This window comes from Dicentrarchus labrax, unplaced genomic scaffold (assembly GCF_905237075.1).
Source record: "Dicentrarchus labrax unplaced genomic scaffold, dlabrax2021, whole genome shotgun sequence".
NCBI lineage: Eukaryota > Metazoa > Chordata > Actinopteri > Moronidae > Dicentrarchus > Dicentrarchus labrax.
Window position 1 is genome coordinate 10,502,527 of NW_026136718.1, and position 288,358 is coordinate 10,790,884.

The window sequence follows — 288,358 nt, forward strand, 5'->3', positions numbered from 1 at the left end:
TTCAGCTCCAGATGGATCACATCATCATACTGGTGCCACTCTCCTTGAAAGTCAAACAGTACAAAATTAATAGTAATTACACGTTTCTTTTTTGATGCTTTATCCTTGAATTTGTTCAACTATTTACAACAGACACACATTTGAACTCTCATTCTATCTGTCCTCTTCCAAGAAAGGTGAAATTCATGAGTTTAGGATACAGATTAACAACTGGACAGAAGGCTTTAAAATGGTACGCCAAACCATATGTAAAAATCAGAGCAAGGACCCCATCTCCTGCTCATGTCAAAGCGGGTATTAGTGTTTACGACTTTAACGGGACGATGAACAGACTATTTGACAGAAAAAGAGTGAGAGTGAATTGTGGGAACAATGAGTTTTCTTCAGTATAACAGTAACGTTAACATCTCTGTCCACACTTACAGCTGACAGTTCAGCTCTCTGTCTGTCTGTGTCCTCAAGACACTTCCGTTATTTTATTCCTAACTAAATTAAGGGTGTAATAGAACTATGTATTACATTTGATAAACAACAAGAGGGCAGCCGGGCTTATAAACTACTGCCTGGAAAAGATAACCTGCATTTATATGTGGTTGCACAAAATGAAACTTGTGCTTTCAGCAGCAGTAACGTCTCTGGCCCCCAGTCCAGACAATATACTGGCGTGATGGCACTCCTCATAGCCACACATCATTTTAAAATAAGACAATAATTATCTCAGTCTGTCCCTCAGTCAAGGTTTAGTTACTCTGTAATGTTAGATGCAGTGGACTGACATTGACTATTGAGCCTAAACTACCAAAATTCAAATAATCAGTAAACGATTTTACATACAATACATATTAGCAGATACTGTGCAGCTAATTTGATACAGAGAATGAGACAATATACTATACAATAGCTTATCTGACATCTATATCTCGATTATACCATTACTGTTTGGAGGTAAACATCTGTTGTCCCCTTGGTGCCCTAAAATAAACGTTTTCTCTTGTGGGCAAACTATGTAATTAATATAAAGTTTGTACATTACTATCTACAGTATGGGCTACTGTCATTTCTTGTTATCAGTCAAAATGTATGCCAGTAAAATGTATCCGCAATAAACTAATACCGGCTCATATCTGCCTGGTTGATTTATTAGTTTGGCCCTAGTCTGTAAACATTAATAGACGTTTCCGTTCAGCCAAAGTGTAGCAAAGTGACTCTGAATTACCTTCACATGTTAAAAAGTCCTCTTTGATTTTCAGGCACCTGTTGACATTTTGATCTCCATGTTTCTGGTAGATGGCCTCATACGAGCCCTTTTCCCCATGCTTGAAAATGAAGTATTTGTAGGGTATGATCTCATGAATGATGTTCTTGGAAATTTTAACTTGTCCTTGAACAAGATATCTTTTGTCCCCTAGTGGCCTGTGAGACACAGTTCACAGTATTATTAGTGATGAGACAGGCTGATGTGACAAATGAGTCCTTTCAAAGCAAACAATCAACTAAATAATAGCTACTCTCCTTCTATGAGATAAATAAAACTAAAAGTAAAGTCCATAATCACAGTCTGATTTAATTTCCTTGGTTTTTAGTGGAAAGTTGACAAAACAGTTATTTGTTATAATTGTGAAGAAGATGTTTTTCAAAAGAAGTCATACCTCGAGAAGGACATTTCCAGGACACATTTATCCCATGTTCCACACAATTTTTCTGACATTAAGAAAATCAGATCATTTTCTGGATCAATATCTTTGGAAGTGACAGCATGGAAGTACACTGTCATATATTCACTGTTTGGTAAACTGGAAAAGAAAGTATATAAATGTTAACCGCATATTTTATTTATAGAATTAATAATACTACATCAAAATATTTTTATTATGATAGCAATATCTATGGAAGCCTTGTGAGGCAAGTGAAGAAAAATAATTCTGGTGATCCATTTTCTAAGTCTGTCTTTAAGTCATAAACACAGGAGAGAAAGCAATTTAGATAAAACTTGGACCACCAGATTTTTTTTATTTCACTTGCCTCTCAGTTACTGCATCAGAAATAATAAAATCAATAACTAAAAGCCAGAGTAAACTAGTTATTAAATTTGATTTAGATTAAGATTAGAAAAAAATATTCTAAAATGTGTTACAAACGAAAAACTTACGTTTGTGGTGCTTGATGTTCAGTGGATGCTTCCCAGATATTATCTGCCACATCACTCTGACTGAGAGGGTGGTTGGACACTGGTGACCTGGAGACATCTACAACCCTGTTGTGTGGCTGCTGTTCCTGTTTCTCTGTCAGGCTTGTGCTTGTTTTCTCATTTAATTTGGTGTCAACAGCCTGTGATAAAAATAAAAGGTTGAAGATTAAATAAAGCCCATATGATTAGATTATTACCATATCTTTATGGGCTGTGTATTGGCATATTGGCTACAGGGTACGGGGTCATGAAACAGAGGATCTAATCTAATGTATTACAATATTGTAAGCATAAAATCTGTGTAAAGAAAAGTTTACAACACTGCTTTCTAGTATTTGCAGATTTAAACACAAAAATGTACATTGTTTTTGAGAAACAATATCACAAAACAAAATATTGTGATACAATATTTTTCTTTATTTTCTGACACGCCTAATATCTATTATATAATTTTTACAGCTAATCATCCTGTAGTCCTACATTATAAGCCATATGTTATAAGCTAATGATTCGAGTCAGTTTAAGGGTTAAAACTCAACGTATTTGACAGAAACTACCTCAGTGCTTTTGGCTGTTTCCTTTGTTACTGGACATGGATCAGCAGAAAACACAGTTTTTGTAGTATTTGGGTTATCTGAGCTACAGTCTCTCTCATCTCTGGCTGCTTGGCCTTCTTTCCTCTCAGTTTGCTTAGTGAATGTATGCAGTTCAATGTTGGTGTGATTTTCATTATCCTTTGGCCTCCCAGACAGATTTTGTTTCTCACGATGGATTCTTTTATCTTTAGCTTGTTCACTGGCAGACTGCTTTGCTACTGAATCACATTCTTGAGGGGTTTGCTCGGACGATTCAGGTGCAGTGGAGCTGGTTTCTTTAGTTGATGTTGGTGATGACGCAGAAGTAGACAGCTCAGAAGGAACGTCACTTGGCTTGTCAGCAGGAATCTGCACAGGACTGTTCTCTGTACTAATATCTGATGGAGCATATTGTTGTTCCTCTGTCAGTTTATCACTGGCAGGTGTAGGGGAGGGCTGTGTTGTGGAAACAGACATGTCGGATCCAGGGGACACCTCACTGCATGGTTGAGAGTCACTTTCAGAAGCTGTAGCTTCATCCTGACAAGTCTCGGTGACTTGTGGCTTTGTGCTAATGACTGACTCGCCAACTGAGACTGTCTGACTTGGGGATGAGGTTGTGGCTCCATTTTCCAGTGTGGCTGGGCTGGCATGGTTTTGTGATGGGTCCTGTGGGTCAGCGTCATCTCTGGCTGGCTCTGAATCATCACAAACCGGCTGCCCCTGAAAAGAGTCAAAATAGTAAGCTTGGTAGATATCAGCTTCAGATTAATAAACCTTTGTCAGAGGTTAAGTTAAGAAAGAAATTAACATCATTAGTTGAGTGGGTAATCTGTAGAGCTAAAGAACCACAGTTTTTCAGAACACAAATTAATAAAATAGAAAACCACTCCATGGTGAGGAAGACAATATGTTGAACATATTTAAAAATACAAAGTGAATGCCATAATTGTTCAGTCGTTCATAACTATGTGAAATTGAAAAGCCAGCACACTGTCTCAACAAGATAGAATACATTTGCAGGTTGAACTTGGAAGATCTGTTCGGCAATATGTGTCACTATGTCAACTTAATGTGAGAGTGATGGGTTTATAGTGTGCCTATTATTTTACCTCTTGTTATTTTTTATTTTTTTTTAAGTATTTTTTGGGGCTTTTATTGCTTTTATGATAGTGACAGCCGAAGACAGACAGGAAATGGGGGCAAAGAGAGGGGATGACAAGCAGCAAGGACTCAGCCTCGGTACATGGGTTGCCAGCTCTACCCACTGAGCTAACCGGGCGCCCACGTCGTTCAGTAGCCTTGATAGCCTATTTTAATCCAGTTATACCACACTAAGCGGTAAACACAAGCATTTCCACTACAGCTTCACTGCAGAGGATCACCATAGTGACCAGTGCCAATCTGTGCAATCACCTGCATCAAAACAAAGTAGTATATTGTACCTGACTCATTTGCTCAACATGTGTGGCTGGTGATAGAGAAAACACTGTTATTGAGAGTGTTCTGTGTTAAACTCCCTGTATAGTTTAGTTTCACTACTATGTTCTGGTTTGCACTGTTGGCCTTATCATTTTTTTAGACATAACTTCTACAGCCGTATTGAAGTTGTGTGAAGTTACTGCTGATGCAAACTGAAAACACCTGCGGCTGCTGTTTTGCAGCAGCCGCCTTCCACCAGTGACCCAATTCAATTATTATTAAGTAGCACTCAGTATTGCGGTATATGTGACCTCTGTGGACTGTCTGAACTGTAGTGGTGATTTAGTTAAAGAAAAAATGCTCAACGCAACAATATATGGCACATTCACTCTGGCCTGTTTGGTCAGTTTAAACATGGCATGGAAAGGTGGGTAAAGTGAGTCAGAGTGAAGTACTAAAATAACACACCGGAAACTGGTTGAGCTTGTTCACAGCCCTAGATAATGTTTGTATAAACTAGCAGACAGAACAGTGTTTTGGTTTCAGATAGAGGAAGTGAAGGTTTCCTGTGGCTGTGAAAGAATATTGCTTAGACTTTCTGTTTTGCTTTGTTTATGTTATTGGCTGAATTTATAGAAAATGATACAATAACTGTTTCTTAGACTTTTCACCTTTATATGGGCAGTGTTTTCTTGTTCTTCTTTAACATCTTTTGGATCCTGGTCTTGATCCTCCTTTTGGTTCTTCTCCTCCGAAACTGAATGTTGATGAGCTGATGTGGCCGCATCTGGATAACAATTAACATTATGTGACATATTAACTAGATACAGTATATCTAACCATAGTAAAAGTCAGTTTTAGTCTTTTATGCAGGGCACAAAATTAACACTAGACACATTCTGGTAAAAGTGGCTGGTAGATCTATTTCACTCACCAGCCAAACAACCCGATGGTAATCTATTGTGTGACTGGTAAAACCATTTGGTTAGTAAATTACAAGAGCAGTTGTATTAGTTACTGAAAATGATCAAACTTTCTGCCCTTCACTGTTTGTGTGGCGCCTCGTAACGCTCTGTTCTAATGGCATTCCTTAATGACATTTCACTTTCATACATGTATTTACTATAGTAACGACCCAAAAATACCAACACACATAATAATAGATGCTGAATTAACAGAGTAATGAGTCAGTGTTTAATTCAGCATATATTTAATCCACCAGCCAGCACTAGAAATAGTGAGAAATTATAATTATTAAAACGGTCCGCCTTTGGTTCCCTCTTTTTCCACATAGAGAGTTGAGACGACCAAATCCGAATTGACAGGAAAACTACTATAGCTTCTTCTTCTGTAATGATGCATAACTCTAGAAGATATAGAAGATAAGGAATTAAAATGTCATATTTCTTGAAGGGAGTTAGGTGCAATATAGTCCCTGAAAGTAAAGAACACAATGAAAGACAAATATTTTTATATTCAATTGTGCAATAAACTTAGATTTATAGTGAAACAGCAGCTTTATAGGTCATGATTAAAATACATTACATTCTTGTCCCATTATGCCATTTTGACAATTTAATTAAAAGTAAATATATAATAATTCTTATGAGCACTGTTATGCTTATCTGAAAGAGATAAAATACAGTGTGCAGTTGTTGACAGGACATAAGCACTAGCTTTACACTGAAAAAAGTGTAACATGCAGTTGTTCATTCAAACTAATACTAAACTAGACTAACTGTCATTTAAAACAGGATAAAATTATTGATTTGATTGTGAAACTCATTCTTTTTGCATTTAGAGACATCAAGTTTGATTTATACTGAACGAAATATACGTCCAAAGGACCCAAAACAAAGTTTTTGATTTCTCTAATTTTTTCTTTTTTTTTTCTTCATGACCTGCAGGTAATATTTTTAGTTTGAGTCGACTGTGAATTGCGCATGCGCATTGCACACTGTACAGTCAGAGCACATGTTAAGTCCCGTAGCTCTCTCTCGGCATGCTGGCCAGACGCACCATTTGACATCGTGGATATCGTTTACCCCCTGAGTGGATTTCGTCCAAAAATAAACATAAGTAGCAAAGCAGTTGCTGATAATTAAAGTTTAGTGTTTTGTGTTGTCAAAATTGCAAAGAATAGCCCCATTTAAGTACTTAAATGGGGCTATAGCTGGCATGATTGTAGCTGGCAGTAGCTGGCTAGCTAGTTGGCTAACGTTATGACCATGAATAATAATAAGTTTATTTGTGTCGCGCTTTTACAAGTATCGGTAACGCAAGCTAGCCAAAAGCCATCACTAGTCCAACTGGGCAACATTCAGGGCTACACAGATATTGCACCTGGAGATTTGTTCATTGCAGTTTGTAAACAAAACATTCAGACTGGGCCCGTCCTCTCGGGCTCAACTGTGTAGCCTCCTGTAGACAGCAACAGTTGTCAGGACCGGAAAGGAAATACAGTCCGAGTGAAGCGCTGGAGACGTGGGCCGATAACAACGGGAGCATCTCGGTTCTGTATTATGTGGTCTTCAGAGAGCAGTAATTGTTTACTTTATTTTATTTTGTATGCTTTCAGAACCACAAGGCCACTCTCTTCAGTTCCCTGGCTGTAGCCTATATCTTCATCCAACCTGAACAGGTAACATATTGCATCTACACTACACATCACCTTTTTAACCATTTCACAGATCACCCTGAATATTAGACCCTCACTCATCTATACATTTTCATAGCAGCAAATGGACTACTGTATTTTTTTAGCTCTGTTGATTGAGCCAACACAGATCAGTGTATCACCTGTAAGGGAATTCACTATTTCTTCCTTTGTTTTCTCAGTTATCGGATGTGGAAATGCAAAGACTACAGCCTGTCATTTTCAGAACGATCTGAGCTACTAAAACAAAAAAAGGCCGATTGCCTAATGTTAATATGTTGCATATGGTTCATATGTTAAAGATTAATAAATACATTTAACGTAATCTGTTGGCCAAGTGTCTTTTTTATAGAGTTTATAAGGTGGGAAACACAAATTATTTTTTGAGTTAAGTCAAATAAAATGTGAAAAATATAGTTTGGATATATGTAAATGAATTAACTGGTGTCAATGCAAACATTAATTCATGTTAATTCAGTTGAAAGTGAATACATTAGGTTGGTTCAATTTCAATTTATTAGTTTGGTTAAATAACTAAAATGTTAAGAAAATAATTTGGATCAAGGCAAAGAATTAAGGTTGAGTCAAGTACATTATTATTGTTTACATCAACATAAAATAATCAGGTCATAAGAAGTTACTCAATTTAGATTCTGTGAAGTCAAATGTTTTAGATGTGATATCTGGACATCATTTTTTTTGTTTGAGCAAGGTTATACTTTTTTCAGTGTACTAGGGATAAAGTCTTGTTTTTTTGGTTTATGGTGTGAGGACCCCTCACACTCTGGTTGTTTGGTGTGTTTCTCCTTTTTTTGTGCAGGAGACAGAGTGGCAGGGGTGTGGCTGGCTAGCATTGCTAGGCTTTATAGTAGCCTATATTTTATATTTAGTTGAACCTGTTAGTTATGGCTCTTTCCTTCCAGTAAGCAGGTTCTCGCTTTTTTGTTTTTTGGGTTTAGTTAGATCTGTTGTTTACATTACCTTTTTCCGTACACCATACTTAGATATCCACACACTCACTATGCTACTGACAACACATTTCCACATTGTTATACTTGGTGTATAGTTTAATATTGGTTAAATACATTTATTTTGTTTTAAAAACTAAAAATTATCTGTGTGGTCTCCTTTGTTTTGTCTGAACTTATAGCCGGTTCTTTACAATGTTAGTACATGAAAAAGCTTTGACTGACTCAAGTCAGTGAAGATTAACAGTATCAGAAGTCTAACACTGATACGGTGTGATGGTTTCTAATAAATCAATAGATGGATGTGTGGGTGTCCACAAAAAAATCTGCAATTAACAGCAATCCCAATTTGTACAATTACAAACAATCTAAAATCAAATCAACATTAACAACAACTGGTAGTAAACTTACCTTGGACAAATAACTGGAAAGCACATTGTGGACAGAATCTATATGACTTTTCCACCTGGCTTCCACAGCCAGGACAAAACATGATTCACCTGTTTGGAAAATAACAGACACAGTGGTTTAATACCCTAGTCAGTATAATTTAATGGTTTATTCTTAACCTGGTCAGTAAAATAGATAAACTTGCTAAACAATAACCTACCTTGTTTGCTCTACATCCATGGTCGACGTTAGCTTGCTACTCAGGGTTGTGTATTGACTCGTTTTCATTTATAGCAAGAGGTGTGGCCTTTTGCATTTCCTGCCACGATTATTCAACAATTTCTCAGAATCAAAAGTGAAAGCTTGACATTGTTTGTTTTGTCTGACTAGGAAAGGTTTATTTTTTTTTTTATCTCATATGTTATAAAGAAATCAGCAATTTATTATATTTGAGAAGGTTTTACTGTGGAATGATAGTAATATTCTTTTGAGTGACTGATTACATTGGATTTAGATGGAATTCAATTTAAAAATATATCATCTTTTTACGGATTTTATCATTATTTAAATTATCATTTAGAAATCATACAGTACTTTACTGCTACTACTAGAAAATTATTAGTACTAGTAGTTTTCAAACAATGTTCAGTGACATGTTCTACAGCCTTGAGATACATACTCACTGGTGGCCATTGGGTGGCAATATTGATTCATCTAAAATACTTTATCTCCCCTAACCTTATTCCCTGTCAGAAAAACTACAGTGATGACATTTTATGACCATAAATTGGACATAAATAACAGAAAACTTCCATTAACTACAATATTAACCCGATCTGGGACATATATGACTGTGAGCTTTACTCCTATTGGATAACCATTGGATAATATTCTCTCCCCTTTCTCCCTCCAGTCACATCCTCCAGGCTGTCAGAAAGCTGAATCCCCCTCCAGAAAGTGCTGAATGTTTTATGTTATGTGTCTACATATTGCAATATTTAGCTTCATAAAGCCATAAACCACAGGTCAACAGATATCAGATTGGATATAACCGCAATGCACCTTGGGAATCGTATTTCTGACTCGATTTCGGGAAATGCAGGATCAGAACCCAGGTAAGTAAATTATGCTAAACTCTACTGGTATGTCGAGAAACAGATTGATATATGAAGTATTTTTATTTCACATTTTCATGTGAAAGCCACTTGCTTGGTCAGATAATGAAAGTATATTAACAATGTGGTTTAACCGAAGCCTTACCCAACGATAGATTCAGGCCTGTTAAACGCAGGTTTGATTGCAACATTCAGTTACATCTCCTGCAAAATGAAGTCTCCCCAAGGAATAATATTAAGATGTAGATGTGGATGTACAAATGAAACAATTTCCAAATGTAATAATCACCGCTTTAATAAAAACAAACATATGAACATTATACTGCTTGCAGGTGAACCTGGTAAAACACATTATTATTTGACTTGTCTGACATTCTAAAAGTTTTATTAAAAATAAGATTTAAAATGTTTAAAAAAGGATTTTAGATTTTATGAAACTAGAAAACTTCAGTGAAGAGTTCACACATATATCCAGGCTGTTAAACATCCTTGTGGTCACACACTATGACCATGATTGTCTAGACTCTTAAACCTTAAACATGTTGAGACTGAACAAAAAAACCAAACATAAATCAGATAAATCAAAGACATCAAACAATATCCAATCTCTTCCACACAATCTTCTCAGTTATGTGTCTGATAATTCTAACATGATTTCTTTTAAAGATTTCTTTTAAGATTAAAAAATAATGTGTAATAAAAGTAAAAAGTTAAATGACCACCCTGCAGATTCGTTACCTTGACTATAACATTTTGGTGGTCAAACAATAAAATAAACTTTATCCAAAAGATGTAAAAAATAATCCTGAAACTGATAATAAAAACATTTATGTTTATCAAAGGCATACAATATTTTCTTCTTATAACCTAAAACATGTCGAGACTGAACAAAAAACCAAACATAAATCAGATAAATCAAAGACATCAAACAATATCCAATCTCTTCCACACAAACCTTCTCAGCTATGTGTCTGATAATTCTACCATAATTTCTTTTAATGATTTCTTATAAAGATTTATTTTAAGATAAAATATTTTTGTAATAAAAAAGTAAAACATAAATGTATAATAAAAATAAAAAGTTAATCCCACCACACGATTCATTATCTTAACTATAAAACTTCACACTTCCTGCTTATGGAGTCTTAAAAATAAGACTTAGAAGGTTTAAAAAGGATTTTAGATTTTCTGAAACTAGAAAACTTCAGTGAAGAGTTCACACACACACACACATATCCAGGCGGTTAAACATCCTTGTGGTCACACACTATGACCATGATTGTCTCTAGACTCTAAAACCTAAAACATGTCGAGACTGAAGAAAGAAAACAAAACATAAATCAGATAAATCAAAGACATCAAACAATATCCAATCTCTTCCACACAAACCTTTTCAGCTATGTGTCTGATAATTCTACCATGGTTTCTTTTAAAGATTTCTTTTAAGATAAAAGTAATAAAAGTAAAACGTTAATTGCACCACCCTGCAGATTCATTATCTTGACTATAAAATGGTGGTCAAACAATGAAATAAACTTTATCCAAAAGATGTTAAAAATAATCCTGAAACAAATAATATAAAACACGTCTATGTTTGTGAAAGGCATACAATATTGTCCTCTTCAAATGAGGTTTAAACAGTACTTTTTGTTTTAATTATTTCAACTATATTGATAAACTGTAGTAAATGATCAGCTGGCTCATGTTAAAACTAAATAAACTGTATATATTCAAAGCTTTCTTCATTCAGGTTTAATCATTCTTGGTATGCTTCATTGGTTTTAAAGAGCCTTGAGTTGTATCCTTCATACAAAATTCAATAACAGAAAAATATAAAAAATAGGAAAATGTTGGGCCCCCTGGTAGCTCACTGTGTAGAGCGTATACCAAATATGGGCCCTTTGCTCTATGTCATCCTCTCATCTTCACTGTCACGATCCAAAAAAAGCAAAAAGGTACAAAAGGTTAAATCAAATTCTCTAAACTCTTCCAATTCATCCCTCCATCATCCATTCCTGTTTGGCTGTGATGGCGTATTTCCAGGTCTCCACAATCTTGGAGAGCTGCAGACCTTCAGGAAACTTGTCTTCCACGTAAAGAGGCACCTCCACTTCTTTACGGTCCATGTAGGCAGCCACAGTCTCTTTCACACTGAGAAGAGGGAAAAAATATGAATCTTAACACATTACTTTCTCAGTTCCATTCAAAGAAAGTCCGGAGGTCCACGTTTACATATTTATTTATTTTTACATCAATATTTATGAATTTATGAAAAATATAACTCTCTAAATAGCGACGGACAGACAGATGGACAGACAACCTGAAAACATAAGTTGCTGTTGACTTGTTTCTAAAATTCAGTGAAGTGAATGAAATATTAAAACCAAAGACTCGATCATTTGTATTTGTGCATCATTCTATGAAGTGAGATATTTTAGATTTACTTTATATAAAGTAGAATTAGACGAATACATTTGGGATCTACACTGAAATAATGAACATTGTTCAGCTAGACAGCAGGAGTTTGTACTGTACTTAGGGGGTTAATTCACATTTCAGAGGATGCATTGGGGCTATGGGAGTAACAATTGCGGGAAAAATTGTGAAGATGTTTAAGAGGTTTACCCCCAGGATGGGTTGAAGTCCTCAGTGGCCCGCAGGCGGCCCAGATTCAACAGGAGGAACTCGTGCATCTCAAGCAGCCATTGGTCCACGTTTCCCCTGGACATGAACCCCTTCAGCTCAATCTTGTCTTCCTCTCTCAGCGGCATCTGATACTCAGCTGGATACTCCGAAAAGGGCTCCTTTTTATGGAAACATGGAATTATGGAAGTATTGGAGGTAATGGAGGTATTGTACATGTGTTAAATTATAATATAAGTGTATATTCAGAGTAACATTTTGTGATTGAAGAATACACTGAAGTGACAAACAAATAAAACTGAATGACTGAAAACATTGCTCCATATTTTTGATGGGACATAATATGACACGGTGCTCAGGTGTTTAAGTGATTTTCCATCCAGCCTAAAAATGCTGCAAAAGAAACTCTTACCCTCTTGAGATGCAGCATTTTTTCAGATTTGAGGGAGGAGAGGAGTTGCCAAAGAGAAACACAGTGTCTGAGTCTGCATCTGCTCAGAGCCTGAAGAAACAACACAGCAGAGTAAAGACTCTGTTCCATACAGTCTGAAAGAATACAAGGATTTTCTAAACCAGGTTCTGGTCATCTGGTTCAATTACATTAGAGAGAAGACAGATATCTTTATGGCGGATATCTCCAAAATAACCTAGATGGATAAACAGCACAACAGCTACGAGTAAAAATATGTATGATCTATCTATTTGATTTTGGGGTGGAAATGTGTAATGTTCATACTTTATGGGTACCTGACGATTGTTTTAAGACAGACTTGCTAGTTCACGAGTCATCCAAATTACTAAGGTTGCTGTGTTTTCAGCTTTGGATTACAAAACTACCTGTTTTCCGATGTCATTTATTATTTCCTTAAGTTAGTGTTGATAATGAACTCACTGTTAGATGACTAAGAGTCACATTTACAAGCTCAGAGTGTCTGACCTACAATAACTGTCCTTCAGTATCCAGCCTTGTTTAGGAAACCTGAACAGTCACTCCAGACAAAGAGGCCGCATATGCGTCGACATTCACCTGCGAAATGTGATGATCGATGTGGTCAACCATCTTCAGGTTGTCTTGGAGGTAACTGACCAGCGACATCACGGGATCACCACCAGTCACTGAGAGGAAACCGAGGAGCAGCTCCACAATCTTCAGAGCCTCACAAACGTCACTGTAAGAGTCCAGCTCTCTGGACAAGGCGTTACGGATCAGAGAGGACAAAGCATCCTGGGGGAACAACAGTATGTAAGTATGAATGAAGCCATAAGCCATCTGTATTTATATGTAAATTATTGTCAAATATTACAGTTAATTTACTGAATGTTCAATTATCTATGTATGAATATCTATTGCCTTTCAGATGAGAGACCTACCATTTAACAAAACGCTGTAAATATAACAAAGTCATTCTTAGAATTTAGGTGAGACTCAATGATTTTTACTATTTTATTTTCAACAAAGCAGCACTTTGTAAGAATATAATAATCTGTATTTGTTTAATATTTAGGTTAGGTTAGATTTAAGCATTAGGTAAAAAAATCTGTCAAAAAATCCCACCCAGAGCTAAACACTGTCTTTGGACTCTGCTGGGATAGGGTATTTGAGGAACCCTGGACGCTGGCTACGTGTGATCATAATCTTTTTTAGGTGTATTTTCTGGTGTTTTATAGAAAATAATATTTAGTTACAGCCCATGTAACTTTCCTTACATTCCTGTAATATATATTTGTATTTTTAACTATCTACATATGAGATGAAACACATTTAAGGAATGTAATTCTGTTTCCATTACAAAAATAATGTACAAGGTTCGTTCATTTACCTGACGCACTTTCCCTTTCACTGCTTTGAAAATGGTTTCATAGTCTCTCTCTTGTGTTTTGACCAGGGTTGGAATTCCCTAAAATAAAGCACAGTGAGTTTAGAGTAGCAGGCGTTCACAAAATATAACACAGCACATGCAATAATGACAAAAATAAGATGTAATGACTTTCTTGGTGAAAATGTCTTAATGTGTTCAATACCATCTAGGTTTGCTTAGTGAGTACAAACAAAAAGAAAAGCAATCATACAGTGATGTTTGAGGTGGCTGTTATGTTTTTATTGTATGTTTCTTCACAGCAATGAATTCAGACACTGGTGTTACAATTGACCTATTTAACAATATTATCAAAAGTAAATGCTGCTGTCATTTGTGGTTACCAAACCAGGCTGTGTGGACTCACTGTGCGGGTGATGAGGGGTTTTCCCTGCAGGAAGCGTGTGAGGATCTGCTGCTGGATCCTGGGCAGGTCATATTGTGATATTGTCTCATGGCCACGCTCCAAGCTGTACTGGCAGTTGGATAAAACTAGAGGAAGCAGGTCTTTCTCCACCTCATAGTGGATCACATGCTGCTCCGTTAGCTCTGCCACACTCACTTTGTAACTGCTGCAGACATCACAATGCAAATATGAGCTTTTTATTACGCTCCTTTTATTATACCATTTGTTTTATTCTTTTCCGAAAGACTTGAAATTATGAACTTATCCTTTACAGTACAGTGACAAAGCAGCATTGTTAATATTGCATTTTGCACCATTAGAAAATTCTCTTATGCTCTTAGCTGGAGAACAAACTTGTTTTTTGTAGCTCTGTGTATGTTTTGTACCTGCTGTCCTCTCCGGTGTGGCTATCCACAGCATTCACCAGCTCATTGTGTAACGCAACCAGGTAGCTGACCAGCCCTGTGGCACACAGGCCTGGACCTTGCCGCCGAGGCAGGAGGTACTGCAAGTCACTGTTCAGGTCCAAATCCTCGCTGCAAAATTCATCTGGGATCTTTAGCTCATCTGTTGGTTGGAGAGGGCATAAACGATTCCTTATTTTCAATACAACAATAAGTATGTACTCTCTGCTTAAGTGTTTCCTGGACGTGTGAAACAATGTCAAAATTGCATTGCTGTGGTTACAAATGCATTCAATGTAAATTAAAACCAACTGTATATCACAATATTAACACAACAGAGTTGATCCAATGAGCTCTTGTAGCACAGAGAGAAAAACAGAAATAGAGTGGACAAGTAAAAATGCACTCATTATGACTGCCATGCTTCCATCAGTAAAGAAAAAAAGGGATAATTTAGGTATTTTGAAGTGGGGTTGTTTGAGGTACTTATCCATAGTTGGTAGATGGCGGTCAGCTGTAGGTGTATATATTGCATACACTTAAACTAATATTGATTTTTTTGAGGTGGGTATGTCTTTCTACAGCCCCAGTGCATTGCTTTGCTTCACTCCTGTCTGCTTCTTCAAACTGGGGTGGTGCTAACCTCTTTACTGCACGAAGGGTAAGTATCTCATACAACCACACTTCAAAATACACAAAATATCCCCTTAAAAGAGGAAGATAAGTGCTTTACTTACGGCTAGCTACAGACTCTTTCAGTAGATTCCATGTTTTCAGGAAGATGTCAATGTGTTTGTCATACCATGTCTTCATTTCTGAAACAAGAAAAAGAAAGTTTTTTTGTTCTGTTCTGTCCCATAAGCCATGCCTCCCAATCTATTTAGAGTCAGTCCATTAGATTTTTGTAAATTCAACAATTTTTGAACAAACAAGGCTTAGGTCTATTCATTGCTCAGAGACATCACAGCTGTACCTCTTTGCCCTTCAATGAACTCTCTGATGGAGCCCACAATCTGGTCAGATGCGTTCTGGAACTTTCTCACCAAGCGTCTCTGCAGGTTTAAGATGTTTGGAAGGAACTTAATCTGCCGAAATTCTCTCTCCTGAAAAAGAAAAACACAAATTAAACATCTGAAAATCATGCCTCATGAGATAAAAAAGTCATTTTTAATTCAGCTGAAACTTTAAAGAGGTTTTTATATTCTAATTAGCATATAACATAAATTAACATAAATGTGTTCATTATTACTTCCCAAAATTGTTTTGAAAATGAAAGTATTACGAGTAAGACGGGTTAAAATGATATTTAATATTTATCCTGACAGTGGTGGAAGGTGATAAAATTAGAGTGTGTCCCTCCTCAGGAGCAAGAATGTTCTCATCAAATGCCATGGCAAGTTATTACTTATAGATTGGAAGATATATTGTAGGCATGGTTGACATTTGGTCTAAAGGTTACATAAAGGTTAAGGTTGCAAAAAAGAAAATCTCATCATCTGAATGTGCATAGTTACTAAATTGACTGAACAATTTTAACTATGAATTGCTGTTAACTCTAGATCAAAGGCCATGAGGTCAAAACGTATAACTGCTATAAATAGCTTTGTAAAGAATTATCTACAAAGAATGCCATAGCAATCTGTCCGGTAGTTATCTAGATTACTTGCTCCTCACCTTCTGCAGGAACCTCCAGAGAAGAGGCAGCTCCTCCTTTTGGTCATGCTGCTCCACAATGTGTGTGAGGGTGAGCACTGACAGCCTCTCTCTGCAGCTCCAAACTGCTGAGCTGTGGACCTGAGAGCCCAGAGCCAGAGACGTCAGGAAGGAGCAATCATCACCGAAGGTAGTCCTCATTATGAAGTTGGAAGAAACACGGGAATCAGTCCTGATGCTGCCCTTTGCATCTTGCAGGAGTTGATCAAGATCCTAGACACAAAATATTAGTAATTGTGGAAGGAAAGTTTACTGCAGCAGAAAAAATGCCAGCATATCATAGATAAAAAGTTAAATTAAATATGAAGAGAAGCTCTTTATTAAAATCCAACATAACAAATTAAATAATTATATTATTATAAAACTAGCTTATGATAAAAGTATTCTAGCCATATACATTTTATGTATGACTCAAAATACCCATTTTCTAATTTAATGAAAGCTTTGTCATGAGGGGAAGAAATTATGAGAAAAGGTTAAAGGTTTTACCCTCAGCCGAGGCGTCATAATATCTGCAGCCACAGTAGTCTCCCAGGTGTTTCTGGATACTTTGGTTGTTAGAGAAGGATCAATACCAGCTAGACAAAGACAAACAGAAGGTATTTTGTAAATTAATTTTTAGGTGACAGTATTTTTGTCAATCCTGGAAATACAGAACAAGCAAGAATGAAAAAGAAGCTCCATGATTTGTCATATGACTGACACAATGTGCAAATAGCACTACAGCTAGATAACAGTTTATAGAGCTTGTTGAAACAGATAGGAACATTAACAATTGTCCATCCTAAATGATCAACATCAAGCAGACTGTTTACCTCAAACTATAATGAATGCTATCTGTTTTTATTTATCATTTCAAGTTCTGATTAGTCACCAGTATTTGTCTCTTCACAGTGTCTCAATTAGTGTGGGTACGAATCATCTTTTTGAGATTTAGACATTAGATGACAATTATTTAACAGTGACGGACTCGCAGTGGGCTTACAGTGACTGGCCTGCACTAGCTCATGCAGGGATTTGATCACCAAGTGGACAGTTGTAACAGTGTCGTCAGCTCCTCGTCCCAGTGCCTGTGACAGCTGATCCAGATCCTTCATTATGTGTAGAGAAAGAAACAAACCAACATCTTCCACTGGTGGCTGGATGATGCGCCGGACAAACTAAAGGTACAAAGAGTGTGGGACAATGTTACAGTTGGGTTCAAAAGAACAGGAAAGAATAATTACTTCTTTATGTCTATTAAAAATATGCTAAAGATTTCCGACTACACACAAACTGCTGATGTAGATACTTGATATTTTATTTTGAGGTTAACTAACTTCATCTGCTCACCTGGGACTTCTCTGATGCTCCCAGTAACATGGCCAAATGTGTAACCAGCCTAACTAGAGTGAAGGGAGTCAGAGACATGTTTTTGGTGTCCAGGGCATCTAGATTGTTTCTCCGCTCAGGGTCTCCCAGGATGTGCCCAGGCCTTGTGTGATCCCTAAAATAATATATTACAGAATTACTCTGTCATGTGGTGGTACAACTACATTCAAAATGGCTCTAAAAAACACAAATTATGGTGTAATATGTTTTTATTTGATTAGAACAGTTTTCTTAATATCTAAGTCTGGCATACTCTTATGTGATGTTGGAAATGTTGAACATTGATAGTTCCCATAAATCACCACAATATGGGCAGCTGGCAATATACTAGATATTTTTCTACTTAAACACCATAACTATAAAAGTACTGCACTTATTGCATTTAGCCAATACTAAAACAATCATACAACTTTGCTTATTTTCCACCCACAAAATAATTACAATAGTTTTGACTGATCCATCCTTATATTATGTCCCACTCACAAAAATCCCATTTAAACGGGAAGAAGTTAGGGAGGAAACATACATACTTATAAAGACAATTTTCTGCATGACTGTAGCTTCACCATTAATGACACTCACTGCTGCAGTTGAATTGGTGTGAATCCAGGTAAGGCTGAATGATTGTCCCCTCCAACCTCCTGGCCACACTCCAGACATCGGCCTCGTTGCATAGGCAGGCCGCACTGCAGTGGAACATAGCAGATCAGCAAATTTCTTATCGACTGTATGTTTTTATGTCTGTAATTGCTTTGCATATAAATTAACTAGAACTGCATGGAAATATCTTACCTCATCAACAAAGCATGGATGATTATTTGGACACACTGTGAAAAACAAAGTAGGAATTAACAAAAGGTTTAAATATATACAATATAAAATCTACTAAAGGGATGGGATGAAGCAATTAATACTGATTACTGAGAAACTCAAGATGCAAATTATCCAATGAATGAAGCTGCAAGAAGCAATAATTTAAAACTGCAGTTTATATATGAAAGAACAGTACTTACTATACCAAGTGAGCCGCCCATAGTCTTGTTGTATGACTGCCTGGGCAACAGCTAGCATATCATCAGGCATTGTGGGTATGAATGCCCCCTGTTAGGTTAAATAAAATGAAAATGTAAAAGTTGGCATGAAAGTAATAATCAGCAATTATTGAAGATATGAGTAATTTAAAGACCTTTTCCTTTCAACTGCTAGATTTGGATTTTATAATCCAGTTTAGCAAGTGAGCAGTAATGGATTTACAGAATTATCCATATTTTGTCCGCCTTATAGCACAAAATACGTTTTATGTATCTGTAAGTTGCTGGTCAATATGAAAATGTAATTAGTTTGAAAAAAATAATTTTTTGGTCCTGAGCACTGTTTTGGGGGAAAAAAATCCCCATTCATTGAAGTCCCAATATTACTATACAATATAAGAATTACTGTTATGATTTGGCACTATACAAATAAAACTGAATTGAAAAGGCGCCTTCTATCATTTAAAACAGAGCAGCTCACACTAGGAGAGTTGAAATGGTCTACAGAAGCAGATATTATACATGTTTACCTGCATATTTTCAGGAAACAGACCAAGTTGCTTGAGTGGCATCACCAGGTTGTGAGTCCGAGTGAGCAGCACGGCTGCCAGATGGATGGTCAGCTCAATGACAGTGTTGGCTACAAGCGTGTTACCAGGAGACATGGCCAGAGCTCCCAACCTGTTGTGAACCAAGGCTGAAGCAAAATCCCTTACTTCACTTTGATGCAGATACCTTGAGCCCTGGATGAGATCTCCAAATGATTGGCATCGCTACAGGGAAGATATAAAATGGTATACAGTGAAAAAGATGTTCACACTAAAGTAATGGTAAACAGTCATTTATGATCTTATCTTGTAATGTAATGATTAATAGGCCATAGAGACTTTATGTAACTTATGTTAAATTATGTATATTTCCAAATGTGTGGCTCTGCTAGGTATGTTTTGTAAGTTGTTCAGAGATTTGTTAAATTACATTTATGTGATATCTCGACACTCTTTTTAAATCCTAATAATAGTATAGTCATAATAATTTAGATCAGTGCTTTTGTCATGAGTACTCCTCATTTGTGAAAACTGTTCTTGTGCTTATGACTTCATCAGGGATTATCATGGGTTATGACCTTTTTATGATTTTTGATTTAAAGAAAATCAGTGTATTTAATTGCATCTAATTTCAGACTGACATGGGATGGGGGGTTGTTGAACATGCAGAAAGCCAAATAGTTTTAAATGCTTTAAGCAGACGCAGACCCTTTCATAGTGGATTCATTTATCTTGTGTGTTGTTTTTGTTGCTGTGACATTTACAATTTGTTAATAAAATCCAAAATGAGATCAGTCATTGTTCATGTCTTGGCTTGCTCCTCATACCTCAGGGGTCGGATGAAGACTTGCATTTGCAGATTTGTACAGAGTTGTAACCTCTCTGAAAAGTGCCAGGAGGACGAACATTGTTCGATTCCTTGGTGGCACGGTGCATTTCTAAATCAATGGAAAACAAACAAAAAGTAAGTAGTGAGCAGATTTTATTCTACTGTTGAATGGGAAAACTGATTTCCACACAACAATAATGGACACAACTAAACCAAGACCTGCTGGTCTATTTTCATACAATAAAATAATTAATTGAACCCATGAATGTCTGGCATGGTAAACAAAGTAAAGTATATTTCATAATACACTACAACAGTATTTGTGAAATGATTACCTGTGATGATGTTGTAGAAAAAGGGCTCAAAGATCACAAAATCACTAGATTGGAACATTACTTGCAGCAGTTAAGAGTTTAGAGAGATAACTATAATTTTAATACCTCGCAGGCTTCTTCTATTTGGTCAACATCACCATCCACAACTGCCTTTGCAACTGCATCCCTGACCGCCTTGTATTCCTCTCCATACACAAGAAACTGGTCCATCTGGCCTCCATCTTCATTCTGTTCACACCACGAATGGAGTTAAAGGAGCAAAAACATTTCGTAATATATCCAAATACATGGATATCAAATGGATTTGAGATGCCGGTTCCCTGAGTCAGGAATATTTTAATAACGGGTAGAGCTAGGCGATATGGCCTAAAAATAAAATCTTTCACACCACACCCAATTTATAATGTGAATCAATTTTCTTTCTTAAAAACAAACAACAAAAGACACCATATCTTTGGAAATGTTGAATACCACTTCATCTGTCATGTCCTATCACTGTCTATCTCATATGGGACAGAGTGGGAAAATGATTTCACACCTTCCGTTTAGATGAGACTTGAGTGGATTGAGGATTGTTTTACAGAGCCTGTAGCAGCTGTATATCTCAGCATTATAACATTTGTAGTTTAAATCTTTATTTTTACATTGCAGTCATTTTTTGCACTGCCAGCACTAAAGGCCGGGATAAATCTGACTCCATGGTTTGTTTCTATGTTTTAGTAAATGAAGACCTGCACACTATCAAATGATGAGTGCTTCTGACGATTATAATACATCATGTAATAATGGTGACATTGCTTTATGATTCCTACATTTTTGGTACTGAATTTGATAATGAATGGCAGTGTACCTGCTGAAGGATCTCTATCGGGAACAGCCATGTAAACTCTTGTTGTTTCACCAGCGTCTGGACAAACTCAACACCCTGCCATTCGCTGAGCTTACGGATCAGGTAAACACGGTACCAATCATTCCCACTGTCCTCACAGAGCTTAATCACCGTGTTCAGGAAATCTTCTGCTCCATCTGGGACATTAGAGTCTGCAAAGCAGTGTAGTCAAATACACTCTTAATTGTTTTTCATTGATAATTAACACAAACTGTCAGCTGTAGTAATATAGAATACAATATTATCTCTCACCAGACAGACTGTCACTGATGAGCTTGGCAGCCACAGTTAGGGATAGACGCAATTTTGCGATGTGCTGCAGATGTTGAACAGATACTGTTGCTGGAACAGAAGTGACTTCAGCCAAAAAGAAGCGTATAAATTTTATCTCATTATTGAAGGATGCCTTAAACTCTTCAGCCTTGTCGCCTTCCTGAGGCATTTTCTCCCACATGGAGTCCTGTAGAGAAAAGATGTTAAGGGAGCATCAGTAAACTGTCACTTCAACTGACCTGCATCAGTAATCAGCAGAGACTGAAACAACAGTTTGTGGTACAGCTGCCATCCACAGTCTTCCAGAACTGGCCATCACACAAAAATATTTGGCCCACTAGTAAAGCAGAAGCAAAACCTTGTTTCAATCGTTTAAACAAATTTGACCTCACTTATTTTATTACCAGACAAATGGTTGACCTTACTGGCACTCAATCGCCCTGTAAAAAGTTCAAAGACTGAATAATAGTAAGTGGGATGTGGAATGTCCTGCTACAGAAATAATTTGGTTTCAGGAGCTCACACTTACAGACTCACAGCAACAAAGTTTTTATTGCTGCTTCATAAACTAAAAGGTTAGGAATTATTTTATTTGTGGTGAAATCTTCTTTCCATTTCTACAGTTAAATACATTAACAGTAGTAATTAATAGTACTAGTACTGTTATATTGTTGTTTTGAATATGCTTTACCTCCAAGCAGTTGATGTACAGGGCATAAAGCTGTGCTTTGTCCTCCTCATCCACAAATCTGCTGTCTTCCACTGATGACAAATGCTGCTGCAAATATTCCTTGACTTCATCAAAGCTGAAATACAAATAAGTTCATCATACCCATCATATGTACAAGAGCTTTGCAAGATGAAGCAGAGGAGCTTAAATGTATCCAGACATTTTCTCACAACCAAATCAGCAATGTTGCCAAAGACTTCTACACTGCTACTGAAATCATTTAAATTTAGATGTTTAACAGTCCCACATTAAGGTTACCTACCTGAACTTCAGCAGCAGCTTGAGGATCACAGATCGCACGACTGGATTTTTATCTGGTGACTCGTCAAAAGGCGACAGATCTTTGGTGTAAATCTGTTCATTTTCTGGTTAGACAAATAATTTGTAGTACATATTAGTAACAAAAAAGACTAATAATTAAAAAAATTTATTAAAAGAAGCAGATTGTACAGTATTTTAAGTATGTTTCATATAAACAGAAAAAGTGGCCAAACATTTGAAATGAGAAAAAGGGACAGACATAAAAAACATAAATAATTACTGTTTAAAAACCATCTAACATATATATACAAATTGTATGAAAGGTGCCCAATTATAGGAATATCTGTACATAATGGTCAAAGTTGTCATTTGCAGTATCAGGCAAATCCATATTCATTAGAAATGAAGGTAAAGAAAACAAAGAAGAAACAATGATATGGTACCTGTCTCAACCATCAGGTAGGACAACAGGTGTTTGATGACATCTTTGGCTGGTGGTGTGTTGTCCTTGAAGCACACCGTGGAGAGCAGATCAATGAAGAAGCCATTGCAACGCTGCCTGAATTCTGCATTTTTCTTGATAGAAGTCCTGCAGAGTCACAAAAATCAAATGCAAATAATATAAAAAATCTTAAGCAATGACTTTTTATCAGTGTTTTTTAGAATAATGATCTTTGCCAAATAATTTCCCCCAAATTACACTCTGTCAGAAGACTAAAACTACACACACACCCTAACCCTGACCTAGCATAGATTAGGTTGCTACTCCTCTTTCAAAAAAGAGTGTCTGATAAAGTATTAAAGTGCCCTTTCATGTTCAGATGGATGGGTGCTGGTGATAGGTGTACACACAATAGAAAATCACTGATTAAGTGCTGAGTGCACACGCATATATTTTTATATACGGCATGCATTCATTAAACAGATGGCCAAGAATCAAGTTTATGATAGCAAACAAAGTGTCACTTTTTTCTAGACCTTTAGATTTTTCTTAAATGGTATATTACATAAAAAAAAACCTCACCTGATATCTTCAGACACCTGTGGCTGAAAGTTATTTGGTAACTCCTGCCTGCAAATGGGACAGGAAGTCTGTCCTGCATCGAGGTTTGCCCTGATGCATGTGGAGCAGTAGATGTGATGACATGGCAACCCTACAGGGTCCTGTGGCTCCCTCATGCACACCGTACACTGGAGTCCGAACCTGAAAATGAAACCAATGCCAATCAGATTCCCTGAAGTGTAGCTAAATTCCATTCTTCACCATTTCATTAAAAAGAACAGAACTGTCAAAGGCCTTACCTGAAAGTCTGATCACTTGCCCTCTGCTTACAGTCCTTGAGGACTTTAATCACAGCTTGAAAAGCCTTCATTGATTTTACATCTGAGTTTCCCACCAGAACCTTAAGAGAAATAGGTCATAAATAAAACAATAGCCATGCTGAACTTATATATATATATATATGACACAGTCAGGTGGCAAAATGTGCCAGGAGTGTGTAGATCACGATACACCAAAATCTCAAGGTAGATGAGTTAAAAAAAAAAAAGTCCATCACTGGATGTAGGGCACATTGCTTGTCTGTTTGTAGAATATATTGTAGATTAAAAATTTACTCACCTTGCTTAAGGTTTTAATGTGATTCAGTACAAGTGTTCTGAGCTGATTGTCCTCATGGGGGAAACCCAGCAGCATGTGCTCCACAAACAATGACAGAATGTAGATGCGCTTCCAGCCATTACTATAGAATATATATAAATATCACAGTTAGTTTATTGTAGAAATATACGCAGATTCAACATACTCTAAGGTAGTATTTTACATCCGTGCATGATTTCCCCAGGAAGTTAGTTAGCAGAGAAAGTAAGCACACGTTTAAACAATCACTTCACTCATTAAGCCTGTGAAATGTCCACCATTGCTTGTTTTCCATGAAGCTTAATAAGAAATACAAATGCAATCATTTGTCTTTATATCAGGCCACTATATGGGCCATATGTGGGACATCCTGCTCGGCTGCTTGAGTCAGACAGCTAAGAAGTAGCACAAAACAACAGCTTCAGACTTAAATGATTGAAGCATTATTTTCATCTCATCTGAGGATCTAGGAAGAAAACTTGACTTGGTTCCTCCTGTAGTTGTTATTGGTTATTGTCTTATTTTTAAGAAAACCATTCACAATAAGGGACAATTTAAAGTTCCCAGGTCCCTGGTTGTAACCAATCTTTGACAGGAAACCTGAGCATCCAGACACAACCTATTCAGCCATACGTAATTATGTATTTACTCCATTCCTGTGCATCAGCATCTTACCTGACATCGTGGATTATTTCTTTGCATCGTCCTCCATATTGTCTGGTGTTATGTTGAGAACAAATCAACTCCAAAGAGGCTTGAAGCCTCTTGACCTGCTTCAGCCAGCGATGGCAGAGAGCATCGGTATCTAAATTAGGAGACCCCAGACTTTCAATGCATGCTGTGGCTGCGTGGACATCCAAAACCTACAGGACAGGACATAATTAGAGGGTTGTCAATATTGTTTTGTTTTTTACAGAAAGTGTTTACAGAAGCTGACCTCTCTGATTTGTGCTTAATTGATTAATCTGATCATTTATTTACTTATTGATTGTCTTATTTTACTTACACCAAATAAGACAATCACTGAATTTAAAACATCATAACACCTTGCATGATTGACTTTGTTCAGTTCAAATTGCTGATATTTAAAAATGTGTTTACCATATCTGGACAATTTCTAACATGCTGGTTTCTTCGCAAAGGAGAAACAACCTCAGGCTGAAGAGATATCATTCGTGAGAGGTTCTGAAGACGACTTTGGTAGAAATAGTAGGCGATGTGGATGTGAGAAACAGAAAGCTCAGTTTCATCTCGTTTTTGTCTGCGTATTTCCTCAACGCAGCTTCCCAGGGCCAGATACAAGAGCTGAGGAGAAAATGCACAGACAGATTTATAATTCAGTATTTGTTTTTAACCATAGCAATGAGGAACCAGATTATGGTACATTTGACTGGAGCATTTAAAACATATGAACTTACAAATAACCGAAGTGCAAGCATCACAAATAAAACATTTTCTGCAATGCAAACAAATGGTGGACCAGTGCTTAAATTCAATCAAAATCATAATGCACTTTGGTGCACTTTTTAAAAAAAACTTAATTTGACCCCTTAGAGAGCAGTGTATAATGCTTCACTTACAGTTAGCACTTCTTGTTCATTGCTGTTCATTTAATATTTTGTGGATTATAATACTTGTCACATTGGTCATTCTGTGTATATTTAAATATAGATGTACTGTGTAGGTTAGGATTAGGTAAGTATCGGAAAAATGCAAATCCCTGTTATGTATGTATGAATGTAACGCAGTATAAAAGAACTGAAATAGTTCCATCTCTGTCAACCTTATAATGCTATTTGTCAGAAGGATGTTTATTCAAATATATGCCAAATCTTTTGGCAGTGGGATATTAAAAGGGATTGTTGTCTTTGACTGCACTGGAATAGATTGTTGTAATATCAGAGCAATTCATGTACAGTACAATGTTTTGAGGAAGCAATAGTAGTATAGCAGCTAATGTACACAGTCATTAAGCACTTGATTTATGCCTACCTGTAATTCTTCATCTGATGCCATTTTCATGGTCATGGAAACAAAATCCTGCAGGTACCTTTCGTAGAATTCTTTCTTCATTTTTTTATTTACATTTTTAGCCATGTAACTGCCAAGAGGAGTGTTCAAGAACAACTCTTGGAAATGTACAGGTGAACAAACTGCAAAGAAATGTTGAGAAAGCCACTAATGTGTTAGGGTTCTACAAAAAGTCAGTTATAAAGGACAAAATCAAGGACAGAAGACATTTGGATACATTATTTAGTTACAGTATGATAATTACTTTCATGTCTGGATGTTTGCATCATGAGCCCATCCAGGAAGTCTTTGATCCACCAGCTGAAGGGCAGGAGGCAGTGCATTGTGTGGCCAAATGTGATGTGACTTTGAACCATGAAGACAGTGGAGCTGTAAGAGAGGCAGGATGCAAGTATTAGGAATGTGATTTTGTAAGACAGAGGAATCACAGGGCTCCAGGGTGCAAACATCGTACATGCTACTAAACATTTTCATTGGTTGCAAAATGACAGGTTAGTCAGATATTAACTTTTTATTTCTCCAATTCACTGCTTCGTCATTCACTCTCCAGGGCTGTGTTCGGTTTCAAATAAAGCCTAGGTTTTTAGCTATAATTTAAGAAAGATTTGGGCAATCACAGATTTCACACATGTTGACTTGGACAACGCAATGAGTGAACCAAGAACAAGTAAAGTACAAGCTTTCATTTTTCTATCTCTTCACCTCCCAGCCTGGGGGTGGTGCTGTTTAACCTGTTCCATTGTTTTCTCAGTGTGTTGACTTGTAGGTGGAAGCTGATTGGACAGGTGGTCTATGGGACCTACTTTAAAATGGCTTTGAGCTTTATAAATACCATGATCATACTCACTTGCTTCCCACCTTCACATAAGGGACATGGAGCATCTCTTTGCTTGAAAATATCTCAAGCCATAGGCTCCTGGTGTCATCGGACTCATTCAGCAGAAGGTCCAAATTGCAATCTCGGTCAATGACTGAGACCAAGTTGGCTAGAAGTGGAGTAACAACTGCTTGGATTTTCCTCCACAGTGTGTGTCTGTAAGAAATATTCACATGACTTGCATATGCATATTGGCAATGGAAGCTTGTGTAGCTGAAGTTTGCAGTGGTGCATTTTACATCAAAGCAAAATTGATTTAAATAAGTGATGAATAAATTACAAGATTGTAAGCAAATATAGCAAAGAAAAGGGTCATGTAAACAGCTATGGTAAGAGATGTCGAGGAGAGACCTACAGGAATGTCCCCCCCTCTTGAAGAGCATTGACATTAGATGCCTCCCTCAGAACCCAGCTTTTTGGATTGGGGATGCTGTCCTCATAATCCTCTAAAAGCGAATGGAGACGCTTCCTCACCATTTTTACAAACACACCTTAAAAAACAAAATGAATTTACTTTTTTCAGTAATATGTATTTTCACTGCACAGAGTAGATGTGTGTAATGATAGCCTGGTATCAAACGATGACCCTGAATGACTGATTTTCTAACCTTCTGTCTGACTTCCATCCAGAAGTGTGAGCAGGTTCTCAACTCTATGAGTGCTGAGTTCTCCACTGTCTGCTGCATCTCTGAGCATGCTCACTGCACTCTGCACACAGCTCCTCATCAGATCTGTTGTATCAAACAAATCTCCCAAAACCTGCAAAAATATAATAAAGATAAATTAACAACAGTAATCCAGCATCTGAAAAATAAAACAATTCCCTAAAAGTGAATCCCCCAGCACAGTTCAGAGGCTGTGAGTAACCGACTAGCGACTGACAAACTTCAGATTCTCCAGATAATCTCAGACAGTTATAGTTATTCAATTAATGAATAAATGGTATGCTTCCTCTATAATCTAAATCAGATGACCTATTATAATGGGATTAACTCTAAAAAAGTGTACTAACAAGCTAAAAAGGCAGTTCTCAGATCTTAGACATACCTTCTAATCATTTGTCACATTGGCATAACTACTTAACCATGAATCAGAGATTAGTACATTGTATTTTGCTTATGTGGCCTGACTGGTAATCAGGATCCTCTTGTTCTTCCAGGTTTATGAATATCGGTGGTAAATTAAACTTACAGTAGAGTCATCATTTTGTGGCACACTGGTGTGGTCTTCTGTCTCCATGGCTTGAAAAGTAAGAGAATTATAGGTTTACTTAAAAAACAAAGCATTCTTTAGAGAGAAAAAAAGATTTTTGATGAATTACCCTCAGGTGGATCTTCAAAAAGATCACTTATGCGTAGATTTTTCAAGGAATGAACATCAAACACAAACTCTTTTGATCTTCTGAGATCGTCAATGTGAACAGACCTCCAAGGACCTGGAAAAAAAGTCAGATTAATGAAGACACAAAATGTACGTTTGAACTGTTTGCTCTTTCAGTTTTGTTTTTTGTTGTTACTTGAAAAGGTTCTATATAAATTAATATTATTTCTTACTGTAATATGGTAATAAAGCATATTGTCCCTGACATGAAATAGATTTGTCATGTTCTGTGTGTGTGACTAACCGCCTTGAAACCCAACATAGGAGGTCCCCCCCTCGATTCGAGGAAGTTTCGTGACAAAGTACACAAATGCCTTTGGTTTTGTGTGTTTGTTGTCAGTAGTGTCCCACTTGTTTATTTCGTTGACGCATGAATACCTATATAAATCCAAGAGTGCAAGTAAGGAAAGAGGGAAAAATCAGAGTTTTTGCAGTAATGTTAGAGAAACATATAAAAGAAAGTAATTATGTAATAATCTTCCCACTCACTTGGCTGAGGAAAGAATATTCCTGCTGTGGGAGTCTTCAACATAGTCAGTTTGGATAATGAGCACTTTGTCTGCAGGTGTTGAGCCAAGAAATTCCCTAATATTCAGGACATAGGCGTGATTTACATTTGAACAGATGGAGTGATCAGAGTGACAGTCATATGCAGTAACATATATCTACTCAGTATAATGAAAAATATTATCAGTTTTATAATTGTCCTCAGGAAAAAACAACAACTAAGTAAGCATAAAGGTGTGAGAAAATGCCACTGTTTAGTTAGACTGACATTTGCACCATGCTCTTGTATATACTGTTTTTACACACCTGATTTTCTTGAGGAAAGAATACTCTGTGTCAAACTGCTGCAGTGATAGCAGCCTGACATCAAGTTTGGTTACATTCTGCAATTGATGAGTGTCTGCTGCAGTCAGTAGCCTGGAAAATGTTGTGACCTTCAAAAAAGCAAATGAACTGAAAATTACAAAATATTATCCAATTTACTTCTCATTTGTTATTATTACAGCAAAATGCCTCCCACATGTTACATGTTACAAGGTTATAGTATCAATCTGTGATTTGTAATGAATACTACAGCTTAGGTTAGCTTTGCCTATGACTGCAGTGGGTTATTTTCTGTACAGTAATTATTTATTCAATAACACTCTTTTGTATTTTAGTTTATATTTTCTTTCTCATGTATTAATTGAGGCACATTGTTTTTTGGGATTTCCCCTGTGATATTTGATAACACAGTAAAAAATACTTACCTCAGTGAAGAAGAAGTGGGACTGTTCCTTCTGTGTGTGATAGACAATGTAGTCTCCCAATGAGCTGTGCATCTCCTCTTTTACATATTCTTTCATTAAATGTTCCCTTTCTTCATCAGGAAGTCTGGATTTGTCCAAACGAACAACTGAGTCTGGAGTGGCACAATTGAGCAGAATGTCCTTGGCTTCATCCAGAATGGTTTGAGCATCTGTTTCAGCACTTTGATTCTCTGTTACTTGCAAGACCACGGAGGAGCATGTGTCAGAGTGGTAGCCAATGAAGACATCACTTGGAACATATTGCTTTGTCATGGAGTGTTGACTGCTTAAGGAAACAAAATTATCTACCCATTGCTGTAGTTGTCTGGCAATGTCCTTCCGCTCATTTCTAAGGACTGTGTTGATGTCAAGGTAGTGTTTTTCCAACCTGTTAATCAGCGGGATTGGAAACTGCTCATAGACCACCTCTTTCTCTTCAATTACTATAAGCCTGAAGTTTTTGTGAACTCTGCATTTCACACGATGTGTTCCTAATCCAAGATCAACATACTTTTGACCTCCTAGGGTCACATAGTATTGGTTGAGAGCATCATACAGACTTTCGTACAGATTCTGAAGGTTCAGCAGTACAACTGTCTGTCCAGTTTCCATGCAAACCTTGACCCGATTGATATTCCTACAAATCTGAGTGTATTCCTGATCCTTTGGGAAACTGGACCCAAAGATGATCTCTGGATGGATTTTGTGAGAGAAAAATATCTGTTGGAGAATCTGAAGAGCAGCATAGTTTTTTGTCAGGATCAAGAGGTAACGACTTTGGTCCACTTGGCAATCTGGAGAGATGCTTTGATTGACCAAATCATTGGTGGTGATGCTGGCATTTGCAAAGTCATCTCTGAGTTCTTTGCAGAATATGCCCATCACATCTACATCATCTTTTCCACTGAAGTTTCTCAGGACTGCACCAGTGATTTCATCTGCAGTAGGTCTCTCATTAGTGATTTTGGTAATTGAGAATACCATCTTTATCAGACTGTAGAAATCCCGCAGTCCAAAAAAACCCCTGCCTTCTTTGCATACGGTCATATATGCTTTTGCAAAAGGCTCAAAGAGGTGTCTGATCTTTTCAAGAACCTTTTCTTCGGACGAGCATATCCCTTTAGCACTTTTGATGAGCTCTTTCTCATTTGGATCTCCACGGGACACAAAAATTCCTCGATTCATCTTGGCAGGGTCTAGTGCCCAGTTGGAAATTCCAATGAACCCAACCCTTTTATGGGGTTGTGGCTCATCATCAACACAGCCCTCTTCCAGTAATGGGTGCAGTGTTTTCAGTGGCATTTTAGGGGAATCTTCAGCCAATCCAATTTCATCCAGAACAACTACTGAGATGTATTCATCTAAGTTTTTGCTTTCCTGAAAGCGGGCACACTGTTTGAATGTGTTGATGATTCCTTCAGGAGTGGAATGAGGGCTGCACTGAAAAGACACCAGATGTATCTGCTTCAGCTTCTTGTAGAGTTCGGAATGTGAGGCAGGGCCCTGCATTGCATCTGCAACTAGGGTTTTGGACAGTGATTTGGAGCTCCCTGGCTTCCCAACAATAAACAAAGGAATTCTTAGCTCAACACAAATCACCATCATAAAGAAATTTTCTTTCAGTGCCTCGTTTCTGGCTATTGTCTTACCCATGGGTACACCATTAAGTAGGAGGTCATGCATGAGTTGGATTTCCTGCAGTAATCTTTTCATGTTGTATTCATGAGGAAGCAACTGGCTGACAGTTCTCTGATATGACCCTTTGTCTTCCAAGCAGGACTGATAGCACACTCCAGTGGCCATCAAGAGTGACCAGATTACTTTGTCACTAGCAGGTTGAAACTTGTTTGCGTTTTTCTTCCTCTGATTTTGCTCCTGAAGGAACGTTTTCAGTTCCCTAGCAAACATGGGATGATTTTTGTGGAACCACACAAACACCTGCATGCAACGTTCAACATCCCTCAAACTGACAAAGCTGCATTCATCTTTCCTCTTCCTCATGAACTTTTGTGATTCTGATAAAACCTTTGTTATATTTGGAATATAATGCGCCTCAATCAAGTTGGCCTTCGCCTGTCTTTGCACTATTTGTTCAATGTACATTTTCTCTGTTGAGTCATTGAGCTGCCCAAAGTCCCAAACGAGAGGAATCATGCTGGGAGGTAACACATGAACACGATACACAAGCTGGCGAAGAGGGATTGAGCCAAGTCTGTCGTCAGTCTCCTCAGCCCTGACCCGGTAGCCCAATCCAGATGCTTCAAGCCTTTCAATCATCTTGTCTGTATGCTTCCTGTAAGGGTTGCACGCAGCAACAATCTGTAGTCCTGTTTGAGAGCCGAGTTGTTGTCCCTGCACAGAGTTGTCACAAACAATTTCCTTGATGCTGCTGATGGCTTCTGTGGTGTTTGCCTCATCAAAGAAAAGAACTGAATCAAATTCATGATTCTCTTTATTGGTCCTTGCAAGAGTTTCTGCTTCCTTCACTTTTTCATGTATCATTTCTGATGTAGTCCCTCCATGAACCTTGATCAGTTTCATGTTTTCTGCGGGTGCTCCGCACCTTCTCAATTCACACATGAACTTAATGAGCCTTGTCTTACCGCATCCTGTCTCACCCATTATGATGACCGGGATGCCACACCTAAACCTCATATGGATTGCCATCATTTTGAGAATATTATCAGTGGTCAGTTCATATGTTTCATCAGGATCTGTTGGCCACTTAATGCCAAGCACACTGCACAGATGCTCAATCTTGTCAGCTCGAGGAAGCTGATCAAAGTCCCTATTAAAAGGGACTCTCTGAAGTCTTAAGCCAGTGTACAGCTCCTGGGTCATGATGTTTCTCTTGATCACTTCCCTTGTCAAGGGATTTATGGCATCAACCCCATTCTGCTCATTGAGCTTCAGGTGAAACCCAATGAAAGTCATCGATATGTGGTCATCATTAAAAAAGATGTATGGATGTGGTTCAGATTCCCACCTTTTTCTAATGAGGAATGGAGCTAAGTCTCTTTCATTAAGCCCACTGATGTCAAATTGTTGCCTCCCTGGGCTCTGGTCAGTGATGCATAGTGATGGGGTTGCAAAGTCTTTGGACATCAAGATCATGAACTCAACCACAAAGTTTTTGAACCCACGAAGAGTGTCTCCAACAAACTCAAATTTGCAGAAGTCTGATTCCTCACAGTCTTTTAACTGAAGATTAAGAAACCAGACAAAGTTACGTAGCTCTGCCCATGATGGATCTATAATGCCACAGTAGATTAAGAGTATCTGAAGACACTTTGCATGAGTCCCTTCATTGCCCTGGTATGTGAAGTTGTCAAGATTGTCATTGTTGTAAAAACGTGTGAGGTACTGGTATGGTCTTTGATAAGCTTCACTCATGAAACATTCATCATCCATGAGGGGGTCGTCACTCTCCATATCAGCATTTTCCTCTCTCCTCATTTCCAAAGCCATAACCTCCTTTGGTGGACGACAATACACCTTAGGGAAAACGTCTGAGAATGCAAAGTTTTCCTTTCGTCCCTAAACATATACAAATATACATATATTCAAGTTTAGAATCAACTTTAGTTATTTGGAAAAATCTGTGTTTTCACATTTCACTGGACCAGAATGCAACAATAATATCAATAATTACATTAAAACAAAAGAATTGGGTTGTTTAATTTCATAAGATGAGCAATGCACAATTAGTAAATCTCAACTTACAGATCTGGAGGCATATCTGGGCTGATGATTTGTGGATTCCAGTAACTCAATAATGTATAAGTGTTTGTGGCTGCAGCGCCACATCCGTCCATCTGAATCCATCAGGTACCGCAAAAAGAATAGCTTGAATAGGAATTCATTCAAGCCTTTTTGCACCTGGGTAATATAATTTGCATTATTAAAAGAAATCTCATTGTTATTGGGTAAAGAACATTTTGACCATCTTAAGGATGAGAACCACATTATTCAAAAAAATCCAAGAACTTTCATTATAAACATTGCTTACCGAGGATGTGACATCAAAGTGAAACACCTTGAGATCTTTTTGCTTTGGTGTTTCGTACAAAGACTGGAGAACCTTTTGGTCATCCACCTCATGTTCATTTAATCGGATGCACTTCTTAAATGCAGTTCCTTGTTCAACACTTCCTTCCAGCTTTTCATACAATCTTTGGACATACAATGACTTGCCTAAAATGGAGAAATAGACATATAATTTTGCTGATTGAAATGATGGCCTCAATAAGAAGTTGAATATGCTACAGATGTTCTCTAGAAAGCAAGAATTTAGTTTCCAAAAGACACAAAAAAATCTATCAATTTAATTCTGCGCCTTGCGATTAATAATGAACTGATTTAAGTAGGGATGTCCCAGTCAAGTTTTTTTCAGACATATAATATTCACGAATCACAATCCGATACTTGTGCTTTCTTTAGATAATACAGTGCACATAGTTCACTTCAAGTGCATTAAAGTTGCTAAAATCAATCCAACGGTAGCCACGTGAGACCGAACACATTTGATAATGCTGACCTAGGTCCCCACAAAGAACTTGCACCGGGGCTTTTATTTATGGTTTTAAACTCCTCTGGTTAACCCTAACAGTTTCCTCCAATTAGTAATCTTCTGTGTATTCACAAACTAATACATTAACTGCTCCATCCGCACATGATATACCCTACCCTGGTCTTCAGTCATTGTTTTGACTATATTCATAATTTAAAAATCATGTATTTATAGTCTCTCATTACTGTAGTCATGCATTTAATTAAGAATTATTTGTTAGTAGTTAAATAAATCTTTCATTTATAAAGAACCCAATTATGTGGTTTGTGTATATGAAATATACTGTCATGAGTCAAGAACTCAATTATCTGGCTATCAGTTTTCCCTTTTAGAAGTGTGGTTCCCCGAGGTGAATTTATTGTGAGTTAAACTCAATTCATTATTGTGATTTCTCCTGATAGCTGTTGGTGTAAACCTGCTACTTCCTCTGACCAAAATTAAGGTCCTTTGCTTTAATCATTTTAATACGTTTTATGTTCCTTCCCTTACATAGCACTGGCACAGAGAGTACATTTTTGACTAAAAAACAACATTTACTCTCTAGGTAGGACTCACCCACTCCTGCCCGTCGGGATGCAACAATGCCAACAGAATGGCCACCTTTGAACACAGCATTCTTGTGATCTGAGGTGAGAGTGTAATGCCTGGACAAGTAGGTCTGCATGCTTTCCAATGGCTCTTGTGGCACAAAGTCTCTTTTGAACTGACTGAATGCAGTAGGAATGTAAGTGTGTTCTCTGTCAGAGCTGCAATAGATCACTAGCCTGTAATGATGTTTAAACTTGGAACACAGTTTCTGAAAACACTTCTCCATCGCACAGCTAACATCATATGTTAGTTGGTCTGCCCAGAGCATTGTGTACATCTTCTGGCCAATGTCCCCTGGTGTGAGACATCTCCTCAGGAAAAGCTCTACTTGCTCATAACATGTTGCAGGCGTACACAAAAGAACCTCATCATAACTTGGTAGTTGCTCGTGGTCAGTGGTCATGTACAAGCAGATACTTGAAGCCAGGACCTCATCGTGTGGGCAGATTATGAGATTAGGTTGGTTTGGGGAGAGGCCTTTTGGAAGACTTCTTCTGAGTGAATTGTCTTCTGTCTCTGAAAGTATTGGTTCTTCCCAATTATTTTCATTTTGGTTTTCTGTGACAGTCATCATTTTTAACAAACCCCCTAAACTCCTAATGTCCAAAAGGTCATGAAAAAATATTCCCTCATTCTTCATGTATCCATTCCACAACTCTTCCAGTTCTTTCAAACCAACAGTCTGATCTACCTTGTCTTCTGGATCATTGGCTGTTAAGTGACTCACATTAGCTGAAGACATATTGCTGTCACCCTGGTGGAGAAAGTAACTTTGAAAGTAAACATCTTCATTAGTCCTTTTGCCAGGTTCAAATTGATTGTGAAACCTTCTCCATGTGCTCCAGACATCTGTTTTTGTGCAGTTTGGTTTGATAAAAGAGAACATCATCAAAGCATTGTCCTCTATTTCTGCATTAACATCTGTTGGAGTAAGAACACTGCACAAGTAGAATATTTGTTCTGCTGTAAAGTAGTTTAAGTAGTAGTGATCAGATCTCTGTTGGTCCATGAAGTTCCTCCAGTCATCGAGAAACAACTCCATCTTCTGGGACAGTGCTGTCAGTTGTTCAACTAGACTTCCACATACTTGGATGTGATGCAGGGTCTTGCAAAAGTTGATTTCCATAATGATGCATGGGTCACTCTGAGTTTTGCAATAAATCTTAGCTTCCCAACACCTGAAGAGTGGGTTCCCTGCAGAATAAAGGTCTACAAATACTCTGGCAAGTCTTTGGACATTGTCAAACACCTGTATATGGAGACGATAAAGTGAAATGAATTGCAATGTAACAAAAAAACACACATTCATTCTTTTAAACATCCCATTGATCTTAAATCTCCTAAATCTATTATCACAAAATCAAAATATACAATTAATATACACCTCAGCAAAGCATTCGACTTCAGTCTGATTTTGTTCCCCTCTTCCAGACATGAGCATAAGCTTATTTTGCAACTCTTTCAGGTCCTCATAGGTGCATGTCATGTTTCTCTCATGTCCATCCTGAAGTTGCAGCATTAGGGAAGTCTCCAAAGCAAGCTATAGATAAATGAAAGGGAAACGTCAACATGAAATGGACGAAATGGATTTTATCCTGTTCTTTCAAATTTATGTATTCATTTCATGTAGTCCATTTAGTGTACCTTTTTCTGGTTTGGGGCCTTGATGATGTATATCCCTTTCTCGTTGATTGATGTTGCCAGGGACAGCGATGAAAATTCTACAGATCCATGGCTTACTTTTACAGTCTTTAACCATTCCAAATGCCGTGCTGTATCCCGCTGAAATCAGACATAAAAACAAATATAATTCTGTCTGTGAGGATGAATCTGCTTTTTATTGTTAAATGAACAATAGCCATGTATCTATTTTATGGATTTGGATAAAATTGACTTCTTTTCCAAAAATATGGTTTCAGCAATATGACAACTTTGTCTTTTTTGTTTGGTTGTGGTTAGGTTATTGTAGCAATTTAGTGAAAGTATGGTGGTAACATAAAAGGTGGAATCTCACCAGCTTTGTTGGTATATTTCTGTCATTATCAAGCGCTTTCCACAATTTTGACAATGACTCCTTGAAGGCCTCAAAATCAGAGTCCGGCTTCAATCCATACAACATGGATGAGTAACCAAGGACAGCATCATGGAAACAGGCCACTCGATCCACATCAAGGTCATTTTCTCCAGCAGAGATGGATGCGAGGTCAACAAAAACTTTCAGCTCATTGATATCTGCAATAAAAAATGTCCTTAAGCTGGTACAAATATTGTGTTCAACTCTTGTTAGCAAAAAATGGTATCTACTGTACAGTACCTTCAAGTTCTTTTTTAACCCACTGGACGAACTCTAGGCTGTGACTGAGTTTCTGAAGACATTCCCTGCGATCATTTGTAATGTCCATCAGAATCTGTTTGGCCTTTATGAAGGTATCATCTATGCAATTCAGTTTGTTTTTCTTAAAGTCTGCTTGATTCTGAAAAAAACACATTTACAGTATGAATTTGTTGAGTGTATGATTCATGATTCCTATTTAGCTCTATAAAAGCCTCTTTGTTATAAAGGTTTATTATTACAGTTAGTTAATTTTCTTCAAACTCTTATGTAAATGATACAAAGGTGGATCAATGTACAGTCAATTTAACATTTCAATCTGTATAATTTTCAAAATATTTCAGTATTTCATCTTATTATAAGACAATAAATGTGTACAGTTGATACTTACTGACAGCAATATACTCTATACAAAATATGTACAACTACATATTCTTACATCAAAGCATCCCTCACAAATTCTCCATAATGAATTAAGCCATGTAAATATGTCTGCTGTTAATGTCTTACAGGTATGGACCAGCATGTCTTTGAAAGACCTTTTTGAAGGTCAGGTTTACTTTTCCTTACTTTTCATTACTGGGAAACTTACCATTTGCAGCAGTTTCTCCAGTATGCGGAAGTCTCCTTCTGGACATATTGTGTTCCTGACATCCATGATGATTTTGGCAGATTCCATTGCGAGATGAAGTTCATGGTACTGTTGAATCTGCTGAATCCTTCCTCTGATCCATCTCCTGTTATCAGACGGATCTATTGTGCACATGATGTCTAACTCTTTCTGCAAGTCTTTGTGATTTCCTTTATAGTCTTCAAAGATGCTGTCTATTTCCTCCAGTAACAGTTCCCCACTCTTCAGACCATCATAAAGCCCTTTATACTTGCTGTAGCAGCTCTGGAATATTTTGCTGTAGACCAGATCGAGAGTGTAGATTTCCTCTGTGTTCCTTAGATGTTCAGTGTCATCTGTATCAGGTTGGTCTCTTGACAACTCTTCCACTTGGTTCATCCAGCACATTTTGAAGATTGCACTGTCTTTAACGGCATGCAGTTCTGAAGCCATTTGATGGGTGATATCACAAAGGTTGAAATAAGTGACCTGCGCCACTGCCTGAGAGGTCTGTCCATCAAGCGTGTGAACCTTCATGAATTCATTCAGATTCATCATCTCAATGTTCTGATGAAGTTTTTCATCCAATCCCTTGAAGTCAACTGTGGATTAAAAAGATATTATGAAGAATATCAAGCCACAGCCTTTTCATCCTATTGCCATCCGGAAAGAGGCACAGAAGCATCCACTACCATATATATATACGGTAATGGACGCTCACACCAGCTGCGATGCCTGTCAACATGAAGATCTAACCAACGAGTACTTAGTACTCATTACTACATTATGACGTGTGTACTCATGTAATAATGCAGTCATTACTACATTATTACTTATTAGCACTTAGCACTCATAAGTCAGACCACACTCATCTTCGATCTCTGCCTTGATTTTCTAACATTTACAGTTTGCTGCTTGCTGGACAGAACCAGAAACAGAGCCATCTCTCTCTAGCCTAGTGACATTTTGCATAATTTTTTGTGTTTTTTGTTGCAAGGGCTGATTATATTTTTCTGAATCAGTAGCTAGTGAATGTTCAGTGTATGCAAACAAATAAAATTATGTAAGAAATAACAATATAGCTCATATTAATAAAGTATAACATAACATAACATATTTATCCTAATACCATGTTTCTAAAAAGATTTGAACTTTATACTTCGCTTTCAGTGCCGCAGCGTTACCTACCTCTGACATGTTGTGGAAGCTCCTGGCAGATTTGGAGAAGATCCTTGACCATCTCCTTCTCTCTATAGACAGCTTCTACTTCATCATTTCTTAGTCTCAGTAATCTTCTCATGGTTCTGTCATCTTTGCAACGACCATCATCACAGAGGCCGTCTAGAAGAACATAAACATAGATGAACACAGTAGAATAATAACTGTGAAGCTCAACAAATTATCATGAATGTTGTAGGAAAGAGTTAATGTTTATATCAAGTGTTTAGGAAGTAGTTTTAATGCCAATCAAAACGGCTCATTCTAAGTTAACGATTATTATTTCCAGGTGATAATATGAATATGCATATGAATATTATATTCAATTTTTGGCAATAGATCCTCCTAAATGTTACACACTGGACCTTTAAATGAAGCCATCTAAAAGGTCCAGACGAATTATCAAAGTAACAAATAAATTGATTCTGTCCACAGAAACAGTGGATAGTTTTTAATCTGAAACAGGTACAGTGTTGTTCAGTTAGAATTTTTTTTTATTTGTTTTATATCTGTGACATATTCCACAGATATAGACATTGAAACTGTAGTGAAAGGTGTATATATAACGTCAATATGACTATAAACAGATAATTCTCACTGTTTTTGATTGGAGATTGGATAATGTAACATCCTGTTCCATGGTGAAATGTTAATTTTCTGCACCACACTCACAAATCAGAGACCTGCACGAGACCTGACCCGACCCACTATGATGTCCCAGCATACAAACTTTAGAGCGGTTTGGCAGTCTGAGAGTTGTGTTATTGTTAAAGTTTCTGTTAACTGGCACTGCATCTGAAAAAACAACACATTTTTGCTCTCACCCACTGCCCGCCTGCATTTAATTTATTTCTACCTGCGAATTTATATAAATATATTTTTAACTTGTTATGCAACCTTTTTGCAAGTTACAATAGCACAACTATTAATTGTGATAGTGTTTAGATTATACTTCCCAAGGTTGAATTTGCTCCGATCAATACTGTGGGAGGAGTTTGTTAAAGTACAGCGAGTGCAATTCGTCAAAAATGGCCACTAAATATAAAATGGGCAACTTCCTGTTGGGTTTGGGGTATGCATCCAAAAGACCTTTTGGTACGTCTGCACAAGATACATATAGGATATATATATATAAGATATACCTACTCACCTATCTTCAGCAAGTCAACAAATTCTCGTTTTCTCTGGAGTATTTGGTTTAAAGTTTTATTTTGGATCTCTCCACTGAGGAACTTCTCTGTCACAGATTTGAATGCTGAACTCGCCAAAGTCAGCCTGATTTGTGCTTCATCTGACAATTTGTCGATCAGTCTTCCTCTTGCACCTGGAAAACAAGTGTGAAAACATAAACTACAAAACATTTTACTATGGAACAAAAAGGAGCAGCAACAGTGAGCTGTTAGATGAAGAGCTACAGGTGACAGGTTTCCAGAAATAATTTTTTAAAGAAAATTTTAACCATCGCTCTTCAATAAGCTGCCTCCTTGGTGGAGGTCTGAGAGCATTTTCTGTAAGTATCATTATGGATTAATTACCATGTAAGAGAGGGAAAAAAAAGACATCTTGATTACACAGTCACAATCACATTTTAAGTTTTTTTTCTTTATTTTCTTTTTTTATTGTCCAGCCCCCCACAGTGTCTGAAAAACATCTGGCTCTTGGATAAATGTAGTTGAACTCAACATTAATAAAGAGCAGATTCCCAGTCATTCTTGTAACATGTGTTACATTTAAGTATTTACCTGTCAATTGGAAGACAGTTTTGGCCATGGGCCAATTCACAAGGTACTCAAAAATCAAGTCCTGGCCTTCAACATAATCTCCATTTGCATCTGTGGGCCATGTCTTCAGTATAACAACAGACATCAGGTTCCCAAATTTTGTGATGTCATGTTTCTCCAATAGATTTGAAACAGCTCTGCCAGATTTGTCCTAAAGAAAAAACAATCATATGAAAAATAAAAACATGCACAGAATTTCACCTCCAGACATGTTTTAAAGGATGTAAAAATACTTTTATGATTAATATTTTGCTTAACATGGTTTTCCCACATAAAATGAAAATGAGCTGGAAACATTTACTCTCTCTCCCTCATTGAGAAAATTGAGGAATTTAAAGGTGTCAGTGATGGTGTGGTGATGGTTTACCTGTTTATTTGTATGGGAATTTTAAGAATTCGGCTTGCATTGGAAGTCAGTAATAAGTTCCTAGGTTTTGGCTCAATTAAGCAGTAGGTCATTGTTAATATCTGCAACGATGTTGCAGTGTGTTCACTAAGTTATTACATTTTAGGTGATTGTGACTGTGTAATACTACTGTATGAGCTAGCTAGCATAATCAATTAAGTTGCATTTAATCATCACGGACCAGTTATATTAGTGAAAACTGAATAAATATGAATTCTAAAGTTAAAGTTTGCCACTACTGATGGAGCAGCTGATAACAGAGTTCTTAGGACAGTTTGCATTCAAATGCTTACATATTATAGGGCGACTCAAGGGTCCACTTTATATTAAAAAACAGAAAACTCTTACCATGGTCATAGCATTTACAATTATATTAAAAGGTATTATAAAAATTTTTAAGACATGTGTTAACTGGTTATTCACCACTTTTCAAGATATTACCTGACAAATAACTGCAATCGCCTCCAATGCACATTTCTCCATTGCGCTGCATAGCAGTGGACTTGTCTTGCTCATTTCTTCCATTTTGCTAGAGTATATTCCGATCTGATCCACTGGCTGTTCCTAGCACACAAGCACACATCCTTAGTTTTGTTTCTTGAGTGCACATGTAAAGCCTGTTAACACAAACTCAAATCCAGTCTTACTCGTTTTAGTTTTCCTTCAAAATCCTCCATGAAGGCGATTCTCCAGGATGAAGTGTGTTCCTCATGACTGAAGGACAGTGAGAGTAACTTCTCCCACACCTAAAAAGAGAGTCAAATGAATTGAAATGGGTCAGCTACATTAGAATTTAATAACTGCATACAACATCAAATGGCCATCGTACGTGTGGAAGAAAAAGAAAAACATCATTCTAAAATCATATCAGAAAACAACATACACATTACTGCCATTAATTTCTGCTTACCTTAATTTCATGGGGTACAGAGAACTCGGTACGATTCCAGTCATTAAGCAGTTTGTTTCTGAAGGTTTTTCTCCGCCATTCCCTCACTGTTTGTAATACATCCCCGATTGACTCTTCGTGAATTCTCTCTCTTGACTGGAACAGCAGTTATAAGTTACTATGGATATCTGTATTTTTTTTAAAACTTTTAGCTACAACAAACTAGCATTTAGTAATGTTTAGTAAAAGAAAAACAACAATTTATATTTTTTCTCTATACAAGACAGACCAAAAGAAAAAAAATACAGTTGTTGATGTAAACTGTATTTCAAGCCTTGACTATGACTTGGTGTGGAGGCATAAAAGTGTGTCTAACAGACTGACAGATGAGTCTCACCTGGGACTTAGTGTGATCGTAGGCCTTGGCAATCAGACAGACGAGATCAAGGAAGGAAATAGGAACACCACAGCAGTCTGGATCTGTTATTTGACGGCAGATAGAACCAAGAAGCCTCGCTGCAGTTATCAGGCAAACCTCTCCATATTTGTCATCAAATCTGTGGGAAAGAATCTTTTGATTATTGTTGTGTATGCATAAAGATTGCTAACAATAAAGATATCAAAATTCAAAGACATTATAGCATACATATTGTATTACAGTAACAGGTACAGTTATTTATTTTACCTTTTATGCCATTGTCTTTCTTTCATTATAAGTTGAGATGCCAACTCTTTCAAAGCCTGTCATCAGAACAACATAACACACATAATTTGAAGACATACAGTTAGTGATGAGGAAATTCATTTAAGTAGCATTTATATAAACCTGCAATAACAGTTTTTTTTTCTAATCTTAAGTTCTGTACACAACACTGACACATCTCTCACCTTCCAAACTGATACTGCAAACCTGTTAGCAAGCATTTGTTTATTTACACATCCAACAGTTATGGAGCAACATTATCACTCAATTGGAGCCTTATATCTGGCCACCTGATGAATATAAGACCAATGCTCTTTTTCAAATCTTTTTTTGGTCCGTAGCAACTGCAATATCTGTCTCTTTAGCTACATGCTCTGCTATGTTTACCAGCTAGTTGCTAACTGTGTCTGTCTGTAGTCTGGTGCTGAGCAGTGGGTTTTTAAAGTTTTTGCACTGAAACTGACTGCCCGTTTGAGTAGTAATAGTGAAACAAAACAGTTGAAAAAATTATGGACAAGACAGCTAACAATGAGCTTAAACTAATTGTAAAGCTCGGTGAAGTCGACGGGAGCTACAGATTCAGGTAATCATTCTCTATATGGTCATCACTATGAGCAACCTCTTTCACACTGTCATGTTGTTCTCACTTTATTGTTTGAAACATTGTTTCAATAAAAATAGAATATAATAGCCACTTTAAGGATACATACCTTGTAGTTGGTTATTCCAGATTTAATACTGAACTGTATGTAATGAAGAATGTCTAGAAGCTCCTCTTGCACACTGAATATGGACGTGAAGCTCACTAGATCTTCTACACGCAGGAGAGACATCCAAGAGTGCACAAGAAGACGATCGATCTCTGCCAGGTAAGCATGTTCTCTCATGATCAAGATCACACTCCTAATTTAAAATCAGAATTGTTTATGGTGACAAATGATGGTGAGGTAAAAATAACTATAACAAAAACAAAAGACCCAGAGCAGAGACTTCCTGAAGTTGGTTGGACATGGTTGTCTGGCAACCTCATGGTGACAATGTTTTTCCTAAAATGTTAATGATTTAATTTAAAATACTAGGATAAAATAGTGACCACTGTTTTGGATTTTCTGGATATTTGAGCAAAATACTGTAACAGTTGGTTCTTATTGTTATTTCGAGCCACTGATATGCAAAACTGTTTTTGAGGCGTTTTCAGAAAGTTGTAATTATAAGTCTTTACAGGAGAAAAATGCTTCCATACCCTGTATTACCGTCCCTGTAAACATGTGCTCCGTTGCTCCCCTTCAAGCCTGTCCAGGAGTCAAACTGTGGATTCAAGACAGGTGGAACTGGCTGGAATGGCTTACTTTCTCCTCTCAGTAGGTGAACCAGAGGGATGACCAAGACCCACTTCTCAATATGACGTTGTCTAGCATTGTTGCACATCATCTCAACAGCATCTGCAACGCTATACCAGTGGGGAAGTCAGTGTTTAGTTTCATTATATTTACAGTGGCAAAAATATATCATTGAAATTATATCATATTATAGATCCTTAGTTTCTACTCTGTACTATGTTGTTGGAAGATGTAGTTGATTGTGTTCATATCTCAATCTGATTGTTATCTTATTTTAAACTCAAACCACACATTACTTACCTGTTTTTATCTGATAAAGGGCTTGCAAATGTTTTCCAGAAAGAGAGGAAATGGTGTTGTGGTTTCTTAGGCAGGCAAAGAAGATCACATAAACTAGAAAGTTGATCTCTCATGTCATCTTTCAGATATTTGTTGTAAATGAGCAAACTGACAAGTCCTGCATGCAGAGGTGGTAAGAGAGTTTCCTTCTGCTTTGTGGGCTTGATGTTGTCCTCCAGAGCACATCTGAGCAGCTTTTCCACCTAGAAAAAGTAAAGGAAAAAGGTAACAATCAACTTCTAATACTAATATCATTTCAATTTGTTTGTTTTTAGGGGACCATGACAAGGTTATAGAATAAAATATTTGATATTTACCTGTTCACTACCGTAGGGTAATCCCCACGACCTTTCCCTGCCATCATGGAGTACAGGATAGCTGTATGTATAGAAGAACTGTTGTAGCAGGAAAAAGAAGTTGTCCACATTTGGTTCATTCCCAAGATGTAAGAAGGTCAAAGATGATATCCAGCATCACTCTGCCAGCTAGGTCTCTCCCTTTCATTACAACTTCTTTGGTTGAAAACTCTCCGTACCAGATATTCTTCTTCACCTCCAGATAAATCACATCATCATACTGGTGCCACTCTCCTTGAAAGTCCAAGAGTACAAAATAAACAGGGATAATTTATGTTATATATTAATTTTAATAACATCCAAACATACACAGGTATATACAGCAGCCTTTATAACCATAATAACACTCACTGCTAATACTTCACTTTCATTCCAGTGCTCCTTAATACTGAAGCGCCCTTCTTCATGCCAGCCTTGTCTTTATGTGATGAATATACACCGATCAGCCATAACATTATGACCACATGGGCACCCTGGTGGTCATCATGTTAAGCAGCCACATACGCAACAAACTGTGATGAACTGTGTGTTCTGACACCTTTCTATCAAAACCAGTATTAACTTTTTTCAGCAATTTGAGATACAGTAGCTCATCTGTCTGATTAGACCCCACAGGCCAGCCTTCGCTCCCCACGTTCATCAGTGAGCCTTGGACGTCCATGACTCTGTCTTTGGTTCACCTCTTTTCCTTCCTTGGACCACTTTAGATAGGTACTGACCACTTCAGACCGGGAACACCCCACAAGAGCTGCAGTTTGGAGAAACTCAGTTGTCTAGCCATCACAGTTTGGCCCTTGTCAAAGTCACTCAAATCTTCACACTGCCCATTTTTCCTGCTTCTAACACATCAACTTTGAGGACCAAATGTTCACTTGCTGCCTGATATATCCCACCCACTGGCAGCTGCCATGATAACAAGATAATCAGTGTTATTCACTTCACCTGTCAGTGTCAATAATGTTATGGCTGATTGGTGTATATAAATATTAACCAAATCCTGTCCTACAATAATAATAATAATAATAATAATAATAATAATAATTATAATTATAATTATAATTATAATTATAATAATTTCCTTGACAGTGTCAACAAACAAATTCTATATATTCTAAAATACTATAAATCAAATAATCCAGTAAAATATTTTACATACAATACATATGTTAAAACAGCCCATCTGACAACCTACATCTCACTTTCAAACATTGCCCAAACATCTTACTGTTTGGAGAAGGTGTCCTAGATCTTAGCATCTGTTGTCCCCCTTGGTTCCCTAAAATAAACTTGCTGTCTTCTCTTGTGGACAAAGTATGTAATTGAGTTTCTAGATTACCTCAAATTTATCTTTTGAGGAATTTCTATACTGCCATTTCTTGTTAATTCAAAATGTATGCCAATACCAATGTATCAACAATAAACTAATACTGGCTCATATCTGCATGGCTGATTTATTAGTTAGGCTTTAGTCTGTAAACACGAATACAAGTTTCTGTTGAGAGAAGTGAATCTGAATTACCTTCATGTGTTAAAAATTCCTCTTTGATTTTCAGGCACCTGTTGACATATTGATTTCCATCTTTCTGGTAGATGGTCTCATACATGCCCTGATAGCCATTTTCACTTTGCTTGAAAATGACGTATTTGTAGGGTATGCTCTCATCAATGATGTTCTTGGGAATCTGAACTTGTCCTTCAACAAGATATCTTTTGTCCCCTAGTGGCCTGTGAAACACAGTTCACAGTTATTATTAGTGATGAGACAGGCTAAGATGTGACAAATGATTCATTTCAAAGCAAACAATCAACTAAATAATTGTTACTCTTCTGCTAGGGGTGAAGAAAGTCCATAATCACAGTCTGATTTCATTATTTCATTGGGTTTTTTTTGAAGAGTTGAAAAAACTAATATTTTGGTATAATTGTGAAGAACACGTTTTTCAAAAGAAGTCATACCTAGAGAACAACATTTCCAGGACATTTTGATCCCATGTTCCAAGCAACTTTTCAGACCTTAAGAAAATCCTATCCTTCCCTGGATCCAAGTCTTTGGCAGTGACAGCATGGAAGTACACTGTCATACATTCACTGATGAAAAAAATAAAGTACATACATGTTACCCCATATTTTATTTATACAATTAATAATAGTATATCAAAATATTTTTAGAATGATAGCAATACTTAGAAGTCTGATCTGAAATGTTTTCTCTCTTTTGGTTATGATTTAGGAACAGGTGACCTTCCGGGTCAACAGCAGATTAAAATTAAAATACATTTCTCGCCACTTACGTTTTTGGTGCTTGATGTTCAGTAGATGCTTTCAAAATATTTGCTGCCACAAGACCCATTTTTTCATCACTCTGACTGAGAGGGTAGGTGAGCACTGGTGACCTGGAGACATCTACATCCCCTTTGCCTGGCTGCCGTTCCTGTCTCTCTGTTAGGTTTGTGTTTGTTTTTTCATCAGATCTTGTGTCAACAGCCTGTGAGAAAAAATACAATTTAAAGAGTAAACAAAGCCCTGATCGGATTTTCAGGATATTACCATATCTATTGTATAATGAATACAGCTAAAACATCCTGAAGTCCTATGGGAATCTGAAGCTGAAGAATCAACTGTGTACTCTAGTTTTATCATACCTTTTGTATTGTCACATTTTACTTGTAAAACTCAAATGGACACAGAAATATTACCCACTTAGGCGGTTGGTAAAAAATACACAGTCAATGGCCTGTATCCATTATTGTAGCCAAAATATGGTTTTCATGTTAGACTGATGAAAATCATTGCAAAATTGTTGTCAATATACAATTATTATACATAATTACCATCACTATTATCATTTAGTACTTGTTATAAGCTAATGATTTAGGGTTTGAATCATAGCAAGGGTTAAAACTCAATGTATTTAACTGATAACTACCTCACTGCTTTTAGCTGTTTGCATTGTTACTGGACATGGATCAGCAGAATCATCAGATTTCTTGGGTTTGGGTTTTTTATTTGGGTCATCTGAGCTACAGCCTCTCTCATCTCTGGCTGCTTGGCCTTGTTTTCTGTCTGTTTGTTTAGGGAATGCATGCTGTTCAGCCTTGGTGTGATGTTCAATCTCCTTTGGCCTCCCAGAGAGATTTTGTGTCTCAGGATGGATTCTTTTATCTTTATCTTGTTCACTGGCAGACTGTTTTGCTACTGAATCACATTCTTGAGGGGTTTGCTCAGACGATTCAGGTGCAGTGGAGCTGGTTTCTTTAGTTAATGTTGGTGATGACGCAGAAGTAGACAGCTCAGAAGGAACGTCACTTGGCTTGTCAGCAGGAATCTGCACAGGGACTGTTCTCTGTACTAATATCTGATGGAGCTGGTTGTTCCTCTGTCAGTTTATCACTGGCAGGTGTAGGGGAGGGCTGTGTTGTGGAAACAGACATGTCTGATCCAGGGGACACCTCACTGCATGATTGAGAGTAACTTTCACAAGCTGTTGTAGATAGCCTCTCTTCCTGCTTGCAAGGGTCTGTGACTTGTGACTTTGTGGTAGTGACTGACTCGCCAACTGAGACTGTCTGACTGGGGGATGAGGTTGTGGCTCCATTTTCCAGTGTGGCTGGGCTGGCAGCGTTATGTGATGGGTCCTGTGGTTCAGCGTCATCTCTGGCTGGCTCTGGGTCATCACAAACCGGCTGCTGGCAGAAATTACCTCATTAGGTGAGTGGTTAATGTGTACAGCCAAGGAACAGTTCTTCAGAACACAATTTAATAAAATGAAAAAGATCCATGTTAAGGAAGACAATATGATAAAAATATTTTAATTACAATGGTAACGCCATCTTTTTTCAGTCATTCATAGCTATGTTAAACTAGAAAGTCTTAACAAGATAGATCCAACTATTAAACTGTGTCATGATGATAACTGATACATTTCAGTGACAGTGACCTCTTGTTATTTCAGCTACCATGGAGGAATTCATTTTACAGAAAAAACTTTCTTTGGCCTTCATACTGAAGGAAACTCAAACAGCTATTGATATTTTTCAAGAACAGGCCTGACATAAGCTGTGAAACACTGACAGAATATAATCAGTAGATAGAGCTTCTAGGTCTGAGAAATGAGGCCAATGCTTTAGTACCTTAAACCAGTATTCTTTCTAATGGCCAGCAGGAGGCAGCTCAGTCATTTACACAAAACAAGCCTTGTTGTATTCAATGTAAGGATAAAATGACCGTCCTTCTCACTTGATTTATTAGCTCAGTAAACAGTTTCCCTATGAGTTTATGGTCTCTTTTGCTAGTTTCAACAAACAGCATGATGTGAACATATGTAAACTATGGTTCCATTTAGAGTAAAATAGACAATAAAGCAGGGTATGCTTGTGATTGACAAGTCATTCTCAGTGAGTTTGTCCAGCACAACTCCAGAAACTGAGATCAAACAGTCAAACAAGGCAGTACTGATCAAATAAGAATCAAGATTTGGTTATTGCATTGCCTGTTTTTCTCGCCTAACATCCTTTTAGAAACATTAGTGTACTATTTATCTGTAACATAAGAAAGTGTTTGACTAAGTAAGCTGCCACACAACAGGGAGATAGACTTAATGCAAAACTAAGGCTTCCAAACAGTACTCTTGTGTTTAAATGACTGGTGACTAGAAAGCTTTGTTATTATAAGTTGTCTGTGTTCTGCTCTCTGTGCTCCAGTTTAGTTTCATTCCTATGGTTTTGTATTTTTACTAATAACCGAACAGACCTGCTGCTGCTGTTTCAAATTAAAAGCCTTCCACTATTGAACCAGTTGAGGGCTTTTATTATGATGGAGTTATTGGAAATGCAGTGTATTTGTCAGTCAAATCACAGAACTGAACTGTAGTTATGCAATTGTTAAATAACAAATAGTCAACACCACTATATGAACACATTAAGTGGTATTTCGTCACAAGCAAATACTTCCAGCACTGCTGAGGGCATCAGCCACACACACCGGCTTGCCCTGCAAATTTTTTTATGAGCTTGTTTACCGCCCTAGATAATGTTGGTGTAAACTAGAGGGCAGAAAATGTTTTAGTTTCAGCAAGAGTAAATAAAGGTTTTCTTGTGGGTATGAACAATGCTTTTCTTTTTCAACATTACAATACACTTTTAATGAGCATGAAAACGCTGTCAATACAATAACTGTTTCTTAGTCTTTTCACCTTTATCTGGGCAGTGTTTTCTTGTTCTTCTTTAATGCATTTTGGAGCTGGGTCTCCCTCCTCCTTTTGGTTCTTCTCCTTAGCAGCGACTGATGGTTGACCTGCTGCTGATGTGGCCACATCTGGGAAACAATTAATGTTATGTGACATTAATTAGATAACAGCATTGTTTTATGGTCGCACCATAAGATAAAAGATTAAAGATTTTTTTAAAAACATCACATATATGAAGTGATTTAATACTGATTCAATGTTGGTTTTTAATAAATCAGTAGATGAACTTGTGGATGTCCACAAAAATGATGCACTTAACAATGATCCCCCATGAATTTATATTTTACCCAATAACCATTAGAAATTAACAGAAAATTGTAAACTTACCTTGGGTTTCATTTTGAGTCAAGGCAGGTAACTTGCAGCCACAGTTAGGACAGAATTTATATGAACTTTCCACTTGATATCCACATTCAGGGCAAAACATGATGCATCTGTTTAGACAAATAACATTAGGAATTGAGTAACCTTTAGATATATTTGTTGAGCATTATAAGCAGAATTTTTGCTCCTTTTACAAATTACTTTAGCCATTTAATTATTTCCTTGAATAAAGGTCAGTAAGAATGTATAAGAAGAATAATAAGTATATGTATAAGAAGAATGTTCTGTTAGGAGTTTGTCTCACTTCCTTGTTCCTCTCTGTCTGTTTTTTATCTTTCAACAAGAACACAGCGCAGAGTGATCTGCTTGAAATTCAATAGGCAGCATTTAGTCAAGCCTAATCCTTAAATTAATTAATAACAAATAATTATTACAGTAAATTCTATTGTTATACAAAAATAGAATTAAAAAACAATCCTCTTAGTATCACTAACGTTGAATTTACAATTGCAGACACATTACATAAACATTCTAGTCAGCATAACCTAATGTTTTATTCATAAGATGAACTTTTACAGAAATCCTACCTTGTTTGCTCTGCTTCTTTACATGGTTCACACTGAAAATCTGAGCAAGTAACTGACGTTATATAGCTTACAGTGGGTTATCCATTTACTTTCATTTTCATTTACAGTAAAAAGGCGTGGCTGCTTTGACTTTTTCTACTTCACTTCACTTGACAAATACATTTCCCCAAAGAATTTCCCAGAATGCAAAGTCATGCATTTTTCCTAACTGAAACAACTGCTATAACTCTTCAATAGGCAGCGATATGGTCGGGACATATATAATGTGTACTGACAGGGAAGCCCTATTAACTGCATACCTTCTTACTGACAGTTATAACTTTACAACACAACAATTAAAAACCCATAACACCATGGCACACAACAATATACTGTATGACAGTTTGTTTTTTACTTGTGCAATATAACATCTTATAGAATTCTCATTGTTGAGAGTACATATGAGCCGAGACGGTGTTTAATTATGACTTGATGAACAATTTTTTTTGTCAAAATATAAGACAGTGATATGTGGTTAATTTGAATTGACTTTTTAATCAGTTTGTTAAAAAGGGGCTATTTTAAATATATTTCAGTGCTTAGATTTTTTCATTCAATCTGTCTTATCTTTTCAGACCCTGCCATTCCCAGCCTCTCCAGCAGCTGTCACTAGAGAGCTTTCCTGCCTCAGCCATCACTTAAACATCCTCCTTCCCCAGCTGTTCCTCATTCTCTAGCGCAGTCCAGTATAAGCCTTGAGTCAATACCTTTCCATGCCAGTTTATCTATATCGCTTACCAGTCATAGTGTACCAACCATTAGTCTGTCCTGTCTGCTCCTCTCCTTCCTAATGACCACTGCCCAACCCATAGTCCTGTTGTTACTGTGTTTGGACTGATCTATTGTTGCAGAGTAAAAAACGTCCTCCATTAATGAATCCTCCATTATCTGCATCTAGGCTCCAATGCAATGTTTTTATGGTCCCTGTATTGTTTGTGTCTCAAGCTCTACTACGAGGACGCACAAGGACACACACACACGTGGATGATGCAATATACATTGTTGCTGACTGCAGACTTTAGGAAGGCACTTTGCATTTTGTCTTGTAAAACTCTACTTTACTCTTAAGACTATTAACTTCAATATTTATGCATGTAACTACATTGATTGGCATTGCACTACAGTGCTTCAGTGCAGCACTGTTGCTGAGCAGAACCACTGTAGGTATTGATGGAGTACTGCAGCTGTGGTCCTGAATTACTGCTTTTGCTACAAGAGGAACAGCAGACAAGGAGGAAGTGTTGTACCAGTCTGAGATGTATTTGCATTACCAGATTGCATGATGATATTTACCACTAAATGCCAACAAGATGAGACAACAATTCTGGATTTGAAGGCTTATTTATGATTTAGGACGGGTTGTAAAAGGTGACTGGGAGAGACAGAACAGGACAACTGGAAGAAAAACTGCAACCAAGGAGAAGACTAGAGGGCAGAATAACCTTTGAAATTAATTAAATTCAGGACTAGCGCTCAGCCAAAGCAGTTGAATTGCCAAAAGGTCTATTTTAATGGCACTGACATGAAACAGCAGGATGTGTTGAGTTCATGTGGGGAATATTTTCCTCCCAAAATGCATGCATGCATAATATCCAAGATGGCATTTGTGAGGGAGGAAAATAACTCTATTTTCCACCGCCTCTGAAGTCAGTGCTCAAGTAGCGTGCTAAATCATATCATCTCAATGCTAGGCTGAATTCTTGACCGTGCTAACAGGCTTGGACTGTGTGTGTGTGTGTGTGTGTGTGTGTGTGTGTGTGTGTGTGTGTGTGTGTGTGTGTGTGTGTGTGTGTGTGTGTGTTTGTGTGTGTTGGGGGGTGTGGGTGCTAATCTCAGTGCTACTGAGTCCTCCCCCGCTTATTTACCACCCACACACCTCTTCCATACACAGACACACACACCACTGCAGTCGCCAGCCAATCACTACCTCTCTTCCTTTCAACTGCATTCACCTGCGTCACTCGGGCATGTGTTGCCATGGTGATCACTGATGCTCCCCCCACACTTTGTCTCTCTGCCTCTTCCAGTATGAGGATGAAGCCGACTTGTGGCCGATGATGCAGGCAGGCTGCAGACGTCACTACTTCCCTCGGGAAGAAGGCCTATTTTTACCAGTGGGCACAAAGTATACCAAGCTGCCCAGCATATTTATGGAACCGCATCTAATCCCAGCCTGCCAGGAAAACATCTCCCCCCACGCTCTGCATCTCTCTCTCTCTCTTTCTTCATTCATCTCACAGAAATGCTGTTCCTTCCCAGGCATATTTTCATCTCGTGAATTGAGACGACAGCAACTTGTGAAGGTTTTGAAAAATCTTTCAGTTTTAGTGTCTGTATTATTTTATCTGTGATACTTTACTTATCAACAAATACTGATGCCACACACATACTCACCCTCCACAGGGAGGTCAGAGGTCACAGTTACAATCACCCAAGGAGCACCTGAACCAGAGCTGGCAGTGATTTGCTGTTGCCTGTTGAGCCAGGGACAGATAACATCGCCCACAGGTTTCTAACTGGACAGGAAATAGTGTCAGCTGTTGGAGGCAGAACTGCAATAGTGAGGTAAAGAAAAAAAAGAAAGCTGGGTGCACTATTAAACATGTATAAAGCTACCACACACTACTACAAATCAAGAATGTGCTGGATGCAATGGAGACAGGTGTGCTGATGATTGGCCTTCTTTCCAAGGTGGACTGATATTGAGGGGCGAATTCATAAAGAATGAATTAACTTGAAACTCACTTGAAACCCTTCTCAAGGTCCATTTATGCAAAACATACTGGTGATTATAATCTTTTTCAGCTTAGTGAGGTTTGCCCTTGTTCTGAATCTCTTGAATGTTCATCTGTGGTACCAGTAATATTTGTACTCAAGGTGTACTAAAGTATCATGGTTACGCAGCATTTGAGTCAAAAATGACCAATTATATCTAAAAATGTTTGACTTGAAAGGGAATATATTGTAATTCTAATTATTCTGATTATATATTAACTCAGCCTGCTCTTTTATTTGTTTCTATCTGTGGAATATCTCTCGTTTTTCTATGACTCACTCTTTATTTTGTTTTTTGTCTTATTTGTGCATCTTTTTGGCCTGATATGGCAACTGAAGCAGGTGTGTACAAATACTCAGGGCTTAAAATGGATCAGCTCCATCTCCTTCAATATCATCATATCATATTGCACTTGCAGTCAAAGTCATCATAAAAAACTTAAAATACCAAAACCCTGGCACCCTGGTGGCTCACCTGGTGGAGCTGGTGTCTCATATGTCGGGTCTGGGTCCATGCTGCAGCAGCCATCGGTTCGACTCCGTCCTGTCACCCTCTACCTCCTTATACCTAACTTATCAAATAAAGGCATAACAAAGTACTCATCATGCAGAATGGCCCATTTCAGACGTACATAGTACATGATCCTTTTTAGTGTTGCTGCTAGTAAAAATGGGTCAGTGTGTGAATTTTCCCCCGTGGGACCAATGAAGTATTAATACGTAATAAAAGTTTGTTTGTGTATTTTGTATTATTACTGTGAATCTGCAGAGTAACTACTGACTAAAGTTATAAGATTAATGTAAAGGTAGTTGTTTTACTGTTAGCTAAGTAAAAATAACAATACTCTGAACAATAAAGTAGCACTAAATGTAAATAAATGGAAGTACTTCAAACTTGTAGCGTTATTTAAGTACAGTACTTGAGAAGTAAAATGTACTCAGTGGTTAACTGGTTATTTTCCACTAACTAGCCTTTTAGATATCCAACGTTATAGCCAAGTGAGCAAGTTAGCTATAGTAAACAGGCTGATAGGTAGCCAGCAAGTTAGTAACACTTAGAACTGCTGAGCAAAAACAGTAAATACCCGTCAGATAAAATGTCTTTTGGATTCATGGTGGTAAACTTGTGTTAACCAGTTTTATGGTTATTCCTCCATACGGCTGCCCTGAGTGTTGCCTCCTGGTGTGTGTGTGTGTGTGTGTGTGGTTATGAATATAAAAACAAATCTCTTCCCCATTTGAACAGGACACAGACTAAAACATCACAATATAAACTCATTGGGAAATCTTTTATAAAAGTAAAAGAAGCAGAATGTATAAAAAAATATGTTTGTTTTATGTGAAAGGATGTGAAATATTGCACTGAAAAGAAGCTTTTGTCCATTACTTGGCTTAGTTTAACTCTAAATTATGTAAAATGTGGTAACTTTACATGTTTTTGAAAAACAACCTTTTTCAATAAAGTTTTAAGTTACTTGTATTTTGAGTTATTCTTGCTTAATTAAAACAACCTAACTGCACTTCGATTGATATTACCTGGAATGCACAATAAAAATAACATGATTAATTAATTATTATTATTAATTAATAAACTAAACTAATAATAAACTCAAATACGTTGTTACAAGTAGTCCAACATTTTAATTTTTAGTACCAAAAGTAAAAGTGCTCATTAGGCAGAATTTCAGAATAATGTTTGTTATATTACTATGATTATAATTATTGATACATTAATGTGTAAATCACTTTATTGTTGCAGCTGATAAAGGTGGAGCTAATATATACTGCTGGGTAGCTTTTAAATTTCCCCAGGGAGCAATATAGTTTTATCTTATGCATTTAAGTGCAATAGTAGACAAAACAATATTAGGAGTCCAGTAGAAGCGAATGAAGGTCTGTGCTTATTGGACAGTCCTCCTTTTTCCCTTTTTACAAATAAGAAAACAAGGTTTAAATTAAACATTTATAAGGACACAGATATAATAAGACATAATCATACAGTATACCCTAAAAACTAAAAACCCGTTGCTTGAATTTAGTTTAGTTCTGTCTGTGTTCAGGAGATTTTCTGAATATGCAGTACTTGTTCAGGGGATGTTTGAGCTATATTTATATAAACCCAGAACAATAGTGGTATACGATCAATCCTAGGGGCACATTATTACACTGCGGGATACTGGAAGTGATGTTTTGAGTGTGTACACACTACACTGATGAGTACACTGTAATATTTACAAACATCCCCACATTACATGTGATAGAGTAAACCAAGCATCTGCATACAAATACCAGCGTATGAGCAATTTAGTCCTCTGACCTTTTGGATGGTGGGAGGAACCCAGAGGAAACCCATACAGACATGGGAAGAAGAAAAACACAGAAAGGACCAATACGCATATTTAAACAACCACTGAGCCACTGTATCGCCCATCAGCAGCAGCAGCGCAGTTTCTGTCCAGATGTGAAAGATCAACCCGCTGTCTTCCCACATTAACTGCAGAGGTTTCAGTCTTTTAAAACGCGCCTCATATATATGTAGAAAATGCTGCACCGGTGGCTATAAAATCATATTCTCCTCAAATTAAAAGGTTCTTTGTGGTAACGTTTAGTTTAAAATCAAACACTCAAGGCCTCAAGGTGAAATAAAAATTGCATGAGACTGTAAGAACATTTTTCCACAAAATGAAATTTGCATTTTTCTGTTTCACAGTCGGGTTGGAAAAAGGATGGAAACCACCATTTGAGATAAAGGAGGCACGCTGATTAACACTTCTGTCACTACCATCACTCCTGTTTTACTCTGGGAAAGTAATATAAATATAAATATCATTGTTTCTGTGGGTTTATTAGATTGTTGCAGCGGGAAATATGATATTAATAAACACATAAATATTATGAAGTTATGATGAATTTATATTATACAAAATACCAAGAGGTAAACGAGACAGTGTGAATGTATAAATATGTGTAAATATGTAAATATGAGTTAAGAATAGGGTGTGATATTCCTCTATACCAGAAACACATGCATATATTTTAGCAACATACTATGGAAAAACGTATTAATCAAACACCGGATGCTTTTGTCTATTTTTCTACAACAGCTAATGTCGAACCATGAAAAGGTGTAGGCATGGTAAGGTTTTGTGGTTAAGTGTGTGAAATTGTCGGTGTGTCTTTGTGTGCAAACACACACACGCACACCTACACACACACACACACACACACACACACACACACACACACACTCTTACGTCCTCCATGAATGTGGAACTTCTCCTACGTACGCTTTGAAACTACGTCATCAGACCCAGTGGAGCAGGTTTGTGGCATTCACACAAAAAAGCTACGTGTGCCTACTTGTCATTATTTACTTAATTGACTGAACCCAATGTGCTAAATTAAAACAGAAAAAAAAAAAAAAAAATAAATTTATTAATCTTAAAGCATCCCTAAAATTAAATGAATCCTAAAGCAATATGTCGAACCAAAATCCCATTTTTGTCCCTTTAAAGGGGTGAGTCATAGCAAAAAAGTCCATACAGTGACACAACGCACTGCTCCCACCATGTTTACCAACCACAGAACCCTTTATGTTTAACATTTTAGGTATTTCATGATCTGAACTTTATTTTTTATTTTTATTTAAAATTTGTATATATAATATATTCATTTATATTTTTTAAATAAATAAATAAATCCAGAATGATTGTGTGAAAGATAAATGCTGCAAAAATAAATGAGATCTAAGATAAGGTTGTGTTTTATTTTTGAGCACACATAAAGTCACAAACCTGCCGTTCAGCCACCTTAATTGTTGGATCAAGACAAGACATTTATCTATAGTTAAATAAATATTCAATTACATCTATAGTATACGGCTTGTCAAATCAGTTGCCAGAGAAACAACATATCACTTCAGTTAGCTTTAGAAATAGACATGAAGGTGAAACTAAGTCAACCATTAAAGTTTCTGTCTCCCAACAGACAATGGATGCTTGTTTCTGTTTAATAACTTTAAAGGGCCTCAGGTACAAAACCACACATCAACCACATGTTGCTCAATTCAGAACAAAACATTCCTGATCTCCTCTGTGCCGTGGCACGGAGTAAATTTCACCGTTCCAACTGATGCCAAGAATTCCTGAGAGCTCATTCCCACTGCACACTGACATGCAGCATTAACCCAGTCACTCATAAAAAAAAAAATTATTGCCGGAGGGCCTGAGTTTACTCGTCAGCTCATCGTGTTGACTCATGTTGGAAGAATTTAGAACATTTATCTGTCACATGACACACATTATTACAGTAGGACACACTAAAAAGGCTACGTACGGAGTGTTTTTGTATCCGGAAAACTTAACGTTATCACGTCAGGAGAGAATGCAGCGCAAACATATAACAAACATATTTCTTCATCTTTAAGCCCATTGAATATTGTTGTTTCTTTGGTTTTTGTCAAGCTTTCTTATTCTGTTTTTTGTTGAATAGCAAACAGTAACTTGTAAGTTGTGATCTTCATGAACAACAGTCGCTGTGTTACGTAGGTTACTATGGATCCTAATACTGATTGATCCACCACAATGTTTTCATAGTCAAATGTCCTTATTACTTAAACTTGCTTCCTATGCTCTCCATGCATTTTCCCCAAATTAGAGCAGCTATACTCTCTGTTTTCAAACCATTTGAGGTAATAGTTAGCTAAATCAGTTTATGCATCTAATTGTTCTCCAATTTTCTTCATCCTCCTGTAACCAACAAATATCGATGATGACTAAAGCTACATTCACACTTCAAGTTGCCCCAATTCCAATTTAATGCTCACATCTGCTTTGTTTGTTTTTTTGTTTAACTGTCTTTTATTTTCTGAACGTGACTCTAATCAGATTCCAGTGTGGTCACAGCCCTGAAGCGACCTTCGAGATAGATGTCGATCTAGAGTGACGTAAAAAAGTCACATGAATGCTGATATGATTGTTCATACTGCAGTGGTATTACAAACAAAAACACACACACATATGTGAGGGCGGACTTAACACATGAGATGGTGATATTTCTCTAATAGATTTGCGGTTCAGTCAGAGAGATTGACAGGAAATTACACAAAGTTATAATATTACTTTGGGGCTTCGGAGCCCAGAAGATACCCTAACCTCCCCCCAATAGCTCCGCCAATGATGCTTCATATGGTTCAACACCAAAGTCAGGCTGAACCCTCCCAGGCCTTCATTTTACACATTGATTAGACAAACTGTGGGACAATTCACTGACAATTACAATTATTTTGAAATGTATGCACACGGAGCAAATTTGTCTTGTTTAAGTCTTTGCAGCAGTTAGCTCACGTTTTGCTTTGGGTGTGTTATAAATTAAAAAGGAAGGAGAATGAAAGAATGTGTTGTGTATTTTTGTGTGTGTGTGTTACATCCTTTTACTGCTACTGCACCCCCCCCCCTCTCTCTGTCTCTACACTGATAGACAAAAATATCTCTCCTCTGTTGGTTTACCCCCCCTCTCTCTCTTCACCACCTCCATTTCCGCCACCATGCTAAGAGATCTGACATCACAGGGTCCATCATGTGATCCACCCACAGGAAGCGTTGCAGTGATGGATGGGGCCTACCTGTGACGCACATACCCCCTCTGTGTAACCCTTTAAGAGCCAGAGCACTGATTGTTAATGGAGAAAACAAAAGGGCAATTATTCCCTGATTTTGCCCCCAAATACTTTTGGATATTGATTTCATTATTAAATCTTTAAGCTTAATAAATTGATTGGCTGACTGCTGTTTGTATCTGTATTTGGACACAAAACATCACATGAATAAGGGAGGAAATCAAACACAGACATGTCACATTAGTTTGTTACATTATTTATTTCAATAGAAGAATTCATCCGCAAGGTTCAATGGCTGATTATGTTAATACCCGAGGAAACATCACAACAGTATTTCCAGAGTACGTTTACAGTGTGCTGAAGTTGTAATGTGGCAAAAATGTGATAAAATTATAGTCAGAAAACTTAAATTGAGTCTGTTGACTTTGGTAGGAGAGGAAATCCTGATAAAAATGTACCAGAAATGGACAAACAGAGCTTTTAATTATGAGAAGTGCTCATCCACAGAGAATAAATACACTTAAAAGAGACAGTGGCAATATTTTACTTCTACTAGTTAATCAAGACATTAATTGTTAAATAGGGCAATTAAAATACTCTAATTAGAATATCTGGATATCTGTTTTTTTTGTTTTTTTTTAAAAAGGGAAGTGAAATTGGAAATATCTGTCATAGAAACTATACTTGACATTATCATTTGCCTTTTTCTGTGGAAGGGTGTGATGAGTGTGAGACGAGGTCCAACCCCCCAAAAAAAAACAACTTTAAAAAACTGTTAAATGACCAGAGGAAGTGTTGAAATCAGATTAGTTTCAGATTCAACTTCTCCTAATTCCGTTGTGCAGGAACACAACAAGTGTGAGAACATAAAACAGCAGTCATCAACTTTTCTCCAGAATTATGCAAGCTGAAATGTCCGTTTCCTGCTGTTTAGCAATAATCATTCTGTTCTAATATTGAAAGAAAATTCATATATTTATGTAATATTTGTGATTATTTACATGTAAACGAGACACAATACTCACCATGGCATCAAACATCAATGTACCAGCTCAGTGTTTGTAGTTTCTCCCTCCTCTCCATGGCAATAGAGCTGGTACCAAAGATCATTTATTGAGACAATGAATCACTCGGTAGAGAGTGAAAGTTCCTTCTTGACCTATGAAACACTAATTTATCAAATATTACTTTTTCAACAACTTCTCACATATCATCGATCCATCATATTCGGAAAGGTATGTTTCCTTTGTGTTTGTAACTGTATGTAAAGAATATGTTATATTTTATTATCCCTGTGCGTGCCATTTATAGTTTGTTTTGGGAAAAACCCACAAAAAAAAACCTTCTCTCAGCCGGTGGGTGAAAAGGAAAATTAAGTTTTCCTTTCTGTGGAAAAATCTACATTTGCAATAAAAGAAAACCCCAAGGACTTTGACAAGATGTTGGATGGTCATTGATGGACTTCCTGAAAAATAACGCTTCAGTTATTTTATTGGTACATTGTGTTTATACTCATTTTGTCTTTGATTGTGTGTCAACTAATTACAGTTTTTATGACCCAACATTTACATACAGAATGTCCTTTATGTACTAAATAAAGAAGCAAAAACAAGATAAGGCAAAATAAATAAATAAAATAAAAAACATCTCCAGTGTTAAAAAATATTCATTTACGTTAAACATGAATGGGCATAATGTACAAATACTTTTCAAGAAAGATTACATGTAACGTAATCAGGATACAAAAAAGGGTAACAGTAATCCATTACAGTTAAAAACAGACGTAATCAGATTACAGTTACAATTAGTACAAATGGGGATTATTTAGCAGGATTAAAATGCATCAGTGTTTCTTGATGCTAAAAATCTCTCAGTTTTCAATTTTCTTTTCATTTCCATTTTAGGTTTTATTGCTCTGTTGTTTTAGAATAGAGAACAAAATTACATCAACACATTTTATTGACATTTCATTTCTTTTTATTTACATATTTGGCGTTGAAATAATCCCAAAGTAGTCAAATGATGTTACTTTATTACAGTCATACTTGGATTAGGTTGATCACTATATCTTTTAACAGGTAATTAATAATCCCAACAACTGATTATGAACAATATGCCTTCTGTTTCTAGGACACAGAAAGCTGCGCAGGGTGAGACCTCTCCCTCGTCTCCTCCTCTCTGGCGGGTTTTCTTTTTATTTTTTATATCAAAATAAAAAATCTGGAAAACGTTAATTTCTGCCCAATGCGCGCGCACACTGGTGTGACATAATGGAACGTGCGAGACTAGAAAAGCTGGCGGCGGTGCGCGCGGGCAGCCAGTACAGTCAGAGCCGAGCTCGCGAGCGGAAGACCAACGGTTGCAGCGGTTACAGAGTTGTACCGTTCATATAAAAACACCAGATATTTAAAACACTACAGTCCGTTTCTGGGAGGTTATGGGCCGGGCTCCGTACTGAGGGAGCGACAAACAAGATCGATTGGTCGTTGTTGAACACGGAAATAATGATGAAGAAGGATATTAACTTGAGCCTGGCGGACGAGGCGGACCTCAAACCGCATCTCCGCGACGCCGAGAGCATCCTCAGCTCCCCGGACCTGGGGCTCCTCAAGCTGGCCTCCCCTGAGCTGGAGAGGCTAATCATCCAGTCCAACGGGATGGTCACCACGACGCCCACCAGCTCCCAGTTCCTCTACCCGAAGACGGTAACGGACGAGCAGGAGTTCGCCGAGGGCTTCGTGAAGGCGCTGGAGGATCTGCACAAGCAGAATCAGCTGAGCGGAGCCGCGCAGACGAACAGCAGCCTGGAGCTGGGCGCTAACATCGCTCCGGTCACCGTGCAGCCGGATCTACCGGTGTACACAAACTTGAACAGTTACGGCAGCGGGCCGCTGGAAACCACCGTCAACTACTCCACAGACACTGTCCCTTTCCCGCCTCCTCCGTCGCATCATTTGGGGGCAGCCCCGCCGCAGCCGGAACTCTCTCGGGTCCAGCCGCTAAAGGAGGAGCCACAGACGGTCCCCGACGTGCAGAGCTTCGGGGAGAGCCCGCCGCTGTCCCCCATCGAGATTGACTCACAGGAGCGCATGAAAGCCGAGAGGAAGAGGCTCAGGAACCGGATCGCAGCCTCCAAGTGTCGGATGCGCAAACTGGAGCGCATCTCCAGGCTGGAGGACAAGGTCAAAACGCTGAAAAGCCACAACACAGATCTGGCCTCGACGGCGAGCCTGCTGAGGGAGCAGGTGGCCCAGCTGAAACAGAAAGTCCTCACCCATGTCAACAGCGGCTGCCAGCTGCTGCCACACGAAGTTCAAGTGCACTAGTGGAAGGACAGACATACAAGATGGGCTTACTGACCAGCATATAAGCTTCATGGACTTTAATAATGGGTTTGTTTTTTTTTGGTCTGCATGTAGCGTAGCCCCAGGGGTGTGTGCCAGGCCACATAGGCCAAATTGTACGTTAATAATCGGCTGTTTAAGTGGCTTTGAGTATCGGCAAAAATATAAATATACCTGGTAGAACACGCTTTTGGATATTGGTTGATGAGAGTCCATCAGATAATGTGAATTGCATTTTTATTTTTTAAAATAAGAAGCAATTTCCACGATCCACATTGCTGTCATCCTCCGCCCGATGGAGAGGATGCAGTATTAATCAGTGGATTTTTTAATAAATATTCGCCTTTTCGTTTATTGGATTAATGCCGAACCGAAGAGCGTATGCCTTTAATATGTTCAATGTATGAAATCCTGTTCTACCTTGTATATACATTAACTGGTACGCAAAGCAACGTTAAACTGCTTTTTTCTTAAATGCAATTTGGCCATGTGCTTTCCTGACGAGAGAACGAGGCACCTATCGGGGCTATATGCTCACATTTAATGACAGAAGGCACATATCTAGATTTGTTTTTTCCCCTGTAAAAATGTTTACAGACTGTCAGTATGCAGTCTCAAACCTGGACCAAACGGATTTATTAATATTTCTACAGTAATATGCACATTTATGACACAGCTTAATATATAGAGAATAGGCTGTACAAATGCACACACCCACATTTCATATAAAAAAAAGAGTCAATCACAACATATATGGACAATTTTACCATGTATTTCTGTAGGGAATAATCTGCATGTTGTTGACATACTCGAATGTTGCCCACAGATGGGTGTCAAAGGGTGCAATTAATCAGTGTTTATTATCCTTGACATTTACAAACACACATGTATTTCTCTATTTTATACATTACTGTGTCCCTATTTCAGTGTGTTCATGTTTTAATGTGAAGAGTGGTAACCTTTGTGTTGCACTGACTGTTGCTGTCACCTCTAGCCTACAGATATTTGGCTGTATGCCGCTGTGTTCTGAATTAAATGCTGCTGGCAATAAACACTGTTTCCTTCAATTTTCGGCTGGAAAACTCTCATTTGCTTGCATGTTAGCAAAAATACAAGTCTTTTAAATCATTGTGTGCAACATTAAACCAGCTGTTGGTGAATGGGTGGTAAAGACCTACAGGTGCTGCTCCATAAAGGAATTGTCATATTCAAGACTTAGTGAAACTACTCATTTTAAGACCATTTTAAGTTTCATCAATGCTTTTTTTATTAAGATATTAACTAATATTGGCCTAATGACAGTAAGAAAGTATATGGTGGGCTATGGGAGTGCCAACACACAATTGACTACAACTAAAAATCAATCAAATATCTTTATAATGATATGAAGATGAAGACTTAATTAGTGAAATTATGTAATAACAGGATTTTAAAGGTGTGTGTCCAGAAATCAGCATCATACCTGGTATCTTTCTCCCTCTGGTGGTTAATTGGGGAATTGCAGGCGGTGTTGACGCTCTAAAGGTTGAAGGGACATTTTGGGACAGTTTCTGACATCCAGAAGTAATTTTGAAGAGCTCAACAACAAAATAACAATAATTTATATATAATTCGCATTGAGCAGACATCAGCTTACTGTGTGAGGATTGATTGATTAGGATTTATTTGAGTTATTATTGACTCCGCAGCAGGGAGGAATTGTAGGTTCCTTACAATGTAATGTTATCATTGGACAAATCCACTGCACATCTATGAAGGGATCCTTAAGATCAGGGTTAGAATAAAATATTAGCTGCCATTCTGTCTGTGCCTTTTGATAGTAGCCAATCAGTGTCGCCCACATATGATGAGCAGGAAGCTCCTGTTTAAGGAAATTAGAACGGCAAAACCTGCAGACTCATTTTCATATGCTGTTTTGCATTTATATAACAGATCAGGTATGTTGTTGTTTTTCCCCTATATTCCTATATTCAGGTGATTACACACTGATAAAAACACACCTATAATATAATATTATATTCCATTTCCTCCAATAGATCCTCCTAAATGTTACACACCGGACCTTTAAAGAAGAGGAAGCTGTTGCTTGTTGCACAGCATATTTTTTTGTCCTCCAGCAAGAAGTGAAACAGTGACATCTTGAGGCTGTTGAGCCAAGAAGCAGCTTCTCTTAACTTTACTGTCTGGATTAAATAATGCACAATGCAGCAGATGTTTTTCTTTATGGTTTTTGAGTTATTAGTGAGACGCAGCAGGTAACAGAACAAACTCTTCAAAAACAAGAATCAGCTGATTGTTAGTAACTTTTTATTGTTTTACCACAAAGTACAGATAAAAACATCCACAGCATTTTCTCTCATCTTAAATGGCCCAAACTGAGGAGGACTTGAAGAGGCAGTGATACGAGACCAAATAAAGTACATGTTTCTGCGTGCTAGTAGAAGATGTAAAGTCTGCAACCTCTACCAAGCTGGATGGCATTTCTTTTACTGTGTACATACTGTCGTGTGTATTGCTTTGTAACAGAGTGACACATTCGTTCACAAGCAAGCCTAGAAATGAATAAAGATACAGTACAACGTGGCTCTTTTGGGGGGTTTTAGTTTTTTTTTTACTGATGCTGTTGACTTTTTTCCTCTTTATTTTTTCTCCTTGTTGTTTTTTTTTTTTTTTTGTTGTTGCAAGCCTGAGTCGATACAACACAATCCACACATATGACTCAAAGGTACAGTATTTACAGATCTGGTTTATATAGAGAGGAAGACATATTAGAAAGGAGAACAGTTTAAAAGTTTGGATTTTTACCGGAAAAAGAAAACAGTCACAACCAGTAAGAAGTAAAATATATATACGCAGGATCAGAAAAACGTCTCCCAGGTTTGTCGTGATCATCGCTCCCTTTCTGATAGGAACTCAAGCGTTAATAGTCAGTGGCTCGTCTGTGATTTCAGGTTCGTATGCTACACTTGACAGCTGACTGATGTAACAGTTACTCAAAATAAATGCTTTTTGACTCATATTTGCTTTAAATATTGCGTCAAAGTCACATGACTCTATGAAGTTAATGATTTTGACCACCACAATGATTTTTTATAGTGTTTTGCCCGCCCCAATCCATAGCTGCCATCCTCCTTATCTGTTTTTACTAGAAACACCAACAATCCTGTAAAAACAATGACATAAAATGATGATCTGAATGACCAGAATTCACTTCCACCATGAAGCACTCGTTTTATTACAGTTTTAAACTGGTCAAACTGCTCCTTCTGGCATCCTACAGCAAAAACAGGGAGCTGCTTCTACAGCAATCTTTGGTGAAGTGAAAAGAAGGAATACCCGGCAAACCAGTTTAAACTGTGGAAACTGTATTAAAACTAACACTTTCTGAGGGGAGATGATGTTCGCCCAGAGGGAGTAAAGCTATGTAGACATAAAAACAGCTGTCAGCAGAAAGTGCAGTGTGGTTACACAGCGCAGAACCGCAGAGCAGATCATTTAATTCCTGTATTGACTCAAAAGTAGCGTTAGATACTCAGCAGCTACATGAACATTTCAGCCTCCAGCTGTTTGATGGTTGTTACTTCACCTGAAGACTGAGCATTGGAGATAACATTACACACAAACAGACTCTGTGATACTTATTCTGAAGACGTCTTACTAAGGGCGTTTGTCACTAAGCAAGAAAAATGTTCAATCACTGAGTGTTGGCATGTAGCTTGACCTAACAGTCCTGCAGGTTCAGGGATATAAAAGAGATAAGCACATAAATGACTAATGATATTGCAATCTAGTCTTTCCAGTACCATCAAATGTGCATTTAAACTCAAACATGTGAACACATTACAGGTCTGAGCCTGGATACAGTCTCCTTCAGTGCAAACTAACATCCAAACAGCAACAAAGCCTCACCACCAGCAAGACAAGTTCCTGTATAGTTGCTGTACTGTCAATAAATGTTTCATTAATCAGTAAGAAACTGTCAGTAGTTTCAGTGATGTTAAAACTTAAACCTGTGTCCTAGTGGCCAAGCGATCTCTGTAACAGCAACGTACCTGTTTCCGCTTGCCGTCTACTGTATGTCATCCAATTCTCTCCAGATGTTTCTTCCTTTCACTCCCTCAAACTATCAGATAAAGGCAAAATACCATAAAAATGATCCAACAAAACAACAGGATTTTCATCCTCTCAACTTATTCCATCATGTTTTAGAGAATTATCAGTTGTTTGAGGATATTTGATAAATTAGCTGTGATTATACGAACAGCTATCAGGGAGATGAAAACTCTGTCAGTCTATATATCAGCTTTTATAATGACATAATTTCAACCTCAGTGCTTCACAAACACCAGCAGGACTTTCTCTCCGCCCGATGTAAAATACTGTAATATCAATATGTAGCATTGTTAGCGAGCATAAATTGTGTTGCACAAATATCTTTACATTTTTACATTGTCTGTTAGTGACAGCAGTGGCAGTAACACCTTGAGGTCGTTGGGACAAGAAGCATCAAATAATTTACCACCCTACTTACAATGTTATTGCTAAACTTAGATTAGTCTGAGCTTTCTGAAGACTCAAATTGTTTGATCATTTTAAAAAACTTCTGATGTCAACTTCACTACGGCCATTGTCTGGCTTAAAACAACATTTATGACGCAGCACAAAGTTTCTCAAGCAAGCGTCTTCCTCTAATATTGGAGCCATTTTAAGATGTTTCCCTTTATTAGCAGCAGTGCTGCAAATCACACTGAGGGGATTTGGAGGGTGATAAACACATTGGTAAATATCCAACTTGTAATTCAGACTCAAAGGGTAATTATTTCACTGCATTTTTCTTAGCAAGAAGTTTGAATTTCTGACTTTGCAACATCTCAGGAAAGCAGCATAAGACCAAACCGACGGGGGAAATGAAACGACTCACAGCAGGAGCTGCCACACATCATCCAAACAAACCCTACAACATAGACCTCTTATATTTGATACTATCCTCATAGAACTTCATTCCTTTTAAAATTCATTTCCAGAAATGCATACCTGTAGATATTATATATATTGCACAACATTTATATGTACATTTGAAATAAATATAATTAAATAAAATGTGTCTCTTAATGTTTTTGCTATTTTTTTTTACCTAGCTCTTGTTCATATTTTCCTCACTCAGTGTTGTATGTATGAAAAGAATAAATGGGGCACCAGAATACAAAAAAAGAAATGTAAAAACATAAAAAAGGCCAAATGAAAAGGCTCAGATGGATAATGAAAACAAAACACTTGATAAATCCATGTTTAGATACCAGGTGAGACAACAAATGAAACACAGATCCATGTATGTTTGATCCTGTGTGTATCCAGAATCGTATAAGAGATGTAACACATCAGTATGGAGCAGATATCAGCTCCTTCATTAACTCCACTGTGGCCTTCTTGGTCACCGTATCCGAGGCTGACATCTTTTCAAGACATTTGACTGACATGAAACAAAGTACTGTAAACATCGGAAGGATTTAAATGGCACTCTGAGGACGGACGCCGTCAAATCCTTCTTGTAAAAACACACTGAGGAACAAGGAGACAACGGAAGATGGGTCGGGAAAACTTCAAGAACCTGGGCTGCAAAGAGTCTGAAACACTCTGGTTTAATTGAACTGGCTTTGGCATCAGACCAACACCCGCACACCTTTTAGCTCCTTTTTGAGAAAGAACCAGAAGCAAACACACCCCAAGCACTGTTCCATAAACACCTCAGAGCATTTCAGACACTTTTCAACCTGGTTCTTGGCTCCCCTCAGCCAATATCCTTACTAAGTTACAGAAAGAAGCAGGGAAGTGAGTGAGAAGGGTGATGGAGTATGGACCAGAGGCCCTGGGGTCCAGTTGAAGGAGGACAAAGAGAGAGAGGGAGGAAAAGGGTTTTGGGGGAGTAGTCAGCTTTAACATGCACAGTCCTGGTGAGGAGGAGCGGGCTGCTCTGTCAGCTGGGGCCCCTGTTTGGCCCCTGTGACGGCGGGATCTCCGGCGTCCAAGCTCTCAGACATCTTTTCACAGATGATATCGACCAGGCGCTCAAAGGTCTGCTTCACATTGATGTTGTCCTTGGCGCTGGCCTCGAAGAACTCAAAACCTGGAGTGACAATAAGGTTTGGGAGAGGGTCAGAGAGGTTTAATGAGGACGTGATCATCTGTGCAACTGTATAGTTTAGTGGTGAAGATATAGTGAACATGGTGAAATTAAATTTTGGTAGCAGCTTGGCTCCATTGACAGACAGATTCATGGATCCAAAACGGTTAATCTCAATGACTTTAGTGATCCTCTGACTTCCTGCCTGTTCATTGGTTCAATTCAGGTCAGTTTACCCAACAGTGAGTCATAGATATGAAGTGTGTGTTGGTGTGTGTAAACCAAGAGCTCACCGAGGTGTTCAGACAGCTGCCGGCCCCTATCGCCGCCCACCACTCGCTCGTCATCCATGTCGCACTTGTTTCCTACCAGCAGCACCTGGGCGTTGTCCCACGAGTACGTCTTAATCTGAGTCGACCTGGGAAACCAACACACCCAACAGTCAGAGAGGAAAACTCAAACACTGTGATCACACCGCAGCTCAGTGTGTCCTGAAGTCTGATTCATTCCTCACATCAGTCTCTCCAGGACTCTTTTAGGATTATTGAGGCCTAAAATTAACAGCTTTTCAAAAAATCTGCGATGCATGTTGTGATATTTTTTTTTAATTATAGGAGAAAGTGAAAATTGGCAAAATATTGTTTTGTATAATTCTTTAAGAATCGAAGGCAAGTAGTTAGTAGTAGTAGTTTGGTGACGTTTGGCTCAACGTTTTATGCAGGGGGACTGCTATGATCGTTGAAACTCACAGGAAACTACAATGATTAGACAAAATTGCAATGTCTTCCTGAAGGGACTGATGAGTGTGTATACGTGTGACCTTTATGTAAAATCAAGCAACCTCAGAACTGGAGATACTAAATATGAAGTGTTATAACAAGAGTGATAATGAGATTCTCAGGTATATTGCACATTGAACCACATTTATAACTCCCACATCTTTTCCTCCTGCCTGCTATTGACCAGGAGTCCTGCTCAGCTTTAACAGCAGATCTCATAAGCAGATGTGGGAAGTAAGTTGACTTGACACTGTAGAAGTGTAGTTAAAAATGGAACCAAGATAAACTTAAAAAATGTTTTCTTTGAGGACAATTGGAGCAACTTTACAAAAGAGAAATTAAACTGAGCCAAAGTCCCTGGTAGGAGACAAAATGGACAAAAGCTGATCCCTGCAGCATCCGGTTCTCCTGCAGACGGAGGAAGCTGTGGACCGTTACAACAATGCATACAGAAACTTGAACCGGATCATCTGCTCTCTTCATCAATCTACAGTATATCTCTACATCTATTTCCAGACTGGTACTGAGACACCACCTGATCCATCATCCACACAGCGCTGCCTCCTTCTCACAGGTGTAAGTTTACACTGTAGTCATGTGACTGCCCCCCCCCGCGCGCCGAGCCAATCACGTACCAGTCCTGGACGGCGTTGAAGGACTCCTCGTTGGTGATGTCATACATGAGGATGAAGCCCATGGCTCCTCGGTAGTAGGCCGTGGTGATGGTGCGGTAACGCTCCTGACCTGCCGTGTCCTTGATGGAAATAAAAAAACAACGCAGCAGTTAGAGGGATGTTTTTTAATAACACTTTAGTCACAAAGACTTCTCACAGATTAAGTTGAGGATAAAGTTTTAGGTCTTCAGACAGTCTGATTGGTCCTCTTTTCCGAATTTCTCACGTCAGACATCTGGCACAAGCCCTTTTCCGACACTGAAATGCAAACACTAACAATGATATAACTTATTTGATTATTTAAAACCTAAAAACATGTTCATGATAACTAAAATGTGCATAAATCATATCATAAATCATTATTCTTTTTGAATAATTCAGCAAACAGAAGGTAGGTTTAGCCCACAAATCTGATTACAGATGCTCTAACCCCACAAATAACCAAGAGACAGATAGTGTTTCAATTCTATATGTCTCATCCATGTGTGTTAACACTTAGACACAGCACTTTCTATAAGGCAGTATAGATTATCTCAGTGTAAATGATAAGTCTGTCTATGCTTTGAACAAACACAATGCTGTTGGAGAGCTGCTGAACACTGCAGAGGGAAAACTTTGTTCTGAAGCTTTGGTGCATCAGCAAATTTATTTAAGCCAACATTTTATGTATCTTCAGTAAAATGTTGTGTGTGAGGAATGAGCTTATTTCCTCTGAAAAGACTTTATGAATTTTAACAGGCACTTTGGGAGGTAACACACCACTGACTCAGTGTTTCAACTTAATGAATTTGGCTGGTCTGATGATAAAGTAGAATCTGCAGGGTGCAGAAATCCAAGCCTAATTTAAGAGACTTTTTTGTACTTTGTAACACTACCAGGTATTTTATTTAAAGACACAATCCTTGCTTAGTTTACAGCACACTTCTCCTTGGTAGCTGGAGTTCAGTGCACAAATCTTCTATCCTGCTTTAAAGATTTGCAATCCTGATGCAACTGTAAGTGCACAAACAAAGACAAAAGATGGTAGAAGGGATACAATATTTACAGATTGTAGCAATAACCTGTTTTTAGATGTGTGTACTAGATGTGTGTACAGTGCAAAAGATTCAGTTTCTTATTTTAGAAATTATTCAAATGTTTAAGAGTTGGAGATCCACCCCAAAAAACAACTTCTGTGAATACTTAAGCTTAAAGATGGGACACAGTGTCAGACTTTACATTCAGTATAGGCTCCAGTAAAACCAGCTTAGTAAAATGCCTCTCATGTTTTTTTTAAATCTACCAGCAGGTGACACTTCATCAACTCGCTGTGAGGTCTGCCTCTTCGTCCCTCGCTCTTTCTCCTTGGACGCAAACCCAGGTGAGGTTGAATTTCAGTGCTAAACTCTAATGAATGCTCAGAGAATTCAAGTCTGGTGTTTCTGATACCCAACACTCTGCATCTCTCTCTTTCAGCCGAGCTGCTTCTGGTCCAACAGCATCACTCAGCTGTCAGTGTGCAGATCAGAAGAGCAAAAGACAAAAACTGACATCTGCAAAGTCGGGTGGAAGTAATCAGTTATAATTACTGCCCCTATGGTAAGTATGTAGTGTACCACAACATTTATGAGCATTCACATAATGTTTACAATTGCATTATAGTGTGTGATCAAATGTTTATATAATGCTTATGAATGCTAGATGGGCAAATGTGTTGGTGTGTTTATTATTTCAGACACATCACACTATATATACAACAAATATATATTTTATATTAAATGTTCTAGGGAATTATATTTACGCTGAAGCATCCAAACGACACACACATAACATGAACTGTAATGCACAGTCTGACAGAGAGTCCGTAAATGTGTACACACACAAATATACACAAATGCAACCTCACACAGACACACTTCTTTGTCTTTTCATTCAATCACACATATTCTCAGGTCACAGTAATACTGTGATGTATATCTGTAGCTCCATATTATTAGTGATAATGTGCTGCGACTGCAGTTTACGTCATCCACTCAGTGTGCTGCAGGCCGCTCGAGGTGAGAGCATCAGCTCTATACCTAAAATGTCAGTGTAGGTAGCACTGAGAGGTGTTACATAATGAACACATTGGAGTTCTTGTTTCACCTTGAGCCCTGAAAACAGTGTAAGCTGTTAATGTTTTAGATGAGTGAACAGCTTGTGTGCTAAATTAAAATATTGTGATATAATGTAGTTAACCGCTATAACTAAGGTGAGAGCCTCAACATAAATTTGGCACAGATACTTTAGAAAAGCAAGAATGAATCATCATTGAGAATATGAAAGGTTTCTTTTTCATTCTTTAATTTTCATCAAAGGAAAAATACATTTTAAATATTTGGGCTGTAGGAGACACTTAATCTCACGTTATATATCTGAGATTACTGAAGTTTGTATGTCTATTTTAAATAGGTGAACTATGCGAAGCTTTTATCTAAATTTGCTATTCTTTCTTTAAGTGCTACCGGAACATATATTTCTGTTGTTTACGACAGGTGATGGAGCTTTAAGGCAGTTTTATCTTCAAATAAACCCTCGTTCAATGTTTTCCTTGCTTCGTGGACTTAACACTGCTTAAAGTGAGATAATATTTATATACATGTATAATTCTATATAAATGGGATTAACTGTAGCCTACACTGTTAAATAAATATACATACTGTATGTACACTTTTAAGCTCATTACTCAAAACCATCTCCATTTTTACTCTACAGGAGTCTCAGCTGAGAGAATCGCTGATTGGTGGGGGGATGGGTTTTTTGCAAGTGTATGTATGTGTGTGTGCGTGTGTGTACGTGTGTGTGCGTGTGTGTGAGTGTGTGTGCGTGTGTGTGGGGTCGGGAGGGAGGGGATATCTACTCGGGTAGATGTGTAGTAATGGGGGAGGGGAGAGCAGCACCCAGTCATCCATTTCTCATGCTCTGATTGGCCGATCGTGTCTTCCTTACCAGAGGCAAGACCTGGCAAAGGCTGACAACAGAGAGAGCACTACACACACATATACACACACACACTCAGACTCACAATGCTGTTCGCCATCGCAACTCTGTCTGCTGCAGAACGTGCAGTAACAGTGGAAATTATGCTATGATCTACAACGCCTTACTGAAACACCAGTTTTCTGCAGGGAGTCTGTTCTCACAGCTCATGATTGTGTTCACTGTTGAGCCCTCAGGAGGTGAGACATGTCTGATACAAAAAAAATCAGAAAAAACCCACACCTGTGCTGTGTTTTCATCTTGTGACGCTTCTATTGTAATCTATTGATTTCTACTTATGCAAGGGGCAGCTGGATGAGCAGGCTGCAGAGAGGATGACACTGTGTGCAAATATATGCATGTTCACTGAGATCTGAGGAAGGTCTGCATAATAAAACTGCACCACAGGGCAGCGTTTCACAGAGTGGCAGATAAGTCTGTTAGACATGTTATAAAATATCTTATGAAATGTTATTTCCTGTATTATTAGATATAATCTAAGGGTGTAAATTTTAAAGGGTCTGTTGGCAGAAATGTAATATAATACGCTTAACTACGCCGATCAGCAATAACATTATAACCACTGACTGGTGAAGAGAATAACACTGATTATCTCATTATCATGGAACCTGTCAGTGGGTGGGATATATTCGGCAGCAAGTGAACATTTTGTCCTCAAAGTTGATGTGTAAGAAGTAGGAAAAATGGGCAAGTGTAAGGATTTAAGAGACTTTGACAAGGACTAGACGACTGGGTCAGAGCATCTCCAAAACTGCAGCTCTTGTGGGGTGTTCCTGGTCTGCGGTGGTCAGTAGTTTGTGGTAAGTGGTCCAAGGAAGGAAAGCAGTGAACCGGGGACAGGATCATGGGTGGCCAAGGCCCATTGATGCACGTGGGGGGCGAAGGCTGGCTCGTGTGGTCCAATCAAACAGACGAGCTACTGTAGCTCAAAGTTCATGCTGGATCTGATAGAAAGGTGTCAGATCACACAGTGCATCACAGTCTGTGTATGGGGCTTTTATCTACAGATGCTGCGGGTTGCTTTCAGCATTGAATGTACAAACCAAGCTTGCAGCCTCCAAAGTTTCTCCATCATTCTTGGAAAGGGAGAGTGAAGCGACAGAGTTTCATATCCGCAAATACACTGCTAGATGCCACTAAATCCAACACACTGAAACATGACTAATAGGTTTCAGGTTACGTTTCAGAGGTTCAAAGTGAGTATCACAATGATGTGTCTCGTCATCTTTCTCTTAAGCATCAAGCCTTCACCCTCTGATTGTGCTTTTACATTCAGATGTGGACCAGGTGCTCTCAAATCAAACCACCAGATGCAAAAGTGCAGTACAGCTGCTCTGAGCTGACTGACTGTTACCACTGAGAGATACAAGATACAAAAAATGTTTTGCAAATGCACAGTTGTTCACAGGAAAATTGAGCCTGAGGTCTTAATTTTGCACCTCCACACACGTGAATACGCAAAGCATGCAGAGGAAAGAGATAATCAAATGCACTTGGTAGAAGCACAAGGAAAAAGTTGGACACACGTAGCCCAAAGGTGATATGTGAAACTGCAGCAACATGGGACACCGGGGGGAATTGGGGAAAAGAGACGAAAGCTGTGTGTGTTTTTAGATCTTAGCTTGATTTACTTCCGTCCTGGAAACTCAACACTTCTCCAGATGTCTTACCCAGATCTGTAGTTTGATCCTCTTGTCATTCCTGTAGATGGTCTTCACCTTGAAGTCAATGCCCACCGTACTGACGAACGCCGGTGTGAAGGAGTCGTCGGCGTAGCGGAACAAGAAGGAGGTTTTGCCCACACTGCTGTTGCCAATGATGAGGATCTTGAACATATAGTCAAAGTTTTGGTCCGAAGACTCCTTCTGCCCGTAGGTCGCTGTTGCTGAGGCCATCTGTGGACAGAGACAGACGAGAAAAATAAAACTTTAAAGCAACATTATGTCATAGTTTTGGTGCTACACCCACTTACAATAGGTTGAATGAAGCATCTCTCATCCCCACTCCTATATGCCTGTTTTTGCATTATGTAACTTGGTTGATCCGGGATAAGAGCTCCTGTGAGAAGTAAGTAACACTTAATTCACACACCAACTATCACTAATTTTGGTGAAACTGGATCATATTTTATGGAGAATGTGGACTGCAGGTGGCCTCTTTGGTCATTTGCTCCTATAGTCACGTACAAGGCAAAGACGTTAAGAGAAGTCAGCTGATCTGATATAGCTTAAAGGAAAACTGTGGGTAAGAAAAAGAAAATGCAGACTGGTCCTGCAACAATTAGTTGATTAGTCTTTGTTAGTCAAATCGTTTCATAATTTATTAATCATTTAAAATTATTTTTTAAACAAAAATTGAAATTATTTATATTAAACTGAATATATTGAGTTCTGGAGCGCTGGTTGAATAAAACCAGCAATCTGAATACATCTCCTTGGGCAGTGGGATACAGAAGTTTTTCCACATCATTTAAAAAACATTAATTACCATTAAAATAATTGTAAAGATGACAGGATTCTTGCTGATTTAGAGACAGATGTGGATTGAATTCCTCTGTGATAGGGAATGGACCCACAAACTGGGGTGTCAGCTTGCAGGATTAACTCTGAGAAGCAGGTCAGGGACGGGATGAGGTACTGCTGGAACCTTGCAGACATACGTTTGTAACCGAGTGCCACAAGCCTTTATCAAGGCACAGCTGATGATCAAAATGTAGGTGCGGACATGACTTGAGGGTTTCCTGGTTGGCAAAGCCGACTCTGTTTGAATTAATGACACTAGTCATAAGCAAAAAAACACACTTTAATAAAATTAAAAAACAATTAAACCCAAGACACCCATATAAAAACCAGCAGAGATGCTTTATCATGTAGAAAAGGTCACACATTTAATGAGTGTTTGAACAAAAGATGAGATTCTGTCAGCATCTGTTAGACTCAGCATAACGAATGATGGTGATTAACTAGTCAGGCTTAAACACTGCACATTTGCTTCATGGTAATTAATCAAAGCAGCACATTGCAATGTCAGGGGAAAACAGAAAACCCATCTTCCCCCTTTTCTCAATTTGGCAAAATGTTGGAGGCAAATGGCTCAATCAGTCACAATCAGCTGGGGATGTGTGAGGAATAATTCACTGCACAGGCAGCTGCGGGTCAAACACCAAGATGAAGTTAGTTTGGAGTTTCATATTCATCAGCTGGATGTAGTAGTAGCTCTGTACTGATACCGTCGATCACTGTAATCAGAAGGTTATTTTAACCAGCAAACGTTGACGGCTCCTTCGTGGCAGGAGTCCCAGCTGGAGTTACAGTCAAGGAAAGATGTAGTTTGACACCAACAATGACACCGCTAAGAAGTAAGTATATGATAGAGGTAACTTTAGACTTAGCAGCCCACACACACTATCTACAACGGCAGGTAATTATGTCAACTAGAGAGCTATAGGGTAACCAAAACATATATCTGCTATTCAGTGCAGTTCCCTACGACATCTTGAACAGATTGATGCCAAAGACAAGATTGTAGCTGTCGGAGCTTCATGGTGCTTGGCCACATTTACTCTGTCTATGTTCAAATTCCTGAATCTCTACAACAATTGTGATCAAAATCATCATGACCGATAAAATATGGAGACAAATATGAGAATAACACTGTGCCTGACAAATAGCAAATTTCCCTTTAACTGTCTGAACGTGACGCCTTTCTTGAACAAGACTGCGTTCTTGGACAGAAACCTTAACTTTGCAAACCCTGAAGTTCGTCAAGGCTGAAACATACTTCTCCAGGCTGCATGTTGGCAAACATCAGGTGTTGTTTGGAGACTTTTAGTATTTATAACTTTCGTTTCAAACTTCCCCCTGACAGGAATTGTATCATTTAATCATCCAATTAGCTCGCTAGATGTGCAGATCTGCATTAAGTGGGTGTGGATATCAGACCCACCCACAGTCCGAAGTTGGAAAGGTATGATGACGGCTTCTGAAGCAGCTCTGAAGAACTGGAAGCTTAATGCCAGCTTCAGAAGAAACACCATCACCTACACGCTTGCGACAGTTGCTGGAACCGTGCTAGCTCCTTACAGTGCTACAAGAATTCAGGGCAACAAGGGGCTAAAAGGATTCAGGAAACCTTGACTCTTGAGGAGAGCACAATGATTTGAGCCCACAGGCTTCAGAGTCCCTGCACCCTGCTCTATATTTAGACTGTTATCTCAACTCGGCTGCAGTGGAACACGAGAACTCTCAGGGAATAAAGCACAAACAAAACAAGTGCACCCTCCTCAGAGCTCCGGCCTATCGGTTTACATGAAGAAACACAGAGATGCTTGATAAATAATAAAAAAGCACAGACCCTTCCTCAACACGTTGACCTTTTTTTTAAGGCAAAGGGGGGCTTAAAGCTATCACCTAGTTCAAACAAGAAGCTGAAGTAAAGACGAATAGTTAGACCAGAAATCACACAAATGTATAATTCCTCGTCTAATTTGTGTAAATAGGATTTTGTTTCTCAGGCTCTTAGTTTGAGAACATCTGAACACGCAGCAGCATGGCTGTCGATTTCTATTTGGTTGATGACAAGTTAGTCTCCGCCTGTGACGTCAATAATTCCTCACAAATCTGCAGCCTGGAGCTTCTGCATGTACTTCAAAAGACTGCATGATTTACAATAAACATTAGGAGTTATTATTATTTATTAAGAGTCAGCGTTTTAACTTCATGGTCACTGTCATAAAACGATGCTGCAGAACTTGATTGGCATCCAGTTGAGTCTTTTAGACGACTGAAAATGTGACTGAAAAGTCTCAGAGCTCTGCAGTGAACTGCAGTGTGACTCACGCAGGGTGAGAGAGCGTAATCCACACCAGCTACGGGAAAAGAGAACAAACACAGGGGTCGAAGGAGACGTACGGTATGTTGACAAAGATCCTAACTGAATTAGATGACCCACAATTATCGAACAGCAGGCCGAACTCGGTAAAATGTTAAGAAAAGATGGCTCAATTGTCCATCAGCATTCAAAGGACGACACACTTATGGAACTAATTCACATGATTATCTAAAGTAAGTTCATTTGGTTCTCTGGAAAACACATATTTTAAAGACTTACCGTGTGTCTCAAAAATATATTTTTCCAGAAGGAGAAAGTTGACCAAGTTCTGACCGGCTTGCTTAACTGTTACATAGGAAGGTTTAACTACGCAGATATTAGGAGTTGAGTGCAACAAGATAAACAGTTGGTGGCGCTAATTCTCCAGCCAGGTGCAACTAAACCAATGCAGAAGAAGAAGAAGAAGCAAACAGGATGAAGTAATAAAAAGAGTTCTAGTCAAACCTCAAGAAAAAGGATGTAAATGTGGCATTTATGTTTGTTCCAAGAACCAGTGTATAGATTATAACTAACTGAATACCACTCACATCTGTTTCCATTGCACTTTGTTGCATTTTGGTGTTCTTTATCAAATTTGGCTACTCGGGCAAGCAACTTTTTTTATTTCTGGCATTTCTAGGTTTTAAAATGCGCAAATTAAAATAAAACATAAAAACTCACTTGTGAAACACTTTTTCAAAGAGATATATAATTCTGTATGATGATTTCAAGTGGTAATAATTTAAATCACAAAAATAACACAATAAACTCAAAACTACAAAACGCTAACATTAGCCTAAAATTTTGCCTTCTTTGGCCTTAAATGTAAAGAACGACTGAAACAACAGTGATATCACACTTGATCACAGTTTGGTGTTCGATTTCGTCTTCGGCCAGCCTTATTAAAAATGTATCTGCTCGTGTTACTGTTGCACCAAAGTGTCTCCACTCAGCAGATACTTCAGCCCATGTGCTTCTTATCGACGGCTGCCTTTGAGCTGAGTCAGCGGTGTTGCAGTGACAGCACATTAGGAAGTAAGTTTTAAACAGACATTCAAGCCAAGTTCTTACAGTCAGTTTAGAGTCTAAACTTCTTGATTATCTTTGCTTCTTCATATTAATTATCCTTTAATACAAGCTCACATCTATACACTTCACCTCTTTCCCTGCACTTTCAACCACACTTTCTCTCTTTCCCTCACATGTCTCTATAAAACATATTTCTATCTGAAATTATTCCCCATTTCAGTATATTTTCTTCATCTGTCAAGGTGCTGCAGCTTGATCTGACCACCTGTCTCTTTCCTAAAATCTACAACGTGGATTTACTGAGCTTGTCCTGGAGCAAAGTGCTGGTTTGATACCTAAAAATGGAACGTGAGCATGTGACAGTTTTTAATAGCAGCGATTAGAGGAGGTTGAATATTAGCAGCCACTTCTGGAAGTCTGGATCTTGTCAAACATTTTCAGAGGAGGCCGTTGAGTGTCTGCTGTACGTGACGGTGTGGTGAGATTACCGCAGCCTTTCCTCTGCATCTCAGAGATTAGCTGCGGAGAAGAGAGTTGGCTTAACCTTCACTAAACACTAATTTGATACAGAAGCTTACAGACTGAGGCCTCTGTGCTTAATCTCAAAGTAATTAACAAATTCTCATCATGCAAATGTCTTCCAGCCTGCAGGACACCGCTGCTGCTTTCATTTGGCCTCGACATTAAACAGCCTTTGAACAAAGCCACAAGTCAGGTGTGCCGAACGGTGAGAGCATCCATAAGACATGGGTTGGTTACAACTTATGATTTAAAGAGACTGGAAGCTGTACAGTGGAGTATACATTACATTCACTTGTGGTAATGTAACACAGTACTGTTCCTAAATCAGTAATCACATTACAGTTACTAATCAAACAATTATGTCGTTATTTGTGTTACATAAATTGTTCAATCCAAAAAATCTAATGTTTAATAATCGGTTAGGTGACTTCTTTGGTTTCATTGAGGAGGACACGACTTCCTTTAACTCCGACACTGAATATTCAATGAATATTTGAAGTTTTGGGGAAGAGATAGAGTCCACTATAAAGACGTGGTTTGGTGAGCGAGCGACTCGAGTGACTTTGTTTGAGTGTGTTTAGCTCGTCACATGCAGTTCGTCTTACGTGATCTCAGCACGGACTGTAATTAAAAATGGACGTAGCCTCCTTTGACGTCAGCCATAGGTTTCCGAATATGGGGAGGCGTGGGTGGAGCTGAGGCGAGCTGAATGAAGCCTAATAACACCCACCTGTCACTCAAAGTGGCCATGTCCTTAATTATCCATAAGAAGCTGAAACCTGATCAAACCTAAAAGAAAAACGTATCAACTTATCGATTAGTTAACTAATTGTTTCAGGTCATTTGTTTGTGTGAGTAACAATTTGACCCACATATGTTAGTAATCTGTATTCCTACATTTACATATATTGCTCTTTTCTTGCAGTTTTATTTGTTGTTTTCTCTGTTTTACTTATTATACTAATGTTTATATTTCTTATTATAGCTTTTTGTCCTTTTTGCTGCTGAATGTGCTGACTCATGACCCTGCTTCCCCACAGGGATCAATAAACTCTCATCATCATAACCATCATCGTTATTATCAGTTTTACATTCGACAGACATCTTTAAATACATCTCTAAAATCTAATTTTAACCAACAAAGTGATTCTAAATCTGTCGTGACAACATTTGTGAGTCTAAATAAACGGATTCAGTCTCTGAGACAAAACAACAACAATGCTGTGGTGTACTAATATTGATTAATATTGTCTGTAATATGTATTTCCCTCGTGTCTACGTGATTATGATGGTTCAAAGCTGCAAAAAGAAATTAAAAAATCCTTACAGATTTCACATCAACACTATTTCAGCCACTTTAAATCAAATCAAGGTTGTCGTGGTTTAAATGCCAGAACCAGCATGCTGAGACAAGACTAAATGTCAGGGGGGACACGATTTGAAAGTTCAAACCAGGTGGGACAAAGACTGCAAAATGGACACTAGCTGCTGAGGAAAACTGAGCTGCTCTCATCATGGAGGGACGTGTTTTTAAACCTTGAATATTTGGGCCTTTTTCGGGAGACTGAGCTGATAAATCAACATTTCTGATCTGTGTTACTACTATTATGCACTGGATTCTTATAAATGCTTGTGAGATCAGGTTGAATCTCTTAGAAAAATTCAATAATGCAGAAGAGAAAATAGCAACGTTTTTATATAACATAAAGCACTGAAGATTGCCTTTTAAAAAATATTTTACATAATGGTAGAAACTATGCAGAAAAACAATCCATCTTAATCAGCACATTGTCAGTAATTGTGTTGTTTTTTTAATCCTACTTCAATCATGACTAAGAGTTGTTAGTTTCTGTGCTGGACGATGACATCATCAAGCTCGCCACTAAACCTGTCACCTAAAGGAGATTGACGTCCTACAGGAGCTGGATTGATCCAGAGCTAAGTGCTGCTGCAGCCAGCTAGTCAGGCTCATTTAATCAGTATTGGGTGGCTTCCTGCAGACCGACGGCTAATCCTCAGCTGATCCCAGAGCATCTAAACACCTTCCTGCTTAAAGACAGTTACGGAGAAACCTGCTGAGACGACCGACAGAGGCGTCTTCAGCTCCACGACACGGCGGAAACTTTCAGAGAGCATGAAACATACTGGAGTTTCAGTTAAGTTCTGCACTAAAGTACAATGTTAAAGTGCTCTTGTATTTTACTTTACCATTTTCTGCTCCTTTATTCTTGTACTCTACAACATCTCAGAGGGAAATATTATTATATTATATTATAATTATATTTTTTAATCAACAAAATGTATCTGACAACTTGACAAGTTGTTAGTTACTTTCCATATTCAGATACAGAATATAATAAACTAATAAATGTATTCATTATCACAAGATCAGATAAGACTATTGAAACTTTTCTTCTTTATAAAGTAATGAAATTAGCTCCACTTGTACCAGTTGCAACATTAACGTGAGGTACACATTAATGCATCAATAAATATAATCCAATAATATAATACACAAATGGACCATGAGAACTTTTGGTACTTTAAGTATAATACTTTAAATTAAAGGACCAGTGTGTAGGATTTAGCGACATCTAGTGGCGAAATCGCATATTTATATAGTAACTGAACACTGCTGGTGTCGTAGAAACAAGGCGGTTCAACATGGCAGACTCCATGGAAGGATCTGTAAATACAAACGTCTCATTCTAAGGTAACAAAAATACGACGATTCCTATATTCAGGTGATTATACACTAATGGAAACATACCTAAAAATATTATATTCCTTTTTTCCTATTAGATCCCTCTAAATGTTACACACTGAACCTCTCAGTAACATTTGGATGCAGGACTTTTTGTATCTCCACTCTGTGATATTTCTACTCAAAGAGTGTTTCGTCCACCAGTGGCTGCTAGTAGAAGTTGAACGCCATACATGTCTGATCATAAAGCAGTAAAAATTCTCACACTGTGTGACCTCTACAAGCCTGAACTCTCACATGAGACGGACAAGACCTCTTCACCTTCCATAGTATGTCCTTGCACTGCCAGTCGTAAAGCATCCCTCTTCTTCTATTGTTCGTACTCTCTGAATACAGAGCTAAAGTGCCATGAAGAGGCATCGTCAATATTCCCTAATCAAGGGGTCAACATTAGTGAGCGTTGCTATTTTGCAGATCAAAGGTCAGGCAGATTGAATTTTGCACAGATTAAATGAGGTGAGATCTGCAACGGTAAGCAGATGCGTCTCGTTACCCTTTTTATTAGGATAAATAGGCAGTGGTGGATAGTAATTAAGCACATTTACTCAAGTACTGTATTTAATGACAATAGTGAGGTACTTGTGCTTTAATCTCCATTTTATGCTACTTTCTTCACAAACATGATCACTTTATAAAAGACGATGCCTCCTCTACCTCGACCAACTACAATACCAATCAAATATAACCTTAGCCTACATATTAACTCATTAACAAAATAATCCAGTAATATAACACACAATCCAGCATAATGAGTACTTTTTACTTTGGTACATTTTGTTGCCTATATTTCTGTTACTTGAGTAAATGATTGATTGATGATTCTCTCTCTAATTCTCCGTTAGAAAGAAAAACTCCACACTATGACAGACTGAGAGGGTAGAAGAAGATTTTCACAGATCTAAAATGTTCTACTGAACATGAAAATTACGTTTTCACACCCAAAATCACAACTAGGACCAGAACTAGGAAGCTAAATCTGAATTAGAGAAACCAGCAGGACTCTGAAGAATCAAATATTTAGATTAAATTAAAGCTCTTTAAGACAATATAGACGAGGACCGTTGCAGTAAAACTCTTCCCATTCTAAACCACTCGAGCCAAGAGGCTTGTAAAACTCAAAATCAATTTAATTTTGGAGGGTTATATTGCTGTTGTTTAAGTGAAGTCAGCAGCCATTTGACCTCTGACCCCTCTGGCAAGCAGCTGGCATGTGCATCTTCCCCTTACTGTCCCCTGTCCTGTTTCTCTCTTCGTACGCTCCACAAATGTAAAGTATTCAGTGTTTTTGATGCCAAAATGTTAAAAATATTCAGTGTTACAGACCTGATTTCTCATGGGTGGAAAAGTGGGACATTAAAACTGGACCACTGAAACACAAACTGTTCAAATTCATTTACAAAAAAAACCTTCATCCACATCCGACAGTTCACCTGGCGTGTCATTTATCACTATATTACCAAACAGCCTCGTCAACAAACAATGTACTGAAACAGAGAAGATGTCTCCTCACTAATGCAGCAGTGCTTGTATGCAGCTGCTGTCCCGCTTCCAGGTTGCCTGAGACGGCATATTTTTTCCTCCAATCACGTGCCTCCTTTTTCTAGGAAGCGTGGGGATGCAGATGAGCGGAGGGGAAGCTAAAAATAGCATTTTCTTTTTTCTTTTTTATTCTTCACAGCAAACAGAAAGCAGAGAGGGGAGCAGCCAGGATGTGGGAGATGTTTTTGTGGGTTGCTTGAGTCTGCAGGTGAATCCAGGACATTCTGGATTAAAAACAGCTTCATGTCTGTTTATAAACTGGTTTATATTTATTTAATCAATATCTTCCTTTTATTTGACACAATTCTTCCCTGTTTTAAAATACCTACCACATATATTTGAGCATTTTTATGATCAAAAAACCTACAAGAATTTCCCCTTTCAGAGATCTTTTTGTTTTGAGTATGAAATGTCTTAATAAGAGCCGTAGTCAGACAAGAAAAGTCCCAGAAACTCACAACACTGACAGACCAATATCTGAAATGTAATAAAAACATAACGACCCAAGCGTATGAATCTGAGCTTTGCTGCTAGCAGCGTTTGTCACAGGCAACGTGGATGTGTGTTTTACCAGGAGACACAGTCGATGCGTCAGTGTTGCCTTCAGTAACTTCACTGTCAGCAGAGGAAGTGCAGACTGTCGGCTCACATTCAGACTCATTCGAACACGTGAAAACTTTGCAGGTTAAAATCAAAAAACTGTAGCACAAGAATCAGTCCCAGAAGACTTTATAGTGTTTGTGTATTGTACCAATAAATTGATTAATTCTGATAAAGAAACTGCTGACCGACTCAGTTAAATCAACTATTACATCATTATACAACTTTGAAACACACTCACTTTCATTTATAGACTCAATTGTAAATAACTGGATAAGAAAATGTTTCTATCCATTCATAAAGCCGACATTTTAAAGGACCAGTCTCTACGATTTTAGTGGCATCTAGTGGTGATGTTGCAGATTGCAACCACCTGAATACAACTCAGCCTTCCAAGCGTGTCGAAGAAACTACTAACTAACTGACCCTTATCTACAGCCAGTGTTTGGTTTGCCCTTTCTGGGCTACTGTATAAACATGGCAGTTCATCATAGCGACCTCCGTAGAAGAGGAGCTGCTCCCTCTGTAGATTAAAAACAGCTCATTCTGAGGTAATAAAACTTATATTCTGGAGATACACGAATAAAAACATACCTATTAATATTATATTCCATTTCTACCAATAGATCATCTTAAATATTACACACTGGACCTTTAAGAAACTGGAGCATTGATATGTTCAGCTACAATACAAGTCTATAGTATATACAATTATATATAGTTTATTGGGTTTTTTTCTTTAAAATTCAGTTTTTTCTGTTTTCTGGGATGGGCTGTTGCAATATGGGAAGCGCACACACACACACACGCACACACACACACACACGCATACACGCCAATGCATTATCCGAGACCTGATTGGTTAAGGACTGAATGTTTTATCATACCACAGGAACACAACAGTCTGGCATACTGCTCAATGTTTAATTAATTACATTCTAATAATATGATAAGCATCCAAACATCCGGACTGATAGTGAGTCAGTGATACTACAGTGGTGACCTTAAAGCTTGTTTCATGGTAATAATCAATCAAATATAACACAATTACTGATGTTTGTACGTATGCGTGTCAAAAAATAACATATATGTTTCCTGTCGTCTGGTTTTCTCTATGAGTGGATTTGAAGTGTTTTGAATTTCAATCCATTGTTCCCTCCTCAGACACATTCAGACACATTTTTCCTGATTTAAACCATCGGACGGACGGTGTGAAACGCCTTTTCCTGCAGGACAGGCCCTGAGTCAATCCGGAGATCCACTGAACCAGCCTTCACATCCATCCACACAGACCAACACGAATGAATGTGCATTTTATGCATGCGATGACGGTTTCATGGTTTTCACAATGAGAACAGCTGTTCTAAAGCAGGCATCTTATGTCAAAGGCTCTTTAATTTGAAATCCCTTTCTTGTTATTTAAACACAAACGCTCACACACGTTAAATATTAAATACAGTATATTCAAACATAAGATGTGTGTCTGTGTTATAGATTAATAAAGACAGAAATCCCACCTTTATAGATTTCTATCCGGCTGCTATCCACCGCGTCCAGCAACCCGCAGAAACACCACCGCTGTCAAGTTGGAAAGGTTGTGCAATGCAACATCCGGCAAGGAATTCCAAAATAAAGGTCATTCGAAATGAGCGGTGCTTTTTTTCAATGACAAAATAAATTCGAAAATTACAGCTAATGAAAATTAGATGAATTAAAAGAAAAGGAAAATCACAATGCATGCTTCAAAAGTGTAATTCCAGTTGGCATAGGCAAACTACGAGTTAATGGGAATTTATTGTCAACATACATTAAATAAAGTTAATTGTTAATATTTTTCTTTATATCTTGTATTTTATTTTGTTATTTAATGTGTCTTTTCTTTTCTTTCTTTTCTTTCTTATCTGTTATCTTCTATCTGGAGCTGCAGTAACACGTGGATTTCCCCAGTGTGGGATCAATAAAGTCTATATTATCTTATTAATCTTAATTTATTGTGAAATAAAACTAGTTCCGGTCTTTCTGAAACTCCGTCATCTTTACGCAGTCAGAGTGAATGACAGGTGGGCGGGGCTTCGGGCGCCCTGTGGATGATTGACAGCTCGTCTGACGAATCCGGAGCCGCGGCCGTAACAACTGTCCTGAAACACTCCTCCTCCTCAAATACTCAACCTGTCATCTATTATTGATCAGCGCTGCCGGAGAGACTGAATTATTGATCAGGAGGTCAGCAGTAACCACTGCGGCCATTTCCACCGATTACCAGACACTGATGATGATTTTTTTTGTAATAAATATCAGTGAAAAAACATGTTAATGTTTAATAAGGACACTTATTCTTATAGGCTACACAGGGTTAAAATGGGTTAAATGAACAACACATTGAGTAACATCATACTGGATCTATCACATAATTGATCACTGAAGATAATTCTGCAAAACCATGTGACTAATATCCACATATTATATTAAATGTACACAGTTTGATCAGAATATTCAATAATATTAAAGGATAATTATAGTAATCTGTCTGATTATGATTCATCATTGTTTGCTAAATCATATAACATAACATATAGCTTCACTACAGGGAGAAACAAACAAACCTGTGGAGGTAAACATGCATTTATCAATCAGTAATGTTTTGCAGAAACAAGAAAAAAAAATTGCATTTGGACAAAATGTGTTGTAGAAATTTAAACAATGTGTTTCTGATCATAAAACATTATTTAATAAGTGTAGTGTAAAACATCTGTCTTTAAATATTAGTCTCAGGTTTCAAGTAAATGATCAATAAAGAGTCTGAACGCTGGACTGTTTCTTGTAATGTAGTAATTGATTTAACTATTGGTATTCTTCAGGTTGTCCAAGTGGGGACCTTTTTACATCTTATTCCAGATTACCGAGGGAGGCATTGTCTCTCTTAAACAACAGAAACAACTTAATAAAGTTCCCTCAGAGTATAATAATATTTAAACAACTTAATAATAAAGTTCCCTCAGAGTATAATAATATTTAAACAACTTAATAATAAAGTTCCCTCAGAGTATAATAATATTTAATACCGCACTAATAATCCATTCATCTTGTGTTTCACGCCACCCTGCGCTCGGCTGTGGTCGCTGTTCCTCCGCACCAGCAGGGGGCGCTCACACATTGAACCTATCCTCTGTTAGAAGCAGCTGTTGTGTGGCGGCGTGGCGGCGCTTCAGTCCCGTGTGTCCCCTCCAGGTGTGGTTGTGTTCAGGGTTCAGGTAAGTTAAGAGAGAGTGTGTGTTTGTGTGTTTGTGGTCACAGTTAGAGAGCTAACGTTAAAGACAAACAACAGTGGTGACCGGAAACAGACTCGACAGCGGCTCAGTGTCGAGTCTCACCGCTTTAATGCGGTTAAACAAGAGATTATTGTACATTTATAATGTGTTAATATCTACTTAATATCTTAATGTGAGCTTTGTGTTGTACCGGATGTAACTCGGTACAGAAAGTGTTTGTCTCCGGTGACACTGTGAGCTCAGCAGAGCCGTTAATGTCGGTTTAAATGAGCCAACGGCTAACGGCTAACGGCTAACTGACGGCGTGACCTTTGAACCTTTCCAACTGTTTCATCACTTTCAATTTCAACAACCTCAAAATAACCTCAAAATATATATTAATATATAACATCAGATCAATTAGGAGCCCAGAGTGGGAGATATTAACTCACTGTGGAAATGATGAGAGGTTTTCTGGGTTTAAACTCTTTTAGAAGTTTACAACCAAATAACAAAATGAATGAAGATTTTATGGTTGTTTTTATTTATTAGACATGATTTTATTAAAGTTTTGTAGTAACACCAGCTTTAAATAGTCGCACAGGTTTTATATTCTCTTATTTTTTTAGTGAAGGTGTGTTGTGACAGTGTGATGTTTGTGTGCTTTTATTTTGTAGGAGCAGCCCTCTCATTGAATTAACTGATAAAGACTCAGCTGTCTTGTAGACTATTACATATAGGTTGTGTGTTTTACACTTATGGGAGATCGCCCTCAAGCCTTTATGCTGAAATACGCTGGTGAAATAACTAAAATCTTTGTTTTTCCTTTAGAAAAACATCTTTTCCACACAGAGAGAGACAGAGAGGTGTTTTTCTCCTGCAGATGACAACTCTCTCTCTGCAGTCCAAACATCATGCTTACCCAGGCGGGTAAAGAGTTTCTGGTCCGGATACGGTTCTCCTGGCGGCCGTTTTTCCAGGGCCGGTACCTGATCCTCACCAACACGTTGAGTGGAGGAGTCATGCTGGGATTGGGAGACTTCCTGCAGCAGAGCCGGGAGATCCGCAAGGAGCAAGACAGAGTCCGAGACTGGAGGAGGACAGGTGAGAGAGAGAGAGAGAGAAAAAGGGGAGCCAGGGCGATGTAATTATTGCAATGTGAGAATAAAACTGTCAACCCTGGACGTGCCGGTGCCTTGTTTCTCGCCTCAGTCAGTGTGCAATAAACAGGATCTACTTTATGTCAGTGTCCTGATTCAGCCTGTGAGGGTTTGTTTTTGTAACAATGACCAACTGCACACACAGAAAAGTATAGACCAGAGTGTGTTAGATTAAGAAGGTTTACAAGAAAAATATGAATGTTTATTATTATAAATATCTTTCTCAGTGCACATTACTCTGTTAACAGATTGAATTTCCATTATTCAATACAAAATAGCAATTTCTAAACTCTCTTTCATCCTAATAAAATACAGAAAACTCAAATCTCTTAATAAACAATATGGTATTTTGGATAATGTGTGTTACATTTTGAATGAACCTCATCGCCATTCATTCATTCATTCATTTATTTCCCCTCATTTCTTTCTCTCTAAAGGTTGTATGTTTGCGGTGGGCTGCTCAATGGGTCCACTGCTGCACTACTGGTACGGCTGGCTGGACAGAGTGTACGTCGGTAGAACTATGAACACGGTGGGAAAGAAGGTTCTGGTGGACCAGCTGATCGCCTCACCGACAATCGGGTTGTGGTACTTTTTAGGTAAGAAGGATTTTATGGCAGCCTGTCTCTGTTAGTGCACACATACACACATTTGTGAGGGTGTTAGCACATAAGCCGTTCCTCTATGACCCACTCACGTAAAACAGAGTCAAAGGTCACACTTGAAGGCGTTGATGAGGTAAGACAAAAGCCGATGTGTGTCAGTATCGGAGGTGGGCGGAGTTTAAAGGTCGCTGTTGTATTTGACTGACGCTTTTGTTTATAAGTCACGCTTTATAAGAGTTCAACACTCCTCCGGCCTCTGACCTTATCTGAAGTTAGTATTGATGAAGTTTGGCACTGACGCACATCTGACAACTCTGTTTATTGCAGGTATGGGTCTCATGGAGGGACACACTTTATCTGAAGGATGGGAGGAGTTTAAAGACAAGTTCTGGGAATTTTATAAGGTAAGTACGCTTTGTCAGAGTCTGACGTGCAGAACTGGAGCAGAAGAGCCGTCAGTGAAACCGAACATGTCTCTGATTTCTGTCCTTTGGTGTTCATATAAAACACAAGGATAAAAACACTGAATGTGAGCATCAGTTCAGACTTATTTATGAGTCCTTGCTGCAGCAGCCACAAGTTTGTCTCCGACTTAGTCTCAGGTTTCAAGTAAATGATCAATAAAGAGTCTGAACGCTGGACTGTTTCTTGTAATGTAGTAATTGATTTAACTATTGGTATTCTTCAGGTTGTCCATTGTATGTCCTGTTACTTTACGAGCCAGCAAGTGGGGACCTTTTTAGATCTTATTCCAGATTACCGAGGGGGGCATTGTCTCTCTTAAACAACAGAAACAACTTAATTAATTACCCCCCCCCTCCATCACCCCCTTTCCGATCATTTCCCAGCTTTCACTATCAAAGACAAGGAAAATAAATCACCAGGTTACAGTAACAACTCTCTAAAACATACAGGACCGCTGTCAACAGCGACCTCTAATGAAACTGTATGTCACTGCAGTTAATATATTGATCATACAACAGCACTCACTGGCGGTTCTCTTCTCAGTCAGATTTGGAGAAACAGAAATCTTGGTTGCTCATCAGCTGAAAATGACTGAGCAAATACAACCCTCCCAGTAAGAGCCAGTGGTTACCATAGTGTGCCATGTGTTGATCTCCCAGCCTGCTCAGCGGCCGAGCAGACTTCCTTCCTCTTTTCATAGTTACAGTAACAGTGTTTGCTGGGTAATCTTTACCAGGTTTGTCTATGCTAATCTGTGTTGTTCTTGCCTGCAGGCGGACTGGTGTGTTTGGCCGGCCGCTCAGATGATCAACTTCTACTTTCTCTCACCCAAATTCCGCGTTGTCTACATCAACTTTATCACCTTAGGGTGGGACACCTACTTGTCCTACCTCAAACACAGAGTGAGTCAGACACACAAGAGATTAGACATTCATAAATTTTTATAAAGACAATGTTTGTTTTGTTGTTTTTACTTATGTAAATATTTAACAGCTTTTAGATTCTATTTGCTCTAATGTTGTGGGCCTTTGTTTTAGATACTTCATACAGAATAAAATTAATGTAAACAGAAAATTAAGAGCATTTTTGGGGATTGATTTAGGTGTATCTATCATAGTGCGTCTCTTATGTTAAATTATAAAAGAAGTAGATTCTTCAGTAACACACACAGAATACCTTATATCAAAACTCTGAATGCTCTTCATTGAGTTTTCTACTAGTAGTTAAAAGCAAAGTGGTATGAATTACATTGATGTGAGTATTGGTTTATGTTGTGTTTGCAGGATGACAGCCACCCCGCTGCAGTGGTGTCAGACAGCAGTGCTGTGGATGTACAGCAGGAGGCGCTCCCACCACCCAAACCTCTGGAGGAGAAAGCTTAAGAGACGGAGCTCGAACTCAACTGTGAAGTCGTTCATCGCAAAAGAAAATTTTGCTCTTTTCCCGCCTTTGCAAAATGTTGCGAGACTGTCACGACAGTTTGTGTTATTCGGATGGTCGTTTTCCTCTGACAAACCACTCCTCTCTCAAAGTTTAAACCGACCACATCTCTCTGTGTGCGCGCGCTCAGAGGAGCTGTGGATGTTTAATTTGAAGTGCTGGAACACTTTTTCCCTTCTTGTCTGTAGATTTTTAATGTGTCTGTGTCAAGTGTGTTTGTCTATTTATGTCAGAAAGATGTGTACTCCTGCAGGAGGATTCAGGGATGAGAAGCTGTTTCACTGCCTGTCGGGCCAATACCTCCGATGATAGTTGGTTTTCTTTTTATCACAACCAAGGCTGGAGCATAACTCCTGCCATTCACACAACATTCAACAAGCTGCTTGACAGACGAATCATTTCCAGAACATCTGAAGTATCATCGGTGTTATCTTGTTGCACCTTTTCTGTGTTGTTTTGCTTCTGTTTTGACATGAAAGAATCAATATTGATGTGAACCAGTTTCATTAGACAGCTGCTAGTTTTTAAATGTTTATTATATTAACCCGGATAAACTTTGCCTTAATATGTAGACCAGCGCTGTTCTCTGTTCATGTCAAATCTCATCTTCAGTTTATTCCTATAAGGTTCCTATAAAAAATAACAGCATGATTGTGATTTTTATTAAATATAAGATATTTTATATTTTTATCATATCAAACTGAGTCCTTGACTGTACTTGATTCCTGATAGACTGAAGATGTAAAATTTATTTATTTTCAAACCATGCATTAGTTTTACACTAGTAACTGTACATTTGACTTGGTGTTCTGTACTTTATTATTATTATTTTGGCAGGGCAGGTTAGTGATGATAGAAACACTTGCTTTATGCAGTTTCTATCAGAAATCAGTTGAGCTTTATATATTTTTTAATTTAGTACTAATGTATGTAATTAAAAATATGTACATTCAGAGAATTCTGAGTCCTGATGAACTGTATTTATTGTATTATTTTTATTGTTGCAGTTTAATTTTAAAAAGACATGGCAATAAGAAAATGAAATTACATAAAATTTGCAAAATAAACAATATGATTCAATTTGTTGACTCTATTTTTAAGTATGTGATGGTTTTCTTGGACGTTGTATCCTCTAACATTTGATTGATGAAAAACACAGTTTTCAAGTTCAGTATAAATACATTAATTGTGTCCTCTGTGAAAATAGATATCCTGCAGAAACTTGAAGGGAGCTGAGGGATCAGAATTTGTGTATTAATTAGGTCAACTTCCAGCTTTGATAGTTGTTGCAGTTTGGGAACAATCAGCTATCGAAGAACTTCCAACCCAAAATATCTTTATATCTTTCTTGGCTCTGATTGGTTGTTTTTCTTAAGGCCCAGTGGATATTTGCAAATACTATTATAGCGTTAAAACGAGCCAGAGGAACCAGATTTTCTCACTGTCTCGTACTTTTGTCAGAACAGTGAAAACTTAAGAAATAATGACAAAAAGTTATTTATAAAAGTTACTTATTGTAGCTTTAAGGTAGCTAGGTTAAAGGGAAACATAACACCAACTCAGAGTTGACACTCATAGGTTTTCTACATTAGTTATTAAGAGTTCATGAGCTTTAAAAAAAGTAACAATAATTGCTGTGTTGTCTGCAAATTTACCAGAAACACAAAAAGCTTTATTCATCCAGTCAAAGGTGAGACAAGAAATAAAAATAGCTCCATTAACTGGAAGATGCACATGCAACATGCTATTCACTAAAACGATGGTTTCCAACCATTTTCCCTTTCCTTTTCTATCATTGAGTAAACTGGCGACCCCCGACTAAGTGACATATTTTATTGAGTTTATATAAAACAAGTAATTTGGATGGATTTTGAGCAGATTATTTCCTGTGAATATTGATCAGAGATGAGTTTCCCTGATGCTTTTTGGAACTTTTTATACAAGTTTTCTCATTGGTCTATTTGCTCTTTGGTTGTTTGAACTGAGTTCACAGAGTAAAGGCTTTGTGAATAAATACCACATTTCATTTTGTTTTCTTCACAGAAACAAATGCTGAGATATAGACCAACTGTATACATTTTTAAAGTTTTCTTACACCCCTTAAATTCAAGAAGGCCGCACGACCCCCCGTGGAGCTTTGGCTTGGTTGGGAACCAATGCACTAAAAGACAATATCACAGAACACAGAACCTCCATTATAAGATGAGAAATGTAACACCCAGTAATCATTATTAAGGCATTTTATTTCATCTGTAATGATCAGGTCAATCTAAAATCCAGGGGGGAATATTAACTTAAGGAAATGAAAAAAGGCCTTCTGGATTTTTAAAGGTACTCAGGCTTTTTATTCTATTCCTATTTGTGACTGGAGATGTGTTTTGTTGTTTGTTTTATTTTGTTGTGTTGGAGGTGGGGCCTTCCATGTCTCCAGCTCTCACTGGATAACCGATCAAGAGTCGGCCTTTCTTGTGTACTACATGTTGGCTAAAGGCTTAAAGCTTTGTTTGTTAAACATTTTGTAGCTCACCCTGGAGGCCCTAAATAAATAAGATAGTTTTTTCATATTCAGTCTTTTGTCACAGAGAGACAGAGAGCTTTCTTTCTCCTGCAGATGACAGCTCTCTCTGTGGTCCAGACATCATGCTTCAGAAGGTGGGTAAACGGTTTCTGGTCCGGGCTCGGTTTACCTGGCGTTCGTTATTCGATGACCAGTTCCTGCTGGTCACCAACACGCTGACTGGAGGATCCTTGCTGGCGATGGGAGACGTTGTGCAGCAGAGCTGGGAGATCCACAAGGAGCAAAGCAAAGTCCTGGACTGGAAGAGGATAGGTGAGAGAGACAAGTGCAGCCTGGAGGATGATGACTGACCTCAGGCTCAATGAAATTAAATATAGAGGAATCATCATAAATTGCTTTGAATAACAGAATCTACCAAATGAGTGTAATGCAATGTACTGGTTCCTGTTTGGAGACAGAGGTGAACATATGCTGTCCCTTCTTTTGGGCAACAGGGAATCCATAGCTGTGCACTTATAAATCAAACTTTTGTATCTTTTATAATCTTATAATCTTATAATACCTTAGATAATCTGGACAACTCAAGGGTCCAAAATGAAAGCGGACTAAAATCTTTATTTGAATGTGGTTCAGCAACAGCTGTGTCAGGGCGATATAGCTGAAAAATCTATCGCAAAATCTATTTAATTTAAGTCGCAGACAGGTGAGACAACTACATAATTATTAATTTTGACCGAAGTACTCTTTACTCCATCCACTTATGAAACTATGTGATGCCTTCACCATCCTAGGAAATACAACATTCAGCTCACAGAACACCACTGCATGATGCACAACTGAGACTTTAAACTAAATAGGTTTATTCTGTATACCTGTGTATACCCTGCAATACACCACTGGTTGAATTTAACCACTTTATGCATGAAGGCACACAGGTAACAAAGTTTGATGTTAATGTTTTGTTATGCAAAATTGTTGCTGAGTACCTCTCCATCCTCTCCACTACCTATGGAAGGTTTCTTTCATTCAATAATCGTTTCTTGGGCTTTAACAGTTGTATGACGTGACTGAGGGCAGGTTGCATAATCCAAAGGGTGGAAGCAGCTGTGGTGATTCACTCATAGCACCCTTGCATCCTTGAAATTAAGGATGCACCATCCTGTTTGGCTGTTTTCCATAGTTGACAGGTTTTACTTTCACTTTTCAAAAGAAAAGTAAACATGCACAGTTTATAGCCTACCACATAAATCAAAAAGGATTCTTTAATTTAATAAATAAAATATATTTGTATTTTGTAAATTTTTGTCATTAAAGAAATCCTTTTTAGTCATAATTCGTATTAAATCTCATTTCGTTAAAAAAATTGGAGAAAATCATATGGTGGAACTCAAAGTATTTTGAATTGGATTGAATTGTGAGTTGAGTGTTTCATTACATCCCTACAATGTTCCTACTTGTATTGATGAAGTGTTTATTTCCAATACATATTACTATTGTTTTATTGCCCAGGCCTCATTTCCCGAACTCAGAATTTGTTACGGCTTGTTGTGAATAAATTCAGACAAGATTCAGTCAACATTCAGCATACGGTCAGACCCTTGTATTTTTCCCAAGAAGCTGTGCAATAAAAAGGATCTGCTGTGTGTCAGATAAGAGAGACTTTGCCATCCATCTGTATACAGTGCAGTATATACAATACATAGAGAACAAAATTGTGTTTCTCCTGATACGACATTTAGTGGGAGTGAAGCAAATATTAAGATTACACATAAAACAAGACACAAAACAGGTACAGACGTGTAGCAACAGTCAGAACAACTGTACAAGAAGGTGTTATAAAAAAATAGAGAGTATAAATATAAATGAACAGGAAGTGTAAATAGAAATGAGAGTATAGGAGCAGCAGTGTGTCCCTGAGGATATTTATGTATACAGGATATGTACTGTGGGTGCAAAAAGTCAGACAAGCTGTTTGTGCAGTGTTCAGTGTAAATGTCATGAATGATGGACTCATCTGTCTTCACTGTCCTCTGTAGACTTGCGGTGTAAATTGTTGCTGTTCTAATACCAGACAGTGATGCAGCTGGTCAAGACACCCTCAAGTAGGGAGGAACCTGGCTCTCCTCATTTGATAGAGTCTGTGGAGACACTGTTGTGCCTTCTTGGTCAGGGAGGTGCAGTTGTGTGACCAGCTGAGGTCAGCAGAAATGTGAGAAACTTCTGACTATCTTGACGCAAGAGCCATCAATGTGTGTTGAATTCAGTCGGTTGTCAACTGATTGTCATCAGAGACAGGTTGTTTTTATGCCAGCTGCTCCTCCTAGCCTCCGTACGCAGATGAGCCCCACCAGTGTTGTGTTGTGTTGTTGATAATATGACTGGAGTGATATTTGTCGTAGTTGTAGTAGTTGTGGGTCATTAGAGTGATCATCAGTGGGCTTAGCACACATCCCTGGGGTGTGCCAGTTTTGAGTGTGTTTGCTGCTGAGGTTTCTGATGACTACTGTCTGGTCCAGGATTATACTTGGCTACCTTGAGACCTCAAAAACAGGGAGGACTCAAAACCAAAGTGGGGGGTGTGGGTGTCCTCCCTTAGAAAAGAGTTGAGTTGAGCTTCAGAGACTTTGTTTCCTGCATTCTGGTGACTTTTAAAGAATGAAAATAAAAACATAATAAGTACTTTTAAAAGTTCAGTGTGTAATATTTAAGAGAATCTATTAGAAATGGAATATAGTATTCATAGGTATCTGTTCATTAGTGTTTAATCACCTGAGTATAAGAATCGTTATGTTTTTGTTACCCTAATATGAGACGTTTTTATCTACAGAAGGAGCGCTTCTTCTTCTACAGAGGCCACCATGTTAACCCACTATGTTTATATAGTAGCCCAAAACTGACAAACCACACTTTTTCATGTTTTTTGCAACTTTCGTGGCCACCCTAGTGCCTCCTTTGCACTTGGGATGGGATGGTTTTAATCTGCAGGATGCCACTAAATCCTCCACACAGGTCCTTTAATTCTCAGGAAAGAACAATTAATAAAACATTTAAGTAATTTTACCTGAAAATCTCCAGTGGTTTAACTTCTCACCTTAGTGCAGTGATGGGCAGGTGTACTCCAGGACAACACTGTTGGGTGTGGTTACAGGTGCAACAGAGCACACACTCAGTTATACCCATCAGTAATTCTGGGTGTTTTCAGAGGTGAAACGTTTAACCAGAGAGGGCAGTAAAACACAGATTTTCAACCTGATGTTTTAAGTCTCACAAGCACAATCTTTTTTCAATCTTTTAAAGTATAATGTTTTACCAAAGAAAGATTTAACAGAGTTATAAAAATATAAACGTTTATAAATACAAGATGTGCACCATGTGTCTCATTGCCATTCATTCTTTTCCCCTTATTTCCCCCTAAAGGCTACACGTTTGTTATGGGCTGCTCCACTGGCCCACTGCTGCACCACTGGTACGGCCGGCTGGATAGCGCGTACGCTGGAAGAGCTATGAACACGGTGGTCAAGAAGGTTCTGGCGGACCAGCTGATCATCTCACCGATAATCGGGATATGGTATTTTATAGGTGGGAAAGATTTTATTTCATTTAAGCAGCCTGTTTCCTTCTTCCCTCAGTGCATACATACACTCATTTGTCAGGGTGTTAGCACATAAGCAGTTTCTCTATGACACACTCAAAACAAAGGTCATACTTGAAGGCGTTGGTGAGGTAAGAAAAAAGGCTGGCGTGCGTCAATATCAGAGGTGAGTCAGACGGAGTTCAAAGGTCGTCTGTAAAGAGTTTGCATTTTACTTGACAGGTTGTTGTTTTTTGTAAGTCATGCTTTATAAAAGTTCAACACTCCTCCGGCCTCTGAACTTATCTGAAGTTAGTATTGATGAAGTTTGGCACTGACGCACATCTGACAACTGTTTATTGCAGGTATGGGTCTCATGGAGGGAGACACTTTAGCCGAAGGATGGAAGGACTTCAAAGGGAAGTTCTGGGAATATTATAAGGCAAGTAACCCTGTCAGGGTCTGACCTGCAGCAGAACAGCAGTTCAGTGCACATGTGCTCACATTGTTATTCACTCATTACTCCCCATTGTTTTTAACCAGAGAGGATTTCTGTGCTTTCGTGTTCATATAAAACACAAGGATAAAAAGCTGAATGTGAGCATCAGTTCAGACTTCATTTTCTTTGGTTCAGCTTTCCAAACCTTAAGGACTAAATTTGCTACGTTCTACCCATAATGCTTTGTGTTTTAGGGTCACATCAGTGCAGTTATTTGCTGCGCCGGGAGTTCAAAGAAGAACAATACAAAACCTACCAACAGACAGTGAATCCCTTTTCATACATGAATCCATTACTCTGGAAAATCCCCAAATAATAATCTAACCATTCAAGGGATAAAAACAATGAATCCTTTTACAACTCACTTCTGTCACCGTCATTTATAATCAGATCTTTAGAAGAATTTTTTCCTTTTGAAATAAAGCAGACATATCAAAGTTATTGTGCCAAACACTGTCAGCACAAGAAAGAATGAAAGAACATGGATAAATCCTATTTGTCTTAACACACTACATTTGGCTCCAAACCTGCCACTAAAACACAAAATAAGAAAGAGACTAGGCAGATCCGTGGCTAGTATCTGTGTACTTGTTGCCAGCCTCAGAAACTAGTGACCAGTCAAGCCTTTAGCCGATGCAGTGTGTTAGATGCATGAGTTACCACCTTGGTTGAATAAATAGTCTCTGGCTTATCATTGGCAAGATCAGTAGCTGACTTCAGGAAGGATAAAGCCTCTGATGCCTTCTGATTTGTCTACACCTAGTCACTTACCCTGCACCATACTAGAGATGAACTGCAGAAACTTAACATCTAGCACCATCATCAAGTCAAGTTTTTATTTTTGTCATTGGGGTTTATGAATAAATACCTGTAAAAGTGATGCCATCGTCCAGCTCCCTGCTGTTTTTCTTTGTGTTACTGCTGACCCTTTGTAGCTGATGTCTAACAATCATCTGTGATCACATCCTAACTATATTATTAATGACTTCTGAGACTGTGTTTTCTTTCAATGTATAAGAAAATTATGTAATTTAAGAAGCTCACTGGCGGTTCTCCTTTCAATCAGATTTGTAAAAACAAATCTTGGTCGACTGACTGATGCAAATACAACCCTCCCAGTTAGAGCAAATCAGGTTACCAGGGTTGTGCCATGTGTTGATCTCGCAGCCTGTTCGCACACTTTACTCCTTTCAAATTTTTTAACAGTGTTTGCTGGGTAATCTTTGCAGGTTTGTTTATGTTAATCTATGTTGTTCTTGCCTGCAGGCGGACTGTTGTGTTTGGCCCCCCGTTCAGATGTTCAACTTCTACTATGTCTCGCCCAAATACCGTGTCATGTACATCAACGTTATCAGTTTAGGATGGGATGTCTTCCTGTCCTACCTCAAACACAGAGTAAGTCAGCCACACAGGAGATTAAAGAGACATTTTGCTTCTAGGATAGTTTTACTTATTGTATGACAATTTAACATGTTTGATATATACACATATATATATAGTATATTGTGTCTGTCAGAGTTTTCTACTTGCTCAGTAGTTAAAGAAGTGAAGTGATATTGATGTGTGTATTGTTTTCTGTTGGGTTGATAGGATGACAGCCACCCCACTGTGATGGGGTGCAGTGCTGTTCACTGCAGTCCTATGGATATACAGCAGGAAGCACTCCCACCGCCCAAACCTCTGGAGGAGAAAGCTTAGAGACAGAGTTCATACTCAGCTTTGAAGATGAACATTTAGTTCGGTAAAAAACGGCAAAATTTGACTTTTTTGTGTCGAATAAGCTGTCACCTTTCATGGAGGCTGCCATGTTTCTACAGTAGCCCAGAAGGGGAAAACCAATCACTGGCTCTAGATAGGGCTGTTCATCTTTTTGAGCGTTTCGCAGCCTCCATAGTTTCTGATTCTCCAGTGCTGCTCTCTGTTTTCATGCCAAATCTCAATTTGTCCCTTTGAGGTATCTATAAAAATAATTGCATAATTGTGATTATTATGAAAAAGAAGATCTTTTTACATTTTTATCATATGACACTGAATTCTCAACTGTACGTCTAAAAGCTGATTTACTGGTAGATTGAAGATATGACATTTATTTATTGATTTATTGATTTATTAGTAGTTGTAGTTTTACACTAGTGACTGTAAATTTGACTTGATGTACTGTACTGTACTACATCTACAGCAGTGAATTTATGATTGAATTCTTTTGGTTTTGGCAGGTCAGGTGATAAATCAGTTTATGTGTGGTTGAAATAACAGCATAACATGAAAGCAGAAATCTGTATATATATATATTACGATACTTCAGAGGTGTTTACAAAAAATTAAATGGCATTTGCCAAATAATATAATTACATTTAACAGAAATTGTGTATGTGATGACTGATGAACAACACACATTAATCTTAAATGTTTCCCCAGAATACTAAAGTGTGGAAAAACAGAGAATAAATGAATCATTGTGTACTCTACAGCTGTATGAAAATAGCATTTATTATGTACATTTCATAATCTTTAAATACAGGGGTTGTTATACCTTAATCCTTCCAGGAAGTAGACTCAATTAAAGCTGTAATTGTAGCTGCTAAAATGCAGCATTGGGTATCAGCGAGTGTCCTATTTGCTATTTTTTCCCCCAGGATAGTGAAGCCACCCTACTCTGACCAGAACAAGGCCATATAACAATGATAACAACCATACAGGCTTAGTAGTTTACGCTTGTGAAAAAGTATTTGTATTTTTTTAATTGAATCAATACTTGGTATTAGCTGATACACAGGGCCCAGGTTTTGGAATCGATACCAGGAAGGAAAATGGTCAATGATCTCTAATTTTAGGTGTAAAATTCATAATGCTGCTAAGACATGCAAAGCATGAAGATATAAAACACACATAGACAGAAGTGAAAGAATTAAATGAAACAAGCAATAAAATACAAAACAAAAGTGCAAGATATTTCTACACGTAATGTCACTTTAATGTGTTGAAGCCGGAATAACAGCAGCAGGGATGGAGCTACAAGCAAATACAGAGCCGTGTTTAAACACTGACTAATCAGCCTGAAGGATTTGATACGCACCAACCCACAGTTTTAGAGCACTCCTCCTGAGGCACTCGACACATCCTGCTGTCAAGGATGTAGTCTGTATGTGCGTGTGTGTGTGTGTGTTTGCGTGCTGTCGAAATGATCGCCAGCCTTTTCCTCTCAACATGCCTGCAGTAAAGCACCTCACTGTACTGGTGTCCCTGTTTGCAGTTTGGGCAGGTAAGTCAACATTTCACATTTTTACATTAAACCTGTTGCCAGACTTGTGAGATAATTTGCCTGAATGTTATGTTGAAGTCTTGTGAAGATGCAAAGTTATGCAAATATGGAAACTTCCTGCAGGGAGAGGGAGGTTCAGCAACCTTATCGAAGGTAGTTTGTGGCAGGTTTTTTCTCAGCACTCAGGAAAATGTTGTATTTAGTCAAATTTTAACACCTACAGCAGCATTATAGGTCAAAATCTGAGGACTAAACGCTGGACAACATGCAGCCTTGTAGTAACACAGACCCTTTTAATTCAAGCAATATATTCATGTCTGTTGCTGTAAAATACAAGTCAAGTGTGTATTTCTGCATTATGTATGTTAAAGTGAAGAGTGAGCTGCTATTGGTAAAAAAAGAGGAAGGTAAAATAAACGGGAAGGTCATGTCTGGGTGGAACCTGGAGCAAATATTTAATCAGTCAAAGTAATTCTGAGCTAAACCTACTGTTGCGTCTGATGCTTGTGCAAACACTTGTACACACATACATACACAATGCCAGCTGACTGCCAGCTGTTTGTCTGCATCACCAGAAAACACAAATCATTTCCTGACAGACTTTTAATTCTGCTCTAAAGAGCCAGACGCATCATCTGAACCTCAAACTGATCTCTGCCTTAATGACACAAAAAACAGCTTCATTAAAACAACATCACCTCAAGGTCCATTTAGAAGCTGTTGTGGAGCTTTTGATCGTATCACACTGATGATCTGAGGATCTACTGACAGAAATTGAATATAATATTCATAGGTTACCTTAGAATCAGCTGTTTTTATGTACAGATGCCGTGGATCGCCTTCCATGGAGTCGGCCATGTTGAACCGCCATGTTACTACAGTAGTCTAAAATGGACAAACCAAACACTGGCTCTACCACTGTAGTTTATGCTGCACATTTCACAGCCTGTTCCCATTCCCAGGTCAAATACAGATGCGAGCAGTGTTTAGTTAGTTGCAATCTGCAACTTCACCACTAGATGCCATTCAGTCTTACACACTGGTCCTTTAAGGGAAGTATGTATACCTGAGTACTTGAGTAAATGTACTTAGTGATGTTCCACCACAATTGTTCCACAAAAGTGTAAGTAATGCTATTATATGAGAGGCCACAGAACCAAACATCTGATTTTCCCACAAATACATACATGGCCATCTTTGGAAAACCAAGAAACAACACTGTTCAAACCAAATATCAATTCTGCCCATTGCACGATGAAAAAAGATTTTCCTCAAGTAGCGACTCTAATCCAAAAGAAGAAAAATGGTGGCTGCAAAATGAACAAAATTAAAACTATCTATCAGCTATATTGACATACACTGATAAATGCATTAATATTTTGCATTTTACAACCGAGCAAGGACATATGTTGGCAACCTAGTTAAAAAAAAAACAGCTGCCACTTTAGACACCAGTGACCGATCTTTTTTAATGTTCAATGGACAGAGACTTTGTGAGGATACATTCAGAGCAGTGGAGGCGGCGATTATTTACCTTGGCGGGGCTACAAACACTGAGGGCTTCTGCTTACACGCTAACAATTTTATTGTTTAGTTTCGTGCATTAAGCTTTAACTCTAACTATAGAAGCTGCATTTACTCAACAATTGAGTCATAAAAGCAAACATACTCCATGGAAAGGCTCAGTTTTTCTACTGCTTAACTGCTTCTATTCTCATCAAGCAGAAATGCTGACCACACATTTGTCTCCATTAATAAATACTTACTGTGTCTGTGATAGTTACAGCAATATAAACATGTAAAACACCATAAATATGATAATAAAACTCCATTTTACTGCAGAATAAATACTTTAATTTTTGATACTTTACGTACATTTTGTTGATAATACTTACATACTTTGTTTTGTAAAGTTGGAGGTCAAAGTAGCGCAAACAATGTCAACCTCCCTTGTGTGTTTAACCATTTACTCATTGTTTTATTGGTTTAGCGTTTTATTTTTACACTCACTTAGGTGCATTAGATGGGAGAAGGATCAGGAAAAAAAAGTGTGTATTGCGTGGCTGCACACATTAAGAAAGACAATACAAAATAGACTAATCTTTGCAGTTACTGTCATTTATCTTCATTAAAAGTAATATTCAAATGCTTATCCAATCCAATCCAATCCACTTTATTTATATAGCACGAATTTAACAAACACAAGGTTTCCAAAGTGCTGCACAAAAAGATATACAGAATAAATAAATAACACAATCGAAGATACACAATAAGAGATAAAAGCAATAAAATAAAATAAAATAAAATAAAATAAAATAAGTAAAATAAATAACAGAAATAAATAAAAAGCACTGCCCACACAAGATAAAAATATGCATGTGTACACATAGAATCAACGCTCTACATGGTATCAAAAGCCGAAGAGAAGAGGTGGGTTTTAAGAAGAGTTTTAAAATGAGACAGAGAGGTGGCCTGTCTAATGTGCAGCGGCAATCCATTCCAAAGTTTTGGAGCTGCAACGGCAAACGCTCGTTCCCCTCTGAGCTTAAGCCTAGCTTTAGGCACTGTCAGGAGCAGCTGGTCAGCTGACCTGAGAGATCGGCTGGGAGTGTAGGGGTGCAGCAGCTCAGAGAGGTAAGAAGGGGCAAGGCCATTCAAAGCTTTAAAAGCAAATAAAAGAATTTTAAAATGAATCCTAAAATGGACGGGCAACCAGTGGAGTGAAGCTAAAATAGGTGAAATGTGCTCATGCTTGCGTGTGCCAGTTAAAAGACGTGCAGCAGCATTTTGTACCAGTTGAAGACGAGAAATGGAGGACCCACTAACCCCCATATAAAGTGCATTACAGTAATCCAGCCGAGTGGTCACAAAGGCGTGGATTACTGTCTCAAAGTGCTGTCTCTGAAGGACTGATTTGATTTTTGCCAGCTGCCTTAACTGGAAAAAGCTAGACTTTACCACAGCTTTAATTTGGCTGTCAAATTTAAGGTCTGTGTCAACTTTTACCCCAAGATTTTTTGCAAGTGGTTTGCGATATTGCGCTAAAGAACCCAGATCAACTGGGGGGGGGTCACAGAAGTGCCACCAAAGACCATTACTTCTGTCTTTTTTTCATTAAAATTCAGAAAATTCAAAGACATCCAAGTTTTAAGGTCGTGTAAGCACTTTAGCAGTGGGTCAACAGAGTAGGATTCTGATTTTTTGAGGGGGATATAGATCTGGCTGTCATCCGCATAACAGTGAAAAAAAATGCCATGTTTCCTGAGAATGGAACCAAGTGGGAGTAGATAAAGAGAAAATAAAAGAGGGCCAAGCACAGAGCCCTGTGGGACCCCACATGAGAGAGGAGCAGTGGAGGACACAGAGTCATCAAGGCTGACACAGAAAGTCCGATGTGACAGGTAGGACCTGAACCATTCCAGTGCTGAGCCACTGATGCCCACCCACTGCTCCAAACGAGCGATCAGGATTTCATGATCCACTGTATCAAATGCTGCAGTCAAATCTAAAAGTACAAGGACAACACAGTGTCCAGAGTCAGTAGCTAAAAAGATATCAAAGAGTATAGGATGAATAGCTTTGTGAGGGAAAAACTGGGGCAAGTGTAGTACTGTGTATGTGCATGCTGTGTAGTAAATCTACAGTAGAGGTGGGTCTATAGTCTAGGACACATAATTCTCTCTCTCTCCTCTGTGTTTTACCTTGGAAAAGCCAACAAACATTCTCCACTAGCATTGTCTTGATCAGGTGTGAATGCTGGGCGTCATTGGTTTTTCATCTTCTTTGCAGACGCCACCACTACCGTTTCAGAAATACAGGTACAACAGACAACCACAATTGCTGCACTGCCCACCAGTTTAGCTGTGACAACGAAAAATGATGTGACTCCAAACCATGTGCAACCCATCAGCAACACCCAAGAGATGCAATCGACAACAAACCAGATTACCACTGCAGTCCCTTCGCCCTCAACTTCCCTACCATCACCCAACAGGACGGAGGAAACACATCCCAGCCCTCCTACAGCGACTAATCAGACGTCCAATGAGACAGTTTCCCATGGGCCGACTTTCCCACCAGCATCAGAATCACCAAATGCTACAGAAACCACCACCACCACCACCACCATAAACACAATCAGTCCAGGTCAGACTGCAGTCAGAGCTGAGGGTTGGAGGGTTTCTTTATTCTGAATCAGAGGACAATAATAAAGAAAGAATCTAAACCATGCACTAAAATTGTGCAATGTCACATATGAATGGTCCATGTGTGGTTGTAGTTGTGCAGTGAAATAGGTCAGTTAAGGTGCTGTGTTTTATATAGCAGTAAAAGTAGAAACAGAAACAAGCTGTCATTTCTGTTTCTACCTCCGGTAAAGGTTGAAGACAGCGGTTAAAAAAGGAAATACAAACAATAGTTAGACCCAATTATAAACTGTCATATTACTGAGGCTACACTGTCACTCATTAAACGACAAAACAACATATTATGCAATACGATCAAAAGCCTTGTTAACAAATGAATTGATTCGGTCCATAGAAGCCCTAAAGAACTTTTAATCTGAAACAGATAGTAGAAGAAAATTATATTTTTGTCCTCGACATCCTCCTGCAAATATAGACACTGTAGTGAAGGCGAGACCACTCTACTCTGTAGCAAAGGGTTGCTGCAGCCATGCGTGAGACGAGCTCAGAAAGTACAACATGGTAATCAATCTAGTAGGCATAGGCTACACATAAAGTCCACAACAGGGCAAGTAGAAAGAGTGAAATACACAAAAGTTAGCCCAACAGCAAATTAACTTGATTTATTAGCAACACATCAGCCTCAGACAGCTAGTAGAGCAGCAAGTTCTGTAAGCAGTAAAATGACTTCAGCTAAACTCTACTTAATCATTCACTAAACAGCTGTAACTTAAGAGTACCTACAGATAATTTCCCCAGCGAGGTTACAAGGGAAAAATATAAAAATGCGTACAGATCTGACAAAATGGCCGACGTTAACAGTGACAGTTAAACTGCCACGGAACTTTGAGAGCAGTGGTTGCCGTAGCAATAGAACGTTTAACTGAAACCAACTTGGTTGACTGTAAGACATCTTGGCCTGTGAGTGCCTTCTTCTCTCGTTTAGTGTTGTGATTCTTTCCTTTACAACCACTCTCTCTGTGGACAGAAGCAGCAATGTAGTTTGTCCAGTTTGTTGAGTGGTTTGGAAGTGACCTTTTTGTTTGTCTCACCCTCAGGTATTTCACACGACTGGGGGAAAGGTGACTTGGCGGCAAATCCCGGCCTCGTGGCCATCCTTTGCATCTTCTGTATCGTCTTGGCCCTCGTGCTGGTGGTTGTCACCGTGAAATGTATCCGATCACCGAGGTCCAACTTCGAGAGGCTTGACGATGTGCCAATGGTGAGTTAGAACAGTGGTTCCCAACCTTTTTCTTCAAGGGACCCCTTTTTCTATGATTTAGTAAACTGACGACCCCCAAACCCTAGGTTGGGAACCACTGAGTTAGAAAACAGGAATCTGACATTTGCACTGATTTTAAACTGATTTTTAAAATGTTAAACAGATTTTCCACTTTGTGACTATTTAAGTGACATTTTTTAAAAGAGAACTACTGAAAACCTACTGAGAGCATCGTCACGATGCCATTACCATTTGAAAATATATTTAAAATATCTCCTTATTATTTAAATCTCTTCTTCTGTCCTCTCGAAGTGAATTTCAGATTTCAAGTTACAAAGCAGAAGACCAGGAAACAGGAGGTGATGTTCACCATGCTAGCTTAGTTGGTTCAGACTGAAATATCACAATAAGTATTGGATGGTGATTTGATATTGTGCCATTATCAGGTTAAAACTTTAATTTCTCCAGTGGGTTTATGACCTAATACCTGCTAAACTAAGCCTCAGCTGTACTTGGTGTTTAGTGCTAAGTAGCATTAACTGTAAGATGGTGAAATGTGATAAACATTACACCTACAGATCAGCCTCGTGAGTGTAGGTTTCCTGTGATTTTCACCAGCAGGGGGCAACACTTACTAGTGATTATGTAGAATATGTTTAAAACCTGAACAAGGACTGTTGAGACTCTGGTAACAGTGCAGGGAATTGAACTCTGGCAGTGTGTAAGGGCTTTCGACTGCCATGTGTCATTTTCTTCCTCTTTCCCTCAGCACACAGTGGTTTGCTGCTCCGTCTTTAACACAAACAGGAAGCCTGACTGAATTCTTATTATGTGAAAGAGTCTCAGAAATAGGACAGTGGTGAGCACATAATGACTAAGCGCTTTCTTCGGAAATGAAAAGCTTATCATGAGTTGTCATCGGCGTGTCAGCAGATATTCAGATATTCTCACCTTCCTGCACTCTTCAGATGTCATTTCAGGTGAAGATGTAAGCAAGCTTCCACCATGAGAACAGGAGATTTGTCTCCAGACACGAAAACAAAACGCTCTACAGAATATATCTGTCCCCAGCTATCTATAAATCTTTATTGCCACGTGTGTGTAACAGCAGTAAAGAGAGGACGGTGTGTTGGATTAGGACAGAGTGTACTGCATGTGAACAAGTGCAAGAAGCACATATAGTATCTGAATAGCAACATATGGGTCCAAACACAAAAAAACTGCTGATTTTGCATGATGAGGAGATAACTTGTAGGTTTAATAGGTGACAGGAGTTTAAACTGTATTTTAAAAGTGTTATTTACTGAAAACCTTTTCTGCATGTTGAGCTTATAAGCAGAACACTCCCTCTTAACATTCATTAAATTAACATTTTAATGGACAGACAGTGGACAACAAACAGCTTCATAACAAAACTGAAAATACATTTACCAAAATGCAGGTAGGAACAGTAATTTGTGTTGGGACAGAATTTAATTCAGAAAATAAAAGTTTGTAATGAGTATTATTATTAGCTTTTGTTTTGACACTCTTACATGGTCATTTCCTGTTTCGGATTCGCAAGGTCTTTCTGTTTCTGCATGTTTTCAGGGTTCAAAGGGACATTTGGACATTGTGATATGTTGAAAGGATATTACAATAACACGAGTGTCCTTTGTTAAAATATCTCTGTATTATTCAAATATCTTCTTCCGTCTTTTTGAACTGAACTTTAAGTGCGTGCAATGAAACTGGAGAGAAGTTGCAATGCAGAAAACCAGCAACCAGGAAACGATGTTGACCTTGTGTTAATAAATACACATCATTAATGTAAAGCAGCACACAGCTATGCAGACTCCTTGAGCCTTATTGCTTAAAGTTTCCCTCAGCCAAAGATATGTTTTTCTTCTTGTTCCTACAGTTGGTAATTGAGCTTCACTGTGACGTCTGTGCAGAGTTTGACACTAGAAGGATGTTTTCATGTTAGTTTGCTGGAAGTGGAAAGTTTATCCAAGCTAGTTATTAAGGGGCGGGGCCTACAAGCATGATTCGTGACTTCACAAATAGCTTGGAAGTCAATCCTGGTCTAATTTGCCAATTTGAAACCTGAAGCCACCAGTGCACAAACACTGACAATGGACTTTAAGTAGGAGACATCTTGTATTATATATAATTATATTATATTATATAGACTATATATGTCTGACTATAAATACATGTCTACAGTTGGTAAAGCAGGTCATCGAACCACACTAGTGACAAGTAATTGTGAGTATGTTTAGTCCCTTTTAACCCCTTTGCTGTCTGCTTTCACCTCTGCAGGGCAAAATGAGCGAGGAGTCTCCGTTCGCCCATTACTCAAAATAACAGACAAGACCTCATCAGACTGGTCCAGGACGAGTATGGACTGCTGTGCGACTCTGATGTCGTCCATACCAGAAGTGACAAGAAAAAGTTTTACGTTATTCTCTCAGGATCTTATTTCTTTACGTAGCACTTTTCTCAAATATACTGGAGTATTTATGCCTCAGCTTTGACCGTTGACCTGCTTATGTGGCTGGTTTTAATTCTGCTGATTTATTCACTGTTGCACTAACTCTTCCTTCTTATTCTGAGAAGAGAATCAGCCTAAAATGCACAAATGTAAATGTTATGTTTCCCGAATTGGTGATGTATGTCCTCGTAAGCACTTAAAATTCACAAATGCACTCCTAATTTAACAAGTGACGTTACAAGAATACATTGTTTCCACTATGATTTAGGGATTTGTGTCTTCAGCAGTGCACAGGAAGATGCATTCCAGTGTTATCTGCATGTCCAAACACCTTTTGGGGTGGAACATAATATTTTTAATGTTATTTATTGCCATATATGATGTATAAATAATGTCTTCCCTGTACGGCCTGAGACCTGCAATGCAGATTATCATTGGAGGCTACAAACAGTTTTCAGATGCAGAAATAAACACACTGGTTGAGTTCAATTTCAGCAGGAACAATATAAAAACACAATTTAATGACTGATGGCCAAGAAATAATAAGACTGCCAACTAACCAAGGGCAGAGATTTTAAAAAAAGTGTGTAAAAAATTTTAGTAAGTAAGTGAAGTAATTTGGCTGATCTGGCAGATTCAAACAGTTTCGCTTTGTTGGCTCCTGTGTTGAACTGAAATTCTGGCCAATTACATTATTTTAATTTAATAAAACAATAAACCGTTGTATTTCACCACATTTTGATCAAAGCCCAAAGACCAAAAAGATTTTAGTCTTTATTTCTCAACATTGACACAATCCTCAGCCAACTCTGTGCGGCAAAGCTGCTCTCATTCATTTTAATTCTCTTAACCTCTCTAGTGAGGACTGAGACACAAACAGCCGTCTTCAAATCAAAAATAAAATATTCACATGTACTTTTTAAACTATTTCAACAAAGTAATTTTGTGCAAACACGTTTACACTCGGGGGGGCTGCAGTAAATCCATGTTTTTGACAGTGTGGATGTGTGCATTATACAATGACTGAGAGACTGATGTAAAGTGCAAAATTGTGATGTTTTCAATAGAATAAAATTAATATTCTTAAAAGCTTTTAATTTTGTTTTATTTTGCTTTTCCATATCGCTGGTTGCTGGACTCAGATTGACCCGTCTCCCTCTGCTGTGTTGTCACCTACACTGTATGACTCAGAACAGGTTGCCTGCCGGGTTTGATGGTGAGGTTTAGCCAAAGAAAACATCAGTGTCAGTAATATGACCGTGTGGTCTTTCTTGGTATTTGTGGATATAACATCACTACTGAGATACTCTTCCAGTTAAAGCACAAGTGGAAGTCATCTGAGTAACATCTGTGAGTGTGGGGAAGTGGAGGAACCCTCAACCTCGGAGTAACTCTGCCCATCTGTCTGAGTGAGACACAAAAGCAGAAGTTTGATGTTGGCATACAGACAAAGTTTTCACATTAGACCTGCAGGAAAACATTAGTTTTTAACTCACTTTTAAATGTAATAGAAGGAGAGATCATCTGTGAAATAAAGTAGAAATGGAAACTTGATTTTCATATAAGACTTGAAGACGATTACTTTTTTAAAATAGTTTTCTCACTTTTTTTAACCAGCTTTTAATGTGTATGAAATTACTACTTGTCCTGTTTGTGCTTTTTTTGGTTATATAAGATAAATAAAATATATAAATAAAAAGCAAAGCTCCTGGCAGAAAAGTGAACAGTAACCTGCTTTAATCCCTTGTATTATGAACAAATTAGGAAGCCAGATAACGAGTTTAGCTCTCTCCTTTATGAACCTATTTTATGACACTATATGTAAAAGTTGTAAAATAAGATACTAAATATTCAGTAAAACGAAGATTAAACAAATAACTAATAAAGAGTAAAATGTTACTTACACATTAATGCATCATATATGATTCCTCACAGTGGTCTTCATCATCACCATCACTGTTTTGACATCACATTTATGATGTCTTATTTATTCTCCTGTACAGCACTTTGGTCAACTTTGGTTGTTTTTAAAGTGCTTAACAAAATAAAGTTGGATTGGATTGGATCAGCAATCATAATCCATATTATATACAATATCATTATTATTATTATATAATTATGAAGGGTGTCATACTGCAGAATGAGGACTTTGAATGCATTAATAACCTCATACTTCTGTACTTAAAGCAGCAACAAGGAACTTTCACTTTTGGTGATTCTGGCGGGCCCCTGTGGACACAACCAGTAGTGTTTCCACCGTCTCCTTTCATTGATTTCAAGGGGAATCAGGTGGCAGACATTAAGAAAAACCACATAGAAATAGCCAATGTTGTCACCTTCAGATGGTCTGGTTAGTTTACGTAGAGGCATTGGTATTAAATTTAGATAGTTTCAGACACATAGATAGATAGATAGATAGATAGATAGATAGATAGATAGATAGATAGATAGATTAGTGAGTGATATTGAACAATATGCAAGGAAATAAACAGTTATAAGTTGTGTGACAAGCCTGTAGTAAATAATGTTGGCTAAATAAATGATAGATAAGCAAATAAACAAACACAAATAGGTGTGTGTGTGTGTGTGTGTGTGTGTGTGTGGTGTGTGTGTGTGTGTGTGTGTGTGTGTGTAATAGGGCAGAAAGCTGCTTCAGCGGAGCTCGTGGTAAAGTTGTTTACGTCCCAGGGCTACACTTCCTGTCACGTGACGAGGCCGTCCGACGTCACAGGGACGGCCGTGGGCATGCATGCTGCAGAGTTTGAAGTCTAACTTAAGTTACCAACGTGCAGCAATAAAAATGGACAACGGCGATAAGTGCAGCAGCATTACCTGAGCGACGCCTCCGACAGGTTGAGCGGCTTTATTATTTTTTTTTCCTTCTTCTGCAAAGAAAAAGAGAAACCCACGAGAGAAGACGGACCGGTCGCTGGTGAGTGAGAATGAGCTCTCTTTTTTTTTCAATGAGTTTCCATACTTTCAAAACTGTGATACCACTTCTGCAGACGCGCTCGGAGATCAGCTGATGTCTTGAAAAGGGGAAAAGGTAAATGTGAGAACTGAAATCACAAAAATCAATCAGTCTTGTACTTTCCTTATAGAATACATACAGGGAAATACAGCTTTAGACTGATATAATCAATATATATAACCCCTATTGTAATCTCATTGGATTTAATGGTGTGTTTCTGTTGCTCTGCGGCATGTTTTCTTTTAATATTCCCATTATATTCCTGTAAAAACATGAAACATTTCTATGGGAGTTTGTCTCACTGTGCTACTCCCACATGGACTTCACCTTACTATAATATTTGTACAGTATCCTCTATGGTGTTTATGATATGATCGGTGCGGCACACGCTCAGCAGTATCACTAGTTTCCACTCACTGTTGTGTTGTATTGTGTTGTAATGTAATCAGCGCTGCCACTGTGGAACTGTGGGAATAATTCATCTTCGTGAGCAAACCAACATGGAATGTATTTCCCCAAAATATTTATGCGTTCCCTCCTCCTGTCTTTATCTCCTTCCTTCCTCCATATCTGCTTCCTTCATTCTGCCTCTATAACCCCCACTCACTCACACACACACACACACACACACACACACACACACACATACACACAGTTTCACATAGTTGTCTTTCTTTCATTATATCTCCCTCTTCCCTTATCCAGAGGAAGAGCAAAAGCTTATAGAATTTGTCTCTTTTTCCCCCCATTCCTCCTCTGGTGTGGTTCTTTTAAGTATATATAATCATTATTTTAACCTAAGCAGTGCACATTTTCTTTAAACTGCTATATATGTCTAGTATGGTCCAGTTCTCTTGTTTAAGTGCCTTCACGCTTACAGTACATAGAGCTCCTGGCAGCCTCGTCAGGGTTAAAATCGTTCTGTCAGACCTGTTTTCTCTGATGTGGGAAACTTTGGGAATCCTTCTGAGTCATCAGTTCAACAAGGAATGCAGAAAACGAGGCACGGCTGTCCCAGCTTTGTCCGTTAGATGGCGCGCTGCTCCCGCACTGAGCTGCCACAGCCTCCTCCTCCTCCTGCTCTTATCATCCATCACCATCTGAAGCTGTTTGATCTCAAACATTTGCGAAGCCCGCACCTAAATCTGCTTTTCTCTGTCTGTGTGACTCCCTGCTAATTTGACAGAAGAACAGCATTTGTCTTGTCACTTCCTTAAAAATCACTAGTGAGAGGAGGAGGAAGCGGTTTAGAAAGAAAACGACAAAACTACTGGCTTTTATTGACAGGAAGCTAAAGTTAAGGCCTGTTTTTATGTTTGTCTCAGCAGCTGGATTTTCTTTCTTTTTCTGTGCTATTGTTAAATGTTGTTTGAGGCTTTTCGCTGTCCAGTTGCAGGAATTTTGTCATTTGTTATAGCTTTTGTGCTGCACAGTCACTGGTGTGAAACTCAAGAACAGAGGGAAGAGCAGAGATGAAGACAGGAGTCTGCAGCAAGGAGCCAAACAGAATAGAAAACATAGAAATAGAGCAGAAACCTGATCAGTTCTGACTTGGTGATTACCATCTAAAGGCACTGTGTCCTCTATTTGAGCTGGAAACCAACATGTGGTTTTAGCTGAGCTGCTTCCTGTGTAACAAAGGAGTAAAATCTGAAGATATTTATGCACAGTAGAGCTCAGACATCATGTGAAATGAAATGCTACATTTCTTACATTATTTACAAAATGAAGATTGAGTTTGTGCAAAAGAAATTAAATGTTTACAGGAGAAGAAAAACAGATGAAATCTTTAAAGAACCAGTGTGTTAAAGGATTTAGTGGCATCTAGTGGTGACGTTTAAGATTGCAACTAACTGAACACCACTCACCAATAGATCCTCCTAAATGTTACACACTGGACCTTTTTGTAAAGCAGTAGTCTGACATATTATTTACACTTATTTGATGAGATGGTTCGACACTCTCATGTCTATACGCTAAATATGGAGCCAGGAGACAGTTGACATAGCTTAGCACAAAGACTGGAAACGGGGGGAAACAGCTAGCCTGGCTCTATCCAAGTGTAACAAAATCCACCCGCCTGCACCTCTGACGCTCACTAATTAACACACGTAAAAACAATAAGTTGTGGTTTTGTTCCGCTGGTTCTCATTTAAAGGTCCAGTGTGTATGTAGGAACTAATGGCAGAAATGGAATATAATATTCACAGGTATGTTTTCATTCAGGTATAATCACCTAAAAACCTAATGTCTAGGAGTAAAAAAAGTACAGCATTTTCCTCTGAAACATAGTGAAGTAGAAGAATAAAATTGCTCCAAATATTAAAGATAAAAATGTGACCTTAAGTGCAGTAATTGAGTAAATATACGTAGTTATATTCCACTACTGGTGCGGTTTGGGTATGAATCACATTCTCCCTCACAGGACGTGTTGTTTTGTTTCTCTTTAGCCTTATCAGCTTAAATTTTAACAAGCCTATCTGCTGTGCGTCATCACGACAACGACGGCATCACAAGACACCTTGGGTGTTCACTTTATGATGGTTGACTGTGGAGCTCAAGACAAGGACACCGCGGCTGAGATAGTTAATAATTACAGACTCTGCTGTGCCAGGAAAGGTTCAACTCACCTCAAACACAGTGAGATTCTTTTGTTTTTGCAGCAGGAGATGTTATATTTATCTTTCAACTGAGCACTGATTGCATGTTTTATCAAAAGACATAAATGGTCGACCTTCCCAATGCACCTGCCTTTAATGGAGCACTGATTAGGAGACTCATTATTATCTGAGAGATTACTAATTAGTCCCTTAAATAGACCTTTCTCACAGCTGATATTATAAGCTGTCATTGCAGGTGATTTGGTGGAACAAGAAACTCTTAATCTTTGGAACTAAATGTCAGCTCACGACAGAGAAAAGGCAGACAGCCATTACTCTGAGAAGGGAAATATTCCCTTTAAAGAAACTGACCAAAATGTCAAAGTACTGTTGTTGCGGCTGCTACTGTCAAAAAAGGCATCTTGAAACTGGGAAGAGTTGTGATCAAAAAAGGTCTGGCAGACTGTAGTGGAGCGTATCGGAGGGGGGGCAGAGGGTTTCCAGGCCCACTAGAAAGTCTTTTTTTTCCTTAGAGGCAAAATAAATAAAGAATACAGTGAGTTTCAAAAGACATAGACGTGAAGAAGGATTTATATACTACAGTTAGAAAGAACTCAGAGCTCATACTTCTGTCAAGGCTGAACATCCCTTTTAAATCTGATGTTAAAGTATTCACAGCAGACATTTTAACTTTGTCATGGAGATGCAAATTGGGAGGGACCATTTGCCTCTGGGTCCAGAAGTAAAAGTCCTGTTCATTTTCCATTTCTAAAGCTCCTGTCCCAAAGGGGAAGAACTACGCCTGAGAATATCTGGTCCTTTGATGAAAACTTGACGATACAAAGCCAAAAACTTTGAGGGAGAAGATAACTTCAAGGTGAATTGTGGCAAGAAGCATTCAATCTCAGAGCTTAAAATTATGTTTTGTGCAGAAGCTAAAACACTTTTTGTATTCTAGGTCAGTTTTTTGAATCATTCAGCAGCATGTTTTGTCAGTCCCTCCAGAATTTTGCAGGCTAGTTTTGGGATTGTTGCTGCCTAAAATTCCTGATTTCACTGCAGCTTTTAAAAAAACTTTGATGCATGTTGTGATGTTTTTAGGCGTTTTTCTGCAGTGAAATTGTGAGAGAAACTCAAAATTGCATAAACATAAACCGATATGATCATAACATTGTCTAGGAGAGTACACAAAATGATGAAAAACACTCACACACAAGTCTGTAATAGGTAAAGCTAATAATAATGTGTCCCAGCAAACCATGACATAACCTAATACCAGGACCCTGAAACAGGAGAAGCTAAATGGAATTACATTTTCTGGTAAATAGGTTTATATTGTGCATTAAAATACAAGTGGGGATGAACAATAATGAGATACAGTCTTTCAGTTAACTGCAGTAGCTCAAACATCAATAGCAAATATTTCTAAAAAATGGTGGTAATAGGAAATACTGTCACAAAATACCTGCATCTGCAGCTGGAACATATTCCTTTCTGTCTTGGTTCTTCTGCCAGCGGCCTGAATCTGTTAACAAGAATTTAAAAATTGTGACACCAGCAGAAAAGCCAACATTAGTGAACCTTGGCAGAGGTAATAATGTGCTGGTAGCGCCAATGAAGCCCAGAGGCAGACTGTGTGTTTTCCCCTTGTTAAAAATACATGAAATCACAGATATATGAAGTAATTATCTTGCTCTCTTTTGTGCAAACACAAAAATCTGATACTGCTTTAGACATGAAGGAGTTTCCTGTTGAGAGTTATGATTAATAGGCTGTTGTGGCCTTGACGCAGTTTGTTTTCTGTACTTTCCCGTCACTTTCATTTGTAAGATTGCGCACGTAAACACCACATCCTTTTTTACTTTTAATGGGTAATCCCATTTCAAATATGAAAAGCCTCGATATGCAGGCTGGAATCTGCCTCCAGCATGTGAACAGCAGGTCCTGTTTACTGTTGGGTTTGGTGAGCAGCACAGGCTGCTATTCCATGGAGACATGCATGTTTGGTTAACGCAGCAGCAGGGAAGTGATGAGCAGCAAAGAGATGTATGCAGCATGGAAGACTAAGGGCACCGGAAAGTAGGCAGGGACTGAAAGTGGCAGGAGATTGAAGGGAAAAGACTCATCTGAAGATATTAAAACTCTGTAGGTCTCCAATATTTCAAAGCAGAGATGTCGACTGCATTAGTTTTAGCTATGTAGGTGTTCCTAATTAACCAACAACTTGAAAGAAAAATGTAGCTTTATGGATCCTTTCTTTCATCTTGTGTTTTACTTCTACTTCACCCTCTCAGACTCGACTCACTCTCGAAAAAACTGTTTGTATACACAAGTATGTGTGAGCTGTTTATGTGTGGGGATTGGCATATGAACAACAGCAACCTTACAATACCAGAGGAGGATGCAGAAAAGAGAAACAAAGAAATGGTTGGGCAACTATTTTGATCAAATTCTAGCTGTTTCAGATTCTTAAATGTGATGGTTTTCTTTGTTATAAATTATAGTAAACTCAATGTCTGTAGGTTTTGGAATGTGGGAAAGTGTAATGCTCAGCAAATTAATCAGTTTATTAATTAATTTTACATTACAAAAGAGAAAGACATTGGACTTTTATTTTGCTTCCCCGCCCCAATGCCACAGCGCCAGCCCATCCCAAAGGTGACCCCAACACATCCACCGGTCACTAGAGGGAGGCCTACTAAATTAGTATGTTATTAATTCATTACTAAATGAAAAAAATCATTAGTTGTAGCCTTGATGTTGAGGAATGAGGATGGAAAGCAAAGGTCTGCCCTGTGTTAAAGGGTTAAACTATGGAAAAGCATTCATATTGATTGGTCGTCACATTAAAATCAATCGTAACCTTTAATCGAAACACGAAGACACTGGAAGGCAGCACAGAGAGCAGAAGTGTAAATGTGAAGATGTCTGGTAACTTGATACAGTTGACAGTTTGGGATGCTAAGCATGAATAAAACATTTGTTGTGATGGTTTCCATGTTGTTTTATTGGGCCTGTGTTTGTAGAAAAATAAAATTGAATGGTAAATTTAATGGACTATTACGGCCTGAAGGGAAAGTTTAATAATCCATGACTTTCATCGACTAACAGCAGGAAGTAGAACTGATAAAACTGAGTCTTTGCTCACAAATCTCTGGTTCAGTTCCTCATATCGTGTCCCCTTAAGCTACTGTAGGTTGTAACTGACAGACATAAAGTCAAATTTGGACGGCAGAGTAGAATAATCTTATGAGAGCTGTGACACAGCACAAATATCCAGTGAAGTTTTAATATATCAACACAACAAATACGAATAGGAGGGGGAAGAGGAGGTGGTGATTTGTTTGCTGTGTGATTTAGAAAAGCTCTGGTGGAAGAGCATTAAAGGAGCACTCCACCAGTTTTACCCACTTCTGTGAGTCTATGAAGTCACAGAAATGTCATTAGGGTTGTTTCTTCCTTGAGCAAGACACTGAATTCACAAAGCCCTTTGATGAGCAACCAGCTGGCATTATTGTGAAAGTGTGTGTTTGAACATGAGTATGATCTTAGCGAGGTCCCCCCTTCCCCAGAAGTTGACCTAACATCGATGAGCCAAAATTTCACACATTCTCTACTCAAGTAGAAGTACCGATTCAACTTCTTTACTCAAGAAAAAGTGTACAGGTACAGGATCTGAAATGTACTCAAAAGGTATAAAAGTAAAAACTACTTGGTTTCTCTGAATATTTATAGCGGCTGTTTCTGTGCAGTCTTGATGTTGTCAAAAAATAATGTATGAATCAATAATTCCCCCCAAAACTAAAGTAACAAGCCTGTATTTACAATGTAAGGAGTAGAAAGTACAGATATTTATGTAAAAATGTAGGGAGTAAAAGTAAAAAAGAATAAATACTCAAGTAAAGTACAGATACCTGAATAAGCTTCTGGAAGCACCAGTAAGTAGGATTTTGTGGCATCTAGTGGGGAAGTTGCTCACCCTTCCCCTCCTGTCTGTATTTGATGATCTGAGAATGAACACGGGTGTGTAGAAGAAACCACAGTGGCAGCAAAACGTTAAAAGGCCCTCTCTAGAGCCAGTGTTTGGTTTGTCCATTCTGGGCTACCGTAGAAACATGGCGGTTCAACATGGTGGACTCCATCTAAAGTAAGGAAAACACAACGGTTATATTAGTGTATACATACAATTTCTTTCCAAGCTTTTCACAAGCTTAAAAATACTGAAATAAATCTAAAATATTCACTAAAGTGGAATATAAAGTTCCTCATTGTCCTTAATGGTACCAGCGGGCCTGAATACAACGTGAACCACTTTGTACTGATCCCAGGTTAAAAGCACAGTATAAGTGCAGTCCATTTACCATTTTATGACTTGTTGCCCCTGATATGAAACACTTAAGAATGTCTATGTCAGAGACGGCACATTTTGTCCCTGCTGTCGAGTTTGTGTAATAATTTCTGTTTATTAAATTTTTCATCTTATGAGCTCGTGTGGGCTGAGCACTCTGTGTGCGTGACTTGAAAATAAACAAATCAGTTCATCAAAGTAATAAAAATGCTTTGTCATGAACTTTTCTGGCTGGGTAGAGAGGCTTTTTAGCTTTCGTGGCATACTCATGGATCCATCCACCATCACTGAGCACATGGTAATGACAGGTGGTGTTGATGAGTCACATGAATAATTTATAGATGAGAGTCCTCATTAATGTTTAGCTTTTATAGGCCACTTTCTTACATATATTAGAGACCTTTATTCTCACTTCTTGTATTATTGGGTTGTTTTTTTAAAAATGTGATTATGAGAGCAAAGTCAAAGCAAAAGTTTGAAGTGATTCTGGTTTTAAGGAAACATTACTTTTGAATGCCAGAAATTTCAAGATTCATTTAACAAAAAGTTTCTGTTCATCTTGTCACATGAGACGGTCTCTTTCTTTTATTTCTCCTCAAAGCAGAACATGTATTAGTGTAATTCATAATGATTCACTGTAGAGTTATAGGTGATGATTTCTTTTTAACCTATGTATTTTAACCTATGTGAAGTGTCTTTGAGTTCCTCAAATAATGCTCTATAAATAAAATACATTATTATTATTATTATTATTATTATTATTATTGCTTTTTTTTAAAACCACCCCTCGTTCTTGTTTTTTCTTTCTTTCAGCTGCTGTCTCTCTGCTGCTGCAACAACTAACCAGCATCAATGTCTCGGCTTGAGGTAAATAAGATTCACAGCTTCCCCTCTTACACCCTTCCAACCCGTCTTATCAAGCCTGTCGTTTACTTTAGAGATAAGTCCTACGTAAGATCCAAACCTCAGTCTGACTCTGGCAGCTGTGCGTCACATTGTGTCTCTGTGTCTGATGGTGACTGGGTTTGAACTGGGATAACCTCACGGCCATAAACCTTTTATCTTAACTTCAGGGCTTTGTTTTACAGTTAATAAAGACACAGAGGACATCATGCACACACACACACACACACACACACACACACACACACAACACACACACACACACACACATTCACAAGGAGTGACTGATAAAGTGAAGTCAGTTGAAAAGTAGAAACCTTTTAAAATGGCTCTTAATTAGTTTCCCACACAGGAGAATCAGCTTGCTTTGAAGATGGTTTTGTTAAATGCTGTAAATGTGATGCAAATGCATTTTCAAGGGCATTCATCGTGATTATGAATTTAATCTTTATCATCGGTAACTCTACAAGGTCCAAAAGTTACTTTGGTGCATTAAACTCCTGGCAAGTTACCAACAGTCCCCATACACCCATGAGCAGGTAATGATCATGTAACTGCATTACTAAATGGAGGCTGTTAGGAGTTAGGAGTAATTCAATGTGTACTAGGAATGTTCTTTCACAACCTTTAGTTGTAGTTAAGTAGTTAACTGTTTATTATATAACCTAAGGCAGTGGTTTCCAAACTTGTTTTGCCCAAGGCATACCTGTATCCTTATCTGTGCAAAATATAATGCGGGTTATTTATCTTATCACTCTGTAAACACCTTTTTTTTTTTTTTTACGAATGTCAATTACGATTTAAAAGAGAGCGACATAGAAAGAGAGAGAGAGGAGGGGTAGCTCTGGCCTGAGAGGGCAGCATCCCTGGACGAGCAAGATGTAATCGCTCTTTACAGACCAAGATAAGAAATAGAGATGAACTGAGAATGAAAACAAACCAACAGAGACATCGTGTAGACCTACTAGCTACTCAAAGGCAGAGTTTCTAGAGTGCACGTGAGGAAAAAACTGAAGGCGTCAGTCAGGATCTTTGAAAACTGGGGTTCTCTTTGACGGAAGGTTTTTTTAAACGGTAGGCCTACGTATTGGGCAATGAGTGTGTACAAATGACTGATATATTAACTTTTTGTGTAGTTGTATGTTACAATAATTACCTATGGTTGTCACACAATCCCATGACACACCTTCCTTGGCTAACGGCTGACCTAACGAACACCAGCAACACCACAATGGCAAATACATACAGAAGCTGCTTCAATCAGACTCCTGCCAGTAACCATTAAATAAACTAAAGCTGCATCTGATATTAAATTTTTAAAAACACGACTTCATCCCCATCCACACAGAAGTGTTTACAGAAAGATAATAAATACTTTTAATGCAAAAGAATTTGCTATGACCACGCACAACAATGACAAAGAAAGTAACGTTGCTTTACTCTTGATTACTGAGTTGTCCAGTCAGATGAACAGTGCCGCAGTGTTTCTCTGTCTCAACCTTTTATTTATTATCAGAGATAAGTTTAGGAAACTGAGCTGTCAGATGTGCCATAAACCCCCACAGCTTTACGCCTGGTTGCTCTATAAGTAAACTTTCTGAGTGCACTTCCAACTTTAATGAAAACATTCTGTTTCTGTCAGCGTGCAGAGTTAATCATGACACACACACACACACACCTACAGAGAGAGATGTAGAGGGTTGATTGAAGACTGACTCTATTTATGGAGCGACGATAATCATACTCATTGCACCCCCGGGTGTCATTATGCATACAGGTGAATGTTTTCAGCTTTGCATCAGAGGAACAGGCTTCTTCTGGCTGTGAAACACTCACACATATCAATATCACACATCACTGGCACAGTGGGAAGGTTTATCCAGCTCGGCTCCTCTGACCATTATGATGAATTAATATTCATTTTTCCCAATTAGGAAAACAGCGGCACCTTTGATTGCTCTCATGAGTTCATGAAGGATTACCGTGTCCTAATGAAATGCTCTCATCTCTGATCACATTGTCACACTGACTGAGCTTGTCTGTCTGTGTGCGTGTGTGTGTGTGTGTGTGTGTCTGTGCCATACTGTCAATGGTCTGTACATGTGTGTGAAAGGATATAATACTGTACTCTGTTACCCCATTTCCAGGCAGTTTGAGGGCTAGTGTCTCACTGGTGCCTAACCCGAACTGGTTCTTTGCATTTCTGCAGCCAATGCAACACCAACACTTTGCTGGTCTAGAAAAAAGAACCGCTTACAACTGGGACTGGGCTAAAAACCTTTGAGAACAGTTGAACTGGGCTCACTGGGCTGCTTTTCTCTGCTGCCAGTGCCTTCAGGCTCAGTAGGCCGAATCACTATTTGAGCAAAATTAAACTTTGTTGCAGTGTCGCAGGGGAGTTTCAGGTTGTTTGAGTAGTAAGTAGCAATAAACGGTTAAAGTCTCTCGAAAAGCGCACCCAATAGGCCATTATGTATTTATCTCCACTCCTAACAGTAGACAATTCAGAGACTCCCATTGCGCTCAGATTATAACTAAAACCCTGTGTTTCTGGATGTCAAACAGTAACTTAACGTTCCACATCTTACTTTAGTTTGCTTAACGAAGAGCTGTTAAAGTTAAATATCCGGCAAATTAAAAGTCTTTAGGAGTTTTATAGCCTAATTATTGAATACATCCGGTTCCATATTAAGGGGTATATCGTAAAATGCTGTCATCAGGATCACAAGCACTTTGCAGCTGCCTGGCGTCTGCAGCTAACAACTACCCCTCTTTCACCGCCGCAACATCACTGTGGTAACGCGGCAGCCATCCCGTTAAATGAAACGGATGTTACATTCGAGGCTACTAACACTGAGGAAATAGTAGCTGTGTTTGCTTGGGTAAATAGTTTGAACACCAGCTAGCGTAACCATGGTAACAATAGCTGATGTTGGTGTAGCATACAGTGATGACGTGGTTCTTTAACTCGAAAAGCAAACCGGTTCTTAGAAGGATTCTTAAGTTTAATCAACTGTGAACCAGCACTGGCACCAGCCCAGAACTAGCTCTAATATATGTGTGTATATATATATATATATATATATATATAATAATGAGTGCAATGTCTTTATGTGTAAGCATATGTAAACCTGTGTTTTATGCAGGCGATTGGAGTGTATATATGAGATGTGAACACGCTGTGTGGGGCAGATGGGAGCACAGTGGATTGTGGGATACCTGTGGTGTTAAACTGTGGATACATGTTGGACTGTGTCAGAGCAGCGAGAAGTCTGAGCAGTCACTGTTAGCTCTCAGCACACCCTGAGTATCAGGTGCCTCCTCCTCTTATGGCATAAATTGTTTTATTTTGACCAGGACGTCTGATTCTAGCGGACAAAAACAAACTCTGGGGAGCCAACAGGCTTCAGATATTAGCCCTGTTGGTAATACACAGCATACAAATCATCAACATACTAAATATTAGGCACTTCACTCTACTGGCACCCATCAGGTTGTTTATTCTGAGGACAAAAGGCTGAATTATGACAGCCATTTGCTGTGTTAGTCTGCAAGAAAATTGCGAGGATTGCTGGAAGGCGTCAAGGATCTTGTTTAGTGACAGAAGAGCGTTGATTAACTGCAGTTGAGGGCAATTACCACATTTACTTTCACTTAGGCCCTCAGCTCATCTAGCACAGGCCACTGACAAATGTCCTCCACCTCACTCAATTACCGCATTTACACAACAGGCTAATCAACTGATTTGCAAAAAATGAGGCCGAGGGAGAGAGCGAGAGAGAAAAAGATTTATCAGATCATAAATCGCAGTTGAAAAAATTAAACAAACTGACGTAATGGAAATAAAATTTGACTTACTAGAGCATCTACAACTGAACTGAAACTGCACTGGCTGTAACAGATTGTGGGCATTCTGTCAGATTATTTTGCCAACCGCATAGAGCATAGTACAGCAAAAAAAAAAACTGTCCCAGTGTAGACATAAAATTCCCCTTAGAGGCTCTTGGTGAGCTAGATTCAAATGTATAATCTGCTGGGATATGTGTGCATAGTGTAGGAACTGTGATGTAATGGTAAGGGTGTGTCCATATGGAGATACAACAGTGCAGAGGTGATAATCTTGATCTTAATACCTTAAAGTTTACCTGAACGCACTCTGAAAATCTTGTTTTTGATGCAGCAGTGATGTGGAAGTGTACTCCAGAATGTGCCAGTACATCATGACATCAGTCTCAGGTGTGGTTGCAGAACGAAAGAACACACTCACTGACCACACCCAGCACTGTGTGGGTCACATCGAGGTTCACACGTTGGAGGTTTGACGTTCGTACAGGGTGCAATGAGAACCTGGGCCCTGCAACTCTTACTGTGTGTAACCAGTTTGCTTGTGGCTGTATCTTCTTTTAATATTCTTTGCTTGCAATTTAACTTTACCACCTACTTGAAATAGACCTGCCAACTGTAAACCACTGAAAAATGTCCAAATCTAAATGTAGACCAAAATATGTTGAGTGAAGAATTAGATTGCTAGTAGGTTGCTGTGCTTGTTGGTAGAGTTAAAGCTTTTGGCATCTGTTTGACAGTAAAATCTTTCCAGTGGTTTGATGTTTGAAGGCTTTTCTCTAAAGCAGCAGCTGGAAATGTTGAGTAAACTATAACAACAATTCTTTGTCTCACTGGTTGAACTTCTTGTTAAACTTGTTGGATGTTGTATTGATGTTATTGCAGCAGCTACAGCAATACAAACATTGAAATTCCAGCACGCACCAAGAATTTCAGGACTGATTTATTAGTTCAGTTGAACAATTACAAGACTAGGAGTCCACAGCCATGCTAGCAGCACTGTGAGGCTGTACTTCTGCACAATGATGCTTATCTTTAAAATCTGGGAGCGAATAATGTATTTTACATTGTGACAGGTTCAGTTTTCTATAGCAAACCTGAGATAGTTACAGTGTGATGAAATGGAATGATTATCCTGGTCAAAACTATTTAGATTCAAGATATTATCCTGATCAAAATATGCTTTAAAAAAAATCTTAAAATGGCACTAAAAGATATATTGGAATCAGTTTACCTTATGTGTTGTTAAGAAACTATAAAATATATTTTTTATCACATCACAGATAGGACACCTCATCCATAGTAATCCAGTTTCCAGTTAGAGAAGAAAATGCATCAAAAATGTGTCCTCGATGTATTAAGAACCACTGATGTGTTTTAAAATTGGAATCCTGCTAATAATCCCAATTTTTACTAAATGTAACTGTAATCTGTTTGCGTCTTTTATAACTAATTGATTGCAGTTACCTTTTTTGTATCTTGATTACGTAGTTACTTGTTATCCATTATGCCCAAAAGCCTGGGAGAAAATGCTTTATTGACCTAAAACATCAGTGGTAAACAAAAGCAAAGGGCTATTTTACAGTTATGCATACACCAGAGCTCAATAATAGTAAAGGGAGAAATCAATGTAAGGTACAGACAGCATTTTTACTCTTTTTACTTCATCAAATGCTGCAACAGGATAGTGTATAGTTTGAGTAATGACTTTGTCGTTGTATTGATTATTGTTCCTCTGCATATTCATCGGTATTGAACTGAGCTGTGAGGAGCCATTATTACTCTGTGACCTGAGCACCAGTGCAGTCGAGGTTTGGGGTTTGATTCCCGCTGCGTCAAACCGTCTGAGTCACAAGCATCGATGGGGAGAACTCATTGGGTTTTAGAGGCAGAGCCCCCGCTGTCCCATCTGATCACACACCAGCTGTACTACCTCCATCTCATACTCACTCACCAGGTGATAACACAGCCAGCTGCTTCCTCTCCGGCTGGAGGAAAATGTGTCACTCAGCTAAAAAAACAGCAACATGTTGAAGCAAACTAGTTCAGTGCTGCTGTAAATAAAGTGATATCAGGCTGTTGTCAGGTGAAAATGTCATACCTGCAAAATGTCAACAGAGAAAATATCAGATAATTGTGAGTTCTGGTACTAGAGAGATTCATACTTTTTGGCTCAGCCTTCCTGTGCTGCGGTAACCATTTTAGTATAAGAGAGCAAATTAGTTAGGTCATTGAGGTTGGGATGTTTATGTGTCGACACAAAACCAGCATGCACCTAAGTAACAGGGTTGACTACTCCAGAAAGCTGATTGCAGCACCAGGTCCAACAACATTTAAACTGCCAATATGTTTCGTCAGAACTGCTTGTTTGGATGGTCAAATGGCTTGGGAAACAACAAACCAACATTTACACCTACACAGAAAGTAAAAAGGGTTTGAAATTATCCTCTATCCAAATTCAACTCTATGAATGTCTTCCAGGAAGAACTGGTTGACGATATGAGCTGACATTACATCTGCACCCTCTACATGATGGACAGTTTTTTTTTACCCTACCCTCGAGTGTGGCCGTTCGTATCAGGCATAAATACTTTTGATCTCCAATGAGGTCGGAGAAGACATTGTACAAACTACATCTTTTTGAGCAGAAAGCTAGGCACACACTGTATGATCTGATTTCTGACCCAATTTTTGAGCTTCAGGACTCATTTTTAGTTGGATCGAATTTTAGCTTCGTCGGGTGTCGTTTACCGGGGCTGGGAGGACTAGTCAATCAATACCAAATCCTCAATCTCAAGTTTGTGGAGCTTTATATCCAGTATACAGCTTAAAAATCCTTTGTGTTGACTGGGAGAATGGTGAAAAAGGTGGAGACAACTAGATCTTTCAAAATCTTTAGATCCACAGGAAAAAGTCTAATCGATATCCAATAGCAGACAAAGATGACGAGAAGACGAGGGTGTGTATAGGTGCCTGAGATGGATGGCAGGCCTGTCGGTCACCAGGCAGGGAAATGAGACTTCCTGTAACAGCTTCTAGGATGGCAGATTAATACCCATCACCTCGGTCTGAACCTCTAAAGGACGACTCTGTGAACTCTGCTGAAGCGCAAATTACATAGAAACTCTGAGCTGCCGGAGGCTGGACCAAAATGAGTGTGGGTTTTTTGGTTTATGTGTTTTCTTGGCTATCTCAGTCTTATTAGACTCTTAGACTAGATCTTGATTTGGTATTTTTCACACACACACAAACACACACACACACAAGCAGACAAAGCTGCTGTTTCCCCGCCCGACATCTTTCACTCCATTACAGGGCCTCCATGGATATTAAACGGATTAGCAGGGAGAACATCCAAAAAGAAAATGTAATGGGCAGGAAAGAAGACAAACAAACTACTTACTTAGTGTCAGATGTGAAAAGTGTTTGTGCTTCGCCGGCAATACCCGCAGGGCAGATCGGGCAGATGCCACATGTCCCTGGACTAATATGTGTAAATTCATTATTGATTCACTAAGTTATTTGTTGAACTGTTTCTAATTGAGCCAGTGGAATAATTTCATTTTGTGTGTTATGGCAGGACTTTTATGATTCTCATTTGGACTATTAAATTATATATATACATAATATATTCGTGCATGAACAGTGATGTTTTGTAAACATATGGTAATTGTAACTGATTAGAGGATACTTCATATTTTCTGTGGGACATTAAAGTCTCAACTCTAATGTTTTATTAATGGGGTTTTGAGTCACTTGTGTTATTGTTCACTTAATTGAAATGATACACCACGTGCTTGGTGAGTACACTGTGCATCCATACTGTATGAAACACATCTATGGTGGTATAAAACGTTTCAACATTTCAACCTTTATTAACATTGGATTTATTGTAGGACAGCTGAATTGGACTGCGTTAGTTTTAGTGAGGTAGAGCTAATAAACTGTCACTGAATATTCTGTATCAGCTTTTTCCCAGTGTTTCATTAAAGCTATGTCATGTCTACATTTATTCATTTTCTCTCTCTCTCTCTCTCTCTCTCGGGCGCAGGGTCGTCGGGAGTCTCTGCCCGTGGTCAACCAGGCGGTGCGGCGGCGTTTCTCCGGGCCGCTGCTGCTGCCTCCTCTGTGGAGGAGACACTCGTGCCAGGATCGCCCGTTAGACACGCGGCGGGCGTCTGCAGTGCACGCTCTGCCACTGGACCGCCTGGAAGTGCTGTACAGCCGAGCACTGGCCAGTCATGATGAGCACCGGTCAGTGACACATGCACATTTTCTTTCTTCCTTTCTTGCATCGCTGTGTTTCTGTTGAGTGTCGAGTATGGAGATAAAGCTTTCTCCTCCTGAATTGAGCAACCCATTACAGCAAAGCAGCGGCGGCTGTTTGAGAAGCAGAGGCGAATTAAAATAAAAAGGGCACCAGCTATGCGGTGGGGGCACACAGCGTGCAGACTGCACTTAATAAGAATAAAACCCAGGGGGAAGTATTAATTATTGAACCATTTATCTCACAAAGACATACACGTGATGTGAGTCAGGGTTAGCACCCTAGAGGGCACTTTATCATGTTTTATCTACCATAAGGGCATCCAAGAGGGCACCACTGCAGTAAAAAGTCTCTGTTGAAGTTGCTTTTTATAGTTCATGCAACATATTCTTGAATTCTCTGAAAAAGGTTGGGCGTTATTTTTTTGTTGTAATGCATCCTGGGAGTTCTGGTGTGTGTTTTGATTTTGGAGCATCTGTTGGTCTGTGTCACCAAGCCTAATGATGTGTATCCTGCACAACGCTGCTGAATTTACCAGAGTATTTATCCGTGGGCCGGAAAATAAGTGAAAACTTTAGTGAGAAGCCATTAAAATCCAGTAATTCAATTTTTTTTTTTCTGACTACAGAAGCCCATCTTTGTTTTTTGGGGGATTCTTTGTTTGTGTCTCTGTTTCTTTCTTCTCTCTAAGGGTCAGTGGGCGAAGTTCCCTCGGCTCATTAGCTCTGAGTCTCTTTTTTGTGTGTCAGTGTTTGGTTGAGTCCAGGTGGATACACAGGTAGCAGCGTGGTTACGCACACACACACACACACACACACACACACACACAAACAGAATGTGTTTTGTGATTTCAGGTCTTTCCTTTATAAAATGTCTGGTAATTGCAGTAACAGGAAGAAGCCTGTCACTGAAAGGTCACAGGTGTGTGTATATTTAGCATAGACAGTATCTCTTCTTTCTGAGTTTATTCATGTTTAAACATCTAGAAACATTGGTGTGTGTGTGTGTGTGTGTGTGTGTGTGTGTGTGTGTGTGTGTGTGCTGTGCAGACATTAATGATAGAGGTGTGAGCTCTATAACATAATGATATATTTTAATGATATAGCCCATAGTTTTCCTGCAGGCTGAGGTCTGGTGAACTCGCCTTCTCTTTCATGCTAATAAGGCTGAATTTATTTGAATGTATTCATATGGCCAAGGCATTAATGAAAGAACTGTGGGCTACTCGTTAAATAAACCTTACAGTAGCAGATTAAAACAAGCAGTACTGGACATTAATGCCTAATGATGACCAAATGTGACCATAATCTTAATCAAAAATGAATGAATACCAAACATAACTACATTTTTGTCCTATATTTAGACGCCAGTTTGCCAATTTAAAAAAAGCTGCCAACATAAAATCTGATTTACACTGTTTATGTGCATAAATTATAAATAAATAAATAAAAGTCTGCCTTTCAATACATGCCAGAAACGACACAGTTACAGGGAGAAGGTTTACACGTCATCTGCAAAAGCTCACACAAACATAAGATAGACATCTCAAGGAAAAATAGCTTCAACTTAAATGTGAATGTGAGATAATTAAGTGGCTGCTGTCATTGCTTTCAGCTAAATATTTGGGAACAAAAGTATTCCTTCTGAAAGTTACATAGCTGATATGAAAATGGAGAATGGATGGTTGTAGCGCACTACTAGTAAGTACATCCAGTAGATCTCAAGAGCTTGCACTCGACACTGAGCTTCCTTGGTTCCTCCACCAGGTGCGAAGTCAGTCGGATGATTGATTGTCGAGGAATTCGAAGGGAAGACAGAGTCTGTTCATTTTAGTCCGATATTCACTCTGGACTCCCTGAAATGTACAAAAAGAGTGTGTGTAATGCCTTCAACTTCTCTCTTCTCTCTGGTCCAAAGCCCACATTTCCAATCATTAAGCTTTAACCAGCGGTTCCCAAACCTTTTCCTTAAGGGACCCCTTTTCTATCATTAGGTAAATTGATGACCCCTGACTATATTCAACAAATACAGACCAACTGCACAATTAACCCAAATAGTGAACACAATAACTGCAGGACATTTGTGTAAAATGAGAGATTTGGATGAATTTTGAGGGGATTATTTTGAGATTATTTCCTGTGACTATCAAAGATTAGTTATTTTCTGATATTTTAAGAACCTTTCATACAATCCTCTGTCTGTATAATGTTGTTGATATAGCCTGATAATGTTGTCCTGATATAGCTTGTAATCACAGTTTTTATCTTAAATGACAATCTAATCTAGAAATGAACATAATGCCGAGATATAGCCATACTGTGTATATTTTTTACATATTTTTTAAAGTTGTATCTCTCAATGTACAAACACAGAAAACTAAAATAAACACAACAAGTTCAACAAAACAAACCTAAACTAATATGTACAGTTATACATGTATGTGAAAAAACAACATTAATATCGTAGACAAATGATATAGCCCATAGTAATTCCCCTGATTACTGACTTGAAATATCATATTGTCAAATTTATTGTCCATTTATTTTATGTCTAATGTCTAAAAAAGACTGTAGGCAAACATATACTACTATACTGACTGGTAGCTGGCAGACATACATACATACATAGAGACAGAGAGAGAAACAGATGGAAAGAGCAGGAAGAAAACTGACATGGAGAAGCACAGTGAAAGGTGAGAATGAAGAGCTGAGGTGAGACACAGAGGGAGAGAGAGAGAGAGAGAGACACAGAGAGAGAGAGAGAGAGAGAGAGAGAGAGAGAGAGAGAGAGAGACACAGAGAGAGAGAGAGAGAGAGAGAGAGAGAGAGAGAGACACAGAGAGAGAGAGAGCTAGAGAGACACAGAGAGAGAGAGAGAGAGAGAGACACAGAGTAGAGAGACACACACAGAGAGAGAGAACACGAGAGAGAGAGAGAGCTAGAGAGACAGAGACAGAGAGAGAGAGACAGAGAGAGAGAGAGAGAGAGAGAGAGAGAGAGAGAGGGAGAGAGAGACAGAGAGAGAGAGAGAGACAGAGAGAGAGAGAGAGAGAGAGAGAGAGAGAGAGAGAGAGAGAGAGAGAGACAGAGAGAGAGAGAGAGCTAGAGAGACACAGAGAGAGAGAGAGAGAGAGAGAGAGGGAGAGAGAGAGAGAGACAGAGAGAGAGAGAGAGAGAGAGAGAGAGAGAGAGAGAGAGAGAGAGAGACAGAGAGAGAGAGAGAGAGAGGGAGGGAGGGAGGGTATTAACAGAGAGGAGGAGAGTCGTTTCAGCACTCCGGGCTCGTGGACAGCAGCGCACCACAATGCCACGCGCACCGCTCTCTGACCATTAAAGGTTTATTTGTCTTCAAACAGTAAACAACAACAACAACAACAACAAAAACTCCTTGGGTTTTTTTGTGAAAGCATTAATTTAAGTATAAGATGGAGTGTACCACGCTGAGCAGGGAGGGAGCGGGACTCGCCAAGCCGCCCAAACATCTGTGGCGACAACCGAGGACTCACATACGGATCAAACAGCGCTTCAACTCGGACACCGAGCGCTACCTGTGCCGCAACCGAACCCTGGAGAAGCTGCGACCCGGGCTGAGAAAACCCCGCATGTCCTGGCCCTCCCCGGTGAAACGGTAACTTATTTCCCATCTCGAGTGTCTGAAACTCACCGCAGGTTAAAATCGGCTTCATTGTTCACTCGAGTTTAACTTTAGAGATTCAGATAGTCAAGCCTGGAGCAATGATTGATGACTGACGGGTTGTTATTAGGTTATAAATGTAGGTCGCCATGGCTGCTCCCACTAATGTGTTCACTATAATGAATGGAGGTGGATTAATTCATTTTATCAGGGTAGTGACATAAAACCAAAAACTGTGTCAAATTCTGAAAAGACTGGCAAGATATTTTTCATACATCTGCCTGATTGCAACACATAATTAGGAGATTTGTAGTGTTGTGCACCAACTCCCACATAAAACTGTGCAAATAACCACCAAACACCTCCAATATCACTGCTTCCGCATATTAGGACTGCACAATATTATGGAAATCGCAATATGGCCAAGTGTAATATGCAAATCGCAGAAGGAATAAGCAAACTGCAAGAGCTGCACATCTTTTTATAAAGGTAGAATGTGTGATAAAACAATAAAATGAAGCATTATAATGGTGCCATGGTCTATGAATCTTGTTCTCCAGATTTAAAAAAACATCTTTTGTTTAGTGCAGACCCTCCAAAATTTCACCTAATTATGACTTTTTTGTGTGTGAAAATTCCCCACACTAACTGTGGATCATATCACAATAATAATCTCAATATGATGTTTTTACTATGTCATACAGCCCTACTCTATAAACCTTATTAGGTGACACTAATTTCCAGCTAGCAGACTGGAGCAATGATTGATGACTGTCAGATAGACGTTATTATTTTCATACAAGATGTAGCCTGAGTCATCAATCTGTGCTGGCTGTTAATAACATGGCAAAAAAAGGAGAAGTCTCTGCTTCCTCCGTGTTGCTTGCTACCAAAACCTGTAACCTTGCTGACATCAATAGCTAGATGATGAATATCAGGGAGGTTAGTGAACTGTTAAGATATTTGTTAATTATGGGCTGTAACAGCTGAGTCACACAGTTATCAGGGTATCTGACCGCTCCCCTAAATGTCATTATGTTTAGATACTGAATCACTGAATCACTAAAACGTCAGTCAAGTCTGTTAAAAATCCTTTAATCTCTGTAAAAGCAAGAAATTAGTGGAGTGAAGTTTAGTTTTTTCCTCTATTTTGAATGGAAGACAATAGGAAGAAATGAAACGATCTCAGCTGGTGAAGGATCTGTTTTCCTGTGTATAGTTGTGAATCTAGTGTTTCACAGTCGAGTACATTTCTCAGCCAGTGTCTCATCATGTCAACCCCTCTTGTTCCCAATATTCCCCATAAATGATGAAGTAGCTTTCAAGAGAGAGCATGTTGACATCGGTTATACTGTATCTGCCTGTGCTGCTGCAGTTATACTGAATGCCATATTGTTTATTGATAGTGATAGCATACGAGAGACAGGAAAACTAATATGCCCACTAGGAAATTATAGATGCATTGTTCATCCTTTCATACGTGTGTCCCTATTCAGTGTCAGTGAAAACCTATTATACACTACAATATGTGCCCGTTACTAAACTATGTAACTGACGAATGCTTGTCAGTAGAGTTTCCACTGATGGACCTGCACAAGTGTCTGCAGTGGTGTCGAAGAGCGGATTCATTTTCAGTGACTTCTTGGAGCCTGTCAACACAGTCAGTTTGCCCACGCTCCAATTAGCCCTCAGCAGATATTAAAAAACACTGACATGGTGGCTGTTGAGGACATTTTGCACCCAAAAACTTGTATTCTTGTTGAATGTTTGAATTACTGTAGATGTGTTTTTGAGAGATGAGGTTCACATGACTTAATTTTCATGCAGTTTCCGTTTGAGGAGAACACAGACGCTGCTGTTATTGGGGTGTTTGATATTGCTTTCTTGGATAATTTTAAGTTATGAAGTTGCCTGTTATTGCTCAGAAACATGCAATTATAGAAATTGCATCCAGCTGTGAAGTTGCAACTAACTGAACAGCGCTGGCATCTGTATTTGACAACCTGGGAATGAGAACAGGCTGTGAAGTGTGTGGGCTACTGTAGAAACATGGCAATTCAACATGGCATTATGTTTATGTGTCCTTTACCATGCTAGCTGCAAACACTGACCCTCCATGTTTGGACGGTGTCTGTGTGTTTCCCACGAGAAGGTGAAAAGCTTGGATATAAGGGAATCAAACATCCCTGTGATTGGCTGCAGCAGAGTTGAACAGGCCTGTAAAGCCACTGTCTGTTCAGCTCTTCCCCCCCAGACACTCCTCGCTGTCAACAAGCAAAGCAATGCCGCGGCTTGTTGCACCTCAGAGGTTTTCACCTACAAGCTGAAGTGCTGTTTCTGTCTCCTGACAGCGCACTGAGAACATTATCACTAAAAAACTGTTTTCTTTTACGCTCAAGATTGTAAGAGGAAGAGTTTTGAGCAAGAGTGGAGCATAATACAATATGGTGCACATTAGTATTAAGACCCTGGGATGAACATGTGTCTTTCACATTTGACTATTTTGGACATTTCTGCTTCAGTTCCTTTAATTTACATCCGTTAAAAAAGAGAAACACCATCGTCTGGCTTGTTCCCAATATCCTCACTGTCTATTTTCATACGTTCTGTCAGACTTATCAGAGCTTCCTGCGTGGATCTGTTTATTGCCATTTAGATGGTTTCTGCAATTGGATGCAATGTGTGTTTACGGTCCTCCTCTGCAACTGGTTTGGCAGATCTTCAGTGCATATTGGTGGGCTTTACACATTTTAGAGAGATGTTTTATTTTGTGCATTTATTTCTGTAGAGAGAGGCAGGCGGTTACATGCAACGGGTTGGACACTGCGTTCATGTGGTACGAGCCTTAAGGGTTCAAATTTAACTTTAAGGCTGATAAACTGAAAAAAATTACACTATTATTTTAATTTCTACAAAACCAAACAATTAATTAATCGATTCATGTAGAAAATATTCAGCAGATTAATCCAGAATGAAATTAATCATTAGTTTCATACAAAATAGTTCAAAATGAGCTCCATGTCAGCCAACTACAACAGTAAAATCCTGCTTTTACATGAAAGCAGGAGTAACAATAATCTAATGATATAATAGAATAATAGTCGTACTATCTATTTTCCTGATATTACTTAACAATGTCTTTCTGAAAAAAGTTTTATTTGTAACAGAGCATTTTTACAGCTTGATATTAGTACTTTTACTGAAGTACTTCCACCACCACTGCCCCTCTCTTTAGGTAACACCTGGGTGAGGTAGGATAGGTAATTTATTTCAGAAGCATATTTGTTGAAATTCTGTTTTCATCTTGACAGCAATCAATAAATGGCTGTCGCAGGTCTGTAATAAAACAAGCTAATAATTTAATTTGGCCTAAATGAATTGATTGACTGGCCTGTATGCCGGTCTACCTACCTATTTATTTCTCTGACTGAATGTGTCACTGATTCTAAAATTTTATTTGGTTGAATGTCCGCACACAGGTCATGCATGGAGTTTTTTTTTTTTTTTTGCTTTAAATCTATAGATGGTGTCAGGACGTCAGGTTGTTTCACACCGATGTTACATGTGGATCATTTCCTAAAATGAATATAAAAAGTCAAGATAAGATCTGATCTGCCCTTTAAAATGGGGAATTATGGTCTGAAAAAACAAATAGACAAGACTAAGATATTCCTTAGGGTCACAGTCACCCAGAAGTGACATAAACATGATAAAGTGAAGTGAATCTGGCATTACGATGATGCAGGATTGTGTGTGTGTGTGTGTGTGTGTGTGTGTGTGTGTGTGTGTGTGTGTGTGTGTGTGTGTGTGTGTGTGTGTGTGTGTGTGTGTGTGTGTGTGTGTCACTGCATGTGTTAAAAATTATAAATAGGAATGCAAATGGATGGTCTCAGGGTCTGAAATTAACACCCACCAAGAGCCAAATGTGGGTACATTTTCTGTTTGGCGGAAACACACACACACGCTACCATATGTGTTTTTTTTAAGCGCTGCAAAACTGACTGTCTCGTACACTCCTAGTCTCGCTGTACTGTTTACTGTATTATCTTAATAAAATGTACTAAAACCTGATATGTGACACAAAAAGGCTGGTTAGTCAAATAGATAGTTTCCAACACTGGATGGTTCACTGTTGAATGAGCATTAAAAACTTTAGCTGTCATGTTACCTCTGCCCTGTTAAGTCTTTCTTTTCACTATATCACAGTGAGATATTTCTACACTATCTCGAGTCCTCCCAGTGTGAATGCCGTCCGCGCTCGCTACCCGACACTGAGTGATGAAATGCAAACAGGTTGAGCTGTAGGTAGGAGTAAGAGAAATGAGTCAGCCAGCTTTATAGCCACCAAAAACAACACCACTGGCGTTGCTTTTATTCTTCACAGAATACATCTTTGCTTCTTTTTTTTTGTCTGAAAATAACTCAGTTTGTGTATCATTCCAGATGACTCAGATCAGTTTTAAATATAAAACACCCTCAACGCAGGTGGGATGAAGATTTATATAAAACATAATTTGGTTCTGCTTTATATAATTGCGTCTTCATTGTGATACCTTTATCGTCGATGTAGACGGAAGTAAAGATGTGACTATGACTTGCTACAAAGGACATTTTATCCTTTACTATGTTACTTCTGTGTAATGTTAAAGAAGAATTTCTAGCTTGAAGAGAGGAATGTTATTGAAGCAAGTATTTAACATTGCAGTGCTGTTGTCTGCTGTTGTTTCCTTTTGACACTATGTTTTGAAATAGCTGGAATATCTCCTCTCAAGGCTTAAACTCCCTGTCTTTGTCAGCAGATTGTTTTACTTCTGCTCAGGTATACACATTAAAACTCTTCACTGTCAACATTCATGTCAAAGTTCATACACGACTTTCTTTCCTTAGAAAGCACAATGTATTGCTAATTTCGACTTTAATTTATCAGCGTCCATTTCTGCATTTTAATATGTGTAACCTGACCTGGGGCATGCTGACAGGCTTATAAATGTCACAGTCACACTAGAAAATAGTCTTTGAGGCGTGAGTATGAGCTGAAACTTGCCCTCCAGGCTGAATTATAATGAATTATCAATTAGAGATTCACTGTCTTGCTCAAGGACACTACAAAAACACGTTACTGTTGCATGTCGGCTCTTGTCGGAAATGATCTGGTGGCCCCTTTCAACCACAGGATCTCTTGGTGTTAGGTCTGCGGCGTGTTCATGCACTCCAAGTGGCTGCACACCCTCAGCACTGAGAAAGAAAACTGTGATCTGGACCAATGGTCAACTTGAAACAGGAACAGCCTGCTTCGAAAGCACTTCTTAACGCGGGGTGATGGTGAAAAATTACACCCGTTGCTATGGAGCCCATCTGTTTTCCAGGGATAATGACATAAAGGGTCCCCCCACTAGGTTATCAGAGGAGGGGAGAGCAGCCATCGAGAAAGAAAACCTGAATGTTATCTGTCCAATCTCATATTAACAAAAGACACAAAAGCATGTACAGGTTGTCAGTTCACTCAGGGAAGATTAGTCGAAGCTAGTTTAGTAGCGTTTAATGTATAATATCCCTGCATAGGCTGACCTGCAGATGTCATTTGTTGTGTGGATGTTGCTTTTATCAAGTTGCATTACTTAATAGAAACCATTAAATGTCACTGTGACCACTGCAGGGGAAAGGATTGATTCTACCTGTTTACTGTAGTTTCCGTGTGTATAATCCTCAGCCAACCGGCGTGGCGTTGTGCATCATTTTTCTTTTAGTATTTAAGGACAAAAATAATAAATAAAACATACCAGGGGAATATTTTATGGTTTGTGGTCTGGTAGTTTTGATAATGTTTTTTCCACGTGAATTACAATTTAAGTGGTTCTTTATTAGATGATTTGCGCCTCAAAATAAAAAATATTCTAACACAAGAAAACTAGTTTTGGTAGCTCTTTTTGGCCCAGGATTTTAGTATTTTGTTTTCATTTATACAGAGCTTCAGGAGATTGATAATCTCCTTCTCTTCTGTTTATTATCTAAAATCCGTAGAGTGGGATTTATAGACCTAAAAATGTAACAGTATCATTGGAGCTATGAGTATGTGGCTTTGCCCTCCTTAGTTTCATATCTACTTTGCCAGATTAGGTGTACATTTTCCTTGAGTTCCTGAGAAATGAGTACAGCCAGTGTTACTGTCACTTCATCCCACCCTGATCGCCAATTTCATAGTCAGTGCCTTTGCTGAGAGTCCAAGCAACAGGGTACTCCCCTCGAGGCGTCTGAAAAAGAGTTAGTGATTGTAAAAGGTGAAGATGATTGTGGTTTATTGAAAAGTTGACAGAAGAAACACGAAGCAGCCTGCACCCCTCCTCCACACGTGTCAACCAAAGACAATCACAATGGTCCGGGGAGACGCTGTTCCGTCTCTGAGTTTGTTTTTCATCAAGGCTGTTAGCCAGTAACAATTAGTCAGGACGCTGGAGACTGCCGTCAGAGAGATAACAGGCTGCTGACAAGCTAAAAAAAAAACTTTTTGGAAAGGGCTCATACTGTAGTAGGGAGCAGCTTTGATATTTTTTTATGTGGTATAAGGTCAGAATATATTGGTTTATGAAGGCTGTCACCATAAACGCCAATATTCAGCATCTCAAAACTGGTACTGATCTTCTCTTCAAACTTTTGTAAAGAAAACTGTTTCTTAAAATGTCTTCAGAGTTTGTTCCATTCACGTTCATACGTTATTTTAATGTGAACCGTCGATTACGGCTAGTTTGGAAGGTCAGACATTTTTGTTTTGGATCTGACAAATGATGAACGTGCACTCATTTCCTTTCCTGTATTTTATCACACATTAACCCTATGTCTTGCACTGAGCCTTCTATGATTTTATTTTATGTGCAACAACTTTCAGACATAATAAAACTAGACACATAACTCTGATGTAAAAGCACGTCCATCTATAAACTGTGTGTTGCCTGCTTGCTCTCTGTGCATTTGCCTATGGCTGGTAGTAAGACTCATGCACAATTGACAGTGTTTACTAAATCCCAGGCAGACCAGTCGCCTGTGGCAGAAACAGGTCAGGCATTTCTTGGAAACTGCTGTTGCTGCCTGCTTGATAAACTTGTTTGTTGATTTTACTCAGGATGTGATGTTTAATGGTGCTTTGATGCCCTGTTATTGTTTTATAGAATATATTTGTCACTGCCTTTCTCCCTGATAAAGAACAATAAATAACACTCCAGACTTCAGCCTCTGGTGTAGCTTTGATATAAATCATCAAACACATCTGAAAATGAAAACATGTATATTAAATTACATTAAATCTATACAATATGTGTGCAGAAACATGATTCGTATTATTCATCCACAGATGCTGCAGGCTGATTTTCACTCCACAATATTTTAACTTTTGAAGCAAAGAGAGTCAACTATATTTGGAAAAGATGCATAGTAAAGGAACCAGTTTAGCATGTTCTGTTATATTATAATGCATGCCAAAGGATAACACAACCAATCGTCCAGTGAAACCCTGATTTTTCAACCCTCAAATACTTACACCTCTCCCTTCTAAGACGATCCGATACGTATCTAGATACATGAGCTACGATTCAGGGACGATGCATTTTAATATGGAACAGTTCGATGCAATCTAAACCAGTTCTTAACATTGCTTGAAATTAAAATAAGACAATTCTATAAAAGTGACACTGCTTACTTTCAAATACATTTATAAAATACCACCTGTATTTCCACCATGGGAAAAAAATTGGAAGACAAATGTGTAATTACAGAATTACATGTCATTGTGTTTATTGCTTTTCAAATAGACATTCTGTTATTACCTTAGACCCCTTAGATGAAAGCTTATTCTTGTTTGTGCTAGCTGTATTGCATCTACAGACTCTTCGTCACCTGCATAGGTCTCACCAAGTTTGTTAAGATTTGTCGTTCTACCGCTGTACTTAATTGCTGTCTGACAGAACTTACAAATTGCTAATCTTTTGTCCAACTTTCCTTCTTAAAGAATCCAAATGTCTTCCAATCTTTAGATTTTAGATTTGATGACGCACTGTAAATTGTGTCTGCATTGTTGGACGTGTTTGTTTTTGTACCGACCTACCAAGCCACGCTAGCATAACTCTTCTTGTTCTTGTTTTGCCGGACCCTTAAGTTGACCTTTTACCTTTCACAAGAGTGGAGAGGCTGTTAGCAGCAGAGCTTCAGTCAATTTCAGTCAGTTCATAACTTTAGAATCAGACCAACAACCGGTTTATGGTACATTAAGATGGATCCGGGGGTCCAAGTCAGATGTAGTTGTATCTATAACATTGAAAACAATTTCCGACTTGTCTCAATATCTTTACACCCCAACAAAATACCAGTGACTTAATCATGGAGATTTATTCGTGCCCAAAAAATGATCTCAAGTCTACTTAACATAATGTCAGGATCAGACCACTTGAGATCAGCTCGATAATGTCCTGACCTTACAGACGTGGCTCATCAGGCGTAAAATCTGCTCATTTTATTCCATAAGTGTGTCATAGTGGAAGACAACTAAGGCATCTCTACAAAAAGACAGAAATTTTGTTTCATCAGGTGACATGATAAATGATACATGATGCTCCATACATAAATCTAATATCTAATAATATATCTGTGTTAGGGATCAAACTACTTACAGGCCCACAGTGGAATGCTTCACATTCAGCCTGTAACAATTAATGATGAGTGCCAAATAAACAGAAAATTAACCTATTAATGAGAACAGACACTATTGACATGAAGAATTTCTTTTATTTAGCATTCACTGCTTCCAAATCAAAAGGGTAGGTCTACAGATTATATGGGATTAGGGAGTATAATTTGTCTAATTATTGTAGTTGATAAATCAGCAAGTCCTTTACTTCACTTAAAGAATAAATGGAAATGACTTTCTGTTGGTGTGATACACAGGATGATTTGAGGGGAAGCCTCCAATCTAAACCAAGATCATTGTTATTATTTGGAAAAACCTACAGGGAGTTTTTATCTGCAGCAGTGTGGGTTGTGGGGTGACGTGCCGTGTATTCCTGAGTAGCAAGCAATCACAACAGCAACAGGGTTTCTGATCCATCTGGCAGAAACACAGCATTAGCTTGGTGAGCACTACAGGAGATGAGTAAAGCACTCCTCGTTCATGTGTAAACAATGCCCACTGATTCGATCAAGTTGCAACAGATGAGGTGCTCTCAATAATCCTTTATGAATTACAAAACAATACTCAGTGAATAGAGTAGAGATTTGTACCTGTGCCCTTGCAGCAACCTCACTCTCGTCAGAGGCTGAAGTGTGAGTCCTGTTTGATTTGTTTTACTGCTCCCTGTGGGTGGTAGAATAGAAGGAAAATCACACCCTCGTTGATACACAATTTCAGGATGAAATATATTTTATTGTCATGCAGTTATCGCCTTAAAATTTCAGATCAGGTCTCTGTTAGTTTTGCAGCTGTGGCTACACATAGAATATCCCTGACAATCCCATATACAGTGTACAACAAGTATCAATAAAGGCAACAGTATTGTATACTTTGAAGATAATGCGTAGATCATCTTCTCTTACAGCAGACAGTAATTATTTGGAAAGTAAATATTAGTACAGTTAAAACAGGATCTTCTAAGCTATGCAGACTAGAGGCCTTCAGTGGTGAAAAAGTTTGAACTGGATTTAAAATTGACCTGTAGAAAACTTGCATGAACCCAAAATTAGACCCAAGGATGATCCCAATCTGTCGAACACCAACACTGGTGAGGGTATAATGTATATTACCTGATCACAGTATTAGATTAATAGTATTCGACATATAGACACACAGAGCTGCTGCAACACAACAAGATCTTACCTGACTCAAAAAAATCAGGACTTACAAAGAGAGATCAATAAAAAAGCCACTAAAGAAATAACGACAAGAATAAATCAAGTAAAAACAAGAAAAGCGGGCGCCCGGTTAGCTTAGTCGGTAGAGCTGGCAACCCATATACAGAGTTGCTGCAGCGGCCCAGGTTCGAATCTGACCTGCGGCCCTTTGCTACGTGTCATCCCCTCTCTCTCTACCCACCTTCCTTGTCTCTCTACAGCTGTCTCTGTCAAATAAAGGCATAAAGGACAAAAAAATAACTTTAAAAAAAAAAGAAAAGCTCAGTGCCATGTTACTACAACTTATTAATCTGAATGATTTTTATACCATTTTGATCAACATCTTGGGACTATAAACCTTCGTCCAGAAAGAAGAAGCTGAAATTCACTGTGCAAAGGGCAGATGTCGTCATACAATTACAAGAAAATAAGAATATTTACGTTTTCATAACCTTAGAATGAGCTGTTTTTTCATCTACAGAGGGAGCGGGTCCCCTTCCACAGATACTGTAAGTTACATGAACTATTTATTTAAATACAGCTATTTTGGAGAAACTTGCTGATTGCTTGTTGGCAAGAGCTTAGTCACCTTCATCCCTCCGACATGCACCCCCCACCTACCCCTCCTTGCCACCGCACACAGAAACAATAAATCTCTAATATCTATAATTGCTTTAGTTTGACCGGTAATATGAGAAGCAAAGACAACAGATCCATTCCAGAAGCAAACAGGAGGCGGTAGGCATAATGACTCTGATTCATCACGTGGATGCAGATCTGTTGGTGTGTTGAGTCAAGGGGCATCTCTGTGCCGATTACTCAGACACAACCACAGAATGGGAATCATCTTCCTATTAAAGCAGGAAGGCCTGGCCATCTTGCAGGGAACCATCGCAAACAGTTGTCTCCCTGTCGCTGTCATAAACACGATACTGTGACAGTTGATCATCGTATCGTTGCCAAATTAACTGGGATACATCAGTGTAATTGTCAGAAACAAAAGAGATCATTGTGGAGAAAATAAAAGAAATAAATAAACATGCCACTTTATACCAATGACTAGAAATGTTACTCAAAGACTATAATTATTTCGTTATAAGATGTTTAATATGACATAACTAAGGGCTATGCCTATTACACTGCAGCCAAAATCTGTGTTATATTCACAAACTCATTTCACAGTTGGTCTTTGGTGTTTGCTTTGCACCAACAGCAATCAAATTGACACCCTTTCCCTCCAGAGACTGTTATAATTGGATTAAAATAATAATTTGTGTTTTCATTTATTCCTAACAGAATTAAAGCTGCATTAAAGTAAGATTTGTATTTTACATGCACCCACCTAAACGGCCTAAATTACAAGATGGTGCTGTAAAGAGAAGGCAGGGCAATGTCCCTCAGTTGAGATGCGGTAGATCAGATCTAATTAAATTCTGGTCTGACATATGGAGACTATTGGGAAATTTTCTATACACACAGAAAGAGACTTTGAAACTTCAGAACAAAAAGCAGATCCAGATTGTATTAACTGGGGACTGCGTTAACTTGGTATGGAGTACAAACAACATACCTGGCAGGAAAGATGTACTACAAAAAATACAGCAACCATTACTGCAACCGTCTAATCAGAGAAAGCTGGAGTCAACCAAAGATGACCCTACAAGGAAGGAATTTAGTCCACATTTACCCAAATGGTTTTCAGGATTTACAGTTAGAGTATAGCCTTATGCCGACCACCAGATCCTGATATCGCCGATTGAAGTGATGACCCCCTTACTGTGCGTTATGTCTGCCGGCTGAGCCCCCGTTAACAGCGTGAATTTTAACTCCGTAATTATAAACCAGTTTGCTCTCTTTTGTGTTTTCAAGACCCGATGTTAATGTTTGAAGTTCTGAATTACATTGCGGCTTCTTGGTAGTCACGCACACCATGAGCTGATTATTATAAGTTAGTTTTTGTCATCAAGTAATTTTATTAGGGCTCTTCCTTTGATGGATTCTGAGCAATAATGAAAAATATGAATATTCATCCAGCTCTGTCACGCACAAGTTTATTTTCTGTGGAAGGCTTCTCAGTTCTAGTTGGTGATGATTAGACATCTTTTGTTGCCGTCTTCAGCTTATCTGTCTCTCTGTCAGCTGCAAGCACCATTCAAACAAAGAGTTTTGCAGACAGTGATTTCAGGTTTCGATGATTGTGCTCTTTCCCTAAACTCAGAAGCAGCACATGAGTCACTGGCTTTGAAACAATCTCTCATAGCTCAAGTACTTAATGGGGCATATGGCTCCACTTTCTAACCTCTCAGGTAATGTCTGTGTGTGTGTGTGTCATGAGATTTCTCAGTCTGAGGTCTCTTGAGGGATGTCTCTCGCTTTTCTTTTCTCTTATTTACACTTTTAGGTTTTCAGGTGTCACTCCACACGAACATACACACTTGTGTGTGAAATCCCCACTGAAATGCTCCTCATGACAGATCAACACTCTCAGACATTAGGTGCACCTGGTGAATAGGACTGGGCAATAAAATGGATCGTGATAAAAATGATAACACTGGACATTATTTACTCAACATGGATGGATCTAACAGGTTGTCACACAGGAGAAGCAAATGCATGAAAATGAAATAGGCAGTCATTATTTCAGTTTTTGTCTCACACATCTAAGTACAAGCTCTCCCCCTACAGCAAAGCATTGAAAGTGAATTAATTCTAACGTTTAACTAATGATGGTTTCTTCATGCTTGAGTCATTTTAAGGATTTGAAATTGGCAGCATTGTCAAATTAAGATAGTAAAACATCAATATTGGTCAATATGAAAAGATGCACACCACCTCAAGCTTAAAACACGTTTAACACTGAGCCACAAAGAAGGAAGGACAACCTTCAGGCACAGATCTTGATTCCTGAAGGGCCCTTTTCAGTGAACTCCCGACTCTTGTTCAAATCACAAAGCCTGAAAAACACTGGACTCATTCCATTTGGCAATGCCGCCATGCAGCATGTTAGGTAGTGGCAAAGGCGTGGACAACTGCTTAACTGGAGTGCCAACAGTTGGTATGTCGAATCCATGGCTGAACATCTATCCCATGATGAGCAACCAGTGGCAGGTGGTGTAGCAGAAGCTGTGTTTATGCTCCTTGTTAAGAATGTGTTGTATCAAGGAGTGCTTGGAAATTAAGTTAAATATCAGGTAGGGCATCAGCTGCAGAATAGTTCAGTTAATAGTTAATTGCATTGGTGGCCTTGTTGTCAGCTCCTGGAAATGTCACCAGTAGCTGTAAACTATGTCCTTGTTCTGTTTACATTAATTAAGATTAAGATTTTTAATCTCACGTTCCAGTGCCTCCACTTAAATGTAAAATGAATTTAAAAATGCCCTCCAGACTTGAAAAACTGTATTAAAACATCAGTTTAAAAACCCTCTTGCAGCTCGTGCAGTATAATCCAAGTCTCATCTATCGAGTCGCATCCGCATTGCTTCCAAAAAACCCTCGCTAATTAAATTATTTTTGGAGGAAAAAGTCAAACTAGTACTACACACAAACTGATAGCAACAATTGTGTGCAGTGTAGGGTAGTGCAGTGTAGTGTAGTCCTGCCTCCCCTCCCCATATGTTTCCACCTGGGGGAGATCCCAGAAGAAACAGTCTTTTATCTTGTTTCCAATTTCTATTATTGTTGTTTACATGTTGTTTTCCTTGGTTCAGGCCTGAAGGTTCCATTTTATATGTTGAATTTAATTTAAATGTCTGTACTGCATAAACAGATCACTGGTGGATTACACATCTCAGAAAGTGATGTATGATTATCTCTACTCGTCACAGGGTGGGAATGCAGAGCTCTGTCTGTTTCAGTTGTTAGAAATTAGCCCGTTCAAGTCAATCAATATTCACCAGGAATGCAATTTGAGTTTCAGCATTCAAGACAAACAAAGATCTACATTATGGCGCAAGATACTCTGTTTAATACCTGCAGAATATTTGTTTTTCTTCAGTAAAGGGAAGCTCATAGATGTGTTTTGTACATAATTCAATTAATTTGGAGTGTCTGCTGTCTTTTTATTGTGTGTAGATGTGTTTAATGAACAAATTTGATTTCATCACCAACATATTTTGACAGTTAAAATGACTGGGGTTAGTTAACTAGTTCAGTTTGGTTACATTTTCATTAAATTAAAGTTTTGTTAATTTATTATTTAAGATTAAAACTTTGTATCAGTTGGGAACTTGCAAATGCAATTTTCTAGTGACTGTGTAATGGTTTAAATATGAAATACAAACAGTACTAATAAATTATCTTAATAAATCTTGATTCCCACTAACAAATAAGATCAATGTAGTAAACTTTTCCTTTTAATGTTGCAGATGTCAAGTGCAGAAAAATAGCTTGAGCCTCTAAATGTCATGGTATTTCTTCACTTTCAAAGGAGAGAAATTGCCGATGGAATAAAAATTGTTCTCCCAAAAGGCTGAGAGCCCCCTAATGTTTTGACCTTTTGGTGACAGTCAGCCTCATAGTCTCACCCAGGGTCTTCGTCTACAATTGAAAACAAAGTGTGACCTTCTGGCTGAAACATTATCAATGAACCTCCCTCCTTTGGGACTGTCAAAAGGTTTGCTCATCCATGAGTTCCCTGTTTTTTTGGAGTAGCTCTTTCCTTCCCTCCTCTGTCTCCTGAACAGATGCTCAACCTTTACCGCAGTTTATTTGCTGTGAAAAATACAGAGAGCTTACTGTTCACTAACGAGAGCGATGGCGCTAAAAATATAATAAATGGCTAAATTAGATGGATGGGAAAACATCACATATGACAAACACGATACCAGCACAGCACACTCAAAGAACGCTTCAGTAATTTATTCAGCAATGTTTGGATTTGCCTTCTCCATCCTGGCAGCTCGACTTTGAGATACACATCTTATTGTCTTATTAACTTTTATCACATACAGTGTTTCCCATGTTCTCCTGGATCTAGGTCGGCCCTACCTTCTGTTGTTTGTCTTCATGACTTCTTCCATAGAAGGGTGAGAGAAGATAAACTGTAATTGTATGCATTATACACAATGACGCAAATCCCTTGAAAACTTTCCCAGATGAACTTTGATAAGTTTGACCACCTGTCAGTGCTGCTGATGAGCAGCAGAAGTGTAAATGAAGCAGTGTAAGGGAATGGTAACAGAGGCAGATTGGTGTAAATGAACACTCCTCAGCTTTAGTAACACGTTCTGGTGCTACTTTCCCTCACCATCCGGTGTCGAAACGTTCTACCTCCCAGCAGCAAAGAACATATGCAGTTTCTAAATAAAGCCAGTGCCCCTAAAGTGGTCTCGATTCTGATAGAACTACAGCAAATTCATCAGTTCCTGTCTTTAGTATTAAATTTGGCAGAAAAAAATGTCGATTTATTTCAACAAAGCGCAATATATCACGGCCTGGTTCTGAGGTGTAACCTGGACATTATTTTCTTTTTAGTCATTTAATCAGTCTACAATAAATGTATGTTTCTGGGTGTTACTTTTGTGACTGAAGGCAGCCTTTTAGACACATTTAAAAAGAGATTCACACTATCTACACTTTATTTAAGTGTTTTTTATTTTTGTTGTTTGTAAAGCACTTTGTAACTGTGTAAAAAAAAGTGCTATATAAATAAAGCTTTACTTACTTACTTACTATAAAGCATGCACACAATTAAGGCCTACAAAATAAATCTGCTGATAACAAACTGTTAAACTTTAAATATATATATATACTTTGACATAACTGAGTAGTGAGTAAACAACATAACATCTCAGAAATGGCCACAAGAATATTAAAATCTACCTGCTGTGCCACTGAATCTGTCCCTGTGGCAAGCTTTGGGGATGAGGTAATTAAAGCAGTGTGAACATTATTGATGAAGAGGTTTTCAGTGCAGACGGTCCTTTTTCTTTCGGAGCCCTGCCTGTCTTTTCTCACCAGGTGACGTGTGTTTTTTTTCATGGAGCCACTTGTCGCTCGTCAGCCGAGTGCTGCTGCAAAGCTGCCTGAGGGCTTTGGGCTTTAGGAGATACTGTTAGTGGGAAATCAATCTTCTGTCAGGGATTCACAGATGGGTATCTTCACTGCCACGAAAAAACACAGAGGAGCAGCAATGTGAATGTGTGGTTTAAAACGAGATAAGTTAGGGCAGAGATAGATAAGAGGAAAGAAAGGCAACCAATGCATTCACTTACGAAGGCAACAGAACATTTACAAGTTGTATATCTTTGCAGAAAAAAAAACTTTATCACACTCTTAGCGCTGCCTTTGTGGAGCAGAACTGCTGAGAGGCTGTCAGACCATTAGGAGCGGTGTGTTAACATGGGTGTAATTTCTTATTGCAATAACATTCAGAATTTGACTTGGGTATTGTAACTTTTATGATGCCTCTCTAACAAGGCAAGCTGACAAAGATCACACTCATATTGACAGGAACAGAAGTATATTGTAACATTTCATGGTAGGACAGGAGGACAAAAGGATGCTGTGCATTCAGTGGTTGGTTTGTTAGTGTGGAATGGCCTGAATGTGCCAGAAGAAAACTATTTCACTGATTAAAATTTCCATCTTCACTCCGAGACACTGCAATTTTCATTTGAAATATGGTGTGTCATTACAATCTCTATTCTGGCTTCCTGCTCCTGACCGTAATTTACAAAAGACATGCTAACTAGAAGCTCACCTCTTCTCTTCTTTTTGTAATCAAATCACATCCTCCGTGCACTTTGTTTTTCTTTAAAGTCTATTGACTTTTGCCTTTTGATGTTAGCTGTGCTGCCACTTAGTGTTTGCTGATAAAACCAAAGCAGTAACAATTTCTTATAAAAAAGAACTCAATGTTTGCAGAGCAAACTAAGTGTCATATGGACGTCTTCGCCTGTTTGTTGCCATTGTTCTGATCTTACTTTTCAGCCGCAGATTGAACAATATAGAATAAAAACACTTCCTTTTTACTGCAAACCTTTTAAAACCGATGGGGTTCCTCAAGGAATCCTTTTGGAGCTTCTTATGATTTAAATGTGACAAAACTCCTAAAACCTTATAGACGCCCTGTCAGTATCTATAGATAATGATTGGGGGGTTTTAATCGTAATAAAACCACAACATAAACATCCACCGTCTCAAGGTGTGGCTCCGTCTTTAATTTCAAGGTTTTTTCAAAATAAAAGAAATGTCATATTCTACCTTCATTTATTTTTTTGTGCTGTACCAAAACCATGACCCCAAAACCAGGGAGCAAACACCTGGACAATTATCTTCAGATCTGAAGTGGTTAACTACACACAAGCTCCGTGGTGGCAGCCCAGGCACATGCAAGGTCACCAAGCGGAGGTAGAGCCTTAGCAGATGTCCTGTTTGAATAACAACATACTGTTTGCCATTGAGGAGCTCCCAGTTGCCTAGGAGATTCAGCAGACCCTGACAGACAGCTCGATCTGATGCTGTGTGGTGAAAGATGTGATGGTTTAGTCTTTTTCATAGCTGACTGTCTGGACCGGGCATTCACCATCAGAGCCGCAACGCCTTACGCTAAAGGTTAAGGTCAGACACATCTGGTAGAAGAGCAAGACACAATGACACAGTGTCCTGCTTCTAATAGTCCCTAGTTAATTAAAGTATATCATAGAGTGGTAGTGTATTGTACCATATTTAATATGGACAGCCTTTTATTATAATTTGTCATGATTTAATGAACTAATGGCATTTGTTGAACCTTTTGCCAGTATGTAAGATGATAAGTACCTGACCTGAACAAGGTAAGCATTTCATACAGGACATATGGACGACTGTGACATGTGATAGATGAGTGGATAGATGATAAGTGTTATAAAGGCTTATAAAGCTTAAAGCACTTTGGAACAGTTGTTTTTGTGCTATATAAATAAAGTTAATTATAATTGTTATTATTATTATTATCATTATAGCTCAGATGAGTTGCACATGGCTGATAGAAGTGACCGAGAATATGTACCTGGTAATCTTTGTGATATTCAAGGGGGAAATGTTGCTATAGTTGTTTTCCTCTATAGTGTTTTAAACGTTGTTGTTGTGTTGCAGTGTCTACGGCAAAAAGCTGCAGCAAGGAATCAGTTGTGATAATGTTTACCATCACACATGCCACACATTATAAGTTATAGTATAAATGGCAAAGTATACTATAAATCATGCATAATGTCTTCCTCACACTGAAACAGCATAATACAGATCTTTTACTGCAATTCCCAATGAGATGAGACTACAGGTAGTGGGCTGCTCAGGCAGGTTTAATTCGTTTTTGGAGTTTGTTGTGTGCTGCACAAAATCCTTAATTGTTCAGTATAAAAACAGGAAAAATCACAATTGACTCTCTAAATGCTTGTTTTGTCCAACTAACAGTCCAAAACCTAAATATGTTACATTTATAATGTTATAAAACATAGAAAAGCAGCAAATCATCAGACTGTATTTAAATACATTTCACCAGTGAATGATTTTGCTTAATAAATTACTTTAATGATTAATCAAGTTGCATAATTGTCGTTGAATCGTTTTCTGTTGATTGCTAACTGAGTATTGGACTAATTGTTTCAGGAGGTTTAACCCTTCATGTACAATGAAATATATGCCAGCACTCAAATGTAGCAATGTCCCGTTGTCCCTGGGAGACAATAGAGACATTTATCAATACAAATTAAATTATTACATTTATATATACATCACACAAACGGTTACATACTAGTGACAAATTATGCGACTTTTCAGGCCTTCAGGGAAAAGCTGAGAAATATATTCAAATATATGATATTGTAATTAATGCCTGTGCATGCTGCTCAGAGTAATCAGTCAGTAGGTGTGGTGGCGTGTGGAGCACGTTTGTGGAGCACATTTCTCTCTGGATATCTGGATCATTGTGTTCCTACAGCTTATATGTAAATAGTTACTTTGAGTCAGTAAATATTTAAATAGTTGGTTTAATCTTCTCCCTCCCTTTGTTGATTTTTCTTTTTTTACTTTTTTTTTACTTCAAATATCCGATGTTCCTTTTGTGAGTTTGTGATTATTTGGCTAAATAACGTAAATAATGTAACTTTTTTTATCATAGTAACATAGTATAGTATAATGTCAACTTTTATTTATATATTTCTATTTTATCTCACAGTTCCTCAGAGCACACTCAACCTTCATTATTAAAGGAGGCGACAAACATTCAGTGTGTTTTTCTTGTTGGTATTTTAATATCTTTAGCATCATAATTGCCTGTCAACACGCATCTTACTGGAAAATATGATGAATGAGTCATTTTGAATAAACAAGCAACCTTAAACAACAGCTGTCCTAAACTGATGAATGACTAATTCTTAATTTTAATATATTAAGCACAATCTCTAGAAACATAATTCATCTAAAAAATAATAGTGCTCAGATTGAAGGAGGGATATGTTCTGTAAATATGTTTATGTTTAAATAGTTAATTTATTGTTTAATGTTGAGATTCTGCTGCGGTTTAGAGACACAGGCTGGCTAGATAGTGTGTGTGTGTGTGTGTGTGAGTGTGTGTGTGTGTGTGTGTGTGTGTGTGTGTGTGTGTGTGTGTGTGTGTGTGTGTGTGTGTGTGTGTGTGTGTGTGTGTGTGTGTGTGTGTGTGTGTGTGTGTGTGTGATCTGTGGTCATTTGATCAGCAGGAATTTGTTAAAATCCTGGGGAGAGTCTCTACAACATGGGGTGCTGGCTTAGATCCCGGCTCCCTGCCTTTTCCAGAGGAAGTTGTCCAGAATGAGCCTCTTCATGTTCCTGGCTCTTCCTCCCCAGGAACTGGCTGGGACTCGATGACTCCATCTGGACAAGCTTACCGCACCGCTCTGTGAATCTCTCTTCACTCTGTTCACCTTATCTTATCTGTGGTTCCCCTTTTACCTTCACATTTCATTTAGTTATTTAACAGACATACTGAGTAACTAATTAGCAGTTTATTGTCAGAATAATCTTAAAGATGGATTAAATCTCAAGCATGAACAGAAGAAGTGCAATAATTACACACAGTAGGTGGAACAAATGGTAACTTTTCCACTTTATCATTATGTTATATTATTAATAATAATATAAACATATATATATATAAAATAATAATTAAAGTATAAGTCTGGTAAAATTCTGTAATGTCATGAAAAGACCAAAACCAACATTGGATTGAAATTTCCAGTCATAGTATTTTCTTTTTTCTTACTGATTTCATCCCATTACAGTAGATATCTTGAAGCTTGTGACTGTGAAGTGTTGTTTGTGGGAAGGTTAATGTTGAGACGTCATATTGGGTGCACATTGTTTACAGTCACACTTTCCGGGGGATTCTTAACTTAAATTTAGCCATAGCCTCTAATAATGTCTGTGTACGCCTTTTACAGACATACTCACTGATGAATGTTCACATGTTCAGACTTTTTAAATGCCACCAGTTCTGCCCTGGAGGAAACATTAATAAGGAATACTGTAGATACATCTTCACAGTGAAAGGCTGAAAAATGTCTTTGTGTTAGCAACTGCAGGATGCTGAAATCTAGTTATTCTTCTGCACAAGTTACAAGATGCAATTATTTTTTCTCCTTGATGGAGTGAAAGTGTTAGTTGTTCAGCCCTCCTTCCCTTTCAATTTGTCAAGTTCCCACTCCAACACTTGTCAGTCACCTTGATGAACTATCATCAGTCATAAGACTGCCTACACACACACACACAGTACTGTATTTAGTCTGAGCTGCACACACACAGTAGAACATACTTTTAAAAATAAAAGGAAGTCAGCTTGAAGTCGGCTGTAATCAGATTGGATGCAGTTCGAAAGGCAGCAAACAGGGTTTCTGTAGAGAGGTGTAAACGTGGCGCTACCATGAGGCTCAACAACGTTGCTGTTTCCTTGGGAATATCATGCTGGTGATTTGCTTAACGCAGCCTTAAGTCACACTGCATAATTTGATGCCTGTAGCACGTAGACCTTACAGACAGAAGAAGCAGGCCACAACCAAATGCCTCATTTAAGTTGGTTTACATTCTAAAACCTAAGAATCTCTGAAGAGCTACAAGAAATATATGCAAAATGATGCATGTTGTAGGTCTAATTTTTAGTCTTTTTTGTTATGTCTGTATTAGATAAAGTTTGCTCCTCAAAATACTTTTGTTTGTCATTGTTTCTGTGTTGAACTGTTGCCTCATTCTAGACCCATTTACATCCAAATAACCACCACATCTCTCTTGTCACTCACTGTGAAAGAGCGTGTCTCTGTCATCTCCTTCACTGCTGCACCACAAAGCACCTGAAGAGTAATTCATTATAGAGGCTTAACTGCTGAAAATACACACACTTTAGAAGGAAATCTCATTTTTATTAAACACACAGCCTTGAGAGGGAAACATTTATTAGGAAGTTGCTGCTGGCTTAGGAAGAGAGAAGTGGGTTAAAATTAAATTGTGTTGATGTAGTTAGGTTGTTTCCATCCCTTTTTATTAAAAGTCCTTGGTGGAGTCTGTGAGAGGCTGTATAATGCAGTTACACCTACAGATACTGGAGCTTAATGAATGAAGCAGAGTGTATACTGTTGACTCCAAAGGCTTTTCAGGTATCTATAATGCAAGGTTGTCTGTGTGTTTTATGAATTTATGTGTGTGTGTGTCAGCTCAGCCAGACCTGTTTGTGTGTGTTTGGTGTTGGCAGTGGGAGGAGGAAGGGTATGTGACTCAGTCGAATAAATAGTTCCACATATCCCGGCATTAGTCACCTTAAGAAAAGACATGGGATTAAGCTCCTCGTCCTTTCTCCCCATTGACTCATAATGGCAGCAGTTTGATTGACTGAGCCCACGCTGTCTACAGTTTTTTTATTTATTTATTTTTTTAATGTTTTGAGTTATTTTCTCCCACTCAGTCAACCCCTCATTCAGACACAGACGTAATGGTAGACTGTGTGTTAGCAGATGGTGTGGACTTCCAGGGTTAGAGATTTAAAACATCACTGGTAACACAGTAATGATGCTGTGAGGTGTCCTTTATAAAGGGTTCACCAAATGCCAGAAAACCTTGAATAAGTTGATTTTCTGCCCTACGGGATGATTTGACATTTTCCGATTGTATGTTTTGTGGGTATTTCCTTATTATTGCGCTTGTTTGCATCAGTGTGTGTGTGTGTGTGTGTGTGTGTGTGTGTGTGTGTTTGTGCGTGGGCACCATCTGCTGGTCACATTTGGCAGCAATTCATCCGACAGCTGTGTTTTTGTTGGTGAGCTCATGGCAGTGACCCCTCCTGACCCCCTCCCTGTGTTAAATCAGTACTTTGGCAGTCGGCCCCTCAGGCTCAAGAGCCCTTCTATCTCCCAACTTTAATACTTCATTAAAATGGATGCAGAGTGACAAAGGGCCATAATGACAAAGTGATTAATAAATGTTGTACTCGTTTTCTGATTTGCCATAAAGATGTCAGTCCTCTTTAGATACTTTAAAAGGCAATAATTAGGTAGGACTTAAGTATTAATCGCATTACTCAGCCAAGCTATTATTAACAGTGATTTCACCTATAGATATTTAACAAGAGCTTCAACATTTGCTGCTATAAACACTCTGTGTGTGCAGCTCTCATGTTGCTATGATTGAACAGACAAAGGAAAAGAGCACTACCCACAGAAACTCAGACTTCATCAACATTAAACCTTGGCATAAAGACATTGTAGTCACACTGTTTGACTGACAGATGATCTGTGATAATTGCAGCACGGAGATGGTACAGCAATGAAAATCTTAATAACAAAGAAGGTTGAAAAGAGGGAGACAATCTTGCATAAAGTCGTTTTAAACAGTTTGAATAATTGACAGAGCAGTTAAAAAGACTTAAAATTCAGCATATGATTCACAGTTTCATTATTTTTTTATCTATTTTCTGGTGTGGGAGCTGAAAAAGTGAGAAAGAAATGTGTTGATTTAACCAGCTCTTACAAAAGCATGTGTTCTCAGATCCCAATTTCAGTGATAATATGTGTAAATAGTGTAAGGGTCATATTTGCTTTTGTTTGCTGCCATCTTAAGCCTGTCGGTGATAAGCGTCAGGACAAATACTCCTGTCACCCATATGCAGCTGAGGCTTGACACACAGCCAACCACTGGCAACCTTTATGATCTCTGAATCCCTGAAATTGAAAAATTGATGTTTCATAGGAATATGTGGGGAATGTACTGTAAGATACATGTGAGGTGCAGTGACTAAACTGGACTGTAATGTAGTATATGTAGGAGCGACATGTATTTACAGCATGCTACTTATCAAAGGAAATGTTTAGGTAAAAGCAGATTTAGGGCTGCAGTTTGTGTGTTTTGGCTGAATTCACAAGGTTTTGTTTTGGGTAGAGGAGGTTTGGGTCACTGGCTGTCTGTGGGTCAAACATAAAACTCTGCTTGATCTTCTGTTTTTCCATCACCCCTCAGCCCCCGTTGGGAAAGCGCTATTCACTTGAGATACGACTAAAAGTTTAAGTGACATTTCCAGGGTTCCTGTTATCTTTTATCTAAAGCGGGCTCTGTTTTTAGACAGAGTGGGGCCCCGCTGACCAGCATAATGAAAAACTATCTGGGCTGCAGCCTCTCAACACAACACAGCTCTGGCATGTGTCTACACAGGCAGGGCTGTAATCCCTGGTTAATGTTTGTGCACCGATGGGCTGAGGAAGGAAACAGATGTAAACTGGTGTGCTTAGCCGTTGCCGGTTTACCCCTGCGTGAAGGGAGTGCAGCACGCAGCTAGTTCACCCGAGGTACGAGCTAACAACGCTATAATTCACGCCTGGCCATATTTAGGCAGGGCTCAGTGCTATGTAAACAGAGCTTACTCCTGAGGGGAGGGCTCACTTCTGCACTCATGTCAGTGTCCATCAACAGTGCTTGCGGATAGCTCTGCTGAGAAAGGGTAATGAAGTTTCTTAAGCTGTGAAGTAACTGGATCTGAAGAATTTAGAGACTCCCTACAAGTGTCTCCTGAGTATAAAGCGCATCATCACGAGACAGGCTTTGAAGAATGCTGCTGCTTTGAGATGGACGACCTGGACTACCTATCAGGACTGAGAGGGCTGCATAAGAGATCAGGTTTTGTTAAACCCTTACACGGCAGCATGAGTGAGGCCCGCTGGGATAGCTCTGTGGAGGCTGGTTCCTTCCCACTCAGCAGCCCTCAGCCCATCCAGCTGAAACCGCAGTCAACGTCTGGCTCGCCCTGTGGATCCCCAAGGATGTCTCCTTGTGACTCTCCTCGAAACTCCCCCCGCCACTCTCCTCTGCTCTTCCGCAAGCTCCTCGTGAACCGTAGCATCGCCCTGCAGAGGCGCTTCACCTTGGCACACACACCCAGGTAGTGTTGATAAGTAGAAGCCTGTCGTGGTCTGGATGTCCCCGACTTTATCTAGAGAAGTTGTAGTTGTGCATGGATCAGATAAATAGATTTTAAAGGTTCAGGAGATTCAGAGTTTTTTCTTTTGACAATGTGACCCTGCTGAACTTGAATAAACTTAAGTACATGTATTTGTTTCAGGGGCTGATAGGTAATGGGGCTGCTTTTTCACGTCATCAAAATGTGTGTCATGGGTTTGCTGCGGCAAAAAAAGCCCCATTGTCTGATGAGAAGGTAACTGTGGGAAATCATGATTTTGTTGACGTCGGGACCGGTGTCATCTCAATGGACCCCGTTGTTCTCGCAATGAAAGAGAGCGTCTTGTTTTGTGCCTAAGGTGTTCAGCGCTGTATTCAGCAGCCCTGGCACAGGACAAATAGCGAGGACAAAGGATCCTATAGCAGCAGATGGACTGCTCGTCTCTGACCTGAGGTTTCTGTTTAGAAGGAGACAAAGCTGAGTTCAGAAGGATGAGGGACACCTCACCGCAGTAAACACAAGAAAGGCGCTTAATGCTGCACCTTTCGTTTATTCACGCATCCCTCATGACTGCAAACGGGCAGCATGTGTCTCTTTTACGTCAGAACAGATCGAGCCGATTAAAGTTTGTTGTGACAAGGCCGAAATTAGCGTTTCATGTTTCAAATTACATAATGTTCAAAAAATATTGCTCTATTTATTGTTGATTGGAGATTGTTAGTCATTTCGGGACATAATGTCAAGTATATATATATCACTACATGTCATTTTTAAGTCATTTTCAGATTTTAAAAATAGAAACTAATCATGTCAGTGCAAGAAAAAAGCAGTACTGGCGGGTAGTGACGTAGGAAATAGATTTTCCATGTACACAGCCGTGACCTGTAGGTCATTTAAAGGAAACTTACGGCATAGAAGGAAAATCACCCTGCGGTCCTAAGCCCTCATATCTCAGTCTTGTCTGTAAACACGGGGGAACTATTTTTAGGGTCATGGTAGTTTAAGTGTAGACTGTTAAATTCAGTTATTTGGAGAAAATTACTTAGTGAGCTTTAACAACATTTTGTTTTTGTTTTTATAAAATCACTCACAGTGTTGCATTATGATCCGATAATTGCTGCTGTTCCAGGCAGCGGTTTCATCTTAAGAAGACTTTAATACTGATAAATAAGAGCATTTCCCACAGCTATCTCAACAATGTTGTCCTAATTTATTTGATATTATTAACATGCTGTCACCATGTGGCTGAGGAGATCTCTTTCATGTGGCTGCAAGCTGTTTGCATCAGCAGTGTTGGTGTTTTTGCTGTGGTTTTAATTTTAACCCTCCTGTTTCGCATATATGCACACAATATTACAGCTAAAGGGAAGGTTAGAAAGAACCGTAATGAACTTTATCAGAACACAGAGGATAGCTTAATACGATGTAGTGTGGCATTTGCATTATTGGTCAAATACATAAAGGCTACCAGAGCAGCTTCCTCTCATTACTCTTCATTCATCCAGTTAATGTTCAAGCCTGTTCAGCTAACACATTACCTATTAAAATCTGATGAGGAAAGCTCCCACTGCTAGTCTAATTGACAGACAGTTTTCAGAGGAAAGTCATTCAAGTTAATCGAATTTCACCAGGTGTGCCACAGAGTACAATCAAGCAATTATTTTACAAATAATTGGAAATCTTCCTCGAGGGCAACAAATAAGAGCAAAGCTTTAAGTAACAAAGCCGTGGTTAGTTCCTCGGAAGGTAATCTTAATGCGCTATGTGTGACTGTCTGCCTGTTTACTATGTCATCCATCACTACCTTTCAGTAATGTCATCTGCTGCCCTCTGTGTAATGTTTAAACTTCTCAGTCTTGTCAGCCTCTCTCGCCTCGGGGCAGTGTCCATTCCCTCACGTAACTCTCAGTCCAGATTGAAGGGCACATGTGTGGCTTCACTCACTGATGACTTGAGCCAGGCATCAGCCTGCAGTGTTTGTCACATTACCTGCCTGTTGTTGTCATACTTATTGGTCAGCAGTTATTCTGCAGATGGAGCCGTCTGTATTGACCTGCGACAACGATTTCGATGTTTTTTCTGCAATGTGTGGTTTGAAATGAAGCCAATTACTTCACCTGCTTCAATACATTTTCTACTAGCCACCGAAACCAAACATCTTTAGACTCTTTAAAGTTGTTATGTTTATGTATTTATCTCATTTTTCCAGGGAGGTTTTGATTATATGGTCAGTGTCTTAAACCCAGTGTCCGGTAATTAACTTAATTGCCTTATTGTGCCACATATAAATTAATTTAGTACATTACATTGAGATAATAAGGTATTATGTTAAATGCAAACAGAGCTAATTTTAAAGGTCCAGTGTTGTAACATTTAGAAGGATCTATTGGCAGAAATAAAATATAATATTCATAGATATGTTTTCATTTGTGTATAATCACCTGAAAATAAGAATTGTTATATTTTTGTTACCTTAGAATGAGACGTTTTTATCCACCTATACTGCAGGTCGCCCTCCATGGAGACTGCCATGTTGAGCTGCCATGTTTCTACAGTAACTCAGAATGGACAAACTAAACACTGGCAATAGATAGGGATGTTGGTAGGGGTGGTTGAAGCAAGGGAGTTTCAGTCTGCAACTACACTGATAGATGCCACTAAATCCTACACTCTATATATTTTATATAAATTGATCAGTGGTTAATAAGTTTGAGCCTGAATGCAACTCAAGAAGATCTTGATCTCAAAATTCTACTGAAGTATTTACTATTTAAAGGATCAAATATAAAAGTAAATATGAAAGTTTTGATAACATATTGGATGCTTAATCACTTTAATCAACTCAAACCTCCTCATCAGACTCAAGTGATAGTTTAGTGGAGCAGCTGGTGTCCCTTACGCACGTAAAAACACCAAGCATCTGTGTGCGTGTGTCGTTTTTATTACATGACTGTTTTAATTTCTTTTATTTACCTGACTGTTTGGCCTTTCATCATTGCTCACCGGAAAATCTACCCACATTTGGTACTTGTTTGGTGGGTGTTCATTTCAGATCCTGCTTAAACTGCTAGACCACCAGCAAAGGTGCACCTTTAATGCACTTAATACACAGAAAATAAGTAAAAATAAGTTATGTATTATAAAAGTAGAATAAAGCAAATTAAAAACTCTTGAGTCAGCTTCTCATTTGAAATGTGTAAATGAATAGAACTTTAAGGAAAAACTATCCATGAGTAGCATAAAGGTTTAATCCCCCACGTGGCTTTGGAAGACCGAGGGTAGTGAACAGTCATCAGGCTCTTGAGTCTTTATTTTTCAATTCAATTTGAATTTATTGTTGTTGTTATTATGATGTACTTCACATTAATGCATCAACCACATGACAAACAAGTTATACCACAATTAGAAGATAACCATGTATGTCTACAACATCCTCTTTTAGTTTGCAGTGTTCACATACTGCTTAGGGAAGTGGTTGTGGTGGCTTTGACTGTTGCCACGCAACGAGTGTCCCTCTATCTGAAGCTGAAATGTTTGAAACTTTAAGTGTTAGCGGCTAGAAACACAGGCACTGTCCTCACTGCTACTAATGGCCGGTCCTCCGGTAGCAATGTAACAAATAAAGAAAGACATTGACGTCGTCGTCCTTGGCAATACAAAAAAAAACAGCATATATATATATATCAGATATATATTGTAGTAGCACTTTTTTGATGAGTCACTTTCAAGGTTGATTTAATCCAAAGCTGTGTGCCCGTACGACAGGAAAGACAAATCTATATTATCGCCTGTATCACTACTGGTGTGTCATTTATACCAATAATTCTGCCTCTCCATTGTTTAATCACTCAGAAAACACACTACAGAGGGTCGATTGTGCTAAAAGCAAAAAGAAAGAGCTAAAATTAAAAGATAAATTCCCTCTGTAGGACGGCACATGGAGACATTGTCATTTACAAAAACACCTACACATATTTCAAAGACTTAATTTCAGCAGCTCTGTGTTGGTGAAATCTTACTGCTGTCTCCTGTGGGTTAAAACATTGGTGGGAATCTGTTGTTAGGGTGTGCTATGTGTGTCTGGCAGGGGTGTCATCTCACCTTTCAGTAAATAGTCTATTGTCACCGTCCCATGTTTTAGTGTCTAACGTACTGTCATGTGTGAAAAGTTAATGAGTGTAGAGAAGTTGTGAAATGTATCTTCACACCCGTCTTCTTCTACCTTTCTCCTTATGGCAGACTCGTTGAGTAGTGGTTTCTGATTTCTGTTTTTTATTCTAGTGTTTGAAAAGGAACACGTAGAACCCTGTGGATCCCCCCCAATATGTCCCCTTGTGAGCAGGATCTTTATAGTCTTAGTCTTATGATTTTATAGTGTATTAGGATTGGTTATTGTCCAGTGTGTAACATTTAGAAGAATATAATACTCATATGTATGTTTTCATCGGTGTATAATCACCTAAAAATAAGAACTGTTGCGTTTCTGTTACTTTAGAATGAGACGTCCTCTAGGGAGTCTGCCATGTTGAACCACCGTGTTTCTACAGTAGCCCAGAATGGACAAACACTGGCTCTAGATAGGGCCAATCACGTTTTTCACAAGTTTCCCAGCCACCGTTGTTTCTCCCACACACTTCCTCACTGAGCTGTATTTGTTGTAACTTTACCGCTGGATGCCACAAAATCCTGCAAACTGGTTCTTTACATATTCAGTTTTTCTCCCCAATTTCATTTTTAGAATTTAGACTTGAGCTAAGATGATTGTTTGAATAAACTGTATTTTGATAATGACTGGTTGTCTTTTTTGTTTTTGGTGGTGTTTTTTTAATAAGGAAGAATATTTGCTGGAGAATTTGTTACTTTTCTTCATCATATATCAGTATAAACTGTACATCTTTAGGTTTTGGGCTGCAGGATTAATCAAAATATTATTGAAAGTTCAATGTCCAAATTGCAGGAAGCTGCAGTTTTTTTATAAAATGTGTGACAAAACAGATACACTGGTCTACAAATCTTTTTCTCCAGAAGTCCCCAACATCATGATTTTAATAGTTTTTTTAGTGAAAGTTAAATATGTGATGCAAAGATTATCATTCTTGTACTAATCGTTAATCATATCACGATCACAGTATCAACTATCATCAATAATCGCAATATGATGTTTTTACTATATCATGCAGCCTGATCTCATCTGGGGCTCTGGGAAGTTGTAATGGGCATATTTTCATTGAAATAATATAAATAATTGTTAGTTGCAGCCCGATTTACACCATTATGAGACACTAAAGTCTCAAAAAACCTAAAATATCAGTCTCCCATGTATACTTGTTGAGAATGTGAGATTCTGTTTGTTTGGTACTTTTATGTAACAGGTTTTGTCGTGCATCCTTACATGCCCTTAATCTCCCCCCATACCCCCTTGGCCACCCTGCCCAGCACCAACTCTAACAATATCCCCCTGTAATTATGTAGCTGCAAGGCAGCCGAAGGAGGGTGTCGGGTCAGGCGGCCCCGTTGATCTCACGTGTCAATGAAGGCTGAGCCAAGCTTGCTCTGCCAGACACAAAAACACCCGCCAGCCACACAGTGGAGTCAGATCTCTCTTTGACAAGTTGGGACACACCAAAATGTTCCTCTTTAGCCGTCTGAACGGAGTATTCCTCTCTCAAAGCTCAGAAAGGGTCGATACTCACTGCTTTGGCTTTGCCTTGAATGCCTGAAAATGTTGCTTACAAGAGGATCCATATATAGCTCCATGCCAAAACCTTTAAGTTAAGCTCTTGCATATTCGTCTTGGCACTGGATGTCCTGTACAAAACAGACTCATTGACAGCTCCAGAGGATTTGGTGGGCTGTCCTCAGCCCCCACAGAAACCTCAGGGGATACCGCAAGCTCTCAGACTGCTGGAGGAAGAGGTCGACCCGCGCTGACGCTACCCTGCAGTGTCATTGCTCTCAGCAGCAACTCAACCCTTCCTCTTTCCTGCAAACAGTGAGTGACTGAAAGAGAAGAAGAGTAACAAAGCTACTTCAAGCATTTTTACACTTCTCTCCAGATCTTCGGTTTTCCCCTGGACAATTTGGAGCTATGACCTAAAGATCTAAAGACCATTTCAGGAATGTAGTCAATATCACGTCTGGGATTAGTTTGGGCATTTACAACAACAACAAACCAGTGAGAGAGGAGAGACAACTGTGGAAAATCCTTCAATGCAGCTTAGTCCTCAGTTACAACAGCTCCCTTTCTGCTTCTTCCTTCTGGAGAGACTAATTGAATATCACACTCCAGTCAGCCTTGTTGAGGCTTGCCTGGGACTTCAGTGGAAGAACTCTACAACATTCCTCAACTTTTTTTGCTGCATCCTGAGGCACTGAGGATTAATCAGATCTGTCCTCCATCTGACTCTATCAGTTTTGTTTTTGTCTCTCACCTGAACGCTTTCTGTGTTTGGCTGTATCGCAGAACAAAACCTCATGGAGTCAATACAGACCCACCCGGTGGTTCATGGGAGAAAAGAGTTGTAAAGTTCAAGAATCTCCACGAAAGGATCGATTCAGATGTTCAGGTTATTTTCTTAGCAGCCCAGAGTGTCTGGTATGAGTCAGGAGCTCGAGGGACAATGAACAAAGACCTCCGATTGGCAAGGAAAGGGGCGCCGACTGGTTTCGGACACGGTCGGAGACACTCGTGCTTGGGGTATGTTCCTAAACTATCCATCCTGCGTCTATTCGGCGCTCATATTCATTAGAGGGAGGGTTCATACAAGCTGCAAAGTACGGCTGCACGCATTGGCTCACAGACCTGGAGTGATCACTGTCCAGTATACAGCAATAGACAAGGTTACTTTTAAACAGATCACAATTATTGACGTACCAGTGATTTTACTGTTAGTCCTGATAATACATGTGCACTGAGAACAGCTGCTACTGATTTTGCAGAAGTTAATTTCATGGTCTGATTTGAATAGTGACAGAGAGAAAATGCATTTGTTCATAAAAAAAACACAAGCTTATACTCTACTTAGTTAACACGATATGCAAGAGCGACGTGAGAACATAAGGAAGATGGATAATTGGATATCCAACAAAAATAGATAAAACCTTGGCTGCAACATTTGCACTATAATACCCTAAAATGTGATAGATAAATAAAAGAAAAGCTAGAATGTAGTTTGGTTCCTGAAAATGATTCAGAAATAGTTCACTAGTTCAATAGTTTGGAGTTCACAAAGAAATCCAGTGAAGCACTTAAACCAACTTCAGTGGCAGAAAATGGACCAGAATACAGTAGAGCAACAGAACAAGTTGCAGTAAAGATTGTGAAACTCTTGAGTCTACTCAAACCAAGAAACCCTCAAGGGTTTCAATGTTGTTTCTGTTATCGCAGTCTGCAGCATTCTATTAAAGGATTACTGATGCCACTGTCACATCATATGATAACGATGAAAAAGATTCACACGTTTATGAAATATATATTTACAACATAAGACAATAATTCTAGATGGTTGTATGTTTGCAGAGTTGGTCTAGTGAGGTTTACACATACAATGTGCTTCTATATCCATTAAATGTGGGTTTAATGTGTTCAGATCACAATGATGAGACCATATTACAGTAGAGGATCTGCTGTATCTTATAGCTCATGCTAATGTAAGTCTGTGGCCTGTAGAAAGGGTTGTACAGAGTATTGAGGTCAGCAGTGTGACATGATGAGCTGCACTGTTTTTCTATTTGCTGGCATTTTACCCAACAGCTTTTGAGAGGAAGCTAAGTTTTGTTTGTGGCAAGTTTCATTCAACACACTTCCTGTTTTTGCTAAAAGTCTCTCGGAGACATTTTTCAGCACGATGACCCTGAGACAAATGTTGCAGACTGAACACACAGCACTGAAGTGAGTGTCGGACCATCTGGAGATGTTTGTGTTCCAGCAGCTTAAAAGCAGATGCAGACATGCAGCACAGTTTACTTTTTGTGTACTTTTTTGCATGTGCTTCAGTTTGTGAAAAATGTATTCTTCTCTGACACTGTGTGTGTGTGTGTGTGTGTGTGTGTGTGTGTGTGTGTGTGTGTGTGTATTTGTGTTGTCAGTGGGCCTGATGCATTGTTGTCTGTCTATGAGCAGAGGGAGGGTGTTGGTGGATAGATAGCCCCACTTGTTGTTGCTAATCTACGTCGAGGGGCGGACTCACGTTACAACGATGACAAACACACACTGCCCTCTGTGTGCCCATGTATGTGTGTCATGTGTTTTTATGTGCGTTCCAGTGTGTGTGTGTGTGTGTGTGTGTGTGTGTGTGTGTGTGTGTGTGTGTGTGTGTGTGTGGGTGTTCATGCCTGTTCCTGTCCTCTGTCCCGTTGAGCATTAAGCGGGGCTGACTGGTGGGCACCGCCCAGCTCTCCACTCTGCTGGTGGGTCAGGGGTTGACTCAGCCTCCCATACCACATCAAGACTAAAAACACGTGGCACACCTTCACCACCATCACCTAGCGCGAGAACCATACAGTTACAGAAGAGGGAAACTAAGAATAATAACTTGTCTTTCTTCTCTGACATGACAGCCCTTGGTGCAGCAGTAGACTTTACTGTATATATTGCTCGTAGCACCTGCAGCTGTAGATGTTGTGAATTGTTGTGAAGACGTTTGACCTTTGAAAAACACAAAAATAAAGTTATAAGAAAAGTATTGTACAGAAGATTATTCTGCCTGCCAAAAGCAAAACACAGGTATGAATTTAAAAAGCTGAATGTAAAGCACATCTTTCTACCAAGAACACTTTTGGTGGGAGAGTGGATTTATGTTGAACTTGTTTTGTTATTTTTACTGGCTCTATTGTGATTCTTCATCACTCTTTTGATTATTTCAGCACACCTTAAGCTCAAAAGGTATCAATGCATTTTTTAACCTACAATATCTTGTTCCCAAAAGTACTACCTATTTCCTATACCCAGTTCACTCAGTATTGTAGAGAAGGTTGTTCGTATAAACACATTTTGCTGTTCCCATTCAAACTCAAACATGCCAACTAAGAGGATGACGAAAAAGGATGCAGTTTCAATATCGAACATTTATCAGTGCTGTAGGTGTCAGGAATATCATGTAACAATTATCTGATGACAAAGAAATGTCTTTGCTCTTGATGTCAAAGAGGGTAATTTTGCTCACAGCTGCAAGTTATGCAAACAAGTTTTGTTTGTTTGGGTTTTTTTTTAAAGATGCGTGTGGTGTATAAGATTTTATCTTATCTGTCAACTTTGCATATCTGTAAAACATTTGGAGATTACTCAAGTGAAAGGGAAACTAGGGGGAATTTTGAAATAATATTACGTCACAAGTTGGCAAGCTGTCAGAGTGACTTCCCCGAGTAAATGACTCTCGTTAACACACGGCAGAAATGTGTTAAATAGTTTGATCATCTACCGACTAAAGCTGTGTGAAAATTAAAGGACAAGTGTAGGATTTAGTGGCGTCTAGCGGTGAGGTTGCAGATTGCAAGGAGAACCTCCATTGGCCTTCAAGACCCCCTCTAGAGCTAGTGTTTAGTTTGTCTGTTCTGGGCTACTGTAGAAATAAGGTGGGCTCTGTGGAACAGGACCCACTCACCTCAAGGTGATTATACACTCACGAAAATATATAATTATTACTATAATGTTCCCTTTCTGCAAATAGATCCCCCTTAAATCCTACACACTGGTCCTTTAAGACTATTAGATCACTCTAGGCCTGTCTGGTCCCAGCCTATCATCCAGTGCATTCCCAATAAGAGACTTGTTTCTGACCCAGTACAGCCACAGTTGAGTGTATTTGGTTGGGGGGGGGGTAACACAACAGACCCCCAAAATAAACCCCTCAAGCCTGGAATAGTTCCCCAGCCCCGCCAGCTTGGCTGCACATAACACGTGAGTGTGACATGTGTTTCTTGTTTCTTGTTTCTCTTGTACACACATTTTTACACACTCTTTTACACATACACACACACACACACCCTGCCACAGCCACCCGTCCCAAAATCCATATTGATTGTTCCACCAGAGAGTTGCTGTTGTTGTAGTACTTCGAGGTCATGTTGCCAAATTAGGTGTTGTGTTTTACCAGCAGTGGAAAACCAGTTGAGTGTCAGTTTTGGGTTCATTGTATAAACGTTTCAGCCTTCACACTATTTCCCCCTTCTGCTTATTTCAGTACAATCTTATCACTGTTGGAAGTTTAATAATCACACAGTAATAGTAGTTGTAATGATATTGCCATTGTTTCTGTGGTTGAGCTGGCAGTGTGTCTGTACAGTATGTTTGTGTTTGTTTTGCTCCCGTGTGAAAATACTACAGTTTCTGGGCACAGAGCGACCTCTGCTGGATAGTCACTCCGCACTCAGAACTCTAATTCACTCCAATATTGGCTAAATATCAATGTTCTCTGATGGCGTAGATAAAATAGGCTTGACTTCGTCTGAACTCAGTGAATGTAAATTTGCTGAATCATGCTCTACTTATCTTGGACAAATAAAGATTAAAGCCAAAAAGGCCAAAATTAACAGACACTACCCTCTGAAATAACACATTGTGGTCAACTGCAGCTGCAGGTTGTGTGTTTTCTGGGAGGCACATGAGAAGCAGCGTGACTTCAGTCCTGTTGGAGGATGTTAATATGAACTAAGCAGCAACCATCATGACTGACTGTTGAAGCCACTTACAGACACATGCTGGAGGACTTCACTGAGGCTACAATAACACTGGGCTTTAATCCATCACAAAAGCTGCATTTGAATGAATTAAACATTTCACAAATTCTGATGAGTCTGAAGTCACATTGCCACAAATCAGACATGTATGAGTATGAGGACTGCATGTGAAAGCAGCACGACTCATAATTGGAAAAGTCAGATTCAGTGTGATTGTTTCTGTTCTCACTGTTGTACACTCTGTGGCATGAATGCAGGTTTTTCATCTTGATCAAACACCACAGCAGCTCTCCGATGAGCTCGTCCTGTCTGGGTAAAGGGATGTTAAACACTGAAATGAGCCACAGTCACAAGCAGCTGGAAGTCACTGCTCTACGCACACATGTGCCACAAGGTGGTGCAAGTCTGTCTCTGCTCCGCTGTCACAAAATCATTGTAGTTAATAAAACACATACATGTGCAGACAAAGTGCTGCTCAGAGTCTTCAGGATACATTACTGTTTTTAAATGAAGACTTTAATTGCTGTAAAACATAACTAAAATTATATATTCACTGTTTTTAACCCACGCTGTACTAAAATGTTGCTTACTGTTATTGTATTATTATATATTCACCCAATTTTGAGCTGGGATTGACTCCATCCCCCCTGCAACCTAAAAGGATATTAGCTGATGGATGGACAGTTTAACAGACAGATAGTTTTGATGAACTATTTTATTAGTTCATCAAAACTAATGACTCATTTTTAATAACTGGAAACTCCCAGTATAGTTAAACACATCTTTACTGCACTGAAAGTGTACATGTTCATTAGTCGGGGAAAATAAGGTAAGAATGCTGGTTTTTGAGAAGAAGGTATAAACTTTTCTGAACTGAACTAGAAAGCTACGTTTTAAAATAAGATCTGGATTAAAAAGTATGTCTATTAAATTAAATAATGACACTTTGTCGCTGCGAGCTTCAGCAGACTGACTCATATCTGATATTTTAATAGGTTAATAACTAATAATAATTAATTCTGTATATCATTATAAACTTGGTACAGACACAGACACACACAAACACTTTCTCACACACTCATGCATACAGATACATGACACTCCCCCCTCACAGCTTATTCTCATTACTAGTGGTAATGTTGTCATAGGAGCCAGCAGCCAGCTGGAGCGTAGAAGTCATTTGGCTGTTGGATCTGGTTACACAGCGGCCTCACAAACACCTCATTCTCAGCAAACCTCCACCCCTGCATCTGAGGTCCAACATGTTTCACAAGCACGTTGCACAAGGAGGGCGGAGAGCTTTGGTGGGAGCGGTTTTAGTTTACTTTAACTTAGACAAAAAACAAAACATTAAAATCTCAATGTGATATTGGAAATAACTGCATGAAAAGCTTAATGCTTGTTCCAAATAACAATGGTTCAAATACAAATGTTGCTATTATTCCTTTGCAGGATTTTAAGTTTAAATCAGCACTTGTTTGTACACAAATTGGATCCACAAAATTTTACAAGAAGCACTTCTGAATGACTTTAAATCACTTAAATGGAAGGGTTTGCGTGTGTTGTCGAGGCAGTAACTCCTGTAGGTCAAAGTGGTCCCACGCATGGAGCGAATAGAAGTGAATCAAAAATTCAGTTCAGTTAGTTTAGTTACTTTATGCTGATGGAGTTCCTGGTTGTGGAGGAACTGGTGTCGGCTCATGCAGTCTGAATGTGTTTTGTGGATTTGGAGAAGCTTTGTCATCGTGTCCCTCGGGGAGTCTTGTTCGGGTTGCTGTAGGAATATAGAGTGCTGGTACTGTATAACTAAATAGAGAGTTGTAGGTTTTCTCATAGAAACTCAAATGATTTCTCAGTCAGGGTCTGATTCCACCAAAGCCGCTCTTTGTCAGTGTTTGTGATTTTATTGGTCAAAATATGCGTGGACAGTGTCCAGTTGGATGACCCCGAGGATTGCATCTCCACTATTTGCGGACAATGTAGTTCTCTTGGCTTCATTGAACTGTGACCAACGGCATTCACAGCTGACTGTAAAGTGGTTCAGATGAGGGTCAGCACCTCCAAGTATTGCTGGCTCGTTTCTCATCTCTGCACAGCTGGCCAAATCGGTGTGAAATGAGCGTTAATGTCGGATCGTCTGGCAGAAACGCTCCGACAAAGCCCCCCTCTTCTGACATTTGACCATCACGCAAGCAGTTCTGATAGTATACTGGTCCGTTAATTCCATTTGAGTTAGACAGGGACCTTGTTTTGTCTTGCCTAATGCAGGGGAATCTTGCCTGATGGCCTTGCATTGGTTTCATATTTCTGAACAACTGAGCCATCAGTGTAGTCCCAGGTCTGGAACTCAACCAAATTACCAAATTAAATAATATGAGCCCACAGCTGGGGCCATCTGATATCGCCCTGCCTGTATATAAAATCAGCCAGTGGCAGATTACAGTAGCAATAGTCAGCATTTAAAATCCAATTGAATTTTCAACTGTCTGTCCGTACAAGGCATGTAGTGTAGTGTAAGTCTGGTCAGTTTAATCAAACCCTTGAGTTGGAATTAAATTAATTTTACTGTGAGTTCGTAGACAAGAACTGTTTATAAAATGTACATAAAAATAAATAGCTGAAGGTTTACCAATGTGATAGCGTTGCCACTTTCAGTAGGTCAAATCAGTTAATTTTTTATATCTGATGATTTAAAGCCCCCCCTGCACTACACCTCCTTTCCCATGTGCCTGTCAACACGTCCGACTCAACTGTCTGCCCTGTGTCTCAAAAGACAAATATTTGCTTGTGATGTCGACAGCAGCGAGTCAGTCAGTTGATGTGAAATCATCAGGCCAAGTAAGTCCGTCACTCCCGGTGGTGGCCTCATCTGCAAGAGCACACTCAGAGCTGTCCCACTTTAGTTGAAAATGTACTGTATATGGTACATATGTGTATGTATATAACTCCTGAAAACATCAATAGGAACATATAGAATAATATAAAACGATAGAAATACATGAAAGAGTCTGCATTGGCAATCTGTGTGCAATTAATTCTGCAGTCACTAATGTTACAGTTAATGTTTGAACCCAGATGCACAATACATTTATGCTACTGCGAGTTTCACAGGATTGACGTGAAACTGAAGGAGAATGAAAGTGTTATTTTTTCAAGGATTTGGTTGTGATTGAAAAAACTTTAACATTGTAGAGTTTTTTGTTCTGGTGAGAATTTATTTTGTTGAGTGTGTGTCTGTGTGTGTGTGTGTGTGTGTGTGTGTGTGTGTGTGTGTGTGTGTGTGTGTGTGTGTGTGTGTGTGTGTGTGTGTGTGTGTTCTGAGCCTGTAAATGGTTAAAATATCCACAGGAGATACGCTGCCTCAGAGAGTTTCCCTGTTTAGAGTGCTGGTCTTTCAAACACACACTGCACACATACAGTACATACACCACACATTTACCACATACAGTGCATATACAGAGCATTACCAAACACACACACACACACACACACACACACACAAGCACATATATTTACACATACACATGGCACAAACTCACTGCACACACATGCAAACACACACGTGATACAACTACTATAACCACAGACAGCCCCCCCCCTCCCTCCCTCACACACACACACACACACACACACACACACACACACACACACACGCATACTGCACATACACATACACACCCACATACTTCATGTCTTTTTTAAAGCCTCCATGTGCTGGAGGAGACAGACAGAGAGAGCCATAGAGAGACAGGGAGGGAGAGAGGGAGCAAGGTAGGGAGGGAGGAGTGTATCTCCAGAGAAGAGAGAGAGCTCAGCTCTGAACTCCTCAATGTGGATTTGAAACCAACAGCTTTAGCTCGCCACATTCGGCTCTCCAAACCGCATGAAACAGGAGTGTTGCTGAGGAAATGACTTTGAAAGCCACACTGCTTTGATCCCCCTTCCTTTCTTCACCCTCTGCTTGTTTCGGACTGGAAGCATGATGCTGAAACACACCAAGGAGGGCTTTGCTCCGTCTGTCTGCACGTCAATGGAAACCTGGTGTGGTGTGAAGGCAGCGGAGAGAGTGCACAAGAGCCGAGGACTAGAGGAGCGCCTGGAGGAGGAGGAAGAGGAAGATTAGTGGAGAACAAAGCAGAAGGGACACAAAAAACTACCACAAAGATGAGTTTACCAACTAACTGTGTGTATCTGGCCCCCTCGGTCCAGGATCGCTACTTCAAAGTGAGGAATGGGAATATCTGTGGGTCACCATGCGCTGTCAACCGGCCCATCGACATCGTGCAGAAACGCAGGCGGTAATTTAATTTAATCCAGATGTTGTAGTTGCACAACTCTAAACACACTGCTGTCTAAAGTTTCACAATTATTCTGCACTTAAATAACTTAAATCATTATAACTTTACTAACATTAATGATACGAAACTATGATAGGCACTTAGTGAGGTTTTTATACATACATATATATATCATGCTTACTTATTTTATTTAAAAGCACATTTCATTTATTTTTATTCATTCATTGTTTTATATTCTTTCTTATTATATTTTAAGTTTCTGATATTGAATATACCGCCTCCACAACTTCTGCAGCACTCAACACTTTTAGTTTATTATTACTATATTGTTAACTAGTGAATAGTAGGTCATTTTTTGTTTGTGACTGTATTTTTACTACTAGAGTTTGTATTTTGTATTGTGTCAGGGATACTTAGTTCTCATACTGATCTTAGCTGCATTAATGTAATCATTCATTTGTCTGAAGTATAATTGCACTATAATATTCATGTATTGATCCTCATTCCATGTGTGGCTAGTTGTCTGGTCTCTAAAACATTACTGTAATATTCCTAATACGATTTATAGTGTTTCAGTGTTGCTCAGTATGTAATTTATAGTGACCTCGCTTTTGTATCTCCCAGTGATATTCCTATCATTCATACTTGACTCACAGTACAATGAGTCTGTGCTAGTCAGAGTTTAAAGTGACCTCAGTGTGCCTAATGGTATTTGATGATATTTTCATTTAATCATCATGAAGTCATCCTTTGTCCGTAGAGGGTTTATGGAGATCTTATGGTAGTAATATTTTATCAGATAATCACAAGCAGGCAGACGTCATTCACACAACTAAAGTAATTTTGCTGAGTGAGTTTCATCCTGATTGATTTACAGTCGTGAGATCTGAAAGAAGATTAAGCTTCTGTTGTTTTATTGGCAAATACACACACAACCACGTGTGAGAAGGGTCAATATCTGCAACCTCACAGGTAACAGACTGAACAAAATCTCTACTTTTACTGTTTGTCTCAGAACTAAAGAAAATGATCTCTGCCTGTACAGTGGAGTTGAGCTCAGACTAAACAAACAACCTGTAAAGTGCTGCTTTAAGGATGTAATGGTGAGTCAGATGGACTGATGTCGTTCTACACGAAGATCTGAATCTGATCTGTGTGTGTGTGTGTGTGTGTGTGTGTGTGTGTGTGTGTGTGTGTGTGAGTGTGTGTTGAAGTCTTGACATTGTTATATATCATCATTGACTGCTTCATTTGTAGAAAAACACATTAGTTCACATTTATTCTGTTATACACACACCTCAAACACTTTGTCTGAGGTACATACACATACAAAGAAACTTCAACTTGCTTTACCCTTTTTCAGCTAAGACTGTTAAATATTAAGTTAATTCAGATGATTCTCAATCTTCTTGTATTATCTAAAGATGATTTGCAATCAGTTTTATGTTGCAGTAACAGTCTCTACAGTTCTTGATCTGATTGTGTTAACACTCAGTGCCAAATGCAGTGGTGAGGGAGAAAAAGGGAGAATGTTTTAGCAAATTATATAAAAAATACAATAAAAGTTGTAATTTTATAGCTTCAGTAAGACAGTATAAAAACAGCCCATACTTTTGTGACTGTTTTTATAGTTTAACCATCCTCATGCATTACTGCACACACACGCGCACACACACATTTACACCAGATGAGTTTACCTGAAAGTGTCTGCAGTCGTCAGAGTCACAGAAGGAAATGTGACTAATTCGCAGTCGGCCTTTCAGAAAGTCATGACGACATCAGCCTTGTCGGGCGGGGAGGGGGATCAAAGTGACTTTAAAATGTCAACCCACCAATAAAAAACCTTCAAAGGGAAATTGCTAATGAACGCAGAGTCGGACATATTTATAGGCCTGATGGATCGACCACATGTGTGTAATAACACAGTCAAAAAGCAGCGGAGAAAACTAGAGTGCGCACTGTAATCGTCCAAATCCCTTTAACCCTGCACCCTGTGTAGTTTCCATTAATTCCTAAACGGAAACATACTGTTTTCATCGTCATCGCTTTACCTCGTAAAGTTAGAGCTTTTACAGTTAGTTTTGGCAAACGGATTCGTGTCTGTCAGTACAGACATTTAGCTTCTGCTTTTTAAGGGTTATGATGAGGAAAGAGTTTACTGTGTGAAATGGCAGCGTCCTCCCTTGATACAGTTATCTCTTATAAGCTCAGTTATCTCATACTACTCACTCATAGTGCCATTTTCTGTCCTGTCCTTTCAGTTTCTGTCTTGTCCTTTCATTTTCTGTCCCGTCCTGTCTTTGTACATCCCCCCTGACCCCATTAAGTCCTTTTCCTGTCATATATTGTCCCATCCTGACCTCCTGTCATTAGTTGTGGTCAATAAGACGATATTCAAATTCTATCATAACATTTATACAGTTTAATATCTCTCTGGGTGAATTGGGTCATTTTGGGCAGCGTTGCTTGTACTGGGAGCAGCATTGTAGTGCTAAAAAAAAAGTAAAAGTAAATTAGTTGATTAGTTTAAGTGATTAGTAGGATGAATTAGCAGCTATTTTCACAATTGATTGGTTGTTTTGGTTGTTTAATTCTTTAATAATTCCAAACGTTTGCTAGTTAGAGCTTCTGCAATATGAAGATTAGCTGTTTTTATATAATTGTAATTTAATACTATACTATAATTTGACATCCAAAGAAAAGAAGAAAAGAATCAATAATAAAAATGTAATCTTGATTAATCAGGTAATTTTCTGTATTAAACAAAAAGCATACATCCACTTCTGTCTCATCCTATCCTGCCCATTATTTTCATCATTTTACCTGTAACTTCACTGATGATGACGATGATGATGATGATGATGAAGACTTATGTCAGACACTGACTCACTCATCATGTCTTATCTCCCAACAGAGATCACAAATGTCAACTAGACTCTGACTCACACAGTCAGAAGGGGAGCTAACAGCTCATCAGTCTTGTAATAATAATAACAATGACAATGATGCTGCTTATATTAAAAGTTACTCATCACTGTGAGATCAAAGCAACACAGCAGCTCCATGAGAAGCCATAATGAATGATAAAGTAGTGAGTTAAAAGGTTAATCTTTTCATCACGAACATAAATTTATATTAATATTAAATGTTTTTATTTTAGTTATTTTAGTTCAGGTAGGTTCGTCCTCAGCTCGGCCCTGTGTTAGAATAAAGGTTTTGATTCCATTAATAGCTTCAGTGTAGATTAATATAATGCGATAAATTAGATCTCTGATGTGATAGTTCTTGAAGGTGATAGCAGACACAATTTTGTTGAGGGTCAGAGGCGTTTTGCTCTTAACATGTTGGTGACAGTCATGATGAAATGTCTCGTGTGTGTGCAGCCTTGTGCTCGTCGCTGCTCGTGAACTGACACTTAACACGTCACAGTCCATAGTGCTTTCACTGAAACTTCCACGAGTCTGGTGATGGCAGATATTTTGTGCTGTTTGTGAATCTGTTCACATTTGATCATTTTGTATTCGGTGCCTCAGATTTATCTTGTTTCTTTCCTGTTGGTGTATCAAAAAGTATTGAAGTACTGAAAAATACCGATTCCAAAATTCAGACAATTCAATTTATTGTGTTTTTGTGGAAAAGCATCAGAAACTGTATTTGATACACGTGTTATTCTCATCTTGAAGCTATTATCTTTAGGAAAATCAAGGCCCAGGGAACAGCTTTGTTAACTGCTTCTGTGTTGGAGGTCTGATGTTTGGCCACAGTGAAACAGGTTCCTGCAGCTCTGCACTATCCAGTCTCTCTCTCTTTGTGTAAAACTGATCCACTGACAAATATCTATATATATAAAAAAATCTCCAGCTGTAAATTTAAAACAAAGCTATTTTCTGCAGCTACTTCATAATAAAAGCTAATAATAATATTTTTTCTTCGCTGAAAGAAAGTCATGAGTAGCAGTAGAAAGCAGTATTCTGGTACTGCAAACATCGAAGTGTTCATATAAATGTTTTAAGCTGTAGCTGACAACTGCCCACAGTCGCTGTAGCAGCTCTTAGTCTGTGTGATGCATTCTGCTAATTTATTTAGACTAATGCAGGAAACTCTCGTCGGAGCAATAACATCCTCACGAACTCATACAGATGAAATTATTAACTGTTTGAAAATGTCTCTACAACTATTGCTGCTATGAAATTCAGAATCAATTTAAATGATGAGCAAATAAGTAGAAACTACATAATAAGAAAATACTTTTTTGTGGTTCTGGTCCGACAGAAACCTCCACCATTGATTGAATCGGGATGGCAATGATTGGTTAATATCTGATATTCAATTTAAGTCAAGTATCAGTTTAGCTCATGTAGCATTCATGCAGGTGTCATCTGACTTTACATGCTGTCTGCATACAGCCCGTCCCTCCCAACAGTTCAGGAATGAGATCTGACCTTTGACGGTGTCCCGGCAGGTTGGCCAGCCCTCCGGGGCCTCAGCCCGTGTCAACACACTACGACGTGACGCACAGCTCACTCTACATGAGGTCAGAGGCCACCGCAAGCTGCCAGCATGTTGCGACATAATGTAAACGAAGAGTCACGTTAGTTCTGGCGGGGCACTGAAGTCGTGCTTACTGTGAGTATGAGTCAGCTATGAGTAGACAGCTGACAGTATCAGTGGTCTCATTATACCCCTGCAGCTGGTTAGGCTTTACTCACCTGTACCGACGGTGTTGAAGGATTTCTCCCTCCGCAGACTTCAGCTCCATCTGTTTCAGTTTATTTCCATATTTGTCTCAGGCGTCTCTTGCCTCGTGTGTCCCATATGTCAGTGATGTGAATGTGTTGGGTTTGGTTAAGGTGGTTGTTGCTCTGCACACTGAATGCTGCACAAATTCACTGATTCACTCATCTCAAGAGCACTACATATTCTGCCAACAAAGTGTTTATGCAATAAAATGGGGTATATCATTTAATTTAAGGGTTTCCCCTCAGACTTCTAATAGGGTATGCTGGAAGCTGAGAGGGGATTTCTGGCACAACTTCAGGTGCAGTCTGAAACAGCTGGAAGACGTCAGAACTCCAGGAATATTTGTAGTAGAAAGAACTTTATTTGGAGACTGTGGCAGGAAAAATTGAGATTGAATTATCCAAATCTTTATGATTATAAACTGAACTGAGCCATTTAGAAGATCGTGTCATTTAAAGCAGATCATAGAAGGTGAATTTGTCCATTCAGAGTCTGAAGTGAACTTTTCCACTCACCTCAAAGGCTGTGAAGATATTTACCTGCCACAGTCATTATTATGATTGCGTCTGCTTTTACCTAAGCTTTCAACCACATCTCACAGTCCTCCTCAGAGGATGGAATTTGCTGAGTTGTCATCTAAAGTATGAAACTAAGTACGTCACTTCGGTCATGTGTTGTCGGTAGATTGTTTGCTGTCTCTGTTCAAAGATGTTCAACGCTCTTCCGAGTCGATGCCGTGACTGGTTTGGGTCTGATGTTCACAGACAGCTGTTGTTGTCCAGGGTCCTCCCCGTTTCACAGATGTTCTGAAGTGTTCCCCACAGCTGTTGCATGTGATGTTATAATGATGTCATACATCCTTCCAGTTTTATTATTTATTATATATATTACATTACAGGACATTTCACAGCAATCAGGACTTTTGTGACAAAGAATTTTTGACCCCGGTTGAGGACTGACAGGAAAATATTGACGTGACAGTGGCTGTTCGCTGGACTGGATCCCAAATCGTTGCCAATTCACGGCTGACGCCTCAACCCGCTGAACCGCAGAACGCCTCTGCTCCAGGTCTCTGGAGTCATTTCTCTCCGTTCCTACAACAAACATGCCTCAACAAAAATCCCACTGCGTCCACAACCTCAGCCAGCTGTTTTCTGGCTTGTATCTATTCGGCGTGTTTCATTGCATCTTTTGTGTTCTGGTCTCTTATTTGGTGGAAAAACAGAACTGCAGCGAGCAGAGAGCTCAGAGCATTGGGCTGGGAATAATTGCAGGCCTGAGAGCTGGTCGATCGGCATCGCAGTGACAGCCATGAAACCACAACTGACGTCAGCAGACAAGTGTGACTGTGTTTGTGTGACTGTGTGTGTGTACTTGTGTATAGTATCACTGCTAGAATAGTGGACCGAGTGTTATCCTGACATATCTGTGACTCCAGGAATGATGATCAACTCAGGGATGGATGGACACTTCACAAAGAGGCTCTGTTCCATTATTTTGTTGCAGGATTAGACAATAGTTTTGTTGATGGACTGACGAAATAAGGCGTCCACATGCAGCCTGCTCCTGCGCAGATTGTCACAGGTGAACTTGATCACCTACCTAGACTTGAGGGCTCTGCCTACACAGCGGGATGCCAGGTATGGAAAGGCTCTGGGTTGGAGGGGCTTTCAACAAATTTATTTTGTTAAAGAGAAGACTTCAAGATGTGAATGTGTGTGAGATCTTCAAAGATTTCAGTTTATTCAGGGTTTAATATCAAAAAAGAAACATAAAATATGGACACAGAAAATATCTGGTTCCTGCTGTATGAATTGATTGATGAGATTGGAAAAACTTTTGCAAGTATCATTGCAATTAATACCCAATATCATCCTTGTTGTCTGTTTAAATTATATATATTCTGTCAGTTTATTTATGTTCAATACAGAAATGCACTGATCCAACTTTTGCTGATACTGAGTATTGATCCGATTCCAGTGCTCTTTTTTCTCCCAGATGTATAAATATATTAGTATGTGTCGCTGTGTTGAACTCAACTAAACTGAGTTGCAGTCCACTTAACTGAATGACTTTTAACTGACAGCAGAAAATGTTTTAGAATTAATTTTATAGTGCAACTGTATTTATTATGGATCAGTAATGTCCTGTCTTAATAAGGTGATAAATTCCAGTGTATCATATCGGTGCATAGCTATAAAAATTTACATACTAAATAGACTTTACAGTTTGTTGTACTTTTTACTCAATGCCTTTCATTTTATTCAATAACAATCTCAATCCTTTTACTATTAATAATGATTAGAAGAAATTCTGAGCTTTAAATTACATAAGCGCCTAAAAACGATAAAGACAAAAAAAGGCAAAGAAAGACTTGGGAGAAAACACTCTCCCCCTTGTTCTCTCCATCTAGTCGTGTCCCGCTGATCAGCGATGTGATTGGCTGCTCCCGGGTTGCCCTCGGCTAATTAGAGAAGGAAGTCGCACACTCCTGCCTTACCGCCGGACTCAATCACTGTATACCGAAAGGCGCCAATTAGTGCCATATGAGCATGATTAGAGGAGCACTCAGCATGGCCTGTTGCTGGGCAAAGACTGTGTGTGTGTGTGTGTGTGTTGGTGTGTGTGTGTGTGTGTGTGTGTGTCCGTGCCCTGAACCAGCCTGTCCAGTTGCGCACCAGTGTGATGTAAGGTTGTTCGATTTTCAGGTCGATTCTGGAGCCAAATCTAGATCTCTACTGCTGGGGCTATAATCACTGCCTGTGTGTGTGTGTGTGTGTGTGTGTGTGTGTGTGTGTGTGTGTGTGTGTGTGTGTGTGTGTGTTTTTGTGGTTCTGGGTGGTTCTGGCCCAGTGTGTTACCCTCCTAACCAGTTTCTAATGATGTTAATGCTGATCAGCCACCGTATGGATTTCTCCCCGGCTGGACGGACAGACCTAATCACTGCACATAGACTCCAAGATCAATACTGTCCGGCGGAGTGAATCAACCTTTGTGGCACCATGCACTCCAAAAATTTAACCACTTCAGGACGGTACCTCTTACATTCAAGGCCCACTGTTGTTTTTGTATGTTTGTTGCATGGGCAGACTGTCCTTTAACTGCAGCACCACAGTTCAACACTCAAGACAGCGAACAACTGCAAAGTATCTTTGACCCAACAATGAACTGCTGCTGCTCTAGCCAATCTCCAAACTCCCAATAAGGGATAAAAAGATCATTTTATATCAATGATTTGTGGATGAAATAACTTCCATTTTAAGCTTTTTAGACTGAATTTTGCACGAGCTTGCATCAGTATAACACTGATCATTTGACTGATAAAATAACTTAATATAACACATTGTTCTGCTGCTGGTGTGATAGAGGCTGTTAGTTCCCACCACCATGTCTCATTCATGGACTGTACTTATGTCAAAGTATCTTAGTTCATTTGATAAGATGAGATATTAAAATACAAGGTATAAGAAGCCTTGATATATTGTTCTTCCAACAATCTTCAGTCTGTAATAATAATTATGTAGAGGTTTCACACAGTGTCTGATAAGGATCAAAGCCTGTAACTTTTAGCCCCACCATTTATTTTCTCACTTTCTTTCTTCCCTTTCTCTCTTGTGATAGCAATCAAAACAGAGGTCTGCTGTTTTCAAAGGCAAGAGTCGTTCTTTTTGCTTGTAGGTCAAAGGTCACGCAGAAAAATAATAAACACAGCAGCTGGCTTGACTCGGCACAACCTTCCCCTCCCCTTGGCTATATTTAGAGAGACATGAGCTGCTCTGAGATCAGATGTTGATGTTGGACACAGAGTGTTTGCTCTGTTTGGACAGCGATCCACAGTGGTTGGTCAGGTGGATGGAAAGAGCAACTAGCTCTTCATTTCAGTCCAGTATGAATTGAATACAGTGGAAATCCTTTTTCTAAAAAGAAGAGTAGTTTTTTAGTCTACAGTAGATCAGCAGGCTGTAGAGCACCAAGATGCAGCTAGTTGCCTTTTCCAAAGGTGCCTTGTCCAAGAGCACTTTTCTGTCAAAGGAAACGTTGTATTGATGTTAGTAACTGTCAAAAAACACGATTTATGTTAGTCATGACATTTTCAGGAATGTCGGACCTCGTGTACGAGATTTGGTGTCAAAAGCAGACCTGTTCTTTGGGGAATAATTAAACTAAAACTAATGTGGTTTTAGCTATGCAAAGTTGAAGAAAAGTGAAAGATAATGCTCCTTTTAATGAGGAGGACAGTGTTGCTGATTAACTCTAAAACAGACCGTGTGGATGGTGCGAACACCAGACTGAAGTTACGGTTTAGAATTAAGCCTTTTGTTTCCTGCTTTGATATGCACAGATCTGGGTCTGCATAAATATCTCTCCTGGTGGTTATATTCTCCTGCCCGACTTCTTCTCCTAGTGTCATGAGTATATACGTAAACACACACACACACACACACACACACACACACACACACACACACACACACACACACACACACACACACACACACACACACACACACACACACACACACACACACAGTACAAACCACACAGATTGACAGTGAAAGGAAAGAACTGCTTAGGGGGGGCTGGATGAGGGGGAAGCGGGTTGTTTTTCTGCTGCTTTCAGATCAAATGTACAATAGGCTTGAGGTGTAAAGCAAACAAACCCTCTTTGCTCCCTGAACTCTCTCACTCCCACACACACACACACACACACACACTCAGACACATATTTCCCTTTTAAAATATTCCTCTCTAACTGCTTTATACTTGTGCTGTTTTTCTCATTTTAAATCATGTGAATCATTAGTACATTTTAGCTATTTTCTCTCTCTGTCTCACACACACACACACACACACACACACACACACACACACGCGCGCACACACACACATTCATAAAGTGTTCCCTGGTCTGTTTTCCTCCTCTCCTCCTCACCTCTCGCCTCCTTCCTGGTGAGATGTTTTAGGCCTCTCGACCAATTCCCACGCTAGGAGGGAAGAAAACAGAAAGGAGCATTTGTGTATATATGTGTGTGGGTTGACCTTTGACCCCAGGCCTGTGTCATCACCCATCAAATAACATCTGGCCGTGACGGTTGTTTTCTGTATCACATACATAACAGAAAGTTCTTTAAACCTCTCGTTCCCATGAGTCCATCACAAACACGCAGGCACGGTCATCGACTGGAACTGGTCATACTTATTTCCCATCCTAAGATCAGCGCAGTCACAGAACCCGAAGGAAAGGCTTTATAAGGATTATGTAAGGTCGCCTTGGAGGATAAATGTGGCTGCCTCAACTAAACAAGGATGGCTCTGGGCAGGGCCTAACATCAAAGTGACTCAGATATACGACAACAACGCAGTTCTTTGTTCAATGTACAGTTTAGATTAATACAGAGTCTGTAAAAGTTCAGTTTAATATTAAAGTGAAGAAAGTGGGGCTGCAACTAGTTGATCAGCAATAAAATGTCAGGAAAATAAGGAAATATGGCCATTACAATTTTCTGAAACCCAAGGAGACTTTTGAATGTGCGCATTTTATCCGACCAAAAATATTCACTTAACTTACTATAAAAAAAAATAAAAATAGGGAATGTTTGGCACATTTTCTTGAAAAATATCTTAAAGGAGTTATTCATTATGAAAATACTTCTTTTTTAGTTTCAGTTCTAAACTGTACTCCCAATTCACTCTCATCACCCAGTTTCCAGAAAGACAAATGCAACATGTATCCTGAGTTATGATCCAATGGAAACTTTGTTGATTGCCGCTTTTAAAACTGCAGTCTTTTTTTATTTGGTTTCAAGAAAAATGATTCCTCTTCTTGGATATGGGGATGAGGTTCAAACTAAACATCCTGGGAAACAAAAGCAGAGGTTAGGATGTGGGTGTTCAGGGATGTGTGTGTGTGTGTGTGTGTGTGTGTGTGTGTGTGTGTGTGTGTGTGTGTGTGAGTGTGTGAGTGTGAGAATAGTTTGGTAAAACAGAGTTAAAGAGAGAAAAGGGAGCTGTCATTTACGTCAGAGAAATGGAGAACAATGCTGGAGGCAGGAGACAGACCAAGGTCAACTTGTTATGTATGCTGCAACTGAACAAGACGCCAGCCTGCTTGCCTGTCTGTCTGTTTAAAAGAAGAATATCTATCTGGCCCTGTTGCAGAACTTGTGGTATAGTTGTAGTAGCAACTGAAAGAATAATTTAGTAGTAGAAGATTTAGTGTGGCAGTAAGTTGTGGAAGTCGTTGTAAAAGACTCTCTGCACCTTTGTAGTCTTTTGATGGTCTAAATGTTACAGACAGAAGGATTTATACACCATGACGCAGTGAAACACTGAACTATATACATATATAATACACAATAATCAAGTATTCTACAAAAACTCGAGCTTCCATCTGGAAATATTGACCTAAATACTTGTGTTTGGGCTCTATGTACAGTATAGTTTATATAGTCTACCTGTTTTCTTAATATCCTTTTACATTTGTTTTACAACTTGCAGCAGCAGGAACTTAATATGCCCTCAAGGAGCCGTATCATCCATTGTCTGTCCAATACTATTTTACTGGTGACGGGAGGAAATAAAAACACCCAGTACAACTGTATTATGTCAGCTACACATGTCTGGAAATTAGATGCATTATCTTTTGTACCGTACATATTTGATTATTTTATTTTGTTTAGAAAAAACAATTGTTGTATTAGAATAGGACACATACATTAGGGACAAATGTTGTAGTAGTTTATTTTCCTCAATAGTGGGCGCTGTCTCCCTATAAGAAGCCTGTTTGCTTCGGTTAATTCTGAATGGGAATGAATGCCATTGACCAGAAGCTCCGGTGAACAGCTGCTGCTGAAAGCTCAATGCTGATTATGAGTCTGTAAAATGTTCTAAGACCAAAATCACAATTCGTTTACCTGCTTTTCTCACTGCTATTACGTCATATTTTGTGTTTAGTAACCTGCAGTCATCATCAATGCTGCGGCCTTAAAGAGCAGGACAAATAAAATACATTGAGTTGATGTTCGATTAGATGTCATGTCATCATCCAGTGTTATCCACCTCTCACTTGATGGAGACTGAACAAAGCTACGACTTTAATTCTCCATTTCCAGCCGGTAATGATACCCTGTGACTGGAGGTGGGAGGTCACCTTGTCATAAAACGGCTGCTACCGCCAAAATTCATTTAAAAAGTCTGGGTTTCAGTGGACAGATTTAGAGTCACATGATGGTCTAAAGAGTCTATTGATGAGAAAAATATCTGAAGGAAATTTTACTGGTGAGGCTGTAAAAACTACAGACATAAAAATGACCTGAGACAGTTTAAATTCACAACTGACAACAATTACTGCTACTCCAGCAATTTGCTTAAAGGACGTACGTCAGTCCCAGGTGACCGCATTCAATCTTGGCAGTGGCCGTGTACACTGTCAGAGTGTCCTTGAGCAACATGCTTCAACCCCTACCTGCTCACTCAGATATGTGGCTGAATAAAAGATTTGAATAACTAAATGAGAGCTGAGAGAAAATAGTGTATTTGAACTTAATCTAGAAGCACTTAAGCATCAACCAATCAACATTTTAGAAAAAACAAAAAATCCTTCATATATGTATTCATGAGGAGGGGAGAAATCATCTGCACCCTGTCTTGGGGGAGGGGGGTTATCTACGTCAGCTCCGTTACAAGTCTCCCCGTTTCCCTCTTTCCTGGCAGGCAGATCTATTTATAGCCTCTGACGTCACCGGTCTCCTCTGATGGAGCCTCGTCACAGCCGACTACACTGAGCCGGGGGGAGGGTGGGGTGTAAAGTGGGTTTGGGTGAGGTGTAGTGGCGGGGTGGGGGTGTTATCATTGAGGTAAGCCCTGCTGCATCCCTGCCCTGCCATGCCACGTCACACCAATCAGGTGTGAGATGCTGGACCACATCATTGTGCTGGATACAGCCTTCCCCATCTCCTCCTCCTCCTCCTCCTCCTCCTCTTCATCATATCTGTGTGTGTGTGTCTCTCTCTCTCTCTCTCTCTCTCTCTCTCTCTCTCTCTCTCTCTCTCTCTCTCTCTGCTTCTGTGAATTGGACTTTTCATTCAGCATCGATTGCATAATAGCCATCTTTCATTTATCAGGCACTGCTATTGCTGGAGCGCTGGAGGCATGCTGAGCTAAAAATAGACACAGAAGCAACCTGCCATTGCTCTGGTTGCGCTCTGTTTGCTATTGTTATGACCAGAGAGGGAGGGGGGGGGATATAACAGGTCACAATTAATCTAATTTATAAAAACAATTTGAGATTACGACTCAAGTATCCACATTTTTAAAATCTCCTTTTAATCATGGAGCATTCATTTCTTAAAGTCTAATAAAGTAAATTACTGTAGATGTGGTAGGATTTAGGTCAGAGAAGAAGTGAATAGTAATAAACCAAAAGGTCACTGGTTTCAATCTTCGGTCTCGGGTTTCCCCACTTTGGACCCGAGTGGTTGGGGCAATTGAGGAGTGGTTGGATCAGCCCTCGCTAAGCACGCTATGTTTTTCTGCCTTCTTGGCGACAAATCTGTTGCACCAGCTGGTTTTTACAAAGGCACAGTTTGGGTTAGTGCTTGCAGGCTTCCTTAATGTAGCCAGGATTATATTAAGGAAGTGGAAAAATACAATGACACCCTGTTATAAGGAGTGGATCGAACTCATGGCACACATAGCCTCATATGAGTGAACCACGGTGAGATCAGCATAGAAGAATAATATCTGTGTTGATAAGCTTTGACCCTCCACTGTGTCATCCCACAGTCAAGTCTTTCTCTGTCCCCCTTTATTCATCTTTCTGTATTTTAGCTCTTTGCTCTTTTATGGTTGCAGATTGTATCACACACACACACACACAAAAAAGAAAGTTTTGTTCAAAGGAAATTTTGGGTAAAAGGGAATTTGTTGAGTGAATGTTTCCAATACTGAACCCTGTAATTCAGACCCTGCAGACTGACCTCATCTTGATTGGAAGGATTTCAAACGGATTAAGTCGGGGCCAAGTCGAGCTGTGATACTGTTTGGTTACAGGAGCTGGACCGAATCCAGCTGGCAGAAAAAGGAGCACGTTCAAAAAATGCAATACATTTCATTGTGATCATACCACTTAAATCCAATTTTTAAAAATGATACATTTAGTACATAAAGTATTTGGTTCAGTAATAGGGGTGCCTTTCAGTGTGGTGGCAGTGAATAGGTGGAGTGGTGGTGGGGGTGGGGGGGTTGTATGGGTAAGTAGCTCTACTGACGTAGTCACTGTTGACGTCATACGGAGATAGCGGAGGGAAAGATGTGTGTGAGTATGTGTTTGATTGCGAAAAAAAGGGAGTAATCACAAGGTCACCTGTTTAAAAAGATGTTCCCCGTCAGAGTAGAAAATCTGAATGCAACCTTTTCAACAGCTCCGACGTAGACGCTGCTTTTTGTGCTGGTTATAATGATTTTTACCCCATTCTTCTGTTCCTTTCTATTTTAAATGCCTTTTTTGTAATTGTTTGGGATGCTTTGTGAGAAACATGCTTCTGAAACTGAAAAACACACACAGCCTTCTTTATACTGTACTTCCAACTCCACTCACTCTCATACGTATCTTATCTTTAGTCTTGTCTTGTCTTTATCTTTAGCTTTCTCTTTTCTGTCTCTGTGTTGTTTACAGATGCACAACAGATTATTTAGGTGATGTGCATCAGTTTTTTGGGTGTCACAGGGTTTGGACACGATGCTGATTCTTCATAATATAGAAACTATTATCAGTAATAAAAAGTGTTTTTACTCTGCTTTTATCTAGGGTTTTTTACTTGTTTATATACTTGATTGCTTGACATCAGTGTTTATGTTTTCTTCTCTATCTCTCTCTCTCTCTTTCAGTTTTGATGTGGAGAATGGCCTGTCGGTGGGTCGCAGTCCACTGGACTCTCAGACTAGCCCGAGTTCTGGTCTGGTACTTCAGGCCAACTTCCCCCACAGTCAGCGCCGCGAGTCTTTCCTCTACCGCTCCGACTCAGACTTCGACCTTTCGCCCAAAACCATGTCCCGCAACTCATCCACTGCCAGCGATCTGTGAGTATTTTAAAGATGCTCTATCTTTTTAACACCAATGAATCTACCAACCTTTAGCCTCAACCTGCTTTGTACATTGTGGGGTTGCTCAGCAGGATTTGGTGGGAAATTTAAAGGTTCTTCTAGAAGAAACAGCTACAGACCTTCTGATAAGAGCAGATGATGGAAGTTCATTTGACAGTGATGTTTGAAGATGTGTGTGTGTGTGTGTTTTTATTTGGGTCCAGACTAGCTGCTGCATACCAACATATCTCTTAATATCCATGTTTTCAAAGTCACTCATTAGTAGTGTGCATCCACTGCAATATGATATATATTAATTAATACACAAGTATTAATATAAGCATTAAATTATTATTACCATTAATGTGATATATGTGGTACATTTTTATAATATATTTGAAAAATTATAAAGCTCTAAATTGTGCCTCTTTCATCTGGGAAGGAAACATTGATAAATATATATAATATACTGTATACTTTATATAGCATTAGATGACATGGATTGTATCACTACTATTGTTACGAGTTACTAGGGAATCGCTGGAATTTACTGTTAATATTTATTTATGTAAATCCATTCAAGGTCCTATTTACACTCTGAAAAGCACATTTCTGACATCTGGCTTCTGGTATCAGAGCTCCTGTTTGTCAGTGTAAATCACAGAGCAATCAAGTTAAACTGGGATGTACAACTAAAGCCAGAACTAAAGTTTTAGCTCTGAACTAGATTTTCATCCAGTTTCTTGCCTGTTTATACAGCTAAAGATTTCTCTGCGCAGTTAGAAGTCTGTTTTGAAGCCAGAGTGTAAATGAGGCCTCGACCATCAATAGCTGTCGCTCCTTTGTTTTGAAGGGAGGAGGGATTGAAGCATTGGGAAGTCAATTGGCTACCTCGGTGAGACAAAGTCTGAAGACTGCTGTGATTCTTCTGCTTATCTCCTTATGCTGTGCCATGTTGTCATGAATCAAACCTACTACCTATTCCACCCAATACAGCCCCCCCCCACTCACACATCACCTTTCCCTTTCCATGAACTGAAGAACATATCTTTCATGGGATGCTCAACTCCAAAATTATCAACCATGCAAAGTTTTGAAACAGTCCCAACAAGCATTTGACAGATGGTGATCTGGTATCACCCAAGTTTTAAGTGAACCCAAAGGGAGTACAAACATTTGCCAGTTTTATAATAAGGCACACCAGTAAAATCTAATTAGAATGGATTTTTTAATGTTTAGGCCTTGATTTCACAAAACAGCAAAAGACAAGACAGTCTTGGGTTCTCAGTGCTGGCACAGGATGTCACATCTACAGTTATTCAACGTCAAAATGTTTGCTGGACAGGGATGTGCAGGCCGTCTCTGGCACTGTACTTTTCAGTGGCAGCATGGATTTACCCTGAAGGTTATCAGGTAGGCTTGGGCAGTACACCAGGGTATTTAGAAATCTGAGTGCTCCTCTTTTTATTATGCTGAGGGTTAATCAATTAAATACTAGAAACATATAACTTTATATTCAGATATCTCCTTCAAACTACAAAAGCAGTTTATTTGCCAAATGGTTGTATTAAACTGCAACCACCGCCCACACATTATCTGCCACCGACAAGCAGCTCAGCTTTTAAGTTGTTGTTTTTTGGTTTTTTTTACACAAATAATGTCAAATATACTGGCTCATGCCCTGGTGAAATGTCAGGAAGGTATGAAGACATCGATACTGCCCAAGCCTATTATGATGTGCATGTTGCGACCCTAAAGTTCTGCTTCTCCAAAAGTTTGCTTTCCCAAGATCCAACGCATGAACACTGCTCCTCTCCTGCACATAGTTCTAGTTATACAGATACATATCTTGGAGGCCTATCGTCTGTAAGAGCAGAATTAAATCTGCGTTAAGTGATTTTAAACCCTTGTGATAGAAACACAGGCCTGATATTGGTTTATTAAGTTGTCATAGTTAACTTATTAGTAAATATTTGCCCACAAGAGCAATGTTAGCGCCCATTGGAGGCTAGTTTCTTACCACCTAATGAAGGTAATATCAATATTCACTTGTCTGTCAGATCCACCAGCTCTTGAGACAAATATCTGGGTCTGTAGCTGCTAAATGTTTCAGTACAATTTTACCAATCACCACAATAATTTGTCTTTTTTTTGCCATTTAATGTTGGACAGGTAGCAGACAGCCAGTGGTGTTATTTGGTGAGGTTAATGAGAAACATGCGGCCAAAGAAACCAAATCAATGAGCTAAAATGTGTCATTTTATTAAAAGTTTATACAAAAAAAAACATTAACAAAAGTTAATACAACAACACACTTAATGCAGGTTTATTGTGATTGGTAGAGTTAAACCTCTGTGGCTGGATGCAATATTATAAAATATTTTCTATGCCAGTAAGCAGTGTACGCCTTTTTTCTTACCTCTTGTATTTTGGAGTCTTATTTTAAGTAAAATAGGAAGTTTTTCTGTGGCTCTGCCTGCTGAGGTTTAACTCTAAACTGCCTCTGAGAAATATTTGTTTAACTAAAACAATATCCTCTGTTGTCCTTATATCCAGTGTGATATCTGAGACCAACTGTGGGTCATAGCCAACTGCAGCACTCCTATACACTCCTCATATTAAGACAATGACAACAAACCAACATATTTGTTGTCATTATTTGTATGTTTGTGTATTGAGGTTTTTGGAATTGCATGATATTTCCCTCCTGTCCCACGGCGTCTCACGTGGCTTTTTCACTAGATTGTCTGTTTGTGTTTGTCTGTGGTTTTTGCAGGCATGGAGAAGACATGATAGTGACTCCATTTGCACAGGTTAGTAGCATTGTGTATTACTGGTTCTTTAAGACCAGAAGTTACCAAAATTACTCTCATTACATTTGACTAAATACAAAATCAACCAACCCAGTGGCCCTTTGGTGACAGGTGGAAACAGCTGGGGTCAAAACTGGGGTTTGACATTGGGGCTAGTTCTTCCAACATAGTTTAATATTTGTGTTTGTGTGAATACTCATGATTATATGTGAATTAAATGGATTTATGAAAGTGGTGTGAGCTTCTCTTATCCTGGAGTAGAGCTCTGTAGAACTAGCTGCTGCCATATGCAGGACTGAGATTTACCTACTTCTGATGAACAGCATTCAGTTGATCTATTCTTTGGTCTAACCGTTAATCTAGGATACAATCAAACCTCTCAAAACCATGCAAATATGTAACTATTAGAAAGCCTGGCATGAGGCACCAAACAAGGTCTATTGTACTATAGGTTTGCAAGACTCACTCAACACGCGGATATTGATTATTACATGGTAATATTCATCGATTTTCACTAGGATTTACCGTATACAGACTTTATTTCTCCTATAAATCATGCTCTGAGCTTAAAAGTTATGAAATCAGTCACAAAAGTTTTAAGGCCAGAAATGGTGGATAACCAGATTTGTCTCATGTAATGTTACCCACTGTTCTTTGCACTACTGTATTTGGTCTGTAGCAGTGGGTTTTAGGTGTATTGCCTTCTAACACTGAGCTCATTTCCAGGGACACATTACAGTTGAATGTACAGTGTTTCCATTCAAACTGATACTTACTCTTATTGTAAGTGTGGGTCTGCCCAGACAATTCACATGGCCCTTACTCACCGTTTGAGAAATAAGTGATAGTTAATTTTTCACAGAAAACACCCACACACTTTCTCTTTGTACTGAACAGCTTGTTCTGAGTCTTTGTGTGTGTGTGTGTGTGTGTGTGTGTGTGTGTGTGTGTGTGTGTGTGTGTGTGTGTGTGTGTGTGTGTGTGTGTGTGTGTTTGTGCAACAATTCCTATTAACACAATCTGTGTACATGTTATATTTCCAAACCAATATCTAAAATGTAGGGCCCACCTGCAGTTGAATATTAAATTCATTTTTACCATATTATCAAAAACACTGCACAAACTAATGTTACTGAACATATTTTTAATTCTACAAGAAAGATTCGGCAAAGACTTAAAGACTGTAGTGAGACATTCAGATATCAATTCCTAAAAAGTGACCATCCATAAAAGCTTTGACCCACTCACTTATCAGCAGAAGACACACTTTAGGTTTATTTGTGTGTCACATATGTAACTGTGAAACAATTTGGTGGGGGGCTTAAAAACCAGAACAAGATTGCACGTCAACTCTTCAGGTCGGTCCCAAGTTTAAGGTGTTAGATCACATACTACTGTATATTCTTATAACACCAGGAACAGTGCACTCACTGTTATCATGTGGTTCTTCAGCATTCGGTGCTCAATAGCACCTTAGAAAAACTCAGAAAAACTCACCTTGCTGAGTAGTTAATGGCTGATTTACTGCCGTCACACTAGAGATTAAAAAAGTTGAATTAACTGGGGGAATGGTTCTTTATTTTTTAAGGCAAAACTTTGTCTGTAATTCCCATCGAAGTAACTCAAATAACTCAACTGAGTAAAAGGGACTACTGAAGCAGAAATAATTGGGGGAGGGGGACTTTCCTGATATAAAGGGGGAGATGTCTCAGGTGTCTCCCTCCAGACCATTTCATACAACTCCAATACTCACTCTTTTTTCCCCCCTTTTTTAGGTTCTTGCCAGTCTACGAACAGTGAGAAATAACTTTGCTGCTCTGACACATCTGCAAGATCGTGTGGGAAACAAGTAAGAACAAGAAAACAGACTGGATCACTTGTTTCTTGTTTTCTTCTTATTCTACTAACACCTCATCTGTTCCTTGTTCCAGGCGGCCGACAAGCAGTAACCAGCCATCCATGTGTAAACCATGTCTTACAGGTCAGTGTTAATATCCCTGGATTGGTGGGACACTTACATGTTATTGTCTTTTTATGAAAATACTGTAAAAAGAATGGTGTTTAAGAGTTATTAAAAATAGCCATTACTAAACGTGAAAGATGTGTGATCTTAATGAGTTTATGCTGTTGATTTGGTGCATAAATATACAAACATGGTGTTAAACACTTCCCATGGCTCCGTTTTGAACCAGGACAGGTGGAACATGACAATTTAATCAACATTTCTCAGTTATATCCTGCTGGAGCAATACCACCTGTAACATATGCTTTGTGTGACCTCTGACCTTTCAGAGGAGCCCTACCAGAAGCTGGCGGTGGAGACGCTGGAAGAGCTGGACTGGTGTCTGGATCAGCTGGAGACGCTGCAGACGAGACACTCAGTGAGCGAGATGGCATCCAATAAGGTAAGAAGACATTTGACTTCAGACTCTTTAAGAAGAGTCTGTGATGTTGTTTCATTGTTTCATTGTCTCAAACACCCCATTACAGATCTCAAACTTTCCTTATCAGAAAATAAAGTTTCTTTGAGGGAGGGGCTAGAGTTGAAAGTGTATCACGGTTGGTTGGTTGAAACCTGGTCGTCTGACAAACAACATTTAGCTTCAAAATGTTTCATTCAACTTAAGATGGATCAAATCCCATTTTTATTTGTATAGCTGGATAAATGTCAATGCAGCTGGACACACAAGCACAATAAGCTTTAATGTTTCAACAGCAGAGGACAAAGTCAGTGTGTCATATGTTTTTGGGAGTAATTTATAATAAAAATGTACTTATTTCCTTATTTTTCAAGAGTTGAGTTTAGGAATGTTTGTGTTTGTCAATGACAATGATCTTATTTGTACTTTGCTTCAGGAACTTATTTTGTAGCTCCAGTCCAAATTGCAGTTTGACCTGTTTATACTTTATTGAAAACATTAAATCTGAGTCACATATGAGGGGAGAAACTCAGGTGTTCTGATATATGCAGCTGCAGTGTGAGCGTGTCAGGTTCATGAATGGCGTCTCTCTCCGCTGAAAGAGTTAATCAGCATCTCCTCACTTCCCTCCTTCCTGCTTCTCTCCACCGTCTGGTGGCTACATTCAGACTGCCTCCATCTCCCACCCCCAGCCAATCAGATCCCTCTCCTCCACCCAGCCCCTGAAGCCAGACCAATCTGATTGGACAGAGAAGGGGGAACTGCGTGCAGGGCGGGGGAGGGGGGTTCCTCACAGCCTCTTGCTCTCCCTCTCTCCCTCTTTATGTTTCTCATTGACAGTGTGTGACAGTAGCTGGATGGCGACTGCAGTCACACCCTTTCTCCCCCCCGATGGTAGACAACATCCCCAGCCTCCCCTACCTCACCCTACCCCACCCCACCCCACCCCTCCAACCCCCCTCCCCCTCACCTCCAGGACAGCACATGGGACTATGGGAACTTTTATTTTCAAATGGACTATATTCAAACCATCCCTGCTGAGCGTGGGGCTGAACTGAGTGAGCAGATTGCAAACTTGTCTGCTCGTCGTTTTGGATTTTGGCGACCTCTAACATCAACATGCGTGGGTTGACATGCCTGCGTCGGCTCTCTGTGTTTGTCTGTGCTGGAGACTCAGACAGGTGAGCGCTGCTGGCTTGCCTTGTTTACACTGGGATCTATTGATCATCAGTGCAGGCTTCGCAGGGGGCTAAATGCCGAGTGAGCCTGCCAGATCTGGATCTACAAATGGGCTGAATGTTGACATTGTGTGTGTCTGTGCATGTATGTGTGTGAGAAACATGAAATAGAGGGGTAAAGGGCTAAAAACAAGTTAGAGGGAGCAGCTTTTATGATTTTGTGATGTAAAACTAATTTTTAAGAGCTTAACAGCAGGATTTTATGACATGCCATTTGTAAACATATATCATGTGTGCATATGTGTGTGTATGTTAGAAATGGTATGCAGAAAATCTGAGGAAAAGCCTGATAGAGGGAGCAGTTGTGTTGGGAAGCTACAGGAGAAGTAAACCAGATGATGAACAGACACATTTTGATTGAAGCCACAGGTTTATGTGTCATGTCAGGATGTATGTTTTTGTGTGTGTCACATAGTAACCGTGTACCCACTGCAGCATCAGTCTCTCACACACATATACTCCCTCCTTCCTCAGCCACCACATGCCAGAGCTGTTATGTAATCAGTGTGGAAGCTACTGCTGCGATAAAACCTGAGGGAACACTGAACAGTTTTGTTTTTGAAAAACTTTTTGGCATGAATATGTATATACAGTCCCACAGGTGTCTGCAAACAGACAGCATAGTGAGATATATTACAACTTGTCTTCTTTTAAAAACATAACAAGTGCATATATAACAACATTAATGCATTTCAAACATGGACTGAAGGCTCTAAAGACACAAGCTGTAATGCTGGAGTTCCCCTACATGCTGTAACTTTCAAACCACAACAAAGATAATGGAGCGTCTTGTGTTTTTATGAAATTGTGACAGCTTGTTTCTGTGGAAATTTAATCAACCAACTCCCTAACATGAATGTAAATACATCACTTACTGATAACAATTGTTATGCAGAGCATTTTTTACAATGCACAGCAAAATACATTCTTTACCGTGGTTTCAACCTACAGACTGGGGACAAATTAAAGGAAAAAACCTGAATGAACGAGTGGAGAAACATGACACACGCAGATGCTTTCATACAGGACAGGAGGGGTCATTGAATAGCTTGATGAAAATGAAAATCATTTGAACACGGGAGAATGGAGAAGGTTACAGAGACTAGGAGGTTTGTGTTGGTTTTTCCTTTAAATAGACCTTTTTCACAGCAGACATTTTGACATTAAATAGTAGGGTAAACACTGGTGTTACTAATGAATGATAACCCTGACCTTACTTAGTATCATTGATAACACTTGTGTTTAGCCTACCATTTCATGTCAAAATAGCTGCTGTAAAAAAGATCTGTTGTCACTCATCTGTATGTCTGTACTTCCATCCACTTCATTGATCGTATAAATCCGTTTTTAACTATCTGATATTGCATCTAACTCTTCACCTTTCTTCCATATTCTCAGAGTAATCGTTTATGTATATCACTTTTTGTGCTTTTCATTGGAATGAAAACATCTTCTAACAACAAAAGTAATAAAAGCAACACAGAAAATACTCAGTAAAAGCAAAGTAGACTAAGACTAATTGTGAATCATAAAATGCAGCGTACGTATATTGTCTGTAGAAGTGAGTTTTAATAGCGGATTTCCTGATCTGACGACAGATGGTGAAAAGAGTGAAATGGAAAAATCCCTTGCAACATAATTCCCCTCTTCAAGGATGGGAAAGGAGACAGGAAGAACGCAGGGATTTTAAGAAACGTTGTGTTAGTTTGTTGAAACAAACATCATGGTCTTATGTTTAGTTACTGTATACTTACATTTACTGCTGTTATGATGTTTAAACATACTACATATACACCTTCTCTGGCTATGTACTTTAACATGTTTATCTGCAGTTGATCTGGACTGACCACATTTTTTTGTTTATGGTGTTTTGTTGTCTCTACACAGTTTAAGAGGATGCTGAACCGCGAGCTGACGCAGCTATCAGAGACGAGCCGCTCAGGGAATCAGGTGTCAGAGTTCATTGCCAACACCTTCCTAGGTGAGTGTTAAAACCTGACGTAAATGAATGAAAGGACCCTCACTTTGTGGAAGGGAGAGCTGTTGCACGCTGAAAGCCTCAGTGTTAAAATAAACGTTTTTTATGGAAACATACACTCAGTTGCCAGTTTATTAGATCCACTTAGCTAAAACTGATGCAGGCTAATACGACAGTCCTGCAAAGAAGTCCTTATTTATCAAAGTTATAGTGTTCCGTTTTTGTTGGAACTGTTTTTTAGAGGTGTGGATTCAACTTTATGGTTATTTAAGAGGCTTCAGTTTCTGGTGCTGTTGAAGGATATTGCCTTATACCGTGAGGTGTTTCTAATGTTTAGTCTACTCCCATTAATATAAATGAGTTGGTGCTATCTATCTGTCTTAAACATGTCAGTGAGGTCTGTTTCTCTGGTGCTGCATAACTCATTTGCATAATTGCATCACCTGGCTTTATTGACTGTTACATGAGCATTACACCATATGTTGCTGTTGCAGCACATGTGAATTATAGGTGTCATCCAGCACGGTTTATATGAGATGGGGGAAGAAAAGGAGGTTGTTAAAGAGTGAGGAATAGTTTACTTGTGTTTTATTGGAGCAAAGTAGAGAGCAGTGGAGCAGTTTTTTGTTTTTTTTAGTAGAGACGTGTTTAAAAAGGGCAGGAAAGAGGAGAGCAGGAAAGGAAAAATGGGCTTTTAAAAGTAAACCAGGGAGAGATTTTTCATGTAAACGAAAATGTGGAGAGACAGATTTAAAAAAGGATGAGATGGAATAAGAAATTAAAAGGAAGTAAAGAAAAAATTGTGGATACTGAAGAAAGGAGAAGAAAAAGGGAGGGAAGAGGTTGTTTTTGAAGGAGAGGAAGTGAAACTGGAGGATTTATGAAGAAACAAGGAGTGGAGAATTCAGTATTTGAAAGGCAAGGAAAGAGAGAAGGAGGGAGGAATATTTAAGAGAAAGAAGATTGTACTCTTTTTTAAAAAAACTGAAAATACGAAGAGAGCGTGACTGTAAAGGAGAGGAAGGAAAAGAGGAGGATTGTTTGTTAATAGGGATGGATACGGTGAAGGTGAGGATTTTTCCCTTCCCTAAAAGAGAAGGAGGCGCGGCGACAGACAGCATTCCCGGACACATTGTGTGGCGTTGTCGTAGCAACAGGGTGCAATATTATTAGACGGCGTGTTGCATCAATAGGAGGCTCAGTCTTCAGCAGCCCTGCCGGCGGGATGGAGGTCCAGCCGAACGAGGATGGAGCTGTCAGTCGGATGCCGTTTTGATATGAGTGCCTCAGCGCTAAGCCCGGCTGCGTTTGGAAATGAACACCATGGTTTTGGGTGTGAGGAAGAGGAGGCACTGTGAGAGAGGTGAGAGAGGCCAGACAGCGCCTCGTGTGACGCTGCCACTCAGGTCGCTCTGCATCCTTATGGTGGTGTGTGCTTGTATCTGAGCTCAGATCTGGATATTGTTCAAGCATTCACTCCTGCCGTGCTAATAAAAAACATGGATGTAAAATACTGAGGATGATAAGTGGACGTGAAGTAAAACAGGCTGTCTGTTATGTCAAAATGGGATCATTATTTCCTTGGTTTGTACAAATACGGATGAGTCATTTTCAACACTATCGTGTCTGCTGGGACAGCACCTCTGTGTTAACAAATCATATGGAGATTATGTTGATACTGTCGGTGGAAACCTTGTTTTGATGATTTCCGTGTTTTTGCTTGAAGGATTACAAGCTCCACTGTGGGTTAAAAAAAATCTCCAACCTGTAGACGTGATGAAGCCTTTTTCAAACTCATATTTGGAAAAACACGAGAAGCTTCGTCATCAAGCTCAAGACAATGCTGAGCTTCTGAGAAGCTGACAGGTTTTACCCATCATCCTTAGCTTTCCACTACTGGTATCCTGCACCCACTTCCATATAGTCAGTTCATACACATTAATATACACCTTGTTGTGCTCTGACAATATAGCTATATACTGCAGGTGTACTTAATTATACCTGTATACATTCTTGTTTGTCAACCCAGCCTCCAACCATGGCCTATATATAGTATAAACTGTGTACATTAACAACATAAAGCTTAAATGTATTATTATCTATTTATAATTATAGTTTTACGTGGCAATTTGATTTATATACTACTTCAAACACTAGAGCTACAGGAGCAATGCAGTCTAATTGTTCACAAGGTCATGAACACTGACTGACTGTTATTCTGAAAAGAAGCTCACCCAACTTAGACACACTGTTGTGTTGATATAGTGAAAGTGACTCATTTATCTACATTTGCACTTGTTTAATATTTAAGTGAATTCATGTTTGGTAGGCAACGATCTGTGTGTGACACCATCTTTACTGTACTGAACATATCTCCTTTTACCTCAGCTGAAAGGATGTATGACTGGTTTCAGATCAGCTGTGATCAGCTGGTGTGAAATGAGTCCAGTTCCTCATTTACAGCTGATTTTATTCGTACTGACCTCCTGAATGTGTCAGGTATTTGGAGAAGACGGGTATCATGTGGTTGCACACTCCATGTGACATATGTGCTGTAATGCACACAGTACAGTAATAAAATGTTCTAGTACTAGTTAGAGGCGTTGTAAAGTATTAACTGTACCATGTAAGTAGCAGTTGTAGTGACAGCCGAGGTACAGTCGTAGTTCTAATAGTTGAGTAGTGGTAGGAGTAAGTAGAGCTGCACAGTTAATCAAAAAGGTAAAATGTGTGACAAAACAGCATTATAATGGAGTACTGTAGTGCTGCAGAGGTGAATCTTAAATAAATCTTGTTCTCCAGATAGAGTTTGTTACAGACCTCCAAAAATGTTACATTTCACGCAGGATTGTAATAGATTTCCACACTAATTGTAAGTCATATCACGATATCTGTCAAAATAATTCTACTACTACTAATAAAGTAGTAGTAGAATTTGTATTAGCTGGTTCAGTCACTAGTGACACTAGCACAATAACTGGATTATTGGATTATAAATTGTCTCAGAAATAATTGCGATATTATTGTCATTTTAAGACCATTTTATGCCACTGATATAATGATAAGAATACTAATTCAAGTACACCCTTTCAATTTGTAAAAGAAATGCTGTCTCAGCATAGTTTTTATCTGTTCATTCGGCTTAGAGACTACGCCTTATGATGGTTGGGAAAACCCAGCTGTTAGCACTAGCATAATGTGAGCTAAACACATACGTAAACACAACGGGCAATATCGAGGTCAACAATACGATCAAGTCAGTAATTATTGTGATATGGTTACAAGCAGTTACTATGATTTATAAATTGTTGACAATATAATAGTAGTAGTTGTAGCAGCAGTACAACAATGTAAGTAATTATGATAAGTTGTGGTACTGGTAGTAGTAATAGTTGAATAGTTGATGGTAGAAGAATTATAGTAGAAGCAGCAATAGTAACAGCAGTAAATGTACTGGTAATAGTACCATAGACACATTAGAAAGAAACAATAATTTACTACAACAGTACACGAATCAGACATAATGCATTTTGCTACTGAAATGAAATAGTTTAATCTACTTTGCACAATAAACCCTCCCACTGGTGCAGAAGACGTCCACTCATGGGCCGAGACAGGTCCCCTCAAAGATAGTTAAAGGACTTCACTGACAAGATAGGAAACTTAAATGTTTGTCAGCCGGAGCTGGAGGAAGCATCGTTTCAGTCAGTTAACTATAAATGTGACTAAAAGACATAATTGTGACAGTGCAGCAGACGTTGGAGTAATCCAGTAAAATATCACAGATTGCATTTATGTATGTATCTGTCTGTTTGTACTCGTTACAGAGAAACAACATGACGTGGAGATCCTGTCTCCGCCTCCTAAGGAGAAGGAGAAGAAGAAGAGGCCGATGTCACAGATCAGTGGTGTGAAAAAGGTCACACAGAGCCCCAGTTTAGCCCCCGCCTGCATCCCTCGCTTTGGAGTCAACACACCACAAGAGAGCCTGCTGGCCAAGGTGGGACCACACGCACACACAGTCGCACACAGACCGAAATGCGGGCACACAAACACACAGTGTCTTATAGATTCCTGTTTTACTTCTCCAGGAGATCGAGGACATTAATCGCTGGGGTCTGGATATATTCAAGATAGCAGAATTTTCCGGAAACCGCCCTCTGACAGTGATCATGTACACCGTCTTCCAGGTACTTCACAAAAAAAGTTTAAAAGTTATGAATTCCTATTTTCACATGAGGATCAATAAAGTTAATTTAAAATGTTTTAGTTGTATCCTTTCAACATCTGTAAACAATTAAGACAATTTTTTTTAATATAGGGAAAAATGTAATTGTGATTCTCTTCCTCCTCACCCTGCCAGGAACGAGACCTTCTGAAAACCTTTAAGATCCCAAATGACACCTTCGTCACCTTCATGATGACCTTGGAGGACCACTACCATGCAGACGTAGCTTATCACAACAACATTCATGCAGCTGATGTGGTGCAGTCCACCCACTTCCTCCTGTCCACCCCTGCCTTAGAGGTGAGCTGATGAGGCTGTTGTAGCTTCTGGTTACTTTGAACACTATAAGGTTCATAGATGTTGGGCTGCAGATAGTAATCCTTGTTCTGAATGAATCCCAGGCGGTGTTCACAGACCTGGAGATCATGGCTGCTCTGTTCGCTAGTGCCATCCATGATGTCGACCACCCAGGAGTTACCAACCAGTTCCTAATAAACACCAGTAGGTTGATGTCTCTCTCTGTACACAAGTACCATAAAAGGCTTCATCAGCAGCCTGTTGCACCAGCTGTGTGTAAGTTATACTGAGCCAAGTTAAAATGTAAATTATTAAGGTGGGATTTATGCGTTCCTGAATAAAAGCAGTAGCACCACAGAGATAAGTTCCAGCTTAACTCTTAAGTTACAACTAAACAGTTACACATGCCCTTAATGGGGGTATAAATCATAAAATGTCACAGAATTATACTCAGTAATGGTAAAACAGCAGGTTTTCTGCCACACAGCCTTCATATTTTATTAATTACAGCAATTTTGCAACACAGCTTGTTGAATGGCTACTTGCCTTAGTTATGACTTTACGTCAAAACTAGTAAAGTTATGCCCCAGGTGATCGTGGTGCCATGTGTGCATTTTGTCAGTATGGCACACAATCTTATTTAGACTGGACTACCATCAGCGTCCATTCAGAACGCTAAATTAGTCCTGTTATAGAATTTTAACTATTTAAACCTCCATGCGTGCAGGTTCAGAGCTGGCACTGATGTACAACGATGCCTCTGTGCTGGAGAATCATCACCTCGCTGTGGGCTTCAAACTGCTCCAAGAAGACAACTGTGACATCTTCCAAAACCTCAGCAAGAAACAGAAAGACTCCCTCCGCAAGATGGTGATCGACATGGTGAGACTGCTGCACTTTGTACACGACTTATCGATATCCTCTCCACACAGAGAAGTTTTTCATTACGTTTAGTTTTAAGTTTGTTTGCTTTATGTATCTGGACACAATGTACTTTGAAAGGCTGCTTATCATGCAGTTGATACGTGAGAATGTATCTTAATCTTAATGTAGCTCCTCTAGCTAGTGTGTAGTGTGATTTAAGATACTAAATAACCTCAGACCAATTAAAGACTGCAATGGTTGATACATTTACAGAAGTACAAGGATAAAAAAACACAAACTGCCTCTCACCTCACATGATTTCAGATAGATTCTCCAAGAAATACAGTATATCATATCATATACAGACTTCCTTTATCCTTTGAAATTGTACAGAACCAGTAGGTCACAGTTGTCTTTAGAAATATAGACAATAAAGCAGCTTGTACTCTACAGCTCACTTGGGAAGTATGACCTGAAAGAGTGACTGAAGATGTGTCGAATCTCTTGTTTGTGCCGTTGCTGTCGTCATTAGGTGCTTGCCACAGATATGTCCAAACACATGAACTTCTTGGCGGACATGAAGACAATGGTGGAGACTAAGAAGGTGACCAGTTTGGGAGTCCTGCTGCTAGACAACTACTCCGACCGCATCCAGGTGAGAACGCCCCCTGCTGATACTGAATGTCAGAATATACACACTAAATGAAAGTACGTGGGGGTTTTAAAAATACAGAAAGGGACTGCTTGTACTGTAGAGTAATTATACATGTGTAACACCTGTTAACTAGTGTACAGTCATAACTACATACAGCCCATTATGTACAGAATAATGAGACTTCATATCTGTTAACTTATTCAGTTCAGCTCATTTTATGTTGCAGCTTCAGTGAATGGAGGTTTAATATGTTCATCTGTCATCTTAGTCTTTAACTAACCTTTTCATTCGTGCACGTGGGAGTTAGTGTGAAAGTGCTGCTCCCTGCTGGACACATTGCGTCATTGCACCTGTACAAAGCTGAATAATCCACACTGTGTATTGTTTAGATATTGACAGAATCAGGATGGGGTTAAAATACCTTTTCTGGATAATTTTTGGTAAAGTTTTAAAAACCTAAAAAAGATCTGAAAAAGAAAAACCAGCATCAGGTTCGTCTGACTGAGCGTGTCTCCTCCAGGTTCTACAGAACATGGTCCACTGTGCCGACCTGAGCAACCCAACCAAACCGCTGGAGATTTACCGGCAGTGGACGGACCGCATCATGGTGGAGTTATTCACCCAGGGAGACCGAGAGCGAGACAAGGGCATGGAGATCAGTCCCATGTGTGACAAACACAACGCCTCCATAGAGAAGACCCAGGTAATGCATACAAATGTTTTAAAGCTATCCTTTGTATCACATAGCATTGACATCATATCCTGGGTAATGTGTCACTACAGACTGGATTTATGTTCCAGGTTACTTCATCTGTTTTTTAATTTTTTTAATTTAGTTTTACATATCCTGTCTTTTGTGACTTTATTATTCATATTATTTCTATGACTAGGTGGGGTTTATTGACTATATTGTCCACCCTCTGTGGGAGACGTGGGCGGACTTGGTGCACCCTGACGCCCAGGAGATCCTGGACACGCTGGAGGACAACAGGGAGTGGTACCAGAGCATGATCCCCCGTAGCCCGTCGCCCTCAAGCCCCGAGGAGCACCATGCCGAGGTTGGGCCAGGAGGAGAAGCTGTGGGAGCCGGAGGGGCCGTCCCTTCAGGAGGAGGAGGAGGAGGAGGGGACAAGTTCCAATTTGAACTTACTCTGGAGGAAGAAGAGGAGGATGAGGAGGAGGTGGAGTCTGACCTGGAGAGCCCCCTAGAGGAGGAGTCCCAGTCGGGAGGGGAGCGGCGCCAGGATTCGTCCTCCCCCTCCTTGTCCCCAGACCCCCGCAGCAGCAGGTACCGTCCCCCCTCGCCTCACCCGTCTCGGACCCTGAATCTGGCTGCCATGTCGGTGCGGAGCCCCCACAGGACGCTGTCCTCCCCAGGACGGGAGGGCGCCGACAGGGACAGAGAACTAAGCCAGGATGGCGACGGGGTGGCCTGCCTGCGTATGGGCACGTAACAACCAGCACAACCTGCCCCGCCTGAGAGACACGAGTGCTGGATGTAGTGAGACGGAGGCAGGGCAGGCCTTCACCAATAAAGTCTGTAACATCACTACAGTCCCTTTACACTGGAGACACCCTCTCTGGAGAACAGAGGGACGTTCCCCCTCTGTTTTATTTTATATTTTGACAAGAAGAATCGTTTTAGCCTCTCTTTGGGTGCCTGATTGGCCTTTGTGTCCCGTCCTGCTTTGTTGTAGCTTCAGTTCGGAGTGTCCCAGTCAAAGACTGCTGCATTTTAACTGGGAAGAAGAGTGGAGCCGAGGCGTGATGCTCTTAACAAGAACAAAAGGCAAAGGAAATGTCTTCCTCCAAAAAAAAAAAATGTTTGTGACATTCAGACATGAGCAGCGAACAAGGATCGCTGTGGTTTGACAGGGTCTTGGAAATTATTTTGCACCATAGTTTTAATTTAGGATATGAAATTACAGAGTCTGTTTGGAATAAGTGAGTATGAATTCTGTGCTTAAGAATGGTGTGAGAGATGAATCATTTTACCAAATACAGGATGTATACGAGCAGCGAGAAAATCGATGGACGTAAACCTCAGGGTATGAAGAGAAACATAAATCTAATGTAGCACGGAAGTAGTGGGTACCCCTGACCTGACCCCCGAACCTCAAACTGTTTTCCTGTTTGATTTACCTCCAAACCAGAGACAACTGAGACTTTGTTTAACCTGCGTGTCTCTACATTTAATTAAAACCCTTTAATAGAAAATTTGGCAACTGAAGCAATCAAATAATATATATTGAAACCAGCTTGTAGCAACGCAGAGATTGAACACTGAAGACTGTACCCCAGTCTCACCTGTTGAAAATACAAAAGACACCACCTGTATAATTAGTTTATTTTTTTACCTGAGATGATTTGAAATGGTGTCATCGTTTTAAGTTTAGATTTTTGAACAGTTCAGTTGTCGTACATTTGCTGGTCTTTGTCTGTGTTTATGTGCTTGAAAAGCATTTTTATTTTATTTTTTATCAGGGTGCCTCCGGTCCGCAGTAGCACTTTACCCACTCTGCCCTTCAGCTCGTCTATTCAGTCACACAAAGGGCTTCACCCACTGTAGGCCTACTGATCACACAAACACAGTAAAGGACATCTGTCTCGAGGTACCAGAAGGCCGGGCAGGAAACTAACTAACTGGTTGGTTGATTCAGAATTTCAGATCCTAACAGGATTTTTTAGATCCAGTTTGCAGAATTTGCACCTTTCTTGAGGCACAAGCTCATATTTTTTGTTAAGTAGTGAAAAAAACAATAGTTTGTGGCACAATAAGATGTGGAAAAGAGCTTTGTGCACACCCTTATTACCACATACAAGTGCAACCAACTCTGTCAACTTAAAGACAAATCCACCTTTCCTCTTTAAGACAAATGTATAACTTAAAGGTTCCCTGAATGTTTCCCACATTCAATGAGTTTATACTCATAAGCTGACAGTAGCACTGAAGCTTTAAGCGGCACTGTCATTCATTGTGAGTCTGATTGTTCCTTTTCTACTTCTACCGGACCTGTTTTAATTTGTATTTTAAATATACTTTTATTATATCCTGTTTTTCCCCATGAAACAGCGAGGATCTTATAATTCCAAATAAATCACCACGCTGTTACTTTCCTGCTGACAGGGTGTGATGTGGAGATCAGAAGGAGCACATTTTCAGAAGTTGCTGACAGCAATGAATCGCCTGTAGTTCATACTAAACAGATTGTGTTCCATCAGGTTATCTTGGTTGTCTTATTTGGTAGATAGTGCTCGACTGGGATAACTGTGTGCCATAAGTGTTGAAAACACACAAACACCTGCCAGCCTACGATGCTGTACATTTTTACACTAGAGATTTTAACCTGATGATTGTATCGAAGTCATTGACTTTATAGTGTTAGTTTTTACGAATGATACATGTTAACAGTATTTAAAGCAGACAATTTACTAGATTTTGTGCAACTTAAGAACAGTCTGATCAGCCCTTTCCTAATCAGATAGCTGAGACTTGAGAATGTGTGTAGTTTCAGGAGTTCAGGACTCTTTCTGTACCAAGTCCATGTTCAGTCTAGAGCAGTGTTTGTCGCCACCACTGAGGTAGAAAAGACCAGGAAGCAAAACAAGCACTACACAAGATATGATGCACTTCCTGGTCAGCCAGTAGTAGAAGACACTAGTCTAACAGTATTTCATTAACTCAGCTAGTAAGCTTTATTGATCAGCCTTACATGTGATAGGAGTGGTTGGAGCCTATTGTTAAAGGACCATTGTGCTGTTTTTAACATGCCGAGCCTCAGAGTATCGTTTGATCTACAGTTCTGGAAAACTGGAAAAGTACGAATTTTCAGGCTTCACATTCACATAGAGAACTTTTAGTCTTTTTTCATGACGGCAGCAATATTCTGGTTCTGTCCTTATACTCGTTCTTGGTCTATTTGTGGTCATTTTGACAGAAGAAATATTATTTGCTGTGAAAACAATCAAGTGATCATCTGAGAAATTAAGCTAAATGTAAAACAGTGCGTCAAGTTTTTTTTGTATTGCAGACAATATTTAGCTTCCAGTGTCGAAATCCATCAAAATCCCACTATGAAAATGCCATGTACACCTCAGCCGCTCCAGATATTTTGTGTCATTGGGATAAAATGTGTTGTTGACTTTACCTCTAGTGCCATTAACAGGCCAACATTTATACAGGACGTGCACACAAGCACAGTCAGACTCTGGTGGGCAATATTTTCTGACACAGCTTTTTCTTTTGCATCAGCCCAATGTTAAACCTTGAGCTCAGCAAACAGCAGAACAGTCAATTTTTTTTGTTCTTCATCAAACACTTTTATATTGCATTGTGTAACAAAGACTGTAGCCTGGTGGGGATTTAAACCTTTATTCTCTTTCTGAAAACGAAACGCTGTGATGCTATAATCGTCCATTAAGCTTCCTCTTATTTCCTAGCTTTGAGTACAAGTACGTGCGCTGTATTGACTTCTAGTCCCATAATCATTGGAGCTGAGAAACTGACCCAATAATTACATTAACAGTGGTTAAAAAGCACATCTCCCCAAGTTAGTTAAAATTTTAACTAGAATTGGGATAAAAAGGAGCTCAGACAGCCAGATATTAAACTTTTTTAATATCAAATGTATGGATACACTGAAGCCCACAAGCAGTGAACCACCATGAACAGAGTCAAGTAAAAATGTAATCACTTTAAAGATCAGTTTTGAAGCAAGAAAACGCAACTCTTTCCTTGTTTAACATGGCATTTTCATCATGTGTGATTTAAGACATTTAACAGTTGATTTCAGATGCACCAAAGGTCTTCAATGTACAGTTTGTAGCTCAGTGATCTGAGGCGTAATGTCGGCGTGTTAAACACAGAACTGCGGCTCTTTACAGGAAGACATCAGTGCCATACAGTGTTAAATGTGTTGACGAGCAGCAGAGTCCCTGCTCTCGTTCAGTTATTGTGTTGCGCTGATACTGCCACCATTAATGTTCATGCCGTCTCGTTTTCTCAGCCTCTGTGTCGTGCAAACTTCTATAAAAAGATATTTATTCTTCAAAAATGTGTCTGTCGAGACAAAGTACTGTAACATAGGACATTTGATTTTATGTTCTGGAGCCTAAACATCAAGTAAACTTTACACGTATGTATACATTTGCCACTCCAATTTTTTTGTCAAAGGAAATAACTATATTTTTGTTTCTCATTTTAAACCAAAAGAGTCTCGGGAGTTCAGGGTGTTTTAAGTGGAAAATGCCAATAAATTATATGGAAATTTATCAGACCGGCTGTGTTTGTTATTTATTTCTTCATTAAATTGTAAAAATGGAATAATGTCAAGAGCTTCATGTTTCAGACAGATTTATTCCATTTCGTCCCATCAAAGAAGCATGCAAGTATGTATGATTTCATATGAACACAGTTATCAGTTACAAAAACATATTAGTATAGTTTTTATGGTGTTATTTGGTACATTACGGTATGTATGTTATGGTTAGTGAGTTTCTGCAGATAGCACAGACACTTTATAGTTGCTCAGCAGAAGCCTCTGTTCAGTCTGACCAGAGCTCCAGTGCAGGCTGGAGGCTTCACTCCCTGAAGACACAACACACACAGTTACACTCGCATCAAATATACAGAGACACAGAATCACTTCATTCACTGATGATACCGCTGACTGAGACACACGTTAATAATGAAACATCAGGTTGAGCTGTAACAGACAAATATCCTGGTGAGAAGTTCTTCACAGTAACACCTCAAATTTCCCGAAGCAGAGTTACAGTAACAATAAAGTCTTCACCTTATAGAGTTGGCAAACCAAATGGAAAAGGGACGACATCGCCTTATCTTCGTTCTCTTCTGTGTATTCCTGAAACAACAGTTTTTTTTATAGTATAGAGATAGAGATAGAGAGAGAGACAGAGACAGAGACATATATGATGATTTTTAATCAGTTACATGTCAGTTGTACAGAGATTAATTAGCAGCTCTTCACAGGCAGAAATCCCAAACTACATTTCTTTGGTCAAAATATAAAACTAAATGTTCTTTATGTTTTGTAGAAGGTCAAACAATTATCTAAGTTCCTTCGGCTTTCCTGCTTTTAATCTGCACCCCCTCCAAGGTTATTAAATTTAACTAAAACTAAACTAAAAACTAAAACTAGGTGTGAAAAAAACATTTTAGTTAACAGATATAAATAATAAAAATGAGACTTTAATAAAAAAAAGTTAACTAATTGAAATAATATTGTCTACTTACAAAATTAACAAAAAAAAATATACAGGAAAAGCTTAGCTAGTCTTTGTCACATGGAAAATACCTATCGACAAAGGCCCAAATATCCCATATTAAAAAAAAAACTCAAACTAACACTGAAACTAATAACTAAAACTAAACATTTTTAAATAATAAAAACTGAAACGAGGAAACCCACTCTGGAAACTAAAGTTAAAACTAATGAACAAAAATCAACATAACTCTGGCACCTTCATCTCCGCTCACTGAATATAAAACAGAAGAATAACTGAGTCCAGAGAAATAACTGTATAGTTTACACTACAGTGTGCAAACACTTTCAATTGACACCTCCTAAGTCCCGCCCCTTTTTGCTCTGTGCTCCAATAACAGCTGAGCAAGACTCAGTCAGCTTTCTCTTTTCCTGTACTTTAATGTGTGTGTGTCACTCGTCTGTGTTTAAAAGACAACCACATTTTGAAGAGGGTTTAGAATAGAAAGTGACATTACCTAACCAGCCACATAAACTGCTAGCTATGTAGTTATTATCTCTATCTCATTAGTCCAGAGCGCCATCGGTGTTTTACCCCGTTGAAGGTGACCCAGGGGACGTGTGTGTGTTCTGGGTTCAGAGCTCTGGTCATGACAGCGTTGGCGTGCATCAGCTGGTTTCCCAGACCTCCCTTCAGACAGGAGTCAACACTGGACCAGGAGACAGAGGGAGCGTAGAGCTGGAGACACTGAGACAACAGGTAACAAAACACAGTCAGTAAATCACAGCAAGAGTCTTTAACACTGCAGCACTCATCCCTGTCCACTTTCTTTTGATGCACTCGTACAGCTCAGGTGTTTGTCTTGATACCTTAATATTTTTTTTATAATGTTTTGACTCCAGTCCTGATTGAACAACACTAATTGTTTTTTACAGAAAATAAACTTTAAAAACAGAATTGAAAACTTATTTTCTCCCCCAAATCAGCTTCTTACTATGAGTTTAGTATCATGAAAAACCACAGTCCAGATTCATTTTAAGTGTTAAACAGTCAATAAATAATACCTAAAATATGTTTGTGTGTTTTTAAACTGTGGTTGTTGCTTGTTCAGTCATTAATATTTAATGCTGTAGACTAGAGAAATCATAAGATAACTTGGGTTTAACTTGAAACCTGATTTCTGAGGTGGTGGGTTCACGCTAAAGCAAAAATCTATAAATGTGACTCAGATTTCCAGGTCATGAGAATCTGAGCAAGTAATTGGAGTCATTACCACAAAGTACATGCTGATGTCTGCATTTCCTCAAATCCCTAAAAAGATTTAACTGGAAATCCTGGATTATGAGTGAAGCAGAGAAACATGGAAACTTTTTTTCGTGATGCTTTCACTGAATTTAGCTTTTGTAGGATTTGTCCAGCCATGTACATATCGTGACCACCCATAGAGTAGGCTTGTTTTACAAAACTGTGGACATACATTTCTGCTATGTTTACTAAAAAAAAAAAAAAAAGCTTCACGAACGATCATTCAGTACAACAAAATTCATAAATCACTGAAAAACACACTATTTTGCCTTCTTTTCCAGGTCTTTAAAACAAAGCTAGCAAACTTAACCATCATATAAACAAATATATAAACATCAAACATTCATGAACTCTCACAAAATCATTATAATTTAAACAGTACAAAAGAAAATGGGACTCACACAGGAAGAGGAGGTCATAACTACACAGATAAGAGAAGAAGCTGAAGATACTCACAGGCTGCGCAGCATTGAGGACATTAGCAGACGACTCCATGCAGTTGATGATCTGAAACGCTGAATGTCCCGTTAAATGGATGATGCAGGCCTGAGGAACAGATCAATAAATCTAAAGTTCATCGTGTTTTCGTATTAATTAAAAGATGTGACAGTACAGGTGATGAAACATGCAAACCTCAATCATGTTTCCTCTGCACTCAGGCTCTCCGTGCTGACAGGTGAAGGGAGAGTTCGCTGATGGAAGCTCCTACAAGAGAATGATGTAATGATATTTATATATTTTGTTTATTTTTGTCACAACCAAAGATATGATGTACAATTTACAACATACATAACACATATATACACACACACACACACACTAACATACATTAGATGTCAATGTCTATAGAAAAACAAATCCCCTCTACATGAATGCAAATTATAATCTGCATGAAAATGAAATCTGGCATAATGAAAATCATTAATTCATAAAGATGTTTAAACTTGAGAAGAGAAACATGAATTTCTCTTCTTTTTTTTTTAAAACATGTGTACTGTATATATTTATTTATGACAGGAAAGAGGTTCACTCACCTTTTTTTCCAATCAGTTTTATCCACTAAAAAGTTAAAGATTTGTGAAAAATGTTTTTAAAAAGGCTATATATTACCCTGGCCATTCAAATGAATGAAATTATGAATTATCATGATTGAGTCATTAATGTTGTGCATTTAGCATTTATTATGACGTCATTATATAGACAGATTTTCTCTCAGCGTCCCTGAACACATCATCATACAGTGGGACATACACAAAAAGAAAGATCATATTTAATTATAATAAAATATAATAATCATAACTCGCGATTCGTTTTTGATATTGCACAAAATCTATAGACATTATTGTCAGTTATCCACAACTTAAGCATCTTTCTTGTACAATCTTATTGAACAGATAAGTAAAAGAAAACATCCAGTAAATAGACCTAAAACATTTTAACCAAGGAAGAATGTCATTAAAAAATAAAAGAGACTTCAAAAGGACAAAAAATTATACACAGTTAATTTTACAATCCACCAGCCATTTATAGTTTCTACAAACACCCAAATTATCCTGAGATCTCCATAATAAAGGGATTGCAGACAATTCGCTGTATATAGCCATTTCTTTTATGTATACATATATCCCCATATTTAACAGTCATAGGTAAGTCTCCCGTAACATCCAATATATACATTTACAAATATGATTATCTAAGAGTTGAGGCCAGCATACAGGTTGTTGTTTGTTTGTACAAGATCGTCACAAAGATTTCCTCCAATAACACGAACTCTCCACTCCTGTGAGGCTCAGTGTACCTTAGCGTTCCCGTAGGGGACCAGAGTGACGGTCATGATGTCCTGCAGCATCGTCCAGGTGGGGAAGAGCTGCTGGGTGATGAAGACTCTGCAGGCCGGACACAGACTCTCATAGTAGAGAACGACCGATACTGGAGGAACAGACTGGTTCGGCCTGGTAGCGTTCACCTCCATACACTGCTTCTGAACCTACACGAGACAAATAACAGTAACTTTAAATCAGAATATGTTCAAATATAAGTTCATAAAAGAGAAGACTACAATATATGAGGCCTGGATAATATGTAGCAGTAAAAGTTTCTTCTTGAGCTTCTTCACACACTTTTCTCATGAGACCAACTCTTTATTCAGTCAAATTTTGAACCTAAATAATCAATGAAAGCATGATTGTAGCTCAATATTCAAACTGTAGACAGTTTACTTTCCAGCATTCAGTCATTTTTAAACAAATTAAGTGTTTGTGTTATTTGACCCAGAGCTGCTCCACCGGTCACATGAAGAACCAGTGGTGTTCAATTTCTGAAGCATGACTCTCATTTAAGCCCAGACCAGGCAGACTTTGAACTCCACTGAACTCCAGTTTATCCCTTTTTGGGACAACGATGATCAATGATAATACTACTATTAATATCATTGTGCTCATTATTTATATTGCATGATTATCCGTTTCGTTTTGGTTAATTATTGTTTGGTATTTAAGATATTGACATAAGAGGACTCATTAAGAATAAAGGTCAGAAAAGCTGTAATCACTCCAAAAATAAAAAGGTGGGGCCACAATAGAGAAAATAGAAAGGAAATGGTACAACATTTAATAAAAAATTATTTTTAGTTCACTTTTTCCTCTTTTACCAGATAATAAGAGTACAAAACACTTCATATTTCAACATACTTTAACAATGAGTGAAGGCACCCACTGAGAGATAATGCAGAAATCATTTATTAAAGATAAAATCCCTCACTATTTGTTTTGCTTCCACATTATTATCCAATAACAAAAATACTGTTATTATTGTCTTGTGGAGCCATTCGGGTTTGTTAGCGTTCACTGTTGATTTTTAGGTAAGATTATTTAAGCATCTTCTGCTACATGATAACATGACTCCACAGACCCTGTAAATAGATTGTGGTGAGTTTATTGTACTCACCTTGCACTCTATTGCTATCTCCAGGGACCGACACCACTGGGACGGAGGGTAGCGGCAGGACGGTTTGGGATGAGACATCCCGGAACTTCTCAGGTCAACACACAAGAGTAAAAACACACCAAACAGTCCTGACAGCTTCATGTTTAATATGAGTCCACAAGGAGTCAGAGAGGACAGACGACTGAAGCTGCTCCGCCTCACAGCCGCCTATAACTAACCCCACCATCAGCTGATTAACGCCAGGTGTGATTGACTGCTGCCGCCTTCAGGGATCATCGGACACTCCCGCTTCTGGCCCCGTGAACAGGAGATAAACAGACATAAATAATATCAAGCTGTTCAAAATTGGATTAATTAGACCGGTTTAACCGTGGGGGATAGTAGTAGTAGAAGTACACAAGCAAAAACACGATTTATTAATGTTATGGGAACTGGTTATGGTGATAAAGCCTCCATAGTTGGTATTATGGGTAGCATATTATATTATGGTGAATGGCCTCCCTCTAGTGGGCCCACATTAGCAGTGTTTACAAGCATGTACACTCATTTTCTAATTAAAAGTAAATATATCCAACCAGGACAAAAAAAAAAAAAGTTTTGCCGTTTTTATTTTTAACCATAAACTGAACATGAACTTAAACTGAAGTTGAACTTGAAACGCAAAGCCTTGTGGGAACTGTAGTTATTGAATGTTAATGGGAAATTGTAACTGCAAACAGATAATTAGCTTAAAGCCACACAGGTCAAGGTAAAAGCAGGTATACATTTTACTTTTTTTTAAAAAATAGATGGGCAGTAAATCCCGGGAACATGTTTTCAGCTTTGAACTGACTAGAGGACCGTTTGACCGTTTGAGAGGAAAAAACCGTTAAGATGTGAGGACGAGACGATGCGCCATCTTGGATTGTTCAGGTGGCTTTAACGGATTTTCCTGCCTTCCGGTTCAACAAGTTGGGTTTTTGTTACTTTACAAACGTCTGAAATCGACGTGAAATATCTTGAACTGTTTTCTCAGAAGTTCCCCTGTCTCTTATTTTTTATTTTTAATCTTTTCCCGGCACACATTTTTCAAGCTTATGTCGCCAAAATGTTAATTTATTTTTAGGGACGACCTCTGAAGCCCCATAACATTTTATCGGTGGCCGTCAAATGAGCCCTGACCAACGGCTCCTGCCACCGGATGAAACGAGTGTCTAAAGGCCGAACTGACTGCCCTGACAGGGGAACATCATGACCCTGACCTGGCTTGGTTGTAGACTTCGACTTGCATGGATGGAAGAGGTCTGGAAGAAAGTCGTGTTAAGGTAAGACTGATTCTCTGAACAGATAGTCACTGCTGTTTACATGGTTATAGTTTCTGGTGTTGACAATAAGGGTATAAGAAAATATTTAAACCGTATCACAATATTTTGTTTTGTGATATTGTGTCATTTCTCAAAAACACTGTATTGATATTTTGTGTTTAAAATCCAGGTTGAAATGTAAAATGTAATTTTAACCCTTAAGATCACGTTCTAGGTTATATTGCGTTTAACAATGCCAAAAAAATTGTATTTCTTTGTCTTTTTATATCAAAATCCAATCATTTTGTCTCCATTGGGTGTAGCTGGTGTTAGGGCTCAGCAGCCTCCCAGTGAACACAACCTCTGAGACAAATGGAGGTCAGTTTGATGACAGTGGTACCCAGGTGAATTATATTGTTTCTAGATGGACTTGATGCTAAAAGAAGTGTCGCCAACAGTAATGTTAGAGGCTGTAGCCAGCTCAGCCCGTGGGGGCGGAAGCCAAATTATTTAGTGTTACCAAACACTATACATGTATCCTTGAAACCAGATAAATATGCAGAGCTCATGTCTCATGATGCTTCATTTAATCTGCCAATGCCAGGCTACTATAAATCTGTGGCATAGAGATATTTAAAACTATTCTTTTGTGCAGGAAAATGTTTAAATCTTTGGTGTATACACAGTAAATCTATAATATTTGCGATGTATACTGGTTTATTCTTTTGTTAGCCAGGCTAGGTTGTGTTTGATCAAATGCCATCTCTAAGGAAATGTGTTTAAATACTCAGTCATACTCAAAACAATTGATCAAATTATCATCTCAAATTTATTTGGGGATTTGAAAGTGCGTACATGAACAATGATGCTCTGAAGTGGGCAAAGTCAGATTTTACACAACGAAAATGTTTGAAACCATCAATTTTCCTCAGATATGACTCCTAAAGCAAAAACAAGCTATTTAAAAAAAGCTGAATGTTATTGCATAATCAATACAGTAAAAGAACATTTAAAATATCAGTATTTTTTCACAGCAATAGGCTACTAACAAAGGGCAACTAAATGCTTTAGATTAAAGCAGAGGAACAAGTCATATAGCCACAACAGAAAAATCAAAGTTACAGGAACATCATTTTAACAAGTACGACACTTAATGCGATGCAGAGACAAGTAGAGGTATTTGATCATATGCACATTTCAAAGTGAAACTAAACCTGTCTTATCAGGTCATCAGATTTCAAACATTTACAAAACATTTATCAATCTTCCCATCCGACTCAGACTGAGATGGGAAACAAACCCTGTTTGACAAATGTTACTGCTAGATCCCATCGTGTTTATGGCATGGAAGAAAGTTCAATGGAAATAGACAAACCAATGAATGGCAGCCAAGCACTCTGAATGCAAATATCAGCTACTAACCAACCTCCCTACTCTCTACTTTAATCATAACCACACCAAACCCTCCATTAACATAACCAATCCTATACTTACTAAACTGTATCTATCTCTAACATAATACCTAAATACTTACCACACCAACCCCCCTCCTATTCTGTACCTACATAACCAGTTCCTTCACATGACATGTATCCAACTTGCACCTAAACTTAACCATTTCTGTACAACAACCAATAACCTACAAAACAGTTTTTAATGAATTTTTCCTACAATATCCTTGCCAGGCAATTACAGTATGATTTAAAATTTGGCAAGTAAAACTGCCTAATTTAGTTTGGGGATGGATTGTCATCATGGTTAAATGTACAAAAAAGAAAGCAAATACAATTTTTTTTGGTCTGAGACAAGTTGCAAAACCCTGGTCTCCAGTATCAAAATCAAACATTTTACATGCCCATCCACAATCCCAGCTTTCACACCTTCTCCTTCTCTACCTAAATTGCACACTACTTCCAGCATTGTTACTGAACATCAATTGAAGTAAACCATCTACAGAAACGTCCAATATGAACCTAATTCTTAGGTAGGAGGAACCCCTTCTGGGAATTAAACCTAAAACCATCACAATTTTATTTCACCACAGAACTTCTTAGAACACCATCTTATTTTTTAACACATACCATTGCTGTCATTCAGTCACTCCTACATCTCACAATATTAAGCCCTTCAATCAATCTCACCAACCCAAATAAAGTGACTTAATTAACAAGTTAGAAAGTCACAAAGTCCTTCCTAAAGGCATCCAACTGGGTCTTTATTTGTTTGAAATAGCTGTCATTACTACACCATACACCAGTAAGGCTGACTCAGTCTTCCATGCCATAAATCCACTGTATCTAGCATAACATGTCAGGAAGAAGGAAAAATCTTGTTAATTTTAAAGCTCCTTGTGGGAGCTTTTATGCAACACGTGCAGCTTCACTGGCTAATTCAAATGAAGAAGACAGGGGTCTAAAAATCAAAATCTCTAAATATCAATCAGTTATTTTTTCTCTTGTAGTCATAAACATCGCATTTATGTTGTTAAAAGGTCAGCAAGCTTGTTCAATAGCTACTGAACACGATTGCCTCTGAAAGTCCATCACGACACAAATTTTATGGTATAAGACACCAATTATTCTCCTACAAAACAGGCATCATTTTTTTTATGTGTTTTCGGTATCTCTCTTTTTCATTTCTGTTTGCACAATGATAAAACAGTTAAGTTACAAACAGAGACAGTAACAACAGGAAAAGGACCAAATTGTGCACATACAGTTACAAATGTATCTGACTTAAATAACTAAATTCTACTAAGTGCTCAGCTCATTAACGAGACAGAAAAAAAAATACTTTTTAAAAATTGATGTTAGTGCTTTATCAGTGCTACGACATATCAATCTCTTTAGCAACTTGCCCACATTTAGCACCACCACACGTCCACCTGCTTCAGTAACAGGGTGGGTGTACATGACAGTCATTGTATCTCCACCTCACATGAGATACTTGTGCAAATGCTATGCTTTAAATCTAAACCCCACAGAGCAGTGGTGTAGTCTATGATTGTGCACATATAAGCTGTATACCTTTTTCTGTATTCCTGCTACAAAATAAAATGTAATGCACAATATTAAATAAATTTATATTTCAAGTTATGGACTTAATTTAACACTCAATTAATCCGTGTGCAAAAAGTAAAAGAAAAAAAAACCCTGACATCTTAAATTACAAGGGACAGATGCCTGTGTTTTGGATTCACATGCCAGACATGCACCATAAATGCCTTACATAAAAATAATTGTTTAGGAGAATCCATCCATGTTTACTGTACAACAAGTTACTATAACAAGAAAAAATTGCATTTTAATTGACATCCTGTAAGACAGGCTAATAAAGATGAAAGCTCAATAGTCAGCAGGTGTGACTCATGCGTCCCTTTTAACAGTATTTGCTTTTAGACTACACCACTGTTACAGAGTCCTAGTTTTTACACATACACACAGTGTTGTACTGCTTGTCCATAAGCACTGGGTATTACAACACAGCTGACCAAAGCTTGATTCTTTGCTTTAAAGAGTAACTACATACAGTTTAAAAGTCCAGCTTGCGACACCATCTAGTGGCTCTGGCATGCTGTCTCCACAACCTGTGCAATGCAGCAGACATTTTACTACTGTGCAACACATCTCAACAACAGACTGCAGACTAAGCTTTTCCATTTGCTTTGATAAAGACATTACAGTATCACTCGTACTGTACAACTGACTGGTGATCTCAGTGTGGTGCATTGAAGGACAACTACAGCAATGAGTGCTTAGCACCAATGATGGAGAGAAAGCAAAACAGAAAAAAAAATCTTTCTGAGAATTTCACAGAATACGGCTAACCGCTAAGGGTAACAAAACATCTTTTATAGCTGGTGGTGAACTTATAGTACCAGAACCGGTATCAAAACAGTACCCAGCCGTATTACCCATATTATTAGTAGTAATACATTTAATATAACGGTAATCCGTTGCACAACAGTGGCATGCACAGTTAAACATTTACACCTTTTCACTGCCACAAAGTAGGAATTTTTCCAATTCCTATGGCAACAAACTGATAACTTCAAGTGTACATACGCAATGAGCATCAAGCACGTGTTTGACTAACAACCGCTAAGAGAGAATGGGGATTTAAGGTGACCCATTTAACAGGAAAATACACAAACAGAAAAATTAACATTGTAATCAAACCAATGACAAATGTAAAATCAAATATTCATATATGCTTGAAATTAATGGGCAACCCAAACTCACTATGCTATGTTTAATAAGCACTGTATTTCCATCTATAAAAATAGTTGAATGATTCAATGTAACCAACAAGTGCCTCTTCATTCCCACCCACAAAAGCACTATCAAAGGAGTCCCTGTTACCTATGCAGGGCTAGGATAGGCCTGAAATGTAAACTATTTTTATTTCAAAATGAGATATTTATCATTATAGATGTAAATGTCCATCACCATTTTGAATATACCTCACACTTAAGGAGAGCTGTGTGTACAACATTGATCAAACAAGTGAATTCCAATATCATAATTGTATCACATTTTATGGTAATATACTCTAATACTACTAATATAATTATTTGGTCCACTATAGCTGGAATCATACCTTGTTAGCTAGTAGCTATTTAACCAGCAACACTAGCTATACAACTGCTTGGTCAATCATAAGTCTTAATGTGTTGAAGTAATTTTTTACAGTTCATTTTAAATAATATGTATCATTTTGATGTTCATTTTTCGCCTCTCTGTCTTTAGTTTTTACAGTTTCCAGCTGTACACTTCAGATCATGGCTAAAATGTAGCAATTATCAAAGTTCTTTGTTTTCCTAATTTTGTATTAAAAAGTTGACATAAATTTTAAACACTGGGTAAATGTTTAGGCCTATGTCATGTGTGCAGCTTCTCATACCAAGTGTGATGTAAGTTCAATGTGGCAACTGCCAGAAGAATAAGGTCTATTTGATGCTCAGTTTTACAAAATGTATTATAATAATTGAAATGTGATGCTTAAAAGCAGTCAGTTATAGGAAAATGACTACATTTAATAATAATACTCTCTTTGACTGAACTCTAGGGTATTTGTACTGTTGTAGCCTTGTATCCAGCTAGATACAACCTCAGTGTTCAGTTCATCACACCTAACATCATACTCATAAATGGGACAAGACACCTGTCCTGAGAGTAACACAAAGAAAATTATGATGGCTGGAACAAGAAAACTTAAGGGCACTTTTCAACCAGAACCCAAAATCTAAGACTTGTATTATCACTCCACATCAGGCTCCAGAGACTTATCAGAGCTCTTGTATCACTAACTCTAAAAATGAACTCTGTCTGACTCATCGAAGTTTGATCTGAACCAGATTGATATCTCGCATATATCTAAGTAACTGTGCTTTCTTTTTCAAAATGTGTACACAACACAGAAATGCTTTCATTTGCCTGTGCCTCGTGTCTGCTGCTTCACAGTAAATACACGCTCATATATTATTTCTAACACTTAAAACGTGAGTTTAAAGCAACACATTAGAGTACACAAACTTAACTGTGATTGTCCTATTTTTCTACACACAAAAATCTACATTTCCCCTCAGAATAATTTGAAAGACGCTACAAGGACAATGCTGTGAAGCATAAATACACCCCAGAGGTAGAATCAATGAATTTATAATGTATCTCATTTATAATGTCCTGAAGATATTGCACGAATGTGCAGAATGAAGACAGGACATGGACATGAGTTTAATTACCCTTGAGTGCTTATGCTCCTGAAAATCCCAATGTGAAAACTGAAAGATTCACAGATATCAGTATGAACTTTTATACTCTTAATAGGGCTTCCCCCAGAAAAGTCCATGATCTGAGTCATCAGCCGAGAAGACCCCGAGTCGACTCGCATTTTGTCAGTCAAATCTCTGCACTTTTGTTTTCTTTTTTTAGCTGCGTCACTGTACACAGAGCAACAGCATAGCAGGCTGTAAACCGAGTCTCAAAATGCCAGCAAACCACAATAACTGTGATAATTAATGGAGGGCAGCGTGACGGCGAACAGCGGAGCAGCAGCTGCTCCGATGCACTCTGCTCCAGTGATGACTGTCAATGAAGTTGGCTAAACCCCTTTTAAACCAAACGTTGATACAACCTCCTCTACCATTGTCCACTGTGAGTGACTCTCTGGCTAACAGCTGCAGCCCGGCAGCAGAGATGCTCCGTACTGTGCTTAAATTCTATAACTGAACTATGAGCAAGACACACACTTTTACTTTCCTTGACTTTGTGGAAATCTGATCTTTTCACATTACAGATGACAAAGAAAAGCATTAAACGTGAGGTAGGCTAAAACATGAGACTCATGTAACCATGCTTCCATTGCAGGAAATGCTGAGATAGGAGTGTAGTGTGGTGCTGAACTGAAAGTAACAAATAATTGAATTGAACAACCAAGTCCGATTCAACTGACAAAACTGGTGAGTCATCTCTGTGTCTGTGTGTGTTCTGGTTGTCTTGTTTTGGATAAAGTGCTCATGTGCCTCCTCAGTTTCTACACTACCCATAGTGCACATGTGATGGGTAGTCCCATCCTGAGCTTAGTTTCCCAGAAGCACGTAACACTGCAGCTGCACTGATATGGATTTAAGATGTATACTGGGGGGGGTGCATCACATTCACTTTTTTCAAAGCTTAAGAAATCAATTTGGCTTGGAGTACTATGTACAGTTTGATGCCAGACACAGCACGATACAGAGCATTAATTTGGATTGTTGGACAAAAATATTTTTGAAATGTTTGAGGCAAGATTGACCATGAATTCAATACTATATGACATTTAATATTTGCTTCTCAAAGGACCAGTGTGTAGGATTTAGTGTCATCTAGTGGTGAAGTTGTAGATTGGGACCAATTGAATACTCCTTATCTTCCAAATGTATTGAAGAAACTATGGTGGCTTTATTCAAGAAAAATACAAAAGGCCCTATCTTGAGTAAGTGTTTGGTTTGTCCGTTCTGGGTTACTGTGGAATCATGGCCAGGGCACAAAATTGGCACCATTTACCACCCTAGTGCTGGTAAAATATCCCAATGGCTGATAGATTTGCTTTGACCCATCTTTAGTCATTTGGCTGGTGGACAAAGTTAATTTTTCACCCTGAACGCCTTATTCTAAGGTAACACAAAGGTTCTTATTTTAAGGTGATTGTACACTAATGAAAACATACCTACAAATATTTTATTCCATTTTTGCCAATGCACACTCCTACAGTAAATGTTACACACTGGACCTTTTTAAAAATTTAGGATTTCTTGTGCTTGCCTTCAGGAAAATAAATAAATAAATAAATTGCTGACAACATTTTGTGTCTGGATTAATGGAAAACTTCCATTAATTTCTCTCCCCCTCTTCAGAGAAATGTATCATTCTTTTTATACTCCAAATTATATATAATTTTTATATATAGTAATCAGTTAAAGCAATCAGTATTCTGAGAGCTAGATACTGGTATCCTGTGTTACCCTGATAAATTCATTCTTCACTGTTTTTGCAACTGTGATACAGGTTTGGAAAAATTACTGATAACGGTTCTAGTGTTGTCATGATGAGGCAATATTTCAGTACTCCCTCAGTACTGCTGCAAAAGATTTAATTCAATGTTGAATGCTGTAAATACTAAGTACTTAATCCCAATTGTATTTTGCAAGCTGTATGTGCAGATGGTGAGTAAATGGGATTTTTACCATTTTTAAAAATAAAGTAGAAAATTAGGTTAGAACAGAAGTTAAGCCTGGCTGTTGCCAGGAGCTACATATGCTACTATTGTAACAGAAAAAGTTGACAATGAACTAACCCTTAAAACTACTGTGGAAAAGCTGTTGTGTTCCAAGTAACTTAGCAAAGCAATTTCGGTGTGTTTTGTTTGCTTTAGCATCTTACCAGTGTAGGATTTTTACACATCCAAATCTGAGCATTGTTTCGGTTAGAGCCTGGTAACAGTGTCCATATTGGTGCATCCTCAGTGCTAATACAGTGAAGCTTTGGGAAAGTGCCATCAGGGTGGCATGCTGGTGTGTCTCAGCTGGGCTGCTGGCTGAGAGCGGGCCAGGCCAGGGTTACATTCAGCTGCTGGTTGTGTTGGATCAGGGATGTGTGTCGATAGTGCAGGACCAGCTCTCTCAGCGACGAGTACAGGTTGTAGGGTTCAGCAAAGCCGTACCCTGTGGACGTCCTGTAGATCACACAGTGCTTCACATCCCCATCCACGCTGCATGAGAAGAAATCTGATTAACATGATTAAAATTAACATGATCAACAATATGATAATGAGAACAACAATGGCCCAACGCAGGCAAGGTTAGGAGTTAAATTTGCACTGCACCCATTTTTGGGAAAAATGTACGATCATTTAGGATTAGACGGGCTGGGCATTTAATCTTGAATTTTAAATACTTAAAAGATATAAATCTGATGGTACTCACACAACAGAGCAGGCAAAGGAGCCTCTCTGAGTCTGGCTATCTCTGATTAAGAAGGTCCCATCCCTTCTCCCCCTTAGCAACTCCTCTGCCTCCTTCCGTCGCATACCGCCAACATACCAGCTCCTCTCCTCCTGGTGGGTATCGTCTGCCAGGGTGTACGGGCTAAGGGATAAGGACAACAACAAACAACAGTTCTCACAAACGTTTTGCATATAAAGTCAAAAATGATTATTAATATCAACCGACAATTTAATGGAATTTAATTATCCTGATAATTTATAATAATATAATTTCCCATTATCGGCCAATAATTTATCTGTCCTGATAATTATCGTGCATCCCTAGTAAATATATTTTTAAAGCATACAATACACACTAAGTAATCCATGCCTTCACAACTATAATCAATAATATCTCTCTCAGGTCATAAACTGTCCTTCAAACAAATGTGAGCAACTGAACCTGGGTTCTTACGGACAGAAAATGTTTTAATAAATCTGCCACAGTGAGCTGAATGCACCATTGCCAAGGTTAGCTAGTTAGTTTTAAGACAATTAAAAGACATTTAAAATAGTAGATGCATGATTAAGGTTCTAGTGAGAGGCAGATTATTTGAAGTAACTAAAAACAAATGGCAAATTATTATTTTTTGAATCTTTAGATTCTGAACATTACTGTTTTAATTAAAAAAACAATAAACTTAGTTGACCTGGATAAAAAAGGATACTCACTCTTCTTCTTCATTCCTGATTCCCAGCCAGTCATTAATCTGACTCTGTCTAGTGCCTTGCTGGGTGAGCCAGCTGAAACATAGACAAGACACAGTAAAAAGGCTGCAGTATGTGAAAAACATGCTGTAATGTATAGCTATCAGTTCTCTTTCATTATATTAGACTACAAAAGGCTATACTATGATGCAGAAGACAACAACAAGACACAGAAGAGCTTCACAAAAAACAATTAATATCAGAGTGTCAATTGTAGTGTGTTAAATATGCAGCAGTCGCATTATACATTGCTGCAATGGACGTGAAATGATGGAACCTCCCGAAAACAGTTCAGTTTTCTACTTTTAAGAGTTGTTAAGACGCAGTAAAGTCATACCTTGAGTCGTTCTGTATTAACTGCACCCATTCACTCATAATACAAAAAAATAATGGTAATCTGTTGAGTAGTGGGGCAAGTTTAAACATTCACTTGCCGTTTGGCTGGTGGTTAATTTCGCACCATGTTCACAACATATCAAAACCTGAATAGGCCACTTCTGCTTATTTACTGAAGACAGAAAAGATGAGAGTTGGCTAGAAGACCCAGTTTTCCCATCGGGGTCATAATAAAGCCTCGTACTGAGCATACTGGAGATCCACAGCTGTGGCAACATGGATGACAACAGCTGATTGCCTGTTTACAACTCAGCTGTGTCGATGGTATGTGACCGACAGTTTGAGCTAAATATTTGATCAATGATATCTCAGATGGATTTCATCTCATGTTAGCTTATCAGCTAATTATCCAGAGTCATGTTAACACACATACTTTGCACTGGGGTTGGGGACGGCATATGGGGTCACCTGATATGCAGATAGATTTGACACAATTATAAGGCTCATACCCCTGCTTGATACAGTACATCCAGAAGAGTGTGGTCACTATAACTTGTGGTTAGTTGCTGCCACCTCTTCCTCAGCAGTACATGCTGTGAAAAACCTTTTTCCTCCTTCCAGAATATAAGTTGCTGAATGTTTAAACTTACAGCAGGTATTGATCTCTGATCTTCCTGAGCTGCACAAGGTCGGGCTTCAAGCTGTTCATCTTCTGGTCAACCTCCATGTGAGCCAGAGCCTTCCTCCTCAGCTCCTCTTCCAACTTCTTCTTGCTGCTGTGGATCTCCTCCACCCTCGACTGTAGCTCATCTGAATTGCTTTGAATCCTGGAATGAGGGAGGAGGTTGAGGAGGAAGAGAAGGAACAAAGTCAGTAAACAATTCAGAGTCTGATAGTTTGCTGTGCGCACGGTGAAGGATCATGGCCAGCAGTGAGTGTTTTTAGGGTTTGTATTTGGATGCGTACTTGTCAGTCTCTGTACTGCTGTCTAATGTGAGGAACATGTCGATGTATTCCTTGCTGTAGCGTTCTTGAGTTTCACACTCCTCTTCAAAGATCCGAATGATTTCACTGAAAGCCTCTATGGCTGTACGCTTACTCTGCAGTTCCTGGAGACGAGAGGAAACAAATCTTTTATTGTCAAGGCCTTACAATCAAGGCACTGTTGTGGTAAAACATTCAGAGGTAACAGATAGTACTTTTGAACCAACAAAACCACAGCTTTATTTAGTAAAATGAAGTCTGAATTATTAGGATGCTCTTGTACCTGGGAGGTTTCGTTAAACTTCTCATACAGATGGTCATACTCTTTGCTCTTCTCTTTGTATTGATCCTGAAATATCCTCAGCTGTTCTCCAACTGCATCAATGTCAACTTCCATCACATCCTGCTGCTATATAGACAAGAATGTGAAAGGTATTTAGGACCAGGTCCATTTTTTAATCTCCTATGATGCATTCAATCGAATCTAAACTAACATTAAAAAGGCTTGTGACACTGACATTTATCATGTCCACTGTTTCCACTGTTACTCCAATTTCACACAAAAGCATCCTTGAAATGAACTACCCCTGTTCTGATACAGCCTAAACCACATTAAGACAACATGAAGTAAAACTGTAACAATAACAAATAAATTAAAATTATTTATTTATTATATTTACTAGTGATACCTAAAAAAAATCCAAACAGTGCAAAATAATTGTAATAATATAACACGGCACACATTCACATCTTCAGGCTTCATAAACCCACCTGCTGGTATCTGGATATGGGGTAGAGTAGCCGTGTGTCCAGTTTAGAGTTGTACTGGGCCAGAGACTTGTTCTGGTAATACTGAATCAGGTCCACCATAGAGGGAAAGGACAGTGGCTCAGTAAAGCCGTACTTCCCCCCTTGATGGAAGATCTTTATCAGTCTGTTGGAGCCATCTTTTCTGCAAAAATCAAGCAAGTGGAAGTAAGAAATCATTTTTTCCCTCCAGAAAATGAGAAAGAATGGAGCTTAGCAAATATTCTGGTTTCTTTCCAGTTCAACACTTTGGCCAGTGGATATTTCAAGTGCCTGGTGTGTGATCCAAAAATTTCACGGGCCCAGCAGAACTCTAGCACAAGTGTTGCTGGTGTGAGATATATTTAATCTAATGTAGACAGGAGCAGCCGGTCAGCATCAGACTTGTGGGATCAGTTTGGGATGAATTTAAGATATGTATGAGAGGCTTCATAGGCTTAACCCACAGATGTAAATGCTTTGACTTCAACACCCAACCGTAGTCCTGAACAGATTTCTACCTGGATGCCAACAGTGTAATCTCACAATTAAAATTAACAGGTTTTCTACATTGACAGCAGAGTGAAACCAGCAAGCTGGCAGGTTTCTATTGCTCTCAGAAAGGCAGTGTTTTAACTTTCACAGCCCAATACACAGTGTATGGACATATCCCCACTAAGCCGAAAAAGAGCTTTGGGAGACAGTTTGCCTAAGGATATAAAGCAGATGCAGCAAGTTCAAGGAAGACAGTGTAGACAGCAATGACTGAAGATGCACCGTGTCTATTCTTCCTACAAGTGTGAGACAGATGACTGGAAAAACACGACTGAAACGCATCATGTCTAGACCGGGTGTTATGTTGCTGACCATTGGAGGCTGCGCCAAACTCTTATCAACAAAGCTTTATATCTGAAACCTAGTCTGTCCTGATTTAACTAAAATTAGACAGAACCCAGGAAATGTATAAAGTTACATTTTAAAAACAGTAAAACTATATTAAGACTTTGAAACCAGAAAGCCAAAGTTAGACTTTGAAACAAGGGAATATTAACTGACCTCTGACTACATGTATTCTATTTGGGGCAAACATATCCTTCCCACAAGATACTGAGTACTGATAATCATTATAACATTAGCAGCTTAAAGGCTAAAACACTTTATTAGACCTGCTGAGCTAATGCTACCCTTACCCAGTTTAACATGATAACATGTAATCATTGGCTTTTCATGTGATGAGCACATTAAAACAGTAATTTAAAAATGTGTTTTTTGTCAGCTTTTTCACACATAAGACTTTAAAAGTAGTTACCTTAGTGTGAGAGTGTATTCCCCCTTATTCTTACTGGAAGCATCTCGGACCAGGAATGTGCCATCAGGAGTGTTTCTCATCATCTCATTAACCTCCTCTCTGGACAACCACAAAGGACATTAAGGTTTCAAACTGTTCACGTAGGAGTTTTTAGAAAACAACTCAAAGACAAAATAAGAAGCCTCAGACTTTTTATGTATTGTAAGTACTGCCATTTCTGCCAATTTAAAGGAATTAGCATTAAAGAGAATTTGATTAATGTTTTATATCATATTAACAGGTGATACGTCAAATTATCAACACAGCATATTATTCAGTACCTCGAGATATTTCCCCAGTACCACTCTGCATGAGACAGATGGTTGTCATCCGAGCTGGAGTTACATGCTGCCATTGCTTTGGTTATGTTGTTCTTGGGTTGAAGTTCTGATCACAAAGGCAATATAACTTTTGGTTACAAACAGAATTGCAAACACAAAAATACAGAAGTTCAAGTGTGCAAAAGTTTAAATTTTTTTTATCAAAAAGTAAAATTAACATTATTATTATTTTTGAGTTTTTTTGTTTGTTTTGTATTATTATTGTCATTGCTGTTAATTTTTATGGGACAGTGCAGTTGTGCACAATCTGAAATGTTAAAGATATTTTTGTTTCAAAGTACTACTACTGCCATAAACGATTTCCCTCCTTTTATCCTGTTTTCACACATTATATAATATCTTCTTATTGGTTAAAAGAGGTTTTGGTAGGTTATTTCTAGGGTTAAAGTTATAATTTTTAAAATAGCAGTACTACAAAACAGGAGAGGCTCCTAAAAACTGTAGCAGTTTATGCTAACATTCATTATGTTAGAGCGCATTTCCCTTATTTTGGAACAAAATATGCGTCAAAATATCTGTTACTCTTCTAACAAGCAGAACAAAGAGATGCTCGAGAGTACCTCCTTCCTTGGCAGTGTTGGTTGTTAGGGAAGGAAACACATCATCATGATCAACAGGGGAGGAAAGATCCTGCAGGAACGCTGTCAGGGTGTGAGACTGAGCCTCGCTGTCGTTTTGGCCCATCTCAGACTCCAAGAACTCTGCAACATCAACCATACAACGACCCGGTGTTACTTCTGTCGCAGTCGAGGCCAGTCTGTATGTGGCTATCTGCACTTTGTGGCCGTGACACACGCTGCTGGCCCACTGACATGGACACCAGAGGGAGATATCGTTGTGTTGCTTAGTCTTGCACCATGTGGGAGGCTCTGTCCAGACTAGTCTGCTGACAGGTGACACTGTCTGACTGCCTAAAATACCAGAACGGGCACTCCTCAACACTCAGCCAGACTCGGTGCTGCTTAGTGCTCGACCTCGCCTTGCTTCGCCTCGCCTAACAAACAACAGCTGTCTGCAGTGAGATGCCATGTCGGCCTGAAGGACTCGAGTTGATGTGCCACTGTGTCTGTTTTATGTTTATTGTCCCTGTGTGTGTGTGTGTGTGTGTGTGTGTGTCTGTGTCTGTCTGTGTGTGTGTTAATGTGGCATTAGGGAAGCGGGGAAAGGTGACAACCTGTCAGTCAGGCATTTCCTGAAAGTTTTACATTTATGTGTGAATTTTTTGGGTTTGCCTGTATGTGGCTATGCACACATGCATTGATACGTGTGTTTTGAGAGGTGTGCTGTTGGCAGTTGATGTAAATTATCCCTCCAGCACTTGTGATGGCATGCCTGGAGATGCATTAAATTGCTGCTGCAGACAGAGCTGTTTGCTAGAGGAATCATACGTATGCTGTTGTAAAATTAGAAAGGGCGTAAACTCATTAACCCGGGTCCCACAAACAGTGAAGCTCTGTAAGAACTTGCCTGGTGTATAAACCTAATAAAAGCTCTACAGCTAATAAATCTTGAAAAGTTGAATCATTCAACTCACTAAGCCCAGGAAATCATTTGATCCCAGCTGCTACAATTTCTCTTGGATTTTTTGACATTATTATTACTTTTTATTTTTTTCTACCTTTTATTTATTCAGGGAAGGTTCTCTGAGAGGAAGCCTCTCTTTTGCAGGAACGCCATGATCACATTCACACTGATACACATTGACACCTGGAAGCTGCTTGTAAGACAACAGTCTGATCAGCTGGACACTGAGCAGCTCCACTGTAGCGGTTAGGGTTAAAGGCTTTGCCTTAGTGGTGGTAATGAGGGACCTTTAGCCCCCACCCACCAAACACTGCCCCTTCTCTAGAGCTAAAACAATTAGGCAATTAATCATTCAGCCAACACAAATATATTGACAACTGTTTTAACAATTGATTAATTGTTTAAGTAATAGTTTAACCTCTACCCTTTTTCTTGCAAGTTCCCGCTCGGTACAACTGCAACTCTCAATAGAGAAGAGAAGGAAGTGAGACAGCTTACACCTTAGCTACTTCCATTATCAGCTCCAGAAAGAGTGATGTGATTTATTCTTTTCTCTTTTTTTACTTCAAATATACAATGTCCCAGTATTGAGTTTGTAGTGTTGATTATTTGGCTAAATGAATAATGTTGAAAATGTATATATGTATGTATAATGTATATAAAAAAAAAAAAAAAAAAAAAAAAAAAAAAAATGTATGTATGTATATATATATATATATATATATATATATATATATATGTATGTATGTATGTATATAATATGTATATATATATATATATTATATATAATATTTATATTAGTAGTATGTCTATATGTATGTATGGCCATCACAGTATAGCATTTAGAAACAGGTTGGCATGTGCACGGCAGTTTGCAGTTTGGACGCATTTATTGATCAAACAATTAGAAACAGTAACTCAACCAATGAGAGTGATATGTTTAAGTATAGCACCTTTTTAATCTTACCTTGAGCTGCTGGTGAAGGCTCAGGCCTAGTAGCCATGGATATGTCTGTCTGTTGTTGTGATTGGTTAAGCAGTGATGACATCATCTCAGGGAATACAGAATGGGGCTCAGGATTATCCACCATATGGTTAATGTTCTCATTGATGACCACAGCCTCATCCCTGAGATGGAGGGATGCGAGCGATGACGTTGGGAAATCAGCTGGCTGGAGCTCGTTGTCTTCTGTGCTGTCTTTGTTGTCGAGAGCTATGAGCTGGAAACCCTCTTGTGCCATTTTTCACAACAAAGACTAAATAGTCCAGCTATTATTGAGGTGGTGAAGCAGCAGGATGGTAGGTGCCACAGTGCTGTTGATCACATACTATCAGCTTACAGTTACACTCATGGCTGAGGGTAGAGAGGGTGACGGTGCAGAGTTCAAGGCTGCCCTGTGTTGTGGAGGTAGAGCATGTTCCTCAGCCTGAACCCCCGCTTTAAACTCATCACAGAGCAGAGCGATGACATTCTATGTAGTGGGAGTTTTATAATACTGGTAGTCGAGCACTGTTCTGCTTCCCAGTCATTCGCTGCAAGGGATTCATACCTGGGAGCTACCCAGAACAACCACAGTTGTTCCTGAACAGCTGAGTGCCTGCTTCATAGATACCTTGACACTAGTTATTGAGCTGTAAACCCACTGGAGAGTAACAGACTGAAGCACGACTGTATGATTTCTTCCTCAAGGACTCGCATCATTTCATATCAGAAAACCTAAAACAAAAAAGGCACAAACAAAGTTTTAAAACTCCGTACTGTAGAAAGAGGAAAATAAATATTTTTGCTTTTTTTTTTTTTTTTTGCATGCAAATATCCGGCCTAATAATCTGCACTGTGTCAGAGGGCTGCACAGTTAATCAAATATTAATTATGATCACATTTTTAGCTTCTGACAATTAAATTAACATGATCCACGTTTTAAACGTTTATATTTAAAATGGGTACTCGTGTTCCTGACTTTCTGCCTTTCAGTGTGTTGATGCTCAGAAATCTTTTAATTTAACCTCTGGCTTTGTCAGTATCAGTATTTGTGGAGGCTTCTCACAAAACAGGTTTATCCTCAATCACTGCTGTAACTGCTAGAGCTACAAGAGCTGGTAAAAAAAAAAAAAAAATCAAATTTTTGCCTCACCACACACACTTATTAAAAACCGCAGCTTCTGCAATTTGGATATTGCACTCATCGCCATATTTTGATCAGTTGGGCAGTCCTAGTTACTGCCATGTTTATGCACTAAAATGTTCAACACCATTGGTTACACAACCAGGGCGCCCAGGTGGTCACAATGTTATGGGTGATCGGTGACTTAATTATTAAGTAACATGACATTCAGATTATTAGTCAGATTATATGTTACATAAATGGTTTCTCAATCGATTTACTATATTATGCATCTAAAATTACACATATTGTACCATGTTTGAATACTTTATCAATCTTAACCACTCTTAATGTTCACTGTTATCAGGAGGAGCAGGTTAATTGCAGACCAAGCTGTATGCAGAGGCTGGTTTTATCAAGCACAATCCAGACTCGGTGTGTCACAGATGGTGTTTTTTTTTCTGCGACTGAGAAATTCCAAATGCTGAATTAAAAACAAAAACCTAGCTGTCATCTATCAGGGAAAAGGCTGTGTTACTATATAAGAGGTTAATTTGGTAATTAAATATCTGCTATCTGTGTGACAGACAAGATTTATTTTCTAACATAATAACTGGAAACATAAGAAGATTATATGTAACAATGAAAATCATGTTGCTTCAGCTCCGGACCTTATTTGTCCCAGCGTCAACATTTAACATCCTGATAATGATGATCGGCACTAAAATAAATACGCTCACAAGGATTCCTTCTTTTACCAAGAGACACCTCAAGCATGTATTTCCCCACACATATTAATTTGTACTCCACGAGTGTCGCCCTTAAAAGTAAAATGAAAAAAGACTATATAATACCCAAGAGAGTATAAGATATTGCCTTTTTGGGATTTTCTGGATTTCCTGGGATTTTTCTTTTTGGGAAGTCTGTGTCAACCATTTTTTAAATGACTGTACTGTGTTATATCATGAAACCCATTACATAGTAAAGAATTCAGGGGGACTGTGGCTAAATCCTCTTCCTCTCCTAAGCATCTGGGATTAGTCAGCGGTTTATTATCCTATCCTATTCTATCCTATAAGGGATGTGAAGTGGGGGTATCATCTAGCTGCTCCACAAGAGGAAACTTTATTTTAATCCAGATTTGTTGTAATTGTTTGGGTTTTTTTCTTCTCATGATTGATCAGATCCCCTCACAATTAATGAGGTTTTAACAGAAAAACAAGGTCATAGTTGCTTTAACTCTAAACTGCGACTGAAAAAAAAACTGTAACCTCATTTAACTTGACTGATGTAATTTTTTACTTCTAAATCTGGACAACTTTAGGGTGTCAGAGGCATCAAGCTACATGCTGATTATATGACAAATATAGTATAGTAGATAGTAGACTCAGAATGTTTCTATAAAAGAAGCATATGGTAGTTTAAAAAATGTACTGCGTAATGCAACATTGCAGATCAAAAGTCAAAGCTTCGGAAATGGCGTCAGCATCAAAATACTTTGAATGGTACGCAGCCACCAAGTCTTCACGGCTCAATGTTCACGGGACATTGCGTCCAGTTCTTGTAGAGATGATGCAAAATAATAAATATAATTTCGTACAAACCCGTGATCTTTATCACATAAGCCATTTTCTCATGTTTTCATACTTGTCCCTAAAAAAAACTTCTCATGCCCATACATCTGCGACGACACACAGCTCGGTTGTTTCTCCAAACAAATAATTTATAACCTTTTTTTGGTATCAATATATGTTGCTTTGTTAGCTATAATTTATGTTTGTAAGTCAGTAAAACGTTCTGTCCCAAACTACGTTGTGTTTTAATGGTGACCTAATCAAAATAAAGTAAATGGTGTTTGCTCAACTCATGCACTAATATTGTATCGGTGGATCCATAACGAACAGTATTGGTGAGAAGCAAAGTTGGATTCATAAAAATCTTATTACGTATGTTGAAATTTACAGAAGTGCTCAGTGTCAGGCATTCGAAATCGCCAATTCACCGTCCAACAGATAATGCTGGTCATAATTATTTTGCAGATGATGGCTGTTCTCTGAACGTGTTTTTCTTAAATATTTGGTCGTAGTCTATTATTGATCAGCGTTTCATCCCAAAAACGGGACGGCTGATGTACGCCATATTTCCCCAACGCCTTTAAGCTTTCCATCGTCCCGTACCTAAGCTTGAAATGACGAAGAATATGAAGGTTGAACATGCACAGAACTTTCAAAATGGCAACTTCTGATGTAGATAACAGCCTGACAAAAATGAAACACCATCAGGAAACTCAGCAGGACGGGACAGTGCGCACCTACCTGGGCCAAGACAGAAGGGACCGGGCGGCAGGGGAAGCCAACGTTTCATCGACATCCATGAAGCGGCAAAGAGACGTGGCTGGACGCACACGTGGCTCAGATCAAACCAACCACAGGCCTCGGTCCTCACGCCATCCTATGTCCCTCCACCCCCCCCCACTCCTCCTATCCCGTACTGCCTCTCCCCCTGTGTCCTCCATCTTTTTAAGATCCTCTCCATTTGGTTGTTGTCCGTCCCCTCTGAGTGCCACATTTTCCCACGATGCCATTCCTCTGGGTATTTCCTCTCCTCTTCTTCGGTACACCTTGTGTCTTCATGAAAATCAAGCTTTTTCCAGGACATTTCCCACTTTGTTTTTACTTTTACATGCACTGTACAGTAAAAAAAAAAACTCCAGTCATCTGCGGCGTGCAGTGTAAAACAAACCTATAAAAATAAGTATGAAAAAAAAAAATCTGTAAAAATGATGTAGGTTTTAGAGCTTATTCAGGTAAAAGGAAAGGCAAAAGTAAAAGAGCAGCACTACTCTCTGCACCGTAACTCTTTTTCACAGTTTGAGAGCACAGTGTAGCTGCACAGTGGGGGGACAGAAGCATGAGAATGAGTCGGTGGGAAAAAAAACTCCTATATAAATAAATAAGGGAAGGATGCCACTGTTGCTATACAGAGCAGGGGGCTTAGTGGTCTCCTGAAATCCTATTGGCCGGTCTGTTGCCATGTGCTCGAGAGTCAGCAGAGATGCTGCTAACAAATCAAGGAAATGTTCTAATATTAGACTGTATGTATCTAGGCAGCGGGAGCCCCTGACCTCTCAACTCCGCCAGCGTTACGTTCCACTTCACAGATCAGCATAATGAAAGAAGTGGTGTGGAAGTAACTGGTAAAAAAAAAAATAATAATGTTACGGCACTGTAGACAAAACAGCAGACACAGCCACCCCCCCCACACACACACACACACACACACACACCAACTACCTCCATGATATCCCAGCCAATACAGTTACAAACGGACAGAGAAGGAGAAAACACATCTTCTGTTTGGATTTCTGATGTTATGTCATAAAAAACAGATGCGTGTAGTGATTTGGCTGCATTGTAGAACATACAGTTTATGGTTTTTTGATTTTGTTATTTAGGTGAAATTTAGCTCATTAAAACAGCCTATTAGTAGCGGTCTTGTACTTAGAGGTTGTTCTGTAATAATCTAGGTCTCTGCATTAAAAATTAAACAAATTGCGATGAGTGAGTAAAGAAAAAAGAATGCATGCTGTCTATTCCTCTGCTCATGCATGCTATTTTACATGTTCCTCATGTTTTTATCTTTTAATTCTCTGTTTGTACATTTTTTAAACACATTGACAAATTTTGATTTTCAATGTTTACCATTTTAATCCATTATATATATGTTCATGCATGGAATCAGGCATGATAAAATGCATGTATTTCCTAAATATCTACTGATCTTGTATTTTGATAGGTATAGGTTGTGTTGTGTTGTCTCTGACTTTTGTCAGTAATAGTTAGAATGGTTTGGATTGTACTGTATTTCCATGTAGATGAACTTGTATGGAAGGCTTATTGACACTGTTGAATTTACTTATCCATTATGTAATTATTCAGACATTAATAAGCAACAACTGAAAGGTCCAGTATGTATACCCCTCAACGGCTTACAGACCTCTTTTTTCTCTCCTGTATTAAGAATCACAAAAACATTATTAAAGGGATAATGTTAGATAATGTTTAAATCTGTTACCTTGCGTATCATAATTCTATAGTGCTAGTGATATTGTGAATTTGTTGGCATAAATGTCAGCGCAGGGATAAGAAACCAAATGTAAAGATTGAATACGGTAGAAAATAACACAATTATGCACCAGTGAATCCTACCAAAATCTGCACGTTATATGTCTGAGATGAGGCGACAGATGCGTTTTTTACATTTTCAAAATGGGGGTTGTTGTGATTTTATATGTTGATCCATAATTAAATATGATTATGTGTGATTCTTGTGATGGTAAATTAATTAATTATACTGTGGGATCACAGTGCAATGCACAGGATCATGTTTATTTCTACCACTTCTATCATTGTATGACTGCAGGACAGCATGAAGGGCATCCAATAGTATCTAGAATAACAATGATTGTCCTTTTAAAACAGAGAGTAAGGATGAGCATGGACAAAAATTGCCAATATTTTCAATGTAAATTTGCATTAGAAATTGTACTGAAAGCACCATGTAGCCATTACATTAATATTTCATTAATTAAATATTAGGAGCAGCTGTTAATTTACCTCTGTGTGAGTTCACAATCCAAATGTATGTTTGGTGAGACATTTCTCATATGTGACATTTAAACAAGATAAATACATAAATAGATACAAAAATATCAGCTCGAGAAGGGTCGGCACCAAACACCGTGATAGACGGTTATTCACTAGAAATTGTGGCAAAACTGGCAGAGATACACAAATGATTTACTGTTTACTTCCTCATTGTGAGGGCAAGAAACTCCTTCCTGCTCTTGGGATCATCATGAAATCTTCCCACCATGACACTTGTAACAGTACTGGCGTTCATCTTCTGCACACCTCTCATCACCTGTCTGCATCTGCAGAGTCCTTGGAGTCCTTCTCCTTTTTGCATAAATCATTATGTTTAGACTCAATGCACATGTTCAGATACTCAGCAACTACTCCGTTCATCTCTGAAGCATGGTGGTTCTCCATTCTGGCTATTAAGTCTACTTTCAGTGCAAGATACAGCAGAATACAATGAAACAGGCCCAGTGGTACGCTGTTGGCTCAGTGGTATAAGAAAGGACCTCCCCTGGTTATTATACCCTGATGTGGGGCCCTCAGGCTACAGCATCACAGGAGCCTCAAGACACTCATGCAGGAGATAATTGCATGTGAATAATTGTTCAGTTTCTGCTCTTTAGTAGACTTTTCATGCTGAGAAGTTCACCACACAAATCAATTTCAAATTCCCTTGTATCAAATGCCATGCAGCAGCATTTGACTGATCCTGTTATTTGAGTTTAAATACCTAGAAGTCCCATGCTCAGATGAGAGGTCACTGAAGACTAGTCTTGAGTGATTGGAACAATCACCACTCACATGCAAGCTTTTACACGCTTTTGAAGCCTTTGTCTACATGGGGCAGTGAAATAAAGTTTAATAAGATTCAGCAGGTGGCTGAAATATATTGAGAGACTATTCCACAGTTAGCCTTTAATTTACATTTAATGACAACATTTAGTTCTGATACAGGGAGTAGTTTGATATCTAGGTGTGGAGTAGGGCTGGGCGATATGGACCAAAAGTCATATCCCGATATATTTAAGCTGAATATCTATATCTATACGATATATATCCCAATATTTTTTCCACAAAGTGAGAGCAAATGTTCAGTGTCTCTGTCTCTCTCTGTCTCTGTCTCTCTCTGTCTCGCTCTGTCTCTCTCGTCTCACTCTCTCAATTCAAATTCAAATTCAAAATGAGCTTTATTGGCATGAAAGTTTTTTTTTAAAACAATATATATAGCAAAGCATCAAAATACAATAGGTCGAAATATTCAGACAATACACAATATGGAAGATATATACATTATTAACATTATATTAGTTATATACTGTGAGTGTGTGTGTGTGTGTGTGTGTGTGTGTCTCTCTCTCTCTCTCTCTCTCTCTTACACACACTCACACACACACACACACATACACAGACACACCTACAAACACACACGTTGTGACCAGAAGTTTGGCTGCATTATAACTTTTAAATTAATATTTTCAGAAGGCAGTAAGGCTGTTACCACTCACCAAAACTGCTACTGTTATTACACAAGCAAGAACAATTACGTTAAAACAACGTAACGTAAGTTAACGCTGTTACTGAGCTGTACATTAGGTTGACTCAGCAACAAGTGTCTGTAACATTATTAATGTAACGTTAATGGTATGATAAAGATGTGCTGCCTGTAAACAGAACAAGCAAACCATCCCCACTAAAACCACACTCAATATTAACGTTGTGTTTTGCTGACATGAATCATGCCAAGCTTAACAAGCTAAAGCTAGCTAACGTTAGCACGTTAAGTTACCTGTAACATCAGTTAATTACTCAGCAGTTAGCTAACCTAACAGTCTGACAACGTTACCGTCTAAATTATGGATATGAAGACAAACATTACGTTAGGTTATTGAAAGAGGAGGGATGGTGGCAGGGGCGCGGGGAGCAGTGCAGAGAGCTCCGGGTCAGCAGCTTGCTTGGAGCAAGGACCACAGCACAAATTTGAATTATATCGATATATGTGATATTGTCTAATTCCATATCACATTTTAAAATATATCGATAGATTTTTTTATATCGATATATCGCCCAGCCCTAGTGTGGAGGTCAGACTGGCAGATGAACGTACAGAGCACTTTGACTTTGACTCCAGAGCCCCGGGTTCACGTTCTAAGTCTAAATATGATCCAGTTTCAGTCAAATCGATGATAATCTTGTGTTTTTGTACAGTAATCAGTGAGGCCCGGCCCCCAGAAATACTCTGCTCCTATTGCTCTTCGATCCGATATTTCGATATTGTCCAACTCTCAATTTCCAATACCGATATCACCTGATACCGATATATGCAGGCTTTTTACACCAAAACTGTTCGGTAACAACATAACATATGTCCTATTGTGGAATTAACACATTATGCCTAATTCTATTGTGATGCCCCACTGGGTGCATACATAAATGCAACATGGCTTTCCAAATTTAAACACTGTCTGTGCAAAATAAGAGAACAACTTCAACTTTTATTGTATTAATACTGAAAAGAGTGCTAACACTAATCGCTAGCTATGCGCTAATTGCTAGCTAAGCGCTAGCTTTGGTTAATGTGTTTAATTGTATTATGCACCTGAAGGAGTGCTAATGTAAATTCTAAGCCAATTGTTAGTTTGGTTAAGGAACAGCTCATAGCAGGGTAAAATATTTAAGGTGCATTGCACTTTTTACATCAGTCTGCGCGTCTGTGCCTCTTGACACAGGTTAAGACAAGTGAAGATGCTCGTCCCAGATAAGCCCTCAAGCTAGCAAAAATTAGTAAAAAACAAGAGCTTTGGAAAGCTTCTTTGGAAAGGGGAAAAGGCCCAATGAGGAGACAAAAGAAGAAGACCCTATGACTTCCGGAAAAAAAAGAAAGCTGCATTTAAAAGACAATATCAGGAGTCCTACTTAAAATACGGATTTATCGCCACAGGTGATTCTCACGCTCCAAGCCCGCTCTGCATAATATGTGGCGACAGGCTGGCAAACAAGGCAAAGAAGCCTTTAAAACTGCTTCGGCACATGGAGACTAAGCACCCTGCATTAAAAGACAAGCCTTTGGATGAGGAATTGATCCCGCCCACTGCTAAGGACATTCACCGTGAACTTCTAGGAGAGGCCGCAGTTAAGAAGATAGCACAGGTTCCTCTTTCGGCTACAACCGTCACTAGGCGAATTGAGGAAATAGCAGAGGACATTGAGACACAATTGTTGGAGAGGATTAATAAATCACCGTGGTACGCAATCCAGGTTGTTGAGTCTACTGATATTGACAACATTGAGAAAAAAAGTCACCACTGGCAGCACATTTAAGTGACAAGGAATGGGTCGCAAAATTCGCTTTCTTGTGCGTTTGGAAGAGACTGAGCCTGAACAGCCATTTTCCCAGCTGGTGCACGATCACCTGTCTTTGCTTTTAAAAGAGTTCGAGCGGTGCTTCCCAACCACAAAAAAATGAAATGCGAAAGAATGGATCCGCGATCCATTTGTGAACAAACCAGGTGAATCGAGCCTGTCCGTGCCAGAAGAAGATCAACTGCTGGAGATTGAAAATGATGGTGGCCTTAAAACTTTGTTTGAGACAACAACTCTGCCGGTGTTCTGGATTAAAATCAAGGCAGAATATCCTGAGGTCGCCACAAGAGCACTGAAAACCCTGCTTCCCTTTCCAACATCCTATCTTTGTGAAGCGCAGTTTTCTGCAATGACAGCGACCAAAACAAAATTGCGGAATAGACTGGACATAAGGAACACACTTCGGGGGACATTGTCTCCCATTACCCCTAGATGGGACCGGCTCGTTGCAGAGAAACGAGCACAGGGCTCCCACTAATTCAGCGTAATGGTGAGTTGTATTTTTATGCACTTTATATTTGTTTTTATGCCAGTCGTATCATTTTCTTTCGTCGTATTTATCCCCCACACCCTGAAGGCCGGTCAGTGAAAACATGTCTTACATGAAACCGGTCCGTGGCGCAAAAAAGGTTGGGGACCACTGTATTAAATCATACGATTATTAAAACAGAACCACCTTTGTTGAGTAAAATATATGTGAATATTATTTTCATACATAATGTTATTTCTCACAATATAGCATACATCAACATACATCAGGTCTGAATATGTCCCTCCTACCTGGGAAAATAACTGATAAAGTAGCAGTCTCCTTATAAAACACCAGCGATTGTCCAACCAATGAGAATTTGGTCGGATGAGAACTTAACGACCAAACAATTGACCAGCCAACCAGAAGGTGTCAGCCCTAGCAGTCAGAAACACCTTTTCCAGCATAACAGATTCCATTCTTCTCAGATATGAGTATTGCATTGAGGTGAGGTGCAAAATGAACAAACATAAGCCTGAATGAGACAAATAACCATTCATGCACACTGAGTAGGGGAGCAGTGAACACGTCGTTGTTGAAAGTTGAATCCTTAGAACACCTTAAAACCTTTTAAGAGACTTGACAAACTGATTTCTGCTTACAGTTAGATACAAACTCCAAAACAAACTTCTTGAGTTATTTGTCTTTTATTTTAATTGTAAAATGAAAAGCTAATGTTAAAGGACATGCAGAAATCAACAAAGAGCCCAAACCAATGTTTGGACTGGCTTCAAGATACTGAGGTATAGAATAAAGAAGCAGGGAAACAGTATCCTCCAGTTGTGCTCTGTTCAACACAAAATGCAGATTACATATCGTACGTAGTCATTACATTAATTAAATATTACCATATTACATCAGTTGATAATTTTACATTCCAGTGGGCTTTTGGTGGAACATTGTTTGTGTCTGATATATTAACTGTCACATGATTAAACAAAGATATCAGCGAAAGTAAGGACACCATCAACCACAGCAGTTGGCTTAAAATACAACTGATAGATACACATGGAGAAAAAGCATGCAAGTGGTTAAAACACTGTACAACTCCCTCTGTTGATCTGTTTGTTGAGGTAAAAACTTCCTGTTCACTTCCTCATTGTGAGGGCAAGAAACTCCTTCCTGGTCTTGGGATCATCATGAAAGCTTCCCAGCATGACACTTGTAACAGTACTGGCGTTCATCTTCTGCACACCTCTCATTACCATGCACATGTGGCTGAAATACACAAAGGAGGTTGTTTAAATTTCTATAAAGTGCATTTATGGTTTACACAGTGGCCATATAATAGTCTCCTACACCAGCTTGTGTGTTAATAGTAGTTCTGTAGTTGCATTTCCACATTTCTCAGACACATGTTACAAATAAATCCACAGTGTTCAAATTAAACTACAATATAGACATGCTACATAGATATGTGTGAAACCTTTAAATTAAATGTAGTTCATTAGTTAATGATGTGTGGCATGTTTGGTGCAAATAACATAATAAACATGTTTGACATTGTATGTAGCACTTTCAGAGCAGCTATGATACATTAAAAGCAAGTACATTAAAAAGACAAGTTCCAGTAAATTATTATCCAACACATTTAATGTCTTCTATTGACAAACAAAAGCTGAATACTCACACAGCCTCAATCACCACTGCTACTCCAGCAGGCTCCAACGCCTCAGAGATGGCTGAAGCAATCTGTTTGGTTAGACGTTCCTGAACTGTGGAGAAAGTAACATATTGATGCAGGAATATAAAGACATTAAAAAGTAACAAAATAACACAACTGAAGAAATTATAGTTGGATATAACAGTTGTTTTTACCTTGAAGTCTCCTGCTGTAGATCTCAACAATTCTGCAAGAAAATGATAAGAATGATACAGACGCCTACGGGTGTTTGAATGTGTGCATGTCTGTGTGTTTGTGTGTGTGTGTTTAATCACCTACCTTGCAAGCTTGCTGAGGCCAACTACTTTCTTGTTTGGGAGGTATGCTATATGAGCCTGAAACATATAAGAAAGTACTTCATTATCTTCATCGTCCTGTATGTTAAAATACAGTGTATGTTAATAAATATTGCTTATTACTCATATGAAATGTATTAAGATTAGCTGTTGTGTGATGTAGAACACAAAAATGAAATATTAGGAATAGATAAATACGACTTTTTCAGGACTCTGAATAACTTTGTAATTAAATTACCTTGCCAAAGAAGGGCACCAGGTGATGTTCACAGAGAGAGAACAAATCAATGTCCTTCACAATCACCATCTCATCATGGTTTTCATCAAAGATTGCATCGTTCAAGATATCTGTGAGAAGATTAAATGTTAGTTCTGTATTTGTACTGGAGCAAAGGTTGAAATGACAGTCGATGCTGCATCAGTTAGGATCTAGAATTTATCATATGATCATTTAAGGGACCAGACCAACGCGCCTTCAACTATGATATGAGACAGTCAGTACTCTTATTGAAATGTGTTTCTTTAAATATGCAGATGTAGAATATACTGTAATGTCAATGGATCTAATAATAAAATCAAGTTAAGCACTACTGAAAGCTCAATATCTTTCAACAAGATTAAGGAGAAAGTCCATCCTCACCTTGGGTTGTTTCTTTGTAGCCTTTGGTTAGGAACTGCATGGCTTTGGCTGCACGTAGTGGTGTGCGTAGAAGTCCCTCCCGGTCGACGTCCTCTCCAAGCTCACTCAGTACGGTGCTATAAGCTTTCTCAATGTTACACAGCCTGTCTGCATCTGCAGAGTCCTTGGAGTCCTTCTCCTTTTTGCATAAATCATTATGTTTAGACTCAATGCACATGTTCAGATACTCAGCAACTACTCCGTCCATCTCTGAAGCATGGTGGTTCTCCATTCTGGTTATTAACTCTACTTTCAGTGCAAGATACAGCAGAATACAATGAAACAGGCCCAGTGGTACGCTGTTGGCTCAGTGGTATAAGAAAGGACCTCCCCTGGTTGTTATACCCTGATGTGGGGCCCTTAGGCTACAGCATCAAAGGAGCCTCAAGACACTCATGCAGGAAAAATCAATTTGAAATCCTCTTGAGATCAACACCATGGAGTAGCATTTGACTGATCCTGTGACATAAGTTTAAATACGTTTATAATAAGTTTGATCGATTAAAAGACTCTACAGTACCTTCTCTTGGTTTGTATTCACTTAACTTCAAACCAAAAACCCAATTAGTCCCCTTTTTTGCAGTCAAAATAAGTGATTTTTACATGTATTACATTTAACTTACACTTTTCAATTCACATAACTTATTAGTCGTGGCAACATGGTGAAGGTGAGTGTGCTTTCCCAGTCATGTTTAATGCTATATAATGTTATACAACACTGCTATTTTAACTCAACTCAGTGCTACATGGACATTTTAGGAGCAATGTTTGCCAAATTTCTGTAATAACATGAATCTAGATGATTATTTCTCGCCACTATCCTCGGGCCGGGCCGGGCCGGGCCGGGCCGGGCCGGGCCCTTGATCAAGCATTTGTGTTTTTTTTAATTTTATCATTACTTTATTAGCCTAATTGGGTGGGGAGAAAGCTATGGCATAATCAGAAATATTATATATTTTTTTTAGCAAAGTAGGCCTTGATGCATTTTAAGTTTTTTATGACGAAATGTAGAGCTTAGAGAGATGGACATAATTCAAGTTTATGTGACAATTTCTCTTTATTATTTCACTTATTTAGGCTTGAATTACTGGGTAAAGTACAACTAAACACAGCAAAAAACAATTCTAGGAAGCATAAGAGTTAATGCGTTAAACTTCCTAGAAACTCGAAAGGAACATAACCATGAATAACACAAACCATGTAAATCTTTGGAAAATTAGTATGGAGATTGAACTCTTGTCTTATGCTCAAAACCGATATTATAAGGACAATGGAGTGAGAAATTATGTATGTTGACAGACACCCTTTGTTCCATTTGCTACTCAGCAAAGAGATTTTAAAATGTTTCCCCTCAAAAATTGTTCAACCGTTAAAAACCACATACCATATGTTGAGCTAGCATTAGGGCCGGGCAATATCACCTGAATTCTCTATTACAATAGTCACATTTACCTTGGTAACAATTAACAAAATTATATTTATTTAAACGCACCAGTGCATAAGATTCTCATCCACATAACAAACCTCATTAATTCTTTTAATGAACACTTGAACAATGAAATCACAGATTATGTCACTAAAATGTGCTGCTGTTTGAAAGATTATAGTGTAAAAATAAAGTATCCACACTATGTGACTAAAAAACTATTTATTGTATTTTCTGTAACGTTTATGTAATTCCATATTTTTCTTCCTTTCCTATTTCCCTGTTATTCTTATTGTTTCTGACAACTTTAAACATTTTACCAAGCAGCCTTCCTGTTGCACAGTGCTGGGATGTATGATTTCCCACTGCTGGACTGCTGACATTAATTTTTACTAACTGCCATTCAACTTTATTTCATTGCTTCATGTTGCTACCCTTGGAATTATGTCCCTCCTAATGGAGACTTGCATTTTACTTGCATTGTAGGCACAGGCCACAGAAAATCTGATATCACTTTTATTTGAATAGTGATTGTTCCTCACATTCAATACTAGTCCTCTGTGACCTCAAATTAGAGCCTGTAATGTTAAATCACAAGATCTGTCAAATACAAACTACTGTAACTACTCCATGGCATTTAATGCAAGGGGGATTTGAAATTGAATTCTCCTGCCTGGGTGTCTTGAGGCTCCTTTGATGCTGTAGCCTGAGGGGCCCACATCAGGGTATAAAAACCAGGGGAGGTCCTTTCTGAGACCTCTGAGCCAACAGCGTACCACTGGGCCTGTTTCATTGTATTCTGCTATATCTTGCACTGAAAGTAGAGTTAATAACCAGAATGGAGAACCACCATGCTTCAGAGATGAACGGAGTAGTTGCTGAGTATCTGAACATGTGCATTGAGTCTAAACATAATGATTTATGCAAAAAGGAGAAGGACTCCAAGGACTCTGCAGATGCAGACAGGCTGTGTAACATTGAGAAAGCTTATAGCACCGTACTGAGTGAGCTTGGAGAGGACGTCGACCGGGAGGGACTTCTACGCACACCACTACGTGCAGCCAAAGCCATGCAGTTCCTAACCAAAGGCTACAAAGAAACAACCCAAGGTGAGGATGGACTTTCTCCTTAATCTTGTTGAAAGATATTGAGCTTTCAGTAGTGCTTAACTTGATTTTATTAATATATCCATTGACATTACAGTATATTCTACATCTGCATATTTAAAGAAACACATTTCAATAAGAGTACTGACTGTCTCATATCATAGTTGAAGGCGCGTTGGTCTGGTCCCTTAAATGATCATATGATAAATTCTAGATCCTAACTGATGCAGCATCGACTGTCATTTCAACCTTTGCCCCAGTACAAATACAGAACTAACATTTAATCTTCTCACAGATATCTTGAACGATGCAATCTTTGATGAAAACCATGAAGAGATGGTGATTGTGAAGGACATTGATTTGTTCTCTCTCTGTGAACATCACCTGGTGCCCTTCTTTGGCAAGGTAATTTAATTACAAAGTTATTCAGAGTCCTGAAAAAGTCGTATTTATCTATTCCCAATATTTCTTTTTGTGTTCTACATCACACAACAGCTAATCTTAATACATTTCATATGAGTAATAAGCAATATTCATTAACATACACTGTATTTTAACATACAGGACGATGAAGATAATGAAGTACTTTCTTATATGTTTCAGGCTCATATAGCATACCTCCCAAACAAGAAAGTGGTTGGCCTTAGCAAGCTTGCAAGGTAGGTGATTAAACACACACACACAAACACACAGACATGCACACATTCAAACACCTGTAGGCGTCTGTATCATTCTTATCATTTTCTTGCAGAATTGTTGAGATCTACAGCAGGAGACTTCAAGGTAAAAACAACTGTTATATCCAACTATAATTTCTTCAGTTGTGGTATTTTGTTACTTTTTAATGTCTTTATATTCCTGCATCAATATGTTACTTTCTCCACAGTTCAGGAACGTCTAACCAAACAGATTGCTTCAGCCATCTCTGAGGCGTTGGAGCCTGCTGGAGTAGCAGTGGTGATTGAGGCTGTGTGAGTATTCAGCTTTTGTTTGTCAATAGTAGACATTAAATGTGTTGTATAATAATTTTCTGGAACTTGTCTTTTTAATGTACTTGCTTTTAATGTATCATAGCTGCTCTGAAAGTGCTACATACAATGTCAAACATGTTTATTATGTTATTTGCACCAAACATGCCACACATCATTAACTAATGAACTACATTTAATTTAAAGGTTTCATACATATCTATGTAGCATGTCTATATTGTAGTTCAATTTGAACACTGTGGATTTATTTGTAACATGTGTCTGAGAAATGTGGAAATGCAACTACAGAACTACTATTAACACACAAGCTGGTGTAGGAGACTATTATATGGCCACTGTGTAAACCATAAATGCACTTTATAGAAATTTAAACAACCTCCTTTGTGTATTTCAGCCACATGTGCATGGTAATGAGAGGTGTGCAGAAGATGAACGCCAGTACTGTTACAAGTGTCATGCTGGGAAGCTTTCATGATGATCCCAAGACCAGGAAGGAGTTTCTTGCCCTCACAATGAGGAAGTGAACTGGAAGTTTTTACCTCAACAAACAGATCAATAGAGGGAGTTGTACAGTGTTTTAACCACTTGCATGTTTTTTCTCCATGTGTATCTATCTGTTGTATTTTAAGCCAACTGCTGTGGTTGATGGTGTCCTTACTTGAGCTGATATCTTTGTTTAATCATGTGACAGTTAATATATCAGACACAAACAATGTTCCACCAAAAGCCCACTGGAATGTAAAATTATCAACTGATGTAATATGGTAATATTTAATTAATGTAATGACTACGTACGATATGTAATCTGCATTTTGTGTTGAACAGAGCACAACTGGAGGATACTGTTTCCCTGCTTCTTTATTCTATACCTCAGTATCTTGAAGCCAGTCCAAACATTGGTTTGGGCTCTTTGTTGATTTCTGCATGTCCTTTAACACTAGCTTTTCATTTTACAATTAAAATAAAAGACAAATAACTCAAGAAGTTTGTTTTGGAGTTTGTATCTCACTGAAAGCAGAAAGCAGTTTGTCCAGTCTATTAAAAGATTTTAAGGTGTTCTAAGGCTTCAACTTTCAACGACGACGTGTTCACCGCTCTGAAACTGGATCATATTTTAAGGAGAGAATATTGTCAAATTTTCCCTCTAATGACCTCTGTCATCCTCAACTCCTCTAACTGCTAATGCTGTTGTAATTACCGAACCGAACAGGGCTCAGCAGCCTCCCAGTGAACACAACCTCAGAGACAGACAGAGGACACAGAGACAGCGGTACAGAGATGATTTACAGAGTTTCCGGATGGACTTGTTGCTAAAAGAAGTTAACTGGGGGGATGTAACACACAGAGCTATAAGCTACCATGACAAGTCCCTTTCTAGCTGCCTGCTTTTACAGGAAATACGTAAACATGCGGAAGCAAATAGCTCTCTGATTTCCGTTTCACCTGGACTATAATGTAATCCGCACAAAAGATGTAGAGACAAGGAAAATAAACACTTAGCAGAACACAGTTCAACTCAGGTTGACCAAGTGCACTGGTGCATAAAATATACAAATATGCAAATCACACAAAAATCACAGAAAAATAAAGTACTTTCAAAATATAAATAAATAAAGATAAGAAAGATAAGAAAAGAAAACTGTGCAGAAGATGGGAGTGCATTAATGCAATACTGTATATACAGGGTGGGTATAAGAGTCAATGTCAGCGGGGGGTCCGGGCCTTGTTAATGAGGCCAGCTGCAGACGGAAAGAAACTGTTTTTGTAGCGTGAGGTTTTGGTCCTAATGGACCACAGCCTCCTGCCAGAGGGAAGTATTTCAAAGAGTTTGTGGCCAGGGTGCGAGGGGTCAGCCACAATCTTGCCTGCACGCCTCAGGGTCCTAGAGGCATACAGGTCCTGGAGGGATGGCAGATTGTAGCCGATCACCTTCTCAGCAGATCGAATGATACGCTGCAGTCTGCACTTGTTCTTGGCAGTGGCAGCAGCGTACCAGATGGTGACGGAAGAGGTGAGGATGGACTCAATGATGGCGGTGTAGAAGTGCACCATCATCGTCTTTGGCAGGTTGAACTTCCCCAGCTGCCGCAGGCAGTACATCCTCTGCTGGGCGTTTCCTTTTTTTGTTTGTCTTTCTTCTCAATAATACTTGGACAGAGAAAACTGGATCACTAATATATGTCAATATGTCATCTGCGTAGAGAGAAATGTTGTGTTCTATTTGACCATAGTCTTTTATGCCTTTTAATACCATCATTCTGTCTGATTAATGCAGCTAGAGGTTCTATATTTATAGCAAAAAGCAAAGGGCTGAGGCAGTCACCCTGTCGAACCCCCCTCTCAAGATAGAAAAAATCTGAACAGCATCCATTCACTCTAACACGTGATTTTGGGTTTGTATATATAATTAGTATCCAGTGTACAAATGTGGGGTGGAACCCCATAACAGTCAGTGTTTTATATAAAATTTGCTAATTCACTGTGTCAAAAGCTTTCTGAGCATCAAAACTAATAAGCATAGAGTTTTGCATATTTTTCTTGGCACATGTTGTGATGTTTAATGTTCTTCTTATGTTATTAGCTCCTTGTCGGCCAGGGATGAAGCCTGTCTGGTTTGGATAAGAGTTTCGATTCTCTGCCCGAGCCCAAGCCCGAACTTGACCTGACATTTCTCACCACTATCCTCGGGCCGGGCTGGGTGGGGTCCTTGATCAAGCATTTGTGTTTTTTTTTTTTTTTTTTATCATTACTTTATTAGCCTAATTCGGTGGGGAGAAAGCTATGGCATAATCAGAAATATTATATTTATTTTTTAGCAAAGTAGGCCTAAGTAACAAATGTGTACAAAGTTGCACAAGTTAGGCTACAAAGTTACAAAATGCAACACGTGTCATGCGCAGCGTCTCCTCCACTCGCACGCATCACACCGGGCCGGGCCTGCCTGCTGATCGATTCCATTATGAATAAACAAACAACGCAGTTTACATGCTTCGTCCTTGTTGCATTATTCATTAAAATGATTCTAAACAGATTTCTGTAGTTCAAACAACTCGGAATTGTAGTTGAGAACGTCAGTTATTACGGCCCACGCACTGAAAAATTGTCGGGTTTAAATCGGGCTCGGCTCATAATTACAGTTAATGTGTCGGGCCGGGCCAGGCTCGGACACAACGTGCACGGGCTCGGGTAGGGTTGGGCTTGATTTTCGAGGGCCCGATCGAAGCTCTAGTCTGGATTAATCAATTTTGTTATAATTTTTTTGCATTCTTTTCGCCAGGATATAGGTAAGCAGCTTTTGGTCGTCACATAGCAAACTAATGGGTCAGTACCCTTCACAAAATGTCGGGTCCTTACCCTCTTTATGGATCACTGATATAATAGCTTCCAACCATGTATATAATTTAGCTTTAAATATATATTATATATATATATATGTTATGCCCTCATCATCATGGGAAATTCTTTGTTACTGCAACAATATAAAAAAAATATTAGAAACAAAATGAAATGAACACTTTTAAATATATTTTTTACATGTTAGTTTATTAAAAACTTTGTCAATATAAGTTCCATGGTGTCTTTAGCCATGTCCAATGTCTATTTCTTGTCCTTTAACCATGGTCTGGGAGGATGGAAGTGATGTCTTAAGGAAGTCAATAACCGTATCTTAGGTTTTGGAGACGTTTAGTCTCAGAAAGTGATCATCACACCACTGTGCAAAACCACTGAACACAGGCACGTGTAATGACACAAATCCATGAAGCAGACTGACAACAACTGTGTCAACTGTAAATTTAAGAAGTCATTAGTGTAGAGGATGAGCAGTAGACAGGACTTTCTCTCACTGGTGAGAGTCTCTGCTTGGTTAACACCATGCAAGTAATAAATTAGACATAATTAAGGTAGCATCAATGTAACATTGGGTACAGTATGTGATAATAGTATCTCCTCCTGGTTTATGACTGTGTGCAGATTTTGTGCTTTTAATTGTTTCCTTTTTTATTCCCTACCACCAGGTGTGGCATTGCCATTGATAATTTATTCATGCATCATTAGTCAAGGCAGCATTGTGACAATCAGCAAGCCTGACTTATGCCTTCATAGCTATACCTTTAAAGATTATTCTGTACTTATTTAATTAGGAATGTTCATGGCGACTAATTTCCCTGTTGGAAATTTAAATTCAGAATAGTCAACTAATCTAAAAGGTAAAACAAATGTGAAAATTGAGCACAATATTTTTAATATTCTATTACATACAACATTTGATAAGGTTAATCATCAACAGAGAAAATAGCTGCTCCCTGTAGTGGCGTGTGTCTGTATAACATTTTATTTGCACCAGATAACCGGAGCTGTACAATTAACATAAATGAAATGAATAACAATTTAACTGACTAGTATTTCTCTAACCGACTATTGAGGGTTTAAACAACTAGTTGACTAATTTCACACATCCCTATTTACAATGTGAATAAAACTACTCATTACCTCATCATTAAACTAGTGATGTCACCAAGGCTATGTAGAGGCACTCACAAAGAGTCATGTGGTACCAGGACAAATTCTTCATAATACTGGAATGATTTTAGATTTAAAAAGGTCCAGTGTGTGCGATTTAGTGAGGGTGAAGCAGAAACTACGGTGGCTGCAAAATGCCCAACGACAGTAAAAAACACATTTCTTAAAATGTTTTTCAATAATTAAAACATGGAAGTATGAAGTATAGAATAAATAGGAACTATACAACCAAAGTAACCCTTAAGTTCATTCACTATAAATTTGGTTATGGCCCTGGGTTCATCTTGATGTATAACAACAAGTCTGCAGCATTCTCCTGAAGCACAAGACAGTCAGCAGGCTGAGTATCGGTGTTGTGTTGGATTAAACGTTCAAGTGTAACTTAGAATGTGAACCCGGGGCTCTGGAGTCGAAGTGCTCTGTACATTCATCCGCCAGTCTGACCTCCACACCTAGATATCAAACTACTCCCTGTATCAGAACTAAATGTTGTCATTAAATGTAAATTAAAGGCTAACTGTGGAATAGTCTCTCAATATATTTCAGCCATCTGCTGAATCTTATTAAACTTTATTTCACTGCCCCATGTAGACAAAGGCTTCAAAAGCGTGTAAAAGCTTGCATGTGAGTGGTGATTGTTCCAGTCACTCAACACTAGTCTTCAGTGACCTCTCATCTGAGCATGGGACTTCTAGGTATTTAAACTCAAATCACAGGATCAGTCAAATGCTGCTGCATGGCATTTGATACAAGGGAATTTGAAATTGATTTGTGTGGTGAACTTCTCAGAATGAAAAGTCTACTAAAGAGCGGAAACTGAACAATTATTCACATGCAATTATCTCCTGCATGAGTGTCTTGAGGCTCCTGTGATGCTGTAGCCTGAGGGCCCCACATCAGGGTATAATAACCAGGGGAGGTCCTTTCTTATACCACTGAGCCAACAGCGTACCACTGGGCCTGTTTCATTGTATTCTGCTGTATCTTGCACTGAAAGTAGAGTTAATAGCCAGAATGGAGAACCACCATGCTTCAGAGATGAACGGAGTAGTTGCTGAGTATCTGAACATGTGCATTGAGTCTAAACATAATGATTTATGCAAAAAGGAGAAGGACTCCAAGGACTCTGCAGATGCAGACAGGCTGTGTAACATTGAGAAAGCTTATAGCACCGTACTGAGTGAGCTTGGAGAGGACGTCGACCGGGAGGGACTTCTACGCACACCACTACGTGCAGCCAAAGCCATGCAGTTCCTAACCAAAGGCTACAAAGAAACAACCCAAGGTGAGGATGGACTTTCTCCTTAATCTTGTTGAAAGATATTGAGCTTTCAGTAGTGCTTAACTTGATTTTATTATTATATCCATTGACATTACAGTATATTCTACATCTGCATATTTAAAGAAACACATTTCAATAAGAGTACTGACTGTCTCATATCATAGTTGAAGGCGCGTTGGTCTGGTCCCTTAAATGATCATATGATAAATTCTAGATCCTAACTGATGCAGCATCGACTGTCATTTCAACCTTTGCTCCAGTACAAATACAGAACTAACATTTAATCTTCTCACAGATATCTTGAACGATGCAATCTTTGATGAAAACCATGATGAGATGGTGATTGTGAAGGACATTGATTTGTTCTCTCTCTGTGAACATCACCTGGTGCCCTTCTTTGGCAAGGTAATTTAATTACAAAGTTATTCAGAGTCCTGAAAAAGTCGTATTTATCTATTCCTAATATTTCATTTTTGTGTTCTACATCACACAACAGCTAATCTTAATACATTTCATATGAGTAATAAGCAATATTCATTAACATACACTGTATTTTAACATACAGGACGATGAAGATAATGAAGTACTTTCTTATATGTTTCAGGCTCATATAGCATACCTCCCAAACAAGAAAGTGGTTGGCCTTAGCAAGCTTGCAAGGTAGGTGATTAAACACACACACACAAACACACAGACATGCACACATTCAAACACCCGTAGGCGTCTGTATCATTCTTATCATTTTCTTGCAGAATTGTTGAGATCTACAGCAGGAGACTTCAAGGTAAAAACAACTGTTATATCCAACTATAATTTCTTCAGTTGTGTTATTTTGTTACTTTTTAATGTCTTTATATTCCTGCATCAATATGTTACTTTCTCCACAGTTCAGGAACGTCTAACCAAACAGATTGCTTCAGCCATCTCTGAGGCGTTGGAGCCTGCTGGAGTAGCAGTGGTGATTGAGGCTGTGTGAGTATTCAGCTTTTGTTTGTCAATAGAAGACATTAAATGTGTTGGATAATAATTTACTGGAACTTGTCTTTTTAATGTACTTGCTTTTAATGTATCATAGCTGCTCTGAAAGTGCTACATACAATGTCAAACATGTTTATTATGTTATTTGCACCAAACATGCCACACATCATTAACTAATGAACTACATTTAATTTAAAGGTTTCATACATATCTATGTAGCATGTCTATATTGTAGTTTAATTTGAACACTGTGGATTTATTTGTAACATGTGTCTGAGAAATGTGGAAATGCAACTACAGAACTACTATTAACACACAAGCTGGTGTAGGAGACTATTATATGGCCACTGTGTAAACCATAAATGCACTTTATAGAAATTTAAACAACCTCCTTTGTGTATTTCAGCCACATGTGCATGGTAATGAGAGGTGTGCAGAAGATGAACGCCAGTACTGTTACAAGTGTCATGCTGGGAAGCTTTCATGATGATCCCAAGACCAGGAAGGAGTTTCTTGCCCTCACAATGAGGAAGTGAACAGGAAGTTTTTACCTCAACAAACAGATCAATAGAGGGAGTTGTACAGTGTTTTAACCACTTGCATGTTTTTTCTCCATGTGTATCTATCAGTTGTATTTTTAGTAAACCGCTGTTGTTGATGGTGTCCTGCTCTGTGAGGCAGCTGAAATATACAAAAATCACTTGAATGTGAAATTAATACTTGAAGGTAATATTTAATTAATGTAGTGGCTACGAGGGGATGTTATGAGAATAAAGATGAAGCTGACTTTTATTTTTTTGTCTATTCTTGTTTTTTTTAATATTAACAAAACTGTTGTTATTGTATGAGCCTTTTGTTGTATCATACAATAACAGCATATGATCCTATACTAACCTCAGCGTTATTATTTTAAGCGCGTTTCATAAAGGCAAGTAGAAGTGTTGAAGTAGTGTTTAACATCTTACAGCTATATTTAATTTTTTTAATCCTGAGAGGCGTGAATGTGTATCGGCACACGTCAGGTCCCTCTTACTGCCTGTCACAATGCTGCCATGACTAATGATGCACAACACAATACAACCAAACCTGCTCACAACCATAAACTAGGTGTAGCTAATCCTAATTCAAAATAACCAAATAATTGATTTATAAGCCACTTTGTGGCTTATTACTTGTGACTGTCACCAGACACACTAGTGGGGGCTGTAGGGAGACGAGGCCCAGGATACTTAAATAAAGCTTTTACACCCAGTTTCATTCTTTTAGGACTGTAGCTTTAAAGAATGGTCAATAACACAAACAGAAATAAAATACATGCATATATACCTTATGTGGAGCTTGTTAGAAAATACTTTTAATATACTTGTAGTACATATAATATTGGTAAAATGTAAAAGTACTGTAGATTGTGAATATCTTCTGATTAATTTGTTGCAAAGTTGTTCAAATCTAAATATACAGTTTGATTAGTTATTAGTTACAGTCCAGTGATTACAGCAGTTTAATATGTATAAAACAGTTCTCCAGCCTTGCACGCTCTCTAAGTCTGTGGAGAAACCTGTTTTCTCTCAAACCTTTAAACTTGCATAAGATATAATCATTAACTGTATTACTGTAAATTGATTTGTTTGCAGTGCATTGAAATTATAACAGCCAGTGGTTGACAGTAAGTACATTTGAATATTTCTATTTTCTGCTTCTATACAACTACAATTCAGAGGGAAATACTGTACTTTTTACTCCACTACATTTATCCAACAACTTATTTTGAAATGGGCCATTCTGCATAATGAGTACTTCTACTTTTGGTACTTGTAAGTATATTTTGCTCCTAATTTGTTTGTACCCTTTCTAAACAAAAAAACCCACTGCGTGTGTGCGTGTGCATGGAGACATCAAGACTTTTTTAGAAACTAAATTGTCCAGGGCATAAGAACATCTTGATTGGAAGAGATGGTCTTTCTGAACTCCACAACCTCCAACTGCTGTTCATCATTTAAAAAAAAAAAAAAAAAAATGTTTGTGCATAAACAATTACTCTTCATACACTAATGTAAATATGTTTATTTCAGACATGAATATACAGTATATATACTTATGTATATATTTATATGGACATACAATGCACAGACAGTTAGTGCAGACTATGAAGGTAAAGAGGTTCACAGATCAGTTAACCAAGGCAGGACAGAAAGGGGAAAACTTAAGGGCAACACACATGCACTGTGTCATGTCATTTGATGTCCGTAGTACACGGCGCACATGCAGACAGAAGTAGTCAAGGTAGAGTAGCCAGGATGTGCCAGTATGATACATTTTCTTCAGCGCCAACACTGGGATTTGCTATACGTTTTTTTTTAACATGCATCATATACCATCAGTGTGTGGTGCCCTTAACAGTAAATTATTAGTGGAGTGCAAATAATAAATGTAAGGTCTCATCTCCTGAAAAAACGTGCTGCAGACCAAATGTAGACATGCTAGGAGCTCATATTAGTCAGGTATATAATAGAACTATTCACGACTTTTATGGAAAAATAATATTCTCATATCAACAATACTTATAAATGCAGGACATATGGCAATATATAAATACATATATATTTAAGTAAATTCCAGTGGAGCTTTTCACAGCTCAGATCCAGTTATGTTTGCTGGTCTGTCCTCATACGTGAGGTCGAACTGATGTTTGTCAGTCTGAAGGCCAGGGTTTGTGGGGGCTGGTGGGGCTCATCGGCTGGGCCTTCGGACTCCCCTGAATGACACAATGTGAAGAACAAGGTGGACTTAATTATATTTAAAGAACAAATAATTGTATCTTTTTAATAGTTTGATGAGTTTAGAGCCATTAAAATCAAGCAAAACACCACTCGGACATCACTGAATGGAACAACATATTAAGCACAGTTGTTTCTTTATAACTATTATTGGTATGTTAATTGAATTATATTTACTTTATAATTTTGGATTCATTTAATGGCAATGTTTTTGCTATTATGTCCTCCATCAGAATACACAGGAACTTGTTAACACCTATAGGGGGCAGCATTGCACCTTCAGTCAGTTCTGCCCACACCCAAACCGAAGCTTGGTGCTGCTGTGGAACTGATCCTGCCCACTTTAAATACAAGAGACATTGCTCACTGTACAGTTATGTTGTTGAATGTGACCTGCACAGACTTCAGCCTGCTTCCATGCCATTTCTCAGCAGATTTTAAAGCTGGTGGCTTTCAGACCTCTCAGCTTGTGACACCAAAATTACTTTGTAGTGTTTTTGTAAACTCCAAATGTTTTTGTTTATTCTTTCTTTGCAGGCTGTTAAACATGATGAAAACAGAGCCAAGTCTGCATTAAAGGTGACTTTGCTATAAGGGAGGTCTACTTGAGACTGGTTTTTGTCTTTGTTTTAAGCCAAATTGTATTCATAACTGTCATAATTCACATGTGACTACCCACAAAAGAGGAGGTGGGTGGGAGGGTAGACTCACCACAGCAGGCTGGGTCTTGGCATAGTTCATATGGGCGTAGAGCAGCACAGCTGTGTCGTTGTGAGACGCCTCCAGTGCGATTGACAGAGCATTGCTGCCATCCTACAGACAGAAAGAGTAAAAGTGAGTTCATTGACCCTTTTTAACTAGAACAGAGGGCTTTACAATTTGACATGGACCAGGTAATCGTCATTATACACAGTTGCTCCTTTTTCCAACTGTTTCAATATGCTCTGTACTACAAGACTATACCCCTGTGTGGATGCTTTACATCACTCTTGTGATGGATGTTGGGGCAACTCGTCCAGTCAAGTCACTGTCATGCATCCTTGATTGGCTAGTAAGCGACCTGAACATTCATCCGCCCGGCATCTGAAGTATTTCTTTGTTTTCGTAATTGTACTGTCCCTGCTATTACATCAAATATGTCACTAAGGTTCTTCACAAAAGTATAACAAAAACACCATTTGGTAACTCGGTTTAGAGTCACATTTTCATTACTGTGAATACATTGTTTTTATTTTTCCACTGTACAATGTCCCACTCAGTCCATATCTTAGTCACAAGTTTAAAAAAATAAACTACTCCTTTATCTACTAGAACTTTATCGAAAAGGGTTGTTCGGACTAAGGCGCAGATATAATTAGACAGTATTAAGCTAATTCCCAGAGCATACTACACCCTTAAACCTCTAGTTAAAGTGAAAATCTGACCAGCAGCCCTGTACATATAACTGTCTTACAATCATGGTTTGTCATGCTGTTCTGTGTGTTCACAGGACAGGAGAGGTGGGGGCTTTTCCAAATGTTTTTCCATCCCCCCCACCCGGTCCATCCCTTGGTCCAGCTGTGCTGCACTGAAACACAATCCAGGAGCTGCCTGCACTGAATGGCCAACTCATTCTGGCACAGATGTGAATGCTCAAATATCTGTCTGCCTGGCCTCTCTTCAAGCATCCAGACCAATCCTCTGTAAAATCACTTTAAAACACACGGCTGTGCGGATTAACCCCAAAAAAAAGCGGAGTGAGAAATGTCACAAGCAGCGATGAGAAAAGTTCAGAAAAGTTTTGTTTCAGGTTCAGATTGTTGAGAAAAGTAAATGTTCCTGCTGAAATTTGGTAGGGGATATAAATAAATGTGTTGGCAAAATGGTCAGTCTTGTATAGTCTAGAAGTAATCACTGATTGACTTTTCCCACCTATGAACAGTTACTGCTGACTTGTGTATGGGTCATGTTGTGAGGTATGCAGAGGACTCATGCAAGAGCCTGCAGGGCATTGTGTCTGAAATCTGCAAGTCTGCGGTTTTGAACAGAGAAGTTGTGGCTTTTTAATTCATCCCCCGGGGGCTTGTGAGTAGCCCAGTGATTGTGTTTCCTGTAAAAAGCACTGATTTCAGTACAAGGCAGATGAAACTAATCTGATCGTGACTCTTAAGCTCTCAGCCTGTCTTGCTAATGAAGAAAACCCACGAATGAAGAGAAGGATTAAAAAAAAAAAAAAAAGGTGACAAGGAGAGGAAACTGCATGGACCGATTTCCCATGAGGAGCCGTTTCCTGAGCAGAGATTAAGCTGAATCCCAGACGAGAAAGCGTTCAGATGTTTTCAGCATTCAGAGATCCGACAGCTGGCTTGATCTGTAAGCTCAGGGGTAAGTTACTGAAAGTTTCCCTCAGCTGAATAAATGCCTTACATTATCAACAATGGATATGTCGCAACCAGGCTGCTCCAGGAGCAGTTTGACGATCTCAGCACGGCCATGTTCACTAGCACACATCAGAGCCGTGGATCCCTCGTCGTCCTGCACGTTGACGTCGGCGCCACACTCCAGTAGTGCCCGCACCATCTCCTGCCGACCGTGGCTAACAGCTAGCATCAACGCTGTCTGGCCCGCCTGCAAAGGTAAAGAATCAGAAATGTAATTTCTTCCGAAGAGAATAAGAGAACACATTGATGAGAACATTTATAGATTTACATAAATACCTCCTCACAACACTGACTTACTGATACAAATCCTATTGTTATGCTATCTGAAGTAATGTGAATGAGGAAATTGTTGACTTTAACTAAAGATTAACTATAAAAAAGGTAAAGTTTGTGCAAGTTAGCTAAGCACACACTGAAACTGTTGTAACTTAAGCGCACTTTCACTTATCAAGCAACAATATTTTTTTACTTAACCTACATTTTACTTGTCTGATAGGATGCTATTCATTGTGAAGGGACCTAGCATAGCAGCCAGGCACCACCCACTGAGCTACAGAGCTTTTAAAAATGTGCCCAGCAGCACTACAGAAAACAGCCTCAGCTTTACACAGATGTATTCTGATGGCATGCAAGTGAGAGGCAATCAAATTTGTTTTTGATTCACATGGAAACAGAAGCTTGGAGCTGTTTACTACTCAACCTCACAAGAGGAGTGGAGATCGCTTCCAGCGCTTGTGGCCAAACACTGTCTACTCTTTGTCTGTCGGTGTGAACGCAGGCCTCATTTACACCTGGGCTGTAATCAAAATCATACATCGCTTGTTTATACAGTCACAACTCCCTGAATAAGAGACAGACTCAGTGGTTGGGTGGTGAATTGAGTATTAGACACTAAGCAGTATCATTGTATATCATCACTGTCAGGTCCCACAGTGGTCATTTTTGCATGTACAAAATTGGATGGTTTGCAACGGGACACTACTACTAAAAAGAAAAAAAAACAATTGTGGATAAATTTAGGCATTTAGAATTTGAACCCTCCAATGAAATGTGGCTGGCGGACCAGTTCAAGGAAAGCAATGCCACAGACACACAGACATTCATTTTTATTTCACAGAGGGAAAAAAAAACTTTCTTCAGTACTTGTAGGTTTTACTGGGCAGCTCGAGTTAGCTGACCTTTCAACTCGATGGGCAGATTTTTTTTCTTAAGAATGTGATCACATTGTACAGATTACATTTACACCTGGCTGAGATCCGATCACACTTCTGGAGGTGGTCTGATTGCATCCAAACAATGCATTCAGGTGCATTTACACCTTGTATTAACATGTGTTTTTCCCTATCTAGACAGGATATCCAGATAAAAAGTATGAATTCTCTAGAGTAGTGTCATGATACCAGAGTTTGCTTTAAATTTCAAAATGTCATTCAGCACATAACTCCACAGTCCAAAAGCTTAAATTAAAACACAGCAGAGAATAGTATGACTTAAATTCCTGACTCTAAATTTGCATTGCGTGCCTCTTGTTGTTACCCACAGCAACAATAACAAGCGCCAGTAATTGGATTTATAGCCAGTGATGCTATAAATTCAGAGTCCTATGACTTGGCAGTGTGAGTCTGTCAGGCGCTGTGTCCAAACACGCACGCACACACACACACTACACAACCTGATTAGATCAAGCAAAGAGATAAAACCACTCAAAAGTCAATAGATTCTCACGAATGACCTGGAAGGCTACACATTTTGTTAACCCAATCTAACCTATAACCAATTATTCATCTAGCTGTGAATGTAATGCTTCATTACAACACAGGAAATGCCCTTAACACCCCCCCCCATTCATTCATTCATTCATTCATTCATTCATTCATTCATTCATTCATTCATTCATTCATTCATAACTAGTTTTTGTTTTAACTACTCTAACAAGTAAAGTCATATATTGAACTTCTTTGACTTAAACTGTTAACATTCAAACACAAAAACATTTGACACACACACAAAACCAGCAGGGAAAACCCCAAGTTTAGATTAAACGGTTTCCAGTGTAACGCTATTATCAGATCAAATTAGTGACTCGTTCACCTCACTGTAATATGGCTGTAACGTGTAGTGGTTTTATATCCACGTTAACAGTTTAATGCGTCCAATCAGATTTAATTCCTTGAACAAAGTCAGCTGAGCCAGGATTGACTCTCTAATTATAAAATGCTTCTGGCTGATGGAGCTGACTACAGATTCACAGTAGCTCTTTGTGTTCGTTTTATTGACAGATGTTGGTCAATCACATTTCTCAGGTGATCATTTTTTTCTTTGTGTATTAACTTAAGTTATTGTGAGAATTTTTTTTTTTTTAAAGAAAGACCTACATACCAGAAATGATACACGTGACAAGAATGAGTGCAGGACTGTAGGAAATATGGATAGACTTACAGAAAGTGCCTACAAGCAGTACTTCAGGAGTAAATAACACGAGTGCTGTTTCTGGCACAAGATCTCTGTGAACTGTGATGAACCGATTCAGACTTGCCTGGCTGGCCTTGGCGTTAACGTTGCCCTGACCGAAGAGCTTCTTGACCACAGCCATGTCATCCTCCTCCTTCACAGTAGAGAGAGCAGCCAGCATGATGGCCGTGTAGCCCGCCTTGTTCTGCTTATCAACACTGCACACACCTGTAGGAAGCACACGTTTTCATTACTGTGTATTTAAGCATATACACAAGTGCACAGATAATGTTTTCCACCCCAGCCTTTCTGTCTGCATAGGTGTCCGTTTGGGGGTCTATTCAGGCCTTAATGCAACAGTCCTGCAATAAATCCCTTCATGGAGGTTATAATGTTTCATTTTTGTTGAAACTGTTTTAGATTTTAGATTTCGAGATAGTTTCGATTTACTTTATGTAATGTTAGACTCACAAGCCAATCTTTAAATGCTTTGCTCGATTGATTGACTTTCTCCTAACTTTTGTTAAAACCTCTCCGTGTTACAAAGTTATTCGCTATATCTCCAGTTTGAATGAGGGGAAGAACGTTGTTTAAGGTAAGGCATGTCTTTGAAGTTGATGTTGCCCCCCAAGCAACTACTTTAGATTTAGAAATCTCCAGACGAGTGGTCGACACTGTGATCTCAAATCGTCTGGTATCGCTAACGTCAACCATGTTGTATTATTTTTTAGGTAATTTAACATAGTATTTCTATCACACCTTACACTTGACAAAAAATATATATTTAGCTATTTTTAGGTTAACACCACTTGAGCTGCAGTTGGACCCTTCGAAAATAATTGTTTGGATTACTAAGTGGATTATCGTTTTAGCCTGTACAGCAACATTCAATAGTGTAGTGTTGGTTATTCTCAGACGGTCACTGACCTGTATCCAGCAACAGCCCCACCACACCGAAGTTAGAGTGGGAGACACTGTAGTGGAGAGCCGTGTTGCCGTTGCCGTCGGTCATGTTGACTACGTGTTCCAGTAACACTGATGACACCTCAGAGAATGCCATCAGGTAGTCCGAGACCCGTGAAGGCTGAGCCATCTTGGCACTAGAGATGCGGAACCACTCGAGCTGGACAGTGTGGGTGCTGGAGAGCTAAAGGTGAGGGTGGGAAGCCATATATTATCTACAAGTATACTTTGTAAATGAGTGAGCAAAACAGCACCTGAAGCATATCTATCTCTGCATTAGATCATAATAAAGTTGTATTTTACTAGTGGTAGTTTCTCAGGAAGTTAAAAACACTTGTCTGGACAGTGTATTTTGGCAAAGTCAAACAGTATTAGTTTATAGCAGTCTGACATTCCATGTGAATGTCAAGGGAAGTCCGTAATAGCATCTGTTGTTAAACCCAACAATGATGCAGTTCCTGAGCCTTTTCTCAGTCTAGACTGCACTGTTATTGTTACATGACAAGCCTATTGTTTGTGATTAATTGCCAAAACTATCCCTAAACAATAAAATACAGTCCCACAGCTTTAAACATCTATAAGTAATTACAATTTTGCATTACTTCAATAATGAAGTTACAAAGTTAAATGTTAAACTCAGTAAAATAAAAGTGTTTTAAAGAAGCATGCAGGGACGCACCACTTCCTTACTCTTCAGTGTTTTGATGTCATCGTTCAGGTGGTTCTTCAAGATAAGGCAGGCTTCACGCATTTTTGAGCTCAGCTCAAATCTGTAACAACAATGTGTGAAGTTGACACAAAAACAAAAATACTATTTTCTGTACTGTATTTCAATTGTATGTGGATTTTACAACGTGTTTATGCAATGTATGTATATTTACACTTTTTCTTTGTCATGCAACATGATTCATTCACAGCACTACATTTTAATCAGGAAACTACATTAACACATCGTCTGTGAAGTCCAGAAACTGCATTAATCAATAAATCAACTTATGTTTAACTCATACAAAGTAATGACTTACTTCTCTTTCACAGCATCAGATGAATAATTTGTGGCTCTCAGGGTTTCCTCATCTGTGTCACTCTCGTCCAGGTTGACATTTCTTTCCTCTTCAGATGTTTCTTCCTCAAGAGCCGCCTCATCCTCCTCTGTGCTGTCCAAGCACTCGCCTTCTCCACTTTCTGCAGAAGAACTCCCATCTTCTTCCTCTTCTTCATCCTCCTCCTCTTCTTCTTCACTGGATGTAGATTCATACCTGGGAGACAAATATTTGCAACTTATGGAGTTCACATTTTAGGCACTAGGAAAAAGGCTTTTGTTTCTTACTTGTCAAATCTGTGACCTGCTCAAAGTGTTATTTTCAACCTGTCGACCATCTGCCGACATTACTTTATTTTTACTGTGGTAAAAAATAAAATTAAGTTTCATGTTACCCACCCTCCATTTAGGATGCCAACGAACTGCAGGCTCTTCTTGCCAGTGGTGCGATTCTCGCCTGAGTTACTCCCATCCTTCCTCTTCATGATTGATTTCAGCATACCTTTTACCATGAAGGAAGCAGATGGGTGAAACAACAGTTCAAACAAAGTACAGTATTATTATGTCCTTTTTCAGGGAAAATATTTCATATCAATTAGGTACTAGTGCCAACAAGCAAGCATATAATTCAGTATATTAGGTGTCCACCAAAAAATGTTAGTGTTAAGTTAATTAATATTTATTTAGTTTTAAATGATGCAGTTCTTTCAAACACATTCCTCGTTTCTCTTTAAATTACTACCAGATTACATATTAGGTAGACTTTCACTTCTTTGAAATGATTCATAAATTATGAACTTGTGTATAGTTTCTCCATTCTTTCCCAAACATAAACCCCCAGAATGCACTTGTTAATGATGAATGATTGTTATGTTTTTGCTCACAGGTTATTAAGAAAGACTTCTACACTTTGATACATTTTATGAAGAAAAAGATTCAAAAAGGAACCACCACATTTGTTAAACCTACAATGAAGTTAAAACTCAGTTCTCACCCGTCTTGGTGTTGCTGGGTGCAGTCTTTACTCCTTGTTCTTCCTCTTTCTTCTCTGCCATACTGACCACTTCGTCTGGTGAGACCTTGTAGTCAGCAATGGTCATTTGTCTTTTCTTTGGCACTTTCGGCTCCTCTACCTTTTCCTCAAACAAGTTCTCCCATTGGCACCCAGTGCTGACCACTGCAACAGGAGCTGGTTCTACTGTTTCCACTAAAGCATCAGTCTGGGTGCCTTGTTCAATCTGACCTGTTGTTAAACTCTCACCTACACATGCATCGCTCAACTCAGGACAGCACAAAACTGCAGCATGCTTTAAAGCAGGAGTCAATGTCTCTACCTGGACCTCCATTGTGTCTGGTTTTGCAAGAACCCCCTTCTCAAATGTAACTTTGGAGGTTTTCTCCTCCACTTGGGTTTTAAGGCTCACCAGGTCTTTGTCAGCCACACTGAGTCGGTCCTCTAGAGCCACAATGGACTCCTGTTGGAATTTAATGGTGTCCTGTAAGGTGTCGATCTCCCGCTGTGCCTCGCTCGTCAGCCCAAGTAGCGACTCCATAACCCAAACCTCAGCCTCTTCTGTCTCCACTTTGGCCTGTATTCCCTGCTCATGAACCAGAGTCGCCTCTGTTCCAGTGCCTTTCTCACAAACATTTACCCTGGTGTCCTCAGAAGCATCTTTCATACCCTGGCTGTAGTAGAAAACAACAGAATCCATTGGCATGCTGTCCCCAACAGCCACTGATTTCTTTTCAACAACCACTTTTTCTGGAGCTTTTACTAAAACCTTTGATAAAGGTTCTGTAGCTTTCTCTTCCCTCCCTTCAAATTTCTCAGTCAGCCTTTTCAGCTCACCAGATTTTCCAAGGCCTTTATGTCCAGGCGAGGTTGGTGCAACCAATCGACTGTGGATCGTTTGAAGGGTCTCTGTGGTTTGGGTAGAAGACTCTGTGGATGGTTGCCTCTGCTCGGCCATCTCCATGGCTACTTTCTTCTCCTGAAGGGCTAACAGGAGCATGTCTTTCTCTGCACGAAGCTTGGCCACTTCTTTCTCAAGTGCAGGGACACCCTTTACCCTCTCTTCCATCTCCTTCAGCTGTTTCAAGGCTGTAGCCATCTGCTCTCTAACTGTCTGCAGCTGGCTGGGTGGGATTGGAGTCATTGTGGTGCTAGCAGCTGGAGTGCTGAGCCCAGAGGTCTGAGGACTGGGTTTAGTCCAGCTCGTCTGCAGAGGCTGAGTAGAGGGAGAGGGTAAGAGCTGTTTGGGAGGATCTGCGAGCTGGAAGCGCCCACCATTCTGGTGCTGGTGGGTTTGCTCCTGTTGGAGCCGCCGGCTGGTTTCTAGAAGAGTCCGCTCAACTCTGGGGTTTCGTTGTGGTGGAGGGGGCGGCACTTTGGCTCCGGCAGACAGCGGAGAAGCAGTTAGTAGGGTCACAGGGGAAAGACAGAGCCCTTCACAGGGTGCTGACCCAAGGCGGTTGCGTGGTGGCGGTGGTGGAGGAGCTCTGCCATCCTCACTGGCCGGTGATGCCAGAGACTCTGTGGATGTCCAGCCACTGGTACGTCCCCCCACACTTGGACTCCTCTGGGAGAGTTTGACCCCTCGACCAGAGCGCCGGGAGCTGACCGGGGCTCGGCGGAGATTGTGCCCACTTTCTATCTCTTCTACATATTTGAGGAAGTCCAGATCCAGCTGGAAACCATACGGAGTCTGGACAGAGTATGAGCCAGGCTGGTCAGCCTCCTCCTGACTGGAGTAGATGAATGGAGAGCCCAGATCTGAAGAGAAAAAGACATGTAACTGGACAACTACATACTTAAAGATGGGAGAGTTTTTCACCAAAACAAAGTGTGCCCATATGTGGTGTCTAACAAACATGTTGATGTATTTATGATCTCAAAATAGTTGAAGTGCCTTTTTTATTTTTTTTTTTTTTTTATTGTTTACTTTATGTTGCCTTTGTTGGCACATTGCTGCGCTCCTTTTCTCTTTGCCACCAACTGTCAATCAGTGTAGTAGCGCTTCTATGTGCATCCTTGAGTATGCACAATGGACAATACAAAAAAAATGGCGACCAAATTCTAAAAAGACCTTAACACGACTAATGGCAACAAACTCCACAGGGTACCTTTAATTAATTCTGCATAAACAGACACATCTTAAACCTACTACAAGGAGTTTTTAACTGGTTATGAAACGGTCTAAATATAATACTGATGCCTTTTATATATCCTACATATCAAACATAAACAGAACATCAGCAAGAAGATATAATCTATATTGTTATTCTTAATGCCTGCCACCAGGTCAGATTTAGTCGGATTCCCCTTAAAAACAATTAAACAAGGCAGTGGAAACACTAACACTTTTGTCCACAGGGGCCAGAATGAACAAAAAATAAAGTTCTTTGTTGCTGCTTTTAAACAAAATATCACTTCTACACAAAAAAAAAATAGAGCAACCTTTGTGTTGGCACAATATACCTATTACAGTCAATACACCAAGAAGTTGCAATGTGTCATCATATTGGAGCTGGTTTAGGTGTCTGATCTGTAGCGTTTACAGTACAAGCAACATGAAGACAAACGATTTCTAATATATTTTGTTTCTTGTGGTTAACAGCATTGCGATACTATCTGAACCAGCTTAGTGTGGTGAACTCCACAAACCCACTACTGGCAGGTTGAAACTAATTATTTGATTTATTACAACAATAACTAGAGTACACTGAGAGAAGAGCGAGAGTAGCCTAAATAAGCAAATTGTCAAGAGTGAGTGAGATATGAGTCTTACCAGGAAGCTTTGGGTTTACTTGCACCGACTGAGTCATTTTTAAGGACTGGGACCTTTCAGCACACACGCAGCTTCAAATCAACACCTGGCTAAAGAAAACACACAGTGACATGAATGCATACATTATGACTGTGCTTGGACCAAAAGGAAAGAACAGGATGTAATTTCTAAAACACTGCACAGTAGTTTGGTAGAAACATTGACACAAGTCTTTCATTTGTTACCTACTGACTGACAAGTGTGTTGATTTTCTATTAACCTTTCTGTAAGCATTAAAATCACATGCTCAAAATGTTAGCCATCCTATGAACGTGTTTTTTGAGACAGCTTTACAAAAAGAACAAAAAGAATACAACTTCTTGACAACCCACTTAGCTCCTTGCTCTCACTTTAATGCCGGACATGCTTCTTTATAGGGGTTGTAAACTTGCTACAAGGTGTGGAAATACCTGAAGAAGTTTATGTTTTCTTACGGCTCGTTAGCACATGTGACAGCCTGTGACTGAATTCAAAAAGGTGAATTCCTTTCTTTCAGCGATAAAGAGGTTTTTGTTAAATAAGCCTCTTGTTTGCTTTCCTCTGAAGAGGTTTGAAGGATGTTGAGCCTGACATCATCTGTCAAAGAGTGTGTGTGTGTACGCGTGTGGGTGCCTGTCTGTTTTCTACTTTCAAGCTAAAGCTGTGAGATCTATACGGTAGAACTTTTACATTTAATTATAAGTCACTAAGAGTGAAAGATTCATGCCTAAAATTCAACGGTACATTTGTGTTTGAGCGTGCTCCTATAGAAACTTCTGACACAGAGATGATTGCCGTCAGGGGAAACACCTCAGAACAAAGTCAACAACAAAGAGCTGAACAGTGTCCAAAAACCACAAGACAGCTGCTCCATTAACAACAGTATCACACCATCCAACTCTACTGAAAAACCACAGGATTCCTCTCACCACAAGACCACTAAAGCCTGCCATACAAACCACTTCACTGGGAAATCTATTATTTCCTTTGGACATCATGTCTATTTATTCAGACACGGACAGAGACACTGTAAGGGGAGTGAATGGTCAGCCAAATGAGGAGCACCTTGGTAGCTGAATGGTTACAGTGCCTGCCAAATGGCTGCTTGGTCGCAGCGGTCGCTGGATTGATTCCAGCCGGCTACGAGTACATGACATACCCCTCTGTCTCTCCAATTTCCTGTCTGCCTTTTCACCTTAGGAATCGAGTCATAAAAGTCTGACAGGGACTGAAGCTTTTTCTGTCATTCATCATCTTTAATAGTCGAACATGATCTGTTCAAAATGTCTCAACAGAATAAACGAAACTTGAGGGTTTTTCTTTGTTCAGCCATTGTAGCTTTAGCTGCTCATATTAACAACCTGGTTCTTCTGTTTGTTCCAAAAAAGACAGGAAATATAAAACACTTCATGCATTTTAGGAAGACTGCATAAACTGGATACTTGATGCTCTGGATAATTGTATAACAGTTACAATAACAAGAAGGAAGCACTAACTTGAAAATGACTAACTTCAGAACAGTACAATGAACGCTGTTTGTGTTGAAGAGGTTACCTCTCTCAGCCGCTCAGTTAGTGATTCATGCAGCTGGACGTCAGGCTGGTTCCCTCCTCCCTGCTCCACACAGCCCTGAGAAAGAGAGACATACAGTAGACCATCAGAACCGTATTAACACTTAAAAACACATCACAGTGCAGTGACATATGGTTTACTATAGCACAAAAGATACTGCAGCACGGCACATCAACAGTACTGTACAACATATTAACTTACAGACAAGCTACAAACACAATGGATGCAGATACTTCCATACAGAGGACACCAGTGCACTGAATGGTTTGAAAATGAGAGTCCTACGCTTTGGCGTTCAGTTACCAAACCTCAAACCAGTTGAACATGTGGGACTGATATGCAAACACACAACCCCAATCATCAAAACACTGAATACACACTGAATATTTTGTGTAAGAGTCCCTCCAGTGGAGTTTCACACTCCTTACAAAAGGTGCACTGAAGCTCATCTGGAGGCTTGTTGTGGCTCTACACCTTCTGGTGATCTGTATACATTTGTCACAATTTGTCATCTACCTGCAGACACCAACAGAGTGAATCTGGGAGGCTTTTGTTACTTCACCATCAATCTTTCCAGAAAATTGCAAAACTATTTCATCATCATTAACCATCAAAGGCAACTTGTTGCATTCAGAATTGAGTTTGGTGACGTAGGGCTCAGCGCTTTGCACGGGGGACTGTTATGATTGGTCAAATCTGTAGAAAAGTTACGGTTATTGGACAACGTTGCAAGGTTGCGCCAAACGGGGGTTTCACAGGGATTGATTGAAGTGATTGAATTTCCATTCATTTTTTCGATCGCAATCTTGCAACGTCCTGGAGGAACTAATTAGATGAAGAGAAACATTTGGAAGACCATAGAAGATGTGGGATCACATGACCTGAGAAGCCAGGATGTTCCCATTTGAGGGTGGTAAATGCTGGATAACACTGTGACAAGGTGTCTATCCATCTGCACCACCACAAACCTCACCAACGCAGGTGTGTGTTTACAAAGAAAATTATAGGCTGTCTTATTGCTCTCTACATTCGTGGGTTTGTGTTAGTTTTGATGAAAATACTTTGAGTGCAAATCTCAGTTTATTCTTAGAAACAAAAAGAAAGATTTGTACAACACAAAACTACACAAACTGGTTTATATGAAATATGAAAATACAGTAACTTGTACCCCCCACACACACAAGCACAGTCATTCAATTTGTTTCAAACATACACACTCTTGTACCAGCACACACACAGATCTGTTTTCCAGCAGCCTCGGGCACATTCCTAACACATGCTGTTGCAACACGCAGGTCGTCCTTCTAGCTGACTGACTACTGATAACCTATAAACACACACATCATCTGTCAGCTCAGACAGACAGTTTATTGTCAAAGTAAAGACCACAACATTCAGACAGACAGAATTAAATTATATCATGGGTCATTATGGACAGTGGAGTCATTACAATACAAACAAAAAGAAAGAATCTTCTCTAACTGATAACGACTTCTGCTCAGTGTCTTCTTATCAGCCACAGCTCTGTTTCTCCTCAGTGTTACTGTCAGGTTCCACTATCAGGTCGAACCGCCGTAAACATGATGCTGCAGTGTCTAAACCAACCACACACACACACACACACACACACACAAACTAAATAAGGTTTTCAGAGATGTGACCTCACCTCGTTGGTTTACTTTGGTCCAAACCAGAGAGAGGTAATTTATTGTACTTTGAGCTTTCGTATTGGGTTTGTTTAGGATCCAATACAAGCTAACCAGAGCTTATAAACAAGTCACGTGACTCAAAAGGTTTGTTTATTGGGCAATTTTAGCAACATGTAATCCTGCCTGGTTGGAATTAGAGAAAGATTTTGAAGTTGAAACATATCTGACTTCAGTTTATGCAACTTGAGTTCACTGTCTGCACTCTCCTGCAATAGGTAGGTTGGATTACGCTGCCATTTCTGTAAAGTACAGGTAATTTTGATGGTACCTTATCCAAATTAACTTGTATTAAGTAGGCTTTGTACAGTTCCAGTGGAGCTGTGATATGTTTTGTATCAATGACAACAAAGTATGCGTCTTTAAGCTCAAAACAAAGAGCAGAGTTTTGATGTGACATCATCGTAACTGGCGCTCAGAAACACAGGGCGCCATGTTTTCCACACATCAACAATTCTGACTGTGTGCAGGCACTTGCTAGGCACTACGTCATTCATATTTTGATAGCGACACTAAATTTAACATTATAAAGAATGCCAAACAGACGTGATGATGACATGCTGCGGATCATCAGAGCTAATAACTCGTACGCAGTCAGATGAGAAATGCCGGAGGTTTGGGAACGATCATACTTGGACACAACTGACTTCTCCGCTTCAGGTGGAATCTTTTAAACCTGCATAAACATGTTGTTATAAGATCAACAAACATATATAGTTCCTCCTCTACCAAGCAGACTAGTGTAAAAACATTAGATTAACCAATGATAGAATCTGAATAAAAAGTCCAGTTGAAGTTTTAGGACTTTTCTACTGCAGGAAATTAACAATCGTCACAGGTTCTACTTCAGTTTCCAGTTTCTTTTTTGGAACTACATTTTGTTATTGATCATGAGCTAATTCGAAACCCATAATCTGACAGAACAACACAGTGGAAACGAGGAAGAACATAGGACGAAAAACTTATAGGTTCTTAAAGGTTCAGGTGTTGGGAAGCTCCATGCTGACTAAGGGACAGATCAGATGTTGCATAAATACATTATTTTGAACGGAGATGTGCAATGGACATGCTCAGAAGCGAAACCATTCGTTACAATGTGCCTGTTTTGTTTTTTTATTGATGGTTTAACAGAAATAGACTGATGACATTAGTCTCATGAGGTAGTATCATAAGCTTTTCTTGTTTGAAGACAATTATCCACTTCAGTTTGTCTCCCTCAGGAGCAAAGAAATCAGAAACCACACCATAAACTGCAGCGTTTTACTACCAATAACTTATCAAATGCTCCAATATTAATTTCTGTAGAACATTATTCATTAAACTGGATTGTTAAGTTTTATTCGTCTCCTCTCTCTACTCTACTTCTTTATTTCTCTTCTTTCATTCTTCAATTTCCACTCCATATCTTACTGCTTTTCTGCTTTCTTTCTTTGTTTCTTACTCCCCTCCTCCTTTCCACCCTTCATCTCTACCCTCCTCACATGACTAATTTATCCTCTCACCCACCCCACACACACACACACACACACACACACACACAACACACACACTCTTCCCCCAGCTCCTCTCAAGTATTGCTGTTTTTCTCTCTGATTTGATGACAGACAGCAAATTACAGAGAAGTTGCATTCCTTCCCTCTACACCCCGAGTCCTGACCAGCTGAGAGCCACGTTGTCGAGCCTCTCTCAAACACACACACACACACACACACACTACCGAGTGCCAGTACTCATAATGACACTTGCACAAGCCACAAACAAAATTACAAAAATGCCCATAAACGCATATACATGAGTGCACGCACACACACACACACACACACACCCGTAACAGAAACACACTGCAGACTTGCGAAACCTGAATAAACACAAACATATGAGCACACACACACACACACAGTCACATGATCCTGCAGTCAGACAAAGACAATGTTCACAGAAACAAATTTCAGTGAACACAATGTGGACATACCAACTTAATTTAGTAAACGCTTAAAGAGGTTCTATTGTGAACAGATAAACATCATCGTTGCTCAGACTCGAACACCCTGAGACGTCTCTGTTTCCAAGGCTACACATTCTTCATTCAGTTTTAATGCAACGCTGCAATTATAACTGCAGCAGCTCACACCCAAAAGTGTTAAATAAAGTCAGAGCTCTGGGAAACGAGGTGGAATAAATACTCCTAGAGAACGTAACTAAGAAGAAAACATATTATAGAAAAGCCCACGTACTGTAGTTTGTTCATTGTGATCCAAGAAGGCTCTACATCTATTTTCATTGGTTAAAGGACAAGTGCAGTGTAGTGACTATGTTCTATACTTTAGCTGCTAAACCCAAACTTTGCAGATTAGGACGTTTATTGAGATGTGTTCTCCTCAGTCCGTTGATTGACTTCCAATAAGTAACACAAAACCAATAAAACTAAAATACAGCAACATAATCTGAGCCCCCGGTGGCTTGGAGGAACACAACACGGATCAATACATCGCTCCTACATGAAGTATTTTTGGCATTTCCTCGAAAGAATGACTTAATTTGGTCCAATCAAAGAGAAAATAGAGACAGTGTTCAATTGGTAAACTTATAATGAATTAATTTCGTATTAATTGCACAGGCAACAATGTGAAATCTGTCAACAAATAATAATAAAGTTTTCAATAATAAAAGGAACAATTAATTAATATTATGTTTGACAGTCCTTCAGTTGTCTTTTAAAAAGGACATTTTTATTTTCCTTTTAACTATTTGCAAAAGAAAACTCACCAAAATAAGTCTTGATGAACATTGTTGATTGTGATCTGGAGGTTTAACACAAAGTGAGCACACCTGAAGTGTTGGTTAGAGACAGCACAACTGGGCGTGCATGATGACGGATGTTCAGTAACTTAATACATTTTTAAATCTGTAAACCGGATGGATGTTTACCACGAACGAACAGTTTGGGTAATAATTTCATTGTTTTTGGTCCAGTTCTGAGTGAGACCGCTGCAGCCTCAAAACGGGTCACAATCCTTGCAAACAATTTTGCACCGTCAAAATATGTCCAATAAAAAGTGCTTGTTTTTGCCACTGACTGCCTCACACTGTTATTAAAAGCATCTGACTACATTATGGGAAGGACCCTACAGAAAAATCATCCTCCACTGCCTGGTACCCCCCTCTCTCCATATACATATACCTCTTACGGGCAGCCATCAAATTCAAAGGCCTCATCCAAATGAGTAAAATATTCAGCAAAGACATTGAAAATCTTAACACTAAGCTGTTCTTTCTGTACTCCAACACAACAAAAAGCTGTGAAAAAGTCACCTCACCTCCCCCCCGAGATTTCAGAACAAGACTTCTCCTTGAGCGAGACCTGAGTAGGCACACAGCAGATCCAGTGAAAGGAACAGAAAACGTTTCATTTCTCTGTTGAGTTGTGTTGTCGGACACTCATAATAACAATCTGAGCTGGTCAGAAGCAAAAACAAGAACTTTTAATGGACGTCTTGACGGTGCACAACTGCCTGTAAGGATTGCATTGTAGCCTGTTTTGTGCCTGCAGACTTCAGCGCTCTCATTTAAAACTGGACCAAATTTAAAACTTGTTGTCCCCATTTGTCACTTTGACACACAAAAAACAACAACATTGAAAAATAATGAAGTTACCCTTCGAGTAGTCAGAGCTAGAAACCAGAACAGCCCTGCATGTGGTCTCTGTCTGCTTGTCTCATCTAAGATTTAATGAACTCGACCGAGAACTGTTGGAGCAGATTTAAGAGTACCACACACATTTATTTCTATAAAAAAATAACTGAGATGGATTAATACCTCAGTGGCAAATACAGAACATTTTATCATTGGTACAGTTTTTTCCCCTCTCTGGTTCAGTAGGAACATGTGACGATAGGGAGAGGCACCACGCCGTCTCAGAGCAGACTCACGGACGTGTTATTAATGAAGCAGGGTGAACACCGGGGTTGTCCTGCGTTCGGTCCGCTTCATGGAAGAGGAAATGTTGTGCTGGTTGTCGAGGCTCGGGGCCATGTTTTGAAACGGTGACCTCATCCCCACGCCACCCTTTTCCCAAGAAGAGGAGCCAGAGAAAGAAAGAGACTGGGTCTGACAGATGAGGAGGGGAGGGAGTGAAAGGGAACATCCTCGCTACTTTTACTCTCCGACTGTTTAACATAAAAAAAAACCCCATTCAGAAATCTGCACACACACAGACACACAAACGACACACATACGAACCACAAACACAGGCCTCCACCCCTGTATGATACCACACATACACACTACCATTACTATACTTGTAAGGACATCCACTAATTTAATTTTCTATCTACTCTTATTCCTCCGCTAAACGTTTTATAGTTGAAACAATATAATTAATAATATATGATAATTAGATGATCAAAAGCTCCCAAACAGCTACTTAATGAACCCTGAGGTGAAATTGTTTTGTTTTCAGTGTCAAGAATGAACTTTGAACCTTATTGTTTGTTGCTTTCTGAAACAGGAAACAGTTTAGCACCGCAAATGTAACTTTTTTTTTTACAAACTTTAACTCTCATCCCAGTAAATATTAACCCTAAAACCACTGGCTAATCCTGAACTTAATCTCTTGTAGAAGCGGGGAGAAGACGTCTTTCATGTCTTTATCCTTGCGAGGACATTTGGGCCTAACAGACACATAAATACAAGTACACACACACACACACACACACACACACACACACACACACACACAACAAAAGAGGGCCTCTGCTGCTGGGATAAATCTGCAGTTTCCTGAAGGGAAGCCCACTACTCCCCCAATAAATCCCTCTCATTGCTACTAACACACACACACGCACACACACACACACAACCCCTTCATGCCCCTGTGGGAGACCTCCCATTGTCTCCCAGTAGGAACTGGGGAGGGAGGAGGGTCCTGCCAGGAAACCCATCGGGCCGTCCTGAAAGCTGCTTCCTGAAGGCAGCAGGAAAACACCGGAGAGAGGACAAGCAGAAACTGAGAGCTGAACAAATAGAGCCAGTGTGACACAAACACCCCCCCCCACACACACACACACACACACACACACACACACACAGTGCAGCATCCTGCAGCCAATAACAGCACCGAGGCCGAAATCACATGATGCATCACACTGAGGTTAGATAACGTCTTATCAGAAGACTCAAGTGTTTAAGTGTTTGTATGTGCTAAAAGCTCGCACACACACACACACACACACACACACACACACACAGTAACACTCTGTCACCTCTACATACAGGATTCTGCCAACAGGCACCATTTCCTGTCTCCCATCTCCTCAACATAACTCACACACTGACGTCACACCACGAACATCTTGTGTGTCCTGCTGTATCCAGAATAAAAATCAATCTTTTTTTTTTTTTTATCACAATCAGGTTGACTTCAAACATCACATGCGTCCTGCCTCCCCTCCCGCTTCCTTCCAGATTCTCCAGCAAACACAATCAGCCACATTCAGCCTCCACAATGAGGCATTATGCCTCTTTGGTGGCGACGCTGTTTTTGAAAAGTTTTGTGAGGCCTCGTTGTTTTCTCCACACCAGCCCCCCCTTTGCGCTCCCTGCCTTTTCCAGACTGTGTCCAGGTTCAAAATGTCACAAAGTGAATTTAATAAAGTCGTTGGGGAAGTCCGACACTGCGAGTTTTAAAGATGAAGAGACAGAGTCTGGCAGCGGAGCCCTGAAGGCTCTCACGGTGGATCTGAAGATGCTGAGAACCAGCTGCTCGGATTTACAGTCTGACATAAAGCTTGTGGAGGATCAAGGGAGGCCCCTGTGAATGGACGCCAGCATCCAGTGACAACTTACAGGAGGAAAATCCCACTTTGTACATCCTTCTCTGTCAGATCTCTACAGTAGCTAATTTGAAGCATTTCATAATGAAATACTTTGAGTTGTCTGTCCAACCCTTTTCTAGTTTCTTTTTTTCCCCTCAGCTTGATAATAAGACTGAATTAACATTTAATTTCACTTTAATTCATTCAGTCTGACATTGTGCACATATTACAGTCCCTCCAGGATTTCATAGGCTTTGTTTGGGGTTTGTTGCAGCCTAAAACTGCCATGTTTTAGGCATTTTCTACAATGACAATTGTCGGACAAAGTGAAAACTGCGAACTAATTGTGATTTTCTTTGTATGATTAATCAAAAATCAAAGCTAACTTATTCTAATGAGAATAAAATTGTTAGTAGTTTGGTGATGCTTTGCGCGGGAGACTGCTACAATTGGTTAAACTCACAGTGATTGGACAAAACTGCAAGGCCGTGCAGAATTCACAGGAATTTGGTTGTTGCGATCGCAACTTCCTGGTAGGACTGATCTTTGGCAGTTTCCTGTTAGGAGGGAGGTTATTTTGTTTTTACCTTAACCAGCCAGTAGTGACCTGTTAGTCTAGCCATTCTTAGCTCCATCATATCTGACTATCACAAATTAGCTGATTTCATTGTGATTGTTTGTGTGTGAGGGCAATGATTCAGAGGTCTGGAACCAGGCTTTGGTCGCTTGTTTCCCAAAAAGTTGGAATTTCACACAAAAAGGTTAACTTAAAAATGACTTATAATTGTAAGAAACACAGTATTTTGATTCTCTCTTCAGTGATGAAGGTGCCAGTAAACCTTTCTGCATCTGTTGGGGAAAACTGCACTGTGGGTTTTTTATCCAGTAAAGATTCAAACACGGACAACCACAGAACCACAGATCTGACTGGATGTGAAGGAATTCCTGGAATAGCAACTTTATAAGTTTTTCTTTCTGGAAACAACGATATTTGAAGCCCAGAAAGCTTCTCAAACTGCACACAGTCCATATCCCAGCAGCAGCAGCAGCAGCAGAATCCAGTCAGCTGAGAGCGAGGCAGTCCCATGTCTGACGGCTGGCCGCCCCTCCCTGAAACAAAGCAGGGCTCAGAAAATCGAGTTTTCCCCAATTAGCCAGTTTCCAGCTCTGATGTCACGTTGCATTTTGGACCAAACACACCTTGTTTCCCTCTGTGGTGAGACACAAACTCTCCAGGCCTGTTTCCCCAAATACACTAAACCTTTGTAGAAGCTGCTTTTTTTTTTTTATTTGGCTCAAACATCAGCAGCCTTTTCTCTCCCAGCTGAATTTTCCATCTCAACTGTATAAATTTGTCTCTTTCCTCTCATTTCCTTTTTCTCTAATCACTTCAGCTCTTAAGTGCCTCCTAGGCAAGCAAATAACTCAAATAAACCAGCGTAAGTCTAAGTTGACCTACATATCCACAGATTTGTGTTTAAGATGAGACTGCGACCCATTTCTCTCTTTCACAACAGTAGCAACTGGAGTCTCCAGATGTTTAATTCTCTTAACTACAGAACAAGACCAGATGTCAGGCGCTGCCGCTTTCTGCCCAGAAACAACTGAAATGTGTGTCTATTATCATGTTATTTACCTCACTGGTGGAAATTATACCAGTTCAGCATCTCTTTAAAAAGAGAGGCTTGGGGTAATGACAAGGCACTGGATGTACGTACGGTCTTTGAAAATGTCTCCCAAAGCCTCCCAAGAACACACCTTCACGGAGCTGCTCCTGTGGAAAATACATGTTTGTGGGCTCTAATTCAGTTTTCCATCATGCACTGATTCAGTTAGTGTCTCTGATCATTACTCCTGTAGTTGCACCGAGAGGAAATTTGATGTCTGACAGGCATTACGAAACTAAATTGAACATATCGATGCCGAGACAATCTGCCGAGTGATTTCCCCCAAATTGCAAAGGAGACTCCTTTCATAAAGTTTGGCTTTTGCTCAGTCTTCTTCTGTTGCCTTATCTGTTACGTCACTTATTCAATTTATTTTGTCCTTACGGTTTATTATATAACTTTTACCTCCTTGTTTCCTTGTTTCATTGATCTTATTTTCAATATTTTGGTGCCTCTTTCCAGTAAGAAACTCAGTTGAAGGCTTATAAAAGTTGAAACTAATGCTTTTATTATTCCATCCGAATTTAACGCAAATCTTAACTGAATTTTCCGGCAAAAAAAGGCAAATTCGATCCACGACTGATGTGGAAATATAATTATATATGTGATTGGTTCATTGAGATAAACAGTACGTGGCGCTTATGCTCCAGTCAGGTTTGCTTATGCAACAGAGTTTCTCCTCAGACAGTGGACATAAATGTTTAAAAACAGGATGGAAATATGGCATTTATGTTTGTTTTTTCAGTTATTAATTAGAGGAACGTGTACGTTTCCTCATCGCTGCACAGAGCTGATATTGTCGTCTAAAAAACTGTCATACAAAGCTTCACAAAACGACTCATACATAAAAGCTATAGATGAAAGATAAAGGAACATGAACAGAGCAAAAAACAGACAGGAATATAAAAAGGAATAAATAGGATGTTGAAGGTTGTTTTCATCTTGTGTGCTCGACTGTGTTGAAGCTGTTTTATAAGACTTTATAGGGCAGCGGTGATTTTCCACTGGCACCTTAATGCTAAACAACATTTGTTCCATTATGAGCCATTAAACAGAGGTGATCTCTGTGCTGCGATGGGTTTGGGAAACCAGTTAGAAACTGGAGAGTTCAAGGCCTCGCTCGCACTTTGCCCTCAGAGAGGTTTCTCAGGCATCAGATTCAGAAAAAAAACAGTGAAGACAAAATCTCGAGACGGCGTCAGAGAAAGTTTGAATACAGCCAACTCCAAAGATCTCTCTCTCTTTTGTGTGTTGCACAGAACTTTCATTGTTGGATCCAAAAATGAAAATTGGGTTCAAAAGGTTTGTGGCATCACAGTGACATGCAGCATTTCCAAAAGCAGTTGCGGTGTGGTTCTTCCAGAGAGAAGCGGTCAGTTTAGGCAGCGCCAGAATCTGACCTTTCTGATGCTCAAGCCCACAAGAGTGTGGTCTGTCCTAAAAGCAGTCTGCCACTTTCACCATTTTACAGCCAAACAGCCTTTTAGGGTCAATTATTATGACCTCTGAATCCTGGTCAGTGTCTGGCACACAGATCCACCAGATGCTGTTTAAATGCAGTAGTGTTTGGTTATTTTGGTGTTTTCCCACCCTGGTGTTCGTGCACAGAGGTTGATTAGTGCCTCGTTCCCATGCTCGGCCAGTACTTGAGTTGACGTGGGGTATTTTTAGCCCTCTGTTCATTCAGACTTTCTCAGGCAGTGGAGACAGCAGAGGGAGGAGGGTTTGATTGGACCACAGTGGTAGACCTCACCAACAATCCAATAAATTCATACTATGGTGCTGTTTTGTTTTCCAGTTAGTTTTACATTCATCATAAAAGGTGTAATAACAGGTTGTTTGTCAACAAATGGGATGTGGGTGAGTGTAAACCCTTAACAACCAGCACGCCATAAATAACGAGTCAAGAGACGGTCACTGGTGCAACATTATATATAGTCAATTAGAGTCAAAGCATAAATGTGCTGATTCTGTATTTATCTTAATGCAAACCCAAATAAAAGATAAAACCCAACAATGAATTGATCAATAGAGCTCCACTGTGGTACAAAAACACATTAATGATTCAGTACGATGAACACAGGCGCTATAGTTTTCTTCAAGTCCCACGTACACCATCCTACTGCTGCTGTAAATACTCTCTAGAGGACCAAATGTGTATTAATCCGCCGCAGAAAATAGTCCCCCAAAAAATGCACCATTAAGCCTGTTTGAAAAATATTTTCAAAAATGAAACTACCTTTTTTTTAGAGCCACAGACAGGGTGGGTAAATCGAACATTAGTGAAAGACAGACATATTGCTGGTTTTGACACTGTACAATACAGTGTCAAAAAATATCACGGTTTTATGGTATTACACAATTATTATCATCAACATCACTTATGATGACCATAAAACACTTTATAATTTCACAAAATATTATGTCCCATATTCTTTTAACTAACACTAATACTGAAGAATTCGATACCGTATCGAAGCAAATGCACGCGATATGATAACTATCATTTATCATGCGCCATGGTGTCGGTATACCGCTCCAACCCTAACTGCCAGACTTATCCTTCAATAGCCTTTTAATTCCTTACTAAACTGTTCATGGTGTTGCCCCACCTCACTTAAGAGACTGTGTGTTAACACTCAGAGCTCGAGATAAGAAGTTCAGAGCTTCAGACGAGAGCTGACTGCAGATCAGATTCAGAGAAACGACCTTTGGCTCATTTTCCTTTTCTGTTACAGCAATCAGTAAATAAAACTACACAAGGGTAATCTGTTAAATATTTCAATATCTACAGACCAACATCTGTTTTCCTCTTATCACCACTTATCTCATCATCTTACCATAAAATTAATATGATTCTGATCGTTCATTTTTAAAGGTCATAGTCACATCTCGGATAATCAAACACGTTCATGTTCAAGATAATTGAGTTGTGCTGAGATGTCTGTCCAAGTCTGAGAACTAGACAGTGAAATGTTAAAAAAGGAGCAATCACAGTTGATTGAATTTATCCAGAGGCCAAGATGAAGGACTGCATGATGAAAATAATCAGACATGGACAGACAACATTATTAAATTAAATTAGCCGAGTTAGAGATTTCTGCAAAACCATGAATCTGTCATCTTGAGATTATCCGAAACATGTCTGATATCTCGAGACGACAATTAAATTCAAACTCAATCTGCAAAAAACTGAAACTGCAAAAAACACCTACATTGTTTTCTTCAGTTGTGTAAGACAACAAGGGAAATACGATTATGAGCAACGGAGCCGCTCTTCATTCCTGTAAATATCAAAGCGTCTACCAACTTTGCCAAGAAAAGATAGAAACCTTTGCCTGAGAAACTGTCTTTGTGTTAAATATTTGTTTTAATTCCTATTTATTACATTCTGCTGTGTACAGTGTACTTCCTGTCCAACTACCCAGCTTGAAGCCAACTCTGGAGCCGTTGTTTTAACATAACAAATAAAGAGTTTCTTTTTCCTACCTTATAAAAACTAGAACTACATGTGGAAAACTCAAACGCACTGAACTTCTGAAGAGCTTCTCCTCCTTTCGGGGGGGCTTTTGGAGAAGCTCTACAATCAGAGAATCTGGCATGAAGCTAAAAGTGGCAATTTCCATTTTCAAAGCCTGGATGCCTGCTAATTATGATGAAAGCCTCCAGCTATCAGGTTCAATGCAGCCCTGACACTTAAAACTAATTGTTCACCTCAGAAACCACAGAGAATTTCATGAAATATGTTTGTTGGGACTACAATTAGTGGATATCAATTTAGTGCTTTAATAACAAACAAACAGGCTCAAGATTCCTCCTTTGGACTAATAAACAAATGGGTCTGACCTTTGACCTGAAGTGTTAGGCTGCTTGCAAACCAATTTACGCAGCCCTCTCAGTCACATGAATGAGGCCAGTTCAACAAGCAGCAGTGGAGAAAGTATTCAGAACTGCAGTGGAGAAATTAAAAGTGAAAGTTCTTCATTCAAGCAGCATTTTACTGATTGATTTCTTTACTGTTGTGTGTCGGGTTCAATCTGTAACAAAGGCTTAAAAACTGATCATATCAGGGCTGTCGCTGTCCCCAAAGAGTTTGTATGAATTATAAATAGCACACAGTTCATTTGAATGAATTCAAATGCAGCACTAATAATTCCAATGCCCAGTGGCCACTCGGGGTATTGCAGTGTACTTTCCCGCTATAAAAGAGACGTCTGTAACACGGTTGACAGGACACCTCGGACTGCACACCAGGTCTGTTATCACTCTTTCTATCGTGACTTTTTATATTTGTAAAACTTTCCTGGAGCGGAGAAAAGTGATTTAGGAATCCGTTACACCATCACAACGTTAAATGTATGGGACTCACAGCAGGAGAAACACTTGCACATATTCAGTGGGCCATATACCCCGTACGCAAACCCAGAAGTCATCCATGGGTCGTCCAAAATTACACTACGTTGACCAATCACGTTCAAACCCACTGGTAATCCTGGTAGATTATTTTATAACAAGAACACGTATCTCTACTGTTTACCCTACAGTTGTTGTGAGAAAAGATAAAAATGTTGCTGCTGTGATAAGTTCCCAGAGCTGTAAAGTATTACAGTCCTCTCTGCAGTGTTTTGGTGCCTGATGAGCCTCCATAAGCATTAATCTGTTACTCCAACCAGACTTCCTGGATCACGTTTTATTTTCTCACTGCTACCTGAAACAACAAGCCCCCACCGGCGAAGCCTCACAGGGTGGTTTACAGTCTGAATGCCTGTTTAAAAGGTCCAGTGTGTAACATTTAGGAGGCTCTATTGGTGGAAATGGATTCTAATATTCATACAGGTATGTTTTCATTAGTGTAAAATCACCTGAATGGAGGAATTGTTGTGTTTTCGTTACCTTAGAATGATATATTTGATGTTATATCGCGGGTCGCCTTCCATGGAGTCTATGTTGAACCGCCATGTTGCTACAGTAGCCCAGAAAGGACAAACCAAACACAGGCTCTAGATAGGGCGTTCACGTTTTTCAAACGTTTCACGACCACTTTAGTTTCTCTTTCAGGCTTGGAAGGGGAAGATGAAGCGAGGGAGTTGCAATCTGCAACTAGATGCCACTAAAACCCAACACACTGGACCCTTTAAAGCTGCACGTGGACGAAGAAGCTTCTAGAAATTCAATACGAGGTGACGTCAGTGGACTCGTGTTTAACGACCTCACTTGTCTGCTAAGATCAAAGAAAGATCTGAGGTTGTGAGTACGCTAATTTAAAACAATCTAATTCAGAGTATCCTCAAAGACCGGGTACAAATGCAACCAGAGATCTACAGCAAAGGAGACAACGTCAGAAATAATCCAGACGAACTCAAACACAAAGTCAACACGGGACGAACTATAAATGTGGAAGAGGAAGACGGTGAATGAGTTCAGAGTGGAGGCTCGTGCACACGGCAGCGATTAAATCCTAATACATTTGTTTTATTGGACTTCGAACCCACAGCAGTACATACCGATTTTGTTTTTCACTGTGCTAAAAAGGTCAGTCGAACGCCGGCGAGTCCAGCTTTCTCTTTGCTCGCTGAGTCAGGTCGCACCGAGTAACTCACAGTCAGGAAGCGCTAAAATTAAAACCGCTCGTAATAGAGCTAAAAATACGACGGCATGTATTTTATCAAGCAGCAGCACTCATGAGGACGAGCACAGGCCCAAATTTAATTCAGTTTTAATTTCATAAACTGTCCTTCCTTCTGCTCTAAAGTGTAAACAGGGCGAGAGAGGCTCGAGTTGAGAACAAAGTGTGTATGAAAAGAAAGAAAATAAGAGTGTAACACTGACCCCCAGACACCTCTAACTAAATTTACAGAGAATCTATTTTTGAGGCGACAGCAGTAAGTCAAACCTCAGGCTCCTGTTTCCCCTGAGAGAGCTTCAGAAAGCCGTTAAGAGATTAACACTAATTTAAAACGACGACTCCGGCACATCCTCGTACAGCAGGAGTGTCCTGTGGTTATCAGTTTGGGATTCTTTGCCTTATAGTTCAGAACAAACTCTTTCTAAAAATACTTACAGTTGAAGAAAGAGAAGAAATTTAAAACTACATATTTAAAATCGAGCTTTAATTTCTGTTTCATTTCATGATAACAGGGTCAACAAAAAGGCCACCGCATCCTGACGTTCTTCTTAAATATTTACTGTTTCTCTTCCCATGATTATTCCTAAACCTTAACCTTAGCTTCCCCCCTTTTCTCTATGTTACTATTAAATAATTTAACCCCTCTCTCTTTTCTCAAAAACCCAGATGTGTTTGACCATACTGAACAAACATACTGAACAAACTCTTAGCTCCTCATTCTGTATAAAGATCATTTTTGCCACCATGTGTAATTTGTTTCAGTCACTCCCAGTTCATGACCTCGGGTGAAGGCTGGATAAAGAGTAAATGGGTAAAATGTCTTCATAATGACAACATCTGCATCAACTGCTGGAGCCACACCAATCTTATTCCAGTCCCTTCAGGAAGCGGCGATCGCAAAGATTATAACAAATTCAACCAAATCCCAGTGAATTCTGTGGTTTCCAGCACAAAACGACGTATCCTCTGTTCACATTGACCTCATCCAAACATTTCATTCTCACTTGAACCATCGAATGTTCGCAAATTTCTCTTTATTCCACAATTTCACTGCAAAGAAATACCTAAAAACATCACAACAAGTATCTAAATTCACTGCTGCCACAAACTGAAACATTTTAAGCCCAAACAATCCCCTAAAAGGATATATATATATACATTTAAACTTCATTACTAAATTCATGGACAAGATAATGTATAAGTGCTATTATCCGACGTATCCTCTGTTCACCTGGACAATTTACCAACTAGAGGCCAGCAAAGAAATGCACCGTGAACCAGGAAGGAAATTTCTCAGGGTTTGAACATTGCTGGAAACCTTTTGGATAGCATTCATTTCAACAACAATATATATATATATAACATAACGTAGGTCTAGTGTTCAAAACGTTGAAAATAAATGGTTTTTAATAACTCTTTGATCCAGATTATCATAGCCAACATCTGCCCGATAGGACGTCATTATAGACTCTCAGCTCCTGAACATCATCATGTAAGTTACCAGTGTTTATCTCCAGCTTACGCCATAACTTGCTAATATGGATATATATATGAGAAGACAGTACGGAGAGTGTTAGCGACCTTTCCGACATAAAGGTTGCTACACAGAGCACATCACACTGGTAGGAAGTCAGACACAGAAACAACATTTTCAAAATAAAATAGTCAGATTTCACTACACCAACAGACATCAAACAGTCTGAGGCAGGTTAGAGGAGAGTTTTGTTTCCTTTTTAAGGACAAAAATACACGAGTAAACAACGTATGGTAGCAACACGCTCTGAAGACGCTCTGAGAGGGATGTGAAGACGCTCAGATCTGATTTTTATTGTTTGGATGTTCAACATGATCTTTAAAAGTGGCCGATATCAGATTCCAGTGTGAACAGGTCGCGGTCCTGAAGTGACGAATGTCGGTGTAGAGTGACGTAGAAAATAACGTCACATGAATCCTGATATGACAGGTGTGATATTCACACCGAGGTCACGTTGCAAAAGGAAACACAGACCCGTATCTGGTTCGGACCAGATCAGAATCGATTCGGGGGTCACATATGAGCACGGCTGTCTTTTCCTCATGAAGTCTCCTTCACATCCTCGACCTCAAACATAGGACGTCATTTATTGGACTAGTTGGGAGTTGCTGAGTATCCAGAATCCCATTCCACAACCCCCGGGGACGGGGAGTGACCACATTTTACAGAGATGTTTCTGCCTCTTTCTTCCTGCATTATTGCTTTTGGATGTTTTAGCTGTTTATCTTTTAAAAGAAAAAAAAAAAATCACTGAATCATTATTTTTCTGCTCTCAGTGCAGCTTCTAGAAATATCTGTCCATGACCTTTCTGTGCAGGTCGACGTCCATCAGAGGAAACATGACCAGCAGCAGCAGCGGTGGTGGTGGAGGAGGAGGAGGAGGAGGAGGAGGAAGAGGCGTCGGGCCTCACTGTGACTGACTCGACATCTGAACATTTCACGCCACAGATAAACAACTGAGGTGATGCACAGAGTAATAACAGACCAGAGAGCCGCCAGGGGAGGGGTTCAACACTGTTGTCAATAGAGGAGGTGGGGAGGGGGGGGATTTCCATCCCCTGTAACAGCCTCACCCACAACAGCATCTGAGAAACAAAGATGTTTCTTCTACATCTGCTAATCTACTGACAAACTTTATTTACTTTAAAAAAACAGAAGTGTTTGAGGGGGGAGAAGAAAGAGAAAAACAATGAGCTGACTTTAAGGGTTCAACCTACAAAATAAAATAACATAATTATAAAATAAAGAGAGAAAGCCAAGAAAACAAAAAGGAGTTTAAGATGCTTTTTAAAGACGGACACTTATTTGGGTTGTTTGAGTCCCAAAAGATCTGACATAGATCACAGAAATCACACCCCAAAGGACATTTAAGTTACATTTTAAGTAGAGAAAAGCACCTTTTAATTAGGTCATTCTAGAAAAGGATTTAAAGACATAATATTTAATATATTTGAGAGACTTGTAGGGTAAAAAATAAAATATTTAATAGTGCAAATATGACTTAAAATAACAATATTATATACTATATTATATTAGCAATTATAGAAGTGAAAAAGTCACTTTTTAAGCCTATAAAATATAATCTATAAGTCTCAACTGAAGATATTTTATTAAAGTTAAAAACACTTTAAAGCACAATTAGATTACAAACTAGTGTCGGCCACAAAGTGCTGTAAATATAAAAGCTTTTTAATAAACACAATAACTATAAGAAGTGTTTCTTGTTGCAGATAATAATGATCAATAATTTAACTCCTAATTTAAACAGACGAGGTAAATCGGGGTTTTTTTGTCGCTTGTTCACGGAGTCGATCAGTCAGGCAATCAATCAGCTAATCAATATGTATCAGTATCAGGCGGGTTAATCGATGCCTCGGGCTGTTTCTTACCTTCTGGCTTCTCTCCGTCCAGTCTCACTGAGACTTGTCATGACTTTCAGGGAAGGTAAGAAAAGTTTGGGAGGAGAAGATAAAAAAAAAGAAAACCTCCTGTGAGTTGATCTCAAGTTACCGAGAATGGAAAACACCGCTTCCGCTTTTGGATTTCAAAATAAAACGACAGTGTCGAAGCGGTTACATTGTTTCTCGTTTGTTTCATTTTGTGTTTGTTTGTTTCATTTTGTATTTGTTTGTTTGTTTGTTTCATTTTGTATTTGTGTTTGTTTGTTTGTTTGTTTGTTTCATTTTGTATTTGTTTGTTTGTTTGTTTTATTTTGTGTTTGTTTGTTTCATTTTGTTTGTTTGTTTGTTTGTTTGTTTGTTATTTGGAGGAGGGGTGTAACTTTCTATCAATATCTGTGTAATACATTCATATATAAAACCTGTTAAAGTATTTATTTGGATTACATGTTTGTGTAGTTTCTAGGAACGTAACAATATACTTTTATACTTTATTGTAAGCTTGTACAGTATTTTTGTTTTTGTTTACATCATAACTGGATATTATTTAAATCTCTTGGACTGATTTATAAAATTAGTTATATATTATATTACATTTATTATGTATAAACTATAGTCTAAGTTTAATATGTTATATATTGCTGTACTATAGTAAATATTACTTTATACTTTCTTACTACATTTTGCTTTGTATCATAATCTATATACCATACTACATTATACATTATGCATTATGTTATATTGTTTTACTACATTACATAGCTTACTATATTATATTTCTACTACATGTCTGTGTTAACACACACAAGTATCTCTACTTTACGCTGTTTACGTAAACCTGCCTTGTGCTGTACTTACTGACTGATGTAAATACAAGCAACAAAGAAATATGATGTGTTATCAAAGTTTAAGATTAGACTCTATTGATCAGCGGGAATAAATTCACAGGCTACCCAGTAACACATAAAGTAGTTAACATTAGCTGCTCCACCTTTACCAGCTGCAACATTAAAGTAACATATATTATTTTAAAATGACTGGATACAGCATAATGAGTACTTTAAGTAGCTGTCAATGTCAGTGGTCTACATTTGTACTTTTACTTAATTAAAAATATGAATGCATGCCCTTTACTTTTAATTAAGTAAAACAATACTTCTTCCAGGCTTATCCTTTAATTTAGTGGTTCCCAACCTGGGGGTCAGGGTCCACCGTCGGCATCGCCAAAGCTTCATGGGGGGTCGCGAGGCCTTCTTTATTTTAAGGCATGCTAAAAAACATAAAAAATATACAGTAAAGGTCTATTAGTTCAGCATTTGTTTCACTTTTGTGAAGAAAAGTAAATGTAAAGTGAAGTAAACTGTTAACTAAATTGTCTTATAGAACAATGGCAAAGCATTAGAGACAAGAAAACACTGAATGTGAAAAAAAGCCTATTAAGTATGAATGATTATTAATAAATGATAAAAAACATATAGTACAGACGGAGAATCGGATAAAAGTTCTTGCAGTTCCTGAGTTCTCTATTATTTGTTAATAGTATGCTTTTTAATTTAATGTGAAATATTCATAAAATATGTCACAGGGAGTTGTCAGTTTATTAAATGTTAAAAGGAGTCCCTTGAGTGCCACCACGTTATGTGCTTTTATTTTGAAGGCAGTAATGTGTCTGTTCCAGTCATTTCCGGTCTAACGGTTGTTTTTGACGCAGCTTTCCGGATTTCGCCGTTGATTACGGCGTGACGGAATCAGTGACAGACAGCGGAATCCTCCAATGAGGAGTGAGATCCTGAGTCATCTGGGCAGTGACGACAGAGGGGCGGGGCTTGTTGGTCAGTTTGGTCAAATGGCGCCAAAGTGACCAGATTCTTGGTGACGTCGACCCACCGTCATATGACAGCGTTGCTCCTGTAATGTTGTTAGCTGTATTTGGTTTTTAATATTATAATGTAAAGTTTGGTATTTTTATGCAACACAAAGATGTTGAATTTTATGTAATAATATTTTTTTTATTATAGGAAAATTTTATTATATTTTTTTTAAGTTTTGTGGCCGAAGATTTTCTTTAAAATCCTTAAAACTGGAAAAGAAAAGCACTTTAAGAGTCTCTGAACTACTTGTGTTATATCTTAATTAAACCCCATTTAAGTTAATTTAATTTAATTTATATTTTAAATGTTTTTTATTTGTTTGTTTAATTTCTTTTGGTTATTTGTTTTTATTTTTTCCCTTTATCTCTATTTTCTGTTAATATATGCAGCTTGAATGGATTTATTGTTAGGTGTGATTAGCATCTATATCCATTGATGATGCCTGTTTGTTACTTAATAAAGTAAATAAATAAATAAGCCTTTTAGCTTATTTATCTGCTTTCAGGAGTCATGTTTTCTTCTGTTTTTCAGCTTCAGTTTAGAGTCTCAATATCAACGTATGCTACAAAGACAAAGCTGCACTTGTTAATATGGAAACAAACTATAAAGTCTCAAAAACTGCACTATCTGCCACCAAACAGCGGAGGACGCTGTTGTCTTTCAGGCAGTCAGAGGACTTGTTGTACAACTCAGTCAGTCTGCAACCAATTACTGTTTAAAGAAACACCTCCGCCCTACAAAGCAATAAAATATTTACAACCAAAATAAAGAAAATGACAATTAAGCCACGAAATTAAACCAAAAAAATGAATGAATAAATCAGAAAAACACAACCACAAGATAAATGGATCTTCTCACGGGTGTGGACGGATGTTAATTAATCCAACTGAACAAAGTGTCATCGATCAGTTTGTAGTTGATCGCAGCAACAAGAAAAATCTAATTATGAAACCAGTGAACGTATTGTCTAAATGAAAATCACATGTCTCTCGTTCTTCATCGCCCTTTCAGTTCTATAAAAGTAAAAGTCTTCCTGCTCTGCCCAAAATCTGATCTATAAACAATAACTAAACAATAAACTGTGTCGCTGCAGCTGTGAAGTCTAAATGTCCAACATCTGGGTTGTTTTTGTTGCTCTGGGAAATAATATAAGCTGAGACATTGCTGTTTGGTTTCCTCTTCGTCCGACTGAAGCTGTTTCTTTTTACCATCAGTTCACATCTTCTTGCTTATTGAACATAAACTATATTTATTCAGATTAAAATCATCTTTTTGATCAATATCTGTCTTTTTCTATGTGATCGGGTTCAGATATTATGATTTTAGAAAGGAAAAATGTCTTTTTGTTTTGTTTTGGGAGAATATTATAATTATTAATAGTGGTTGAAAGCTTAGGAAAAGGTAGTAAGTGGACTTTAAGTTAAGTTTTTTAGTTTGTTATGTATTACTATGGGGAAAAAAGACGTCACATCATCACATCACCAAATCAAACTCTTTCTGGGGGAAGTTCATGAGATGTGGCTGAAAGCTCAGGAAAAAAGCTAGTAAGTAGACCTTGATTTAAGCGGCTTTTTGTTATCAGGTAAAAAGAGGTATTATATTATTATATATATGACCAAAGTAATCTCCATCCACTGAACAAGTTCATGAGATGTGCTTGAAAGTTCTACAAAAAGGTAGTAACGAGACCTTAAGGGTTTTGTTTTTTTTTGTCAAACTAAGCTATAAACAGGTTATATTACCAGCAGGGATCACATGAGTGACACAAACAACTCCATCCACTAAGGAAGCCCATGAGATGTGGTTGAAAGCAAGTGAAAAAGATAGTAAGTGGACCTTGAGTTAAGTTTTTTCCCTCCTAAGTAAAAGAAAAAATTATGTTTTATTATCAACCTTACTCAGAAAAACTCCACAGTGAGACTGAAAGCTTCAGACAATAAAGGTTTTACATTCAGCAGACTCTTTATTTCTTCTCCTGGTTTCATTTTTACTTTTTTACCACAAAAGTAAAAATGATGGATTCCTGTAAAATCTGTAAAATAAGTGAGTAAATAAAATAAGTGAATCTGTAAAATAGTGAGAAACAGCAGCAATGATGATTTGTATTCACATCAGACAACAACATCTTTTTTATCTTGCTGCTACAAAAGAGGAAAACTGCTTTAAACACACTGGCTCTTAAATGTGGAGGTTTTTTATTCTGCAGAGGTTGTCGGGAAGGAAATGTCTCGGCTCTCCGGTGACCAGAGAGAAACAATGTAGGAGGGCGGTGGGTGGTGGCGGTGGGTTTGGCAGGTCGCCGTGACCCGGCAGAAACAACACGACTCCTTAGAAATGAATTAAAATGATCAACATGACACTTTCAAAACACCACAGAGCCAGGACAGGAAGAGTGGAGGAGAGTTCAAACCTGTGTGGGGTCAAAGCCTGGAGAATCTTTAATATTAAATATGTAGCTGCTCCAGTTTATGATACTAAAAGTACTGAGATCTTTTACTTGGGTGCAGAAAACACAAGTAATTTAACTTTTATTTAACTTTTAAGTGCTTATATGAAACAGTTTGAATTTAATATTGATAGTTTCTAGTAGTTTTTATTATTAATATTTGCCACCAGGTTGGATTCCCGTTGAAATCTATGAAAACGAGGCACTATCACGTTTGTCCACAGGGGGCGCCAGAATCAACAACAAAGAGATTCCTTGAAGCTGCTTTAAGTACAAAAAGCATCAATATGTTACTTAAAGTAGCTTTCAGTGATA

General features: G+C 38.9%; 13 protein-coding genes and 1 long non-coding RNA gene across 25 annotated transcripts; 8 read left to right on the plus strand and 6 right to left on the minus strand.

Moving 5' to 3' along the window:
- Positions 1-9,591: 9,591 nt before the first annotated feature.
- On the minus strand, positions 9,592-51,219 carry LOC127349913 (E3 ubiquitin-protein ligase rnf213-alpha-like). Its single transcript, XM_051375989.1, is given in 68 exon segments — positions 9,592-11,465; positions 11,940-12,118; positions 12,370-12,459; positions 12,985-13,182; positions 13,778-13,855; positions 14,181-14,385; positions 14,606-14,786; positions 15,361-15,438; positions 15,597-15,726; positions 16,298-16,549; positions 16,826-16,914; positions 17,322-17,496; positions 17,669-17,822; positions 18,290-18,393; positions 18,500-18,534; positions 18,721-18,808; positions 19,269-19,511; positions 20,114-20,224; positions 20,556-20,678; positions 21,301-21,491; positions 21,592-21,799; positions 22,304-22,418; positions 22,605-22,707; positions 23,047-23,192; positions 23,628-23,807; positions 23,906-24,006; positions 24,225-24,345; positions 24,918-25,105; positions 25,344-25,547; positions 26,235-26,395; positions 26,518-26,642; positions 27,121-27,306; positions 27,506-27,641; positions 27,759-27,909; positions 28,342-28,391; positions 28,472-28,585; positions 28,775-28,908; positions 29,020-29,115; positions 29,344-29,471; positions 29,787-33,362; positions 33,549-33,704; positions 33,835-34,019; positions 34,951-36,232; positions 36,368-36,523; positions 36,628-36,765; positions 36,998-37,215; positions 37,298-37,457; positions 37,908-38,527; positions 39,114-39,266; positions 40,294-40,467; positions 40,886-41,075; positions 41,772-41,894; positions 41,978-42,076; positions 42,241-42,375; positions 42,617-42,776; positions 42,905-42,960; positions 43,633-43,825; positions 44,166-44,372; positions 44,563-44,804; positions 44,919-45,038; positions 45,040-45,191; positions 46,477-46,682; positions 46,914-47,045; positions 47,249-47,442; positions 47,884-48,643; positions 50,149-50,270; positions 50,530-50,636; positions 51,114-51,219. Coding segments are annotated over 65 exon segments (14,559 nt in total). The 5' UTR covers positions 47,908-48,643; positions 50,149-50,270; positions 50,530-50,636; positions 51,114-51,219; the 3' UTR covers positions 9,592-11,308.
- A 10,606-nt stretch (positions 51,220-61,825) lies between these two features.
- Positions 61,826-63,955, plus strand: LOC127350287 (transcription factor JunD). Its single transcript, XM_051376748.1, has one exon. The coding sequence runs from the start codon at positions 62,049-62,051 to the stop codon at positions 62,868-62,870; it is 822 nt and encodes a 273-aa protein (XP_051232708.1). The 5' UTR covers positions 61,826-62,048; the 3' UTR covers positions 62,871-63,955.
- Positions 63,956-65,178: 1,223 nt separating this feature from the next.
- rab3ab (RAB3A, member RAS oncogene family, b) lies at positions 65,179-86,409 on the minus strand. Its single transcript, XM_051376749.1, has 5 exons — positions 86,321-86,409; positions 75,151-75,375; positions 70,424-70,542; positions 69,303-69,427; positions 65,179-69,012 (listed from the first exon to the last, which is right to left on the minus strand). Exons 2-5 carry the CDS (start codon positions 75,373-75,375, stop codon positions 68,822-68,824), a joined length of 660 nt encoding a protein of 219 aa, XP_051232709.1. The 5' UTR covers positions 86,321-86,409; the 3' UTR covers positions 65,179-68,821.
- A 1,626-nt stretch (positions 86,410-88,035) lies between these two features.
- On the plus strand, positions 88,036-92,801 carry LOC127350559 (mpv17-like protein 2). Its single transcript, XM_051377287.1, has 6 exons — positions 88,036-88,054; positions 88,883-89,155; positions 89,649-89,810; positions 90,144-90,220; positions 91,055-91,183; positions 91,565-92,801. The coding sequence occupies exons 2-6, from the start codon at positions 88,966-88,968 to the stop codon at positions 91,661-91,663; spliced, it is 657 nt and encodes a 218-aa protein (XP_051233247.1). The 5' UTR covers positions 88,036-88,054; positions 88,883-88,965; the 3' UTR covers positions 91,664-92,801.
- A 1,485-nt stretch (positions 92,802-94,286) lies between these two features.
- On the plus strand, positions 94,287-100,777 carry LOC127350558 (mpv17-like protein 2). The gene is made up of 5 exons (XM_051377286.1): positions 94,287-94,551; positions 97,657-97,818; positions 98,176-98,252; positions 99,576-99,704; positions 99,900-100,777. Exons 1-5 carry the CDS (start codon positions 94,362-94,364, stop codon positions 100,005-100,007), a joined length of 666 nt encoding a protein of 221 aa, XP_051233246.1. The 5' UTR covers positions 94,287-94,361; the 3' UTR covers positions 100,008-100,777.
- Positions 100,778-101,403: 626 nt separating this feature from the next.
- On the plus strand, positions 101,404-110,542 carry LOC127349926 (mucin-3B). The gene is made up of 4 exons (XM_051376017.1): positions 101,404-101,571; positions 105,361-105,717; positions 106,814-106,977; positions 109,279-110,542. The coding sequence occupies exons 1-4, from the start codon at positions 101,454-101,456 to the stop codon at positions 109,321-109,323; spliced, it is 684 nt and encodes a 227-aa protein (XP_051231977.1). The 5' UTR covers positions 101,404-101,453; the 3' UTR covers positions 109,324-110,542.
- Positions 110,543-112,201: 1,659 nt separating this feature from the next.
- On the plus strand, positions 112,202-205,839 carry LOC127349923 (cAMP-specific 3',5'-cyclic phosphodiesterase 4D). Of its 9 annotated transcripts, none has more exons than XM_051376005.1 (18): positions 112,202-112,382; positions 120,183-120,236; positions 128,167-128,369; positions 185,881-186,072; positions 186,929-186,970; positions 188,852-188,888; positions 190,664-190,737; positions 190,820-190,869; positions 191,181-191,293; positions 194,434-194,527; positions 198,352-198,524; positions 198,616-198,714; positions 198,888-199,052; positions 199,154-199,253; positions 199,777-199,931; positions 200,446-200,568; positions 201,089-201,271; positions 201,459-205,839. In XM_051376005.1, exons 2-18 carry the CDS (start codon positions 120,222-120,224, stop codon positions 202,020-202,022), a joined length of 2,382 nt encoding a protein of 793 aa, XP_051231965.1. In that variant the 5' UTR covers positions 112,202-112,382; positions 120,183-120,221; the 3' UTR covers positions 202,023-205,839. The 9 variants fall into 9 exon arrangements, with proteins under 9 accessions (XP_051231965.1, XP_051231967.1, XP_051231966.1 ...); XM_051376007.1 differs by lacking the exon at positions 112,202-112,382 and adding an exon at positions 112,480-112,496; XM_051376006.1 differs by lacking the exon at positions 112,202-112,382 and adding an exon at positions 115,881-115,898.
- On the plus strand, positions 162,981-164,961 carry LOC127349928 (uncharacterized). The gene is made up of 2 exons (XR_007880451.1): positions 162,981-164,168; positions 164,366-164,961. It is a non-coding gene; the product is annotated as an uncharacterized LOC127349928 (long non-coding RNA).
- A 65-nt stretch (positions 205,840-205,904) lies between the features above and the next one.
- Positions 205,905-211,251, minus strand: ifi30b (IFI30 lysosomal thiol reductase b). Its single transcript, XM_051376016.1, has 7 exons — positions 211,045-211,251; positions 209,897-210,085; positions 208,732-208,803; positions 208,555-208,644; positions 207,388-207,540; positions 206,364-206,432; positions 205,905-206,155 (listed from the first exon to the last, which is right to left on the minus strand). Exons 1-7 carry the CDS (start codon positions 211,183-211,185, stop codon positions 206,096-206,098), a joined length of 774 nt encoding a protein of 257 aa, XP_051231976.1. The 5' UTR covers positions 211,186-211,251; the 3' UTR covers positions 205,905-206,095.
- A 6,592-nt stretch (positions 211,252-217,843) lies between these two features.
- LOC127349924 (phosphatidylinositol 3-kinase regulatory subunit beta-like) lies at positions 217,844-231,894 on the minus strand. 3 transcript variants are annotated; one of them, XM_051376013.1, is made up of 12 exons: positions 231,298-231,894; positions 227,845-228,594; positions 225,914-226,054; positions 225,294-225,399; positions 224,974-225,072; positions 223,650-223,830; positions 223,162-223,287; positions 222,861-223,003; positions 222,545-222,721; positions 221,523-221,594; positions 220,792-220,953; positions 217,844-220,577 (listed from the first exon to the last, which is right to left on the minus strand). In XM_051376013.1, the coding sequence occupies exons 2-12, from the start codon at positions 228,116-228,118 to the stop codon at positions 220,388-220,390; spliced, it is 1,671 nt and encodes a 556-aa protein (XP_051231973.1). In that variant the 5' UTR covers positions 228,119-228,594; positions 231,298-231,894; the 3' UTR covers positions 217,844-220,387. The 3 variants fall into 3 exon arrangements, with proteins under 3 accessions (XP_051231973.1, XP_051231974.1, XP_051231975.1); XM_051376014.1 differs by lacking the exon at positions 223,162-223,287; XM_051376015.1 differs by lacking the exons at positions 225,294-225,399; positions 227,845-228,594; positions 231,298-231,894 and having other exon boundaries at positions 225,914-225,987.
- A 6,245-nt stretch (positions 231,895-238,139) lies between these two features.
- On the minus strand, positions 238,140-240,460 carry LOC127350237 (GTP cyclohydrolase 1-like). Its single transcript, XM_051376652.1, has 6 exons — positions 240,111-240,460; positions 239,709-239,818; positions 239,454-239,509; positions 239,330-239,361; positions 239,142-239,226; positions 238,140-238,729 (listed from the first exon to the last, which is right to left on the minus strand). The coding sequence occupies exons 1-6, from the start codon at positions 240,379-240,381 to the stop codon at positions 238,600-238,602; spliced, it is 684 nt and encodes a 227-aa protein (XP_051232612.1). The 5' UTR covers positions 240,382-240,460; the 3' UTR covers positions 238,140-238,599.
- Positions 240,461-242,346: 1,886 nt separating this feature from the next.
- Positions 242,347-244,654, plus strand: LOC127350729 (GTP cyclohydrolase 1-like). The gene is made up of 6 exons (XM_051377615.1): positions 242,347-242,684; positions 242,977-243,086; positions 243,285-243,340; positions 243,433-243,464; positions 243,568-243,652; positions 244,065-244,654. The coding sequence occupies exons 1-6, from the start codon at positions 242,414-242,416 to the stop codon at positions 244,192-244,194; spliced, it is 684 nt and encodes a 227-aa protein (XP_051233575.1). The 5' UTR covers positions 242,347-242,413; the 3' UTR covers positions 244,195-244,654.
- A 4,463-nt stretch (positions 244,655-249,117) lies between these two features.
- On the plus strand, positions 249,118-251,243 carry LOC127350727 (GTP cyclohydrolase 1-like). Its single transcript, XM_051377614.1, has 6 exons — positions 249,118-249,476; positions 249,769-249,878; positions 250,078-250,133; positions 250,226-250,257; positions 250,361-250,445; positions 250,858-251,243. Exons 1-6 carry the CDS (start codon positions 249,206-249,208, stop codon positions 250,985-250,987), a joined length of 684 nt encoding a protein of 227 aa, XP_051233574.1. The 5' UTR covers positions 249,118-249,205; the 3' UTR covers positions 250,988-251,243.
- Positions 251,244-252,500: 1,257 nt separating this feature from the next.
- On the minus strand, positions 252,501-283,829 carry kank3 (KN motif and ankyrin repeat domains 3). 2 transcript variants are annotated; one of them, XM_051376904.1, is made up of 12 exons: positions 283,718-283,829; positions 265,465-265,539; positions 263,893-263,977; positions 261,099-262,877; positions 260,504-260,606; positions 260,088-260,321; positions 259,742-259,832; positions 259,027-259,246; positions 258,185-258,327; positions 255,635-255,835; positions 253,940-254,041; positions 252,501-253,206 (listed from the first exon to the last, which is right to left on the minus strand). In XM_051376904.1, the coding sequence occupies exons 3-12, from the start codon at positions 263,927-263,929 to the stop codon at positions 253,144-253,146; spliced, it is 2,973 nt and encodes a 990-aa protein (XP_051232864.1). In that variant the 5' UTR covers positions 263,930-263,977; positions 265,465-265,539; positions 283,718-283,829; the 3' UTR covers positions 252,501-253,143. The 2 variants fall into 2 exon arrangements, with proteins under 2 accessions (XP_051232864.1, XP_051232863.1); XM_051376903.1 differs by having other exon boundaries at positions 263,893-263,981.
- Positions 283,830-288,358: the final 4,529 nt, after the last annotated feature.

Bases quoted from the DNA above. Each gene is read 5' to 3' on its own strand.
- LOC127350729 (XM_051377615.1), top strand. From the start codon at position 242,414: ATGGAGAACCACCATGCTTCAGAGATGAACGGAGTAGTTGCTGAGTAT. The intron at 243,341-243,432 runs GTAGGTGATTAA...ATTTTCTTGCAG, and splicing joins GGCCTTAGCAAGCTTGCAAG to AATTGTTGAGATCTACAGCA. The intron at 243,465-243,567 runs GTAAAAACAACT...CTTTCTCCACAG, and splicing joins CTACAGCAGGAGACTTCAAG to TTCAGGAACGTCTAACCAAA.
- rab3ab (XM_051376749.1), bottom strand. From the start codon at position 75,375: ATGGCCTCAGCAACAGCGACCTACGGGCAGAAGGAGTCTTCGGACCAA. The intron at 70,543-75,150 runs GTAAGACATCTG...ATTTCCATCAAG, and splicing joins GGATCAAACTACAGATCTGG to GACACGGCAGGTCAGGAGCG. The intron at 69,013-69,302 runs GTGAGCTCTTGG...TTGTCACTCCAG, and splicing joins GCAGCTGTCTGAACACCTCG to GTTTTGAGTTCTTCGAGGCC.
- LOC127350727 (XM_051377614.1), top strand. From the start codon at position 249,206: ATGGAGAACCACCATGCTTCAGAGATGAACGGAGTAGTTGCTGAGTAT. The intron at 249,477-249,768 runs GTGAGGATGGAC...ATCTTCTCACAG, and splicing joins CTACAAAGAAACAACCCAAG to ATATCTTGAACGATGCAATC. The intron at 250,134-250,225 runs GTAGGTGATTAA...ATTTTCTTGCAG, and splicing joins GGCCTTAGCAAGCTTGCAAG to AATTGTTGAGATCTACAGCA.
- LOC127350559 (XM_051377287.1), top strand. From the start codon at position 88,966: ATGCTTACCCAGGCGGGTAAAGAGTTTCTGGTCCGGATACGGTTCTCC. The intron at 89,811-90,143 runs GTAAGAAGGATT...TGTTTATTGCAG, and splicing joins CGGGTTGTGGTACTTTTTAG to GTATGGGTCTCATGGAGGGA. The intron at 91,184-91,564 runs GTGAGTCAGACA...TTGTGTTTGCAG, and splicing joins TGTCCTACCTCAAACACAGA to GATGACAGCCACCCCGCTGC.
- LOC127350287 (XM_051376748.1), top strand. From the start codon at position 62,049: ATGATGAAGAAGGATATTAACTTGAGCCTGGCGGACGAGGCGGACCTC.
- kank3 (XM_051376904.1), bottom strand. From the start codon at position 263,929: ATGACTCAGTCGGTGCAAGTAAACCCAAAGCTTCCTG. The intron at 259,833-260,087 runs GTAAGTCATTAC...TTGTTGTTACAG, and splicing joins TCTGATGCTGTGAAAGAGAA to ATTTGAGCTGAGCTCAAAAA. The intron at 255,836-258,184 runs GCAAGTCTGAAT...TTACCTTTGCAG, and splicing joins TTAACGCCAAGGCCAGCCAG to GCGGGCCAGACAGCGTTGAT.
- LOC127350558 (XM_051377286.1), top strand. From the start codon at position 94,362: ATGCTTCAGAAGGTGGGTAAACGGTTTCTGGTCCGGGCTCGGTTTACC. The intron at 94,552-97,656 runs GTGAGAGAGACA...TTCCCCCTAAAG, and splicing joins CCTGGACTGGAAGAGGATAG to GCTACACGTTTGTTATGGGC. The intron at 97,819-98,175 runs GTGGGAAAGATT...TGTTTATTGCAG, and splicing joins CGGGATATGGTATTTTATAG to GTATGGGTCTCATGGAGGGA.
- LOC127349923 (XM_051376003.1), top strand. From the start codon at position 155,946: ATGGACGACCTGGACTACCTATCAGGACTGAGAGGGCTGCATAAGAGA. The intron at 156,260-185,880 runs GTAGTGTTGATA...TCTCTCTTTCAG, and splicing joins ACCTTGGCACACACACCCAG to TTTTGATGTGGAGAATGGCC. The intron at 200,569-201,088 runs GTGAGAACGCCC...TGTCTCCTCCAG, and splicing joins ACTACTCCGACCGCATCCAG to GTTCTACAGAACATGGTCCA.
- LOC127350237 (XM_051376652.1), bottom strand. From the start codon at position 240,381: ATGGAGAACCACCATGCTTCAGAGATGGACGGAGTAGTTGCTGAGTAT. The intron at 239,510-239,708 runs GTAATTTAATTA...TATATGTTTCAG, and splicing joins TGGTGCCCTTCTTTGGCAAG to GCTCATATAGCATACCTCCC. The intron at 238,730-239,141 runs GTGAGTATTCAG...TGTGTATTTCAG, and splicing joins GCAGTGGTGATTGAGGCTGT to CCACATGTGCATGGTAATGA.
- LOC127349926 (XM_051376017.1), top strand. From the start codon at position 101,454: ATGTGCGTGTGTGTGTGTGTGTTTGCGTGCTGTCGAAATGATCGCCAG. The intron at 101,572-105,360 runs GTAAGTCAACAT...TCTTCTTTGCAG, and splicing joins CCTGTTTGCAGTTTGGGCAG to ACGCCACCACTACCGTTTCA. The intron at 106,978-109,278 runs GTGAGTTAGAAC...TCACCTCTGCAG, and splicing joins GGCTTGACGATGTGCCAATG to GGCAAAATGAGCGAGGAGTC.
- LOC127349924 (XM_051376013.1), bottom strand. From the start codon at position 228,118: ATGGCACAAGAGGGTTTCCAGCTCATAGCTCTCGACAACAAAGACAGC. The intron at 225,400-225,913 runs GTACTCTCGAGC...CTTTGTGATCAG, and splicing joins CAACACTGCCAAGGAAGGAG to AACTTCAACCCAAGAACAAC. The intron at 220,954-221,522 runs GTGAGTATCCTT...CTTATCCCTTAG, and splicing joins ATCAGGAATGAAGAAGAAGA to CCCGTACACCCTGGCAGACG.
- ifi30b (XM_051376016.1), bottom strand. From the start codon at position 211,185: ATGAAGCTGTCAGGACTGTTTGGTGTGTTTTTACTCTTGTGTGTTGAC. The intron at 210,086-211,044 runs GTGAGTACAATA...TGTCTCGTGTAG, and splicing joins AGATAGCAATAGAGTGCAAG to GTTCAGAAGCAGTGTATGGA. The intron at 208,804-209,896 runs GTACACTGAGCC...ATTCTCTTGTAG, and splicing joins TCCCCTACGGGAACGCTAAG to GAGCTTCCATCAGCGAACTC.